At 43.8% G+C, this 288,358-nt stretch overlaps 2 protein-coding genes across 3 annotated transcripts in view; one reads left to right on the top strand and one right to left on the bottom strand.

Moving 5' to 3' along the window:
- The first annotated feature begins 3,679 nt into the window (after positions 1–3,679).
- NRF1 (nuclear respiratory factor 1) lies at positions 3,680–148,449 on the top strand. 2 transcript variants are annotated; one of them, XM_080818005.1, is made up of 11 exons: positions 3,692–3,802; positions 54,410–54,641; positions 63,387–63,501; positions 66,407–66,533; positions 85,580–85,720; positions 103,761–103,919; positions 104,743–104,940; positions 105,552–105,653; positions 112,083–112,240; positions 119,620–119,744; positions 148,191–148,449. In XM_080818005.1, exons 2-11 carry the CDS (start codon positions 54,419–54,421, stop codon positions 148,352–148,354), a joined length of 1,512 nt encoding a protein of 503 aa, XP_080674131.1. In that variant the 5' UTR covers positions 3,692–3,802; positions 54,410–54,418; the 3' UTR covers positions 148,355–148,449. The 2 variants fall into 2 exon arrangements, with proteins under 2 accessions (XP_080674132.1, XP_080674131.1); XM_080818006.1 differs by lacking the exons at positions 112,083–112,240; positions 119,620–119,744; positions 148,191–148,449 and adding an exon at positions 109,475–111,085 and having other exon boundaries at positions 3,680–3,802.
- A 64,153-nt stretch (positions 148,450–212,602) lies between these two features.
- The window catches only part of UBE2H (ubiquitin conjugating enzyme E2 H), a 103,614-nt gene continuing 27,858 nt past the window's right edge, over positions 212,603–288,358 (bottom strand). The window contains exons 2-7 of the mRNA XM_080818907.1: positions 255,113–255,189; positions 254,471–254,545; positions 237,350–237,389; positions 235,947–235,999; positions 221,535–221,663; positions 212,603–216,973 (exon numbers count right to left, since the gene is read on the bottom strand). Coding sequence (XP_080675033.1) covers positions 216,849–216,973; positions 221,535–221,663; positions 235,947–235,999; positions 237,350–237,389; positions 254,471–254,545; positions 255,113–255,189 — 499 coding nt within the window. The 3' untranslated portion in view covers positions 212,603–216,848. The remainder of the gene's footprint in view (positions 216,974–221,534; positions 221,664–235,946; positions 236,000–237,349; positions 237,390–254,470; positions 254,546–255,112; positions 255,190–288,358) is intronic.

The raw sequence follows: 288,358 nt of genomic DNA on the forward strand, positions 1-288,358 counted from the left end.
TGGAGTCTGACTCCAAAACCAATGGTACAATGAGAGCACGAGAGTGTGGTCGTGGGGGCCAGTGTTCTCTGGCAATGCAGACCCCGCCTGGGCCAGCCCTCACTGCTCCCAAAGAGGCAAAACTCCCTTGCACTGTTTACAAAGTTCCAGGTTCCCGTTAATCCTTATAGGGCTGGGGCCGCACACATTCCAAAGTAGAAATGGGGAGGCTGGTGCTTTTAACTCTCTTGGGGCTCTTACACATGGTTCCTGGAGGGCCCCTGTGAAAACTGTTGCTTCAGCCATATTTCTTCATCTCTTCCCCTGTTGTCCCCTGCACCCCACCGCAAGGGACACAGTCAACACTAGAAGACTACCTTCTATAGCTAAAAGCCTCCCCACAAGTCAGCTCCTGTCAAGTGTCCCACTAGTGAGCAAACCAGCTCGGACAGGCCTGAATGTTGGCTGCTCCAACAGAGACCTACCTCACTGCTTTACTTACTAAACACCCTTGGGAGGCCTCCCACCTCCACCTACTGCTCAGTCTCCCACAATAATCCACCCAGTTAAAGTGTCTTCTTCACCTTTCTGCTCTATGCGCATGAGAATCTTGCCCAGCCTTCAAGGCCAAATCAAGGTACATATCTCTGAAATTTCCCACATAACTTCAATTCTGATTACCTTGGAACGTTTATTATCTGTAGGACCACTCATTTGGTTCTTAGCACACACTATAACCAGCCAGTCAAATGACCAGCAGCTTCTTTTTTTTTTTTTTTTTTAAGATTTTGTTTATTTGAGAGAGCGAGAGCACAAGTCGGGGTGAAGGGCAGAGGGAGAGGGACAAGCAGACGCCCCGCTGAGTGGGGAGCCCTACGTGGGGTTTGATCCCAAGGACCTGAGATCATGACTGGAGCTGAAGGTAGATGTTTAACCAACTGAGCCATCCAGGTGCCCCCAAATGACCAGCAGCTTATTGAAGTCAAAGCCAACTTGGAAATCTCCTGCATTGCCAGGGCTGATGAACCCCCAATATATTCTCAAAGGTCTAGGCTTCTTTTCATCCTCACTCTGGTCACCAAGATTAAGTCAGTCTGCCCTTCCTTCCTTCCTTCTTTTCCTTCTCTCTCTCTCTTTCTCCCTTCCTTCCTCCCTCCCTGTTTGTTTCTTTCTTCCTTTCTTCCCTTCCCTCCCTTCTTACTCCCTTTCTTTCTCCACCCTCTTCCTTTTCTTTTTTCTTTCCTTTCCTTTCTTCTCTAGGCAGGGCTGAACCCACAATCCTGAGACCAAGAGCCACACGCTCCAATGACTAAGCCAGCCAGGCACCCCAAGTCATCCCTTCTTTCTTAATGCAACTACTACCCACACCTTACCTTATAGAATTGTCTTCTGACATTATCCAATCTGCAGTTTCTGGCTTCCTTGTGCTGAAGTTGATCACCATCACTTTGTTGGAATCCAGTTCTTTTAATCTCTTAGAGTAGATTTTTCTGCCTTTTTCCTGAGACTGATTCTAGAATCTTTGGTTATCCAGAATGAAGAGCCTTTTGGACAGAGCAACCGGGGTTCACAGGCTCATTTGTCTTAAGAAAATAACTTGCATGTCTGAGGGGAGTGGACACAGAGATCTCTCATTATATGCTTATTGAAGGTCTACTATGAACCAGGCATTGCATGAGATGCTAGCATATAATCACGAACAAGATGAAATCCCTGCCCACCTGCAGCTTCTGGATTATGGACGATTCGTGGTCTGAGAAGTGCTGTGGAGAAAGAGTAACGCAGTACTTTCAAACTTTTTGCAGCTGTAATCCAGTAAGAAACGTGTTTTATATCATGATCCAGAACAAATACGCAAACCCATGTACGTACATTTATATATCTCAAATAAAAGCTTCACAAAACAAGAGCCTTACTAAGTCTGATGCTCTCTGATATTTTCTACTTCTTTTATGAAATGTTGGTCATGACCCACTACGTTCATTTTGTGCTTCCTCAGTGGGGACCAACCTGCAATGTGAAAATGCTGGTAATGGTTAGGAGCACAACTCTGAGGTCAAGCTGATGGCTTTCAGACCTCTTACTGTCTGGGTTTGGGCTTCACCTCAACATGCCCCTGTTTTTTCTACCTGCGAAATGAGGTAATAATAACAGTATACCTGCCTCATGCACTCTTCCTTGACAACTGCATGAGAAAGGAGATGATGTGTGTAAAGGACTTAAAATAGGGCCTGAAACATTGTGAGTGCTCAGTAAGCACAGATGATAAAGACTGGGTATGAGGATTAAAGAGCGAAAGCAGTCAATCTGAGCGGATTCGAGAATGCCGCCTGGAGGAAAAGGTATTAATGTTGACACCTTAAGAAGTGGCAGGTGACGAGAAGCTGTAGAGTGGAGAAGAAAGTTCTATGCAGAGAAAGCAGCCCTTTCAAAAATTATGAGGTAGGAGAACTTCCCACCACGTATGACTTGAGAGCTTCCTGATTTGGCTGCAGCCTGAGGGAGAAGTCTGTGGCAGATGAGGTCAAAATGGCAACCGGGTGAGATCACCAAGGACCCCGAAGCCAACTCAAAGAATTTTGGGCTCTAACTTATGTGCAATGGGATCTTATTAAGCCTGTTAAGTAGGGAAGTGACATGATTTTCTTTTTTGAAAGACCACTCACGCTATAGGGCAGACAATGGATTGGAGAGGACAGTTCTGGTGGCAGGGAGACCATGAAGTCTTTTGCAGCATCTTGATTAGAGATGATTTGGTAGCCTGAACCAACCGTGCATTCTGACGCAATGGTTCTTAAATTATGGTGTTCATGAGAATTACCAGGACAAAGTGTGAGTAAGGGGGCTGTTAAAAATGCAGTTTCCTGGGCTAACAAGCCACGATTGTGGTGACAACCAATTGGGGCCCAGCATTTAAGTAATCACCCCTAGTGATTCTGATGCACGTAGTTTCCTAATCACACTTTTAAAAACCAAGAACGAAACTACCTCTTGTATGTCTCTAACATTATATTTTTTTTCCGCTACACACTCCTTTACATCTCAGGCACCTGCTGGGGGCGGGGGTCCCTTTTGCTTCAGACTCCCTGCACAGAACGTACAAACTCCTTGAGAGCAAGGACTTCGTCTAACAGGTGCTTCTCCAGCGTGCCCAGAAAAAAAGTGGCACAGAAAGGACCCTCTAGAAATGTTTGCCAAACGAATGAACGAGCGGATAAATTAATGTATTGCTTTGTGCAGAAATTTTTGCTTTTAAATACCTGGGCAGGGTTTGAAATCGGGAAACAAAGGTTGTTCCAAAGAAAGGGTGAAGATGCGACTGTCAAGGCTGAGGGAAATGCGGGGAAGCCCGTTCCCAATTGTCGAGGCTTGCTCAGGAGGTGATATAATTCTCGGGGCTGGGGGGCGAGAAATGTTACTATTTCCAGATGAGCAACCATCTTGGGCTGCCTGCGCCACTCTCCCGAGAGTCCACACTTGACTAATCCAGTTGCCTTCATGGTTTCTGCCCCAACCAACCCTTTCAAGCTAAATGTGGGCTCCAGGAGGCCGCGGGGGCCGGGAGGGATCCTCGCCCGAAGCCCCCTCCGGGCCGGCGCGCCTGAAGCAGCGCCGACCTCCCCATCATGGCGGCCGCCGGGCGGGGAAGCTGAGCCCGTGCGTCGCGTGCGTGCCTCCTCTCCCTCCCCTCCCCCTCCTCGGCGGCGGCGGCGGCGGCAGAGGCGGCAGCGCTCGCCATTGCCGCTGGTGGCAGGAGGCTGCGAGGAGCCGGCGCGGTCGCAGTCTCCACGGCGCAGGCCCACGGTAGCGCAGCCGCTCTGAGGTGAGTGCCCTACCGCGCAATCTCCAGCTATTTCAGCCCCGGCGCAGCCGCAACACGCCGCCCGCCCGCCGGCCGGCCGGCCCGCCCCGCAGCCTGCACCCTGCCGCCCCCGGCTCCGGGCCTGGGCCCCCGCCGGATTCGGCCCGCCTCGGGCGGGGGGCCCTGGCCCGGCCCAGTCAAACCGCCACCCCGAGGATGCGCAGGCCGCAGTAGGCCCCAGGCGTCCTGGCGGGCTCAGGAGGGAGGCGCTGCCCTCCCGAGAGCCCCAGGGTTCCGGCCTCCCCCGCCGCCTGAGGCTCTGGGGGCCGCGGCCTCGTCGCCACCGTAGAACCCGGGGCCCGGGCCCGGCCTTCCCGCGGGCTCGGGAGCGGGAGGTCCGGGAGAGCGCGCCGGGCCCGGGAGCGGGAGGTGGGCGGGCTGCGCGGGACCGGAGCCGCGGCTCCCCGCTCGCCCCCTCGGCCCTTCCCGGGTCTGGTCCGCGGGCGGCGCGGCGGGCAGGGCCGGGGTGCGGGAGCCGCTGTCTCCTGCAGGAGAGGAGGCTGGCTCTTCGGGCGGCCGCCGAAGCTTCCCTCCCGCCGGGGTGGCGTGGGCTTGTTACCCAGGTAGACTGGGGGACGCTGGAATATGGCGCGTTGCCCACCTTCTTGCAAGTTAGGAGGCGGCCCCGGGCGGCAGCGGCGGCAGTTCGAGGAGGAGGGCGCAAAGTCCTTTTGTACGCAGAAATAAGGAGCGACATTGTGTTTTCTTCCTCAGCTGAGATGCTGCCGGTGGAGGGGCCTCGGTTCTTCCTGTGCCTGGGGTGGTGGTCCCCTGAGTGAAGAGAAGGGGGAGTGGCGCGACCCTCGGAAGGAACCAAACTGTTGCCACTGTAAAGACAGGGGCTCTGGATGGCCTTGTGCATGGGTGTTATTTCACATCTCCAGCCTTTCGGGGAACTCAAGGGTTTGCCTCTGCATGTTGTCCACCTCACTGTGTAGTGATGTCCACCGCCTTTCTCACCTGTTATGTCGTTGCTGCTGGTGCCAAAGTTTCTATAGTGCATCTGACTGTGCCCATCAGAACTTGGAGTTGTTTAAAAATCTTAATATTTTTAGGGCTTCAAATGGTAATCTCCAGCCAGTTGGAGGAGCTGTTGCCTATCTCCAACCTTTCTTAAACATTAGAATGTATTAATTGCTTACTTAAGAGCTGGTGTCAGTTGTGCTTAATTCTTTTTGTGGTCAGAGCAAAATTCATGTTTTCTTAAGTGTGTAGAGACAGTGGATTGGGAAACTTTTAAGGTGAAGGCAGTGTGAGTGAACCTGTCAGCTTGGACAGTGCTCACAGGAGAATGGGTATGCGCCATCTCACCTTTTTTTCCCCCAGGGCATCATCTGTGCCCACTGTGATCCTTTTCCTATTTCCAGCCTTTTAAAAAAATTCCTTTTACTTTGACTTTGAAGAGTAAGTTATTGGGTTCTTCACTCAAGGAAGGATGGGAGGAGAGCCTTGGAGATGCTGGGGTTTTTTGTTTTGTTTTTAAAATTGAGTACTAGTATCCAGATTTGTGTTTAAATGTTCTTGAGGTGTTATCTCTTAAGGTAGTGAAAATATGACTAGAATCTGTCCATGAGTGTAATTTCCTTATTTTATGAGCAGAAGAGGAAACAATTATCTCATGTAATACTTACTCATGGGTGTGCAAAATTGTTTGTGTCAAGGGATTTTTTTTTTATTCTGTCAGGCATTAGATGTGACTTTCAACTGAATCCATGACAGAGAAAAAAAGCAACCAGATTAATAAGTATTGCTTACCATCTTTTGGCACATCCTTTTTTGAAATCCTTTGATTTTCTGCTATGAGCCTTTCCCCTCCTCCAATCTCAGACTCAACATATATGAGAGAAAATGACTTTTTGCTTAGTAGTCAGTGGTCATATTCTCATTTAGCTGGGGAAAAAAAAAAAGGAAAGAAAGAAAGAAAAAAGAAATCATGCTCAAGCCAGGAGTTTTCATGAAAATAGATTTCTTACCAGGTTTGAGGAGACTTAGCTCCTGGGTTTAGGAAGTAACTCTAAGAGTAGCAAATACTGAGAGCCATTGTCCACATCTAAAAGGGATTAAAGAAGAAAGGATTTCAAGTTTCCCTCCCAATTCATGTATTGATGGGACCCAAAATTGTAGGTTTCTTGTTATTATTAAATCACAAGTATACATCCATTTCTAATTTTGTTAGGGAGCGGAAGACAAACTCCCTGTGATTTAAATACCTGAATTTTGCATTGCCTGTATACTGTGAGTTCAAGAAGACCCCTGGGTTGTCTTCAAGAAGTATTTTATGTGAAGTAATCACAAATGGGTGACTGTTTTAAGGGAAATATAAACTGCTTATGGTCTGGGATTAAATTTTTTATACCTCTTATATATAGCAAGGCATTCAGTAAATTTTTGGGGAGTAATAATGATGAACAGTTAATTCTTGGAATTAAAATTTTTTTCACAAGTATTTGAAAAGACATACTTTTGGTTTTTGGAAGAGCTATGAATTGTCAGCCTTTAGAAACACACCCTCCAGTCCTCTGGAGAACAGGAAGTTATTGCATATGTTCAGCTTCTGTTAGATCTCTTTAGGCAACCCCAGTGCTTTGTGCTGCAGTGGGCTTGTTCATCCACTTAGTGCCACTGTGAAAAATTGGAGTGTAAAGCGGGAACTCTGGGTTGTTGAGTCTCAGAAGTGTCTACTCTAACCTCAAGAATTTCAGTGCACCCTCTCTCGGGTTATAATTAGTCTAGGAAATGTGATACTTGAATTTAAATGTGTGTGACTTTGTGTGATACGTATTAATTATATAGTTACGTGTGTGTATTGTATTTGGAAAATCAGTCTTAAATGCCAATCTTTTGTTAAAAAAGAAAAAGTTTTAGAAAATTTTCTCTGTTCTTTCATGTTTTCCTTAAGAGCTAAAACTAGTATTTTCAGCTTGAGCTTATCCAAATACAATTTTCCATAAAGGTTTAGTAAAACTGCAATGAAAAAGAAACCTACTTGTTAAGCTTATTTTAGAAACATTTTATTTAGACCAAGTCCAGTCATTGGTTTGGTTTTGTTTTGTTTTGTTTTGTTTTGAGACTCTGGATACATGTTAATTTTTGTGCATTGTATATCATAGTTCTTTTCTTATTAGCTAGGGGGTGGGTTATTCACTTTTTGGGCTTTTCAGTTAGAACTTTTATCCATCAATATTCTAAGGTGAATGGGCTGGAAGAGAAATAGTAAAAGGAGGTGAGACAAATCAACTTCAGGTGTTTCCAGAAGATTACAACCACATTGAGCTGTTGGAAACTTTTAATCTTGAAGCAACAAGACTGCTTTGTCTGAAGTTATTTTGATGTAATATGTACAAACTTGGAAAATGAGAAGAGTTTTTGACTGCTCAAGAAAAATAAGTGGAATATATATGCCTTGGAATATATATTTTTTCTGAAGTGCAGTTCAGAATTAGGCTAATGAGTTTATGATCCCACTCAGTGCAGTTTAGTTATTGAAGCTTCAAACACATTTCATCATATGGTCTTTTTTTTTTTTTTTTTTGCCTTTTCACCATGTCTGTGTGCCTGAAATGTGAACATTTATATGAACTGAAAAGTCAGAAATACACGTTTAAAGAGAGCTTTTAGTATATTCTTGAAAGACAAAAACAAAAAAACTAGGAGGCAAATAAGGCAATCCTACCACATTTGTGATCCCTTGAGACAAATCTGTATTCTGTCACCAAAAGTAGTCTCTTAGAAGATAATTGTACCATATGGGATCTCCTCCAGAATCCCAGACCTTGTAGCCTGCTTTATCAAACTGTTACTGAGACATCAGATAATTTCTTGAGGAAACCAGGTTTGTTAAGAGAGGGGTGTGTGGATGTGTGTGTGTGTGTGTGTGTGTGTGTGTATGTGTGTATGTTTTGGGAAAGTTGGTGGGGAGAAGAGGGGAAAAAGTAAGTGATTCTGATAAAAGATTCTAGTTTTATAGATTGGGATGATCACTGGAATTTGGGGCATGTATTTTTTTTTTAAGATTTATTTATTTGAGAGAGTGATATTGGCTGACGGTTTAAATGGACATTTTCTTAATAACTCTTAAATGGTGCCTGTTGGGTAAACTATGCCAAGCCTTTTTCAGAATTATGAAGAATGAAGTTTGTATGCATAAACGTTAAGACTATTTTTCAAAAGGAACTTGTATTACTATTGGTAATTGTAAAGTCTTGCTTTTTAGAACTTGGAGAGTCTGTTTTGTTGCTGCTCCTGAATGCTAATGTGGTTAGGCTGGCAACTAACCCTACAAAGAACAAGAGGAAGTGAGGAAATGTCCCCATGAAACATTGCTTAAAACTAAGCATTGGACTAGAAGTGGGGAATGAGGGACTAGGGGACTCAATTCTTGTTTTATGTTCAAAAGGGGATAAGGTACACCCTTCAGTGAGATATAACCTTAACTCTGTCCTTACTTTGGAGTTTTGCTATTCATTCACCAGTCACTGATCAAAGACATACTATAGTCCAGGCATGTGTTAAGTGCTACAGTAACAAGTAAACCGCAGGCCTTGTCTACTAAAGGAGAAAGATAGGGGCTGGACTAACTATGATATAGCTTGTTGAGAAGTAAAATAAAGATTGGTGTGGAATTATAGAGGCAGGGGTGAGTGATGTGGGAGAATAAGTGAGGTTAGGGAAGACTGTAGGAGATCTTTAAGTAGGACTTGGAAAAGTGATTAACTGTTTCCTCTGATGGAGAAGAGGTTAGAGGAAGGGCATTGATAGTCTGAGGAATAGCAAGTGGATTTTGCTGTGTTTGAGGAGTAGTGAAAATGAAGCTGATGTGGTTGTGACCTGAATGGGAAGAGAATGGGGGGAGTTCAGAGATTATATTTCATTAATGAGTGATGATGCCTTTAGTTAAGATAGAGGTTGTATTGGAAGAACAGAATTTGACAAAGAAGGTGATAGGGTATGATTCTAGATGTGGGAATCAAGATCTGTCAAGTAGCTCCCTATTGACAGATTTGGGCTGGAGCAGAAGGGGAAGCAGGGATCAGTTAAGAGATTTGTATTCATTAGCATAATGTCATACAGAAACTGCAAAAGACTATAATATCAGGATTGAGGAGAAGGCTAAGGGCAACCTTGTCAAGCATCTACATCTGAAGGTCAAATGGAGGAAGAGGGGCCTATGAGGGAAGTTGAAAAAGAATGGGTAAAGAGATAAGATAAATAGTATGGGTTTGAAGAAGCTAAGGATAGGGGTTAAGGGAATTTTAACAGGAAATTTAGCAACATGAAATCCTAGGGAGAGCTCATTGGGATGAAAACTGGATTTGGCAATTAAGAGATAAAAGGCATTTTCTGAGTGTGTGTGTATGTAATGTGCGTGTGTATTGTTTTGACAGGAATCATGATAGTGAACACAATAGATTTCTAGAGCATTATTGAATATGGGTAAGGTATATAAAACCCAGTTTAATAGATGATAGGTTCTGTTCTTCCCTTTCTCTTATGGGAATTATAGCATAAAAGCTTTGGGAAAAGACTTCAATTCTAACAATTAGATTTTATAGATTTGAGTATATAGTATAATATGTTTGAGTTTATCATTTTTTTTTTAAGATTTTATTTATTTGTCAGAGCATAAGCAGTGGGGAGTGTCAGGCAGAGAGAGAAGCAAGCTCCCCACTGAGCAAGGAGCTTTGCTTGGGACTCATCTGAACACCCTGGGATCATGACCTGAGCAGAAGGCAGGCACTCAACAGACTAAGCCACCCAGGCATCCCAAGTTTTTTGTCAATGCAAATTCCTCTTGAAGAGTTTTGAGGTTTTGTAATATTTAAATGTTAAGTTCAGGGGTTTTTAACTTGGGTTTTATAGTTCTGGGACTCATGGATTATATTTTGGCCACGTAACCCTGATCTCCTGCATTTGTACGAGAAGTTTTTTATGTGTGCCTGTGCAATTTTTCTGGGGAGAAGGTCCATAACTTTTCTGAAATTCTCAAAGTGTTCTTGACACACAAACATCAAGGGCCTTTTCAGTTAATTATGTCAAATACTGGTTGTGTTGGTTGGCTGAAATTAGTCAGTTTGATTGACTGGGACAGACCCAAGGGAGGAAATTTTGAGTGAGTGTCTCAGGTGAAGAACTTTGGAGAGATCTGAGGCACCTCCAGGAGATAGGACTGAGAGCACCAGAAGGAAGGTGGGAGGAATACCAAAGCAAAGCTTAACCAATTTCAGAATCTTGCGAAGTCGTCTGGGATTCCTTGTTTTTTTGTTGTTTTGTTTTAATACTTCAGAATTCACACTAGTGTAGGACTATCTATTCATGTACTATATACAGTAGGCTTTGTGGGCGATCAAATTACTATTTTTTTTTTTTTTTTAGATTTTATTTATTTATTTGACAGACAGAGATCACAAGTAGGCAGAGAGGCAGGCAGAGAGAGAAGGGGAAGCAGGCTCCCCGCCGAGCAGAGACCCAGATGCGGGGCTTGAGCCCAGGACCTTGGGATCATGACCTGAGCTGAAGACCGAAGCTTTAACCCACTGAGCCACCTAGGTGCCCCCAAATTACTATTGTTTTAAAGAGAGAATGAGTTTTAAAAGAAAGCTAAGTGGTTCATAGATAGTACTTAAAAATGTTTAAGTTGGGAGTTACATACTTTGGAAGTTTTCTAAAATATACAAATGTTTCAGTCTAGTTATTTGGCACAAGACATTCTTTCCTTGCTTGATTTTTCTGACCATGAAATGAAAATACCGTTGGCCTATTTTACAGGGTCTTTCTGAAGTATGACGGTTACTGAATGTGTTGAGATCTATGATGGTTTCATGCTAACAAATAGCTAGTGTTCAAATTTCTTAAGTTATTAATAAAATCTAAAATATCTAAAATTTATTTATTTAAAATTTTAAGCAAATTTTTGGGGCGCCTGGGTGGCTCAGAGGGTTAAGCCTCTGCCTTCAGCTCAGGTCATGATCTCAGGTTCCTGGGATCGAGCCCCGCATGGGGCTCTCTGCTCAGCAGGGAGCCTGCTCCCCCCCCACCCCCCGCCTGCCTCTCTGTCTACTTGTGATCTCTCTCTCTGTCAAATAAATAAATAAAATCTTTTTTGAAAAATTTAAGCAAGTTTTTAATGATGTTTCATATTAGAACTTATTTATTCTAAAATAATTTCATTCTGTAATTTTATTTATTTTACTTCTAAATTTTATTTATTTGAAAGAGAGCACAAGCAGGGAGTTGGGGAGAGGGAGAAGGAGACTCCACTGAGCAGGGAGCCCAATTCAAGGCTCCATCCCAGGACTGAGCCACCCAGGTTGGTGCCGCTTATTCTGAAATTTTAGATAATCAGTCATTTTTACTTCCTGTGATTTTTGCATCTTTGAAATTAGATTAGGAGACTGTTTTGTTGGCCAAGCCCTAGGTTCTGGGACAGCGATCTCCAACTTTTGATGGTCATCCATACAAGTAAAAATTTTGAGCACACATTCTGAATTACATTTATTTATAAATGATGTTCCTGTGCTATTGTACTAATACATTTGTGTGTATTATAAAGTATATAGAAGGTAGGAATTTCTTTTTAATTTATCAGAGAGTGAGAGTATGGGCGTGAGTGCACCAGTAGGTGGAATGGCAGGCAGAGGGAAAAGCAGGCTCCCCCCTGAGCGAGGAGCCCTGGTCAGGACTTGATCTCAGAACCCTGGGATCATGACCTGATTGAAGGCAGACGCTTAACTGACTGAGCCACCCAGGTGTCCCAGACGGTAGGAATTTTAAAAGGACAAGATAAAGATGAAATAGTTTTTTTAAATGTCTTGCTAATTGAGTTTATGATGGTTCAGTAACTTACGAGTTTGATTAGCTTGTTTTTATAAATATATTTGTTCATAATTTGTTTTTTCTATAATTAATGCCAGCAATGTTTTATGGAATACGCTATAAAAGTGTTGGTAAATACAAGAGAGCAATGAATGGTGTTGCCTCCGTGGCTCAGTTAAGCCTCTGACTCCAGATTTTGGCTCAGGGCATGACCTCAGGGTCCTAGAGTCTGTTGTCTGGCTCAGCAGGGAGTTTTCTTGAGACTCTCTTTCCCTAGTTGTCTGCCCGGGAGTTTTCTTGAGACTCTCTTTCCCTAGTTGTCTGCCCCTCCCTCCTGTACTCTCTCTATCAAATAAGTCTTTAAAAAAATAAATAAAAGGAAAGAAAGGAGCACCTGGGTGGGTTAGTCCTTAAGGTCTACCTTGGACTCCTGTCATGATCCTGTAGTCCCAAGATCAGGCTCTAAGTTGAGCTCCTTGCTCAGTGGGGAGTTTGCTCCTCCCTCTGCTCCCTCCCCCCCAGTGTTCTCTCTTTCTCTCTCTCAAATAAATAAAAGCAATGAATTAATATTGAGTAATCTTGAACAGAAAATTAGTGTTATGGAACTTATAATTAGCTGTGTTTGTGGATTATCTTTATATTCACTAATCTACAAAGAAGATCCCTAAATAGAACTGGAGTATTTTATCTTTTCCTTTGTTGGTGGTGGTGGTTGTGGGGTGTTTTTGTTTTGTTTTGGTTTTTTTTGGTCCTTTGTCTTTTATTAAACAATTATGAAATAAAATTCTTAGTATTGATCTTTGTAACAATATTCCCAAATTAAAGAACCAACCAAGGTTTGCTAATTAAAAACACTTGTCATGGACCTAGTCTCTTGCCCCAAAACTGGCTTCAGGTACTAAGTCTAAAGAAGAAATAATTTTGATATCACCAGTTATATGATTGAATGTTAAAATTTTGTCTTTTCCTTAATTTTTGGTTTTATATTTTAAAAGTTTTCTTGCATTGAAAATATATTATTTTTGTAGTGAGAAATTTTTTTAAAAAAGATTTTATTCATTTATTTGACAGACAGAGATCACAAGTAGGCAGAGAGGCAGGCAGGGAGAGAGGAAGAAGCAGGCTCCTTGCTGGTCAGAGAGCCCGATGCAGGACTCGATCCCAGGACCCTGAGATCATGACCTGAGCCGAAGACAGAGGCTTTAACCCACTGAGCCACCCAGGTGCCCCGAGAAATTTTAAAAACAAATGAAAAACCCTCCAAAGTCAATGGTTGTTATCTTTGGTTTATAAGCATAGAAGTGATTTTCATTTTCTTTCTTAAAACTTAAAATTATCTTTAGTGAAAATGCATTAATTTTTATAACCAACCCCTTCCCCCAACCCCAATAAGTATGGATAGTATGCTTATGGCCCTAAAGGCTCTCTCTCAGATTTTGGGCAGGCAAGTCACTTATTCTCACTGGGCCTGTTACCCCACTTGAAAAATGAAGAGGACAGAAATGGTATCTAAAGTTTCTTCTAAATAAAAATTCTAAATTTCTGATTCTCAAATTAATTCTGAGTCTTTGTTATGACATGTTAATAAATATGGTATTTTCTTAAAAAGACATGTATATGTGTTCATTGTAGAAAAGCAAAAAGAAGAAAATTTAAAATGTTCATAATTATACCATGCAAAGATAGTATTTTAGTATATATAGTTCTAGATATTTTTCTCAATCTATAGTATGTGCATGCATATACACTGTATATGATAAATGCAATAATACTGTGCATACTGTTTTGAACCAGAAATGTCTAATTGTATGTAATTCATCTATTTATTTTTGCCCTGCAGTATTCTTAAGGAGCAGTTGTAAATCCATTTGTTTAAAGAAATATAAAAGATACTTAAAAGTTTCTCTCCAAATGCATATTTGTTCAGTAAGTGCTTGCTGTCTGTTTCGTGCTCCATGTGTTTTTGCTGAGGTAAGGGTAACTTGGAGTAAGGGCGAAAGGGCTGGCTCGTGAAAGCTTATTTAGTGAAGAATGAAAGCTAAATCCTGGGTTAACCTCAATTTCATTCACATAATAACTCGTTTTTTTCTCCCACTCTGCCCTCATACTTTCTGAGCTCAGATTTTTACATGCAGGATAGTTTCTAAAATGGACAAATTTATCTCAGTATATATTGGCTCTTTTATTTTACCCTAGGACCTTTTGAGTTGTTATATTCCTATTGAGAGCAAATTAGATATTAGTAGCAGCAATAATATAATACAAAAGTGTTAAAAATACCTGGTTTTTAAAAAACATTATCTGTGGGGATTTCAAAAGAGTTTAATATATATAAAATACAAGTATATGTATAAATATAAAATGCTATATAATCTCATTCATGCTTGCCCTCAAGCATGTGGTATATATAATTTTAATTTTATGTAAAAATAACTAGATATTTCTCAAAGTTAACTTCTTAATTTATACAGTGGGTTCTTTTTAGAGTTAGTAATAAAAGCTAATTTTCCTGCCTTCTCCTTTAGTTCTGTCTTTAATACTTCTGGTAGTTGGTTTGGTTTTGTTTTTTATACAGAATGGAAAGCAAATCTAGAGTAAATAGTTCCTTAGCACAGCAACCAATATCCAAAGCAATCTAGTCATTTTCAACCAAGTGTAGTATAAAGCTTGTGGAGGTGTGTCAGAAGAAAAATGTCTGATTTGTTTATTCTCTTCCCTTTTACTCTGAAGATTGGTGTCTTTTCTAGGAGAAAAACTTTATGCTTGGCAGTTAAAATGCTTAAATCAATATCTTGTAGATAGAGCAAGAGGTAGAGAATCTGGGAATTAAAAGTACAGACTTACTTACTGCCTCTTAAACTTGTTTTCAGTTTTTGTATCTGAAACATATGAGAATAGTAGCTAATTCCAACTTGAGAATCCACCAAGATGGATTGTCTTCAGAATGATTTAGCATGATTTTGAAGTTATCTTCTTTTTTTTAAGAATAATGGTCACCTTATAACAATGACTGGTGTCCCTTAATGATAAAAAGTTTGTGCAGTTATTCCGTGTAAATATGCATACTCAGATTTAGCCTACCAACAGAGTTTCAGAACCCTATATCCAGTGGCCTAATTGGCATTTCTTGGATGTCTCAGATGCACTTACATCTGCAAATGAAATTCTCTTATCAAACTTGTTCCTGTTCAACTTTTGCTTACCTCAGTGAATAGTACCACTGTTTGATCTGGTTTATCAGAACAGAAACTTTAGTCTTCCTTTGTCATCAAGTCCTGTTTATTTAACTTTCTAAACTCAATTTGTCCTCTTCATTTCACCATTACCACTTCTGAGTTGCTATCATTTCTTTCTTGGACTGTTGGAATAACCTCTAACTGGTCCACTTGCATGCACTCTGGCTGAGTCTTAATCCATTCTCCTCAGTGGAGCTAGAATGAATTGTCTTTTCTAAGGACAGTGCTCTGGTCGTTCCCTGTCTCCCCCCCCCCCATTGAATTTAGGATGAAGACAAAGCTTTTTTTTTTTTTTAGATTTTATTTATTTATTTGACAGAGATCACAAGTAGGCAGAGAGGCAGGTGGGGGGAGGGGGAGCAGGCTTCCCGCTGAGTGGAGAGCCTGATACAGGGCTGGATCCCAGGACCCCTGAGACCGTGACCTGAGCCAAAGGCAGAGGCTTAACCTGCTGAGCCACCCAGGTGCCCCGAAGACAAACCTTTTAAATGTGGCACCTAACTTTGAACTCATTTTGTATCAGTCATGTTTCCCTAACCAATAAAGCCTTTCCTATTGGTATTCCTTCTGCCTGGAAAGCTTTTCCTTTTCTTCTCTTTCTAGTAAAATCATATATATTGTATTCAGGTCTCTGCTCAAGCATAATTTCCTCAGGAAGTTTTATCAGGCCTTCCTCATTTTTGCACTTTTCCGTTACCATATATGTCTGTACATGTCATTTTACATTTGTTTGTATATTGGTTGATATATGTCTGTCTGTCCCACCAGATTCTAAAACTTCATGATAGTAGATACAGTGTTTATTACCGACCTCTATGCTTGATGCATAACAAGCAGTCAGTACTTTTTTGAATGATTGTAAAAGCCTTGCAAAATTCATATGTTATATTTTGCCTTATTACCAGGCTTTGTGGTGCTATCTAATATTTTATGATTTTTAGGAACTCAGGGTGGGACCAGATTCTAAGTCATTTAAGCCACCTCTGCTCCCCCAAATTAGGTGACCATCAGTCTCTCGTTGAACACATCCAGTGATAGGAAATTTACTTCTTACCCGAAGTCCATTTAATCTTTATGATATTTGGAAAGCTTAGTTTCAACTGAAATTGCTCCGTGTAAGTTTTATCTACTGGTCTTCTGTTCTCTAGGATTTCTGTCTTTCTTTCTTTCTTTCTTTCTTTTTTTAAGATTTTATTTATTTATTTGTCAGAGAGAGAGAGACAGAGAGCACAAGCAGGCAGAGTGGCAGGGAGAGGCATAGAGAGAAGCAGGCTCCTCACTGAGCAAGGAGCCCAGTGCGGGACTTGATCCCAGTTCGCCGGGACCATGACCCGAGCCGAAGGCAGCAGCTTAACCGACTGAGCCACCAGGCATCCCTTCTCTAGGATTTCTAAAATCAAATGTTTTGTATTTTCTTTATAAAATCCTCTGAGTTGTCTTTTAGTGTTTTTTTTTTAAGATTTTATTTATTTATTTGACAGAGGGAGAAATCACAAGTAGGCAGAGAGGCAGGCAGAGAGAGAAGGGGAAGCAGGCTCCCCACTGAGCAGAGAGCTTGATGCGGGGCTCCACCCCAGAACCCTGAGATCATAACCTGAGCTGAAGGCAGAGGCTTAACCCACTGAGCCACCCAGGCGCCCCTGTCTTTTAGTTTAAATGTCCTGGGACCTTCAGCCTTTTTGGAAAGGTATGCTGGCAAGAGAGTTGGGGGCTATTTCCCTAGGGCAAACATAACAACTTACCATAAAGTAAGTACCTTAAAACAACAGAAATTTATTCTGCCGTAGTTCTGAAGCCCCAAAGTCAGGAGTCCGGTATTTGTAGGACCACAGTCTCTCTGGAGGCTCTAGGGAAGAATCTGTTCTTTACTACCTCCTGCTTTTGGTGGCTGCTGGTATTCTTCACTTGCGGCTATATCATTCCAGTATCTGCCTCTGTGAGCACATTGTCTCCTACTCTCTGTATAATCTCTGTTGGCCTCACTCCTATAAGGGCACTTGTCATTGGATTTTGGACCAACCTGGATAATCAAGGATGAGTTCCTCATCTCAGGATCCTTAGTTTTGTTGTATCAAAAGAAACTTTTTTCCAAATAAGGTAACATTTACAGGTTCCAGGAATTAGGATGTGAGCATATCTTTTCTTCGGGAGCCACCATTCAACACATTACAGGTGCTCTGGGTTTAAATCTTGGTAATTCGAAGTTGAATGCAAACTTGAGCATGTTACTTGCCATTTCAGAGTCTGAATCTCCTTACTTTTAAGCAAGGATAATAAATGCCTATATCATTGATATGTGAAGATGTAAGAAAAGTTCACGTGGGGGTGCCTGGGTGGCTCAGTCGGTTAAGTGTCTGCCTTTGGCTCAGGTCATGATCCCAGGGTCCTGGGATCGAGCCCCGCATTGGGCTCCCCGCTAAGCGGGGTGTCTGCTTCTCCCTCTCCCACTACCCCTGCTAGTGTTCCCTCTCCATAAAAAGAAAAGAAAAGAAAAGTTCACGTGAAGTGCTTCAGACATGATAGCTAAGTCATTAAATGTTGCCTTCCACATACCAAACTATCCTGATCCTCCTGCACTTTTTCAGGGTCTCTAGATCTTATGTACCCTCTAGATCTTTGGCCTGCTACCCAGCATGAGTTGTGGAATAGGTCAGATAAATACAAACTACAGTGGGTATTTCTGTATTCTGGACACTGTGTAGCCACTCTGACTAATACAGCCCAGATTTGAATTATGTGTATTATAGCCACATCATGAGATTGGCTTGTTGAACTTGGAATTGGTTAAAACCCCCAAGTCTTTTTCATTGGTGTAACTATTAAATCTATACTGTGCGGTTAGGTTTTAGATCCAAGTGCACATTGTCAGATGTGACATTGTGTGTTATAAGTGTTATGTTACTTAGTCATAGCGTTTAGTACATAGTAGGAGCTAAATTAATTCTGACTTTAATGTTGCTGCATGGCTTAAAGGAATTTTTAGATTAGTGCTATCCAGAGAGTATTTCTTAAAGCAAATGCTGTGGTGAATATAAAAAAGAAAAAATTTACCATTGAAATAGCAACTGTATCAATGCTGGGCACATGGATGACATTGCTAGATACTCCTTCTGTAATCAGGTACTCCAGTACTCCCTCACGTAACCAATGGCTGATCACTTCTTGGTTGATGGACAGGTTGGTTTTGATGTTTCTGTCAGGTATATGAAATGTGTGTCTACTCTTTATTTAACAGATATGCATTGAATAATCTATATATCTACTAGTATTATTTGGAATTTGCATTTGAGATAAATGGGTGATGTAGAAGTGGTGTTTTAAAATGTTTATTTTTGTATAAATATATATATGCTGGTGGTTAAAAGATCAAACAATATCAAAGGAATACAGTGAAAAGTGGGTTTCTCTCCCAGTCTCCCTCTCTAGAAATCAGATCTCTGCCAGTTTCTTGTGTATCCTTCAAGGTTAAGCAAAAAGTGTGTTAACTCCCTTTCTATTTATTTATTTTTATTATTATTTTTTAAATATTTTTTTAAATTTATTTGACAGAGAGAGAGAGATCACAAATAAGCAGAGCAGCAGGCAGAGAGGAGGAAGCAGGCTTCCCGCTGAGCAGAGAGCCCGATGCAGGGCTTGATTCCAGGACCCTGAGGTCATGACCTGAGCCAAAGGCAGAGGATTAACCCACTGAGCCACCCAGGCGCCCTTATTTTTATTATTTTTTTAAAAGATCTTTTATTTATTTGACAGCACGAGCAGGGGGAACAGCAGAGGGAGAGGGAGAAGCAGGCTCTCCACTGAGCAGGGAGCCCGATGCGGGGCTCAATCCCAGGACCCCAGGATTATGACCTGAGCTGAAGGCAGATGCACACCTGACTGAGCCACCCAGGCACCCCGTGTCTCCCTACTTAAAAACACCAGTGATTGCTTATGTGCGCATGGCCCTCCAAAAGGTGCTTCCTTCCCTCGCCCTCTTTTGGAATGACATCTTTTGTGTCCTGAGTCTGAGCACCAGTGTAGGATTTCTAGGGTTTTTGCCGTATTGAGAGGCAGGGAACCAAATTCCATGGCTTCCCATTACTAATTTGATTATATAGGATGCTTTTCCAAGGGAGTTGTATCTTAAATAGTCCTTTGTGAAAAACTTCTCTTTATAGGTTAAGTTTATATCAGGGAAATAAAACCAATTTAATTCAGACCATTTATTTAGAAAACTAGTAAAGAATAACCTATCAATTCAAATTGGTTTAATACATAATTTTGGTATTGCTCAAGCCCTTTTTATGCCTGTTTAAAGAGTCACTCATTTTGATTATATTGGCAGCAGGGCGAAATAAATTATTTCAAGAGCCTGGTAGGTAGCATAGGTCTAGTTTAAGACAAGCTGGGATGTCCAAGAATAGAAGGGCTTTGACACACGTTTTCTACCTTGGGTTATTTGTGTTTTCTTTTTTTCTCTTACTATACTATAAGCCAGTGACTCTTAATCTTTGGTTTCAGGACCCTTTTATACCTTGAAAATTACTGAGGGCTTGGGGCACCTGGGTGGCTTAGTTAAGTGGCTGCCTTCAGCTGAGGTCATGATCCCAGGGTTCTGGGATAGAGCCCCACCTCCGGTTCCCTGCACAGCCAGGAGCCATTTTCTCCCTCTCCCTCTGCCTTGCCCTCTCCCTACTTTGCTCTTTCTCTGTCTGTCAAATAAATAAATAAAATCTTTAAAAAAAAATTACTGAGGACTCAAGAGCTTTTATTTATATGGGTTATAAGTTTTGATATTTACTGATATTTAGAAATTAAAACTGAGAAATTTTTAAAATGTTTATTAATTTTTAAAAAATGTTTATTAATTTAAAAATAACAGGGGCGCCTGGATGGCTCAGTGGTTTAATAAAGCCTCTGCCTTTGGCTCAGGTCATTGTCCCAGGGTCCTGGGATGGAGCCGCGCATCCGGCTCTCTGCTCAGTGGGGAGCCTGCTTCCTCCTCTCACTCTCTGCCTGCCTCTCTGCCTACTTGTGATCTCTGTTTGTCAAATAAATAAATAAAATCTTAAATATATTATTAAAAAAAATAATAGTACCCCTACTACGTGTTAAAACAGGTGAAATATGTTTATAAAAAATAACTATATTTTCAAAAAAAAAAAACCCAAAAACCACCCCAGTATAGTGAGGGGTTTTGTTTTATAGTTTTTGCAAATTCTTCTAATGTCTGGCTTGATAGAAGACAGTTGAATTCTGTTTTTGCACTCCATCTGCTGAGTATGTTGCTTTGGTTAAAGTATGTGGAAAAGATCTGATCTTATACCAAATATGTAGGTGGGAAAGGGAAAAGCATTTTAAAGAGCCTTTTCAGATAATTGTGGATATTCTTTGATATTACACCAAAACTCAGCAGTATTAATTTCTTAAAAGCGATTTACAGTGTAGGTTCTGAAACCATAACTGTACTTTGTTTAATTGAAATCTGGCTAATCATAAACTTTGAATGACTCTTTTAACCTATCCATGATTTTGTAACATCATACATTGGTCATTTGGAAGATTATCAATTTACTGAATTATGCATCTTTTCTAAATGTTGATACAAAAATCACATTAATACTACCATTGCTCTCATCTGAAAAGGCTTAAGTAATGGAAAGTTATCCAGCTCACTGTAGAAGATACAAGTTTTCCAGAATTCTAATTATCACTTGAAATAATCAGATTTTATCTTTGGTAACAAATACAGTTACTTTCCTTGGAGTAACAGGTTCACTTTGTTGATTTTTGGAAAACTATCTGTCATATAGCCAGGTCTGAATAACCATATAGTTTATCTATTAGCCACTCTTTGAAGTAAAAATGGTGTTCTTCCCCCCCCCCTCCCGGGGGGGACAGTAGCTAATTGAGTTTGCAGCTCAAGGCATGATACATATCATTTTTGAAAGAGCATGCTTCTGAATGCAGACATGCCTTATGAATACTTTCTTTCCATTTGGTTATACAAAATAGTAAAAAGACAAGAACTCAAGTGTTTATTAAACTCAAGATTTAATAAAATATGTAACTTCTACTTTCATCAACACATTCTTCAATAAAATTGACTCTTTTACTGTGTGTATATGAAGACTGTATTGCACTAACGTGCCAGTAGTTTTACCCTACTGTTTTTTTGCATGTATGTGCAAATATAAGCACAGTGAAAAGGGCAAACGTCTTGATTACTGATTTGTTCTGAGACCAGTTTGAATGTGTGTGGTGGGGATAGGGGTGGTTTCCCACACATACAGCCAGCCAGTCCTTGGGCACTGGCAAGATAAGATGTCTGAGAACTCAATTCACTTCTGACAAGGACTCCCTCCAACTCAGAATGCTAATCACAAGTCCAGGTTATTACCTGTACTTCTGACTGTAAATCAGAGGTTCCCATGATTCCTTCTCAGGTTCAGTTAATTTGCTGGAGTGCCTTGCAACACTGAGGCAAACACTTAATTTTGCCAGTTTATTAAAGGATATAATAAAGGAAATGAACAGCCAGATGAGGAGATACGTTGGGCAAGGTATGGGGAAAGGGTGTGCGGCTTCCATGCCCTGTACAGGTGCACCACTCTTCCAGTATTTCCATACGTTCACCAACCTAGACAGTCCCTGGACCCAGACCTTTGGGTTTTTATGGAGGCTTCAACATGTAGTCATGATTGACTTAAGTCATTGGCCATTGGTTGATTCAAGCCTTCTCCCTTCCCCGGAGGTGGGGGGTGGCGGTTGGTCCTCCAGGCCACCAGACCCTGTCCTTTTGCAGAGTCCCAAAGCCACCTTTATTAACATAACAAAAGACAACTTCAGTTGACCTTATCACCAGAAATTCCAAGCGTTTTTAGGAGCTGTAAGCCAGGACCTGGATGGAGATGAAAGTACATGTGGTTCCTCAAAAAATTAAAACTAGAACTACCCTGTCATCCTGTAATCACACGGTGGGCATTTACTCAAAAAATACAGAAACACTAATTCAAGGAGATGTGTGCACACCTCTTGTTTATTGCATTATTTACAATATCCAAGATAGGGAAGCAGCCCAAGTATCCATCCTTAGATGACTGGATAAAGAAGATGTGGTATATAATACAATGGAGTATTATTCAGCCATAAAAGAATGAAATCTTGCCATTTACAACATGCATCATCTAGAGATGATCCTATGTTCATACTTCACTATGCTAAGTGAAGTAAGTCAGAGAAAGATGAATACCATATGATTTCACTCATGTAGAATTTAAGAAACAACAAATGAACAACAACAACAGAAGACAAACCAAGGAACAGACTCTTAACTATGGCGAACAAACTGATGGTTACCAGAGGGGCAGTGGGTCGGGGGATGGGTGAAGTAGGTTGGGGGATGGGTGAAGTAGGTTATGGGGATTCAAGAGTACACTTATCATGATGAGTACTGAGTAAAATCTGGGATTGTTGAATCACTATATTGTATATCTGAAACTAAAAAAACAAGTTCATCTGGATGACCAAATATGTATTTCTTATAAATCACAGTATAACACTTGCTATGAAAATAGATTTGATCTTATGGACCCCTTGAAAAAGTCTCAAGGGATCCCCAGGTTCCACTGTTCACTTTGAGATCTGCTGCTATAAGCTATGTGAGGGTTAAACTAATCATTTGGATGTCCCTCTTCAGCTTCCCTCTTCCAGGATTTCACACAGAAAAGGTGCTTAAAGAATACTTGTTTATTGAATGTGGTATGATGACATTTAAACAGGACAGAACTTGGTGAGTAAAAAAATGTAGGCAGTCCTCATTAGGCAGCTTTCCACAGACAAGTTGTTGAGGATAGATTGGTCAAATGAAGTATGGATGATAATATATTTGGTAAATGCAAGTTATGAAATAACTAAATATAAGGTGATATTAAAATGAGAATTAACTGGCTTCAGAAATGCACAGGAAAAGGGCACACATGTACAAGTATCCATGGAGCTGACAATTCCAGCCTTGTTAGACTTCTCTTAATGACTCCTGTAGTTTTGGGGTCCTTACATTTGTAGTGGTCTAAGAGAGGATCCTCAAGTTGGATGGATTTGATCTGAGAAACAAACATTTCATTTAAATTTCAATAGGTCCTTGCTTGATCTTGTAAAGTCTTTTCAAAAGGGGTTACAGGGGCAGCGGAGTGGCTCAGTCTGTTAAGCAGTGGCTCAGTCTCTTAAGTTGGCTGCCTTTGGTCAGGTCGTGATCCTCGAATTGTGGGATCGAGCCCCACATCAGACTCCCTGCTTGTCTGCTTCTGCCTGCTGTTCCTGGAGCTTGTGCGCCTTCTCTCTCTCTCACTCTTGTACCATGTCAAATAAATAGATTAAATATATTTTTTTAAAAGGGTTACAGAAGCTGAATGTTAAAACCAAATCACTTTTTATGAAGAATATGTGAATAAAAATCCTATGTGAATTCATATAAACTGCAGATCCTCATAGATAGTTTTAATGGAGTCATTCTCCCCTTTAAGAGAGCATGTCTAATCAGTACCCTAGTGGGATTATAGACTATTGTTTTCTCCTCCCCACCCTTTTTTAAGGCAAGAGATTGGGTGGTAAAATGGCATGGTTATATCCTTTTCTTTTAGTGTGGAAACCTCAGTCCCTCGAGCTACATCTTGATAATTTCAGAGTTTGCTAAATGGTACTCCTTTTTGTCTTTCTGGTGATTTGTTAGTTGCAGTCAATTTCTGGCTTAGGGCTAGGTTGTAGGAATGGGCAGTAAAATTGAAGGTGGAAATGGGGAGGAACAGTACTAGTTCTTAGTAGGTCTTTCCCTACCTCCATCCCCATCCTTACTTTTCAAAACCTTTCACTCCTATTATAAGTAGAGATTGCAAGAGATAAGCTAAGGCATTTCTAACAATCAACCATAATTTTTTTGTTTCAAGTTAAAAGTTACTGAACCTACTTTAAGGAGTATCTTCAAACATCTTATGAATTTACCTTTTGTCCTTGAAGGTCATTGCTTCAAATTACAGTGGCTACTATGGAAAGCTTGGGTTGGTTAGCCTTTACCTAAACTTTCAGTCATTATCATAGCTACATAACAATGTGAGTGGGTGTAGCTAGTTATAGGGGTTGTGTTACTATGTGAGCCACTTCTGTAATGCTCCTGTGGTAGGTGTCATGTGCTGGTTAGAATCCATTTTAAATCACCAAGATGAAAAATACCAGTCAGAAATTAATCATATTTTTACAACACCTTTAAAAGCCTAAGTATTGTTTTTATATTGACTAAAAAGTCTGCTTTCAAAAAGGGTTGTAGGTGGAAATGTAAAATGAGGTCATGTTCAAAATAATTTATGTATTACATTGAACAGATTTAATTTTGAGCTATGTGCAAGGTACAGATTAGAATGTTTGCTACAGGGGCGCCTGGGTGGCTCAGTGGGTTAAAGCCTCTGCCTTTGGCTCAGGTTATGATTCCAGGGTCCTGGGATGGAGCCCCGCAGGGGGCTCTCTGCTCAGCAGGGAGCCTGCTTCTCACTCTTGTGATCTCTGTCTGTTAAATAAATAAATAAAATCTTAGAAAAAGAAAAAGAATGCTACAGTTATTTTATGAAATGCAGATTTTAGATTGTTATTTGCTTGTAAATATACACATGAAAACCCACCTTCAGAACCCCTGCTTTAAAATTTCCAAAGAATTTTCTCACTTGTAAATGATACATTTATCTCTATTATCCTCTAGTACCATATTCCATTAAAGGAGTTTGACGGCATTGGGGTTAAGTACTACTGCTTTGGCATGACTTCTGTAGCTGCTGCTTTAACAGAATTTTGAAATACTTTAGGCATAAAGAAGGATATAGGACAATTTAATGAATTCCGTGTATCTGCTACTACCCAGCTTAATAAATAAAGTATTACAGATATTATTGAAGCCTCCTGGACACTCCTCCTCATCCTAGTCCCCTGCCTTTCCAGCTTTGACCTTTATTCTGAATTTGGTGTTTATCATTCTCCTGCATTTTAAAAAACTTTCTCTTTGTATGTTGTATCCATGGAAAAGACATAATATTTATTTTTGTTTTAAAATATTACACAAGAGATTAATCTTTATTGATCCTTGTAGTTATAGTTTACTCATTTAACATGCTGTAAATATTTGATTTAATGGAGTATGAAAGTAATATATGATCTTTATAGAGAACTATAAAAAATAAAGTATGAAAAATGAACGTATTTGTAACCCTGCCATCCAGAGATGTCACGGTTAATATTTGGGTGTGTTTTTTGCTTTCCTTTTCCCTACTTAAGTCTATGTACTTTTGGTACCTTTTAATATGTAAGGAATACAGTTTTATAGATTATACAGAATTGCAAAGTAGCCACATAAAGGTTGTAAAACCATTTTAGTTTGATTTTTTGTTAGAAAATGAGTGAGCATTACATATTGGACATATACCTGGTAAATTTACTATTTGTAACAAATATTGTGGCATATTTCTTAGTATAGAAATACTATAAATGGCATCTAGAAAGAGGTAGTATTGTTAAGCATGTTTTTAAATTTACATGAGAGATTTTTATAGTAAATCTATCAGATAAGTGATATTTAAAGTACTGTTTTGGTTTTTGCCATTTTTTATTTTAAAAAATGAAAAAGGTGAAATACGTAAGTATACATATAACAAAATATGGACAAAGTCTATATGAGGAAAATTACAAAACTCTGATGAAAGAAATCAAAGAAGAACTAAATGGAGATAGATTCCATGTTCATGGATAGGAAGACTTAATAGTGTTAAGATGTCATAGCTTGAGCCTACAGGTCCTGTCCCTGTGCTTTAATAAAAACACCTTTTTGTGGGGCGCCTGGGTGGCTCAGTGGGTTAAAGCCTCTGCCTTTGGCTCGGGTCATGATCCCAGGGTACTGGGATCGAGCTCTGCATTGGGCTCTCTGCTCAGTGGGGAGCCTGCTTCCTCCTCTCTCTCTCTGCCTGCCTCTCTGCCTACTTGTAATCTCTGTCTGTCAAATAAATAAATAAATAATCTAAAAAAATTTTCAAAAACACCTTTTTGCACACGCAAACACACACATGCATGCGCACATAAGTCATAGCTTGATCTATAGATTCAGTGCAATCCCAAAGTCCTAGCAAGTTATTTTGTGGATATGGACAAACTGATTCTAAAGTTTAGATGGAGAGGCAAAAGACCCAGAATAGGTAACACAATATTGAAGGAGAAAAACAAAGTTGGAAGACTGATACTACTTGACTTTGACTGGCTGTAAAGCTATTATAATCAAGGCAGTGTGGTATTAAAGGAATAGACAGACAAATCAGTGGAACAGAATGGAGAGCCCAGAAATAGATCCCCATAAATATAGTCAACTGATCTTTGACAGGGAAGTAAAGGCAAAACAATGTAGCAAAGAGAATCTCTTTCAACAAATGGTGCTGGAACAATGGGATATCCACTTGCCAAAAAATGAATCTAAGCAGACTTTACACCCTTCCCCAAATTAAAGTGGATCAGAGTCCTGAATGTAAAGTGTAAAACTATAAAACTCCTAGAAGGTAACATAGAAAATCTAGGTGACCTTGGGTATGGTGATGTCCTTTTAGGGACAACACCAAAGGCAAGATCTATGAAAGAAAAGAGTTGGTAACTGGTACATACAAACAATGGATATTTCAGCACTAAAAAGAAAGGAGCTATCAAAGCCATGAGAAGCTATGGAAGAACCTTAAATGTGCTTTACTAAGTGAAAGAAACCAGTCTGAAAAGACTACATGCTGTATGATTCTAACTATATGGGAAAGTGGGGTTTTTTGTTTGTTTTAACTAGGCTCCTTGCCCAACACGGGGCTTGAACTCATGATCCTGAGATTTTAAGTCACATGCTCTACTGACTGAGGGAGCCAGGTGCCCCCAGAAAAAGTCTTAAAAAAAAAAAAAGCCTACAGTGTGTGTTTCTGTACAGTTTAAACCAGAATACTATGTACTTTTTATAATTTTATCTTTTCTTGGCAACTTGATATCACTGTGGAAAGCACTGATTACTGAACTGTGTTGGAACTTCTTTCGGCCTCAGTGCCTCTGAACTCTTGTGTACTTTTTAGTTAGAACGTTATTAGCAGTGTTGGGAAAGTTCTGACAGCAATGTTATCTCTTCATTAGATGAAGCTGTCCCACCCCCCTGATTTCTTCAGTCTTTCCCATCACCATGCCTTCTCTACATTCAGATGTATTTAGCTTTATATAAGTTAACTATAAGCTATGTACATTTTACATATAAACCATATTTTAAGTAAGCTATAACAATAGATATAACTATTCGGCATTATCTAACTAAAGGCTATAGGCTATGATTTAGAGGAGCTCCTAGCTATGCCTGAAAATCCCTGTCCCCCAACTTTACCATGATTTCTAATGGGAACATTGATTTTTGACATATATTTTAAAAATTAACATACTTTATTTTTTAGAGCAGTTTAGTAGAAAAACTGAGCAGAAACTATAGTAAGTTTCCGTATACGCCCTCACCACTCCTTCCTCCTATTAACATCTTGCTTTAGTGTGGTAAATTTCTCACAGTTGATGAACCAATATTAACTAAGGCCATAGTTTATGGTAGCATCCAGTAGATTGTACAGTCTGTGGGTTTTGACAGGTGTATTTTTTTTTTAAAGATTTTGTTTATTTATTTGTCAGAGAGCACAAGCAGGGGGAGCAGCAGACAGAGGGAGAAGCGGGCTCCCTGCTGAGCAAGGTCCCTGATGTGGGACTCTACTCCAGGACCCTGGGATTATGACCTGAGCGGAAGGCAGATGCTTGACTAACTGAACCACCCAGGTGCCCCTGGGCAAGTGTATTATGACGTATCATCTGTTATGGTGTCATACAGAATGGTTCCAGTGCGCCCAAATCCTGGTGCTCCTTCCTCTCCCCTCTTCCAAATCCTGATCTTTTCACTGTTTCCATAGTTTTGCCTTTTACAGAATGTCATATAGTTGAAGTTATTACAGTATGTAGCCTTTTCAGATTGGCTTCTTTCACATAGCAATGGGCACTTAAGATTCCTCCATGTCTTTTTGTGTCTTGATAGTTTACTTCTTTTTACTGCTGAATAATGTTCCATTGTCTGGATGTGCCACAATTTGTTTATTCATTCACCTGTTGAAGGACATCTTGGTTGCTTCCCAGTTTGTCAATTATGAGTAAAGCTGCTGTAAACATTTATGTGCAGGTTTTTGCATGTACATACATTTTCAACTTATTTGGATAAATACTGAGTGTAATTGTTAGATCATATAGTAAGAGTATGCTTAGTTTTGTAATAAACCACCAAACTGTCTTCCAGAGGGACCACCATGTGTATTTTTAGATTGCTCATGCTTTGTGAAAAACATTACTCAGACATATAAAGGAATGCTTGTCCTGTGATAGGATAATGCCCTTACAAGTGGTTGAGGTCTGTAGGGCTGGCTGTCTCTCCATAATAACAGCTCATTTTCGTTTGTTCTTGGCTGCTTTTTCTTTTCTTTGATTGATTGATTGATTTCTCCCTATTGTTCTTACTCTCTTTACCCTGCTCTACCACATCTCCTGTATTAGCCTATGGAACCAGAACTACACTTGTTAGAATAGCATACACATTTAAAAGGCAAAGTAAGACAAAATTAAATCCTTTCCCAGGGTCTCTTGGCTGTATTACAAGTGAGTGAGATTGCAGCATTCAGTAAAGGTGTTGTTGCATCGTCAGTTTCACTATACATAATCTCCAGAGATGAAGCAGTGCATTAATAAAACCTGCTTTCCTTTGTAATTTGTTAATAATAAGGAAAGCGTATAAAGGTTGTTTTGTTTTGTTTTGTTTTGTTCTAAGATTTATTTGTCAGAGAGAGTGGAGAGAGAGCATGAACGGGGTGAGCGGCAGGCAGAGGGAGAAGCAGGCTGTCCACTGAGCAAGGAACAGGATGCAGGATGATCTCAGGACCCTGAGATCATGCCCTGAGCCAAAGGCAGTTGCTTGACCAACTGAGCCAACCAGGCATCCCAGGAAAGTGTATAAATTGTTTTAAGACTATGATAGCAGAAGAATTTTGTTTTTTTTCCCTTACATTTCTCTCAGAAAGCCTTTCAGCTTCTACTGTTACAGTTCTCAAAGAGACTAAACCTTTGGCTAAAGCTAGTTTTATGCCGTCTGTGTGATTCTGTGTGTACATTTTACACAACCCCAAATGTAGCAAAATTATATATCAAAAGATTATGTTCTTCCAGTAGATGAAGGGCAAGGATTGAATCAGATTTTATCTGCAGTATGTATCCATTTCACTTGAGACAGCCTCTCTGATGTACATCTGTGGAACCCTGGTGCAGAATTTGAGTTTTGTGCTCCCTTACTTCCTGTGCATGAGAGTGAGGATGTGCGCAAACCCACTTCTCCAGTGCCCCCAAGTGGTTATGTGTGCTTTGTATGGAGGTGTCTAGTGATGGGAGAACTCCTGGCTTTCTGACAACTCGCTCTGTCTTCACACCCGGTTAGAAAAAAATGATCTATTAACCAGATTCTGCCCTATTTACCCTAACTTCTTACCTATTTTTTCTTTTTCTTTCTTTTTACCTATTTTTTCGTATTGGGGCCACATACTATTTATGATTTGCCTTCCCCATGATAGCCCTTTAATATTTGAGAGATCATTTTCCTAAAGTTCTTTCTTCTCTAGGCTTAGACATCTCCATGTTTTCCAACCGTTTCTTGTAATATTGGGCCTTTGCACTTATATTATTGCTCTTATAATATTGGGCTTACGTCCCAGTGCTTAAAAAAGTGAAGTGCCCAGCACTAAATGCAGGTGTGATCGGACTGGTGCAGACATCACCTTTCTTTATCCACATTTATAGGTGTTGCATGTCATATGCTCCTTTCCATACTAAGTTTAGTGTGAAATTTGTCCTCAGAGATTTTATTATTTGGGGGCTGTTTGGAGTCCTTAGGGACTCTGATTTTACCCTCCACGGGTGTACTTCACTATCTCCAGCGTCTCTAGGTATCTTCCTACTTGACCAACAAATCTCTTTTGACTTTTCAGTCTCCAAAACTGTCCTTCTGTTGCTGCCTTTTTTCCCCACTTGTTTTTCTCAGCGGCAGATTCCAGTTTCTGTTACTTTGATGGATATGTATACCTGAACTTGACCCTCAGACAGTAGAAAAACGTACATTTCAAAGACACTAAGGAGTTTTGTGCTTGAATCATGTTGACTATCAGGAAACTTTATGTTTCTTTTCCCCTTTTGGACATTTATTCTACATTATTTTTATTATGCAGGCTTTTTTTTTGTCTTTGTTTTTGTTTGCTATTTTGGAGTCAATTCATCTGTCTTTTCTGCTTTCTGTACACTTTTCTGGATGTATTTGAAGCGACAGGCTCAAGGACTATGTCTCTCATGCCTAGCAGATAAAATGACCCTGGGGCTAGTCTGTAAGGCAGAGGCTTTAACAGGAGAATAATCCTCGGGTCTCAATTTCCCAACTGCGTGATTGAAGACTTGTATTGATCAGGGAGTTTCCACTTGTGCTCTGTGGAGTCCTCAGGAGCCTCAGAGGGCTTGAGAAGAAGAGGAGGATGAATGGGTATAGCTGTCTGTGTTTCCCAGCTCCTTCAGTAAGAGAAGTTCTACTTTTATCTTACGTTTTCAGGTTCCACATAGAATTCTGTTGAAGATGGGACTGTGGGTGGCTCAGTCGGTTAGGCGTCTGCCTTTGGCTCAGGTCATGATCCCAGGATCCTGGAATCGAGTCCCGCATCGGGTTCCTTGCTCAGCGGGGAACCTGATTCTCCCTCTGCCTGCGCTCCTCCAGCTTGTGCGTGCGCTCTCTCTCTCTCTGAGACAAATAAATTAATTATTAATTTTTTAAAAAGAAAGAATTCTGATTAAAGAAAGAATTTTCACAGAACATCATGCAGCTTTGACATGTGTTGTTTGTATATGTGTTTCTCTAATTCCATGAGCTTGGAGGACATCCTCAGATTTTTCATTTGGTAAAGGGGGAGAGAAGGGCTTATTATGGTATTTGTCTTTTCTTTCCTAGACCTGGAAATCACCACCACCACCCCCATTATAAAAGTAATTACATCCTTACTATTTTAAAGGGAGAAAAAATATATATAAAAGAAATCAAGTCCTTGTAATTCTGCACAGAAGAGTATTCTTAATAGTTTCAAGATATCTTTTTAGGATTATTTTGTTTGCTCATAACTATATCCATATTTTTTTTTCTGAATGAGACCACACTTATTCTAGCAGATTTTTTTTTTTTTTTAGATTTTTTATTTATTTGAGAGAGATCACAAGAAGGCAGAGAGGCAGGCAGAGAGAGGAGGAAGCAGGCCCCCCGCTGAGCAGAGAGCCCGATGCGGGGCTCGATCCCAGGACCCTGAGATCATGACCTGAGCTGAAGGCAGAGGCTTTAACCCACTGAGCCACCCAGGTGCCCCCATTCTAGCAGATTTTATAACTTGTTTTGTTTTGTCTTTTCCAATTTCCAACAGCATACACTGTGGACATTTTCTGTGTCAGAACACATCAGTCTACCTCATACTTTAATACTTCTGTAGCATTCTTTGGTACTAATGATTTATAATTGTTCTAAGTCAGAATGAATATTCCTTGTTGCATAACATATGGAATTTGTTTTAAAGTAGAACCCTAGTTTTATTTACATATTGCTATTGGCATAGTTATTTATTTATTTATTTTAAAAATATTTTATTTATTTATTTGATGACAGAGATCACAAGTGGGCAGACAGGCAGGCAGAGAGAGAGGGGGAAGCAGGCTCTCTGCCAAGCAGAGAGCCTGATGTGGGGCTCACCATGACCTGAGCCGAAGGCAGAGGCTTTAACCCACTGAGCCACCCAAGCGCCCCTTTTATTTTTTATTTTTATTTTTATTTTTTTAAGATTTTATTTATTTATTTGACAGACAGAGATCACAAGTAGGCAGAGAGGCAGGCAGAGAGAGAGGAAGGGAAGCAGGCTCCCTGCTGAGCGAAGAGCCAGATGCGGGGCTCATCATGACCTGAGCTGAAGGCAGAGGCTTTAGCCCACTGAGCCACCTAGGCGCCCCTATTTTTTATTTTTTAAAAAAGACTTTATGTATTTGTCAAAGCAAGAGAGCACAAGCAGGGGGAGCAGCAGGCAGAGGGAGAAGCAGACTCCTTGCAGAGCAAGGAGGCCGATGCAGGACTTCATCCCAGGACCCTGGGATCATGACCTGAGTGAAGGTAGACGCTTAACTGACTGAGCCACCCAGGCGTACCAGACATGATCATTTTTTTAAAAAATAGTTTACTCTTTATTCCCCTGCTTTAGGGTAGTGATATTTGTTGCCCCCCCCCCCAAGTTGATTCTCTTTTCTCTGGTCTGATTATAGATCAAGACCTCAGAAATATTATCCCAATTAAGCTACAGATGCAGATAGCCCTTTTCTTTTAGGCAATAGCTCTAATTTAATGTCCCCTTTAACAGTTACAAGTCTGTTCATAAGAACAAAATCTTGGCAGCCAGAATTATACTTGACACTTTTATTCTAGTGTATTACTGCTGGTGAGAAAGGCAGTTGACTTGTTTTGACCCAAGTGAGCTCAGTTCTAAGAGACGAGGAAGGTGGGTGACAAGCAGCTTTCAGTGGTTTGACAGCCAGCTGCAGGATGTCTATTGTGGCCGGGTCCAAGTGGCTGCTCATACATGTGTATGTAAAGTGCATCTGATGGTCCCTTTTCCCCTTCTGTTTTTTTAACATTTTATAAAAGATCACATGGAGAAACTGGTCGTGAAAAAAATTTTTTTTATTCTTATAGGATGATTATTCTTTGTATAGTGCTCTATAATTCTTCAAATATTGTAAATGGATGCAACATTTAATAGTCATGGAAAATTTTTGTTGGTAAACTTTTTGAACAGGAAATGTAGTAAAATTTTATTTGAGGAGCTTTTATTCCTTTTCAAAGTTAGGGTAGCATTCCCCTCCCCCATTTAGTTTAGGGATATCTTGTACAGGTTAAACAAATTTTAAAATGAAAATGTTATTCCTAGTTTTAAGAAATCATTTTAATTTTATATTCAGCCACTTTCTAAATTTTGTTTGTTTCAGTCATGAAATATATGTGCTTTTTTACTTTTCTCTAACTTCCTTTTCTAATCTAGGATTCTAAGATGATTTTTTTTCCTTCTTACTACTGTTTGTAACTTTGATTAAATGCTATCCTAAATTTAATTTTCTAAGTAATTCAAGATACAGTTTATTTTAATTGATTACAGTGAATGTGGGGATTTTTATTTCTGAAAGGGTACTATTAAAAATTTAGATATCTGATACTTTTCGAAGTATTTATGGGTAGAAACAATTACTATCTTATATCATTTAGAAAGGTTTGTTTTATTTTTTATTGTTTACATTACAAAATCTCTGGGTACTATTTATCTTTGTCTTAAAATGTATTTCATGGGGGTGCCTGGGTGCCTCAGTCGTTAAGCATCTGCCTTCGGTTGGGGTCATGATCCCAGGGTCCTGGGATGGAGCCCTGCATCGGGCTCCCCGCTCAGCGGGAAGCCTGCTTCTCCCTCTCCTACTCCCTCTGCTTGTATTCCCTCTTTTGCTCACTCTCTCTGTCAAATAAATAAATACAATCTTTCAAAAAATGCATTTCATGTATTCTTAGTTCAAGTAACTTGTAGTAAATTCTAATATCTCAATTTTTCAGCATATAAATTTGAGTGATTATTGTGAGCCTTGAATAGTTCTAGGGTAAAGTGGAGGTAAAGCACTGAATAAACAGAAAACTCTTTGCCTTTGTGAACTTACTTTCTAATGGGTTAGGAGGAAAAGAACTAATAAATATTGCATCAGATGGTGATGAGAGCCTTGGGGAAAATGATGTCAGCTTGACATTGTCTCCATACTGTTCAGAAGGTTAATCCTCAAAATACCACAGCTGCAAATAGAAACATGGGTTATATATAATGGACTTGTTATTGATTATTGATTATTGGTTGATGTGCAGTTTGAGTGGATTCCTATATATATTGTCTGGTCCCTTTCATACTACTTTCAATGTCACAGTTGTGTTAATAATTCTTAGTGTGGTTCTATTTGTTATTGCTTAAAATTATACTTCCATACTAGCTTACAGATAAAAAACTTTCTCACATTTCATTTTTTTAAGTGGCTATAGCATAATAGTTAAGGTTGAACCATAGGAAATTAACTTGACTGTTTTGGACTAGAAAAAGTGATTTCAGATTGTTCTGTTTAATACTGTACTACATTTACTTTCAAAAATAAAATGTGAACATGTTTTGTAAACTACAAAGCAGTATGTGTATTGTCAAGATTTAAATTTTGTTTCTGCCACTCCCTGTTTGCTCTAGAACACTTACTTAACCTTGTTGTGCCTCATTTCATCTTATGTCAGTGAGAATAATAATGAATAATACCTCGTAGAGTTCTGAGGATTACATGAGATTATGTATGTAAGTCTTAGAAAAGCATCAAGCACATCATTACAAGGGCTTAATAAATGTTAGCTCTTACTACCCTATGCGGCAGGCATTATTCTCAGTTTTGCAGACAATAAAACAGAAGCCCATAGAAATTTCAGGATTTTTTTCCCCCAAGGTTGTACAACTAGAAATCAAAATCAGACACTTCTGACTCCAGGTTGTGGCTTCTTTCTGCTTACACTACAGTAGCTCTTAGGAAAAAAAGAATATTTATATAGTAATTTATAGAGCACATGCTCGAATCTCTCCAGTGGCTACTTTAACTTATTTATGTAGTTGCCTGTTGTTTTTTTTTAAAGATTTTATTTATTTATTTGACAGAGAGAGCTATCACAAGTAGGCATAGACACAGGCAGAGAGAGAGAGAGAGGAGGAAGCAGGCTCCCCGCTGAGCAGAGATCCCGATGCGGGGCTTGATCCCAGGTCCCTGAGATCATGACCTGAGCCAAAGGCAGAGGCTTTAACCCACTGAGCCACCCAGGCGCCCCTAGTTGCCTGTTTTTATAGGTTTTTGACATCCATAAAGAAAATTGACAGAAATCTGTAAACTGAGATGTGATAGGTAATTGCAATTGAGGTATTGTTACCTCAGAAAAGATAATAGTGGCACTTTTTGTGGCACTGTAATTTGTGGGGAAATTAATGAACCCAGATAATAAGTGTTGTCCTCAACCTTTCTAAGAATATTAGTTCTTAATTATATTCTTCAAAAAAGGAGCAAAAATAAATGTTAAAAAGCAATTAAAATAGTTTTTAAGAAGCAGTTAAAAAGCATCTAAAAGCAGTTGAAAAAACCAACACACTTAAGTCACCAATTCACTACATCCTACCCAGCATTTTCACATGAATATCTAATATTCATTTCACATGAATATCTAATAGGCATCTCAGTTCTTCTGACATTCGTTCCCATGGCTCTTGTGTTTGAATAGTTGCTCAAACCAAAAACCTTGGAGTCAATTTTTGACTCTTCTTTTTCACGGTACGCTGCCTCTAGCTTCAGCCCACTCAAGCCATTCTTTAGCCATCCAGTGTTACTTATTTTAAATAAGTGAGACAGTGAATACACCATCTATAAATTGTGTACAATTTAAAATACAGTAGATAATGGGGTTTTGGTTATTAGATCTTGACCATTCTGCATATACTTGATTTCCAGTGATTGGTCTGGTTCCCATTTTTACATGTTTTTTATTTTCATATTTCCATAATAATCTAATATAATCTCATAAGTAATGGGGACTTTGGTACCATTTAAATAATTTTTTAAAATATTTTTTAAAAATAATTTTTAACATAATTTTTTTTAAAATAATTTTTTAAATTTTTTAAAATAATTTTTTAAATAATTTTTTAAATGGTATGATTACAAACAAAAATTGTGTGCACAGTTCTCCAGTTTCCTCAAAACCATTTTTTAAAAAGATTTTATTTATTTATTTGACAGAGAGAGAGATCACAAGTAGGCAGAGAGGCAGGCAGAGAGAGGGAGAAGCAGGCTCCCTGCTGAGCTGAAAGCCTGATGCAGGGCTCAATCCCAGACTCTGAGATCATGACCTGAGCCGAAGGCAGAGGCTTAACCCACTGAGCCACCCAGGTGCCCCAAAACAGTTGTTTTTTTAACAGTTTTGTTCTCTTTCCATCTACTGAAAGTAAGAGTGGGTAATTAGCTAAGTCATTTAATCTGGATGAAGAAGAACATGAAATCAGTTGCCCACCCTGGTGCTCACAGAAGATCGTTGCTTCAAAAGACAGGACTTTGGAAAATTCATGAATTGCATTTATTCCTGCGGCTGGGAAGCATGCTCTCAGGCCTCTCAGATTGTAGGAACCAATCCTCAAAGTAGCTACATCCTTTCAGGAAGAGATGGTGGGGGCTCCAGGAGGCATGATAGGAAGCCTGGGGTGAGTTACTGAAGGTACAGGTTTTTTTGTTTAGTTTTGTTTTTGAAGATTTTATTTATTTATTTGACAGAGATCACAAGTAGGCAGAGAGGCAGGCAGAGAGAGAGGGGGAAGCAGGCTGCCTGCTGAGCAGAGAGCCCGATTCTAGTCTCCATCCAGGACCCTGAGATCATGACCTGAGCCGAAGGTGAGGCTTAACCCACTGAGCCACCCAAGCGCCCCTGAAGGTACAGTTTTGGAAAAGTACTTCAATATGCATATTTATAGTGCAGATTTGTCATAATACAAATTCACTGCATCCTGAGTAAAACCCAAATTTTGGCTTGAAGATAAGGAATGGACATGATAGTGTGGAATAGCAGTTAAGGAGCCTAAGCCAGTAGTGGTTAGATTGTACTCCGGGACAAAGGGTAGGTCTCTGAGGGAACGAATGGGGCACTCGACTAGAAGGCAGGAGATGTGGGTTTGAATTTTGGTTTTGCTGCTAACTAGAGATGTGATTTTGGGTAACTCACTTTACCTTTCTTGGTCTCAACTAAATCTGTAAAATGAGAAAATCAAACTAGAGGGTCTCCAAGGTCTTAAGTCTTTTTTTAGTTTGCATCTGGTTGAAGGAAAGCTCTGTGGATAGTTGAGCATGACTAGTTGTCAAGATAGAAGGATATAGTTAGGGGCGCCTGGGTGGCTCGGTTGGTTAAGTGTCTGCCTTCGGCTCAGGTCATGATCCCAGGGTCTTGGGATCAAGCTCCACTTCAGGCTCCCTGCTCGTCTGGAAGCCTGCTTCTCCCTCTTCCTCTCCCTCTCCCTCTGCCAGCTGCTCCCCCTGGCTTGTGCTCTCTCTCATTCTCCATCAAATAAATAAGTAAAATCTTTAAAAAAAAAAAAAAAGGATATAGTTAATAGGAGTCAAAGTGAATAGTTAACAGATTTCTTTTTAACCAGCCTTCATCTGGGTATTATTTGCACTTCCTAAAAAATCAAATAGCAGGGGGGCGCCTGGGTGGCTCAGTGGGTTAAAGCCTCTGCCTTGGGCTCAGGTCATGATCTCAGGGTCCTGGGATCGAGTCCCACATCGGGCTCTCTGCTCAGCAGGGAGCCTGCTTCTCCGTCTCTCTCTGCCTGCCTCTCTGCCTACTTGTGATCTCTGTCTGTCAAATAAATAAATACAATCTTAAAAAAATCAAATAGCAGGAAAAAGCTTATAATGAAAAAACAACAACAACAACAACAACAACCTGGCTCCTGCCTCATCTCTTTTTCTTACATTCCCTAGCCTTACTGTCCAAAGACAATGTTTATTTTATTTTATTTTTTTTAAAGATTTTATTTATTTATTTGACAGACAGAGATCACAGAGATCACAGAGAGCCAGATGCGGGGCTCGATCCCAGGACCCTGAGATCACGACCCGAGCTGAAGGCAGAGGCCTAATGCACTGAGCCACCCAGGCGCCCCCAAAGACAATGTTTAAAAACTATTTCACTACTTTTTAAAAAGATTGTATTTATTTATTTGACAGACAGAGATCGCAAGTAGACAGAGAGGCAGGCAGAGAGAAAGGGGGAACGCAGGCTCCCTGCCGAGCAGAGAGCCCGATGCAGGGCTCGATCTCATGACCCTGAGATCATGACCTGAGCTGAAGGCAGAGGCTGAGCCTCTGAGCCACCCCAGGCGCTCCTATTTCACTATTTTCGTTTTTAGCTTCTCCCGAAGTCACTTTCATAAGACTTATTAATATGTATAAACTTCTGTTCCTTATTCATCAACTTTAGGAAATATCTTGTAGATTTTTTATATAAAAAATAAGAATCAACTCACTTTTTCTGCCTCTTCCTCTATCTCCCATTAGTTGGTATTTATATTATTTATAGACTCTTATTATCTTTATAATTTTAAGTGATAAACTTTTTTTTTGATCCATCAATTTTCGATAAAGTCTTAATCTGCCATTTTGTAAAATGGTGTTAAGTATCCCTACACTTACTTCCCTTTCCCTATATTCTACCTTTTGGGAGTTATAGTTCCCTTTTTCACTGTCAAGGTGAATATATTCTTTCTGTCCTCCATCCACTACCAAGTATTTTGTGCTTTTATGTTTGGATTGCTGTTTTTCCTGAATTACTTTTCCATGCCTGCTGTAATAGTAAGTCCAGAATCATAACTATGTTTTGACGTCCGTTGGAAATAATCAGGTATATGTGGAAGACTTTACTTTAGTAATAATTCATTTACTCATTTATTCAACAGGTATTTATTGACTATCAGAATTGTCATCACAGTGCTACTTATAATAGTGAAAATTTGCAAAACAATCTAAATGATTGACTTTAGGATGAGTAAAATAACTACTGCACATATTTACAAGGAATGCTCTGCAAACATTAGAAAATGATGTGAAAATGTTAATAACATGAACAATTTTATTCTGTACTAAATTTCAAAATATGTATAAAGTAGTATGTACACTTGGGACTCCTGACTGGTTCATTTGGTAGAGCATGTGACTCTTGATCTCAGAATTGTGACTTTGAGTCCCATTTTGGGTATAGAGATTACTTAAAAATAAAATCTTTAAAAAAAAAATACTATGTACACTATAGCCTCACTTTTGTTTTTAAAGTGAACAAAATAAACCGTATAAGAAACTTGGCAGGGATGCTAGAAACATATATGCCAAATTGTTAACTTCGTAGTGTGGCCATCTCAGGTTGTAGTGATTTCTGTTTGTTTTGTTTTGTTTGATTTGTTTGTTTTTTGTTTTCCTCACCTGTATTTTCTCAATTACCCCAAAAGAACTTGTTGTTTCTTTAATAATGCGTTTTTTAACTAAAAATAAAAAATTAAAAATTGCCTATCATAGTTTTTCTTGGAACACTAATACTAAAATAATCTGGGAGTGTCTGATAAGAACTCAGTAAATATTTATAAAATGAATCACAGAATGATTGAACTGCAGATTCCTAGATCTGTAGTATTGACACTTTTACCTTCATAATTTTATCCAGGGATAAGTGCTAGTTCAGTTATCTCAGAAGAAAAATGATGCATTGAACTGTCTGCCAGAATCTAAGAAACAGCTTTAACTAACTGAATGTTGGCTGTGTAGTGACAGATCCAGCAGGACTGAGGCCCACCACACAAGCAGCCAGGCAACAATGCTATATTTCACAGTAAGCAGGATCTGAAATAAAAGTGTCCTTTGTGCTTGTCTGAGATGGAGGGGTGGGACTTAAGTAATTTAAGTTATTTCCCCTTAATGGAAATTGAGGCAGCCGCTGATCCTGCTGTCACATGACAAGTACTTATTTGATTTTTGGTAATTTGGGGAGCAGCTCTGGACAAATGATTTTTCTGCAAAAAGAGTCAGCTGTGTTCTGACCCGTTAGCAAATGCCTGGGCATACTAACCTCCCTATCTACCATGTTCTTTTTTTTTTTTTTTTAATTATTTTTATTAACATATAATGTATTATTTGCCCCAGGGTACAGGTCTGTGAATCATCAGGCTTACACACTTCACAGCACTCACCATAGCACATACCCTCCCCAGTGTCCATAACCCAGCCACCCTCTCCACACCTGCCCCCACCCCCCAACCAGCAACTCTCAGTTTGTTTTGTGAGATTGAGTCTCTTATTCTACGATGTTCTTTTTTTTCCTATGTCTACATTTATTTATTTTTATTTTATTTTTTTTATTTTTTTATTTTTTTTTGAAGTGTGGAGCCCAGTGCAGGGCTTGAACTTGCAACCCTGAGATCAGGAGCTGAGCTGAGATCAAGAGTTGGGTGCTTAACAGACTGAGCCACCCAGGCATCCCTATATTGACTTTTTTTTTTTTTTAATTGATATTCTACCATGTTCTAATCCAACGATAGCTTCAGCAATTCACCTGCTTTTTATTCGTATTTGTGGCTATTAATAAGCATCTGAATATTTGCAAAGGCTTTTTCTAATCCTTTTTATCATTATCGTCAACCCTCCACTCAGCTGTAAGGTGTTTTAAAATGTGGATAGACTACTTTCCTCTGACAGGTGGGTCAGCATTAGCTTTATTGTTACCAGATTAAATTGCAGTATAAAGAAAGAATCTGGAGTGAAGGCAGCTGAGAGCAGGGTTCCTTTGGTCCGCAGACTTTTCGTGAGTCTGCTCTCTGGATGTTCACTGATGCCCCCTCATTACACCAAGCTATTTCACAAGCTGTTGCCTCTGCCTGCAGTGCCCTTCTTTCATTCTGGCACTTGATGAACTCGGAGCTAAACACTCATCTCCTCCATGATATCCACTTGATGTCCTTGCCACCTTGTCTTCTCTGTGCTTCCTTAGCCCATTGGTGCTTTTCACTAGAATGTGATTTTTGCTTTTTTAAATGGCATGTGGCTTCTTAATTAACTTTATTAATTTGTACTTTTATTTAAAAAAAAAAAGAATGTAGAGCTGCACCATTCAGTGTGGTAGCCACAGCCACATGTGGTTAAGTTAAAATCAATTAAAACTAAATAAAATTTAAATTTTAATGCCTTAGAACATTTCATGTGGTCAATAGCCACACATGGTTAGCAGCTCCTGTTTGGGACAGTGCAAATTTAGAACATTTCCATTGCAGAAATTTCTACTGGACAGTGTTCATCTAGAACCCATAGAAGGATTCTTGTATTTTTAAAGCATTTCGTTAAATAGATTCACCTAATTCTTCTTTTCTATGGAAGGGTGTTCCAGTTGAAGAATTTAAAGCAACCTGAAATTCCCTGAGCTTTCTTTACATTTTTCTTTGGTTGTGGCACCCTCTAGTGTTTCAGTTTTGGTCTAGCTATGTTATCATGAAATAAGGTATTTGGGATTTGAGTCCAAGAACATTGAAATATTTTGGAAAGTTTTGTGTATATGTGCATTTTTCTAGGGAGGAGGTCTGTAGTTTTCACACATGCTCAAAAGGATCCATAATCCAAAAAAGATCAATAACTACTCTTGGATAGAGGTCCTTCCTTAGATGGCCAAACTTTATTTTTGAAGATTTTCTTTTTAAGTGATCTCTATGTCCAGTGTAGGGCTCAAACCCACAAGATTCGCTGTGTTCTACCAGTTGAGCCAGCCGGGTGCTCTTGGCCAGAACCTTTTAGTTTGTGATCTGTGAGCATTTTTTCTCCCAATATAAAAATAAATCATGGGAACCACTGGTTGGCTCAGTTGGTTAAACATCTGACTCTTGATCTCTGTTCAGATCTTGATCTCAGGGTCATGAGTTGAAGACCTGCATTGGAGCCCTACCTAAAAAACACAAAGTTGAAGCACAGTGTGGAGCCCTCCATAAAAAACCAAAACAAACAAACAAACAAAACAAAAAAAACCCCAAAAAACAAAACTCAATAAAAAAAATAATAAAATAAATCCTGTAACTTTCCTTCTGACATTTCTATGCTTTGCTTGTATTTCTGTGTGGAATTAATGATAATAATAGGTAGCAGTTATATAGTACTTACTGTATTCTATGTCCCATTTTAAGCACTTGTACATATTTACTCACTGGGTCCTCAGTAATTCTATGAAGTAGGTTCTGTTATTTTCCCCATGTGAGAGATGATGAAACTAAGGCACGGAAGTCAAGGGAAACTTCTCTAAGGTGCTAGTGAATGGCAGGGCAAAGACACAAATTCAAAAATACTTCAGCTTCAGACTCTGTATTCTTAACCACCTTGCTGTAGAAGTGAGGTTAAGCCTTAAAGCAGAATGGAGAGGAGATTTTGCATACCCTTGTACACCTTGTGTCCTGTTATATAATAAAATATATATATAATAAAAATAGAGGTGGCTGGCTGGCTCAGTCAGTACAGCCTGTGACTCTCGATCTCAGTGTTGTGAGTTCAAGACCCACATTGGTTGTGGAGCCTACTTTTTTTTAAAGAAAAGATAATAACTAAATAGCTGCAAGCCACTCTGGAAATTATACTTAGTACTCACTTTTGATTTTTCGGCTATAGTCTGTCAAAAACTTAGTGGTAGATGAAGGTCAAAACTGCCCTTGCTGGGGCACCTGGGTGGGTCAGTGAGTTAAAGCCTCTGCCTTCAGGGTCCTGGGATCGAGCCCCGAGTCAGGCTCTCTGCTCTGCTGGGAGCCTGCTTCCTCCTCTCTCTCTGCCTGCCTCTCTGCATACTTGTGGTCTCTGTATGTCAAGTAAATAAATAAAATCTTTAAAAAAAACACACACTCTTATTTCTATAAAAAGACATTTATTGTATTCCTGTGATGTTGATTTTGAGATTTCTGGAATGTTAGACTTATTAAGTATCTTACTTAAAGGATAAGTAAGATAGTGGCACCTGGCTGGCTTAGTCTGTAGAGCATTTGCCCCTTGATCTCAGGGTCCTCAGTTCAAGCCCCACATTGGGCATAGAGCTTACTAAAAATAAAAAAAAAGAAAAAGAAAAAAGTAGGTAAGATACATTCAAACAGATAAGAGTTTGTATTTATATTTCCTACCTCCCTTTCTCTCTTTACCCTCTTCTTACTTGTAAGGGTCCCATTTCTCTCTTCATGGGACATATTATAATCTCTAACCTAGCCTCTTTTTTTTTTTTAAGATTTTTTTTATTTATTTGACAGAGAGAGACAATGAGAAAGAAAACACAAGCAGGGGGAGTGGGAGAGGGAGAGGCAGGCCTCAGCTGAGCAGAGAGCCTGATGTGGGGCTCAATTCCAAAACCCTGGGATCATGACCTGAGCCGAAGGTAAATGCTTAACAACTGAGCCACCCAGGTGCCCCATCCTAGCCTTTTATTAATGATTCATCAGACTCGATTTTGAATTCAACTTCTATCAGTGTATGGAAATAGAAACCCTAGTGGTGGACTTGCAAAAAAAAATGTCCTTAGAATCTACATTATCAATGGTATAAAATATCAATACATTTTATTATATTGACTTATAAAAGTCAATATAAAGTTTTGCTGCTTACCAGCACCCTATAAATTATTTCTGATAAGGGTACATGTTTTCTTCCCTTTGTATCAGTGAAGGCTTAGTAAACCATGGGAAGTATTTCAGATAATTTTGTTCTGGGAATGGGTTACACAGATGTTGGAAGGCTGTAGAGGCAAAAAGCAGACACCGAGGTAATCCGGATACTAATAATTATGAGAAGCAGCCATCACCCCTAGGCCTGAGGGAACAGAAGACTCTAGGAGCTCAGAGGGGCCCCACACAGCTGGTAACTGGCTCTCTTGGTGGGATGCCAGGCAGTCAGGGCTCAACCACCAGGGAAGAAGGGGCACAGCTGGAGTTGGGAGAAGGGGTTGTCCTCTTTGCTGGAGCAGCATTGATAGGAATGAGAACACCAAGGAAATCCCTTCTCCCTCTCTCCTCTCAATTTATGCTGTTGCCTCCCCTCAGTAAAACCTAATGCAACTGGCAGGCAAATCTGGTATAGGTTGACCCAGCTCAGAGCTGGGTGGAGAGCACTTGAGAAAAAGTGTAGAAGAGAGGGCTTGGAAGTGAGAGACAAGAGATGAGTAGCCAGGACAACCTTACAGGGAAATTACAGAAACTGATGCCTGGATTTAGCTTTAGTAATTAAAATATGCAAACCAATTACCTCCAAACATTTATTAAAGAGCAAATTATAATAGCTCATAAAGACTTGATGGAACCAAGCCCTACCTTCCGTGAGCTTACAGCATTGTTTTCACAGTACTGTGGATACTCATCCTTAAGTCATTGTGACGTTGTGTGGTTAAGCTTATTTTTCTCACATATTCTATATAAGCGCTATTATTAACTGGATTCTTGGGCTGTTATTAAAGTAATGAATATTTACAAATTTTATCAACACCTCAGAATAAAAAATACAGATACATACAAAAATACATGCAATACATAAATGTAGTCATAAAACATTTTGTTACTTTCAGATGCTCCAAATTAGGAAGTTAATCTTAAACAAGGCAAGACGATTTCTACAGTTGAACTGTTCGGTTCTCTTGTTTCTTAGCATAAGATAGAGATTTGATTTTTCTAGTGACACTTTGCTCTAGTACATCACTTAAATATATAAAAGGCTCATTTTGGAAGGGAATATTGTTGCTTATTTTTTGTCTTTTTTGAAGTCAAAGTATACGCTCATAAGATAAAAAATCAAGTAGAAGGATTTATAATAAAAATCAGTGGGCTTTTCCACACTCTTCCCTACCCCCAGTCCTACTTTTCAGAGACAGATAACTGTTTTGTTTATAGTTTGTTTTATTTATGGTATTATCAAACAATAGTTCCTCCATAATTCTGAATAATAATTTATCAAACGTGGGCCTTTTTTACTTTCTTCTGTGTAGGGATTACCTCACAGCATTTTCTCCATTCCCCTCTTTTTGGTTACATTGTCCTACTGAGTTCTTCCATCAGCCCTTGATAGTGTCTCCTGACTCCCTCACTTCGTGAAGATAGGATGTCAGTGCTCCTAGCTGGTTCTCCACTTCCCCACCCCTTCTCCTACCTCTTATTTCTCTGCTTTATCCCTGCTTTCACCTTGTCAAGATTCATAACCTTTACATTCTGTTTTATACTGTATTTAATTTTCTGTTTTATGGAAAACAATAAACTGCCTACCATGGCTTTACCCCCCCCCCCCGCCACCTTTGGAGAGCCCAGTGGTGTGGGAGGATATTTTTTTCAAGTCCAATATCACTTGTGGACTGTTTGAAAGAGAATATTCCTAGGAAGGTCAAATGGATTCTTCTTGTCTTAAGCTCCATTTATTACTCAGAATTAAGCTACATTTTACCCTTGCTTCTATTTTCACCTTGACTTTCTTGTGCAGTTTTTTTCTTCCTGCTGTGTTGACATTTTGATCTATTACTCTGCATTCCCCCAAGAATCAAATCCTGTCCTTAACTTTAGGCTTTTTTGAGAAAGGCTCTTCTGTTGAGTGAAATTTTTATCATAGTTATGAAGTTTAGATTCTGGACATGTCCGGGAGTATATTTGAGCCTCTTGGTTTTCCTGTCCCTGGTTTGGACTGTAGACACAGTCTTGCTTTGAGACTTTCCCTTAGGCAGTTCTTGCAGTTTTTCTTTTGCTATGATAATGCTATTGATTAGTCTAGTGCTTGCCTTTACATTTAGTTATACCTTGATTAGATTTCCCGGCCTGCTCTTCCTACTTTGATTTTTAAAATACTCTACACTTAATCTTGTCTATTATGTGTGGATTAGATTAAGTTGAACTCTGTTGGACATGTCATCCAAATTCCAGTAGCTTCCTAGGAATTATTGACTGGAGCTGCCAGGGTGCTGGGAGACAGGCAAATCCGCGCTTTGTGCCCTCTTCATTATTACCTTTCAGTAATAAGGTAATATTTATTACCTTTATAAAAAAGGTAATGAAGGTAATATTACCCACCAGTAAGCACAGATACTGGCCCAGAATGGCAGGAGCAGGAACTCCTCTGTACCAAATCGCCCCTCCCTGACCCACGATAGTTTATATAATAAAGACAAATCTATAGATAAAACGCATGTTGTGCCTCCTCCTGCCCCCAGCCATGATGATCCAGGCTAAGAACTTATTAAATGCTGTGCTGTTGTTTTGGGGGAATGGATTTCTTGAATGGAGTGTTGACTAATCTGCTGAACATCACCTGCTCAAGCCTTTTCATTTGGATGCGGTTTTTAGAGTGACAGGTGGCTTTCACCTTGCTTCTCACATCTGTTGGGAGGAGTCACTGTTGGGTCCACCTGCTGGCTCTCCATTTGTGCACTGTCATGAAATTATGCTAGAGTTGTGGGTGCTCTATAGTCTCCTTTTTTATGTTCAGGAGAACAGTATCTCAGTTGTCAGAGTTAATGTAGTAAAGAATGGCTTCTTAGATGCCTGGCTCAAAACCTTCCACACACAGTTAAGAAAATCATATTCTTAGAGCTGATCTGAAGTTAAAGAAATTGAGACTCAGTCCTTGCAAGATGATGAATCAAGAAGGATAGGACCATAAAGACCTAGAAATTCTGGCATCATCATCATCATCGTCATTAATATTGAGCATTTATGTGCCAGGCACTGTGTTTATTGCTTTATCTGGATGATCTCATTTAATCCTCATATCCTTTGCATACAGGTACTATCATTTTCTTTTCATTTAAAAACAAATATTGAAATTGAGACTTAGAGGTTAAGTAACTTGTCCCAGGCATCCTGGATATCTGAGAATAGTCTGTGCTATTTTAAAAAATTGTTACTGACTAATATGTTTTCAGTTAGTAGCAGTTCTATCAGTTTTGCCGTCCACAGACTGCTTGTGGATGAAAGAAAGCTAAAATGCTTTACTAGAAATGAGTGGGCGGATGCTTATGAAGATCTCTAGCAGTATGTGTATGCCAGTCACATCTGGCTTTAAACAACCTATTTTATGTATTATTTTATGAAAACATTGAAAGCATCATTTATAAGTATCCCACTCTGGTTCAAAGAAGTCTGAAATATGGGACGCCTGGGTGGCTCAGTGGGTTGGGCCTCTGCCTTCACCTCAGATCATGATCTCAGGGTCCTGGGATCGAGCCCCACATTGAGCTCTCTGCTCAGCGGGGAGCCTGCTTCCTCCTCTCTCTGCCTGCCTCTCTGTGTACTTGTGATCTCTCTCTCTGTCAAATGAATAAATAAAATCTTTAAAAAACAAAACAAAACAAAAAACAAAGAAGTCTGAAATACCTTAGCCTTTGCTTTGTACAGAGTGCAGAATAAAAGTAGTCAGAGAGGCTGAAGGGTGGGATGGGGAGAGAGGTAGGAAGAGATGAGCCTCTGGGCACAAATGACAAGGCCTGTGAAACAGACAGCCCTATTGATTTCTGCCACGAACCGCATTCTGCAGGAAAGAATGGAAACCCATTATACCAAGTGCATAGCGGACAAATCCCTTTGAAAAGCAGTTAGATGCCATCTAATCCCAAATCATTTAAAAACAATTTTGAAGTACCCAGAATTTTAAAATGCCCTAAGTAGTTTGTCTCTTACACTAGAAGAACAGTGAAATGGATGGGAAAAACAGTATTTTCATAGTGTTTTCCTCTCATATATTATGTTTAATTGTGCAACTTAAATAGTGTGTTAAAATTGCGTCTTAGATATGTACATATCTGGGGGTAGGATATAGTCCTTTGAATATTCTGAAACACACCAAACATAGGATATGGAAGAAACCTTACCAGATACCTTTCTTTAAAAAAAAAAAAAAAAAAAAAGACAAAAAGGAAAAAAATTATTTTGATATAATTTTAGTCTTTTAGAAAAGTTACAAAAATAGTGTAAAGAACTCTCATTACCCACATTTCCCAGATATTAACATTTTACCATGTTTTCCTTATTTTTTCCTCTTTTAAATAATTTTTTACCAGGTATGTCTTCCAAAGCTCCATTTGAAGAAATCATCATGAAAGTATTAGGCCACACAGAGATACAGGGCTGGGGAGATGACCTCAAGCAGAAGAGAAGGTGTGGAAGAGGGTTGGGGGGGGTCAAACGATGCTGATTCCTAATCTTTTTGGATTTGAGGCATTATGCGGTTTTTTATTTTGTAATTAAAGTGAATTTTATTTTGAAATACAAAATACTTCCTGAGGTAACTGACTAGTCCCAAAGTTAAGAACCAGAATTAGAAGGATGAGTTGTGAAATGTATAGTGGTGTGAGAATGAGTTAATTTAGAGTTAATTTAATTAAGAGTTAATTTAATTAAGTTAGAGGGGGAAAAAATTGGAAACAGCACAAGAATATAAAACAGAAATCAGGCGCCTCCAAAAGGTGAAAAATTTGTCATTTACAAAGAACCAGTTTGCCTGAAGAACAAAGACAACAGGATGGGGCTTAAATCAGTCTAACTCTGGGGTGTTTGATGGGTGGGGTAAGTATCCAGGGGGGAAAAAAGAAAGGAATCACTCAGAGAAACCAAGGATTTTAGAAGTTTTCAAAGAAGGAAAGGGAGAGTTTTACAATAGAGGAGAATAAAAATTTGAGAAGAATTTTGCATGAATAGATAATTATGTTCTTTTTACTTGTAGCCATAGGGTTATATCTAGAGGGCTGCTGCTTCTTCTTTTTTTTTTTTTTTTTAATTTGGTTAACTCCAGATATGCAAAGCTGTATTCTGTTGCATGCTGATTGAATTCCAGACTGGACATGAGGGGTGCATTATACAAGTAGAGATTGTTAGTACACAACTTAAACACTCAGCTTGTCAGTATGCGTCAAAATTTAAAATACATATAATCTTCTTTTTTTTTAAAAAATTTTTTAAAAAGATTTTATTTATTTATTTGACAAAGAGAGATCACAAGTAGGCAGAGAGGCAGGCAGAGAGAGAGAGAGGGAAGCAGGCTCCCTGCTGAGCAGAGAGCCCTATGCGGGACTCGATCCCAGGACCCTGAGATCATGACCTGAGCCGAAGGCAGTGGCTTAACCCACTGAGCCACCCAGGCGCCCCAAAATACATATAATCTTGACAGAAATTTTACCTTTAAGAATTTAGTTTTTTAAATTAAAACATTTTTAAAATTTTAATTCCAGTATAGTTAACATGCAGCGTTGTATTAGTTTGGGGCTTACAGTATAGTGATCCAGCAATTCTATTCTTACTCCATGACTCTTAATCCCTTTCCTATATTCCCCCCCAACGCCACCCCTCCCAACCATCTGTTTGTTCTCTGTAGTTAAGAGTCTGTTTCTTGGTTTGTCTTTTTTTTTTTCTCGTTTGTTCGTTTGTTTTGTTTCTTAAATTCCACATATGAGTGAAATCATATGATATGTGTCTTTCTCTGACTGACTTATTTCACAGAGTATTATATTCTATTTTTTAAAAATAAAATAATATACAAAGTATTTTTAAAAGATAATAAGGGCTAATTTTATGATTCTGCTCTATGATAGTTATTTATTCTTTTTAAAAAAATATTTTATTTATTTATTTGACAGAAATCACAAGTGGGCAGAGAGGCAGGCAGAGAGAGAGGGGAGGCAGGCTCCCTGCCGAGCAGAGAGCCCAATGCGGGACTCGATCCCATGACCCCGGGACCATGACCCGAGCCCAAGGCAGAGGCCCCAACCCACTGAGCCACCCAGGCGCCCCTAGTTATTTATTCTTTGTAAAATAGTTACCACTGGTGTCAAGGATGATTTTTTTTTTTAATTGTGGGAAAATATATATAACATAAAATTTACCATCTGAGCCATTTTTTAAAAATATTTATTTATTGGGGCGCCTGGGTGGCTCAGTGGGTTAAAGCCTCTGCCTTCGGCTCAGGTCATGATCCCAGGGTCCTGGGATCGAGCCCCGCATCGGGCTCTCTGCTTAGCAGGGAGCCTGCTTCCTCCTCTCTCTCTGCCTGCCTCTCTGCCTACTTGTGATCTCTCTCTGTCAAATAAATAAATAAAATCTTTAAAAAAAAAAAAATATTTATTTATTTACTAGACAGAGGGCTTGTGTATGTGTGAGTAGGTGAAGGGGCAAGGAGAGGGAGAGAAGCAGACTCCCTACTGAATGTGGAGCCTGACATGGGGTTCGATCCCACGGCCCTGATCATGGCATGATCCAAAATCAAAAGTTGGACACCTGGGGCACCCGGGTGGCTCAATCAGTTAAGTTTTTTACTTTGGCTCAGGTCATGATCTCAGAGTCCTGGGATTGAGCCTGGAGTGGGGCTTCATGCTCAGCAGGGAGTCGGCTTGTCTTTCTTTCCCTCTGCTCCTCACCCAACTCGTGCCCTCTCTTTCTCAAATAAATAAAATCTTTGGGGGAAAAAAAATTTCCTCTTTAAAAAAAAAAATTCTCTTTTTTTCTCTCTCTCTCTCTCTATGAAGATATTGAGAAGATAGGCCAGACTAGGAGAAAATAGTTTTAAAAGTCAGAGACACAAAGAACTCTTTAACACTAAGCAATAAGAAAATGAACAACCTGACTAAAAAATGGCAAAAGACCTGAACAGACACCTTACCAAAAGTTAAATAGGTCACATATAAGCATGTGAAAAGATGTTCAATCGTATCATTAGGGAATTGCAAACTAAAACAATGAGATAATACTACACATCTATTAGAATGGCTACAGTTCAAAACACCAACACCACCAAATGCTGATAAGGGTATGGAGCAACAGGAATCTTCATTTATTAATGGTGGGAATGCAAAATGGTATTGCCACTTTGGAAGACAGTTTGGAAATTCATTACAAAACTAAATATATTCTTACTACACAATCCAGCCATTTTGCTCCTTGGCATTTATCAAAGAAGTTAAAAACTTCTGTCCACCAAAAAACTTGCACAGATGTTTATGGCATATTCATAATTGCTAGAACTTGTAAGTAACCAAAATATCCTTCAGTAGGTGAATGGATAAATAAACTATGGGACATCAGATCATAGAGTATTATTTAGCACTACAGAGAAACGAGCTATCAGGCTATGAAAAGACATGGACAAACATCAAATGCCTAGCTAAGTGAAAGAAGTCAACCTGAAAATTCTATATAGTGTGTGATGGCAGCAATATGAAGTTCTAGAAAAGGCAGAACTATGGAGATGGTAAAAGAATCAGTGGTTGCCAGGGATCAGGGGGAAGAAGAATCGGTAAGTGGAGCACAAATTTTGTAGGGCAGTGAGACTACTGTGTGTGACACCATAATGGTGGAAAATGTCATTATATGTTTGTCTAAACCCATAGAATGTAAAACACAAAGAGTGAACCATAATGTGAACTATGGGATGATAATGATAATGGCAGTGTAAGCTCACCCATTAGAAAAAATGCACGACTCTGATATGGGGGTTGTTGATACTGGGGGAGGCCATGCCAGTGTGGGGGTGGGAGAGGTACATGGGAAAACTATACCTTCCCCTCAATTTGTCAATTATACCTCAGTAAAGCCTTAAAAAAAAATTCTGACACATGGTACAACATGGATGAACATCGAGGATACTCTGCTAAGGGGAATAAATCAGGACAAATACAATGTAATTCCACTTATGTGAGGTGTCTATGGTAGTCAGATTCATAGACACAGACAGTAGAAGGGTGGTTGCAGGGGGCTGGGAAAGGAAGGGAAACTGAGGGATTGCCTCACAGGTATAGAGCTTCAGTTTTTAAGATTTTATTTATTTGAGAGAGAGAGAGAGAGTGCAAGAGCATGAGCGGGGGAGGGGCAGAGAGAGAGGGAGTGTGTTTACTACTGTGTTTACTATTCTGGGTCTTTTGCCTCTCCATATAAGCTTTATTTATTTATTTATTTTTTTTGAGTGAGAACATAAGCAGGGGGAGTGGGAGAGGGAGAAGCAGGCTCCCTGCTGAGCACAGAGCCCAGTGTGGGACTGCTTCCCAGGACCCTGGGATGATGACCTGAGCCGACGGCAGACGCTTAGTGGACTGAGCCACCCAGGTGCCCCACCATATAAACTTTAAAATCAGTTTGTTGTCTATAAAATAACTTGCTGGGATTTCATCTGGGATTACATTGAATCTATGGATCAAATTAGGACATCTGGACAATATTGAGTCTTCCTATCCATGAACATGGAATCTGTTTCTATTATTTAGGTCTTCTTTGTTTTCTTTCATTAGAGTTTTGTAGTTTTCTTTATATAGGTCTTGTCCATATTTTGTTAGATTTATACCTAAGTATTCTGGTTTTTTGCTTGCTAATGGAAATGGCATTGTGTTTTAAATTCAGATTCTATTTACTGGTCTAAAGCAATTGACTTTTGTTTATGAACTTTGTATCCTGCAACATTGCTCTAATTCACTTACTAGTTTCAGGAGGTTTTTTGGTTCTTTTGGATTTCATATATATATATATATATATATATATATATATATTCATGTCATCTTGAACAAACACAGGGTTTTTTTTTCCTTCCCATTCAGCGTACCTTTTGTTTCCTTTTCTTGTCTTCCTGGACTAGCTAGGACTTCCAGTACAGTGTGGAAAGGAGTGGTGAAAGGGATCATCCTTGCCTTATTCCTGATTTAGCAGGAAAGCTTCTAGTTTCTTGACATTAAATATGATGCTAGATATAGATTTTTTGGTAGTTTTTTTGTTTTTGTTTTTTGTTTTTAGAGAGAAAGATGGAACATGAGCAGGGGAGGGGAAGAGGGAGAGAGTCTCAAGCAGACTCCCCGCTGAGTGTGGAGCCTGTCACAGGGCTTGATCTCATGACCCTGAGATCACACCTGAGCCAAAATGAAGAGTCAGATGCTTAACCGACTGAACCACTCAGGTGCTCCAATTTTTTATATTTAAAAATTGAGGCAAGTAAGTTATTCTCTTCTAAGTTTGTATTCCTTTTTTTTTTTTTCTTTTTAAGATTTTATTCATTTATTAGAGAGGGAGAGAGCACAAGCCAAGGCAGAGGGAGAAGCAGGCTCCCTGCTAAATGTGGTGCTTGATCCCAGGACCCTGGGATCATGACCTGGGATAGATGCTTAACTAACTGAGCCACGCAGGTACCCCTATATTCCTTCTTTTTAAAGGCGGAATACTATTTTATTGTATATATATCCACATTTTGTTTAGCCATCAGTCCATTAGTGGATAGTTGGGTTGCTTCCACCTTCTTGGCTATTGTGAATAATTCTGCTATGAACATGGGCGTACAAGTAGCCCTTTGAGACCTTTCTTTCAGTTTTTCTAGGTATAATTGCTGGATCATATGGTAATATTTGCATTTCATTGAGTTTATTGAATATGATATGCAAAATTTTATATACAAGGATATTCGTTGCACTGATATTTATAATAGTGAAAATTTGGAAGCAGCCTTGCTACTTATCAGTACGTGATTGGTTAGATAATTACAGTACATCCATACAATGAGGTATACAGCAGCTGTTTAGAAAAGTCTGTGTGAAGACTATACTTTCAGGGATCATTTCTATAGTTTGTTACTAGAAAAGTCTGTGTGTTTTGACAGGTCAGAATATCTAGATAGATTAAAATATGAAAAAAAGAAAATTATAAAATGATATATGTAATATGAACCTTTTTTATTTTATTTTTTTATTTTATTTTTTTTTTTATTTTTTAAAGATTTTATTTATTTATTTGACAGATCACAAGTAGGCAGAGAGGCAGGCAGAGAGAGGAAGGGAAGCAGGCTCCCTTTTGAGCAGAGAGCCCGACGCGGGGCTCGATCCCAGGATCCTGGGATCATGACCTGAGCCGAAGGCAGAGGTTTTAACCCACTGAGCCACCCAGGCGCCCCGAATATGAACCTTTTTTAAAAAGATTTATTTATTTATGAGAGAATGGGAAGGGTGAGGGGCAGAAGAAAAGGGAGCAGTAGATTCCCCACTGAGCTGGGAGCCTGATGTGGGGCTCAATCCCAGGACCCTGAGATTGTGACCCAAGCCAAAGGCAGTTGCTTAACCAAATGGGCCACCCAGGCGCCCTGTAAATGAACCTGTTTTTATTTAAATTCATATGTATTATATGTATGTATGTATGTATTATGTATGTATGCTTCAAAAAATTTTTTAAGGATAACACTTCTGTAGGCTGAGGGGGATGAGGGGATAGGTTATATGTGCGGTAGAAGAGCAGACCTTCATCTTACTGCATTACAAGTTACTGCATCATAGCAAGGTTTGTAAGAGGCACAGTTTTTTGTAAGGAGAAAAACCAATTTAAGTAATTGTATTTTTGGAAAAAGTAGAGCTTGACTTCTGTTTGTCTATGAATACAAAGAAAATGTTATGTGTTTCATTTACTTACCGTGTGTTTTTATGTCTACAACACACATCACTGGGATCTTTAAAGTATCTTTTTATTGTTATACATGATATGAAGGATATATGTACGGTCTTATGGCCTGACATACAAAATTAGCACAGTGACTTTCTATCAGAATGGTTTTACATAAGGAAAATGTTCTACCATTTTTGGATCATACTTGAATGGTGCTTTCCATTTCCTATGACTAGGTGTGGTGTGGTATGTGGTGAAATCGTAGGCTTCCTCTGCTCTTGAGGAAAATATTGCTTAGTTTAAGCACTGTGTTACACTGCACACTGAATTCTGTTCTTTGCCTTTTCTTCTGACAGTAGATCTTCATGGAGGAGCACGGAGTGACCCAAACCGAACACATGGCTACCATAGAAGCCCATGCAGTTGCCCAGCAGGTACAGCAGGTCCATGTGGCCACCTACACTGAGCATAGTATGCTGAGTGCTGATGAAGACTCACCTTCTTCTCCTGAGGACACCTCTTACGATGATTCAGACATACTCAACTCCACAGCGGCTGATGAGGTAACAGCCCATCTAGCTGCTGCAGGTAATGCTGTTTGGATTGGAAGCTCTTCATTTTTTTTGCTTAACCTCTGGTTTTGTGCATTTCTGCAAGGACCTCAGATGCAGGCATTCTCATATATATCTTCAAATCACATTTTCATGATTTTTTAAGCCTTGCATTTATAGCTTATGCCTATATTCTACTGAGACTTAAGATCTAGAGTGACATACTATTAATGATATGACTTTGGTTTTGTTTTTTCATCCATTCCAACATTCTTTTGACTTCTTACTAAAACATTTAGTCCATTTACATTAAATGTAACCACTGGCATATTTAGGTTTAAATTTATCATGTTTACTGTATGTTTTCTCTTCATCCCACTTACTCTGTGATTACTTTTCCTTTGTGTTTGGGAGGGACTGAAAGTTTACATTTTTTTTCTTGTTAGTTTGAAAGATACACACACTTTTCCTATTAGTTGTGTCCCTAGAAACTATAATCCATCCTTAACTTATTTCACAGTCTTCTGGAATTGGTACTTTTGTCCTTTTATGGGATAATGCAAATTTCTTAGAACACTTGAATTTTATTCTCCTCCTTCTGACCTATATGCTATCGTTATTTTATGTATTATTTCTTCATATATTCCAAGCCATACAAGACATTATTTTTGTTTTATGTTTACTTAGTGTTCATTTTTCCTTCATATCCAACTTGCCTTCTGAGAATTTTTCTTCTGTCTAAAGGTAACATTTAGTGTTTCCTTGAGCACGGATGTCTCTCAGTTTTTCATTGTCGGAGAATGTTTTTATTTAACCTTTAGTCTCAGAAGGTGTTCTCACTGGGTATAGAATTTTAGGTTGGCACTTATTTTTTCTCCCTCACATTGAAGATACTGTTGCCACTGTCCTCTGGTTTCCATCCTTGCTTTTCAGAATTCACCTGTTTCATTCTAATAGCTGTTCCTTTGAAGGTTATCTCCCACACAGGTCCCTCCTCCACCTGTTCTTAAGATTTTCTCTGTCTTCAGCTTTTTGTTTTGTCTGTGTGTGTGTGTGTGTGTGTGTGTGTGTTCTGTTTTTGTGATATAGCTGGTTTTGGGCTTCTCATTCTGTTTAGGATTCTTTAAACATCTTGAATCTGTGGATTGATGTCTTTCATCAAGTCTGGAACATCTTAGTCACTAGATTTTTTTTTTTTTTTTAAGGTTTTATTTATTTATTTGAGACAGAGACTGAACACAAGCAGGGGTGGGAGGGGTAGGGAGGGCAGAGGGAGAAGGAGAAGCAGGCTTCCCACTGCAGGGAGTCCAGTACAGGGCTTGATCCCAGGACCCTGGCATCATGACCTGAGCTGAAGGTAGACCCTTAACCCATGAGCCACGCAAGTTCCCCTTAGTTACTAGATTTTGCTTTGATTTTGCTTCTGCTCCATTCCATTTTTTTCTTCTGTGACTCCAATTAAATATGTTAGTTTTCCTCATTGAATCTTTTATGTCTCTTATCCTCTATTCTGTATTACCATCAGTTTGTCTCTTTATGCTTCACTGTATGTCGTTTCTTCAAACTGTCTTCCAGTTTACAACTGTGTCTGAGGTGATTTAAATCTGCCTACTAAGGTACTAATTTTAGTAATAGTTAATAGTTTCATATTTTTAAAAAGATTTTTATTTATTTATTTGACAGAGAGAGAGATCACAAGTAGGCAGAGAGGCAGGCAGAGAGTGAGGGGGATGCAGGCTCCCTGCTGAGCAGAGAGCCCAATACGGGGTTCAATCTGAGGACCCTGAGATCATGACCTGAGCTGAAGGCAGAGGTATAACCCACTGAGCCACCCAGGTGCCCCAATAGTTTTCTTTTTTTTTTTTTTTTTAAGAATTTCTAGTATTTTTTTCCATCCTAAATCTGTACTATTATCATTTCCAGTTGTAGTAGAAAAAAAAGTTTTTTAATCTCTGTGAGTGAAGTAAACATCATGATTTTACAATAAATTTAGTAATTCTACTTTCTGAAGTGCCATTGGGTCTTTTTCTGTTATATGTTGTTAGTGCTGTTTCTTGTTTTTGTTCGTTTTTCTCTTCGTATATTGGTTATTTTTAAATGAATCCTGGATGGTGTGTTTGGAAATTTATTTTTAGAAATAATTTGGGGTCTAGAATAGTATTATTGCCCTCTAGAGAGGATTTTTGTTTCCTTCTGCCAGATGCCTAAGGACACTAGCAATCCTGGATTATCTTAATCCAATTTAAGGTTTGAGATTTTCTGGGCCACTAAATGACTTAAAGCTGGGCTATATTTTGTACCATTCTCTTTACTATTTACATTGTGTACTTAGCACTATGTGGAAGACTACATATAAATCATTCCTGGATGGGGTTAGTATTGTATAAGGAACATTGATCTCAAAGATATTTAGGGAGAGTTGGGCAGTAAATAAATTATCAGGAATGGTCAAAATACTTCATTTTTTTTTTTAGTATGTACTGTATTTAAGGAGAAGAAGACAAATGTGATGAAAAACCACCTTATTACTCTCAGTTATTATCCACTGTGTCTTTCTGGAATTGTAAATTTAAAGATTTTATTTATTTGACAGAGAGAGACCACAAGTAGGCAGAGAGGCAGGCAGAGAGAGAGGAGGAAGCCGACTCCCCGCTGAGCAGAGAGCCCGATGCGGGGCCCGATCCCAGGACCCTGGGACCATGACCTGAGCCGAAGGCAGAGGCTTTAACCCACTGAGCCACCCAGGCGCCCCTGGAATTGTAAATTTAAAATAAGACTTAGTGGTAGAACACATATGAGATGTTTGTAAAATATATTTTTGAAACATTTATACTTCCCAGAAGAGGGCATCCTAACATAATGAATGCAGATCAACCTCTTTCCTGGGAAGGAAGATGCTTTTGAGACACAGTTTTGCTGTATTACTATACTGCATTGTCATAGTGTTAAAATTAGGAAAAGACTTCAATCTGACATTTTCAGTGGCAGATGTGGAAACTGAGGCCCAACTGGTAGAAATGATTTACACTTTAATCATTCAACAATTATTGAAGAATTACTGTATGTTCTGTATCACTGTATATAGATACTATGAACAAGACAGGCAAGAGCTTGCTCCTGATGTAGCTCACAGACCAATGGTGGGAGAAGGGTACAAATAATAAAGTAAAATAATTTCAAAAAGCACTGAATACTCTGGAGGAAATAAGGTGATTGAAGAGGGAAGGGAAGGAGATTGCTGCTTTTTTAATCCTATTCTCTTCTCTCCTTCCACTGAGGTAACCACTATTCTAAATTTGATCTTTATCATTCTCATGCACTTCTTTTATTTCTGCTATATACTTATGTATCAATAAGCAATACTTAGCATTGTTTGGCATGTTTTAAATTTTATAAAAATGATAGCACTCTAATCCTGTCTCTCTATAGCATTGTTTATCCCATTCAGTATTATTTTTTTGAGATTCATTCATGTTGATAATGTGGCAGTATGTTTTTATTTTAAGTGTTATTTGGAATTCCATTCATTATCTGAACATGACAGATATTGGTATAGCACTTAGGCTGTTTATAAGTTTTTGCTATTACAGTAACTGTAAATGAAAATTATTCTATCTTTTCCTGTGCAAATTGTGGGAGTTTCTTTTGGTTTTCAAGGTCTTGACAGTTCCCATAGTGATACATTTTACATTGTGATCTGGGATAAATGAATGTACATATACTTGGAATAACAGTTTCTCATGGAGTAATACTTACCGTCTGCCATGACACACCCACTGATATGTCCTAGTATCTTTCAGTTTATTCTGTTTTATTAAAAAAAAAAAAAAAAAAAAACTACTCATGAACCACCAAAGAACAGAAACCTGCAGTTTGAAAACACTGCTGAAGGTTATAACCAGGAGGAAAATGAGAGGGCAAAGATGGGTACATTTTCAACTTTACTAAATATTCCAAATGTCTTTCCAAGTCACTTTATTAATTTATATCCCCACAAACAGCATGCTAGAGGGCCTGGTGCTTCCAGTCCTCACCGTATTTGGAATTGTCAATTGTTTTTTGTTTTTGCTAGTCTGATGAAATAGAATCTCATTGTCCGTTTAATTTGCTCATCTCTGAGCTAGAGGTTCCAGCCAGTGCAGGAAGACAAGATAGAGTGTCGTTTCAGACTATTGCAATGACTTTTTATTTACTATTGCTTTTCTTCTTCTGTGTATTTCCTCTTTATGCCTTTGTCTAATCAGGTTGGTTGTTTTTTTCTTGTTGTATGAGTTAATGATATATATATATATTTTTTTTTATTTAAAGATTTTTATTTATTTATTTTGAGAGAGCGAGAGAGAGACAGAGTGAGAGAGAGCATGAGAGGGGAGGTCAGAGGGAGAAGCAGACTCTCCATGGAGCTGGGAGCCTGATGTGGGACTCGATTCCAGGACTCTGGGACCAGTTGCTTAACCAACTGAGCCACCCAGGCACCCAATGATATATTTTTTGATAGTGTTCTTTTCTTGATAATATGCATTGCATTTATTAGTATCTTCATCTAATTTGTTGACTACTCCTTCCCTCAATTTTTTATTATTTCTTTTTGTCCATAAAAGTTTAAATTTATATTATTGTGAAATTTATCAGTCTTTTACCTTACTGTTTATCCTTTTGGAGTCCTTTTTTTTTTTTTTTTAAGATTTTATTTATTTGACAGAGAGAGAGAGAGGTCACAAGTAGGCAGAGAGGCAGGCATAGAGAGGGGGAAGCAGACTCCCCGCTGAGCAGAGAGCCTGATGCGGGGCTTGATCCTAGGACCCTGAGATCATGACCTGAGCCAAAGGCGGAGGCTTAACCTACTGAGCCACCCAGGCGCCCCTATCCTTTTGGAGTCTTATTTAAGGAATTCTTACCCCTGAGTTCATAAGTACTCTACAACAGTTTATTGTAGAAGTTACAAAGTTCTTTGCTGTTGTTTTAATTTAGCTGTTTAATTCACCTGGAATAATATTTTTGTGTATATGATATAGGGATCTAGCTTCATTATTTTTCTATACAATCATTTGTCCCAGTACCATATTTTTAATAGTTCATCCTTTTCCTACTTCTGTCTTCTGACACAGGAAGGTGTTTGTGAACTCTTAATTCAGTTGCATTGGTTTGTTAGTCTATCCTTCAGCCGGTTCCATACTGTCTCAATGACTGTAGCTTTATAGTAACCGCTGAGCGTACCTTTTAAAATTCTTAAAATTCTTCACAATTATTCTAGTGATTCTTGACCTTTTGCACATCCGTTTAAGTTTTAGGATCAGCTTATCAAGTTCCAGAAGAACTCATCCTGGGACTTTTATTTGAATTGTATTGAGTTTATAAATTAATTAAGCATCTCTATTCATAATAGCCTAAAACTGGAAATTACCCAAACGTCTATCAGTAGGATATTGGATAAACTGTGATTTATTTATATTCTGGAATATTACTCACCAATAAAAAGGAAGAAACTTACTAACACATACAGCAGTGTGGATGAATCTCAAGAACATTATTCTAAGTGAAAGAAACTTCACAAAAAAGAATATATACGGTATGATTCCATTTATTTGAAGCTCTAGAATAGACAATGCTAAAATAGGGTGAAAAAATCAGTGTTGTAGGTCCTTTTTAGAGATTGGGCAAGAACTGACTGGGAGGAGACATGAGAGAACTTTCTGTAGTGGTCGTATTGTTATATGTCTTGATAGAGATTGGTTATCATTAGTGTCTACATTTTCAAAATGTATGGTATGCTTACACAAAATTGAGTGTACACTTAAGATTTGTACATTGCATTATATGTAAATTTTACCTCAAAAGAAAAAATTGTAAAGAAATATTGAACTCTAGCTAATGATATTCCTACTGCATATTTAGGTGAATCGTACTGCAGTTTACATGCATCAGAATAAGAAATGATATGGACTAATGAGTGGGTAGAAAGATGGATGGGGCACGTGGCTGGCTCACTAGAGCATGCGACTCTTGATCTCAGGGTGGTGAGTTCAAGCCCCATGTTAGGTGTAAAGATTATTTAAAAATTTTTTTAGAAGTCTTAAATTAAAAAAAAAAAGAAGGGGCACCTGGGTGGCCCAGTGGGTTAAAGCCTCTGCCTTCGGCTCAGGTCATGATCCCAGGGTCCTGGGATCGAGCCCCACATTGGGCTCTCGGCTAGACAGGGAGCCTGCTTCCCTTCCTCTCTCTGCCTCTCTGCCTACTTGTAATCTTTCTCTCTGTCAAATAAATAAATAAAATCTTTAAAAAAAGAAAAAGGATAGATGCATGTGGTAAAATGTTATGGTAGAGTGGTTGATACATAAATGTTCACTAAAAAATTCTTTCAACTTTGCTCTATATTTGAAAGTTTTAGATGTTGGACTCCTAAAAATCAATAGAATAAAAACAAATAAGCTAATTAAAAAGATGGACAAAGGACTTGAGTAGACATCTCCCTAAAGAAGACATACAAATGGCCAAGAACCCCATGAAAAGGATGTTCACATTACTAATCGTCGGGGAGATACAGGGAGATACAAATCAAAACCACAGTGAGATGCTGCTACCTGACACCTGTTAGAATGGCTCTTACCAAACAATGACAAAGGATAAATATTAGCAAGGATGTGGAGAAATTGGAATCCTTATATGCTGTTGGTGGGAATATAAAATGGTGCAGCCTCTATGGAAAATAGTGTAAAGGTTCCTTAAAAAATTAAAAATAGAAGTGCCCTGTGCAATTCCACCTCTGGATACTTACTGAAAAGAACTGAAATCAGGATCTCGTAGAGTATTCACATTCCCATGTTCATTATTCACAATAGCCAAGACGTGGAGCAACTCAAGTGTCCATTGACAGATGAGTGAATAAAGAAAATGTGGCGTATATAAAGAATGGAATATTATCCAGCCTTTAAAAAGAAGGAAAACCTGCCATATGCAACAACATGGATGAACCTTGAGGGTATTATGCTAAGTAAAATAAGCCAGTTACAGAGAAGGATAGATACTTCATGATTCTACTTATATGGGGTATCTAGTCAAACTCCTAGAAACAGAGGTAGAAGGGTAGTTGAGCTGGCGACTGGGGTGTGGAAATGAGAGTTGCTCTTCAACAGGTATAAAGTTTCAATATGCAAGATGAATAAGTTCTAGAGATCTTGCGTACAACATTGTGCCTATCTTTAGCTGTTTGTACACTTAAAAAATCGATATGGTAGATCTCATATTAAGTGTTCTTATCATAGTTAAAAAAATAAAATACTGGAAAAAATCTTTCAATGGGATTTTTTTTTCATCTACCAGCTATTTATGATGGAAAGGTTAAAAGCATTCATTTATTCTTTTTTTTTTTTTAAGATTTTATTTATTTATTTGACAGACAGAGATCACAAGTAGGCAGAGAGGCAGGCAGAGAGAGAGGAGGAAGCAGGCTCCCTGCGGAGCAGAGAGCCCGATGCGGGGCTTGATTCCAGGACCTTGGGACCATGACCTGAGCGGAAGGTAGAGGCCCCAGCCCACTGAGCCACCCAGGCGCCCCTCATTTATTCTTTTACTTGCTCTGGGGCTCTTTAGGGAGTTTATTTAAGTCAGACTAAATAACATGTAGAGAGATTTGTCTAGATTTTCAGGGAGACTTATTTTAATTGAGCCCCTTAGACCATATATAACATATATGCTAGGGCAAGTGTAAGTAGTTAAACTTAATTTTCATGTAAGCCTTTCATAGGGTTTACAAATAAGGATAAAAGTGGATCATCTGCTTAAAAAGGGGAAAAAAAGGAATGTCCTTGATATGTTGAGATTCCATGAGTCAGAGACTCCAATAATTCCTTAGGGTCTACCCTTTATTTTAATAATTAGTTTCAGGGCAAGCCAGACTGACTTTTTTTTTTTTTTTTATAAAGATTTTATTTATTTATTTGACAGACAGAGATCACAAGTAGGCTGAGAGGCAGGCAGAGAGAGAGGAGAAAGCAGGCTCTCCACGGAGCAGAGAGCCCGATGTGGGGCTGGATCCCAGGACCCTGGGATCATGACCTGAGCCAAAGGCAGAGGCTTTAACCCACTGAGCCACCCAGGCGCCCCCAGACTGACTTTTATTAACATTTTTTCTTTAGAGTGGGATAGTTTTCATCTCTTTCCTGCCAGCATGCTTTCAGCAGTTTAACATTGTGGTCAACAACTCCATTTTAGGCACAATTCTCAGATATATAAGAAAAAAAATTTCCAATTAAGATAATACTCCTCCAGCTCTTCCTCTTTTAGGTATGTTATTGTTACTATTTGAGTTCCAAGCATGAGTGATTATCTCTGACTTCCTTAACTTGACAGTGTTTTGGGGTAATGGAAAGAGGGGCACAGGGATGGAAATGAAATTTGAAATCTGTGATTATTTTCTTTTGGCAAGCTCTTCCTCTCAGTGTTGCAATTTCATCTAGCACCTCTGAGAATATCGGCTTTGCAGTATGGGCCTGCTGGCAAAACAAAACAAAACAAAACACAACATTATATAAAATTTAGCTAGTGTATGGTGGGGAGGTGTTTAAGTCAATCACTTTTTTAGATTCATTGCAAGTTTTATTGGTAAATGAAAATATGATTTGTTTTGAACAATAGCAAGGTATGTTGATAATATCAGGAACATTCTATATTTACTGAGAATGTATTAGGAAATAAAGGCTACCTTTTTTGTACCTTTAATTGTTTTCTGTTTCATAGAGCTGACTGGCTTTGCCTGCTCTCAGCACATGCGTTATTATTTCAGGTCCTGTGGGAATGGCTGCTGCCGCTGCTGTGGCGACAGGAAAGAAGCGGAAACGGCCTCATGTGTTTGAGTCTAATCCGTCTATCCGGAAGAGACAGCAAACACGCCTGCTTCGGTGAGGGCTCCCTTCTCCATATTGTTGCTGTTTCTCCAATGCTTCATGGTGTGGACGACAGAATTAGAACATGCGTTACTAGGTACACTGTGGAAACCAAGTTAGGGTCCTTGATGGCAGAATTAGACTTGAAAGTACTCCTATAGAATCAAATAAATGAAACTAGAAATGATGAACAGATGTAGAATATCACATTATTTCATTCTGAGAAAATTTTTATGCCTGTACTGTGCCAGACATTGTTCTAGGCCTTGGGAATACAACTGTGAACAAAACAAATTCCCTTAAGGAGCTTATATTCTAGTAGAGGAAAAAATAAAATAAATACTCTGTAATATGTCAAATGATGATAAGTACTATGGAAAAAAAGAAAATGTAAGTAAGGAAAGGAGTAAGGGAAAAACAGAAAGGTTTGGGGGGGATATATAGTAGTTTCTCTTTTTTTTGTAGGGATGATCTGGGAAATCCTTTTTGACAGGCAGCCTCTGAACAGGGAATTACTGATGTCTAAAGGAAGATCTTTTCAGGCAGGGAGAAGAGCAAGAGGAAAGTTTCTGAAGTGGGATGGAATGTGGTGGTCATGTTTGAGGAATAGCCAGGGAAAGAATGACAGGAGATAGAGTCAGAGCAGTAGTAGAGAGCCACATCATGGGGTCGTTGGTCTAGTAGAAGGGCTTTGACTGTTGTTCTGAGTGAGATGGGAAGTCAGTGAAGGCTTTTGACCAAAGCAGTGATATGGTCTGATTTATGTTTTCAGAGAAACCATCAGGCTGCTGTGTTGAGAATAGAGTTTGAGTATACCAGAATGGAAGCAGGAAGAAAATTAGGAGGTTATTGTAGTAATCCAGACCAGAAATCTTAGGGTCTTAAAACCAATATTGCAGCAGCAACGGTAGTAAGAGGTGGTCATCCTGGATGTATTTCAAAAGTCAACTCCCCCCCCGCCCCCCCGCAAAAAAAGTCAACTCCAACATGATGGATTGGCTGTGGGGTGTGAGAGCAAAAACAGGAATGAAGGGGACCTCAAGATTTTTGGTCTGATTATTGGAAGGGTTGAGATGACACTTACTGGAAGAGAGGAGCAGGTATAGGAATGAGTGAGGGTAAGGCAGATAGGTCTGTGATACCTCTTAACTATTAAGTGGAAAAACAGTAAGCAGTTGATACGTGAGTCTGAAATTCAAAGGAGAGATCTTGCTGAAAATGTCCAAATTGTAGATCTTATCTAAGACTCTGAGACCGGAAGAGGTCACCAAGAGAGTGAATGCAGACCGAGGTCTAAAGTACTCTAACTTTTAGAGATTGGAGAGATGAAAGGAATGAGCAGAAGAGTCTATGAAGCTACTAGTGAATTGGGAGGAAAATCAAGAGTGCAATATACTAGAAACTAAGTGCGAAAAGCATGTTAAGAAGGAGGGTGTGTGATCAGCTCTGTCAAATGCTGCTGGCAGGTTGAATAAGATGCAGATTGACCATTAAATTTAGCAACATGGAGGTCATGATTGAACTTGGCAAGAGCATTTCCAGTGGAGTGGTAAGGATGAAAGGATTGGGGGATCTTCAAGAGAGAATGGGAAAAGAAGAATTGGAGAGTGTGAATATAGACCATTCCTTCAAGGAATGCTGCCAAATTTCTTGTTTAGCATATGGTCCTTTGCTGAAGAGTTTTTTCTGAGGAGTTTGTAGGTTGTACAGAAAGATTATCATGCAGTGATAGTACACGGGGACTTAATATTTGATGGTTGCACAACGTGCATTCATACAGGATAAGAAATTTTGTCTATAAAATGTTCCAGAAGGTTTTTTTCTTACAGTGTTTTAAATACATCCAAAATTTCTAGGTGTTTATTGGAATATTGAATCCAGATGGAGTGCCAGCCCATGTAAATGATACGTGACGAAAGCTAGAAAATAACAGTTTATACTAAGAACAGAAGAGGAAGATTATAAGAAACTGAAGAAAAAAACCCCAAAAGTACTGATCGGAAGCTTTCAGCAAAGTGTTTATATACCAACAGATAGGCAGTTCTTCTCATTTCCTTTCATGATGGGATAGGCCAGAATGATTAGAACGTGTTATATATAGACATGTCTTTGCTGTAAGGGACGTAGGCATGACAGTACATACTTTTGGAGAAAGATGGAAAACTAGATATGTTCACTTTGTTTCATTTGAATTAATTACTCACCAGTCTCTGGAAAGAGTAGACTATGTTCCCAGAGGATTATGGAATGTAGAACTTTAAAATAATGTCCCATGATTTCAGAGGAAAAGCCCAGCGTTTCTATTTTACCCAGTGTTGATATACTTTAAAAAGCTCTTTTACTTCTTCCTCATTTGTAAAATATTACAGAACCAAGAATTATTATCTATATGCAATGAAAATCTAGAAATGACAACATTTTTGAAGTCGTATTTCTGGATAAATCTATGTCAGTGAGGCATAAACAATGGCTACATCAGTCAAAGAAATTAGAAGCAGATCATTTAGGCCCCCTTCATTAAGCATGGAGATAACATGATAATGTCTACAAGAAAATGTCTCAGCAGTAATCTTTATTGTTACTATACGTTGCAGTAAGAGAAAACCCCTTTAGTGTTGCTAGGATCAGGAAAAATTATACTCTCTCTGTTCAACATTGTGTCATGGCTGTGTCCTGAAGCAGACTTATAGTCAACCCTTTCATCAGTGAGCTAGTCATTGGTCTTTAGGACAAAGGTATGCACATATTTCTACTGAACAGGATATTCAAACTCACACTCCCGTTTTCACATTTCGGGTAAAACAACAACAACAACGCATCTGATCAGAATAAATTGTCTCAAGTCAAAGTAAATTTTCTGTGTCACTCTAATTTCTCTCTTCCTTAACCATTTTTATTCTCTTTTCATTGTCTAATTCAGGAAACTTCGAGCCACATTAGATGAATATACTACTCGAGTGGGACAGCAAGCTATTGTCCTCTGTATCTCCCCCTCTAAACCCAACCCTGTCTTTAAAGTGTTTGGTGCAGCACCTTTGGAGAATGTGGTAAGAAAACTCAGCTGTGTTCTCAGATACTCACTCTTGCTTTCTGTGGGTTGTTTGTTCTTTTGATCCTCTGTCTAGTAACATAGCTGTTACTTCTATCCTCCCCTCGTCTGGGGGTGGGAGTGGGACTGGTTTTCAAACCGCTGTGTATAGATCAAAATAAAAACGATTATTTCTGTCTGTACTTACTGTAGCAAGATAGTCTACGCTATCAGATACGCCGTCTGAGAGATGCCTTGTATCTGTCAGCCCAAGGTGGGGAAAGATGGTGTTATGTTTGTTAAGAAATGACCAGCACAGGATTTTGTGGTGTTTTTTGTTTTTCATTTTTTAATGTAAAGTTATTTATTTATTTATTTATTTAGAGAGACAGAGGGAGTGAGAGAGAGAGAACATGAGCAGGGTGAGGGGCAGACACAGAAGCAGACCCCTGCTCAGCAGGGAGCCGGATGTGGGGTTTGGTCTCGGGACTCCAGGATCATGACCTGAGCCAACGACAGACACTTCACACCCACTGAGTCACCCAGGTGCCCCAAGGATTTTATAAGAAAATTACTGATTTATGTCAGAAACAGAATGGGAGATAATTCTAAGATGTAATCTTCATGAGGTAAACCTTAGGAACCATTTTACTGATTTCTGGTATTTGAGTTGCATATTTAAAATCTCTTGCATTTCTTTGAAGAATTTATTTGACACTCTGCTTCAATTTTGAAATACAGTTGAATATTTTGATCACCTAACTATCTGTAGCTAAGTTTCTAAAGATAGTATTTTACCTTTGCATACTTAAACTAAGTGAACTACTTTTTCTCTGGCTTTGAATAACTTTGAATCGTTAGTAGAATAACGATCTGTCCAGATTTAAATTGCATTTTATTTTTTGGGGATGAAGTTTATTAGCTGAAGGGACATTTATTGGATTTCTCCCATATCGAATGTAGACATTTCAGGAGTTTAGAACTGATTAGTAAGCAATTGAAATTTTGTTGGTTTTGCTGGGTTTCTTTTTTTTTTTTCACATGCAAATGTTGTGGCTCTTTTTCAACATTTTTGAATTTCGTTTTGAGTTTTACCAAAAATTCCTGAGGCCCTAGACTTAGGGTGCGTATTAGGACCTTTCCTTAGAAGAATATGGTAGAAGATTTCTAGTTCAAAATGGTGCCTGACAAGCTGTCCTTAGTGTCATGATGTTCACAAACATGAAATCTGGGCATGTCTTCTTTTTTTTCAGTATCAAATATTTAAAATAATTTTACTACTACTAATAGTAATATGATTTGTGAAAAGGACTCATCTAGAATACTCAGGAAATATCTCTGAAAACTATTCTCTAAAAAGAGAAGTGCCTGGCTGGCTCAGCCAGTGGAACATGTGACTCTTGATCTCAGGGTTGTTAAGTTCGAGCCCCATACTGCATATAGAGATTACTTAAAACAAAATCTTTTAAAAAAAACCCAAGAAACAAAAGGAAAGTTTGAGAAACTGTTGGAGTCTTCCGTACGTTATAAAAAGATATAGATTCTATAAAACAAACAGTCATATGATAAACTAGACAGAAAAAAAAGCAGTAGATATTTTTTCATTGACTGACATTTCATACACATAGGCTAAAGAATAAATACCAGTAGAATTAGAAGCAGAATGTGTCCCCTGAAACATTAAAGAGGAAAAAAAACAAGTCTATATAAAAGATTTTAAAAAGAAAACACAAAGTATAGAACAAAGTAATATAAGTGAAACCAATTAATTCTGTTGTAGATCATAAATATAAATGGATTAACTCCTTTGAGAAAGACAAAGATTTTCTTTCAGAGTGGAACAATAATAATCCAAACCAAAACCCAATTGTATTTAAATTATGTGACATACTCACAGTGATTCACAGATATTCAAAGTAGCTGCAAATGACACCATTAAGAAAGTGAAAGGAGGGGACCTGGGTGGCTCAGTGGGTTAAAGCCTCTGCCTTTGGCTCAGGTCATGATCCCAGGACCCTGGGATCAAGCCCCACATCGGGCTTCTGCTCAGTGGGGAGCCTGCTTCCTCCTCTCTCTCTCTCTGCCTGCCTCTCAGCCTACTTGTGATCTCTGTCTGTCAAATTAATAAATAAAAAATCTTAAAAAAAGAAGAAAGTGAAAGGACAGTTCACAGAATGGGAGAAAATATTTGCAAATCATACATCTGACAAATAACTTGAATCCATGTAAAGATCTTGTAGAACTAAACAATAAAAAGACAGCCCTATTTAGTTATTTATGTACTATGCATGCACAGCAGCAGGGAGGGGCAGAGGGAAGTTAGAGAATCTCAGGCAGGCGCCACAGTTGTGTGGAGCCTGATGCAGGGCTTGATCTCACAACCCTGAGATCACAACCCAAACCGAAGTCAAGAGTTTCACTTAACCACCTGAGCCACCCAGGCACCCTAAGCCCAATTTTAAAATGGTGAAGAATCTGTCACTATTTGAAGATGACATACTACTATACTTAGAACACCCTGAAGACTCTATCATAAATCTGTTAGAACTGATAAATGAATTCAGTAAAGTTGCAGAATACAAAATTTATAGACAGAAATCTGTTGCATTTTTATACATTAATAATGAATTAATTCTACTTCCGAAACCAATATTGCACTGTATGTTAACTAAGTAGAATTTATATAAAAATAATGAAGTAGCAGAAAGAGGAATTAAGAAAATACTTCCGCTTATAACTGCACCAAAAAGAATAAAATACTTAGGAATAAACTTGACCAAGGTGGTGAAAGACCTGTATTCTGAAAAAAATACACAACAGTGGTGAAAGAAATTGATGACAACACAAATGGAAAGATATTTTATGCTCATGGATTGGAAGAATTAATACCACTAAAATGTCCGTATACCCAAAGCAATCTACAGATTCAATGCAATCCCAATCGAAATACCAGTAGCATTTTCACAGAAGTAGAACAAATAATCCCAGGATTCATAAAAGACCTCAAATATCCAAAGCAATCTTGAGAAAGAAGAAAACAGCTGGAGGTATCACAATCCCAGATTTACATAGTTTTAATAATCAAAACGGTATAGTACTGGCACAAAAATAGGCACAGAGATCAATAGAATATAATAGAAAGCCCCCAAATAAACCCACCCTTATATGGTCAGTTAATCAATGACCATGGAGGCAAGAATATACAATGGGGGAAGGCTAGTCTCTTCAAAAAATGGTGTTGGGAAAACTGGACCACTTTCTTATGCCATACACAAAAATAAGTTAAAAATGGATTAAAGACCTAAATGTGAGACCTGAAACCATAAAACTCTTAGAAGAAAATATAGGCAGTAATCTCTTAATACATTGGCCTCAGCAGGCTATTTATGGATGTGTCTCCTCAGGCAAGGGAAACAAAAGCAAAAATAAATTATTAGGACTACACAAATATAAAAAGCTTTTGGACAGCAAAGGAAGTCACCAACATAAGAAAAAAGCGATCTACTGAATGTGACAAGATATTTGCAGATGATATATCTTTTAAGGAGTTAATATCCAAAATATATAAAGAAGTTACAAGCTCAACAGCAAAAAACCCAAACAATCCAATTAAAAAATGGGCAGAGGACTTAAAACCTACAGATGGCATCTATTGATTGGAGGTTCCTCAAAAAACTGAAAATAGAGCTACCCTACGACCCAGCAATTGCACTACTGGGTATATATCCTAAAGATACAAACGTGGTGCTCCGAAGGGGCACGTGCACCGGAATGTTTATAGCAGCAATGTCCACAATAGCCAAACTGTGGAAAGAGCCTAGATGTCCATCAACAGATGAATGGATAAAGAAGATGTGGTATATATACACAATGGAATACTATGCAGCCATCAAAAGACATGAAATCTTGCCATTTGCGACGACATGGATGGAACTAGAGGGTATCATGCTTAGAGAAATAAGTCAATCGGAGAAAGACAACTATCATATGATCTCTTTGATATGAGGAAGTGGAGATGCAAGGCGGGGGGCGGGTTGGGGGGAGGTAGGAAAAGAAAAAATGAAAAGATGGGATTGGGAGGGAGACAAACCATAAAAGACTCAATCTCAAAAAACAGACTGAGGGTTGCTGGGGGGAGGGGGGACGGGAGAGGGTGGTGGGGAAATGGACATTGGGGAGGGTATGTGCTATGATGAGTGCTGTGAAATGTGTAAACCTGGCGATTCACAGACCCGTACCCCTGGGGATAAAAATACATTATAATACATTATATGTTTATTAAAATAAAAAAATTAAAAACAAAACAAGACAAAACAAAAACCTACAGATGGCCAACAGACATATGAGAAGATGCTCAGCTTCACTCATCATTAGGGAAAGCAAATCAAAACCATAATGAGATATCACCTTTCACCTGTCAAAATGCCTAGTATCAAAAAGACAAGAAGGGCACCTGGGTGGCTCAGTTTATTAACCATCCGACTCTTGGTTTCGGCTTAGGTCATGCATGATCTCAGGATCGTGAGATCAAGCCCCACTTTGGGCTCTGTGCTCAGCATGGAGTCTGCTTTCCCCCTCCCACCCTCTCCCCCTCTGTTCCTCCCCTCACTTGTGCGTGCATTCTCTCTCTCCCCAAAATAAATAAAATCTTTAAAAAAACCTAACAAGTGTTGGTGGTAATGGGGAGAAAAAGAACACCTGTGTACTGTTGGTAGACGTGTATCCACTATGGAAAACAGTATGGAGGTTGTTGCTTAAAAAGTTAAAAATAGAAATGCCATACAGTCCAGTAATTCCACTACTGGATATTTACAGAAGAACATGAAAACACTAATTCAGAAAGATACGTGTACCCCTATGTTTACTGCAGCATTATTTACAGTTGCCAAGATACGGAAGTAACACATATGCCCATCCATAGAGAGTGGATAAAGAAGAGGTAATATTACTCAGCCATAAAAAAATGAAATCTTGCCATTTGTGACAACATAGATGGACCTAGAGGGTATTGTGCTAAGTGACATAAATCAGACAGAGACAAGTATCATATGATTTCACTTATATGTTAAATCTAAAAAACAAAGCAGAAACAGGCTCTTAAAATACAGAGAAAGAATTGGCAATTCCCAGAGTGGGATGGTGGGGGATCAGCAAACAGGGGTAAAGGGGAGTGGGAGGTACAGGCTTCCAATTATGGAATGAATAAGTCGTGGAGATGAAAAGTACAGCAGAGAATATACTCAGTGGTATCACAATAGCATTGTCTCATGACAGTAGCTATACTTGTGAACGTAGCATAATGTATAGAGTTATCTATCACTATGTTGTAACACCTGAAACTAATGTAAGTTGTGTTCAACTATTCTTCCAAGTTTTTTAAAAATGACAAAGAATCTAAATAGATATTTCTCCAAAGAAGATAGAGGAATGGTCAGCAAGCACATGAGCAGTAATGATAAATAGTTGTTAGTATTAGGGAAATGAAAATCAAAACCGGAATGAGACAACCACTACATACTTACTAGGATGATTATAATAAAAAAGGTGGACGACAGTAAGTGTTGTGGAGTATATGTAGAAATTAGAACCTTCCATACATTGCTATTGGGAATGTAAAATGATGCAGTTGCTTCAGAAAACAGTTTGACAGGGCGCCTGGGTGGCTCAGTCATTAAGTGTCTGCCTTCAGCTCTGGTCATGATTGAGTCCCACATCGGGCTCCCTGCTCAGTGGGAAGACTGCTTCACCCTCTCCCACTCCCCCTGCTTGTGTTCCCTCTCTTGCTGTGTCTCTCTCTGTCAAATAAATAAATTATACCTTTAAAAAAAAAAAAAAAAGAAAGAAACAGTTTGGCAATTTCTTAAAATCTTAAAAGTAGAGTTACTACATGACCCAGCAATTCTACTCCTAGGTTTACTCGAAAGAACTGAAAACAAAGCTTTATATACACAATGTCCGTAGCAGCAAAACTTATACATAAAACTTAACACACATGTTCTTAGCAGCATTATTCGTAATAGCCACAAAGTGGAAACAGCCCAAGTGCTCATCAACTGATGTGTGGATAAATAAAATATATTATCTACAATGGAATATTATTTGTCAGTAAGAGGGAGTGAAATACTGATTAAAAACATGACAGCATGTGGGGCACCTGGTTAGCTTGGTCAGTTACATGTCTGACCTCACTCAGGTCATGATCTCCAGGTCCTGGGATCGAGTCCTGCATCCAGCTCCCTGCTCAGCAGGGAGTGTTTCTTTCTCTCTCTTCCCCTTGCCCACTCCCTCCACTGCTCATTCTCTCTCTCTCTCTCAAATAAATAAATAAAATCTTAAAAAAAAAATACAGCATGGATAAACCTTGAAAACATTTTGATAAGTGAAAGAGCCCAATCACAAAAGACCACATGTTGTATGATTGCATTTATATGCAGTGTCCAAGACAGGCAGATCTATGGAGTAGATTAGTCATTGCCAGATTGGAAAGGTGGGAGAGAGGAATGGAAAGTGACAGCCAATGAGTGCAGAGTTTATTTTAGGGGGATAAAAATGCTCTAAAATTAGATTATGATGATGCTTGCACAACCCTACATATATACTTAAGAAGGTTGAATTGTACACTTTATTTTATTTATTGTACAATTTACTTTATTTTATTTATTGTACACTTTATTTATTATTTATTTTATTAATTGTACACTTTAAATGATGAATTGTATGGTCTGATAGGCTGAATAATGACCCCAAGGATATCCAGATCTGAATCCCTGGAACCTTTGTGTGTTACCTTGTATGGCAAAAAGGACTTTGTGGTGATTAGGTTAACAATCTTGAGATGGGGTGATTACCCTGGATTATCTGGGTATAGCCTACGTCTAACTACATTGTCTTTATCAAAGGGAGACAAAGGGAGATTGATAAAGAAGTAGAAGATGCATTGGTAGGAGTAAAAGGTTGGATGCAGGGAAGGGGGGAAGGGGTCAGGAGCCAAAGAATACAGATTAGAAGCAGCTAGATGAGGCAAGGAAATGGACTCTCTCCTAAAGCCTCCAGAAGGACCAGCCTTGCCAATAACCTTGATTTTAGCCCAGTGAAACTAAGAGAATGAGTTTCTGTTGGTTTAAGCCACCAAGTTAATGATAATTGTGGCAGCCATTGGAAACTAATATGTAGGATACGTGAGTTATAATCTCAATAAAGCTGTTAAAAATGTTAAAAGTAAAATAATAGGCAAAGGTGTATCAGACAAATACCTACAAAAAATAAATCATGGATCATAGCATTAATATCAGACAAAGCCAAATCCTTAAACAAGTATTAACTGAGAACTGGAGGTAATTTGATATTAATAAACAGTATAAATTTATAATGAACCTTTTATGCTTCAAACATTAAAGCAAAGTGTATAGATCAAAAAATTACAAATATAAAAAAAAATAAAGCATGACAGTGGCAGGAGGCTTTAATATCTTTATCAGATTAAAGAAGAAAACAATAAGAATATAGGGATCTGAATAAAAGAATAAGGTTAATATAAAAGATGTATGCTAGCATTGATACTGTATAAGGAGAGAGTATGCCATATTTGAAAAATCACATGAATGAGTTATAAGACTTGACCAAATATATTATTAGGCCCCAATGAAGATCTTAATGAATTGTAAAATGCAGAAATTATACAGGCCGTGTGGTTGGGGGGGGTTTTTTGGTCCGGGGAACTACTTCAGTTTTGTTTTTTAGCTAGAACTACAAATCTCTTTTTAAAAATTGAAACATAATCGGGGCGCCTGGGTAGCTCAGTGGTTTAAGCCTCTGCCTTCAGCTCAGGTCATGATCTCAGGGTCCTGGGATCGAGCCCCGCATCGGGCTCTCTGCTCAGCAGGAGCCTGCTTCCCCCTCTCTCTGTCTGCCTCTCTGCCTAGCTCTGATTTCTCTCTGTCAAATAAATAAAATCTTAAAAAAAAATTGAAACATAATTAACATGCTGTGTTTTATTAGTTTCAGGTATGTAATTCAGTGATTTGACAATTCCGTACATTTCTCAGTGCTCATCAAGATTAAGTGTACTCTTAAACCCACTTATCTATTTCAGTCACTTCTCCCCTCCCCCCATGCTTCTGGTAGCCAACAGTTTGTTCTCTGTATTAGAGTCTAGTTTTTTTGTCTGTTTTTCCTTTGTTTATCCATCTGTTTTGTTTCTTAAATTCCACATATGAGTGAAATCATACCATATTTGTCTTTCTCTGACTGACTTATTTCACTTATCGTTTTACCCTTTACATACATCCATGTTGTTGAAAAAGGCAAGATTTCATTCTTTTTTATGGCTTAGTAATATTCCATTATATATTCCAGTATTATAATATTTTATTATGTATGTATGTGTATGTACAGATATACACACACCACCTCTTTATCCATCCATGTATGACGGACACTTGGGTTGCTTCCATATCTTAGCTGTTGTAAATAATGCTGCAACAAACTTGAAGGGTACATATATCTTTTCAAATTAGTGTTTTCGTTTTCTTTGAGTAAATACCCAGTAGTGGCCATATTTTTGACCATGATACAGAACATTTTGAGCTTAATATCAAAAGATAGACAGGAAAAATATTCAGCTGCATAGAAATTTAAAAACACTTTTTAATTTGTAGACTGTTTAGATAATATAAAAGCAAAACTTAAAGGTTTCAGTTTGAGCTGGTTCTCAAAGGAATATTCATTGCCTTAATGTTTTTTTATATACAAGAAAGATGGAAAAGAAATAAACATCTAATTCAAGAAGGTGGAAAGGGAATAAGATGAGTCTAAGAAAAAATAGAGTAAGTAAATGTGGAAAAAATTAAGGAGTTTGTGAGCAGATAAAGTAGAATTGTTACGTTCAAGAAATGATACTATGAAAAGTCCAATAAAAAAGAAAACTTCTAGCATGCTAGTTGAGGAAAAGGGAGAAGAAAGCAAATATATAGTCTTAGAAATTAGATGAGTTATAGTCACAGATAAGGAAAGATTGAAACTTGTAAGGAAATGCTGTGCATTAATTCTGTTTTTACAAATTAAGAACCTCAACTAAGTGGATAGTTCAGTAAGAAAATAAAATAACTAAAGCATATCTAAACCTCAGTAGAATAAACATGTTCAAAACTAAAAAAGTATATCCCTCAAAGGGGACACTGCTCTGATACTTTGGGTAACTCCTGTTAACCTTTAAGATACAGAATATAATCTTAAAATATACTAATATTCAGAGTGGGATTAATTAATCAGAGCCCATTCTTTATCATAATCAGTATGCAGTGTATTGCATATAATCTTGTTAATAACCGTTAAGGAGATGATTTAGATGGCTGACATTTATTGAGTGCTTACTATGTTCTCAGTATAGTTATAAGCACTTTGTATAATCTCATTTAATAATTTTAAAACTGATATTTGTATTTTGTCCTCCTGCCTATAGCTGTCATTAATCTTCCTTTTTGCTTTTATAGCTATAGTCTGCTGAGAAACTCTAGAAAAATTAAAATTCAGTAGTGCTGTTCATCTTTGAAATAATAGATTTCAGATTCAGGATTGTCTGTTATTTTAAGAGTTTGTTGAAAGAGGATTAGAAACATTACTAGTCCTTTTAATAGTTAATGCTGAATTTTTTCTTGTATTTTAGGGCTCCATTTATTTTTCCATACTGTGTTTTGCCCATATTACTTTCTTGTCCACAACTGGAGTGTATAGCAAGGCACTATAAACAAAACTAAATGACTCACAACAAATGGAAAAAATGTTTTCAAATTAGTCACAGCAATTGCAATTTATTGAGTATTTTAAATGTACTTGTTTTCTGCTAAGCAATTTATATTTATGATTTTTACTTAATCATCAAAATAACTGTATGATATGTATGTTATTATTTGTGCTTTACAGTTGTAGGAATTGAGGGTTGAGAACTTAAGTATTTTGTTCAGGATCACACAGTAAGTAGCAAACTAATGATTAATGTTCTTTATAAAGAGCTGTCAAAAATTAATAAAATTATGAACAGATGAATAACAAAGGCCCAAAGATATGTTTGAATATGGATTAGATATTAGGTGATACTAAGGAATTCTGATATTTTTGTAGGATATGATCATTGTACTGTAGTTATGTATGAGAATGCCCTTATTTTTTCCAAGATGCATGCTGAAGTATTTAGAAGTGTTGCAGTGTCTGAAATATGCTTTAAGTGGGGATGCCTGGATGGCTCAATCAGTTAAGCATCTGCCTCCCATCTCAGGATCCTGGGATGAAGCCTGGAGTCAGGCTCCCTGATCTGCAGGGAGTCTGCCTCTCCCTCTTCCTCAGCAAGCACTCCCCGCCCCCCCCCCGGCACCAGCTCGTGCTTTCTCTCTCTTTCAACTAAATAAGTAAAATCTTTTAAAAATAATAATAAAATATGGGGCGCCTGGGTGGCTCAGTGGGTTAAGCCTCTGCCTTCGGCTCAGGTCATGATCCCAGGGTCCTGGGATCGAGCCCCACATCGGGCTCTCTGCGCTGCAGGGAGCCTGCTTCCCCCTCTCTCTCCGCCTGCCTCTCTGCCTACTTGTGATCTCTCTCTGTCAAATAAATAAATAAAATCTTTAAAAAAAAAAATAATAATAATAATAAAATAAAATGTACTTTAGTGGTTAGCCAGGAAAATATCGTGTGTGTGAGTACAGATGGCAGATAAAGTAATTATGCCAAAATGTTGACAATTATTGAATCTGGGTGGTGAGGGTAGAAAGATTTATTTTACCGTTCTTGACATCTTTCTGTATATTTAAGTTTTTTCACATAAATTCATAATTTTCAAACACCCAAAGACAAAAGAGAAGACATAAATAGAAGGAGGAAGTACAGATGTCAAACAAAATTTTCAAAGAAATGGGAATTAAAACAGAAAGCCATTTTACACTGTTTGAGTTGGCAAACATGAAAAAGATGTACAACTTGGGGTGCCTGGGTGGCTCAGTGGGTTAAAGCCTCTGCCTTCAGCTCAGGTCATGATCTTAGGGTCCTGGGATCGAGCCCCGCATCGGGCTCTCTGCTCGGCAGGGAGCCTGCTTCCCTTCCTCTCTCTCTGCCTGCCTCTCTGCCTACTTGTGATCTCTGTCTGTCAAATAAATAAATAAAATTAAAAAAAAAAAAAGATGTACAACTTGCAGTGTTGGCATGTGAAACAGTCAGTTTAAATTGGTGTAATTTTCTAGAGGGCAGATTGGCAACTGGTATAAAATGTGCCCCAGATGTATACTTTTTAACTCAACTTCCTTTTGAAATTTTATCCTAAGGAAATAATTGGTCAAATGAGCAAAGATGTATGTACAAATATATCAGTCACTGTATTCTTTATAGTATTTTTTTTAAATTGAGAATAACCTAAATGTTCAAAGATAAGGGATTAGTTAGATAAATTGATGACTTGTGCAGAGATAGGCCTGCTACACTGCCTTTAAGTATGATGACATAAGTCTTTCTATTAACTTTCTCATGTGGAGATGATGATTAAATGAACAAAGCAACTTACAGAAGCATACCTAGAGTTTGGGCCTGCTTTAAAAGTAAATCTGCATTTCATACATGTTTATGGAATTGTTGAATGCATAGGATTGTTGTAACATTTGTGTAATAAAGCAGATTTATAAAACTTAAAAGTAAACATATTCTCAATAATTCTGGCAATAACCTTGAGATGTAGGCATATTACTATTATTTACATTTTGGAAGAGAATACTAGCTCAGAGAGGTTAAGTGATTGGCTCGAGATTCCCCAACTTCTTTTTTTTTTTTTTTTTAAGATTTTATTTATTTATTTGACAGAGATCACAAGTAGGCAGAGAGGCAGGCAGAGAGAGAGAGGAGGAAGCAGGCTCCCTGTGGAGCAGAGAGCCTGATGTGGAGCTCAATCCCAGGACCCTAAGATCATGACCCAAGCCGAAGGCAGAGGCTTTAACCCACTGAGCCACCCAGGTACCCCCCCCCCCCGCCCCTGCAACTTCTGAATAGTAGAGCCACTGTCAAGATTTGAGTTCAAGGTAATGGAATATTACATCTCCCATAGGTTTGTCCAAGGTATTAAATATGGGGTTTCAAATTTAATTTCATTTTCTTAGTCCTTGCCTTCTCTTCTAAAAGGGAACGAATGGAGCCACCTTCTCTTCTCCACAGTGCTGTGCGGACTTATTACTGATGTGCTTTTATTTGTATGATTATTTGATTAACTTCTATCCCCAGCTAGATTGTGAACTCTGAGATGGGAGGGACTGGATCTACTTTGTTCTCCATCATGCTCCCAGTACCACACATTGCCCCTGCCATGGGTGCTTAGTTGCTGAGTAACATTTGTTGCCTGAATAAAGCATCTTAAACGTTTGACAGCACTCAGCCATGCAGATTTGGCTTCCAAGTTCTGATCCTGCATGGGATCTCAATTGAGACCTTGAGATGTAAAGAACTGTAAAGTTAGCTTGTGTCATTCTTTATAGTGCTTGTCCCAGTTTGTAATTATACTTTCATTTTTATGATAATTTTTGTGTTTGTCTTCTGTGCTAGATTGAAATATGCACAGTAATGGGACACCGTGATGGATACATTTGCTTTCCATTTTGTCCCCAGCTCTTCTTAGCACAGTGGCTAGCATAGAGGAGGTGAATAATATTTGTTTGATGGCTGGCTGGCTGGAGGAACTACTGGGTTCAGAGATCACGTATGCCATGTATGTATTTGTAATGTGAGGTAGGGAAGTAACTTAAAACTAGCTGAACTCTCAGAAAGGGCCTTTGACTTGAATGTATGATGAAATTCCCTTTTTTAGAAACTCAAGGTTTCTTTAAGTTGCTTGGGATCTAGCCTCTCAGATCTAATATTCTCTGAAGGTTTTGTTTGTTTGCTTTTTAAAGATTTTATTTATTTGTCAGAGAGAGAGAGAGAAAGCACAAGCAGACGGAGCTGCAGGCAGAGGGAGAAGCAGACTTCTCACTGCAAGGAGCCCGATGGGGGCCTGGATCCCAGGACCCTGGGACCAAGACCTGAGGCAAAGGTAGCCACTTGACGGAAGGAGCCACCCAGGCATCTCTCTCTGCAGTTTAAAACCTTTGTTTCCTTAAGCCTCAGCTTTTTAAAACAAAACAAAATAAAATAAAAAGTTAAAGGACCTCCAGAACAACTCCGTTGGGTGTTTTGGCCCTTTTGAATATCCTTTTTAGTGAAGGTGTGGCTCCCACCTAAAAGGCAGCATTGTTAACATTTAGACAAGCAAATTCAGTTTTGCCCGTGGGTTTGTATTAACTAGAGTGGCCACACATAATTAAAACCTCCACATTTGCGAAAACTGTTTTTAAGTTTTGATTTTTTGAGTAGTTCCCCACGTTGATTTTTCCTATATGTGACTCAGTGTCCTCATGTGCAAAATAAGGATAATACCCACCTCACTGGGGAGCAGTAGAAATTAAAATTTATTATCATCCCCCTATATATGTTTCTAGAGAGCTGGCATGAAAAGCATTGGCAAATAGTAGATTTTTTTAAGTTGCTGTGCCCCGAGGGCATGTTCTTGGCTTACTGCCATAGCACTCTTCTATAGACTTGGTAGGAATAGGCCTAGAAATATTTTGTTGAGGAACAGAGAGAGAATTTCCATCCTTTTCCAGAAGAACTTCAGGAGTTTCTGGAGGTGGAGCTCTTTCCTCGGAGTCAATAATCCGTAGCACTTAGATGGGGATATGCTGGCTATGACTAACCAGTTCTGCAGGTACAGAAATTAGTCACAGGCACAGAGGCAAGATGTAGCTCTGGCATTGTCACCAGCTTCTTTGAAATCATGTTTCAGTCTTCAGTTCTACTTTCCTAGTAGATGAGTGGACTCTGGTTGGTTGTGATTTCTTGTTCTAAGTCATTCAGTTTTTTATACAGGTTTTTCAAAATGTCTTCAAGTTACAGAAAATGTGGAAGCATATTTTAAAAAATAGTAAAGTAAAAAATATAATATGATTTACTCACATATGGAACTTAAGAAAACAAATGAACAAGAAAATAAAAATGAAAAGAAAACAAACAAACAAAAAAGAGACAAACCAAAAAACAGTCTCTTAACTATAGAGAACAAACTGGTGGTCACCAGAGGGGGATGGGTGGAGAATAAGTGAAATAGGTGATGGGATTAAAGAGAATATTTATCATGATGAGCCCTGAGTAATGTAGAGAATTGCTGAATCACTATGTTGTACACCTGAAACTAATAGAACACTGTGTGTTAACTATACTGGAATTAAAATTTAAAAAAAAAATAGCAGGGGCGCCTGGGTGGCTCAGTGGGTTAAGCCTCTGCCTTTGGCTCAGGTCATGATCTCAGGGTCCTGGGATCAAGCCCCACATCAGGCGCCCTGCTCATCAAGGAGCCTGCTTCCCGCCCCCGCCCGCGCCCCCCCCCTCGCCTGCCTCTCTGCCTACTTGTGATCTCTGTCAAATAAATAAAATCTTAGATAAAGTAAAATTTTAAAAGTAGTGAAATTAAAAAATTTCACTTACTTACATACTCAGCAAATAACTAACACTATTTGATACAAAATATGAGATAAGGAATCCTTCTAAGTTCTGTGAGGTTTCAAGGTCCAAAACTAAGGATCCAAGGGGTTGAGAGGAAAATTAGACATCTGGACTGAGGCAGGGGAGAAAAGAGGCTGACACTGGGGCTGGAGAGAGAATAGGGTGAAAGCCAGCAACTTCATGGGCCATAGCCTGTGGCCTGGCTCAGCGCCAAGTGTCCTTCAGGATCGTGGGTCTGAGGGCAGCTCTGCATTTGGGGATATTTTTACATATCTGAGATGATAACATATTTTTAATCTCAGAGAAGCACATAGGTAAGAAAAAAATTTTTGATCTTTCACGAGACCTTTCTGAAGACTCATCTTTTCTCCAAAAAGGCTTCAGGCACACACAAGAATTATGGTATCTTGTCTGGGACTGGTTTTGCAGCCTAAGGGCCCATTGGTATTACAGTGGTAGCTGCCGATTCCAAAATCCTCAGCAAGCCTGTTCCGTGCCCAGAACTCTAAGGGCTCTTATAAATACCCTGAACACCCTCCACCTCCGGTAATTATGAGGATGTTTGTTACTGTACCATCTGCACGTGTCTGAGTATGTGAACTATTTCAAAACGCATGTTAAGTAATGATAGTGATGTCACACACTGGTTGTATATGGTATGTATAAGAATGTAAGTGATCATTTGATTTTGTAGAATTTTAAAGAAGTAGGGGAATTATGACAAGAAAACTTAGGAATTTTTCTTACAGGGAGTTGAAATTGGGTTGGGCCTTGAAAGATGGATAATTTTTTGATAGGAAGCAGAATTAAAGGCCCAGAGGTAGAAGAGAACTTGCAAAAGTTAGTGAGGAAACTGAGTGGCTAGGAGGGTGTCATTCGCGTCATCTCCAGGGTTGGGCAGGCACAGCTGTATCTGGTGGCCCCACTGGCGGAGTATTGGCAAAGTGGGGAATGATTAGAAAGGTGGAAATGCTGGCCTGAGAAGTTTGGACTTCATCCTATGAGAAGTGGGGACCTGATGAAGTGGTTTTGAGAAAAAAGATAAATGATAGCAAAGTGGCTGAACACACTGGCTTTGGAGCTAGATAAAAATTAGTTTGATTTGTAGCCATTACTGTGTATGAGCTATATGATTTGGGGAAGTCACTTAAGTTTATTAAGCCTTGATTTTCTTAGCTGTACAATGGGTATACTAGTATTTTCCTTATAGAATTATGTGAGGATTAATTAAGACAATGTATATGTGCTTGACACATAGTAAGTGCTCAATAAATTGTGTTTGTCATAAGCCAGTGTTTCAGAAATATATATATGTGTGTGTGTGTATATATATATATGTATATATATGTGTGTGTATATATATATACACACACACGCACATATATATATATTTATCATACAGACCTCAAAGGGGCTTGGAGTTTTTAATTACATACTTTTTTTTTTTAAGTAATCCTAGGGGCGCCTGGGTGGCTCAGTGGGTTAAGCCTCTGCCTTCGGCTCAGGTCATGATCCCAGGGTCCTGGGATCGAGCCACGCATTGGGCTCTCTGCTCAGCAGGGAGCCTGTTTCCCCCTCTCTCTCTGCTTGCTGCTCTGCCTACTTCTGATTTCTCTCTCTGGCAAATAAATAAATAAAATCTTTAAAAAAAAATAAAGTAATCTCTACACCCAGCATAGGGCTTGAACTCATGACCCCGAGATCAAGTGTCACATGCTCTACTGACTGATCCAGCCAGGCACCCCAGGGCTCAGATATTTTATAAATGGCAGTGGTATATAGGGTGAATTGGGGGAAGAGAGATTGGTAGGCAGACCAGCTGAGTTTGTTTTTGTTTTTAAGTGATTTTTAACTTTGTAAAACCAGTTAGTTGACAGTGACATTGGTATGAAGTAACAAAGGCATAAGCTGTGGTTTTGGAATAGAAGATAGAAGTTGGAAAAACAAACCTCTCTGTCATCAGGTTCATGACATTATCACTTATAAGATGCACCATTATTTGTGTACCATGAAGACTGAAAAAACATTGACAGACTCTAGCACAGCGCTGATCACTTAGAATTTTTATTTTATGCTTATTGAAAGAGCTCTTTCAAGCTTACTTAGACATAGATTTTAATTGTATTGCATTTTTAAAAAAATTTTTATTCATTTGACAGAGATCACAAGTAGGCAGAGAGGCAGGCAGAGAGAGAGGGAAGCAGGCTCCCCGCTGAGCAGAGAGCCCGATGCGGGGCTCAATCCCAGGACCCCGGGATCATGACCTGAGCCAAAGGCAGAGGCTTTAACCAGCTGACCCACCCAGGCACCCCAAGCTGCATGGCTTTAAAGAGCGCTCCGCTATTGTCTCTAGACTTTTTTCCAAGCTGCAACAAGTTTGATGCTGGTGTTTCTTGATCTTACCAGAAAGATCACTGCGGAGATTATCTAACTGCAACCAAGACTCAACATTCCTTTCTCAAATGGTTTGTTGATTGAAAAGGCAAGGGGTTGCAGTCATGCTCCTAGAGAGAACAGCGGTGTTCACAAGTGTGCAGCCTGGGACAGCTGGGCCTCAGGTTGCCTCATTCACAGCAATTTCAAGACGTATCCCAATTTCAGAGGACTGATAAATGAGAAAGAATCTGCATCTGAGAACTGCTAAGTCAGAACGAATTGAAACACTAGCTTGATCATTCTGGGGAAGTTTACTGAGCAACCTTAAAAACACTGTGGTCACAGCTAAAATTATTTTGTTGTAAATTACTCAGAGAAATGCTCTACCAGCAATTTTTTTTTTTTAAACTCAAGATATTTTTAAGGAATTAGGTAGCACTGATAAGTTCAGCAAAATGCCTGGATACAAATTCCTAGAATTTTACTGATCCATAAAAATGGCCAAAATTGTTTGAAACTGGCTAATAATGTAATAGTAATAATCTAATGCTTTCCTGTCTTTGAATGCCAGGTATTTCTAGCATGGTGAAATTTATTTTTATGCTATTATCATTCACTCTTACTACAGGCCTACATACTGATATAATGGTTTAACCTGATACATTAAAGTTCAAAGACCACATGTGGGCTGGTAGCATAAAAACTCCACATAGGATACAGAAACCTAGAAAGCAGAAAATAAAAGTCCTTAAAGCTGGCGTGGCAGCACGAGCTGCTTATGTTACAGTAAATATATTGGCAACAATTTCTGAAACTTTCTTTTGTGTTAGAAACCAGGCTAAAACTGAATCTCTAGGATGATAATGATTAAACATGTTTGTACTATTTTTCTGTCATCCCCTTCATTGTTTACCTATTTGGAAGGTTCTCTAACTGCAAAAGTTGTACTTTGTAGGCAACAGTAATTTTCACTTTTCCACACAGTTGAGATGGATTATGGGAACCGTTCCTTTTTAATCCTCATAATGAGATACTTCTAAGAAAGTTTGTCCCGATTTAGAGTCCAGTCTGGAGCAGAAAACCCAGGACTTAATATTGTTGTAATTTTTGGATACCTCATTTTCTCTTCCCTTTTTTCTAAGATAATGGCGTGAGCCCTGAAAGCAGGTTAATTTCCTATCCCATCTTGTTATATTTCCACAATTCCATGGCTGCTTTGTTATCCCCTAGGGTGTCCTTATCCCCTGTGTATTCTTATAAGTGAATGAACCCGTTATTGGTGGTTGTAGGATCCCATGTCTGCCTGCCATTTCTGCTCATCATGGAGGAGTGTGTGCATGTACAAATGTGCTGCTGTTAAGTTCTGTCTTTGGAGAGACCTTTCACTAGTAGTGGAAGGAAAGGAGTCAGAACAATGATTCCTGGTTCAGACCTGGGCATGTCAGAGCTTCAAATCATGGATTCGAAGGCTACCTCTCTCACCAGGGAGGACCAGAAAGGAGGAGGGCTTGACTCTGGGGTTCTCTCTGGCCCTGGGCCTTACTGATAGTGGTACCTTTGACTCACAGCTACAGTGTAGATGGCTTGTTTTTCCCCCCAATGCCTTTCAGCTCGGCCTCTTGAGCACTTGAATCACCTGTTGGGTAGTCTTACCCTACAGGAAAGTAGTGGCAGTTTCAGATACGCTGCTTAGAGTTTTAGAGACATAAGTCCCTGGTGATCTTGGAAGTGATTTTGGTTAGTGAACTGTCACAGCTAGGTTTTATCAAATGGCCTGGGAAATGCAGAATAAAGAACGCCATTCCTGTTAGATCTGGAACAGGTAATGGGGTTGGCGTTGAATGAGAAAATGTGATTTTAACCAAGAAGCAGTATTTCTGTAAAACTTTTCTGCCTGGCTCCTTTCTACTGTTATTACCTGCAATTTCATCATCTATTCACTTTAATTCTGTACAGTGTGATGTCTTTGGGGCCAGCGGGTATTTTTGTCTGCTAGTTGTAGAAGTGTTTGCTCTTAGGGCTCCACCGTGGCTGAGGGAGGCAGCCCCACCCCCTCTCCGGTTGCTTGGCACCAACCCTCCCTGGTTTTTGGGCATCTTGTTTACTGCTGCCCTTAATTCCCTGCAGGTGCGGAAGTACAAGAGCATGATCCTGGAAGACCTGGAGTCCGCCCTGGCAGAACACGCCCCCGCGCCACAGGAGGTTAACTCTGAGCTGCCACCTCTCACCATCGATGGAATTCCGGTCTCTGTGGACAAAATGACCCAGGTAAGGGGCGGGAAGTGAGGAGGAGACAGAAAGACAAGTGGCCCGTGTGTGGGCGGGCCTTCTCAGTTTTATGCTTAGTGATACCAGCGGAGAGAGATACAGGCTGGAGTCTGACAGCGTCTGGCAGGGTAGCAGCCTTGGGGAAGGGGAGGTAGCATCAGAAGAATGCTCTCCTCTGTGATTGGCAGTTCTTTCCTTTCACTTGGGCCCTTGGGTTTGATAAAGAAACTCGTAGCTCGGAATTGGTTTGCTTGGACAGGTGACTGTCAGGACTTTGAAGAACCACCACCAAGCAGGGCAAGTAAACTGTTAGTCTTTCGGGCTAAGTTGCTCCTCTTTCCAAATTCTGAATACCACCACGCTGTCGCCAAGGAAGGTTCCCCTCTCTGGGGAATAAAAATGGAAAACTCAGGATACCCTTCTGAGTCATTGCTTCTCTCCTCTTGCTTTGACGAGGGAAGTCAAGATGCACTTAGCCTGATAAATCAGCATTGCTCAGGAATTTTGCTGAGATTGCCCATTTTAAGTATCTCAGCTTTGAAAGTGATAGCTTAGGCAAGATCATATGTCCTTTTTATAACATATTTTCCTACCTTATTTCTTTATTAATGTATTCCTCTCTTGCTAAACCCAGTTGTGGGTTTTCTTATCTGATTCAGTCTTCCAGCAGCATTTAACACAGTTGATTATTCCCTCCTTTAAACACTTCCTGCTCTCTCTTTCTGCCCGCACACTCTCCTGAATGTCCTCCTGCCTCGAGGTGCTTGCTCTCAGCTTTTCTGCCGGCTCTTCCTCCTGTTCTCAGTGATCAGGATTGGCATGTCTGTTTCTTTAGTTTCTTCCCAAGTGATCTCATCTGTCCTGCGGGCTTTATGTCCCCTCTGCATCCTGTTTACAGCCCAGCTTGTAGCGCTCACTCTAGACATCCAGTGCCCAGCATGCCCCAGACACAGAACCTTTGATTGCCCCATTCCAGTCCCTCTACAATCCCCGTATCAGTGACCAGCACCACAGTCCATCTGGTTGCTCCGGTGTCGGCATAGGAGCAACCCTTCATTTCCCTGTTTTGTCCTCACTCCCACATGAGTCATTAGCATGTCATGTCAGTTCAGCTCTGAGATGGGCCCTGGATCTGACCATTCTTCTCAGTTCCTGTCACTGCCCTCGCCCACGCCAAGTATCTCTCACGTAGAGACTATTTCACTTGATCGTTTCTGTTGCTCTCCTTCTTGCCACTCTTGCCCTGCTGAAGTCTGTACTTCACGGAGCCACCAGAGGTTTTTCCAAAACTTAGATCAGCTCATATCACTGTCTTATTTAAGCCCTTTAATGGCTTCCCACCATTCCTAGAGTCAAATTCAGACTGCTGGGGCCTCTGAGGCCGTGTTTAACCCGAGAATCCAGCCTCTTCCAGCTCCCTTCTTCAGTCTCCCGCTCAGTCACTGTGCTCTGGCCGCCCTGGCCCTCTTTTTGTCAAACACTCCAAGCCCATTCTTTAAGATTGGCAGTTTCCTCTGCCCGAAATGTTGTTCTCCCAGATCATTACATGCTTAACCTTACCCTGTTCAAAGTCTGGCTCAGATGTCACCTCGTGAGACAAGCCTTTCTCAGTTATCCCATCTAATGGAGCTTCTCCTTGCTACTGAGTCACTGCCCAGTACATCCCCTATTTTACTGTCTCGGAAACACCGATAACTACCTGAAATCATCTTCTTCATTAACATGTATACTTATCTGCCATCTCTTCCACTAGAATTTGAGAGCAGGGCTCTAGTTTTGTTCTCGACTGCCATCCACTACAGCTCCCGGCACCTGAAGAACCTCTCAATTCTAAATAACAGTATCTGTCCAGCAGATGACCTGAGAGTCAGTGTAAAACGCATCCAGCGTGGTAGGTGCCTGGATTGGAAATCTCCCGAGTGCGTGTCCCCTGGCTGCAGACATGCATGCTGCTAATCAGGAGGTGGCACTTTTTTCCTGCGGAGTCTGAACCCGCCACTTGGCCTAAAGCAATACAGTAGTTTGTAAAGCTACATTGGGATCTTTTGCTTATTGGATTCATGGATCTTTCTGTGAACACTTGAAGAATATCTAAATAATGGTTCAGAAAGGAAAGCATTAGCTAAACTTTTTTCCTGTCATTTCATACCTATTATTCTGTCCTTAAGACGGTTCTAATTAAAGAAAACGTAAGGAGAATTTTTTTTTTTTACCTGATTGATGTAAAGAATCTACTCAGTGCCTCAGATACAAGGTATCTATAAGGTTAACTAAGCTTCTGATTAAGACTACTCTGTTAGGCATGTGAGGCGTTGTGCCCTCTCCTGTGATGGACATTTTTTTCCTTCTTTGTCACATTTGGTCACATTTGGTGTGTTAGGTTGAAATAATCTGATATAATCTAAAATAGTCTGATATTAAATCATCATGCTTCATAAGTTAAAGCAAACAGTTTAATTTTCATGTTGGAGGTAAAACATTTATAACTGTGCTATTTTCCATTCTTGTGAAATATGTACTTGGGAGAGCTTTTTGTAGTGATGGATCCAAGGGAAGCGGGTCCTCAAGTCGGGGATCAGACTCAGAGGCATTTTGTTGGGGCATCCATTTTCTTCACCGTCCTACGTTCCCACCTTTCCCTTCTCCCACAGAAAATGACTAAAAAGTAATGCATAAGAAATAAAACAGATGGTGAGGAAGAGTGAGCAGTGTGATGAAAAACTCAGCTCCTAACTGAATGGGAATTTCTGAGTATTTGGATCCCGGGTTTTTTACCCTGGACCTTTTTTTTCCCCTATTGTTTTCCTCAGATACTTATAATTAATGTGAGCCTGTTACCTTTTTTTTCTAACTGATCCCCAAACCTTTCATTATTAATGATAATAAAAGCAGGGTGTTATTTCAAACTAAACCTAGGAAGGAGAGGGAATAGGAATATAAGCATTTTTAACACCCTGTCAAGAGAAATGTGCAGTGGTGTGATCTTTCCAGAAAGCAGGGTGGCGGTGCATATCAAAATTTAACCTTGTGTATGTCACGCCCTCCAGGTAAGCAAGGATGTATGTCCATGGCCTTGTTTACAATAGGAAAATCTGAGAACAAAGTGCTTGAATAAATTATAGTGGTGATATTTAGAATTTACATGAGAAGATGAGCAGCTCCCAAAAGAGACCAGAAATTTACTATTCAGCAAAATATTGGATACCAAAAATGCTGACTTATTCTCTATTGCAGTGGGACAGAGTTCCGGTAGTTTTTAACTGCTTGTAAAAATAACATTTCTGGGACGCCTGGGTGGCTCAGTTGGTTGAGCGGCTGCCTTCGGCTCAGGTCATGATCCCAGCGTCCTGGGATCGAGTCCCACATCGGGCTCCTTGCTCAGCGGGGAGCCTGCTTCTCCCTCTGCCTCTGCCTGCCACTCTGTCTGCCTGTGCTCGCTCGCTCTCTCTCCCTCTCTCTCTCTCTGACAAATAAATAAAATATTAAAAAAAAAAAAAAAAAAAACTAAAAAAAAGACTACATTTCCCTTTTAAAAAAAAAAAATAACATTTCTTATGTACTCTAATTCAAGAGCTTTATTTAGTGCTTTGTTTAGTGCTTTGTATTGTGATTCTTTGGGAGAGGGTTAGTTTTTTTTTTTTCAGGGGATACATAATTGAGTTAATCAATTTCATTTGTTTAAAACATGCATATAAAACTTGCATGTGTGTGTGTGTGTTGCATGTGTGTAAAACTTTAGAGCAATATAAACCTATTTACTATAACACCATAATATTAACAGTGATTATCTATGCATGGTGGCATTATGGGTGATTTTTCTTTGTCTAATAAGCATGAATTTCTTTTATAACCATAGAAACACAAAAAATATTTTCTTTATTTATATTAAACTTGAATTTTTTTTTTTAAAGATTTTTATTTATTTGACAGACAGAGATCACAAGCAGGCAGAGAGGCAGGCAGAGAGAGAGGGGGAAGCAGGCTCCCCGCTGAGCAGGGATCCTGATGTGGGGCTCAGTCCCAGGACCCTGGGATCATGACCTGAGCTGAAGGCAGAGGCTTTAACCCACTGATCCACCCAGGCGTCCCTAAACTTGAATTTTTTTAAGTATAAGTGTGTTGAACTTTATGTTTGGGTAAAGATGTCAACATCTCTTTTTATTTCTCTTATTTTCCTCTTGTATAGCTACGATGTTTTGGAAGGCACACTACTAAGTTATTTACAGGGGTATCTCATTTAATCCTTGCTCTCCAGAGTGTATATATAATTCCTCTTTCATAGTCAAGGAAGCAGAACTCACATGCGGTCAGTAGCCATGAAGGACTAAGTAAATTTAATTGGACACCAATTCTAGAATTCGGACCATATGGGTGATTCATGACTTCCTTGAAGTGATAAAATTCCAGAATTGTAAAACTGCACTGTAACAGAGTTGGACTTTGTTAACCAGACAGCTCTATGGATCATCTTATCTGCACTGAATGCAGTGGAAATAACTAATGTTTATATTGATGATCTTAACTCACAAACATAATTCTGTATGCAATCCTAAGATAAGTTCTCAGTCATCCAAAGAGTAAATTGTATTCGATATACTCTTCTAATGTTATGTGTTCTGTTATTTTAATTCTTTACAAATTTTAGAATTAGTCTGGTTTTTTACAGTTGGAAGGTCTAGTCTCTAGTCCCAGTCCTACCACATACAGCCCTGGCTCCCAGTTTTATCTTCTGAAAATGAGAATGCTATATGCCCTCCTACTTTATGGAATCAGAGGAAGAAAAAATGAAGTATTGTATGGGAAAGTGCTTTGAAAATGAAGGCATCACACAAAGATAGTATTGCCAATTATTGATACTAACTGCTTATATTACCTGTATTAACTTTTGAGTAACCTGAACATATCATTTCTCACCCATTTTTCACTTACAGAAAGTTAGTGAACCTGGAATTTTTATTTGGCTCAGCAATGAAGTGGGACAATACAGGTGACAATATACCGAAAAACTGAGGCATAAAGAGAGGAAGCAATTTATAAAGCAAGTTAGTGACAAACAGAAATGGAATTGAAGGGTAGAGTCCTTACTGCCAGTGCTTTCTCTCTCTCTTTCTTTAGAACTGTATTGTGATCATTACTCAGATTGAGTATTTCAGCTAATCTATGCTAAACATTTACTGTTTTAAAGGAATTTTTTTTTTAAGATTTTATTTATTTGACAGAGAGATAGCAAGAGAGGGAACACATGCATGGGCAGTGGGAGAAGGAGAAGCAGGCTCTCTGCTGAGCAGGGAGCCCGATGTGGGGCTTGATCCCAGGACCCTGGGATCATGACCTAAGCCAAAGGCAGGCACTTAATGACTGAGCTACATGGGCGCCCCTTAAAGGAATTTCTTGACTTGCTTTAACAATTATCACAATTGTCTCTTACACAGATTGAAATTACATATGATAGAATATCTTAAGTTCTATGTGAACTAAGTGCTCTTGTTCTTTTAGGAAGCAGCTCTGTAGTTTTTGTTGTTTTTTATTAACTTTTGGTTTTGGTACACATATCATACTCTGCTAGTAATAGAATGTTTACATGAACATTTACTTAGAAATAGAAACTGTTATAAATATATCTTGATCCTGATGAAGTTTGTGTGTGTGTGTGTGTGTGTGTGTGTGTGGTAAAAAATACATATCTCTGTAGTATTTTTAATGCTAAAATGAAAACTTGCATTTCTAGGCACCTTTGAGAATAGTGGCTAGAACTTACCCATATCTGCCTGTCTCCTAGCATAAGAGTTGAAGGAGGTTAAGATAAGGCTTAGCAGAAGAAATCATTATTTTGTTGTAGATTCTGCAACCCCAGGATTCATTTGCAATGAAACAATGATGCCATCTTTTTCAGAGATTTTGAAAGCCAAGTTAGCAAAATTTTGTAAGATACTTCAGACCAGAAACCCGAAAATGGGCTAACTTGTGCTTCTCAAACTTCAGTGTTCATAAGAATTACCTGAGAGTCTTGTCATTTAAATTCAGACTGTGACTCAGTTGGTCTTGAGTGGGACCTGAGATTCTGCCTTCTAGCAAGCTCCAAGATGATGCTGGTGCTGTTGCTAATTCCCAGACTGCACTTTAGGAATTTAGGAATTACATCATTGCTTAAAGCCTTTAAGCAATGATTATGATTTTGCTAGTGAGCAGTCAGTTCTGCGCTTTACCACACTTGAGTCCAGTAGGATTCTCTTGTTCTTGGGAAGTTGTAAATCTTCTTGGAATTTGTCTTAGAAGAGATCCAGGCAAAAATTATAATTATAGAAGAAGCATCTCTGGAAAGAACAATACAGGATTCCCAGTTGAAATGCAGTCCTTTTTGAGACAAAGAAGGGCACTACATAATGATAAAGGGAAATTAACTGACACCATAGAAATATAAAGTATTATGAAAAATTATATGCCAGTAAATTGGACAACCTAGAAGAAATGGGTAAATTCGTAGAAACATACACTCTTCCAAAACTGGATCAGCAAGAAATAGAAAATCTGAACATTTCCGTTACTAGTAATGAAATTGAATTGTTTAAAAAAAAAAATCTTCCAGGGCACCTGGTTGGCTCAGTCAAAAGAGTGTGTGACTCACCCTCAGGGTCCTGAGTTTGAGCCCCATGCTGGGCGTGGAGATTACTTAAATAGATAAATACATACATACATATACATACTTTTAAAAATAATTAACAGGGGAGCCTGGGTGGCTAGGTTAGTTAAGTGTCTGCTTTCAGCTCCAGTCATGGTCCCAGGGTCCTGGGATCAAGTCCTGCATCAGGCTCCCTGCTCATCAGGGAGCCTGCTTCTCCCTCTTTCTCTGCTGCTCCCTCTGCTTGTACTCTCACTGTCAAATAAATAAAATCTTAAAAAAAATAAAAATAATTAACAAGTAAAACAAAAAACAAACAAAAAACTCCCAACAAGCAAAAATCTAGGACCGAATGGCTTCATAGGTGAATTCTACCAAACTTTTAAAGAAGAGTTCTTGAAACTTTAAAAATTTGTTCTCAGACTATTCCCCAAAAAAAAGGAGGAAGAGAAATTTTCAGATTCATTCTGTGAGGCCAGTGTTACCATGATATCAAAACCAGAAAAAGACACTACAAAAAAGAAAACTACAGGCCAATATCTCTGATGCACAAAGGTATAAAAATCCTCAACAAAATATTAGCAAACTGAATTCAACAATACATTTAAGAAAAAATTCTTTCACCATGATCAAATGAGATTTATTCCGGGAATGCAAGAGTGCTTCAATATTCACAAATAAATCAGTGTGATACAGCACATTAAAAAGAGGAAGGTTAAAAACCGTATGATTATCTCATGAAATACAGAGAAAGTATTTGACATAATACAACATCTGTTCATGATAAAAACTTCAACAGATTGCTTTTAGAGAGAACATACCTCAGCACAATAAAGGCCATATATGAAAAGTCCACAGCTAACATCATATACTCAGTGGTGAAAAAGCTTTTCCTCTAAGATCAAGAACAAGACAAGGATGTCTACTCTCACCACTTTTATTCAGCTTAGTACTGGAAGTCTTAGCCACAGTAATCAGACAAGAAAAAGAAATAAAAGGCATCCAGTTGGTAAGGAAGAAGTAAAACTGTCACTGTTTGCAGATGACATGGAAACTCTAAATACACCACCGAAAAACTATTAGAACTGATAAATAAATTCAGTAAAGTTCCAGGAAACAAAATTAATATACAGAAATTATTGTAGTATATACACTAATAACAAAGTAGAAGAAAGAGAAATGAAGAAAACAATTCCATTTACAATGCACCAAAAAGAATAAAATACTTAAGAATAAACTTAACCAAGAAGGTGAAAGACCTATATTCTGAAAACTATAAGACATTGATGAAAGAAATTGAAGACAACACAAACAAATGGAAAGACATTCTATGCTCATGGATTGGAAGAATTAATATCATTAAGGGGTGCCTGGCTGGCTCAGTTGGTAGAGCGTGCAACTCTTAATCACAGGATCGTGAGTTCAAGCCCACACTGGGTGTGGAGCCTACATAAAATTTAAAAATTAATTAAATAATTAATATCATTAAAATGTCCATACTACCCAAAGCAATCTACAGATCAGTGCAACCTCTATCAAAATTCCTATAGCATTTTTGACAGAATTAGAACAAATAATCCCAAAACTTGTATGGAATCACAAAAGACCCAAAATAGTCAAAGCAGTCTTTAGAGGGAAGAGCAAAGCTGGAAATATCACAATTCCAGATTTCAAAATATACCATAAAGCTATAGTAATGAAAACAGTATGGTAGCGACACAAAAATAGACAGAGATCAATAGAACAGAATAAAGAGCCCAGAAATAACTCCATTAATGTCAATTAATCTGTGACCATAGAAGCAAGAATATTCAATGGGGAAAAGACACTTGGTGTTGGGAAAACTGGATAGCTACATGCAAAAGAATGAAACCTGACCACTTACTTTCACCATACATAAAAGTAAAACTCAAGATGGATTAAAGACCTAAATGTGAGACCTGAAATCATAAAACTATTAGAAGAAAACATAGGCAGTGATCTCTTGGATATTGCCTTCACAACCTATTTATGGATATGTCTTTTCAGGCAAGGAAAACAAAGCAAAAATAAACTATTGGGACTGTGGCAGATTAAATATATTTTGCACAGCAAAGGAAATGGTCAACAAAACCAAAAGGCAGCCTACTGAATATGAGAAAATATTTATGGATGATATATCTATTAAAGGGTTTTAATATCCAAAATATATGAAGAAGTTATACAAATCAATACCAAAAAAACCCCAAACAATCCAATTTTTTTAAATGGGCAGAAAACCTGAATAGACATTTTTCCAAAAAAGACATACAGATGGCCAACAGACACATGAAGAGACGCTTAACACCACTCATTGTCAGGGAAGAAATCAAAACCACAATAAGATATCACCTCACACCAATCAAAATGGCTAGTATCCAAAAGACAGGAAATAAGTTTGGTGGTGATGTAGAGAAAATGGAACACTTACGTGCTGTTGGTGGAAATGTACATTGGTGCAGCCACTGTGGAAAACAATGGAGGTTTCTCTAAAAATTACAAATACTGGGACTCTGGGGCACCTGGGTGTTGCAGTTGGTTACACAACCAGCTCTTGGTTTCAGTTCAGGTCATGATCTCAGGGTCATGAGATTGGGTTCTATGCTGTGTGTGGAGTCTGCTTAAGATTCTCTCTCTCCCTCTTCCTCTGCCCCTCCCCACACCGCTTGCACTCTCTCTGTCTCTCTTTAAAAAAAAAAAAAAAAAAATTAGTTGGCACCTGGCTGGTTCAGTCAGAAGAGCATGCAACCCTTGTTCTCTGGGTCATGAGTTCAAGCCCCACATGGGGTGTAGAGATTACTTAAATAAAAAAAACTTAAAGTTTTTAAAAAATTTAAAAAAAAATAGAAATACCATGTGATCCAGTAATTCCACTATTGGGTATTTACCCAAAGAAAACAAAAATACTAATTCAGAAAGGTATATGCACCCCTGTGTTTATTGCAACATTATTTACAATAGTCAGGATATGGAAACAACCTAAGTATCCATCCACAGATGAATGGATAAGGAAGAGTTGGTATATACACAATGGAATATTACTCAGCCATGAAAAAGAGTGAGAGTTTGCCTTTTGTGACAACACGGATGCACCTAGGGTGTTATGCTAATGAAATATGTCAGCCTGAGAAAGACAAATACTATATGATTTCACTTTTATGTGGAATCTAAAAAACAAAACAGACTCTTAAATACAGAGAACAAACTGGTTGTTGCCACAGGGGAGGTGAGTGGGGGGATGGGCAAAATAGATAAAGGGGATTAAGAGGTACAAACTTCTAGTTATAAAATAAATCATGGATGTGAAACAACAGGGAATATAGGGGGACCGGGATGGCTCAATGGTTAAGCATCTGCCTTGATCCCAGGGTCCTGGGATCAAGCCCTGCATAGGGAGCCTGCTTCTCCCTCTCCCTCTGCCTGCTGCTCCCCTTACTTAATGCTTGTGCGCTCTCTCTGTCAAATAAATAAATAAAATAAAATTAAAAAAAGAATAGGGAATATAGTCAATAATGTAATAACATTGTGTGGTGACAGATGGTGACTACACTTATTTGGTGAGTACTGAGTAATATTTAGAATTGTCAAACCAGTATGTTGTACACCTAAACCTAATATAAATATTCTATAGTAATTATACTTTTAAAAAATCTGCTACTTTTCCCCTTGTCTCTTCCCTTTCCTCACCTGAACTTACTGTCCTCCTCTTACTCTCACTGGGGCAGTCTTTGTTGCTTTAATATTCCCTTGGGGTGATGATGCAATAGGATAGTAATTCCTCACCAGTTTTCAAGAAAAACCTTCAGAAACATTCAGCACAGTGATTGCTTCATTAGGAAGAAGTTATCCACACGGCTTGACATGTTTTACTTAGAAAATATTAATCAGCTGTCAATTTAGGTTTTTTGAGTATTGTTTTGAAAAAGCATAGGTCCGGCCTCTTCTACCCAAAGAGTAGAAACATTAAAAGACAAATATTGTGTGTGATTCCACTTCTGTGACATATCTAGAATGGGCAAATTCATAGAGACAGAAAGTAGAATTTACCATGGCCAGGGGAAGAGTAGAAATGGGGAGTTACTGCTTAATGCATATGGAGTTTCTGTTTGGGATGATGATGAATAAATTCTGCAAGTCAGAGTGATGGTTGTACAGCATTGTGAATGCACTTAGTGCCACTGAATTGTACATATTAAAGGGATAAATTTTATGCTATGTATATTTTATGACAAAAAAAATATTAATAGAGTGGTCTTCAAACTTGACCACATAGTAAAATCACCTGGAGAACTTAAAATTCTAGTGCCTGGGCCATACTCCAGACCAATTAAAACAGAATCTTTGGGGCCGAGATCCAGGCATGTATAGTGTTTAAACTCTCCAGGTGATTCCAGTGTGCAGCCAACTTTGAGAACCACTGTTGTAGATAACAGTTTCAAACTGCTGCTCCCTACTGTAATGGCAAAATCTATATGCAAAGTAGGCCTTTTCTACCATCTAAGTTATCAAAAAATGTTTATGTATATGATGACATTTTGTAAATACTAGGTAGGCAGGATGAGATTAAGAGACTAACAAAATTATTGGTAACAAAAGTATTGAATTCTTAAGTAGAACATAAGCATATTTTGAGTAGAGTAAAAGAATAATGTCAGAATGCTAATAGAAGGGAATAGGCATATAACTTCTATATGCAGGATACAACTAGACTAGAGGAAAATATTTGCAGATTATATGGCAAAGTGTAGTAATATCCAGAACAGATTAATACTTCCTTCAGATTAATAAGAAAGAAATAATTAGAAAAATAAGTAAAGCATTCTGAACAATTCACAAAAGAAAATCAGTAAATATATAAAAAGATTCTCAATTTCACGTAATGAAAATTAAAATAATTATCATTTCCCCCACATTCAATGAATCAAAATAAGAAAGCTGGGTAATAAAATTTGAGGGAGGGTTTGGAAACTATGGGTATTGTGCATATTGTTAATGGGAGTGGTGTTGGCACTTTTTGGAGGACAATTTGGCAGTGTCTGTTAAAATATTAAATGCAGGGGCATCTGGGTGGTTTAGTAGGTTAAGCATCCAACTCTTGATCTCAGGGTTGTGAGTTTAAGCTCTGAGCTGGTTTCCACACTAGGCATGGAGCCTACTTAAAAAAAAAAAAAAAAAAAATTAAATGCGTATGCCTCCTAACCAGCAATTTCATTTCCCTGCTAGAAACCCAGAAAATCGGAAAATCTATATCATGGATACTAGGGAACTACTTTTTAAAAATGAGATTTTTCTAGTTGCACTACCATGAGAAGATCTCTGTGACAATATTTTGAGTGGAAAAAGTGAGTTGTAGTAAAATATGTACAATATGGTACCATTTGTGTTTTCTTTCATCACATAAAACTGCTTTTCAGGGGTGCCTGGGTGGTTCAGTCAGTTAAGGGTCTGCCTTTGGCTTAGGTCATGATCCCAGAGTCCTGGGATCAGGTTCTGCATTGGGCTCCCCACCCAGCAGGGAGCCTGCTTCTCCCTCTCCTTCTACCTACTGCTCCCCCCGCTTGTGCTCTGTGTGTGTCAAATAAATAAAATCTTTTTTAAAAATTAAAAAATAAAACTGTGCTTTCCATCATATATTCATGTAAACGCATAGAATTTGGTATATAAGTAGGGAATTCTGCTGCTGACAGGTGACTGCATTGGGAAAGGTGGATGGAGAAGAGGACTTTGTTTATTTAGATTTTTGTACAGAAGAGTACAGCTGAGATGAGGTAGCAGAAACGGACCAATCTGAAACTCCTTCAAAAGGAAGATAGAATTTTAAGAGCAATTTGATGAACACGAGGGAATAGTTTGATAAGTTGATGGGGAGCGAAGACAGCAGAAGAGTTGGCTTGAGAGAAGAGTCTCGAAATGAGTGTCTTCATTGACTGTCCCTCCTATTCTCTGAACTTATCTTTCCTTCCAAACTTGTTCTTCCCATGTTTCTGTGGGAATGTGTTTTATGGGGAAATGAGATTAAAAGGAGCCAGTGTTTCTGCTGGGGCTACTAGGGAATGGAGGATATAGGATTGGGGTTTCTAATAAGGAAAGTCACTTTCATTATCTCTATGAACAGAGGTTGGTGGTAGAAACAAAAAAATCATTTTGCTTTTGCTTTCTAATACCCTTTAAATATCAATTTGAATGTAATTGAATCTGTTGACCTGCAAGGTCATGATTTTAAATTAAAATCATGAAGACACAGTCTGAAAATTCCCCAGTCTTCCTCCTCTGCCACATTCCTGTTTCCCTGTAGTCTGTAGAAAACATCACCTGCCAGCACAGTTTTATTTCAGCAGCCTTCTCATGAAATAATCTCATCTTTTAGTGGAGGGGGAGTTGGCAAACATTTTGAGAAGCCTTTTCTTGGTAACTGAATCAAAATAGACACCAGGGGCCACAAAAATCCTAGACTCTGGTATAAGCAAAGATAGAGTGAGAGAAGATGGGCATTTGGAAATATATAAGGGTAATGCATTATTGGACAGCAAAGAATTGACTGAATTTATAAGTGGAAAATTTCTAACATAATGAGAATTCTCTCATTTTGGGTGGATTAAACTTTTTAGAATTTCAGAAGATCTTTTTTTTTTTTTTTAAGATTTTATTTATTGGGCACAGAGAGATCACAAGTAGGCAGAGAGGCAGGCACAGAGAGAGGAGGAAGCAGGCTCCCCGCTGAGCAGAGAGCCTGATGTGGGGCTCGATCCCAGGACCCTGGAATCATGACCTGAGCCGAAGGCAGAGGCTTAACCCACTGAGCCACCCAGGCGCCCCTCAGAAGATCTTTTTTAAAAACATCTATGGTTTCCACATAATCTTTACTCTTGACTGACACTAGTAGGAATTTATCTTTTTTTTTTTTTTTTTTTCCTGAATGTGCCCTGGAAGGAGTGGTACTTTCTACTGTTTGCTGGTCTGGGGTGGGTTTACTGACCAAGCAGGGCACTTTAAGCCCATAGAGAACCCTAAATCAGAATGAGAGACTGGGAAAGCTTGTTGCGGCCCAATTAAAGGACAGCCTGAGAGGGTAGGCTTTACCTTTGCTGATCCTGTTGATTGTCTCCTCTGGGGATTAAAGACAAACCTTCCCTAACAAGCACATTGAGTAGCTTGGGTTTCCAAAACTCTCCAGGACCAGTAATTAATCCAACTGGTAATGAGAGCACAGTGCTAAATTCTGGAAAGAAATCATTTAACTCTTTCTATACTGAATAATTCATTTTCTCTTACTGATAGTCCCTTTTAGCCTGAGCACTGTTTATTTGGGACAGTATTAAATAATAGTCTGGTGGAAAATCATCTTTTTCAGTGAAGTCACATCATTTCCGTGCATTTAAAAGCAAAGAATGGGGGGCGCCTGGGTGGCTCAGTGGGTTAAAGCCTCTGCCTTCGGCTCGGGTCATGATCCCGGGGTCCTGGGATCGAGCCCCGCATCGGGCTCTCTGCTCCGTGGAGAGCCTGTTTCCTCTTCTCTCTCTGCCTGCCTCTCAGCCTACTTGTGATCTCTGTCTGTCAAATAAATAAAAATAAAATCTTTAAAAAAAAAAAAAAGCAAAGAATGGTCTTTATCCCGCAAATGTACAGACTTGAAAAGTGAACTTTTATAGTAGAAAGCACTTTTTACCTCTTGTTTTGATAAGGGGGCAAATTCATACAGTTGATAATTAGTAAAAAGTTAAAATGTACTTCTGAATTAGAACTTGTATACCAGCAGTTATATTTCACTCAGGTCCCATTTTTTAATTTGTGATGGAGTTTTGCCTGTGGATGCTACTTTCCCGGTCTGTTGCTTGTTTCTCCTACCCTCTCCTTCCCAAGACTTTGAGACATTTCCCATCCAGAGATTTCTAGCACATGGACCATCTCTGACAGGCTGCCTCGTTCTAGTTCTCTCTTCTAATTAATGGTTATACTTGAGTCCCATTTTCTGATGACTTCCATTCGTAATCTGCTTGTACACTTTTTTTTTTTTTAAGTGCTCCAAGATCCCACAGAGCAAATCACCTGAGCCATCTGTGCATTGTGGCTTGCTGGTAACAGCTTGCTTCCTCAGGACACGGAATTGGCCCTGATGGTCACTTTTTGATTCCAGCATTCTTTATTTCTCATCTTCAACCATGTTTACATAGATACATATAAACTCATTCTTCTGCCTCCTTCTGCCTTTTCCACCATACCCACCATACCTGACTTGAAAAATGGAGGATAAATGCCTTTCCATACATCACGGTGTATTTAGTACTAGAAAACCGTTTCAGAACATTGACTTTTTCTTTGAATTTGAGAAAAGAGCTGATGACTGAAGTAATAATAAAACTGCTGTTAAGTCAGCGCAACATGTGTATATCCCCACTATCCCTGATCCTTTGAATCGACCCTATATACTTACATTATCATTTTGCATTTGAGAAAATTAAGATTCAGAGGGAGCTGGGGTTCAGAGCCAGCTCTCTGAGTCTAGAGCTTATGTTCTTACTAATGATTGACAAGAAGTTGACTCGAGAAGTAGTCAGGAAATATTTCACAAAGAATGTGGGATTTGCTGGGCAATAAGGAATGAGTGTCGGCATTGGAGTAGTAGCTTGAGAAGGTGCTCCAGTAAGGGGAACAAATCAAAAGGCATAGAAGCAGGAATGAGGTCAGTTCTTAAGAGAGTGTAGAGACTCACCCAAATAGGACCAAGGCTGCCTGTTGGCAATTAGCAGGAACTGAGTGTGCTGGGAGGCCGGATTGTGGTGGGCTGGAAGAGCCAGACAGAGGAGTCTAGTTTGGTGCTAGTAGTGAGAGGCCATTTAAAAGTTAGCATTTAGGGAAACCTGCCTGTCAGGGATGCATGGGATGAGGAAGAAAGGGGAGAACGTGTTGTTCCTCAAAAGGTCAACTAGAAGGATGCACTAGCCTTGGGCTAGGAATGGGGATGAGGTGGGTGTGGAGAAGCAGGGATGGAGAGCACAGACATTTCAAAGAAGAGAGAATTGAACTTGCAGTGAGTAGCTAGATGGGTGTTGAAGGAAAGAGGTAAAGCTGACTGAGATTTTGAGCTTGGCTGTCGAGGGAATAAAAGTAGGGTTCTACTAGCAAAGACTAAGACAGGTGGTTGGAGAGAAGGCAGAGGAGGGTTTTAAGTGCGTAGGTCGGTGTTCTGCCCACACTTCCTATAACCTGTGAGTCCTTGCAACTCAGTGAGAGCCTGATGTGAGAGAGCCAAAAAGCAAGACAGGATGGAAGGTGTCCGTCACCAGGTGCCAGGGTGACCCAGAGCTGAGGGGTGTGGGAAACTATGATGGGAATGGGTGTGGGATCAAAAGCTGAAAGTCGTCAGAATCAGAGGATGTATGGAGTTCCAGGTGGGACTGGAGTGGTCTCTGTCCGCCAAGTGTTTCTGATGGCGAATTCTTTCTGAACACTGTAGTCTTATGTTAATTTAGAGCTGTTGAGCCTTACATCGTTATCTCCAGACTGCCCGGTCTGGATATACAGAACTCTCCTTTTGGAGAGTGCTATTGGGTTTAAAAGAAAAGAGAGACTTGTGAAAGTGTGTGGTATCAGTTTATTTTGCATCCGAGAAAGCCATTGTTGTTTTTTTCTTTTTCCACCCTTGAAGAAAAGCAAATATTGTGTGTGCAGATTAAGCTTTTCCTTCTCTTTGTATCTGAGGCAAGAAAAAGACAGACTCCCAGGAAAGCAGGATAAAGGGGAAAATGACTTTGAGATGCACTTTCTTAAAATAACTGGAGTGACCTCATGAGCCAGCTGATAGCCTGGGTTTGCAAATGGATACTTTCTATTAGCCTACTGCTTGATGCCGCAGAGCCAAATATATATGGAGTGTATTATATCATATCCTGTAGGCAGGAGACTGTCTGGGAGAGGCAGACTTGGGGAGGTGAAAGGGTTGAGGATGTAAACACAGTCAACCAGAGCTCTCCTTGTTCTGGGCAGCTTTACTGATTTGGGTTCATGATTTCCTATTATATAATAATTGGTGTCAGCTTCTGGTGAAATAATATTCAAATAAGAACACCTGATACTTCAGTAGGCTCTTGAATACAGAAGTGGTGCTGCATTCATTCTCCCATTAATACTTGACCATTCCCATTTCTGGCTTTTTTTTCTCTTTTATCGCTACAAGCTCATGTCCTTGGGTGTGACCCATTGCTAAAATTGTCTTCTCCTTTTGGTCTTGAGCTGTTGGGGCGGTGTGGATGTGTCCTTAGTTGGAGGATGCTGCTTCTCTCTGGAGTGTTGCAGAGGTTAAAAGGAAAGCAGTAGGTCTGGGGAGGAACATTATAACTTGATAAACTGCTTCTCTTGCCAAAAACCATCGTCAGCAATTACGAGTATTCACAAAGTAAGCTCCCCTTCCCCTCCAACGTACATGCTCAGTGTGGTTACTGTGCCAGGAGAATGGCAGTTGTCTCTGGTTTAACTGCCTGGTCTGGATTCGATTTGTGAAATAAATCTGGATGAAGTCCACACTGTGTTTAAGATCCCTCTGTATGTATGTCCGACTCACAGACATGGGCCTAGCATACCAGAAACTTTAGAAAAAATTTTGGAAAAGCTTTAGGGTTATTTTCCCTTTTTCTTAAGTAGAGCCTACTTCCCATTTGTAACAGCCACCTTCCTGAATGCTCTCACTGTTAATGGTAGTTTTTCATATGATTCTCTGGGGTTTCCAGATGCATGGTCGTATTATCTACAAATAGTGATGATTCTACCTGCTCCTCACCTCTTATTTCTCTGATCTGCTTGCCCTGCTCACTACCTCCAGAACAATGTTGAAAACACATCGGCTTTGTTTGACACCTTAAATGTGTGGAAGGCTGTAGAAGGGAAATGAGGGAAATCGCATCCATATAGTATCTTAGGAAGAAATCACAGTTGGTGGCTGATATTCTTGATCTTCCAGGGCCAAGTCATTGAAATACAGCTTAGGGCATGCTTCACCAACATATGCATAATTCTCAGCCCCCCATGGAGCCATGGTATCCTGTGGAAAACAATGGGTTCTCATCAGTCACATCTTGGAATTCTCTGAGACCCTCCAGGAAAGCTCTCTGTTTTATTATCTTAGAATTTGGTGGAGGGGTGCCTGGGTTTCTCAGTCATTAAGTGTCTGCCTTCAGCTCAGATCATGATCCCAGGGTTCTGGGATCGAGCCCCACATCAGGCTCCTTGCTCTGCGGGAGGCCTGCTTCTCCTTCTCTCACTCCCCCTGCTTGTGTTCCCTCTCTCACTGAGTCTCTCTGTGTCAAATAAATAAATAAAATCTTTAAAAAAAAAAAAAATTTGGTGGAAGACACAGGCACATCCCAGATGTTTTTCATGATTGCTAATGACCACACTCTTGTCTTCTAGGCCCAGCTGCGGGCATTTATTCCAGAGATGCTCAAGTACTCCACGGGTCGGGGAAAACCAGGCTGGGGCAAAGAAAGCTGCAAGCCCATATGGTGGCCTGAAGATATCCCGTGGGCAAATGTCCGGAGCGACGTCCGCACAGAAGAGCAAAAGCAGAGGGTGAGGGTTTCTCAGACCTGAGTAGCCTGTTGCTTTTCCACTCTGAATCAACTACCTCGATTTTGGGGATTCCACTTCTTATGCCAAAAAGTCTAAAAATGTATGTGTGGAAGTCGAACCTGTCTCCCAGAGAGGTTTGCTATTGTCTGATTTATAGCCTTTCCCTTTCCATCACTTCATCTCTATAAAGACTTGGGGTAGGACCATGAGTTTACTGTGCTCTCTGCCTACTTGCCTTTTGGAGCAGTTTTAATATTATGAGGTGCTTGGAAAAACTGAAGAAACGTTAAGAAAAAGTATTAAGCACTTTGAAGACTTAGAAACGTCCTTATTTCTGGTTAGCAGGAACCACTGTTGAAAAATATAAATATAGAATTAAAGAGATGACAAGTTGGTTGAGACTGCTGATAAGGACACTTCTTTTTTTAAAAAGATGGACTCCACTAGATGTCATCCCTTGCTTTTTCTACAAATTGTTTTTTAGTTATCCTGGAAGTTTATTGAGAATCTTAATATAAAATTCTTGACAAAAGAGTAACCTTCTTTTGTGAGGAGTTTAAGATTTGGCCTCAGGTTAGAAGAGTATAAAACCCAAAAGCTAAACCAGACTTTGATCGGGAAGGAATCTAGTGGGAAATTTTTGATGCTTGGTGCTGAGTTTCTTTGTGCCACAATGGGTCTAAGGGAAATAACCCTAAGGGAGCTTATTCTGTACCAGCTTGGTTTGGTTTGGTTTGATAAAGTACCTGCTTATTCCATAGTAGGGCTGAATAACCAACATTCTTTGTGACTTTAATGTGCTTGTCTGGTCTTTTGGTGACAGGTTTCATGGACCCAGGCACTACGGACCATAGTTAAAAACTGTTATAAACAGCATGGGCGGGAGGACCTTTTGTATGCTTTTGAAGATCAGCAAACACAAACACAGGCCACAACTACACACAGTATAGCCCATCTTGTACCATCACAGACCGTAGTCCAGACCTTTAGTAACCCTGATGGCACTGTCTCACTTATCCAGGTAAGTCAAACTATGTTATCAGATTGTGGTTTGTGAAGTAGATCGGTGGGCACCTCACCTCAGACTGGAGAAAGTTTTCGTCATGCAAACTCTTAATTAACTTTTTATAGCTCCCCAAAGTCTTTCTATCTGAAATTGATTTTTTAATAAGATTTTAAATTGTCTGCAATTTGTTAAATACAGAGCCATCGATAGCTTTTTCTGGACATTTTCAAAACAAAACACTGTAAAAATGGCTTCTTTTGTACTGTTTCATTCTATCAAGGGTAGGAGCTATTCCTTCTGAGTTACCTCTCCTGAGGTAAAACTCAAACTTGCTGGTAGATGGGGAACCTCTAAAATTCAAATTGGGGTGAAAGTAGAAAGTTGGTTGATTGATGCTAGTTACCAATGGTGCAATGTGATAGCTTCTAATATTGATTTATTGGCTTGAAATAGAATTCTGAAACTCATGTAAGTGTCTGAGATACGATTTTAGTAACTCATTTCACATTACAAAGCATATTAATCATTATCTGTGCTGAATTTGGGATTACATGAATCTTAACTTCTGAATAAAGGAGAGGTAGAAGGATCCGTCCGCTGACACCACTCTCCGTGTTTTTCTTTAGGTTGGTACAGGGGCAACAGTAGCCACATTGGCTGATGCTTCCGAATTGCCAACCACAGTCACTGTTGCCCAAGTGAATTATTCTGCAGTGGCTGATGGAGAGGTAAGAAAGAGGATTTGGTCTGCATTGATTTAAATACATAAATGTATAGGTGAGGGAGTAGTTGGGGTCCAGAAGATTAAAAAGATTGGGTAGCCAACACATCTGTAGCATTATTTTATTTAAGCTTTTTAAAACATCAGGCCATGACAGTTTTACAAAATATCTTATGCCATGTATATTAATTGTAATAATTGAAATTCATAGATCTTCATGATAGACCTAACTGTCAGAAACTTATAATTTTACATTTGCAATATAGCATTTTATATAATACACAATAAAAAGAGATTATCCATGTAATACTTTTATGCTGTGAATCCCAAAGATTTAATCATTGGGCTCTATTAAAAAAAATTTGATCGTTAAGACTGGAGCTACTAAAGAATTCTTTGGAGGGATAAAAATATTTGTAAATCAGTGGTCATGATTTACTACATTTTAAATATGCTTTTGAAAAGACTTTATGAGAAAATCCTTCTCTACCAAAATCAAGGTAATTATGGGATGTTAACCTAAAGGTAGTGAACCTTAATTGAGCACTTGGTAAGCGAAGTACTCAACCCTATTAAGAATAGATTCTTTACTTTATAGATGAGAAGACTGAGACATGTAGAGGTTAGGTGACTTGCCCAGAGTCACAAAGTCACAAAGGATTGAAGCTGAGTAATGCATTTGGAAAATGTTGTCCAGGCTCTGAAGCCTGAGCCATTTGTGATGTTCATTAAGGGGTTCATTAAGGCACTGTGGTTTTTTCCCCTAAGGTACCAGTGTGGTATAGTCCTGAAGCTTGAAAAATAGCTAACAAATGTCAACGAGCAGTATTAGAAATAAAGCTAAAAATAGTATCTCACCCTTGTTCACAACCATGGGGCATTTCCACTCAGAACACCACAAAGTCATTTTCATGTGTACAACTCAGGAAAGGGAGAGAACTGAGAAAGTTCTCATGGCTAGTGAGTTGAAGAGAAACACAGCCAGGCTCCCCGGTCGGCCAGCAGGAAGTGAGCCCCTGCTGTGCTGCGCTGATGTGTTAGATGTGTGGAGTGGCGTACACAGGAACCCTGCTCTCCAGATGCTCCTCCTGTCTCTCCGCTGTGTGGGGGAGAGAAGTGTCTCCATAGATGAACACTGGTCCATGCTGTAGATGCTGCAAAGTGGTCTGTGCCTTCAGGAGAGAATGTTTCCAGCTAGGGAGTCTGAGAAGGTTTGGGGGCAGGAAGAGCAGTTGGTTTCACAGTATAGAAAAGTGACAGTCAACAGGATATTTACTTTTATAAGTTTATAAGCATCATGTAAGAGTATGGATTAGCTGAAGGAAAAATCCATCAGTCCCCAGACGCTAGAACTGGAGGACACTAGACAACACTAGAACTTGATGTGTAAAAGAGATAGAAAAGACAGTGGTGGGTACATTCACAAGATTTTTTACTCTCTGACTTAATCAAAGTTATCAACCATATCTACCTACCGAGTGTTTCCTGATACTATTTAAAGAAAGCAGCTCTTTGTTTCTTAAACACTTCCCTAGAGACGAATTCTTTGAAGCCCATTTTACTAAATAACTTCACATATATAGTGGTCAGTTAATTCAGAAGTTCGCAGAAAAATATGAAGAATTTTTTAAAAAATCTCAGTGACTTATCTATGGCATTTTTTAGTACATCATTTTTAGTCATCTATTGTAGGAATGGGTGAATGACAGAAATAGCCTGCTGGTAAATACCCAAATTCATACAGATTAAAAAAAAAAAAGTAACTCTTTGCACACTTAGAATGAGACAAAAATGATATGAAGAGAAGCAGCACAGGTTATCTCAGAAAGTGACAAAATGTTTTAGATTTTGTAGTGTGATTTATTTGCCTTCTCATTCCTCCTAGATGTTGACATGGTTGTTAGCATGTCAGTTTTGAGCCCTAAGAACTGGAATTACTCAAAATATCTCACTGCTTAGGGCAGATAAGACCACATCAAGTTAATGAAACATTGTATCAGATGATTCCGTAAAAACATCCTATGGCCTTGTATTTAGCATCTTTTCTAACAAGGAAGAGAAAGTACTTTACAAAAATAAATGATACCTCTACTTTTAGAAGTTGTGAGGTCATTTTGTTATCCTAACCTTGCCAGTGAGAGCTCTTACCGTTAGACTACACTGCATTCAACATCCAATTAGTTACATTTAGTTAAATTTATTAGAAGGACCATTGGGGGCTAGTCTCTTCTGGTAATATATGGTCTCCCAAATCTGTTTGAGTACTCTCTGTCCTGAGAATACCCAGTAATCTAAGTACAGTTGACCCTTGAACAACATGAGAGTTAGGAGTGCAGACCCCCTGTTATAGTCAAATTCACATAAAACTTTTTGATTCCCCCAGAACTTAACTACTAATAGCCTAGTATTGATCAGAAGCCTTACTGATAACACAGTCAATTAACACATATTTTATATGTTATATGTATTATATACTGTATTCGTACAATAAAGCAAGCTAAAGAAAATGGTATTTAAAAAAACATAAGGAAGAGAAGACGTGTTTATAGTACTACACTGTATTTATTTTTTAAAAAATCCCCCCCAAATGGACCCCTATAGTTCAAACCTGTGTTGTTCAAGGGTTACCCATAGCTACAAAGAAACAAAAAATCTCTAACTTTAGTCACCTTAAAACTCATTAAAGACGCTATAAGTTACATAGACACTGTAAGTTACATAGACATTTAGAAACAAACAAGGAAATAGGGGTGCCTGGCTGACTCAGCAAGTTTGGGGCCCACGTTGTGAGTTCGGGCCCCATGTTGGGTGAAGAGATTTCTTAGATGAATACACAAACTTTAAAAGAAGAGAAACTTTTGGGGCACCTGACTGGCTCAGTCAGAAGAGCATGCGACTCTTGATCTCAGGGTCATGAGTTCAAGCCCCACACTGGGCGTGGAACCTACTTTAAGAAAAAAGGAACAAGGAAAGAATTTTAAAATAATATGAAATAAACTATCTTGATTTCAAAATATTTAAATAATTTCAGTTTTGATGGCGTACTTACAAAGTCAAATGAGTTTGAGAATTTATCCTGTCGTGTGATAAACCACCAATTGGTAGTGGTGATATTCATTGCACTTCAGCGTCAGAAGTCAAATTTTGAAATAGAATGGTATCTGATCATAATGGTATATATGGTTCTGTTAGAAGAAGAAGAAATAAGAATTGAACACATAAATTTTAAGCTGAACCATTCCTCATGTAATGGTAGCACGACTTATTCTAGATGGTTTTTTTAATGAATATCAGTGTACCTGAAATACAAGTAGGCTGAAGTACAAGCAGGAAAACATGAATAAAGGAATATGTTCTCCATCCTGCCATTCAGTAAACACTTTCTGAGCCCTGTGTCATTTACTGAGATTTGATAGACACAGGAAAATAAAGACTGCTCTTGCTCTTAGAGAGCACACAGGTAGGTGGTAGAGAAAAGACACATCATAGCACAAAGACAATGAGGTAAGGATCTAGAGGAAGCAAGCTCAGGGTGCTATGGACGTCCACAGGAGAGGTCCTGAGCCTCGGACCACAGGGGAGTAGAAGGAGTTGTCTAGGCTCCTTCAGGTTCCCCGAGGTCAGACTAGAAGCGAGGGTGGGAGTTGTGTTCCCATCAAAGGGAACAGCACATGCAGTGCGTGGCTCCGTGAGCGTGTGGACGGGCCTCAATGGTTCACTGTAGCTAAAGGGATAGAGTAACCACAGTTTGAAGGGCCTCATTGGAGTGGGTCTCTCAAAAAAGCATTGATGCTAACTGTACATCCTCTGAATATCTTTCCCTCCTAGGGCTTGGGGCCCTTTCTCTGGGACATGGTGACATCCGGCATAGATAACCACACAGTGGCTCCCAACAGATGGAAAGGGAGAGCAACAAGAGCTCAAGCAAATACAACTAAAGCACTGAGACTGAAGAATAGGAAATTCCAAAGAAATGTTAACACCCAAGTGATTTATTTATCACCTGCCATTATTCTGAATAGAAATTTCTTCGTCTGCTTCTTCTTCCTACTTCCTCTCTACCCTTTGCCACCATCCATTAATCTTTCATGCCATATAATTTAACTTCCTTAAAGTATACTGTATATGGCAACTTTCTAATACCATTTTTGCTACAAATACAGTTGTAACTAAATGTGTATACATTAAATTGCTGCCATCGGAGTCTGAGTATTGGGAGAGCCGCACAGGCCCAGCTCTGCAGTGGGATGGGCAAAAATACAGAGGGGCAGATCTGGAAAGAGGAAGACTGTTTAATGGCAGAAGGTGACAGGACCTGGCCAGCTCTGGCTGGTGTTTCGAGGGGAATCATAGACCATCTACAAATTGGCAGTGTAACTTGCCATTAAAAGTGGCATCATTTGCAGTGACACTCGCCAGAGTAATGAAATCAAAGAGATATTAACTCTTGGGAAGCCAGAGTTTTGTGAGTTCCTGAGTGGGCAACTTTGCAGCTCTGTGGGGAGGAAATGGGCTGTCTCCGCCTCTTAGAGATAGGCTCCAGAGGCGTGCTGGCATTGCCCGCTGCCCATGAGGACTCAGGGCAAGTACTAGGGCAGTTCAAAGGAATGTCCCATTTTCTGGGAGGCTTTTGACAAGCATTTTGAGAAGCACTGTCATTGTCTCAGTATGGTAATAGAAAAGCAGGAGGCACTTTAAATATCTGCCTCTCCTGAGCTTGGGACACTTTCTTTGGGACACAGTTGACCTGCAAGCACAAGCTCTCCAGTCTCTGGGCCCGACCCATGTGATCAGGAGCCCCAGGAGCGCCAGCGAGCACAGCTAATGTCCTGAGACCCCAGTCCATGGAGATACTGTACCTGAGCGCACTGATTTATTACCACCCAGATTTTGAATAGAAATTGCTTTCACTGCCCCTGCTGCTTTTTGTTTTTGAGGGGGAATAATTAATCAACTGTACTTACTGAGCAAAATGGACTGAAGTAGCTAGATACAGGTATCCAGGACTGAGAAATCTCAAAATGCAGAGCATTATACTAAAAGCAGTGGTTCTCAATTAGGGTACAGCCCCTGCCCCGGACATCTGATAATGTCTGGAGATGTTTTTGATTGTCATGACTAGGGAGGGTACTGTTATCATCTAGTGAGTGGGCAGAAGCCAGGGGTGCTGCTAAACATCTTAGAATGCACAGGATAAACCCCCCACACCCCCTGGCCCCCTCAGCAAGGACTCGTGTGGCCTCAAATGTTAATAATGCCAATGCCAAGATAACCCCTGTCCTTGATCTCACAGAACTAAATTCTAGTCTGTTCTCTCACCAGATAAAATTTTTTTTGTATGTTTTATTTTGTTTCTCGTAATTCCTCTCCACTAAAAGGAAAGCAGTTTTTGCTACATTAAAAAAAAAAAAAAGTTTCCTGAATTTGGCAGTTTCCATCAAAAATTAAAATATAAAATAACTTTAATATACAATCCCACCTCTAGGAATTTACTCCATAAATAGACTTCCATAAAATATACAACGTAGTATGTAAAGATACTCATCACAGTACTGTTTGTAAGAGCAAAAGACTAGAAACGTCTTAAATGCCCATTAAAAGATGGCTGGTTAAATAAATCATGGTGTGCTTATATACTACACATGCTGTGCAGCCATCATTATGCGTCATGAATGAATGAAGCAGTTTTATATGTTCCAGAATAGAATCACTTCGGAGATGTATTGTGGGTGAAACAAGCAAGGCCCAAAGAGATAATGTAGAATAAGCTGCCATTTTTATTTTTACAAGGGCATAGAAAGGGGGAAATAGGAGGGAGTGTGTATGTGTGTAAATATACCTGCATAGAAAGAGAATACCCCTGCAAAGACACATAAGAAATAGGTAATAGTGGTCACATCTGGACAAAAGGTTGAGAATACTGGCATTGCATATCCTTTGGTATCATTTGAATATTTTTAGAATTACATTTACTGTCTGTTCAGAAATTCTAAGTTTTGAATTTTATGGTCTATTCAAAGTTATTTTAATCTGAGCCATAGTAATATATTACCTAATCAAAAGAGTAGGTATTGCATTGATATGGCTCAGATAATTCAAAAATTATTTAAAAGTATGCATTGTAAAATCTGGCTTTCTGTCTCCTATCCAACCTCTTCCCACAACTCCCCTCCCACTCCCCATACATGGAGGAAAATATTTTCAGTGGTTTCTTTTGTGTCCTTTCAGAATTTCTTTGCGCATATATAAGCAAATTCAAATATATATTCTAATATCCCCTTTTTTAGACACGAAAGATAGCATACTAAAAACCCTGTCCTGTACATCGTAGGTCATGTTAATTTAAAAATGCGTGTGTGTTTGGCTGAGCACGTAGCAGTTTATTATACTCCTTTTGTGACTTTGATTCTTTACTGTCATGTCCTTTCTGCCTCAGGTGGAACAAAATTGGGCCACGTTACAGGGAGGTGAGATGACCATCCAGACGACGCAAGCATCAGAGGCCACCCAGGCGGTGGCATCATTGGCAGAGGCCGCGGTGGCAGCTTCTCAGGAGATGCAACAGGGAGCTACAGTCACCATGGCGCTCAACAGGTGGAGGCAGGGCTGGGGGAGTGAATGAGGATGGTGAATCTGTCCCTGCCTACGGGTTGTGAAGAGAGATGTTGTACCTCAGTCTGTCACAAATGGTGTTTGGAGCTTAACACTCTCGGTCCCTAGCGCATTGTCCTTTGGCTTCTCATCAGCCTCACTCACCCCGTTACTGCCCCACCCGACCCCGCAGCAACCAGTCCAGCCTTCTGACTTCCAGCTCAAGCGTGCTGCTGGAGGGCCATTGATCCATTTTGCTTTTCCCTATCTTGTACCCTTTATCAGACCAGAAACAGCAAGGTTTGAGTATTTCGGGTTTTTAAAGGGACCAAAGGATATAATAAAGCAAGAAGCTTCAGGACTGATTTTCCATTTACCCTACAGAACAGATTGCTTTTAGTCATGCTTTCATGCCTACAAAAGAAACTACTTTTTGTTAGAGGCATTAATCCATGTTTTGGCTGGTTGAGAGCTGATTTTACTGGCTTTTCAGGAAATTTGTTTCCCCTGCTTATCAATGACTGAGCTGAGTTTTAGATTTTTAGGAAAAATAATTGAAATATTTTTCTTCAATTATGTTTAGGAAAGGTGCTGCAGAATGGGACACTCCAGTGAGAGTTTCCCAAACTATATCGTTCCTTCTGTTGGTTGTTGATAGAAGAGATCATCCCTATATCATTCTTTTTCTTCTTCATTGCTAACATAATTTTATTTTCAGTGGACCCAGGCATTTTACCTAATAGTTAAGAGTGTGGGTCTTGAAGCTAGACCACCTGGGTTTACATTGCAGCTCTGTCACCTACTAGCTGTTTGACCTTGGATCGGTTACTTGAACTCAGTGCCCAGGGTTTCCTCTTCTGTAAAATGCCAGTAGTAACAATAGCTCCCTTGTAGGGGTATTATGAGAACTGAGAAAGATAGTGCACACAAGATCCTTAGATCAGTGCCTGGCATATGGTAAGGGTGTGGTCCCCATTATGTGCGGCAGCTGTTAGCCTCACATTTAGTCCCTGAATTCTTCTGACCTGTCTGCACTCCACTGGGTAAGGTCCTAAATAAGGAGGACTCTGAGATACAATGTCTGCCCTCAGAGAAGTCATATGGTTATCTTTGGGGAGATTGATTTAAGTAAAACACTATTACTCAGCATAATTCACTATTGAATTGTACAGTCCGTGAACGTTGTAGAAATTCAGAGGAAGGGGATCATCTCCTCCAAAATATAAAAAACCGCCCAAAGTTTAGATTTGTTGAGATAGATAATTAGAAAGCCTTGATAGGCTTAGGTAGGAATGATTTCCATGTGACTGTTTAGTATGGGGGCTGAGAAGGTTCTGAAGTCACATAGGTTCAGGTTTGGATTCTAAACTCTGCCACTTACTAGCCATTTGATCTTGAGAAATTTATCCATTTGATCTTGGTTTCCTCATCATAAGGGTAATTTTCATCATATAGAATTTAAAAAATTCACTGAGGTGATACATACAAAACTCTGATCAGATGTCCCGCCTGGACTGAGCACTTCAAGAATTAGAGCTATTGGGGCCCTTGGGTGGTTCAGTCGGTGTCCCACTCTCGATTTTCACTCAGGTCATGATCTCAGGGTTGTGGGATGGAGCTCCGCCCTGGGCATGGAGCCTGCTTAAGATTCTCTCTCTCTGCCCCCCTTCTAAAAAAAGAAAGGAATTAGAGCTATCATTTAAATTGCATTTTAAATTTTGTCTATTCAGAATTCCTTACAATGAGAAGAGATTAGAAATAGAAGGCCAGTTAAGAAGAGGCAGGCCAGGTGTGCCTTGTTAAAGGCTTGGAAACAAAGTAGTGAGAGTGAAGATAAAGTGACTGAGTTTGAAGGGAATGTGGCCAGAGTGTGGTTGATTAGGTATGGAACACACACACCTCCCAGGGGTCCTCACTGAGTCCTCGAGTGACTGGGATTGAAACTTTTTTCTTAGCCCATTGAACCATGTGGCTTTTCAGTAACATGAAAGTCTTATTTGACCCCTTGCACTTTGGCCCAACCCCACTCCATCCTTTGAGAGAGGACACACAGAGAAACTGCCTAAAAGTCATGGCCAAACCTCCCTCTGGTCTGGTAACCCCTCACTGTGACATGGAGCCTAACGGGCCACCATTAAAGACCAGCAAAACTTGACTTCACTGAGCCAGCACCTTGGATATCCCAATGAAGTGTGAGTGTCCTGGGAACCCTGTACATAGTGGAAAATATGAGGCACATTCTGGCTCCCTTCAGTGTAAGGACCTGGGCTTATTTCTAAAGGCAAGGAGAGTAATGGTTTCCCCTGAGGGCTTGTTAACAAACTCAGTTGCAGCTGAGGTGGCTGTAGTGTTTACTCCAAAGGAAGGAGAATGCAGTTCACTGTGGCATGGAGGAGGAGTAGAGATGTTGAAATCTGTTTGCAATCAGAGAGTTCAGTGCCCTGATGAGTGTTGGGGGATGGTGTGTTGCAGCCTCAGCTGCAGTTGGGGGATGGTGTGTTGCAGCTCAGGGTGAGGAAACCAGGCCCGGTGGCCAAGACTAGACTGTCACCTGCTACTAGGGGCTTTCTGGTTCCAGGTGAGGTCACCCACTGTCTAATGCCAGGAGGTTTGGACTTGAGACGCAGACCCCCCTGGTATTTGCTTCTTTGTGGGATGAGACAGTACTCCCAGCCTCGCTGCAGATTGTGTTGCTGGAAGTGAAAACTACACTGAGAAATCCGGTCTTTGTTCCCATGGTAACAAAGCGATTTCTTAGAGCCGCTTCCTTCTAGCCTGTTTCAGGTGCAGATGGAACAAGGAGGCTCCTTTAATAATCACCTGCCCCTGTGCTGCGCTGTAAACAGCAGATGTGGGCGCAGAGCGAGGAGGGCGAGGCAAGCCTCGTGGTACGGCAGGTGGGGAATAAGAAGGCAGAGGGGCTCCTTCATCTGCTGGAGGGGAAAAGGGGGGTCAGGACAGATGCAGGACAGACCTGTTTTTCAACAACGCTGTTAAAAGAGTTTTGTGTAGCAAGTCAGAACAAGGGCCCTGGCCTCAAACAGCCTTTGGCCCATCCTGGCGTTAGAAATGACACAAAGAGGGTAAGGAGAAATGGTCATTAAGAAAAATCCGGAAACTAGTTAATTTTAATTATTTTCAAAATACATAATAAATTAGCACTTTTAGGAAGGAGATGGGGGAGAAAATCAAAACGAACAAATGAGGTGTGAAACATTACAGCTCAAAAAACCAAAAGTATTCAGCTGAGCAACCAGAGGGAAAGGAAGTGAAATCATCATTTGGTTGTTGCGATACAAAAATTAATTTGAAGTTTCAGTTTGTTGGTTAAGCTGTCCTAGATTATATTCCCTCTTAAGTCCATTTAAATCAGTACGGCCCCGGGGTGCCTGGCTGGCTCAGTCAGAAGAGCACACAACTCTTAATTGCAGGGTCCCCACACTGGGCATGGAGCCTGCTTTTAAAAAAAAAAAAAAAAAAATTTGTTCTAAAGTCAGCACAGCCCTTGCATATACAGATGCATGGTAAGTATTTATAGACTGAGTCTACATTTGCCCTACTAGGAATTTGCACTGCATTGTCAACACCGAGACAATTATTACTTGTGTGTCTACTGTGTATTGTGCTGCAACTTGGTGCTATGGGGAAAGAAAGGCATTGAGTCCGCTTCTCAGGGAACTCAGAGTTGCTGTTCTTTTGCTGTGAAGACATTTGGCTTAAAAAAAGAAGTGAAGCATATCTTTAAAGAAAAGTTTAGTGTTTTTTTTTCTTTAAATGAAAGTACTATTGACTTAAAATTAGAGATATTAGTATGGACTGGTACTTATTTGTCTAGTACAATGGGATGGACGACCTAGATTAGAAATCCTCTCTGGAGATAGAGGACAGGGGCCCACAGCTGCCGCTTTCTCCTGGGGATGAAGGCTGGGCACTTGCAGATAAGAAGCTGATGAAAACTTTGCATTTGCAACTCTGGTTTAGAAACTTAGTTTTGTCAAAATCCTGTGAGGGAGTAGCTTAGAGACTTTTTTGTCCGTCTTCACCTTGTAAGTGAAGGACATCTTTTCCTAGCAGTCTAGTCGGCTCACTCCCATGAGGTCTAGCGTTGGTGGTTAGAGTTGATTTGGAAATGAAGGCCTGTTGGCCACGGGAGTTGCTGCTGTCTTCCTGCCCCATGGGAAGGATCCCTCCATCACTGTTTTGCCTCTGGCTTCTGCCCCAGGATGAAATAACTAATCTCACCAGCCTGCAAGTTTGTCATCCCCCTCACACCTCTGGTCCCGGATTCCACCGGCTTGGGTTGGTTCCCTTCCTTTCTTCTACCAAACATATTTTAGAAAGGTGTTAAAGAAAATGACTTCAGATATGTGGAACTTCAGACGTAGTAAAATGGGATATGACTGGGAACAGGTGCGCTTCCAGTCCACAGAGCTGTCCCCCCTCCATCACCCGTGAAACTCCACACTGCAGGCACGTGTGCAGGGGTCCAGGACTGGCAGGACACCCCCTTTGATGGCCACAGAAATGCGATTAAACGAATTGTGATAAAAACTGTGGAGAATGGCGCAGTTGCTGAGGTAACCTGTAAACAAAGCTCATATTTCCGTATAAACTATTCTTATTTACAGCTTCCTTCTCTAAAATACCGCGCTGCCCCAGCTTTTCTTAAAGAATGGACTTTTCAGCTCTCCGTGATGTCTCAGGCCAGAGTGTGAAATATTTTTGTCACGAATCAGTGACAGCTGGGTACTGTAAAATTATCTTTTTTTTTTTTGTAAAATTTTCTTAGAAACATCAGTCTTTAAAAAAAAATTTAAAGATTAAGGATCTAGACACGAAATCACTAATTTTATGATCTCTAATAAAGATTTTTTTTAAAGATTTTTATTTATTTGACGCACACACAGAGAAATCACAAGTAGGAGGAGAGGCAGACAGAGAGAGAGGAGGAAGTAGGCTCCCCGCTGAGCAGAGAGCCCGATGTGTAACTCAATCCCAGGACCCTGAGATCATGACCTGAACGGAAGGCAGAGACTTAACCCACTGAGCCACCCAGACACCCTTGTTTTGTTTTTTGAGAGAGAGAGAATGTGAGAGAGAGAGAGCACGAGACATGGGAGGGTCAGAGGGAGAAACAGACTCCCCACTGAGCAGGAAGCCCAATGTGGGACTCGATCCCGGGACACCGGGATCATGACCCGAGCCAAAGACAGTTGCCCAACCAGCTGAGCCACCCAAGCACCCTCTAATAAAGATTTTTGAAGGACTTTAAAATTAAACTCTACCATGTAAAATGTGAAGAATAACCTTAGTAGTAATTCCAGATCTAAGGTCCTTTTTAGTTCCAAATTCATGTTACAGATACCATGCAGTGACTGGTTGTAGGCCTCCAATCACCAAGAAGTGTGTCTAGGCATGGAGGGTGATCTTAGCTCGCACATGGGCTGCATGTGCACTCCAGGACTGTTGAGTTTTTTTTGCTTAGCCTGAATTATACCCCCAAATGTTTATGAAGGAAGCAAACATATTTGAAATACATAATTAAGACCTTGAACTAAGTCAGAGGAAACCTGGAACTTAAAAGTTGCCACAGATGAGTGACTAGGGGAAAAGGGGGGAGGGGTGTCAGCTATTTTGCATTTATTATTTTGAATAAATGTCAGAGAGCATTTACACGAGGAAATACAGTGTTAGGTGAAAAAAAGCAAGCAATAAAACTGCAGTATGATCCCAGTTATTAGCTGTTGTGTTTAACAGTAGAAGGAGATAACTTATCTCTATATGACATTTTTTAAGTTTCTTTTATATTTAATGAAACTAACATGTCAGCTACACATATTTTAGTATCAGAAAAAAATGTCTTGAATACAGAGACATAAAAACTAAAAAGCAAAGTAAATTAGTAAGAAAGAGAATTTCTACTTATTGGTACTTTTCTGTCCACTGGGTTTCTTTTACTGCTTCCTAGAATCCTTGCATTCCCCCCAGGGAAGTGATTATGTCCGTTGCTTTACTTGTCCGCTGATCTTAAATGAAAGTGACGCTATTGAGTGTGGTACGTGTTGCTTTGCCCACAGTCAGGACATGTCTGCCCTAACCAATCCAGGGCCCCTCATCCCCGCGGTCGCACCTACAGCTCGTGACTGTAAGGTGTGCCTGCCAAAGTTGGGGCCTGCGGCTTCAGGGCAAAGCTGGATCAATTGGCTTTTTCGGTGTCAAACCCAGGACTTTGCCCACCTCTGCAGAACTGGATGACACCACCTCCTCTACTCCATGCCCACATTTGGTACTCCTTCAGTAGCTGTGAAAAGTGGGAGCTGATATTTTCCCAGGAGAGGTGCTGAATTTCTGCTTCTTTCAAATTTTAACATCTCTGAAATGTGGATACTCCAGTCTTACAGTTATCAGGCATTTTCCTTCCTTTCTTGCTGGCACATAAAATAATGATGCATTTTCTAGTTTGTAGCATCATAGAATCAATAAAAATTTGTGCATTTCGGAAAAGCATATAGCAAGGAAAAGAAAGAAAAATAGGATACAAATTGCTAGAATAGCGCTCACTATAAACAGATGGCTAATATCTTTCTATTTTACTAAGTGTTTGCTTTGCAGTGAAGGGAGATTTTTTGTTTCATTGTGTTTCTAGAAGCTAGGAGTTTGGGCTTATGTGATCATTTAAAATTTCAAGCCTTAATAATTTAGCACTGCCCACGTGTACCCTGAGATGAAGAGAAAAGCTAGACTTTGCAGGATGTTAGTGCCTTAGTTAGCCATTACTTTGTATTTGAAGTCATGGATATGAACTACATTGTTATTATTTAATATTAATTAAATAGCGAGTTCAGGTTGTTGACTCCTCATGTTACCATCCATCCTCTGCCACCAAAGTGCAGTTGTAGATAATCTGCCTAGTGTTACCATAAGGAGAAGAGAGAACAAGAAAACCTTGTGATTGCCAACCAGAAAGGCTTTTGCGTTGTCAGTGTGGGTCAGAGATCCCGCTCTGCCTGGTGAGCACTCAACCAATGTTGATAAAGAAGAGACTGGTAAAAAAAAAAAAAAAAGAAGAAGAAGAAGAAGAAGAAGAGACTAGTAATGAGTGCCTTCTGTCCTCAAACACCCATTTCTTAGATTTGAAGAAAATCTCACGTTAGCTCTATAGATCTGTAAGATGTGGGGGTTCTCTGGCTATTTACTGTTCTCATTTAAAAATTTCCTCTGGCTCTATCCAGCCGCCCAGGACTCCTGTCTTCACTGGTAGGCTCGGACCCACTGAGTGTAGAGGAGTCCGAGGAAGGGTTGGGAAGATGGTTTCTCTTGCTGCAGTGCTGTGCCTTTATTCAACTCACACACCCCCCTCTCTGCTGTTCCTGTGCCCACAGCGAAGCCGCCGCCCATGCTGTCGCCACACTGGCCGAGGCCACCTTGCAAGGAGGGGGACAGATCGTCCTGTCTGGGGAAACCGCAGCAGCTGTCGGAGCACTTACTGGAGTCCAAGATGCTAATGGTAAGAGAGCATAAATATTTTATTGAATATCTTCCCTGTTTCCACTTAAACCTTCATGACATGACTGACAGCAGACCCTTCAGAAAGAGGTTGAGCTTTGATTTGACTTTTCTTTATTGATAAGGCAATTGAGGCCTAGTGAAATTCTAGGAGTCTCTGATTCCTTTCATGAGTAGGAGACTTGGGGTTTTCTGGGGCGGGGGGAATGCCATGATAATGGCTATCTAATTGAATTGCTTATTTGAAAAGTATTTTGCTGTGATAGGACTGAGAGGACTTTAAAATTTGCTATGGGGCGCATTTTGTCCTTTACTCTCCCATGGGGTAGATCAGTATCCTTTGCAATAGCAGAGACCCTCACATGGGCGGTACATTGTGGTAAGTTAGAATGTTCTATCTCAAGAAAGGCACCAGCATCTCACACAGGGTCAACCCTCAGGCTGTGATGAAGGTGCTTTTCTCGTTTGTGCCCTGGAGTCTGCCTCTTGTTAAATGGGACCTCGCCAGGGACCTCTCGATTTAGCCAATAACATGCCACCACACTGCCCTTCTTCCCCAGGATTTTGACTTCCTGGGTATTGGTGATTGCCTGAATAAACAAAAGGGATAAAGTTCATAGAAATATGGTAGCAAAAATTTACAGCTTCAGTCCAGCTCTTTGGATCTATTTCAGCAGGCTCTGGAAGTCAATTACCCAGACCTGGGCTGCCCGGGGAAGTGCCGCAGAAGTCTGGGTCAAAGAGAAGGACCAGTCCTGTTCTGTGACACTCTGGGACTGTTCATTAAACTTTTAAAATACACATTTTATAAATAAATAAATAAATAAATAAATAAATAAATAAAATATTAATTATATGTATCATTAGGTTAAGTAGGACAAGTTAAGTACTCCATGGTTTTTGGAGATTTCTTTTTAGTCTTGAAAAGAGGATAAATAATAACGGTCTTATTTAGACGAAGTTACTTAATTATATCAGTGGCTGAGAGAAAAGTTCCTGGCGCTTTTTAAAGGATAGATCCATTATAAGTGAACAAAGTTACTTGGAAAAGTCTTTGAAGAAAGACCCAAAGCTGTGTCCTCCTTTGGAAGTGAGAAGAGGAAAGTACTTGTGTCTCTCACCCAGAGAATAACACAGGAAATGTAAAGAGCCCCTGTGGCTCCTGAGAATCATCTTCTGAAAAACAAACACACAAATAAGCCAAGAAATCAAACACTGCAGCAAAAGCCTGCTTTTTCTGTAGGTTTGGGGTCTTCCATGAACTAACCCTGACAGACATAGACTTGATCTTAGCCAGAACACTGCAGGTTAAAGGGCATCTTACAGCCATTTGTGTTTGGGATAAAATGGACCATAGGTAGATTGAACGAAAACCTCCCTCTTTAGCTAGAATCCTACCCCTACTTCCTTACTTTATGGTGTTCCTCTTCTGAGTCCTGATCTACCTTGAACAGCTAGGGTATCTGGCTCTGTGATGCTCTTCTGAAGTGCAGATTACTGTTTTTCCCTGTGGAAAGCTACAGATACTTCTCTGTGTGGGTTTGATAGAAGACTGTTATCCCTTCTAATGGTCTTGACTTGTCAGGGTTTAGGAAAATAGACAGCTTTATAGTTCTGGCTCCTCCTCAGTCTCACCTTCTCAGACTGAATTTATAGGTAAGTATAAGGACCCTGGGGGTCTCTGGCCCAGTGGACCCATTCTGCCGTACAGTAAAGCTGAACCACACCCACTATCACTGATTCCCAGAAGGTTCCTCTTCTCCGTAGCCTTGGGGTATGTAATCAGTTGTGTTGATTTCATGTAGTTGATTGTGTTGGCAGTAAGAGAAAATTCTGGTCTGCATCCTAAAAGCCAGCGGTTCCCAAAGAAGGCCGTCCCCAGTGTGTGACTGCCAACATGTGCCTAACTAAGATGTGAGAGTTGGAGTTAGCACTTTTTTGGGGCAGCGTTTCTCTATCAGACCTGGCGGTTGAGTTGCGTCTTACCCCAGAAGTTTTAGGCCAAGGTCAGTCATTTCATCTCTCCCTTTGGGAGTCCAGAGAATGAATCTAATATTGGATGTGATCCAGATAATTCTGATGCTCCTTCTGTCTTCTGACATTTTTGCCCAGAGTGCTGTAGAGTTTACTATGGGGCTGGAACGAGAGCTCTCCCATGTAAATAGCTGCTTTGGTATCTGGGTAGACTTTTACGGAATTCTCTTTTCATCATTCTTTCAGAGTGTGTCCTATTGCCAGAGTTTGTCACTTCTGTGATGACAACCTTATGGTGTCTGCCAGTAGACCAAGTTTATTAACAGGAAGAGTATTACCAGGAAGAACCAGATGGTAGAGGAACAAGGTGCTATTTGGAAATGCCACTACTGGGGAAAAAGAAATACACCCCAGATTCCAGAGTATGATTTAAATAAAAATCCTATTAGCAGACAACTTTTCTGAGAGCAGTCTGGATATTGTTTAGGCCTGAAGGAGAGAAGTTTCTGCGTCTTCTGGGATGGAGAACCATTGTGTGTGGAGCTTGAGAGAGTATGGTAATGGGAGAGAGAGGACAGTTTTTCAAGTGGAAGATAACGACCCATGCATGCACACCAGAAGTTTGATTGTTGGGTCACCAAGGCAGAATTGACAGAGACCTTGCTCCCTGAACATGTCTCCTTTTGTCTGGACTCTGCTCCCACCAACACTCAAGCACTGGTTTTATTTTATTTCACGTATGCTCTCCCATTTTTGATAGCACTAAATGGGTCTTTGGTCTCTTAGGATGGAATTTCATGGTTTGGTTCAATTGAAAGTTTTCACAGGTGCCTTTCTTTTTATTGAAGTGCAGGTAGAATTGCCTAAGACTAGGGAAGGCCTCTCCAGGAGTGCCTTCCTTTACGTCTTTTCTTGTCTGTTCCTTTCTTTTCTTTTCTTTTCTTTTCTCACAGTCGTTCCTTGCCTCCCCATTCCCCACCCCAACACCTTAATATAAAAGGTTATGCAGTCTATAAGGTAGGCCCTGTGACCCTGAGTCACCCCTCACCTGACCTCGACACCCGTGGTTAGCAATCTTCGGGCAGCCAGATCTACATATCATTTTTCTTCCTTCTTATTACAGCAAGAATAATTAAAAATAGGAACTATAGAGCGCCTGGGTGGCTCAGTTGTTAGGCGTCTGCCTTTGGCTCAGGCCATCATCCCAAGGGCATGGGATCGAGTCCCACATCAGACTCCCCGCTCTGAAGGAAGCCCACTTCTCCTTCTCCCACTCCCACCGCTTGTGCTCCCTCTCTCTCTGTCCAATAAATAAGTAAAATCTTTAAAAAAAAAAAAATTGGAACTGTATTGACCCTTGGCCACCTCTTCGAGGTGCTGTTATGTCTGAGATCTTATTGCATATTCATGCAGCTGTCTTTTATTCCCAAAAGCTAGATGGGGCTGGGGGTGGGAGGGACTAAACAGATAGTTCATAGTTAATCAATAAAGATAATGGGAATCATCTACTTCAACTGTTGTCCCATTAAGCCTCTTACCAGAGCTGCTAAGAAAGTATCCTGTTTTAAAGCTATAACCTCCTTAATTATATATGTTGGAAATAGGGGTTTTTTTTCTTCAGTTTATTTGTATTTTACTTTTGTTACTTCATTTTTATTTCCATAATTATTGTCTTTTGCCTTTATATTTATGTAGGCCCCAAATCAGATAAATATCTATATGGCAGTTCTTCTGTGGTCTCATGTTTTATTTTAAATACTGTAAAATAGGGACGCCTGGGTGGCTCGGTCAGTTACGCTTCTGCCTTCGGCTCAGGTCATGATCTTAGGGTCCTGGGATGGAGTCGTGCATTGGGCTCCCTGCTTAGCAGGGAGCCTGCTTCTCCCTCTGCCTGCCACTCTCCCTGCTTGTGCTCGCTCGCTCTCTCTGACAAATAAATAAATCTTTAAAAAAAAGGGGGGGGTAGGGGCGCCTGGGTGGCTCAGTGGGTTGGAGCCTCTGCCTTCGGCTCGGGTCATGGTCCCAGGGTCCTGGGATCGAGCCCCGCGTTGGCCTCTCTGCTTTGCGGGGAGCCTGCTACCTCCTCTCTCTCTCTGCCTGCCTGTCTGCCTACTTGTGATCTCTGTATGTCAAATAAATAAATAAAATCTTTAAAAAAAAAGGGGGGGGGGTAAAAAAATACTGTAAAAATATCTGGAATTTGTTTTGGAATATGATATTAAGTCAGAATCTGAATGGATTCTTTCCCCCTGCATAATCTAGTCCAGTGCCATTTATTCCACAAAAAGGTTGAAATCCATCCTTTCTAAATGGATTTGAGATGTCATTTTTAACATATGTAGAATTCTTTTTCTTTTTTTCAGTTTTTTATTTTAATTCCAGTATAGTTAACATACAGTGTTCTGTTAGTCTCGGGTGTACAATACAGTGATTCAGCAATTCTGTACATTACTCAGTGCGCATCCTGATAAGTGTGCTCTTAATCCCCTTCACCTTCCTCAATCCCGCCACCCACCTCCCCTCTGGTACCCATCAGTTTGCTCTCCATAGTTAAGAGTCTTGTTTCTTGATTTGTCTCTCCTCTCCCTACCCCGCCTTTGTTTGTCTATTTGTTTGCTTTTTTAATTTATTTATTCTTTATGCTCCACACCTAACATGGGGCTCAAACTCACAACCCTGAGATCAGGAGTCACAAACTCTACCAACTGAGCCAGCCAGGCATCTTGCCTTTATTTTCCTTTATTCATTTCCTTTGTTTCTTAAATTCCACATATGAGTGAAATTATATAGTATTTGTCTTTCTGACTTATTTCACTTATTTGTCTTTCTGACTTATTACTCTCTATCTTGCAAATGGCAAGATTTCATTCTTTTTTGTGGCTGAATAATATTCCATTGTGTATTATCCATTCATCTACGGATGGATACTTGGGCTGCTTCCATAATTTGGCTGTTGTAAATAGTGCTGCTATAAACCTCAGGGTGCATGTATCCCTTTGAATTAGTATTTCTGTATTCTTTGCATAAATAACCAGTAGTTAAATTGCTGGGTTGTAGGGTAGTCCTATTTTTGACTTTTTGAGGAACCTCCATACTGTTTTCCACAGTGGCTGCACCAGTTTGCATTCCCACCAACAGGGCAAGAGAGTTCCTTTTTCTCCACATCCTCACCAATGTTTGTTGTTTCTTGTGTTTTTGATTTTAGCCATTCTAACCAGGGTGAGGTGATATCTCAGTGTGGTTTTGATTTGCATTTCCCTGGTGATGAGTGATGTTGAGCATCTTTTCATATGTCTTTTGGCCATCTGGATGTCTTTGGAGAAATGTCAGTTCATGTCTTCTCCCATTTTTAACTGGATTATTTGTTTTTAGGGTGTTCAATTTTGTAAGTTTTTTATATATTTTAGATACTAACCCTTTATCAGATACGTCATTTGCAAGTATCTTCTCCCATTCAGTAGGTTGTCTTTTAGTTTTGTTGATTGCCTCCTTCCCTGTGCAGAAGCGTTTTATTTTTATGTAGTCCCAGGAGTTTATTTTTGCTTTTGTTTCCCTTGCCTCAGGAGACATATCTAGAAAAATGTTGCTACGGCTCATGTCAGAAAAATTACTGCCTATGCCCGCTTCTAGGATTTTTATGGTTTCAGGTCTCACATGTAGGTCTTTAATTCATCTTGACTTTATTTTTGTGTATGATAAAAAAAAAAGTGGTCTGGATTCTCCTTTGGTTTTTTGTTTGTTTGTTTGTTTTTGCATGTAGCTGTATAGTTTTCCCAACACCATTTTTTGAAGAGACTATGTTTTGCCCATTGTATAGTCTCGCATCTTTTGTTGCATATTAATTGACTGTATAATCGTGGGTCTGTTTCTGGACTTTCTATCCTGTTCTGCTGATCTTTGTGTCTGTTTTTGTGCCCGTACCATATTGTTTTGATTACTGTAGCTTTGTAGTGCAACTTGAAACCTGGAATTGGGATACCTCCAGCTTTGTTTTTCTCTTTCAAGATTGTTTTGGCTGTTTGAGGTCTTTTGTGGTTCCATACACATTTTAGGATTATTTGTTCTAGTTCTGTGAAAAATGTTTTTAGTAATTTTATGTAGAATTCTTAAATAGACCATGTAGAGTCTTTTGTGTGGATCTTCTTTTTCCACTCAGCTATTTGTAATATTTTATTATTGTGGTGTTATTAGCAGTTAGTGAAAGGCCTTTCTCCATATTTGGAAAAAATTCAATAAAAATTCCAAAAAACATTTGTTTTTGGGGGGGGGGCGAGTGACCTTTACGGTAATTTTAAAGTTAATCCAGAAGAATTAAAGCCTCTTTTTATTCTTAATTTTACTTCCAGTATAATTAACATAGTGTTAAAGTCTTATTTTCATTTAACTAATTTAAGTGTTCTCCTCTCCTTCTGCCCCATCTTTCCCTAGGGCAGGGGAAGTGGGGACTATTCATTATCACAGAGATGGACCAGGAGTGGGAAGCAAGTGCTCTTAATACTGCCCCAGTGAATTGAATGAGACACTAATTGTTGCTGGAGGAGACACTGTCCCTGTAGTTAGACCAAACCAGGTGCGTCTTTCTAGATTAAGAAATCGTGCTGTCCATTCTGTTCATGCAGAATTTTGGGGAGGCTCAGTTCTTACACTTTGAAATTTTAATTTCTCCTTTTCCCCCAACTTCTTCAATTTCATTTTTTGTACTAAAATGAGGGTGGGGCACACTCCCCTTACGGAGTACTCCAGACTAGGAATCTGCTTTCTTTCCCACTATTGACCTTGCATTCTGTCTCTCAATTCCATTGTCTTATTAACTTTATTTATTTAATAAACATTTATATAATGCTTGCTATGTGCAAGCACTCTACTGAATGTTGTACATGCATGAACTTATTTAAAACTCAGAATAATCCTATGAGGTAAACATTATTTTGCTCATATAACGTATGGAGAAGATGAGACACAGAAAGTTTCAGTAACTTGGCCAGGTTCACACAGAGTGTGGCGGAAGTGGAATTTGAATTCAGCCAGTTTGCCTCCACGCCACTCAGCGATGCTGTCTCCTTTTGATGTGACTCCACAAATACAGAGTGATCACTGTTTCCCAGTGTTGAACAAATAAGTTTGGGAATGTCAGGCCTTTCTCCCCATCCCTGGTAGAAGCCACTTGCTTTTGTCTAGCTTAGCCACGGTGCCCGTCTGCCACAGTTATCCCTGATGTCTGTAGGGAGCCTGTGGTGATTTCTGATGTCAAGTCCATCAGCCTGCCCTCTGCCTGCATGAGTGCACACGCACACATCCCTTTGCTAGCCTAGGGGAGCCTATAGGTCTGTGGTTCTCCAGTGGTGGAAATTATAGAACCATTCAGTGATCAGCTATCACATTTTAGTATTTTTAGTGAGCAGATCACTTTGCAATTAATGAACATGTCTTCTTATTTTCATTTGATTGAGGGGAGGGTGTCAGTGTTTAGAACAAGGGACATTGTTTGGGGTGAGGAATAGGTGATGTTCCCAAGGAAGTAAACCCAGCTTATGAGTTGTTTCCTTACCCCCTAGAAGCTTCTGTCCATGCATTCCTGCCACCATTCAGTTTATGCCAGAGCTCTTTGAGCATTGCTACCTGTCTCTAGGAACTAGAAAACAGGGTGGTAGAAAGGGCTCTGGGGAAAATACATTTCTGCCCAGACCTAGTCCGTGGCTAATTTGTTTCCTCTGCTCCACATTGTGCCTTCCCTTTGGCTCTTCCTCCAACCCTTAATTGGGCCATGCCAGAGAGTTTGGAAAATGCATCTTTCTCCACTGTTTGACACCCAGACACCATCCACATTGCCTGTGCTGTCTTGGCTAGGACCTGGAGCCAGCTACCTTCCTCACGCCTTGAATGGAGAGACATGGGCTAGAGGGCTGGATCTGTTTGAAAATGAAAACTGATTACAAGGCATTAACATTATACCTGCAGAAAGAGCAGCCCTTCTCATTCTTTGCCATGAAATATGCCCCTCTTTGTTCTGACCTGGCACTGGCAACAGCCCTGCTACCTGAGGGTCCCCCTTAAAACCAATCAGCATTAATTTCCTACAACTGAAAGACCCTTCTCCGTCTTGCTGCACTGTAAACCCAGTGTGCATTGTACTACCCATTTCAACTGCCAAATCAAGGGAAATCAATTTTTAATTCCTTTAGAAAAAAAATTCTGTCTTCTTTTCTTCACACTGAACATGTCTTCAGCTTTCCACCTGGCTACTTTTCTTTGCCTATTAAAAACTTTTAAAGGGGGGAAAAAAAAACTTTTAAAGGGGCGCCTGGGTGGCTCAGTCAGTTCAGCATCTGCCTTCGGCTCAGGTCATGATCCCAGGGTCCTGGGATGGAGCCCCACTTCAGGCGCCCTGGTGCTCTCTCTTGCTATGCTATGTCTGTCTGTCTGTCTCTCTCTCTCTCAAAAAAATAAATAAAATCTCCAATTTAAAAAAAATTATTTTTTTAAAGATTTTATTTATTTATTTGACACAGAGAGAGAGAGATCACAAGTAGGCAGAGAGACAGGCAGAGAGAGAGAGGGGGAAGCAGGCTTCCTTCTGAGCAGAGAGCCTGATGTGGGGCTCTATCCCAGGACCCTGGAATCATGACCTGAGCTGAACGCAGAGGCTTAACCCACTGAGCCACCCAGGCGCGCCCCCCCAAAAAAAACTTTTAAAAATATGTATGTTTCTCCAGTTTAATTTAATCTCAACTATGCTCATTGGAATACCTTTTTTTAAAAAAAATTTTTGATCTTTTTAGCAAAAGGGAGGATAGATAGATGAGGACAGAAACATGAAGTTCAGATAAGAGCAGGATTCCTGGGTGGAGTTTTTGCATGAGAAATCGGAACACACATTCCTATTCTGCAAGGCCTCCCAAGTGAGACAGGATGGCAGAAAGGTCTGTTCTGTACTGATCATAAAGAGGTGAATGTAGCTGGATCCAAAGGAGGTAGCATGCGTGTGCTTTAATTCTCTGTGGAAACCTACTTTATATGCATCATAAGAACATTAGGGCATCCTTAACCTGGAGGCTTGGATCCTAAGAGATTCTGTATAAATTTTTTGTACTTGTCTGGGATCCATAGCTCTGATCAGAATGCAAATAAATTAGAGAACCCCTTCTCTTTCCCTCTTACCCCTCTCCCCTTGTGTCCCTCCCCCCACCCGCCAAAGTATTAAGAGCCTCTGCTATAGAAGTGGTGGCTGGGGTCATTTACCTTTGTGGCTATCTGGTCTAATGCTGAGAGTAAAAAGGGCGAGGGAGATGGGAGGGTCTGCTGCCTCGCTGCTTACTCTAAAAGCTTACTCTAAAAGAACATTAACAAGCTCTGTGATCTTGAGCAAGCAAATTAACCTCTCCAAGCCTGAACCCTAAAATTAGGCTAATGGTCGTTCTGTGCTCATGAGGTTGATGGGAGCGTTGAACAGAGAGAGTGATTCCTGTAGAGTGCTTAGCATAGTGCTTGGCACATAGATACGCGGTAAACATAAAACAATTTTATGAACTGCCCACATCAGTTTCAACTCCCCGAATTTCATCCTTCCCCAGAATATGCCCAGTTGTGCTTCAGAATGCAGAGTAGGGTGTGTTTCCCTGTTTCCAGGGTAAATCCATATGCTCACCTTATGCAGTTGAAGGATTTCTGTGCCAGAGGTAAAGACTGCAAAAATGTGACATCAGAAGCTCTTTCGGTATAGCCTTGAGGGAAGGAAGTTGAAGGAACTCCTGGATTTGGTCCCATCACCAGCCTGGGGCGAGGGCTGCTGCTTTCTCCCGGTGCCTAGTTTGCTGTAGTTGATACAACAGGGTCCTCCCAAGGCCGTAATCACTCTTCAGATCTCATGGCTGCATTGGCTTTCAGTCTCCATCATGAAAGGGGGACTTTTGTCACTTTTTTCCTTATTCTCACCCCCACTGTCCTCCGTTATTACTCTCTGGATGTCGTTCTGATCCAGCTCTTCTTTGATAATAAGAGAGAAAAATGCCAGTCCTCATCTTGATAAACTATAAAATACATCTCTCGTTCTCCCTTTTTCTGTGCTCCTCATTCTCTGGACACATTTAGTATATGGACTTGTTCCCAGAAGACTCAGTGGAGGGGCGCCTGGGTGGCTCAGTGGGTTAAAGCCTCTACCTTCGGCTCAGGTCATGATCCCAGGATCCTGGGATCGAGCCCCGCATCGGGCTCTCTGCTCGGTGGGGAGCCTGCTTCTTCCTCTGTCTCTGCCTGACTCTCTGCCTGCTTGTGATCTCTGTCAAATAAATAAATAAAATCTTAAAAAAAAAAAAAAGACTCAGTGGAAATGTCAGTATTAATTTAATCTAGGAAACATGTCAGTGTTGCTCCTCCAAAAAGGTGCCAGCACCTGGGTCCCGGATGTTCCAGATGTCCTCTGGACCACACGCTTTCTTTGCAGACAGCGCTTCCCTATTGAAGTCAGCTAGCTCTTTTCTTGAAATGGATAGTTTTCATTCTGGAAACATGTTGGTAGATGTCACACCAGGAAAATAACTTTCACTTTTACTCTCTTTTTGCTTTTTGACTCTACGCATTGACCATCATTTAGGACCTCCATCATTTTCTTTTCTTTCTCCTTTCTTTCCTTTTCTGTTTTTACTGCTACAACCACCACCATCACCATAACCCCCTTACCAGGGACTAAGCAAGCACCCTCTGCATTACTCTACCTGCACCCAGTAAGGTGGGTAGAACAGAGCTGGGAGCACTATTTTTGTGGAGGCAGCTGAAGCCGGGACTCGGCCAGCGCCACTCAGGAACTAATGGTGAAACTGGAAACCAAACCCAGTTCTGCAGTTCTCTCTACTGCCTGATGTGGGCCCCTTCCCTCCTCTCCACTCTTTCTTGCCAACCCACCCAACCAAGGAAGTCAAGGAGATACAAAACAAGGGGAAACCATTGTCTTTATTGTTCATCTGATTCAACTGTTCTTTGTGTGGGTCACTGTTTTGCAGGATTGTATTAAGGCATGGTTATGACCTGATTTTACTCACCTCAGTGTCATGATAAATCTTAGCAGAGGCAAATAAATAAATGGCATCAAAACCCGAGATCTAAAGGTGTGCTGTCTAATACAGTAGCTACGATTTGTGGCTGTTTGAATTTAAATGTGAGTTCACTAAAATAATAATTTAGTTCTTCGGTCACAGCCGCATTGTTCAAGCTGTCAACAGCCATGTGTGGCTTTAGATACTGATTTTTTATTCTAATTTATTCAGATTTAAATGTAAATAAGTATGGGGCACCTGGGTGGCTCAGTTGGTTAAGTGGCTGCCTTCAGCTCAAGTCATGATCCTAGGGTCCTGGGATAGAGCCCCAGTCTGGCTCCCTGCTCAGTGAGGAGTCTGCTACTCCCTGAGCCTCTCCCTCTGCCCCCCGCCCCGCACTCGTTCTCACACATGCGTGTGCTCTCTCTCAAATAAGTAAATAAGATCTTTAAAAAAAATTTTTTTAAATGTAAATAGCCACGTGTAGCTAGTAGCTACTGTAATGAACTGCACAGATACAGAACATTTCCATCATTGCAGAAAGTTATATTGGCTAGCATTGATCTAAAGGCTGTAGCAAAAATACTGTGCTCCTCCGGCAAGTAGGGCCCCCTCTGCACAGGGAAGGACAACGCCAGTACCTCACGAGCCTTGCTGTGAGAGCACTGACCTTCTCCGCTCATACACAGCCTGGCTTTGCTGAAAACAAAAACAAAACACTACCATGTGACAGCAGTAATCCACAACCAGTAAACAGCTGGGAACAGGGTTGCAAGAAGAACTGGCCTGTTTCTGTGCACCGCAGAGTCCTAAGCAGGGAGACCTGAGACGAGGGGCAGTGGAGACACGTAGATCCACTTCCTCGTCTCTTTATATGTATTACCCAGGCCGCACGTGTTTCCACCCAGATGCCTTACAAATGCACATTTCTCCTCTTGGCTCTAGGCATCTAGAGGCGAGGCACTTTAATGATTTATAGTGACCCCCAAAAGGATCAAATATCCAGAGCCCGGTGGGTCACGAGCCTGGAAGAAGCCATGACTATTGGATGAATTCCGGATTTCACAACGAAAACATGGCTGCTTCTGAAATAGGAACAGAGAGGTGTACACTGGGCTCTCAGTTCGAGAATATCCAGAGTGGTTTATAGTTACAGTTTTCTGCCCCAGATGGGTCCCTTCCCAGCCCTTTTCTAGCACTGAAGCTTGTCCTCCTTCCCGACTCCCTTCACAGTTACCGCCTAAAATCCAAAATCCCTTCTAGAATAGCTGTCAGAGGGAAATGGCAGCTTTTCTGACTCCCTGTCTGGCCCATCCAGGGAAATATGTTGATCACGGTAACTTTAGGGGCCACAGAGAGTATTTAGTGCCCCTCCCTTAGCGGCTGGAACAGTGTAAGCATGCGGTGACTTCACTACTGTTACTGCTGCAGCTGCTGTTAAACACTCAGACTGAACGGGAAAGAGACTAATCTTCAGAGGGTTGACTTTTAGCTCCTCTGGGACACAGTCTTAGGATCTGGTCCAGGAGGCCTCCATTTGGAGGGAGCAGCGTGAGACCCAGTCTCTGAAAATCCCTGCCTCGGAAGGCCTCTGTTCCTGATAAAGCACACTGTGTCCCTCAGGCGTGCTAGAGAAACAAAACTGAGGTCCAGTTCTCCGCAGTGACCAGGTCTTTCCTGTTACTCATCAGACAGAGCCCCCGCAGCCAGAGAGGCTTCTCATCGTCAGGGTTCTTGGACGCCTTTGTCTCCAGGAATAACACTGACCAGTGGATACCTCCAGAAGGACCAGGACTGTCTCTTGAAAGTGTCAGTGTGATGGTTAGATTGTTCTTTCTCCTTGCCGAGTCTGCTCATCCAGACGGGGCGTATCGTCTCCCCTAGACCATTATAAACAAGGGTGGCCTCAGGCATTCATCATCAGTACGCCAAAAATGGCTAATCTAGGCTCTGCTGCTTGAAGAATTAAGGATCACAGAAAGGAAGAGCCTGTACAGTGAAATGACAGGCCACTACACACTGGTCTCTATTCTTAGTATTCATCTGCGCCGTGGCTGTGTCCTTCCGAGGTAGCTTTTAGGTACTTTCCATATTAAAAGCTGAGTGCCTCCAGACTTGGCTCCCCAGGGCCCCAGAGGAAATTAGCACACCTTGTCAAGCCAGGCTGGCATACCTTCACAACTCCTGAGTCGGACTGTCTCCGGTACCCTCGGCTGGGGGAATTTGGGGAGCCAGGGACATTCTGGGCAAAAAACTCAGACCAGAGCTTCAGGGCAGAGATTCCCAGGAAGGTGTCTGCCACCTGGCAGACAGACAGACCAGTCTCCTCTCCGTCCCCAGTGTCTTGAGGGCCAAGTTACATGTGTCCTTATCTCATTCTCCTTCCCTTTAGGTCCCCACATCTTTCTGAGTCTTTGTATTCGAAAGACAGATTCTGGTCTTAGATGATTCCAGCAGAATCTTGGTGCCTGTCATTGCAGGTAATAATCTGTAAAGGGAATTTTTTATTTTTATTTTTTTGGGGGCAAACCAAATCCAGAGCCATAACTGGTCAGCTTTAATTGGAGTCATTTCTATTTAATATGTGGATGAAAAAGTAGGTTTTAACTGAGCATGTAAAAAGGGGATTGATCACTGTTCACACAAGAACCCAGCATATCACGACAGGAAAAGCTCTTACAGAGTGAAGTCTTTAAGGTTCTTGGGGACAGTGGACTTTCCTCTTTTTATTTATGCTTCCATTCGGATTTTGAAGGAATGTCAGCGCACTGTTATTAACTCTGATAGCTTGTACGTCGCAGCCAGTCTGGTTTGGGGCCCTCTGGCTCTCAGGTTACCTGTGTAAAGCCAGGGATTCACTTCCCAGCTCTACCATTTGCTTAATAAAGAGCAAATGTGCAGAACCCAGCAGCAGCAGCAGCAGCAGCCCGGCAGAGCCGTAATCTGAACAGGATAAACATGCTTCCTTTTTGTATGATGCTCTCTCCCCATCCTCCTGCCAAGAGCAGGATATCAAATGAAGGGGAGGTTGTGGTTGGAGTCAGCAAAGTGAATGTCTAAGTGGCACCTGCTCCATTCAACAGATCTGCTTTCCTGGGGCCTCCCACTGCACATCTGCTCCTGACAAAGCCTCTTTTCTCCTCCTGTTGGTCAGACTGAGAGCAAAGACCCAGCAAGGAGACATATTGGTTTTGCTTTGTCAGCACAATTGCCTGTGACATTATAATTACACCAAATCTTCATTATTAGAAAGGCCCCAATTTAGAGATTTTCCAAGGCTAAGTGGGGTTTTCAGAGTGAAATTGATAAACACATCTTTTCCGTTCTAAAGCTGGCAATTGGATCTGAAAATCACTGATGGGGTCTAAATCTGGAAACCGAGACACTGCTCTGAGTGAGACCAACCGTGCTATCAGATCGGCTCCCGAAGCCGGCGTCCGGCAGCTCTGCGGGTTTTGCCCGGCCCGGCCTCTCCGTCCTGCTCGCAGTCCTATACTGCAGAGGCTGCTGCATTGTTCTCCAGTGCAGTTCCTTACCTGGGGTCCTTGGGGGGGGGGGTGGTTAAAATAAGTTGATGGGGTAGAGCAGCAAAGGGGAAAAGACCCCCATGATATAAATAAGGGAAATGTGAGGAAAACATATTTTAGGTGACGGCAAAGCGTCCAGTTTCAGATTGAGTTTCCAGTTCACAAAGGCAACTCTTAACCGTGTTCTGCAGCATGTGCACGGCTGAGGCATGTTTGCCCTGTGGAGGTGGCTCATGGGAAGCTCGGGAAAGGTTTGAGAGCTGCGCTGTGTAGTTAAAGCCGAAGGAAAGATTGAGCTCCTCGGTCCGCCGGCCACATTTCATGGGCTCTGCAGCCACCATGCTGACCAGCGCACAAATAGAACATGGCCGTCTTCACAGCGAGTTCTGCTGGATAGCACGGTGTCAGAGATTAGTCTTTTGAAATGGTTCCTGGACTGCTTTAGCCAGGCTTGGAGTTTCTATTTCAGCTTTGTTGGAAGGGAGAAATGGAATTTGGAATTTGCCTGGATGTTTTTGGAACAGCTCCTTCCAGCCATGTTACTTAGATTGTGATCTTTGTCTTCCCACCTTAAAAAAATTGTTTTCCTCCAAGAATCTCATGTCCTCACTTACACCCAAAATAATAGTAATGAATTATAACCATGAGAAAGGACTTGAATTTTAGGAAGATCTGCTTTCAGCTGGTCTGCTCCCTGGTCTTCCCTCCTTAAGCTTTCACGGCCCTGCTGTTGGGAGAGGTTTCTGACTAACTAGAGGACATGTGAATGCTCAAGGGCCAAGGGTGTATACACGGATTCTTCATTCCGTGTACAACGTGGAGTGCAGACAGCACTCGGGGATGGACCCCTGAGCTGGTGGTACCTTCCATTTTGAGCAACTCTCGGGACCAAGGGCAGGATCTTGAATCTTGCTTCCTCCATTTGTCTGCGTCTGGTAGCCACTGTGTGGTAGCTTTGACTCCCGAGAGGAAACCTATGTGAAATAATAAAACTACCTCAAATTTAGACCTTGTTCTTTTTCTCCAGAACTTAAATCATGGAAATATAACACTCCTTATCCTCATAGCAGCCCCATGAGACGGAGTTGTCCGTTTTATAAATGTAAATATAGTCAACTCTCAATTGCCACGTCCAGATTATCTGTCATGCAGATTAGTCATGACACATTTTAAAGCCTTAGAGGGTTTCTCTCTACAGTCCAGTGTAAGCCTGGACCATCTCCTCCACCCTCCACCCAGCTGCTGGGGACTTAAGGAATATAAATTAGTTTGCATATTAGCTTAAGGAAGACATTATTAGGAAAGTAAGTCTGCTACAAGAAAAGCACATCATAAATTCCAGTTTAGAGGGGAGGTATCAGAGAAATGGCGGATCCTCCCTTTGGCTCAAGTGAGAGCTGACTGTACAATCTCCTTGTGTGCTGGCATGGTTACTGAAGGGTTTGTAAAACCCTCCATGGGAGGTTGTCGGGATGGCCGTGTACCCTGGGCACCAGGGTGTACAGGGAGGCAGTGTCCTGTGGCCACCCTTCCACACCACGTTCCAGGGAACCATCTGGCTCTGTGCTTCTTGAAGGTTTTGTGTTGGGGCGTCTGGGTGGCTCAGTCGGTTAGGCATCTGCCTTTGGCTCAGGTCATGATGCTGGAGTCCTGGGATGGAGTCCACATCGGGCTCCTTGCTCAGCAAAGAGCCTGGTTCTCCCTCTGCCTGCCACTCCCCTCTGCTTGTGCTCTCTGTCTCTCTCTCACAAATAAATAATATCTTTAAAAAAAAAAAAAAAAGGAAAAGAAAAAAAGAAAGTTAGTTCTCTGTTGTCAGACTCTTTGTGGCTGGCCAGACTTCACGGGGGCTCTTCTCTGGGGAAAGAAGGTAGCGGCCATAGGATAGGGTTCCAGAGGTGCGGCGTCCGACACAGATGGCAGAGCCCTCCGCTCTCTACTCCATCCTGCAGCCACCGAATGGTCTTTGCCGTTGGTTTTGTGCAGAGATAACACATGGAGATTCCTCCAGTGTTGTCATTCCTTCTGCCTTTCTGGCAGAAGCTAAAATTCTTTTGTAAAGAACTTGTCTCCAGTATCAATTTGTTTATGCTAAATATAGTCCAGATAGGAAAGGCAGGATAAACAGTTGAACAAAATGAAGTTTATTGAGATAGATTTCTTTCTGTGACTATCAGACCCCATAACTATTTATTTCTACTTTCCACTCTGCTGTCTTTAGGTGTCTCACTGCTAAAAGCCAATTAATTCTGCTCTTTATGTGCTCTTAGAGATTTTAGTGTTAGTTTGTTTTCTGAATGGTACTCTACAGTGTAGAGTAAGGGGTTGAAAATAGTAGACCATCTTTGGAAGCTTTTCTGGCTCAATCCATGCCTATTCGGTTAAAAGAAGTGAGGGTGGCAGGGGGAGGGTTTCTTGAGAGAGAGGCTAGTCTCTCTCCTTTTGTGCCTATTTGAAATTTTCCCTAATTAAAATAAAACTGAAAATAACAACAGAAAAATAAATAAATCTCCATTCCTAACTCTGGGTAACTCCTGATTGGCTCTTACATTCATTTCTACACCAGATTTCGGCAAACTCAGCATGCTGACTTTCCCCTGAGGTTTCTATCCTCTTGGCGCTGCTTTCTATTTATTTTTTTTTATTATTTTTTTAAGTTAAATTAAATTTAAATTCAGTTAACTAACATAGAGGTAGAATTCGTTGGTCTGTCCAGTTGTACAGAACACCCAGTGCTTTAAAAAAAAAAAAAAAAAAAAAGAACACCCAGTGCTCATTATATCAGGTGCCCTCCTTAATGCCCATCACCCAATTCCCCCATCTCCCCACCCTCTTCTTCTTTCTGCTTAAAATTATTAACACTTTTGGGGCACCTGGCTGGCTCAGTCAGTGGAGCATGTGACTCGATATCGGGGTTATTTCAAGCCCCATACTGGGTGTAGAGATTACTTAAAATCCTAAAAAAAAAAAATCGACACTTTACATATTGCTCATACCCTGTCCACTGGTGCACAGACTCTGGGGACCTTGAGTGTCCCCCTTCTTCCCAGGGATTTCTTCTGGATTTTACTAGGCATCTCCTGTCCTTCTCCTTATAGTCAGGTCAGATGTCCTCCTGAGCATACATATGTCCCACAAACTTTAGTTGAACACTTACATCCCCTGCCATTTTCAGGTTAAACCCCCATTGGGCAGAGCAGCACACCTTGAACGACGTCAGCTTGTTCTGCCCCACGTTGGGAGCTCAGCCTGCAGGTTGATACCCCACAGTGGTTCAAAAGTACAAAACCCTGACTTCATTAGTGTTCCTGGACACTCCAGTAGTTTCAAAAGGAAACTGTAAAATTGTACCTCCAAAGTGTTTTGACATATACTTACTAATAAAGTAAAAGTGAATTTTTTTTAACATTTCGCTTATGGGATGAGGGCAAGAGGAATTTCCTGGTGGCCTGAAAAATCAGGCAAAGGAAAGAATTTCTGCTATGAAAGTTACCACAGAAAGTGGTTTTTTCCAAGCGCGGGGTGACATTGTCTAGCCAGAAGGGAGAAAAACTTGCATGCCAAGAAGTGCCTCTTACACCAAGATACCTGTAAGGCTGCTATCAGCTTCATGAGAATACTCAGTACACCAGGTGTAATACATATTTTAATCCATAAATCCCTCAAATGCACCCAAAAGCCATGGACTTAGAAAATACGGAAAAGAAAGATTAAATGTCCCAGAAGCAGCTAAAATAACAGAAACAGAAAGACTGGGAGAGAAATACTTTTTCTCTGTTTCCTCCTTGTCTTAGTATCAGGAAGGTTCCCTGAATCACCTTTTCATTTGATATTGACATTCTTTTCATGACCTTCCCCTTTTTGCCCTGCGACCGTCCTCCTCCCATCTATCTGGTCTGCATTTGTTATTCTTGAACTCTTTATCTGCCACTCACCTACTCAAGTAGCTTCTTTCCCCGATTTCCTTTCACTTTCTCCCATCTCTCTACCAGTACATACCTAATGCCGATTTTTCTTCATATAATAGTGGCTTGCCTTAGACATCAGTCACTGGTGTAAATTCTTTCTCAAGCCTGCAAATAAGACTTCAAAGGACTTCTGTCTTTAAAGGACTCCTTCTTGTCACCCCTTGAAAACCTGAAGATAATGCTTGATGGCCCTTTAAAAACTGCAGAACTTACTTAGGTAATATAATTCATGGCTTTATTTCTTACTTATTAATTCCTATCCTTTCCAGGTACGGTCTTCTGGTTCCCCATTTAAACTAGCATTTTTGCTGATACTCGTAGCTAGCTTTCACATCCTGTAAATTTTTACTTTGGGTTTAAGAATTCTTTCTCTTCAGGCACCTGGGTGATACAGTCAGTTGGGCATCAGACTCTTGGTTGTGGTCTCAGGGTCATGGGATTGAGCCCTGTGTTGGGCTCCGAGCTCAGGTGCGGAGTCTGCTTGGGACTCCCTCTCCCTGGGCCCTCCCCACAGCACACACTGTCTCCCTCTCTAAAATAAGTCAATATATCTTTTTTAAAAATTCTTTCTCTCTCACCAAATGTTGTACTTATTTGATAAATTTCTTTGTTTAGCTCTTTTTCTCTCACAACCATCAATATTTTCCCCCCAGCTCAAGATATTTCCATGACCAACTTGGAAGGCCTTTGGGCTGAAAGATTTGGTTTCAGCAAACAACAATTCCCAAAGGTTTCCCAGACTGTGAGGGCAAATGAAAGGCCCATTCTTCCTGAGGCCGTCTTTCCTGCTCTATCTTGTCGCGGGGTGGGGTGGAGGCAGGGCAGTCTGGTTCTGGGTGACCGTGGCCAGGCCGGTAACTCTGTGCTCTGCTACGCTTGCGCCTATGTCGGTATTATCTGGAGGGGCTGAGAAATTTATCAGAGTGATGACATCATATCCTCCGGCCCTGACCGCATATGTAACATTCCGACCATTGATCAGTGGTTGTGCCTGGATTATTTATTTACCCGCACAGTGAGTTGGTGGCTAGTCCATAGATGGCCTCGTGCGGCCGCGTGCCAGTTCTGCCCGTCGCTGCATTTCAGACAGGAAGCTGCCCGCCAGTCCATCTGCCCTGATTTCAGGGCTTTTATCTCTAATCTTTACATCTTTGAAGGCCTTTGGCGAATGATGTGCTTCCTGGCAGGAACAGATCGCTGCAGAAAGAAGATCTTTGCTATCAGTGCTTTCATTTCTCTTTCCTGAGAGCTTCAGTCAGACGCCTATGACCCCACCAGACTTCATCAAACCTCTTATTCAAAGTCATCTTTGAAAAGGAGCTGACATTTATGGTACACCTACTGTGTGCCAGGCACGGTGCCAGACTTTGCCTAAGTCAGCGCATCTAGCCCCCTGCAGCCCTGTGAGATTAGCAGCCACCGCTCTACATTTGAGGAAAGCGAGGTTCGCAAGCCGTTCAGTGGCAGAGCCAAGAGTCACGTGTGGTCTCTGACCGGCAAGCCTTTCATGGAAATGAAACAGCCTATTTTACCCTCACACACGATGCACCTGAACTACCTTACAGTGTTCGGCTACACTGCCTTGAGAGTCTTGTGAAAATCCCACTGCACCAGGGAGCAGAGTGAAAAGTCCCAAGTCTGTGGAGGCCAAGGCTGATAGGAATGTGACCAAGTTTCTGAAAATGACGAGGAACACGATCTATAGTCCTATTTAATTATTAAGCATCTACTATGTTTAGGCTGCTCACTATTTAAAGACACAGTCCTTCCAGAATCTAAGCAAGTGGATTATACAGAGAACAGCACTAACTACTTAGAAACGGGTTAGCACACAGCTGGTGCCAAATGGTGGAGGGAGTAAAATCCCAGGAAGGAAAAAAACCTGGTGGGCTGTTCTATCCGGGGTGACTCCAGGAAATGACGGTTGATGTGGAAGTTGTTGGAAGAACGGGACTCACATTGAGAGGGCATGCTGCTAGGCAGAGGGGTCGTCCAGAGACCGGTATGTGGCAGTGAGGGTACACTAAGGAGACAGGCATGGTTGTAATGAAGAGAGGATAGAGAGTGTGGGAAAGGCTGCTGTAATCCTTCAGACCAGTAGCTATTTGGACTTTACTTTTCCCGTATTAGACAGCCATCAAAAGTTGGGGGTTTTTTGTTTTGTTTTGTGGGGTTTTTGGTAGGATGGGATGGCCATTGCCAAACGATATTTCAAGAAGATTTAGCTAACTCTGATATACAGATGTATTCATCAAATCACAGAGTGCTAAAAGAGTTAATCTTTTTTTTTTTAAGATTTTATTTATTTATTTGATAGTGAGAGCGGGAACACAAGCAGGGGGAGTGGGAGAGGGAGAAGCAGGCGTCCCTCCAAGCAGGGAGCTCAATATGGGGCTCAATCCCAGGACCCCAGGATCATGACCTGAGCCGAAGGCAGACACTTAACGACTGAGCCACCTAGGCGCCCCTAAAAGAGTTAGTCTTGAGGAAAGTACATGAATTCCCCTAAGTAAATAAATTGCATATATGCACATCCACACATCCACATGTATGTGTGTTCCATTATACAGTAGGTAAGCGATGAAACTCATTACCTCGGGAGAGGTCAGAAATAGAGTAGATCAGCTCATCAATGATAAATTCAGAGTGTGCAAGGCTGTGACCCTGACCTTTAGAGTTACTCTCATTGGCGCCCATGGTCTACCACAAAGCCTCCCCTGGTGCCACCATCAGAGACAGACCACTATAAACCTCATGGCCTCCTGTTCTGCAGAAGACAAGGCCAAGCCCCTTAACATGAGCACACAGTCACTTATATTAGAAGACAAGACCAGGTTTATGAGGTGATGGCCTTATCTGCCACCCATGTAATATGATTTAAGGGGCTTGAAGACAAATATCTGTCCAAAAGTATATTCCCCTGCCATGCCTTAATCTTAAATCCCACCACTAGAGGTAGATTATTTTGAATCTTGAAAGGAATTGGGCTGAGCAGACCAGTTCAGAGTCCCCCCATTACTGCACCCAGGAAATTTTAAAATTTAAGTCTCCTCTTAAGAAGTCACCTCTTTGGTATTCATCCTTGCATTTTGAGAAATGCAGCACATTTGGCACAACAGCAAAAGATTGGAAAGCCAAGGTGTGAGTCGTTCAAGTGCTGGTTAATCAAAATCAAGCACCTCTAGATCCTTCTGTAGTTCGTAAGCGTGATGGTGGGGGGCTCACGCTGTTGGGCGCTGCATGCGTCCTCAAACCTTGTTAAAACGGCAGTACATGACCCAGCTGACATGAAAAAAACCTAAAGCACCTTCATACAAGTGGAATACTTGGCAGCCACTAAAAAAAAAAAAAAATAAAGCCACTCTCTTCATACTTGTAAGTAAAGATCCTGAGAAAGCGAGGGGCAGAAGAGTATATGTGTGTCTGTGTATCAGTGAACCTGTGTATCATTTGAACAATGCATTGTTCAAATGGGGAAGATACACAGACACACATACACACGTTTCCAAATGCATAGTCTCAGCTGCACTACAGGCCAGCCAAGAAACTGGCCACAGCGGTTACATCTAGGAGGGAAACTGACTTTTTTCAACTCTCTACCCTTTTCGTACCTTTTTTACTATGCCCTCTGTGTGTTACCTATTTTTCAAAATGAAGTCTCTGTTAAAATCGAGATTCTCCTGAAAGGGGGAAATGTAAGACGCAGACGGTCACCTTGTGTGAAATGATGGCCCTGGTGAGATGAGCAGGTCCCTCGAAGAATGGACCTTGTGTGGGGGTCTCCTTGGAGCACTCTGAGTAGAAGGCTGGCTGCCTCCGAGGTCGGTCTCCCTGCCTGTCCTCCCTGAGAAGGTCATCTGACTTGAAAGGAGGCCTTTGAAGGGGGCTGGCTAGGAAGTGTGTGAGCTGTATCAGAGCCAGCCTCCTCTGAGGCTGTCCTGATACCCATCGTGTCATGTGGAGGTTTGAGAAGATCCCTCTGGCTACAGTGGAACAAGGGCTGAAGCTGGGAGATTACGAAGGAAGATAAAACATTAGTCCTGGCGGGGCACGGGGCACCTGAGTGGTTCTGTCGGTTGAGCGTCTGACTCATGATTTCACCTCAGGTCATGATCTCAGGGTTGTGGGGTCGAGCCCCATGTCAGGCTCTGTACTGGGGCTCCGTGCTGGGCATGGGGTCTGCTTAATCTTCTCCTCTCCCTCTGCCCCTCTGTCCCACGTGCCTAACATGCCTGCCTCTCTCCCTCTCTCTCTCTCACTAAAATAAAAAAATAAAATAATTTTTTAAAAAAATGTAGTCCTGACAAGAGATGATAGGATTTTGTCCAGGGAGGCAGCAAAAAGAAGTGGCTGAATTCCAGGTTTATATGTGAAGGGGAAGTTGGCAGGATTTGCTGATACTTGGCCTGTGAAGTCAGAGATGACTGCAAAGTGTTCGGCCTAAGCAACTGGAGGGATGTAATTGCTGCTTTCTGCCTTGGGGGAACACTGGGAGGAGTGTGTCTGACCATGTGTTTTGAGTATGTGATACCCAGGCGGGAGAGGAATGAGCAGGGTCGGGTCTCATCTTTTACAGGGAAATGGGGTCCCGGAGCCAGCAGTTCCTCCAGGGATTTTCGTCTGACTGCTGTCGGACAAGGAAATCCTTGTGCTGGGACCTGTGGCTCCCGAGGCACCTTTGGCCTCTTCCCAGTTTGGCCAGTTCCGTAAACCTTGCCTGGAGGCCTGAGGGGAGAGGCAGCAATGAGCCCAAAGAGGGTAGTCCTCCACTTCCCGGGTCCCCACTGGCATGTCGTTCCCTGGTCAGGGCGGTTGGGTGCGTGGAAGGACTCCCTGGTCAAGAGCCTGGATGCGTGGCTTTGCCACAATTCAGTCAACTTGGGGCAAAGACCACTCAGTCTCTCTTGCTCCATGTTCACTTTTTTAAATATATATAAACTTTGTATCTGTTTACTTTTGAGTTTAAAGAAAAAGAAAGGGATTTACTAACCTGAATGAATGCTAAGGTTTCTTAATGGCTTTGAAATTCTGGGGTCCTAGAGACTGGGGCATTTGAAATCTTCAGGACTTTGTACTGTGTGCCTTTAGGATAAGTCCATAGTTCTGCCAGAGGAACTTGCCTATTATTTGTGACAGGGAGGACCACCTGCCCTGCCTGCTCTCTGGGGTCTGAGCAAAAACCGGATGAGATGCAGTGGGTCTAAGAGGGCTTTGAAAAGTGCTGCACAAAGCCAAGAGACTTACTGCTAGGACTGTAAGGGTCTCTCGGAAAAACAAAAAAGAACGTCGAACCTTTAACATAGAATGTGAAGGGCTTCCTGTTGCTTAATCAATCGAAATGACCCAGAATACAAACCGAGATTTACATACGCCTTGTAGATTGGGGCTAATCAGGGCCGGGCTGAGCAGATGCAGGGACAATCCCAGCCTGATTACTGTACCTCAGCGTTTAATCATCTCTCCTCCAAGGGCGGCCGCGGACTTAGTGCACCGGCTTGCTGGCCTCCCGCCCCTCCTCCAGCCCCTCCGCGGAAGGGAAGGCCACTGGGTCAGAGCTGCTGAGACGAGTTAATCTAATCCCATGCCAAAATGGCTGTGTGTGAGAGAGGGAGAGAGAGAGATGCCGAAATTCTAAAATCCCCCCAGTAGGATGGTAATGTGCTGATTTAAGGTGGAAATAGACTGAAACCACGTGTAGAAAACAATGGCATTGGGATTTCGAGGCATTTGGGGTTATGAAATGACCTGATACACGGAATTTTGCCCTCCGTAAAGCTTGTCAGAGATGCAGTTGCTGTCAGCCTTCACTCTCGGGACAGCTTTGTGTAGGCAGTCACTTCATCCCCCAGTTGTAGAGGCCAGATTTATTCCATCCCTGATCCTGAGGTGAAATACGGAAGATGAAATCTTTTTTTTTTTTTTTAAGATTTTATTTATTTATTTGACAGAGAGACAGAGCACAAACAGGGGGAGCTGCAGGCAGAGGGAGAAGCAGCCCCCTGCTGAGCAGGGAGCCCATTGTGGGGCTCTATGCCAGGACCCTGGGATCATGACCTGAGCAGAGGCTTAACCGACTGAGACACCCAGGCACCCCCAGAAGATGAAATCTTTAAAAGTTGTTTTCTTTGGGGGCGCCTGGGTGGCTCAGTGGGTTAAAGCCTCTGCCTTCGGCTCAGGTCATGATCCCAGGGTCCTGGGATCTAGCCCTGCATCCAGCTCTCTGCTCAGCGGCGAGCCTGCTTCCTCCTCTCTCCCTCCCTGCCTGCCTCTCTGCCTACTTGTGATCTCTGTCCGTCAAATAAATAAATAAAATCTTAAAAAAAAAAAAGTGGTTTTCTTTGGATAAGTCCTGAGTGTAGTCCTTTTTACTCGACTGTTCTCTGGACTGGGAGTTCCTGCTCTGAAACTGTCCCGTCACCCTAAGACTGGGCCACCTCAATCACCCTAACTCTAGGAGGGACAGCTGTGCAACCTCAGAAGGCAGGTTTCATCCATGAGTGCAGAAACCATTTATCCAGCCCCCGCTGATTGCTGAGGACTCAAAAGGTGGAGACTCCATCCCTCAAGGACTTGACAGTCCTCCCAAGGATGAAACAGGCAAAACGGTGTTGGTGGCCATGACCACAGCCTCCATGGAGGCCAGTGCAGAGTGCTCGGGACCCCCAGAGAAGAGAGACTAAGGTCAAGGAAGGAGGGACTGCCACTGACTGTGACTGTGGAAGGAAGACTAGGAGCCCATTCAAGGAACGAGTCCCGGCCCATCATTCCAGGCAGAAGTCGTGGTCGTGTGCAGGTCACAGAGACTCGGCCAGGTCCTTCACCTGATTGGGGTGTAAAGCAGGTGGCGATTTGTGGTCACTAGGCTGACCTGAACGACAGGGGCTGACATAAGGGTTTAAATCCTGCAAGGAGATTTGGACCTGATGCCCCGTGGGGCACTGAAGACTTGTAAAAGAAGGCAACAGGATCAGTTTGTGTTCAGGAGATTGTTCTCGTTAGAGCAGTGGCAGCCAATAGATATTTCTGCATTTGCCCCTTTCTCCATTTTATCCTGCAGCAAATCTTCCATGGTATCAAAACTTGTAACAACAGTGTTGGACGTGACTCCGCATCATAGGAAACGAGAACATACCATTAACCAGAGATGAAACTGGACAATTCTTTAAGTCTCTACCCACACCCTCCCCCGCAGCCCCCTAGCCCAGGATGGTGGTTCACCGTGAGGAGGTCTCCTTGCTCACGGCGGTCCCTGTGTTTATCAGGGGTGCAGCTTGTTCCCCAAGTTGGGAGCTTTGCTTCTAGTTTAGTTGCCGTTTGCCAGCATGTGGCTTCTTTGCAGGAGGACACAGGTGTCCGGGCTCTGCGGGGGGCCTTCTGCGTGGCTTCATGAGTTTTGCCTCGCCTCTGGTGACCAGAAGAGAGGACGAAAGCGAAGGTGACCGTGAATACGCTGGGGCGGTAGACAGGGCCGTGTGGTCCTCACACACACTGAGGCCTTGCCTGGGGTTTATAGGCCGGGGACCAGGGCCCGGCTCACAGTGCTGAGGCCAAGAAGAGACTCCCTTGGCCTGCTGTCCTTCTGGCACATCTTGTACCTCACACTATGGGAAACAATGTGAACCAGAGCTACGCTTGGCCCTGAAGTAGCCCTCTGTCAAACAGGAAGGCCTAGCCACACGGGTTTGCCAGTGTCCCCTCTCTGCGCTCTCAGACCCGCTGCAGAATTCTGGTCTGGGGCCCCTCAGCCCGCCCCGCTGCTCTTCCCGTGGGCTCTCGGTCTCCTTGATTCCCACGCTGCCTCTTTCGTGGTTTTCCCTCTTGCTGTGGAGCTCACCCTTCAGCGCTCCCCGAGAAAGCGTGCACGGGTGGCCAGTTTCCCCCCCATCCAGGTCTGAAGATGCCTTTCTTCTGCCATCACACTCAGTTGGGAGGGGTGTCATTTCATGGGCTGGGAACAGTGCTAGCTGGAAAAGCACTTCTCAGACACTTGAAGGCATCTGCTTTGATGCCTTCTTGAAGGAAACTGCTCCCAGCTTCCAGGCTTGCTTTTGAGAAGTCCCACAATATTCCAACTCCCAGTTCTTTGTACAGGGCTTTTTTTTTTTTTTCTTTCTGGACTCATTCAGGATCTTTGCTTTATCCCCAGTGTTCTGAAATTTTGCAGAGATGTGTGTTAGTGTCTTGATCTTTTGTCATCTTGTCTCTTGGGCATCTATCTAACAATGTGTCTGATAATTCCCTACCTTCTGGGTTTGTTTTTGTTTTTGTTTTTACTGTCTCTGGAATTCTGTTTTTATCAGCGGTTGGACCCCTTCCGTCTCATACTTTCCTCTCCTTCTTTCCGTCTTTGAGTCCTACTCTCTGAGAAATTTCCATGACTTTATCTTCTGCTTTCATTGGATTGTATTTCATCATTAGCTTTTTTACTTTAAATTTTTCTCATATTCCTTTTTAAGAAAAGCGTCCCATTTTTATGATACAAATCTCTTCTCTGAGGATATCAGGGTTCTGGGGCTTTCATTTTCTTCTCCCACCCCCCACCATTGTCTGCAGCCTTGTGTCAGGGAGCGCGGGCCACAGCTGGGCCATCTGTAGGCCTCGGGGTGAGTGCTGGCACAGCAGGCTGGAGTTTTCAGTGTCTTCCCCCCCATTTTCCCACCCAACAGGTATCACTGGGGTCTTGTCCAGCCTCTCCAGGTCAGCTTCTCGGAAAAGTGGACGAACTTCAGATGTCCTGTCAACAAAGGGCAGGGTTTCTGGGTGTTGGGATTGGTGTAGTACAGTTGAATACACACGCTTAACCAATTCCTGTTTTCAGCCTCAATGTCTGCGTAGTGAGGCCTATGTCCAGCGCCCTCCTTGAGCACAGGACTTGCTACTTCCATTTCTCTGATAAGTCAGAACCACTTTACATCTTCCAAAAACCTGTTGACATCCCTCATTTATACCCTTCTTCCCACTAAATTACAATTTCAGTTTTAAGAGGAAGAGGAGCTTGATAATAGGCATTTATTCTGCCTCATTTAACGCAAATCCCATTTTCTCTTTAGTATGTCATATAGAACTATCAACTTTTCTTTCTTAGGAAGGACTGCGCTTTTCTGAGATTATGTGCTTCCTCCCATCCTTTCTATGTGAAATAATAGTGATATTAGGAAACAGTTGGGTCTTTTTAAGTTGACCCCAAAATGTTTTTTAAATTTTACTGGTCTGTGAATCTAACATCAAGAAAACAATGCCCTAAGCTTTTGCCTTTTTTTTTTTTTTTTTTTTTTTGAGAGTGGTGGGAGAGCAGAGGGAGAGGAAGAAAGAGAATCTTAAGCAGGCTCCATGTCCAGTGTGAACACTTCGCACCTGACATGGGGCTGTCTCATGACCCTGAGATCACGACCCGAGCCGAAATCAGGAGCTTAACTGACCGAGCCACCCAGGAGTCCCCGCACCCCTTTTTTTAATAAGCAAACACTGAAGGGAGAGGCAGTGGCCAAGAAAACAGGACAGGATTGAGGGAGGTATTTTTTCAAGCTGAGAGAAACTTGAGCATAGGCAGGCAGAAGACTGAAGAAGTCAGTAGCAGAACTTCAAAGAAAATTAATGGCAGCCTTTCCCAGTGGAAGGAGGCAGTCGGGAGGGCTGGGCTGGGGAGGAGGGTTCACACCTGACCAGCCTTGCTTCCTAAAATTAGAGGCAGGCAGACTCATCTCCCGGCAAGTTGGGGAGGCCCTGCTCTGGGTCCCATTTCCACAGTTTCTTCGCATTTTCTTCCTGACAGTCCGTTTTAAGAATGACAGTGGGTAAGAGGAGGGATATATTTGTGCTTGGACAGTGGTGGGCAATTACATGAGGCTGACAGCGGTACCCTGAAGGGCTAGGGCCGGTTGCCCTGTCCAGGCAGCATCTGGGAAGCTGAGCCCGATCCCCACCAACAGTCTCCCCTTTGTCTCCCCAGGACTGGTCCAGATCCCCGTGAGCATGTACCAGACTGTGGTAACCAGCCTCGCCCAGGGCAATGGGCCGGTGCAGGTGGCCATGGCCCCTGTTACCACCCGGATATCGGACAGCACAGTCACCATGGACGGCCAGGCTGTGGAGGTGGTGACGTTGGAACAGTGACATGCAGCCGTACCATGGCATCGTTTTCTAGTCTACTTCAAAATTTTTTACACGTTTGCAGAGGTGCAATCAAATGGAATTAAGTCTCTCGACTTCGGAAGAAAAGTTTTGTTAACCTTTTTTTTTAAAAAGGAAGAAAGGCAGTGGGTTTTGGAATTGCATTTTTTAAAGCACCACTCTTGATTTTCTGGGATTGGTGGAATAAGATACTGTGTTGTCAATTTCACCATCCCGAAAAAGCCAAATTGTGGCAGGACTTCTTTCTGCAGAAACATGTGTGTATACTTAAGTGTGTGTATGTGTGAGTGTGAATATATGTATATGTGTACATATGGATATACACATTTACATATATATAAAGTATATATATGTATGTATGTATGTATGTATGTATGTATATGTATATATATACATATATATATATGTATATGAAACCCGCATGGAATTATCTGTATGAAATCAAGGTGAGCTGTGGAAAAAAATAATTCACCCAGTTTAGTGGGTGTAGGGTACGTGGCCAGACACAGTCACCCGGTTTTTGTTCATACCAGGGTCATGCGTTGAGCTACTGACAAACTCAGGCGGAGGTGACCATGCCCTTCACCAAAGCTGCCTCCCAGTGGCCACCCAGAACTCTCCCTGCTGGACTCACCTGAGGAAGGAGGTTCCAGAATGGGGTGGGGTCCAGAAATTGTGTTTGCAAGGTCCAAGGGCCTCATGGCCTGGCAGCTGAGATGCTCCTTGGGCTGGCCCAGGTGCTGACCTTGCCACAGGCAGGTGAATGTCCTTAAGGCTCCAGGCAGGGACAAGAGGGATTTCTCCAGCCTCCCATCTCCTCCCCTTCCCAGGAAGCCTTCTTGATCTCATGACTATTAAAATGTTGCTTTGGTTTTAAGGTCAGTCCTGAATTGGTCATGTATATGAACTGAAGGTAACAGAAGTATTAAGGGTTTGAGGAGCACGTGCGCGTTAAGTGTGCTTGTGGGCGTGTGCTTGGAGGGGAGAGAGTGCGAGGGGGAGGGGAGGGGTTGGAAGGGGAAAGGAAGGAGGGAGAGAAAAATCTTCAAAAACCAGGGCACACCAATGGGAGCAATTTTTTTCCTTTCCAGTAACTTTCTGTAGCTTAACAGAGGAGACCGGAGGTGACGGGAGCCCCCACGTCGAGGAAGTTTGCTCTTCATTCTGCGGGGCCTTGGAAGAGAAAGGGACCTGGGTGTTTCCAGCAGCCCTGAGGCAGGCCCTGTCTCAGAAGGGACGCTGCAGTTTTCCCAGGTGCAGCCCGGTGGGCCAGGCCCCCGCCGCTGCCTCCTCGCAGGTGTTGCCCCGTCTGGGTGTTCTCAGTAACTGTTAAATTCTGTGATTTCTCAGCTGAAAGCCCTGAGTCTCCAGTGGCTAAATTCACCTGACTTCTCGACAGGCCAAATCTCTGCTCCTTGAGTACAGGGACAACTCTTCCCCTCCTCCCGGGCCCCCACGTGTGATAGTGTATTTAATGTGTTTTTTTTAATGCGACATTAAAAGATCCTTCACATCTTGCTCAGCCTTTGAGAAAAGTTTCAGATTCTTGTATTTGCTTGTTTTATATAAAACTATCTAATGTTCTTTGTATGTTTTTTTCTGTACGTAATAGGGGGAGGGAAGGGAAATTTACATATGAACAGTCCTAGTTCTACAACTTGTTATTTTTTTAATTATTATTTTTTATCGTCATTGTGAAGCTGTTCAGGGGCTTTAAAGTCCGTGTTCCTTTGTGGTGAAATAACCTCCTAATAGTTTGAGAAATTGCCAAGAAGAAGAAGAAGAAAAGCAAAACCCAAGTAGCAGAGCATGGATTCTGTGTTGTTTTCCATTCTGTCTATTACTGCCTCATTCAATAAATAGTTTAAAATGTGGCAACAGGAAGTGGAACTGTTCATCTCTGTAGGAGCACGTGGCCCCTTGGAACTCCTGTGGGGTGGCTTGTTCTGCTTTTGAAAGGTGCTCGTACTCAACCGAGGTGGTCTTTGAATGGTGCCCCGTGACGTCGTGGAGCCCTGTGGCCAGTGCCTACCTCCGGAGCAGCGCCACTGAATTCGTTTTATGAAAGGCTGTCCTGGGGGTGCAGAGCCAGGTGGGGGGCTGTGATCTAGTTTGAAAAGTTCTAACGATGGTTTGAAAACTCTGCTCTGGGGTTCTTTCTTTAAGGGTTCATTGCATTCCACACTAAAATTCAGGTTGGGCGATGGTGCCTGTCTTCGGGGCTCCCTCCACGAAAGTGGTGTTCCCTCTCACGGTGGATTATCCTTCTCGAAGCAGAAGCTTCACGTCATTAATTGTTTCCTAGCGTCCTCACTCCTTGGCTCACTTCTTTCATGGGACAAGTGCCGTCTTTCCAGTGTGTACCTCCTGCCACACCCCCTGTTGTAGGCCCCTTGTAAGCCACCCCCACCAGTGCATGTCTGTGTCTGTGCCCGCTCTGTGCCTCAGCCTGGAACGATGCCCTCCAGCCCTTTCTTTGTCACTGGAGGACTGGGTTGGTTTCCTGGTGATGGTGAGTGAGAGAGTTCAATGGAGAAGACCAAGGTGTTTTCCTTCATGACGTCAGCGGCTCCATAAAGCTAGCACTACCTCTCCCCGTTCTTGAACAAATGGCACACTGTTGCCTATCTTCACTAGAGGGTGGACAGAAAAAGAGGATCAGTCGCAGCCAAAGCAACCCACCGTCCCTGCTGTTGGCCACCCAGGGACAGCTGGAGCCAACGGACCTCCTTACGGGGCCAGCCTCTCTCCGGAGGTACCTCCCCATACAGTGTATTCTGTCAGCCTGGCAAGACCCAGCGGCGGCCTTGTCCACAGGCATGTATGGAATACTTTCTTGGTGGGGCTCACGGAGACCTTTGCTTCCTTTACTGCCTGAGTCCCCACCGGCAGCTGGTGCGGGGACCCGGGAGGTAAAATCACTAAGTGAAGGGTAAGTGGCTTGGGTGGGAGAGGAGGGGAGGCGTGGGGGCTGGTAGAATGGAGAGAATCCGTCTAAAGGGAGCAGCCTCTCCTGCCGCCCGCAGATTGCCACCAAGTGGGAGCAATGTGGCCCCTAGAGGCCCATCTTCATAATTTTCCAGAGAAGATGAGGAGTCCAGGTTTGTGGGCAGACCTCCTGATTTCAACAACAGATCACAAAATCCGTTACATACTCTGCAGGAAAACAAACACCTGTCGACCAGATCTGGCCCATGGGTCAGTTTTGTTTAACTTGGTGATAGCCTGCCCTGTGTTAGACGAATGCAGCCCGACAGGTGTCCGTGGGCAAGATGGGAGGAGACGTTTGTCTGAACAGATCTCTGCAGCCCCAGTGACGGGTGCCATCTGGACAGAGTGCGGTAGCAGAACAAGTTCTGTCATCTTTTGTCTCCTTCAGGGTCCTCTGCCTTAAGTAGTTTATCATCCAGGCTGCAGGAAAAGAGCCGGGGCTCACAGAAATCGAGACTGGGCTAGGCATTCTTGGCTCTCAGTCTACAGCTAAGAAGTTACTGGCGATGCTGGTGACCACTGGGGTTGTCTGAACTCAGATCAGTGAGGAGAAGCAGAAGGGCAGGGAAGATCAGGGGCTGCTCGCCGTCTACGCTCGGGCTGCTCATGCACCCTGGACCTCACTGGGACCCAAGCCAGGCTCATCTGCAGCCACTTGGCACATGGAAAAGGGCCTCCTCCGTAATGCGCCCGAAGCCTCCACTCCGAGTGTGGCTGGCTTGGTACCCAGCCGTGGTGGGTCCCTTTAGTGTCAGCAGCAGAACTGAAGCTTAATTAGTCAGATGGAGGCTACATGGGGTAAGGGAGAAGAGCCCACACGCCCTCTCATCCCCACCTCAGTAGGCCCTGGGTCAGGTCATGAGCCCAAGCCAGCCTGTGACGTCAGCACGGCTCACGCCCAGATGTCAGAGGCAAGGACCCCCACTGGCACACTCCCACCTCGCCTCTACTGTTTGCTCCAGGTCGGCAGCTGTCGGAGAGGATCCCCTCAGGATGGCAGAGGCAGCACAGAGGGAGAGAGATGATTTAAGGTCTCTGGAACAGCTGGACCGGGTAGGTCTTCCCCGCCGCCATTTCACTCCCAGGGCTGCTGGGCCCCTGAGTAAGTCCCCAACTCACTCTGAATTTGAGGTTCTCTTTCCTGAAAACAGCTAGGCTGTTAGCAAACATTTGTGGACTACTGGTGTCTTGGGAGTGTATTTCTACAAAGGTCTGGCAGCGAGGGGAAAAGAACAGGGGTAATATCCATCAGCAGAGGGGGAACCAGGCTCCCCTGAGAACCCGGCACTTAACCCAGGGCAACCTTGGGAGGCAAAGACAAGCCTGCGTCCCAAGACCATGTCTCCAGCCCTGTCTCGAGGCTTTCCTGGCTCTTGTTGAAAACTATGACTTGTCTGTAATTTAAGAGTGTTTGTGTGGTAGTCATCATAATAGTTAAAACTCATACAGCCCTTACAATGCGCCGTGTTCTGTTCTAGAGAATCACCTGTAGATCCACTTAATCTTTGCAAAGTACTGTTACTGTCCCCACTCCACAGATGGGCAAACAGGCACAAAGAGGTTAAGTTTAAAGTAGCTTATTTAATATTTGGGAGAAAAGGCTAGAAGTTATCCCCCCAAATCTAAGGCCCTTGTAATTAAAACTGTTGGTTTGGGGGCGCCTGGGTGGCTCAGTGGGTTAAGCCTCTGCCTTTGGTTCAGGTCATGATCTCAGGGTCCTGGGATCAAGCCCCACATTGGGCTCTCTGCTCGGCGGGGAGTCTGCTTCTCCCTCTCTCTCTCTCTCTCTGCTTACTTGTGATCTCTGTCAAATAAATAAATAAAATCTTTAAAAAAAAAAAAAACTGTTGGTTTGACAGCAATTAATTGGTCTCAACTCAGATTTCTTCTGAATGTGTCTACCTTTAAGAAACTAGCATTAGGGAGCGCCTGGGTGGCTCAGTGGGTTAAGCCTCTGCCTTCCGCTAAGGCCATGATCTCAGGAGCCTGGCATCAGGCTCTCTGCTCAGCGGGGAGCCTGCTTCCCCCTCTCTCTACCTGCCTCTCTGCCTACTTGTGATCTCTCTCTCTGGCAAATAAATAAAATCTTTTTTTTTTTTTTTAAGATTTTATTTATTTATTTGACAGACATCACAAGTAGGCAGAGAGGCAGGTAGAGAGAGAGGAGGAAGCAGGCTCCCTGCAGAGCAGAGAGGCCGATGCGGGGCTCGATCCCAGGACTCTGGGATCATGACCTGAGCCGAAGGCAGAGGCTTTAACCCACTGAGCCACCCAGGCGCCCCTGAATAAATAAAATCTTAAAAAGAAAAGAAAAGAAACTAGTGTTAGAACTAGCAGTAACTGAACAGCCGCTCGGCACAGGACATCATGCAGAATGCTGTATGCCTTGATTTCTCATCCTCTCCACAACCCTGTACAGGGGTTGGATTCCATTTCATAGGTGTGGAAACGGAAACTTGGCAACTTCACAAGGTAAATGCGGAACTAGCGAACGGGGGCCTGGGGTCAGACTCTGCTATGTCTGTCTCTAGAAGTTCTGGTCTTTGTGCCAACCATTCAGGGGGCAGGTGTCAGAAAACAAGCTGCACATCTGAATTCTCGTCTTTAAAGAAACCTCCAGGTGAGTCCCGAGCTTAGCCCACAGGCAGCCCTCCGCCATCAAGGTCTTCTCACGGTGCCGTGGTCCTCCTGCGGGGCCTGACACCCCGGAGCTTCCTCCCCGCAGCTGGCCTTTCCCTCACGCATGCGCACACAGGCGAAGGCGCCCGGATGGAACCACAGCACTCAAAGCCTCTCACCCAGTGAGTGACCTTAGTTTCCAGCAGCTCCTTAGTCAGAAAATTCAAGAAACCCAAAACATCCATTCCCACATTCTCATTACTCAAAAATTTTCTGCAAAAAGCTAGTGTTAACATTGTTAAATAATTAGATGTGAAAAAAATGTTGATATTAAGAAAAATCTGGCCCTATGAGGGCCTACCAAGGGGGAAGGGCAGTGAAGATGCTGGGCCTAACATTCTTGGGCACGAGTAGTTACATGATGTTGTTAGTAAAAACTGCAGGGCTCCAACGCTACAGAGAGATCAGTTGATGTTAAAACCCAAGAAGCTCTGGGCAGGGAGGCCAAGCCAAACCTTGGCAAAGTAGTTGGTGAAGTCATCAGTTGGGCCTAAGTCCCATACAGTCTTTGGCCTCCCCAGTGGCCTTGCATGGAAGAGAATTTTAAAGCTGGAAAGGACGTTAGCCACCACCCCTCATTTAGGCTATGAAGGTTAAAGCCTAGAGGCAGAGAGACGCAGGGCCACATGAGTGTGGCATTGCACCTAGACTTCTCTTGGCCAGGGTCATACCCCCCGCTGCACTCAGCTCCTCCTGCCTTGGCCTTAGCATCTATGTTCTTAAAGCCTTAAAATTTGGTTTTTACTGGTTCATCCAGTAGAGCATGCAACTTGTGACTTGGGGGTTGTTAGTTCAAGCACCAGGTTGGGTGCAGAGATTACTTAAAAATATTTTTTAAATGTGTTAATTTATGCCTATATATTTCCCTTACCAGAACTATTTTTATAGAGAATATTTAAGCCAAATAATCTGAGTCTGAAATTTGCCAGAATTTACCAAAATTGTTACAGAAAACAGCCATAAAGGATTTTTTTCCTTGCATATATATATATATATATATATATTTTTTTTTTTTTTTTTTTTTTTTTTTTTTTAGTTGACAAAAGAAGAGACTAATCACATAGTAGGATTCTTTACCCTGGCCCTCAGGGTTCTCATCTGTACAAAACAGCAGTTAATGAACAATTCAGGGGACCTATCACCAACACCCAGGTGATGTCCCCTTCTCCCAATGAATTAGGTGGGTCAAGTGTCGTCTCTGTTCATTCCACAGATGAGCTGCGCCAAGTTGAGTTGGTCCAGGCTGTGAGTCCTGGCCTCAGTGTCTTCCTGTCCTCACGGGTCCCAGTACCTCTGGCTGGGCCCAGCTCACCTGTCCAGACGGAATGAGGTGACGCCAGAAAGTGCCCAGCATCAAAGCCTTTCCGATGTGAACACCAGAAACCCAGAGGTGCCCGAGTAAAGATGGGCTGCAGGTGGAGCGAAGGACCTGTGTCTTGAAAGCCCAAGTCCACGCCGACCCACAGGGAGGCGCAGTCTTGGGAGAGCACAGATGATTGGCCAGGTGGTGTCACGTGTCTGCCTCCAGGCCAATCAGCAACAGCCAGTGGGATTGGGGGCGGTCTTCCTCACAAGAAGAGAAGGGGGCTGCGAGTGCCATCATCTCCACCCAAGCTGTGACAACCAGGGGACAAAGAAGCCGGGATCCTAATAGCTTCCCTGCTGCCTCACTTGGCCACTACCAAAGAACTTTCCCGAATCTGTGAAAGTCAGGAAATTAGGGGGTCACTGGGGTAACAGTGTGCCCCGTCTGCACACTCGCACCATCCCAATAACCTCAAGGTGTTTAAAAGTAGCTTTATTGAGATAATTTGCATGCCAGTCAGGTGATCCGTTTTCAAGTGAGCAGCTCGCTCCATTGCCTTTAGTGTTTTTACAAAGTCGTGTCACCACCCCGTAATTTAATTTTAGCACGTTTTCATCATCACCCCCCAAAAGGTCATAACACTTTTCCCCAAAAAGAGCTTGAAGGTTATATAAAAGATGTATGCGGCGAAGTGAGGGAATGGGAATGAGCAGTCAAGACCAAATAAAAGGAGGCCACACATTTGCTGCCGGTGGAGTCAACATTGATGATTTGATGAAAGTTCCCATTCAGCTCTGCTCTTGACAAAGAGGTCACGTTACTAGAAGAAAGGAATAAATCGTCAGTTACTCAAAAGAAACAAAGTGCTCTATACTTTCTTAAAAGTTGAAGGGAACTCCTAAATTATTTTATGTTCAGCATCTTCTACATTTTTATATCCAAAGCAGTAGCGTTGATTACTTCCTTAGGCTTCTAAAGCCTTGAGCCCTAACTTTAAAACAGCTCAATTTTGAAGGCATTCTGGGGAGAGCTAAACTGATGTGGCATTTAAGTGTTTATTCACAGATCATCCACTATCCAAGGAAAGGGTACGGGAGAGGTAAGTATGGTGAGCAGTTGTCAGTGAACCATCTGAGCTGTCCCCTTCCAGGTCCTTGTAAGACCTGCAGGGAATGGGAGAGGAGCATCAGGGTCACTGGTCTTGAGGAAAGTGCTTGGCTCTTACGATTTCTGCCTTCCCATTCCCATCTTCCCTGCCTGCCCATTACCATCCACCCTCCAATCCTAGAGGATCTGGATCAAGAGGACAAAGGGTAGGTAGCCATCTATAAGGCAAACCACACCCCATCCCAAACAGTACGGATCTTGGAGCTTGGAAGGGGGTGGAGTTGAACTTGAGTTTGAGACTGAAGCTTCAAGGTAGTCTGGACTTGCTGAACTGTATTTATAAAGGTATGGAATTCACTCAAAATGTAATTGAGGAGCTGGAAGAGAGAGTCAACAGAACCTGGTCAAGGTCATGACTGCAGAAAATAAAACCAACGGTGTTCAAACCCGCCAAGGTGAGATGCCTTTGTCTTCAGAAAGGGAGAAGACGCTTGAAACCTGTGGGTTCGTCAGGGGCAGTGAAGACATGGATCTATTTCCCCATGAGGGGCACCTCTGTCTGTGCCTCCCCTCCCCCATAACCTCCACAGGAGGTTGTCCTTGTCCTAAAGGGCTCTGGTCCCCAGCCTGTCCCCATTCCACCTTCTCAGGGGAGCTGCAGAGGCAGGAGAAGACCAGCTCCCAGAAGCTGGGGGCCTCCAGGACAGAACAGGGAGGATGCCACTGGGGGGTGGTGGAGGACACACGCAGGAGACCCTCCGGAGGTGTCTGTTGATGGAGCTCGGCAGGGGCCACGGCTGGGAAAAGGGGGCTTTCACTGCTGCCTCCTGTTCCAGCCAGCATCTTGCCCTGAGAAACCCCAGTGGAGCCAGCACAGGGGGAGACCTGGAAAGTCCAGGTCAGGCTTCAGCCAACACTGAATGGCAGAGCTTCGAGAACCCTGTATGGGACAGAGCCACCAACAAAACCCCACAGCCCACCAGCCCTACCACCATGGAGTTTGGCTTTCCAGTATCTGCTGTTTGAGAAAGACAGATCATTATGAACCCAAAGTTCTTCAATTAATTTGCCCCTTGCTCACCCCAACAGCTTGTATGTATACACTTAAAAAGCTGTGCACACGTGAGCTGAATCAGGCCTAGGTCACAGCTCAGGAGTTTAGGGACATGCAGGCGACCCCCACTTGGGCAAGGAAACAAATTCAACATCAGGTGACACTCGACACCGTGATGAGGCAACTGGTTCAGTCCCCATCTAAGGCTGCCACCCACTCCCGCACCCCAATACCTTTGCGGGAACATCCCTAGAGATGGAGAGCTTACCTGTCTTAAATCACGGCCTGACTGACCAAAAGGAAGCTCTTCTGGTAGACAAACAGTCTGCCCCTCTATAGAGCCCACGACCTCTGCCGTCACAGGGAACCGTCATGTGTCTGGTCCTCCAAGTGACTGAAAACAGCATTCGCATTCCCACCCAAACCTTTCCACAGCCAAAATCTCCTGTTCCAGCTTTTCCTGGAGATTGGTGAGCGGTCTCCGAATATAAACTGGACTAGACTTCCTGAAGAACCCTCCCAGGGAAAACCAAAAAAGTTGAATTTTAAAATACCTTTTTTTTTTTTTTTTAGTTTATTTTATTTTAGGTAATCTCTACACCCAAAGTGGGGCTTGAACTCACAATCCTGAGATCAAGAGTCACATGATCTTCTAACTAAGCCTGCCAGGCCCTCCTAAAACATTTTTTTTTCCCTAAAATATGATGACCGCGCAATTATAATCCACAGAAGGGCATACGGGCACCCCAAATGTCACTGGTCTGGCCAAGACCCTCTGAAGATAGTACCAGACCCAGACCAAGGCACAGACGCAGCCTGCTCACCTCCCGTGACCTGCTGCGGTCCCTCCTTCAGTGCCATCCCAGGTGAATGTGTGGTCTAAGTCCCCAGATCTTTCTTCTGTCTTCATTTCAGTAGTCTGGTCTCCTCCCTTCTCACCTCTGTACAATCGAGGGTTTTCCCTAAACACAGGAGGTTTTAACCTTTAACCTTCTCTTCAGATGTCAACGTGCTGCTTTAAGATGTCGCTCTATCCTGGGGCTTCTCAGCCTCAGCTCTGTTGACATCGGGACTTCTCGTTCTGCTGCGCACTGTCCTGGACGCTGCTGGCTGGGTCAGCTTCCCTGACCTCCACCCGCTGGACGCCAGGAGCAGCCCCTACCTCTAGTTAGGACAACCGAGTGTCCCTAGATATTGCCACATGTGCCCCAAAGGGACAAAGGAGACCTGTTCTGTACAGACCCGGTTGTGTCGGCCACGTGCCCTCCGTATCCTGGCGGCAGAGGGCTATGGGGAGAAGAGGCTCACCGCATACAACCCCCCGATGCCCCAGCACTGACATCCTTCTGTCTGACCACAGACTGAGGGGCACAGCCCAGGCCTCAAGTTTCCCTCTTCCTGCCATCAGGGGGCTCGGTCTTGTTCCTTCTCCAGGAGCTGCCGCCGCCTGATTTCTCCCCCAGACCTCCAAGCTCAGTTCAGGTGTTGCCTTCACTCAAAGCCCACAGGCCCCTTCCCCGGGGGGCCATTCCTTATTCAGGACCCAGCACCTTGCACCATCTGTTTGCACCTGCCTGCTGTCCACACTGCCCCGCCCGAGTCCTGTGTCTGGGACAGGCCCTGTACATGGGCTGTGCACCTCCAGCAGGCCCAGGCCTTCGCCATTAGCATCCAACAGGATTATCTGTCCATGATGCCTTCCTGCACTGGGCTGGTCTTCAAGGGGAGCCTGTCACCTGGGGTTCTGATGGCATTTTGCTTCGAAAGCCGCCAGACCTAGAAGAGGTGGGGTCCCTGCCGCCTTAGTCCTCAGGCCAGAGCCCTCTGACGGACCCTGACCCTGCGGCAGCACCACCCTTTGACCTTGGGGGGGGGGCCTCCCTGACCCATGCCAGGCCCCTACCATGTGGTCCTTGGTGCACAAAGATAATGAGACAGTCTGGGCCTCAAACAGCTTCTAGCTAGTGGAGAAACAGACCCACTCGCAGATGCTTCCAAGGGGGGGCAGCCAAGGCTGGGCCCAGGGAAGGGTGTGCCTCTGGTGCTTAGGAGAGTTTGGGCCAAAGTAAGCCAGCCAGCAGCGGACATGCACAGACCCTCCTAGGGGAGCAGGAAGAGAAGCCCGGGGCAGGCTGCCTGGCAGGCCCAGTCACACGGGCCTCGCCAACCACGTAAGGCGCTTGGCTTGATCCTGGTGGCGGTGCAGGGACAGGGCTGTCACGGTCAGATTAGTGCGGGGGACAGTCGGAAGAGCAGAACAGGGAGCCAGCAGTGGCAATGGTGTCCAGGCCCGATCCCCTCCAGCCCTGGCTCTGGCTTCACCACCCTCAACAACCATGGCCCCCAAGCTGGGTCATGCACCCCCACCGTGGTGAAAGGGGCCCCCAGGAAGGCCAGTGTCCCCAGCCAGCTCCCTGCCTCTGGTGCGGACCAGCGATTCACAGCTCTGGAGGCAGATGGCTGGGGCTCAAATTCCCTGCTCCTCACCAAGGTCAAGGTGCTTCATGTCCTAACCCCGGTTGGCCCGCCGTCGTGAGGATTAACTGAAATCAGGAAAACACTGTACACAGTAAGTGGTAAGAGATCAGTAGCTTCTACCACGACTAAATCTGTCCCAAGCTCCCCAATTTCTTCTGTTAATTCCCCTCCCCACCAAGGCAGAAGAATAATCTCCCTCCTGCCTGCTTGTCCCAGACCCAAAAGTAGCCAGGCCAAGGCAGGGGAGAGCGGAGATGGCACCAGCCTGGTCACCTCTATGGGCTTTGACTATAAATTCATTCTAATTATGTCGCTGACCTGAGTGTTTACCAGCTCGCAGGCACACAGGGCACTGCGACTGTAGATGGTTCACTGCGCATCCATCTGATCCTGCCCCTGCCGGTGTGGCTTACAAAGGCCCCCTCCTCTTCTGGTCACTTCAGAATAGAGCCCTTTCAAATATGGAGTGGATTCCCCCCTCAGCTTTCCAGGGGGTCTGCTTCCAGGTACGTTCCAGTCCCATAGCCTTGACCTGCCCCGGCCAGCCTCTCACCCTTGGATCCACACCTGGCCCCCAGGTCGCTGGTCTCATCCCTCCATCCATTTCATGGGATCACACTCCCCTCTGTCTTCCAAGACTCCCACTGTCCTCAAGGCCAAAACCAAACATGGTCTGCTTCCCCATACAAAAGCTGCTTTTCTTTCTCCTCCTCCCCAAAGTCCTGCAACTTCTCCATCTCCACCAGATCCCCCAACCCATCTCCTCTCTCCCCTCCGCAATCCCCCATGGTGTGCCTCTGGCTCTCCCTCCCACAGCCTGTTCTGCCTACAGGCCCCGGTGCTAACGCACTGCCTGGTACATAGCTTAATAAACGCTTAACAACAAGGAACAAACCCTTGTCCTCCTCATGTCTGGCACATAAATGACCCGGTTTTTAGAATCAATACACACTTAGATGCCCTCCTCGGGGGACGTACCCCTCACCTTCCTTATTCATCCCATCTCTTCCCAAACACATTGCAGGTGCATGAGTCCAGAGCCTGGAGGGAGCCGAGGGAGGTCTGCCCACCCAGCCCACCCATCCGCCCCAGTGGCTGGAACCACTCTCATCCCTCCCAAAGCAAGTGAGGGGAAAGCAGCTAGAGTTGCAGGGGCTGGGGGCCTCCCAGGAAATGCAGGGCTGGGGCACGGGGGAAAGGCCTTTGCGCTTCTATTTGTACCGTTCACTGTGGGTCAGAACCTACTCTCTTCCCCTCGCCTGCACACAAGCAGCTCTCGTCCTGGGGCTGCCCCACCCTTCTGTGGGCACAGAAAATATGTCCACCACACTGCCACCCAGCCATCGCGACCCAAGCTGGGTCCCTGACCCTCTGGCCTGTCTCGGAGTTCTCACTGCATCCCAAGCTCTGAGACCTGAGCAACCCACAGCACAGCCACGGAGGAAAGCGGAGGTCCAGCCCCCAGGCTGTCTACTCCGCAGGGAGCCAGCCCCGCATTCACAGATGTGGCTTAAACACATCCCCCCTCACATCTCGAGGCCTCTGTCCCACCCATCCCTCCACTGCTTCAGTGAGATTACAGAGATGCCCGTGGACGGACGACCTGCCCTCATCCTCCCAGCCCACAGCCCAAAAGGGAGACCCACTCTCAGTGCTGTGTGGAAGGGAGAGACACCCTCCCCTGCGGCCTCACAGCCCACCCGGAACAGAAGAGCTGGCGAAGGGTACCCAACTCCAAATGTTCCCTCCTTCCTGAGCCCAGCCACCCACCCCAACTCCCTCACTTCAGGCTGCACCTCAAGCCCTCTTGGTAGCACCCCTCAAGGCCGGAGGACAGCTTCCCAGCTGACTCGGAGACCTGTGACCTCAGGGGGATGCAGGGAAACAGTGAGTGTCACTTCCAGCTGCACCCACCCTCTGCCACTGCCCAGCACCCGGGGACCAGCGTCCCTCCCTCCTTCCCTGGGTAGCAGCAGGTCCAGAGAAGCGGCAGGTCCCTCGGTCAGCGGCTGGCTGCCAAGCTGCCCGCTGAGGCCTCACACCGTAGTTGGCAAGTCTAGAACCACCGGATCCCATGACCTCACCAGTGTGAGTTCTACCATTGCCAAAAACGGGGGAGAGGCAAGCGGCAGCGGCCGGGCCAGGGGGGCTGAGGGCGCTCAGAGGCCGGTGCCTCTGCTGAGGAAGAGACCGGGAGAGTTAGCATGGTCCGAGGCTGAGGCTGTCCAGCAGGAGGCAGTCTCCCCGCAGCCCGACAGAACAAGGTCACCTCCTTCCAGGCGGCTCCTGAGGGACGGTGATGGGAGATGGGGAAGTAGGGAGGGATGGGTGGAGGGAACACACAGGCAGCAGCTATCAGGACCCAGCTCAGCTGAGGGCCTTGTCCCCGCCCATCTGGGGGGAACCTTGAGGGCACCTCCACCCCAGGCAGAGTGGACTGCCTGGGCCCCAGGGTTAAGAGAACTAAAGGGGGCCATGCTGTGCTGTGTACCAAACACCCCATGTCACTGTCTCATCTGATGCTGGGAGACCCCCTCCCCAGGGTCCAAAGCTGCCCCACCCCTCATGGAAGAAGCAGACTTTCTGTACCTGATTCTCTTCTCTCTCAAGCCCCGAAGAGGCGAACGGCCTGCTAGGGTCTCTTCCCCGAGGATGGTGGGCCAACCCCTGGGCTGGTGCCGTTCTTCCCGGACCCGCACAGGTAGCCTCTGGGCTCACGGAACTCACTCATTTGGGCCAGTCAGTGGCAGAAATGAGCCAAGTCCAAACCCGCTGAACATACCATCCACATGGCATAAAACCCACCATTTCCCCCCATGCTGGCCGGGCCCATCCGTACATCCCTGGGGGTTGGCTTCCATTGTAATCCCCAAAATGCCTCCTTCCCGGGCCTCCAGGAAACTACCCCAAGGGCAGCACACAAACCCCAGATGCAGGCAGGCTCTTTCCTAAGAGGTGTCTGAAGCCTCCTACGGTCACCTCAAGTATTCAGACAGCATGCAGGCCCAGCCCTTGGAGTCCCCCAAGACCCCACGGGCAGTGAGATCAGATCACAAGAGGACCCCTTTCCACACCAGAAGCCCCAGCAGAGAAGCAGCTGCCAGGAAGGCCGATCCCACTGGCCAGGGCTGTGGCCCCCAGCAGGAGCAGGAGACAGCAGCCACTGCCCCTTCTGGGGTGGAGCCGGGCCACCGGGAAGATGGAGGGGAAGAGCAGAGACGCAGACCTCTGGCATCCCCAGGGTCTGGCTCCCCTGTGGGATGGGGCAGCAGGAGCCCGGGAGAGGGCTGGCACACCCGGGGGGCTTGGAGAGCAACCTGCTTGGTGCTAAAGGTTCCTAGAACTGAGCAAGGCTGAGACTGTGGGCTTGGCAGGCGGGTTTGGGGCACCTGCAGAAACTGGGCTCCTGGTCCCAGGTTTTCCTGGGGGCCAGTGACGAGGTCCGGAAGCTCCCCCTGCCCCCTGCGTGCAGCTTGTGCGGAGGGAAGGGTGGCCCCTCGTCCCCACCCTCCCCACCCGCCGGAGCACCGAGCCGGGTGGGCACCCGGGGGAGGGAGCCTTCTCCTCGCACCAGCCCGGCGTCATTGGCACAACTGCGCAGCCCCCGCCCGCGATCAATGGAGCTGGATCGCATTTCGCAGAGCCGAGGCCGGGCCAGGGATAATGGCTGGGATTGAATAAGCAAATGGAGCGGTGGGGGAGGGGTGGGGAGGCTGGAAAATCCACTTCACACAGTCCCCCCAGGGGAGCTGCCATCTCCAGAAGCTCCAAGCCCCACAGACAAACAGGGGCCCTGCATGGGGGTGGGGGGCAGATACCCTGGCCTGGCTGCTTTGAAAAACACCAAAAAATCAGAGCAAAGTGCTTCCCAGAGACCTCCCCACTTGGAGGGGAAAATGCTTTCAGCTGCAGCGGGAGGGACTTCAGTCAGACTACAGGAATCCCTGCGGGGCACAGGGCCCTGGACAGATCAAACAGCTCCATAGCCGAGCTGCCTGGGGAGTGGGGAAAACCTTTTGCTCATCCCCCCCCCCCGCCCCCTCCCTGCCACCCACCGGATGCACAGAGGAGGATTCAGGCTTTACAGGGTGGGAAGGCACAAAGGCTGGGGGAGGGGGGAGGATTAGGAAATGGACCTCTGCGGAGAAGAGCCGGCTACAGGGGTCCCGGCCTGGCATGGTCACTGCTGTGGGTGAACTCATCGTGCCCGCCCCCCACCCCTGCGTGAGAGGAGGAAGGTGAAATGAAGGGCCTGCGGCCTTTGCCAGGGAGCAGTGGGGCTGGCCCCCAGGACAGCCAGGCGGGGAGGCGGGCTAGAGGCTCAGAACAGGCTCCCCTGCACCCCAACTAGCACCTGTTACTTGGGGCTCAGCAAAGCCACCCACCTGGGCAGGTGCTGAAAAGCAGAAGCGGAGCCACAGGAGGAGTGGAGCCCAGCAGCAGACCACCCAGGGGCTGAGGGGCAGCTGCTCTAGTCTCGGGCTGGAAGGCCCACCTGCCCAGCAGGTGCGGGAATGAGGCCTGACATTTTAGGAGCCCCAGGGGTGCTCTAGAAACTGCTGCCCAGGGGCCTTCCAGCCCCCCTTGCTGGGTCCTTGTGTCCACACCCACCCCTCAGGGGTCAGTCCGAGCCAGGCCATGGACACCCTTCTTCCCTGGCCGTCAGACAGAGGCATGGAGCCCTGGAAGGAAGCTCTCCGGCAAGGCAGCCATTTTAGCGGTGGAATAGAGGGCCAGGGCAGAGACTGGCCGTCAAAGGAGAGATCCCGCTGCAGGGCCAGAAGTCTCCTTCTTGGGATAAATAAGCAAATAAGAAGTAGCCCTTCTTTCTCCACAGGGCTTAGAAGAGCTTCTGCACAGGGACGCCATCACCCCATCCAGGAGGGACCGTGAGGGAGCTCTTCCCTCTGTGGTGCACGGGGAACCAGCAGAGGGGAACACTCTGTCCCTCCAAGGCCGTCCCTAGTGCCCTGGGCAGAAGGGCTTAAGTAGCCCTGTGTTCCTGCTGAGCAACCCCTTGGATCCCACAATCCTCCAACGGACAGCCTCAAAGACACACCACCCCCTCCACCCTACCTGAGGCTCACTCCCCAGGGAGAAACAGCTCCATCCTCCATGAGGAACTGGGGCCGATGACTTCAGGCTTTGACAGACCCCAGCGGGCAGGATCCCAGGCCAGTCAGCTGGCCTCTTGCTGAGTGCGGGCCACCAGGGCCTCACACTGAGGCAGCCTGGCTGGGCCCAGGCCTCTCAGCCTCCCTCTCTGTCGTCTGGGGCATCTGAGCCCAGGCCTATAGGTTCAGAGCTGAGAGCCCTCAAGCCCTGGGAGCCAGGAGTGCCCAAAGCACCAACCAATGAGGCTGACCCCCCACAAGTCGTCGATGGTGACTGGAGAGCGTCACTGTCCTTGCCCAACTACCCATTGACTAACCTCTTCAGCCCCGCCTTCCCTCTCAGCTTCGCTGTCTGGAAGGTGACTGACCTGCCAGGGCCTGAACCATACACTCCCAACTCCAAGCCCACCGTGTACCCTGTTCTCAGGGACCACAGCCCATGCCCCCCCAACACACCTGGGCTGAACTCAGGGACACCCCCACAGCCAGGAGCTGCCTCCCTCAATTCCTGCAACAGAAGGCCAGCCAAGGTCTCACCCCAAGGGTGTGTGGGGAGCAGAGCTGGTTCTTCCTGACCTGTGGCACCCCCTGGGCTGGCCCTACAGATGGTGACCCCCCCCCCTTCCCTCCAGGGCTGCAGGCGGCCCCATCTGCTGGCCCAGCTCGGATTGCCGGGCTTCCAGCTCTGCTGTGGCCCTAGGCGGTGTAAGGCGATCTGGCTGCCCACGGGGCTGCGGCCCTCGCGGCAGCTGAGCCAGATGGAGCCGCTGGGGCCCGGACGCGAGGCGCAGGGGCGGGGGCACGCGGCTGCAGTCCCGCTTCTCCCATATTGGCACTGCACATGATTGCTCAGAGCGGAGAGACACAAGCAAAAATGTGCTAGTGCCAAAATCGGCCAAGCAGATCGCAAGTGTGGCGGGCCCGCTGGGGACGTACCAGAGGGCGTATCCCTGCGCCCCCACCCTCCCCGCACCAAAGCAAGCCCATTTCCGATGTCCAGGGCCACCACGGGGCCCCGGGGGTGAAGAGTGCTCCCGAGACACTCGCGGATCTGTCTCTGCTCTGTTTATGGCCCTTCGGTAATTCACTGACCGAGACTGTTCACAGTGAATTCTACCAGTGCCATACACAGAACAGGAGTCGCGCTCTCGGCCCGCCGACCCTGCAGAGAGACTCCCGCGCGCCCGCTCCCAGCTCTCCGCAGCCCTGCGCGGAAGGTCCCGCCTCCCACCAACCGCTCGGCAGCCCTCCTCACCCCACACCGTCACAAGCTTGACAGGCCTTGTTTCAGCCCCCAAATGACCTTCCACGAGGTGGTAACAGCCGGGGAGAAGGGCTGAACAGTCACAGTGTGGGGGAGGGCGGGGCAAGATGTCCACAGCGGGGTGTTTCCTGTCTCCACCTGAACGCCCACCCCGTCCCTCCACCCTCGCGAGCTCACCCCGACTCAAGCTGGGGAGGGAGTAAATCCAGTTCAGAGCAGCAAGCCCCTGGCCAGATTCTCCTCTCGGCCCATCACGCCAGGCCCCAAAGGGGGCAGTGACCAGTGGGACATCGGGGTGCCTCTCCTGACGTCTGAGCACAGAACCCTCCTGTTCCAAGATGTCTTGGTCTCCACCATCCTCCAGCCCCTAGACTGCCCCGTGGCAGAAACAGAGTCCTGGAGGGGGGTAACCAAACCTGCCGCTCCCTGTGCTCCCACCCCGAACCACACCTGATCCTGAACGCCCGGGCTGAGCCCCTCTGTTGCAGGCCTGTGGCCAGGACAGCAGAGCAGGCAGGCAGGAAGTTCCTTGGCCAAGCCAGCCCCGGTGGAGGGAGCTGGAGGCACGGCTGCCTTCCTGCAAGGGGAGCGGCGTCTGGCTGGCTCGGAGGGGACTGCAGAGGAAAGCAGAGGTGAGGGACGCGAGGGAGGGGCTGGCGAGGTTGCATCAGTGGTTGCCAGAGTGGCTGCCTTGAGAGAAGTCACTGGGGCAGCTCCGGCCTCTGGTGCCCCGCGCCCTGGGGAAGGAACGAGGGAAGGGGAGAGAGGGTCGGTCTCGGGGGAGCTGGGGCCCAGGCAGGAGGGCTGGGGACTCTGCAGAGTGGCAGACTCGGCCCGCTCCAGGCTTGAGTCAGGACCAGGGGGTAGGGTGGCTAGAAAAGTAGCCTGGAAGGGTCAGAGAGTGAGTCTCCTGGCCCAGAAACTATCCAAACCCCTTGGTGATGCTTCTCCCAGTGACCTCAAGGTGCAATAAGCCACTCTGTGTCCCAGTAGCTCATCACTGGTGTCCAAGGAGCCCAAATCACTGCACAAGGTTCCCCTTTCCCCATGCCCTCAGGGGACTCCTCATCCTGCTTCAACACATGCCCATTGCTAGGCTCTGGCCTTCCAGAGGCCAACCCGGATTGCGGGGTTGGAGGTCTTCTGCAGTTACTCCCCGGCACTCTGCCCTGAGACCACTGTGCACTGGGCTAGAGAAAAGAAGGGACAGGATCTCTCCCACCCCAGGCAGTGGGAATGTTAGTACAGACTCTAGGTCAAGTGTTGGTAGAGATCAAGAGCTCAGGGTGTAACCAGCAGACTCACTCAAGGGGCCCCTAAATGCAGATTAGGGGGTGCACTCAGAAATCTGCATCTTCATAGGCATCCAAGCAATGCTGCAGCCCCCGCCGTTGTGAAAGTTCTGGGGGGCTCTTTCTGGAGGCCACCACTGTCTGCTATCAGAAGCCTTAGCCCTGCGCTACTTAATCCACCTTAAGTTCCTTTTACTTTCTTTTCTTTCTTTCTTTGGCGAGCTGGGGGAAGGGAGAGGTGGATGCTGGGCAAGGGGGAACACCAGGCGCTAGCCTGGCACCAGGCGACTAAGGAGACGGCCAAGGACAGCAGTTACGGGTCCTGCTCTCTCCCGGGTCTAGAAATGGAAGGTAAAGAGCTTGCAGCAGGCCGCGGGGTTCCTGCAGGCTCCCTCTAATTGCCGAATCCGTGGAGACACTTGGTCTGTTTTCCTCATCTCTGCTGCTGACTTGGGTCTCTGTAAGCAGAGAATAGCTTGAAAAGCTGAATCCCCCTCCAGCTTCCAGATCGAGCAGCAGAGCTGAGCCAAGCTCCTCCCCTGCGTCTGCCTCGCCCCTGCGCAGCCCAGTGCGGCAGGACCCTGTGCCGCAGTGCCCGGGCGGTGCCAGACATGCCGTCCGGGCCACCCGGGTCAAGCCCCAGAGCCCCTCCCTCTCTGCTCTCCGTTGGGAGAGGCTCAGCCTGGGTCCTAGGGGAGCACGGTCTCCCAGCTCTCCTGAAATGAGGGCCAAGGGGAGCTGGGAGGGTATAAGCAGCAAAAGCCTCATTTGAAGGGTCAAAAGGGGAAACGGAGGCCTGTGGTTCAAGGGGAAACCCTCAGAACAGCCTCCTCAGGCCTGGTGGGGAGGAGAGAGGGCAACGTGACACAGCCCTGGCCTTGAGCTCCAAAGGCACAGAAATCCACTTCTGGGGAGTGGGAAGATGAAGAGGAGGGCTGGGGCCAGCTCGTCCCTGTCTCCCACCCCAGCCACAGGGCGATCCCGACAAAGAAAAGACCTTCTGAGCTGGTGTGGCCTAAAGGGGAGCCGACCTGCAGGCCAGGTGGGAAGGCCAGGCCACTGACACTGAAGCCACCAGAGCGCCCCGAGTATTTGAGGGTCACATACTGGGTGTATCCTATCCACACTCCAAGGTCTCTGCGGACACCACCCCACCCTCTTCAGCAACCCCTTCCAGAAACCCACTAGGTCCATCTGCAGACACTTCCCTGAGTCCCGCTTCCTCTAGAGGTTTCCGTCCCTCAGGGCACAGAGCTGGTCCCACCCTCCCAAGTTCTAACAGCTCACCAGAGGAAAGAGTCGCTGGGACACAATGAGCACTCTGAGATCGCCAATCTTCGGCCATAACAAAGCGTATCCGTACACACACCCCCAGCCCTGTGGCTCTCCCCTCCGCAAGCACACAACAAGGACACAACGATTCTGGAGTCCTGGGTTGCAGCTGCACCACCCACAACCCACCGGGGCCTGGTCCCTCTGGTCTCCAACGAATGCCCCCAGGCCCAAGGGGCTAGAGGCTGGGGGCGGCTGGGGCCCTCGGACACGCCTAGGGCCTGGTGCCTGTCCCCCTGTCTCCCCAGAGGCCCCAGAGGAGGAAGCCAAAGCTGCTTTCCGGGCAGCCCCTGTCACACCAGAGCTCCCACCACTAATGCCGGGGGCTGGAGCTGTGCCAGCTCAGCCAGGAGCCACCGCATCCCTAGACCCACCTGGTAGGGGGAAAGGAATAAACGAATTCTCACATTCGCTTCCCAGCAACCTTTTCTCCTTTGCATAAGGCTGATTCCAGAGGTCCCCCTAGCCCACCAGGAGCCAGCCGAGGCCTCAGGTACAAGATGAGGCAGCCACCAGCGGTAAAAAAAAAAAAAAAAATCCCCCAGCTGAGGCTGCAGCTCAGGGGCCGGGATCCGAACCCGCAGCCAGGAGGGGAATGTGCTGGCCTGTCTGTGCTGAGGGGTGGGTGTAGGGACACGTTCCTTTGGGTGCGTTCAGCCCACAGGACAGATTTCTGGGACGGCTCTGTCTCGGCTTAGAGACCCGACCACTCAGTGCCGGTCGTGCTCACTGCGGGAGGTGGTGCACACCGGGGAGAGTCCAGTGACCCCTCCAGAGGACCAGGGGCGTAGAGCAGACAACCGCCACCTGGCCCCCAGGAGGAAAATCGGGCTTTTAATCCTCTAGAGCTTTACGAAGGCGGACAGAACACAGGGAGGCTCGGTCCTCACCTAACCGATGGGGGTGGGGAGGTCGATTAGGGCACGGCCGGCTCCCGGCTCCTAATCGCCCTGAGCCTGTATTAGCGTCCCCAGCCCCCAGCGGGTACGTCTATAAACAGAGTAGGGATGCCAGGGCTGGGGGGAGGGCCAGCGAATGGTTGAGTCTAGTGGGCCCGGCGGAATCGGGCGATCCCTGACTCGGGGACGGCTCCGTCACAGCCCAGTTCCTAGGATGCGCGCACGGGTGAGGGACCCGGGGCACGCCATCCAGCCGCCGACCCCAAAGCAGAGCTCAGGGGCCCCGGGTGCTCGCTAGCGCTACAAGGATATGGGGGTAGACGCAGGGCGGCAGGGTGTCTCTGCCGCGTGCTCCAAGGCTCCTAGGATGGGTGGCCCCGAAGCAGAGGCGAGCTGGCGGTCTGAGAACTGCTTTCCCCTAGAGACTGGGCGGGGCCGTCCCGGAGCCACAGAAGTGGTAACGACGTGCCGAGAAGCCCGGAGAGGGGGGCTGGAGAAACTAGCTCTGGGAGCAGGAGCTCTCCCCCAGCCCAGGTCCGCGCCCGCCTCCCAGCCCTGCGCTTCCACCTGAGCCCACCAGGGCGGCGAAACGCCGACGCGACCCCCGATCGTTTCCCCCGGGAGGTGCTGGGCCCGCGCGGATACGCACCTGGCCAAACACAATCCGCACCCAAACCGCGCGGCCGCCCCGGGCCCGGGTCCCAGTCCTGGGCGCAGACCGACGACTCCACCGGGGGACCCAGGACCACGGGGCCGCGTGCGCAACTCCGCCGGAAGGCGCGGGAGAGCAGGGAGGCCGCACTGCCGCGTCATCCCCGAAGGCCGGCTGCCCGCCCAACCCGGGTTCTAGCGCTGCTCGCCCCGGGGCGCCCGCCTCCACCTTCCCTTCCTCGCCGGCGCTGCCTCTGCCCCGCCCCGCCCGGACACTCACCTGCGCCGACTCCGGGCTGGGCGCACCGCCGCCTCCCAGCTCTGCGCGGAGTCCACATGGGAAAAACAAGACAAAAACGGCCCTGGTTCGGAGCGGGCCAGATGGACGGAACCCGAGGCGCGTCCGGGCCGAGGGCCGCGCCCCGAACCTCCACAGCGCTACGCGGGAGGAGGCGGCGCCCCAGCGCTGAGTCCGGCGGGGGAACAAAGAGGAGAAGGGATGGGGCCGCGCTTCCTGGGTGTCGGGTGACAGGTCTGCTGGGGGAGGCCCCGGCTCTGCCACCTGAGGAGGAGCCGCCTCCGCTCGGCAGGCGGGGCAGGGCAGGAGAGGCCCGGAGGCCCCGGAGGCCAAGGAAAAGGGTGCGCAGGGTGCCCGGGACTACGCTCCCGGAGAGTGGCCCGCCGGCTCGGGCGCAGAGGTGCGGGGACTCGACGGAGTGCAGAGATAATGACTCTGGGAGGGTTTACCGCCCCCTGAGCCCCGCCCGCCCCCCGCGCCGCGCCATTGGTTCAGGTGCCGTCAGGCGGGGAGGGGCAGGGGGCGGGCCGGCGATGATTCACCTTGAATGTGGCTCGGGTTGGTGCACCGCGCAGGGCACGCCCGTCCCGGACTGCGGAGACGCCGAGAGCCCCGCCTGCTCGCCGGACCCGGTCCGGTCTGGCCTCCTGGGGTCTCGCCGCCCGCTTTCTATCCCTGCCTCCTGCCGTTAGGCTAGGGTGCCGCAGGCCGAGGTGCGCCCCGACGCCCTGCCACCCCGCCGCCCTCTGAGCCCGGAGCTAGCCGAGGTGTGTGTAGAGTAGCGTGCTTGGAAATCCGACCCTGTGCTGGGGGAAGGGAGGTGCGTTTGGAGCTGGAACGCACTGTGGGGCCAGTGGACGGATCTCCTCCGTCTTCCTCGCAGAAAAGTGCGCAAGGCTGTGTTGTGTCAGTGGGCCCACCCGGAGCAAGGGGCTCAGGGCTGGAGCGGGTACGAGAGGCTCCCCACTACGTCCTCACCACCTATGCTTTTCCAGTTCTGCGGCCTCACAGGTGTCTGGCCACTGCGCCGCCGGGAACAAAGGCTGCCTGTCCCGGAAGGGGGAGGGGGTGAGGAGCCGCCCCCAGACCCGTTTCCAGCTCTCTTCCTTCCTCCCCCCCACCCCCGCGGCAGTGGTTCCCCCGGGAGGGGGCGGGGCGGGCCTAGGTTGGGGCACCGACGCTGATAGATACTTCTCTGCGGTCCTTTGCTCGGATACCGTCCGGAGCATTCCGAGGGGCGGGGCAGGGGCTAGAAGACAACCAGGCTGTCAGCGTTGGGGTGGCCTCTTCCTCCTTCCCCAGCATCCTGAGCACCCGAGTGCCTTCCCCATCCCCTCCCCCGGCTGCTTTGGGCACCCTTCCCAGTACCAGCCCCTCCTGGCCTCCCCAGACGGCAACCAGTTCAAAACCAGATTAAAATAAAACGTTAATCCGTCCTCCTCCCTTTTAGCTCCTATTCTCCCTATCGAACCTCACAGGTCTGGCGGCTAAGAAGCCCCTAAAAAGGAGGGTGCTTAGCGGATACCCCCACCAAACCTAAAGGTCTTTTGTATTAAAATTGAAGACCATTAGCACGCTGTTCTGGGCTCCACCGAGGAAAGAGTAGGCAATGGTGATGGGGGGCCAGGGTCCATAGTCCTCAGTACTCTAGCCCCTGCCCAGCCCCGAGGGGCCGCAAGCGAAGGTGCTGATACGAACTCTTAAATAGGTCCGACTCCTGGGCGGGGCCTGCTCGGGCCCTGAATGTAGCAGCCACAGGAGGAGGCAAGACACCCAACCCAGGCGGGACCGCCCGGGCAAGTCTCGGGGGCTTCGGTGTCCCTCTTCAAGAGTACCCCGAGATGAGGCGTGTGGTGCGCGAGGACCCGGACAGGGGAGATCTCGAGCAAAGCGCAAAGCCCAAAGGGCCAAAGCAAGGGGCGGGGAGGGGGGGGTTATCGTTCCACATTAACCCCTCCAGGGCCGGCTCGCATTCCCCTGCCTCTCCTGGTCGCCCTGAATTTCCCTGGCTCTGTCCCCAACCGCGCCCTACCTGCTCCCTGAGAGCCGTGGGATGCTGGGTGGTAGGGGCGCGGTGTGCCAGGAACCGCAAAACCAAAACGCTGGCAATGCCGGCTGCGAGTGGCCCCTGCGGCCTGTCGCACCCCCTTTATAGCACGCGCCCCGCCCCCCGTGCCCGGCACGCCCCGCCCGGGCCCATTCACCTGCTGTTGAGAACCAGACACCGCTCAGCGCAAAGCGAGCCACCCGGCTGCGCGGTCCGGCCGTCGGGGCTGGCGGGGCGGGGGCGCCGCCTAGACGGATCCAGTTTCCACCTTTTCTTAAATGCACTGCTGAAAGTTGAGACGGCCACGGCCTCAGGAGCCAACGTTGCTTTCTTCCCCGGTGGCTCCCCGCGCACCCCAAGGCCCCCACCCCCACTCTGGGAGGGGGGCGCGAAACTGCACCCTCAAGGGCCTCATGCATATTTTAGGGAGCAGGACAGGCCGGTAACCGGAGCTAGACCCGGACGGTGAGGGGGCGGCCCCCGGGGACCCGATACCCTGTATCCCTTTCATCTCAGGGCGCAGGCGGGGGAGGGGGTGGCTCCGGACGACCTCAGGTCCTCACTTTGCTACCCTGCCCTGCGCACCCAGTGCCCTGCCTCAGCATGTCGGACGCCAGTCTGCCCGGCGGCGGCATCCTCCTCCCTCTACGAGATCTTTTCCGCCGCTCCACCAACATCCCACACTGCCCGCGACGCGTAGGTTTGGGTTTCGCGACCCTCGTGTCGCGATGGACCCCTAAACCTGGGCTACTCCAACCCCGAAGACGGCGTCCCTTGCTCAGTCCCTGCACACGGCCCTTCCTTCTCGCTCCCGGTGTTTCGGCTTGTCTTTCTGGCCAGTTTAGTTCTTTCCCACCCCCTGCCCATCCTGCTTCCCTAAGCTCACCCTCTCCTTGGCAGTCACGGTTGTGCTGAAGATGTTGAGCAAAGAGGTCATCAATTTCCCGTCTCCCCTTCCTTCTCCCTCCGTGGGGCGAGATGTCTGAGCTGCAGCCTCCTCCCCCACCTAGATCAGCCGGGGTGTGGGGGTGGGGGCTGCGGTTCTGCCCACGGCCTCGCTCAGATTGGTCGGGACCCCGCGCTGACCCCGGCTCTAGATCCACGACACGCGTAACTAGTCCTCCTACGCTCCAGTTAGCAGGAGTGCGATCTCCAGCGATTCAGTTAACCTATTAGAGCCTCAGTTTCCCCATTTGCAAAATGGGCATAATGACTCCCACCTCTAAGGAGGATAAAGAAAATGCACGTGTGTGCACTGGCGTACTTCGTGACCCGTAGATCTCTGGCAAACTACAGAACCCGCATCATCACCGCTGCGCGCCTTGTACCCGCAAAGCGCGATGCCTACGAGTGTTCGTCCGCCGCCGACGGATCCCAGGTTCCTAGTACTGCCCCTTGAGAGGTCGCCACTACCACTTCCCCACGTCCCGCCAGGGCCTTGTGCTGGGGGCTAAAGTCCACAGGGGAAGCCGAGGTACAGCCTTTCTATCTTGGCCCTCGAGGCTTTGTTCTAGAATCTAAATGTGCATCAGTCGACACTTGCGGGGGTGGGGCTGCTTGAAATCCAACGAATCCCCCATTTTCCGAAAAACGGTATGTTCGTGCGTCTGTGCGTTTTTGTTTTTTGTTTGTTTGTTTGTTTGTTTGTTTGTATTTTCGAGCGGCGCGTGGTCTCTATACCATTTTTCGAAGGGCCCGGAAACCCAGAGGTTCAGCTCCGGGCTGCGGGCGGGGTTGGAGGGAGCGGCGAGCGCAGGGTTTGATAGGGAAAGAAGAGAAAAACAGAGACAGCAAATGAAAGGCGATCCTGTCATAGGAATCTACTCCAGGTCTTAAAACGAGTGAGGAAAATATACATGGTCCTAATATGTCCTGGGAAATATCCTGGAGGTTAAGTGAAGAGCGGAAGGGACCCATGGGTTTCCGTTTGTGTAGAAATATAAATGGGGAGTGGGGGTGGGTGGTCTAGATGTCAGGTTTGCTCCACCCGGACCGCAAGACACAAATAGAGGAGCCTTCGTGTGGGAGAATTGGGGACCAAGGGGCAGGAGACTTTCTTTTTGCTGTATGTCTTTCTGGACTGTTTGAAGTGTGTTCGTTTACCAAATGATTGTATTAAATTTTCAGTTAAAAAAAGAAACTGTAAAAATTGCTTTTTAAGGGGCGCCTGGGTGGCTCAGTGGGTTAGAGCCTCTGCCTTCGGCTCGGGTCATGATCTCAGGGTCCTGGGATCGAGCCCTGCATCGGGCTCTCTGCTCAGCGGGGAGCCTGCTTCTCCCTCTCTCTCTGCCTGCCTCTCTGCCTACTTGTGATCTCTGTCTGTCAAATAAATAAATAAAAAAAAATCTTTAAAAAAAAAATAAAAAAAAATTGCTTTTTAAGAAAATCTGATTTGGGTTGCTGAAGCCTGAAGGAATTGAATCAGAGAGGGTGGGAGGGGGGCTAAGCGGGAGACTGTGAGCAGTGCTGGAGGGACTGGGCGGGGGTTTGGGGTAGTGGGTCCCCTGGGTTCTCGGCTCCTGGTAGATGTGGGTCCTGTACCAGGGCCACCGGGAGGGAAGCAAGCGTGCGTGGCTCCTGCGTCCTTGCAACATTCTGTCTCCTAGCTTCCCCCCACCAGATGACACTCAGGTGGAGTCTGGCAGGTGCTGAGACTTGAGCGCACCCCATAGGTGTCCTTGACCAGAGTCTTTGGAGAAGGCGGCTGCCTGCAATAGGGGACTGGGCACTGAGTGGGTGCTCAGGGCCTGGGATTTGAGACGAGCCTCTATCTTCTCCTCTGTATGAGGAAGGGAGAAGACCAGACCGCACCTCCTTCCGGAGGATAGGGGCAGAAAATGGGTGCATGGCCCCTGGAGAGAAGCCCTGTGAACCGGAGCTCAGTGGGTGCCCCTCCAGGGCTAGAAACGTAGCATTCCCACCCCAACCAAGCACCTGGCGCCGCAACACCCACCTTCCGGCATCCGTGGTGCCCAGAAGAGCCGGTCTGCGACCCACCCACAGGCGTGGAGCCCGGATCCCAGCTCCTGGGCCTGGAGATGGCTTCAGGGGTCTAGGACTCCAGAGCTCCGAAGCTCAGTGGCCCTAAAGAGCGATTGTGTCTGCAGTTGGTGGGGGAGGCATCTTGCAGCCTTCAGCAGATTATCCCGAGGTCGGTGACCAAATATGGTTTTGACCAACTCTAAAGTCCAAAGCAGACTTTAGAGTAATTCAGCCCCCAAACCAGGCAAACACTTTGTTTTGGGATGTGTCAGAGAGTTAGGATTTAGTTGTCTCAAGTTAGAATACTCTGCATTTTTAATCACCCAACACGTGTATTTGCCTCCCTGACCTGTCTGAGCCTCAGTTTCTTCATCTGAAAATTGGGAACTTACCCAAGTCAGAGGACTGTTTGCATCGAATAACGAAATGTTTTTTGCAAGTGCTTTGGAAACAACAAAGCGTTTCTCCAGGGGACAGTTCTTAGTCCTGCAGTCACCACCCATATTCGAGGGGGTCAAGTTGTCCACCTTTTGGAACAAGGCGGCGGGGCTCCTGCGCGGGCATGGAGCCGTCTTTTCCCTGCGCGCAGGCAACTCTAGAGAGGGCGATGTGTTCTGTTCAGGAGCGTTGAGTCCCTTCCTCCCTCGCTCCTGGGTGGACGTCTCCCCGAGTGCACCCCACTGAGCCCTGCCAAGGGCCCCCCCTCCATGCTGTGCACCCCGCCGGCCCAGGCTCGGGTTCCGCTCAGCCTCCACGTCTGCGCCAGCGTCTCCTCTTGCTTGTCTGCTTTGGGATCTGGTTTGCCTCCCGTCTGCCCCGACCCGCCCAGGGCTCCAGGGGTTGTCTGATCCAACCCCACGTCTTCCACAGAGGGATCAGAGGCCCAGCTAGGACCTGAATTCCAGCCGGAGCCAGGACCGGAGCCCAGGTCTCCGGAGCCCAGCCCGAGCTTTTTCCCACCCCACTGGATGGGGAGAACTGGAGCTGGAGATTAAGAAAGAAATGCTGAGGGACCCCGTGGAGGAGGGCCTTTAGGACCTCCGGTTCTCAGAATTGACCCAGCCCCCTGAGGGCCTGGCCTCTAGCGTAGTGGTGCAGGAGAGGGGCGGGGCTCCGGAACCTGGAGGTTTTCCCAGGACAAACCTGAGGAGTGGGTACCAGGCGGATGCTGGGGATGCCTAGAACGAAGGTTCCCTGGGTTCCCAGATGGCAAGCTGACAGACCCTCCTGCCAGGAGATGATGCAGGGGGAGGGCTGGAGGACTGGCAGATATGGAAGAGAGGAGGGGCCAAGGGAGGTGAAAAACAAGCATCTTGGGTGGAGGTTGAGGGGACTGGGACCATCAGGAATTCCTGAAGCTCTTTGATAGCTTCCGGAGTCTGCTCTTTGCCAAGTACAGTAACCAGTAGCACTTCCCAGAAGGTGGTGGCGTCCCTCTTAAGAAGCAGCCTTTGGCCTTTGTCAAAGAGGTTGGAGGTGCTGGGAGTACCCTGTAGAGTTGGACAGGGATGGGCTGGGTGGCAGAGGGGGGTGGGGATGGGGTCACATGCCCCGGCTTCTAGCGTTGTCCTGGTCACAGGAAATGCAGACTCTGGGACAGCAAAGGCTACGTCTGTCTCCTCTGTCTCGTTCACTGCTGGATCCCCATGCCTGACTCTCTCCAAAGATACTCTGCAAATACATGTTTGAGTGAATAAATGAGCACGGGTACAGGGTACAATCCCAATCCCACCAGGGTCCCGCAGGATCTCCCACCCCCACCCCATGGAGAGAGAGAGCCTTTTTTGTTTGTTTGTTTGTTTGTTTGTTTGCAGAGGAGCTGGGTAAGGGGCCGGAACCATCCCAGACCTTTCTCTCTTTCACAGTCGTGGCTGTCTGCTCGACTTTACTCCACCATGATGACTGACTGAGGCCATCGCTAGGGAGGCAGAGACTGCTCAGCATGACTTCTGGGGACCTTTCCTCCCCTCCTTTCCCCATCTCACAGACGTGGCTTTGGACACGAAAGTTCCACCTCTAGATTGCAGTTTCTTCATCTGTAAAGTGAGAGAACTGGCAGGAACCCTAAGAGCTGTGTCTGCTTTTCCCAAAGCTGATCTGGAAATACCTTCCCTTTCTACCTTCATCCCTTCATTTTTCTTGATCAAGACACATGGAAGAAGTGTGCTGTAGCCATTCAAATGGGGGCAGATGAGCGGGGCTGGACTTGGATGAGGAGAGCCCCACTGCGTGCTGCGTGGTGCGGGGCAGGGCAAGTCCTAGGATGCTTCTGATGTCACATGCTCCTGCTGGTCAAATTAGCACATATTCCCTCAGGAGCCCAGCCCAATCACCAAGCTTTGGAATTCTGGATCATCAAACAGATTAGCCGTTTGAGGAGCTCACGTTCTCCTTGAGACAAGAGTGTGAGATGCTGGGTCATACTCCAACTTCCACTTCCAAGAAACCAAAGCTGACCTAGAACTTCCCTTCCAGCAGACACGGGCTGGGATCACCCCTGTCCCCCGTGCTGGGAATCTGCCTTCACTTCAGACCTACCCTCAAAGGCAGGTTTGGGGCTCCCTCCTATCCTCTGTTCTGGAGTTGGGAAGCTGCCCCCCACCACGTCCCACTTCACTGGGTCCTCATCAGATGCCTAAGCCTCAGCCTGAGGCCACCTGCCTGCTGATGGGGTCTCTTTAAAGAATTGATTTCCACAGTCCCTAAAGTGAGTCCTCGGCAGTAAATCTCCCGTCATCCGGGCTCTCTGCTCCATGAATGATTTAGCGCCTCGGAGGGGTTGGAACAGTCTTCCTGTGCACTCGGAGGCCAGTAGCTGTGACATCACTATCCCTGCTGGTGATGGATGGTCTCTTCTGCCCTAATGGGAGGAGAGTGCACAGGGCTGTCTGGGAGGGGGGTCGGGCCATGGAAGTAAGTACCCATCTGGCTCCGCACACTTCTGCTTTGCGGGGGGGGGAGGTCTTCCTGAGGGACCAGCCAGTTAATTGCCCTCCAAGGTACCTAGAGAAAGGGCCTGAGTCCATCTCTCTGTCCTCAGCCCAGAGGGACCGGGCTCATTTCGGAATGGGATTTGTCTTTCCAGTTCCTAAAGTGCTCCAGAGAGAGGAACTATACATTCCACGTGGCCTCTTGCCCTGCTCTGACTTTACAACATACGCACACACACACACACACACACACGCACCTACATGGGTGTGCACACATGTCCGTTTTCTCCCGAGCACTCTCAGGAAGTTCATCATTATGTCCCACCTAAATCTTTCCTGCTCCCGGTGGAGCCTGTGTTTTTTCTGAATCCATCTGGAACGGATGGAGAACAGCTGCTTGTTATGTGCCATATGCTAATCCTCCAAGCACCCGTGGTGAATGATGACCTGGTCTTGATCCCTGCCTGCCCTCATCCCCCTCCCATCTCCTCGCCCCTCTAAGCTTCAGTGACCCCAGTCCTCCCAGTTCCACCAGCCTCCATGGAAAAAGACGTTTTTGTCAGTCAGCATCCATTGATGACCAACTTCTTCAGGTGGAGGACAGGTGGAAAAGACAGCCCCTGAATGGGAGAGAAGCTTCTCCTACTCTAGCAACCCTGACCCCAGCAGGCCCCACCTCCTTGGAAGAGGTGTAACTTGAAGTACCAGCTCCTGCTTCCAGATTGCTTCCCCATTGGCCTATTCTGCCATCAATCATTAGGTTGAAGGTTGTTGTTGTTGTTTTTTTTTTTCCCCTAAGCCTAGTACTGGGCTCTTAAGGGGCCTGTCCACAGGATCTCCTATGTATTGGCACAGACCCAAAGGAGTGCAGTGCAGAATGGGTAAGTCTTTGTTTTGTTTTGCTTGGACAATTGTGTTGAGATATAATTTACATACAATAAAATTAATAAATTTTTAGCCTACAGTTAGATGACCTTTGACAAATATAAACACCTATGTAACCATCACCACAATCAGGATATAGAACATTTCCACCACCCCTAAACTTTTCATCATGCCCCTTCCAGGTCAGTTTCTTTTCCCCACCACCCTACCCCCTCCTTTGCCTCTAGCCCCTGGAACTACTGATCTGCTTTCTGTCACTATAGTTTTGTCTCCTATAGAATTTCATATAAATGCAACTACAGGGGCGCCTGGGTGGCTCAGTGGGTTAAATCCTCTGCCTTCAGCTCAGGTCCTGATCCCAGGGTCCTGGGATCAAGCCCCGCATCGGGCTCTCTGCTCAGCGGGGAGCCTGCTTCCTCCCTTCTCTCTCTGCCTGCCTCTCTGCCTACTTGTGATCTGTCTGTCAAATAAATAAATAAAATCTTTTAAAAAAATGCAACTACATAGTATATAACCTTTTGAACCTGGGTGCTTTCACTCAGCATAATGCCTTCAAGAGTCATCCAAGTTCTTGTATTAATAGTTCACTCCTTTCTACTGCTGAGTCGTATTTTGCTGTATGGGCGTACCACAGTTTGCTCATCCATCCCTGCCCCATCCCCCAGCTGACTGACATTTGAGTTGTTTCCAGTTTCCGGCTACCGTGAATCGAGTTACTAGCAACATTCCTGTACACGTCTCTTTGTGGACGTATCTCCGTCAGAGTTCCTGCCAGTAAATGTTGAACAACCAGCTCTCTGGGGTGGGAGAAAGCCCTGATTCACAGCATTTGCTGGTTTCTGAGGTATAAATACTCCCCCCAGGGCAATTTGAAGCTTTCAATGTGCTACTACTGATTTTCATTTCCCTTGTCTAGTGAGAGAAATAAGAGATCCAGTTCTCCACATCCCTGTCCACGCTTGACATGCCAGTGTTTCTAATGTTAGCCTTCTCCACAGGGCGTGCAGCTCTATCTGCCTGTGGCCTCAGTTGGCATCGCCTTGGTGACTTACGGTACTGCTCATCTTTTCATGTGCTTGTGAACCTGGCCGGGCAAGTTTTTTGTTTTTTTTTTTTTTGTTTTTTTTTTCCTAAAGTTGACTCCACATGCAGCATGGAATTTGAACACATGCCCCTCCAATCAAGAGTCATGAGCTCCACGTGCTGATCCAGCCAGGCTCCCCTGGATGGATAAGTTTTGAGGGGGGTGGGAGTAGGGCCTGTCTCTGGAGTGTTCTGGGGAAATGTTATGGAGTGAAGGGCCACTGTAGTTTGCAAAAAGCTTTCCCATAGTTCACCTCATGGGGTTCTCAGCACAACCCCATTCCACTAGAGAGGGAAACTGAGGCTCTGGGGACTGAGTGACTTATTCAAGCCCTACTGTCCCTGAGTGGCTGAGCCCAGATTTGAACCCTGGTTTCTTGGCTCTCTGACTTCATTCTTTGTCCCTGTGAGTGTCATCTGCCCTCAGCTTGTGTTGGGATCCAAGGAGTCCCCTCTACTCTGCTTAATTCTGTGCGGGGAGTGGGGGGCACAGTAGGAGCTAACCCAAGGGAACTGTCCTTGTCCTTAGCCAGTCCCAGCTAATTGGAGCCCAGCGGCCTTCAAAGAACTGTTTTCTCAGTCTGTGGATCATGCAGTTCTTGATTTCTGGGCTGTGAGTTCAAGCCCCACATGGGGTATAGAGATGACTTTAAAAAAAAAATAACTATTTTCTTGGAGCGGTTGGTTGGGCGAGTCGATAGAGCCTGCTGCTCTTGATCTTGGGGTCATGAGCTCAAGCCCTGCATTGAGTTTAAAAGAAAAAAAAAATGTTGAAAAAGAGAACTATTTTCTTACCACGGTGGCTTCAACTTTGCCTGAGGACCCCCGGACACCTTGCTTCCGGTTGCCTTCAGTCATGAGATTAGAAAACCAGGATATTCTTTCTGAACACTCTGCTCACATTTGCCGCACCTTCTGTTTTCATCATGAAAATCCATACAGAAAGGGCTTATGTCCCTGTGGATGTTCGCCTGCAGACTCAGATCCCCACCCCTGCTTGTCCAAGAGCTCTGATGGGAACAGTACCTCTCTGCACGTAGTAGGCACTCTTGAAGTTTGTTCAATAAATGAGTGGCATTTGTTAATGAACGTGGGTTCTTTTCCTGACCTGTCATGAATTTAAAAGCCCAGGCGGAGGGAGATTACATGTATCGAGTGGGTGTTCTACGCTCCTTACCACAACTGGGTGAGACTGTGGTGATCACGCCCCCTTGTATGGAGGGAAGAAAATGAGGCCTCCTAGGTTTAATAATTTGGCTAGGATGGGGTGCGGCCAGGACTCGGACTGAGGCTCAGTGCCGTGCTGACTGACTTCTGCCTGTGGCACATGAGGAGAGTGAGTGCCGACATCCCCGGATGGGCCCTTTGGCCTCCAGTGGGCAGTGGGCAGCCTGAGAGCCTGAGCTCCAGACAGTCCCTGATCCCATCCTGCCGAATACGCCAGTGAAGGGAGCGAAGATGCCGGTCACAAAACTGAATTTCAGACTGTCCTCTAGAGCTACGTGTCTAAATCCGGCGTCCGCCACACCCTCAGAGATCATCACTCTGCTCCAGAGAATCCAGGCCCAGAGACGTTCTGTCCGTTTTGACACCAAACAGGTGAGCCCCAGACATTTCAGGCTGTGCTGGCCTCGGGCCACTCTCGGCAGCCATTTGCTGCCTGTGGCTTTGGCAGGGTGAGGCCACCAGAGGCCCGAGTGTCCGTGTCCGAGTTCCCTGCCACACCTCTTGGGAGGGGGAGATGGTGGGCGTCGTGGGGATGGTAATGTTCCCCCATTAATGTCCAACTTCATGAAAACCACTGAGACACGTTTCATGTATGGACTTGTTTATTTGAGGCCTGGCTCCGGAGGAGCGGATAATGGAAGACCAGCTACAGAAGAGCTCTTCGAAGAAAAAAACAGCAAAACTCCCACGGAGGAGGAGTCTGCCAAGCCATAGAACCACCAGCTTCTGCCACAGGAGGACTAGGCCCTTACGAGGTGCTGTCCTCGGAGGCCCAGGGAGCCCTTACTGCTTGTATCCCAAGAAACAGGCTAAGGTGGCCTTTCGGGGTGTGGTGGCTTCTCCTGTCGCGCCTCGCACCTTCCCTCCCCCTGAACGTCCAGGGGACCTGAGGGGTCCAGGTCTTGGCCAGAGGACGATCTGAGCTTGTGGCATATGGGATTCTCTTGTGAGAGAAATAGGTTCCAACAAAGGTCTCTCCCCTCTCATTGCTGGGGTGAGTCTGGTCTGGGGTGGGGTGCTGAAGCCGGATGGGTGGGCACCTGAGCAGCTCCACAGGGACCAGTTCCTGGCCTGGAAGGAATGGGGCACGAACCGGCCAGTCCCCACTGGGCCTTCCTGGGAGCCTTCAGCAAGAGTGAGCGGCAACAGCGAAACTTCAGGGCGCCCGGAGGAACCTATCATCTTTCTCTCTTGCCTCCACAGCCCATTCTGTGGGGGCTGGAGAAGAGGGCCAGGGAGACTGGCGGAAAGCCACCCGAGGCCGCTTTTCAATGAAACCATCCATGTACGGGATCGAGTTACTTGTATCAGCTACACAAGACTTTCAATCCACTTTGTAATCAAACAGGGCATCACTCTGGGCTGCTAGGAGCCTGACGTGACAGCCTATTTCCACCCACTTCACAGGTGGGGAAACTGAGGTACTGCGGAGCTGGAGAAGTCATCCACTTGAGCCAGCCCGCATCGCTGCAGAGGCCGGGGTGGGGCTAGACTCAGCCCCGGGCTGGGGTTGCTTCGGGGCCTGTGCGATCTTTCCAGCTCCCAGAGGCCCTTTTTACCTCGGTTGGGTCTACTGAGACTGGGGTAGGGGAGGGGCTGTGTGCAAATACAAATATTTCATCATCCAAGCATGCTCATGGACTTGAGTTTGTGTCTGCTGAAGCTCGGTACCTTCTCTGGATCCCAGCCCAGATCGACTGAAAAATTAGCTACGCACCACTCTCATTCTGCCTCCCGCCAAGTTGGTTTCCATTCTGGTAGGAGCCCCCCACCCCCACCGCAGGACTTTGGGCCAGTCTCCTTCCTACACAGGCCTCAGATTCTGCATCTGTGAACACTGGGGCCATGCTGGTGCCTGGAGCCGCTGTGCACTTCAGATGAGACAAAGGAAGGCAGCGAACTTTGCTAAGTAGAAAATGCTAGCTCCCCCACCCCCCTTCCCAGAGGTGGCCTGTCTTGGCCAGAGGCTAAAATGGTGAGATGGGAACTTGTTGCCTCACTGGGAGGAGCCCCTTCCTGGTGGTGTGAAGAGGCCCTAGGTGGCCCAATGAAACAAAGGACGCCACTCAGATTGGAATTTGAGGTACCAACGGATCATCTGAGGGTACAAGTGGGTCCCAAATATTGCACAGGACATCCTCATAAAAAAAGTATTTTTACAGCACCCCACCCCCAGCCCCCTGCTGCCCACAGTGTCTGACAAGCTGCTGGGCCCCGGAGCTGTCCTCCTGGGCCCTCCAGGAGGCTCTGACTCTTTCTGCCGCCAGGTCTTGCTGCCTGTGTTCGTAGCCCTCACTCTTGTCTCCATCCGCTTGACTTTGGTGCTCCCGCCCTTGGCTGTCCTGGGTGGTCCCTCCTTGGCCTCCATCCCACACACCCCACCGCCCCACAGGGTGGCACACGGCAGCAGGACTAAGAACGCCGGGTGCTGAGGACTCAGGCCCACCCCCCCCCCGACCCGCCTGCACATGAAGTCGAAACCCCTGAGGGTGAGGGGAGAGTGGGGGTTAGGCCCTCCCTGTCCCCCGTGATGTGAGGAACACAAGCCTGGGGCTCCAGGCCACAGCCCTTTCCACCCTCGCCCACCCAAAGGGCAGTTGGGACATGAATTTATTTGTGTTAAACACTGTCCCTCTGTACCAGGGAAGGGGAAGCTCCCAGGCTCCACCCACGTGTGGCCGGAGAGCGGAGGGCTTCACCAGACCCGTGTCACCCCGGGGCCCAGCTGTGCAGCAGCACAACGCGAGGGACCTCCCTCCACTGCCTTCCTGCCCCACGGAAGGAGCTGAGACCTGGCCAGTTGGGAACAAGTGTGGGGAATGAGGAGCCCGTGGCGGACGGGACAGCCATGAAGCCTCAGAGGATCCCACAGGCCCCCTCCACTCCCGGAAGCACTGAGTGTGGGAACAGAGAGGATTTTCCTCTCAGCCACAGAAAACCAAGCTTCGGGGCTTGAGCCGGGTGCCTAGGAAAGACAGCTGCCTTAGGGACCGGAGAGCAGGAGATGGAGACCCTCCTCCCTGGGGGGCGGTCACATTACCTGAGTGACAGAGAAGCCCTGGAAAGACGGGAGGGGACAGTGGCCATGGAGGTACCAGGCCTACTCACGTCTGTGCACCCCGAGGGTGCCCACCGGCAAAATTTGTTTGGGGGCTTTGGATTTTGATTTTTCCTTTCTCTCTAATTTTCTTTTCAAACTCATGTTGGTGCTTCCCTCATTACAGAAATAATCCTGAGACTGCAGAGAGCGAAGACCAAGCAGACAACACAAACCTCCCCAAAAGCCACTGACCACCAACCACTGTAGACTTTCCCAGTCTTTTTGCCCATGAGCATTTTGTTTTAACAAAATAAGCGCATTTTGTATATACTGTTTTGTATCTTTTCTCACTGAACTATCTTTTCTCATTTGGGAATGTTGTATCCTCCAATAATTAATAACTGCAGTATTTCATCCCAGGCTCATTCCTTAATTTGTCAAGCCCATCTTAAGGACGTTTGTGCAATTTCTGATTCCCGGCAATAATACAAATTTAGATTTTTTGGGGGGGGAATGTATTTTGAGAAGTGGTATCTCTAGGTCAAAGAGTATACAAATGTAAAACATTAACTTTTAAAGCATTTTGATTTATTTATTATGATTATTACTTTTTAAAAAATATTTTATTTATTTGGGAGAGACAGAGAGAGACAGAGCATGAGCAGAGAGAGGGAGATGCAAACTCCCTGCTGAGTAGGGAGCCTGACATGGGACACGACCCCAGGACCCTGAGATCACTACCTGAGCTGAAGGCAGATGCTTAACCCATTGAGCTACCCATGCGCCCTTATTGTGATTATTTGTTAAGTTAACTGCACTGCCAATGTGGGGTCATGACCCCGAGATCAGGAGTTGAGTGCTCCACCGATAGAGTCAGGCAGGTGCCCCAAATTTATTTTATTTTATGTTATTTTTAAAGATTTTATTTATTTATTTGACAGACAGAGATCAAAAGTAGGCAGAGAGGCAAGCAGAGAGAGAGGGGAAAGCAGGCTCCCGCCGAGCAGAGAGCCCGATGCGGGGCTCGATCCCAGGACCCCGGGATCATGACCTGAGCTGAAGGCAGAGGCCCCAACCCACTGAGCCACCCAGGCGCCTCAGGTGCCCCAAATTTAAAACATTATCGGTGTATATTACAGATGCTGCATGCAGGCACACATGTCCTGTCACAAATTGTAACAAGCAGGTGGTGTATGCAGTTGGCGCTGGTCCCGGGCCCTCGGTGATCTGGACAGCAATCCCTGGACCCCCCATCATCTCTCCACACCCGCAACAGCACCCCACATGCTATGACAAGGGGCAGGACTGAGGGACTTGTTCCTTTGTCCTCAGGCCCCAGGACCATCGTCCTCCTTGCTCGGGGCCCCGGGACCCTGGGAGCATAGCAATTCAGACAATTCAGTATTGATGTCTGGGGATTCAGGACTGTGTGGTCACCATCTGGGCTAAGCTCCTCCTTCTTTTCCAGGGTTGGGGCTCGGGGTATTTGCCCCCCTCCCAGGGCCAGCGACAGCCAAGGAGGGGCCAGCATGAAGGCAGGGGATGGGTGGTGAGGGTCTGGGCATTATCATGGTGTGGGGTCAGGACCTCGGAGTCACTGTCAAGACGGATTCCAAACCTTATGATTGTCAGTCTTCCTGCAGACACGAGAGGGGAGGCTGTTCGGCCTCTGGGCTCCGTCCTTCCCTCTATCTGTTTGCATGGCTCCGTTTTCATCCATAATCCTTAGGACTTCCAAGAACGATCTCCTTGAAGGAAAAGCTTCCAGGCTCTGATGCTAAGAAGAAACTTGGGAAAACTTGATTTGTACCCTCCCCTAGCCCCCATTTACAGATGAGGACATTGGGACTAGGTGTCACGAGTGACTTGGCCAAGGTAACACCAGGTTAGTGACACGCTGGGATGGAACTAGACTCCAGATGCCGTCCCTCTACAGGTGTTTCGAAACCCCCACCTGCAGGAAGGTGTTAGCTCCAGAGCCCTTCAAATGGCCCCCTACTTCCCGTCTGCCATGCCATGCCAGGCCTTCCAGGCCCCTCCCGAAGGTTTTGGGACTTGGCGGTGTCTGTTCCTGTGCTCTGAGGGGCGGCTCTGACTGACGGACTCTCCTCCCGGGCAGCAGCCCCGAGAGACCCAGCCTTCCTGCTTCAGCTTTGCCCACACTAACTCATCTGCCCCAATCCCTCCTGCCCCACCCCAGCTCCCCCATCCTTCAGGACCCACCTCAAAAAGCTGCCTCCTCCGGGAAGCCTTCCCTGACCCCCAGCTGGAAGTGCTTTCTCCCTCCTGCTGCCCCCCCGGAGGCCTGAGGCTGGAAGAGGCCCCTCCTTCCAGGGCAAGTCTGGGTCTGGGGCCTGAAGCCTGTTTGGTGGGAGCCTTACTTGTCTGGGTGGGAGGAAGAGAAAGCCATGGTGGGTCTTGGAGGTTGGGAATTTTTCATGTGATTCTGCCAGCAGCGAAGGGCCTTGGCATAAAGAGAGCAACTGCTGTGGCAGAAGGTGGGGGATGGACTGGAGCCGACAGAGCAGGAGGGGCGGAGCCAGCTAGAAATCCCTGGAAGGCCCCAGAGGATGCTGGCTGTGGGCGGGGGCGGAGGGAGCACCCAGGGCTTTGTGGAAGGAGGCCTTCCAGGACTGACCATACAGGTTCCGTGTCCACGTGTCCCAGGCTGGACACAGTGTGGCTCTTCCGTGACTGGCCGTGGGTCCGAGGGCCAGGCAGCAGGACACTACAGGACGAGGGCCAGCGGTGGCTCAGAGTACTCCAGTTCCAACCAGCCTGTGTTCCTGCCAGCTGGCCTCCGGCACGGCGCCCTATTTCCTGACCTACGCCTGGGGGAGGACATGAGTTTAAGAGGCCAGATGGAGCAAAGGGGAAGAGGTGCAGGGGACCCCTCAGTGCCTGTAAGCTCACCCCAGTTCTACGACCTTGTTTCCTTACCCGAGGTACCTGGGGACAGTAGTGCACACTTTGCCAGGCTGTGGCTAGGACAGTGACACCAGTCCCGGTATGTGGGGCATCAGCGCACACATAGTAGGGCTTCAGAAGCACAGTAACTGGCCCTCTGACTTCCAGGCACCAGTAGCGCCGGCTCTGGGACCTCTGTGTGGTCAAACCCGGGCGCTGCAGGGCACCCCAGGAAGGGCCTGCTGAGTGATGACAGTGACCTGCCCCCAGGGCCATGGGCAGGGGAGGGGGCTGGGAGAGGACTGGGGGCTGGGGGGCTGCAGGGAGAGGGTAGGGTAAGCAGCTGCAGGGGCCCGCACAAGGCCTCACACAGCCAGCATGCAGCCCCTCAGGGCCCAGCAGGAGGCAGGAGCAGCCCCTGCCCAGTGGGTGGGGGGCGGGGGGGAGCTGGAGCTGGGGTACCCAGGTGTCTCAGTCCTGGCCTAGAGGTCTCAGTGTCACGAGGAGTCCTCACAGCAACTGCAATACTACAGGACTTCCTGTGCAGGGAAGGGTGGTGAGAGCCAGGAGCAGGGGAGGGGCTGGGAGAACAGCCTGGAGGAACTCCACCCCTCAGTGGAGCCGTCCTGGGGGAGTCCTGATCGACCCCGTGGGATGCTCTGCTTCTCAGCAGAGTCATGGAAAGGCCCTGGGGTGTTTGGAAGCAGCAGGCCCCTCGGTCACCGTGTCACCTGCTGGATGAGAGGAGCTGGGGGGCCGGGACACGCGGGCAGCAGCGGGGGCTGACTGTTTAGAGTTCAGGTTATCTCTGTTTTCCACCAAGAGGACACAACGCCATCCGCTGGTATTAACTGCCCTCCTGCTTCCAACGTTAGTTTGCTCCTCCAGGGTTCCATGGCCCCTGGTGCTGGCAATAACCGAAATGGCTTTCGGTGTTGACAGAGGCTCTAAGCCAGGCCCTGTGTTCTCCAGGTGGCTGCGGGGTCCCTCCCCTGCCACCTGCCTCCCAAAATCAAGGGCTCGTGGTTGTCACCATGGAGCCAGACAGGGACTTCCAATCTCAATGTGTTTTCCCCACATAATTGTCCTCGAGGTGGGCACTCTTATCATCTCCTTTTAGTAGGGAGCTGCAATTCTGGGGGTCATTCTGGAAGGTCCTCTCTGTCCAGGTTCTCCAAATACCAGCTTTTCCCTGCCTGGAGCCTCCCGCTGAGAGAGAGCCTTGGCTCAGCTCAGTCCGGCCCTGGGCCTCTTCTCCCTCAGCACCATTTGGACCAGTTCTTTCTCTCTGTCTTCCTTTGTCTTTCTTTCTTTCTTTCTTTCTTTCTTTCTTTCTTTCTTTCTTTCTCTTCCTTCTTTGCTTCCTTCCTTCCTTCCTTTCTTTAAATTTTAAGTAGGCTCCACGCCCAACATGGGGCTTGAACTCACGACCCGGAAACTAAGAGTCACGTGCTCTACCAACTGAGCCCGCCAGGTGCCCCTGGACCCATTCTTTCCCTGCACCAGCACGCATCTGTCTGTCGCCCCATGAGCCCCCAGGGATGAGGAGGTGGGCAGAGGGGAGGACTGCTTCCAATGTTCAGGGGCTCAGGGTCTAGAAAGCAAAGGGGGCACCCAGAACTTGCAGGATCTGGACTCTATCTCTCTGCCCTGCCCATCCCACCCCAACCCTGCCCCACTGCTGTCTCCCATCTGCCTTCTCCATGTCTGCGCCAGCACCACCAGCTTCCAGAGGCAGATCAGGTTCTCCAAAGCACAACCAAGGCCGTCTAGAACTTTCAGAACAGGCTTTCGTTAAATCACAGAGGAAGAAAACCTGAGGAGTTGAAGTAGCAACCAAACAAAGTAGAAATATCTGCTCCCACCTTCTCTCCTCCCTGAGTGGGTCTGTCTGCAGTCCCTTGGCCCAGCCCCACAGGGTGCCTAACTCCTATTATCAGGGTTCTTTCTTGCTTCTTCTCCTTAAAGGCTGGGGGAGTGGTTTGGATGGTGCTCCCCCACAAAAGATATGTGCTCGTCCTGATCCCCAGAACCTGTGAATGTTACCTTATTTGGAAAAGGGGTCTTTGCAGATGCAATCAAGTTAAGGATTTTGAGACAAGAAGATCATCCTGGATTATCCGGGTGGGTCCTAAATCCAGTGACAAGTGTCCTTACAAGAGACACACAGAGGAGACAGACACAGCGGAGGATGAGGCAGTGTGACAGGGCAGGCAGGGATTGGAGCGACTTTGTACAAGCCGAGGAGCACCAAGGGTGGCCGGCAGCCACTGAGAGCCAGGAGAGAAGCATGGAAGGGTGTCTCCCCGGATCTCAGGAGCGAGCACCCAGCCCACAGCCTGATTTGGGCCTTCTTTCCCCACAGCTGACAGGATTGTTTTACATATATTTTTAAGATTTATTTATTTGAGAGAGAGCTGCACGTGAGCTGGGGGAACTGGGTAGGGACCGAGGGAGAGGGAGAGAATCAGACTCCACACTGAGTGTGGAGCCTAACATGGGGCTCAATCCCACGACCCTGAGAATCAGGACCTAAGTTGAAATCAAGAGTCAGACGCTCAACCGACTGAGCCACCCAGGGTCCTCTGAGAGAATTGTTTTAAATGGTACACTTCTGGTCATCCGTTATGGCAACCTTGGGAAACAGAGTTGGTGTTTTGAGGTGTTGCTTACAGACCTGACTTCCGCTAACATCATAAACTGTGGACAGTTAACTGTCGCTCCAGGCAGACCCCCACCTGGAGGTTCAGATCCCTGGCCCCCCATGGCCTCGTGGAGACCTTCACTTGCCTGTCCCACGGGTGCCCTAAAGCCACCATGCTAAAAAAGCCCTAAGCTGCTCCTTCTCCTATCATCCCCCTCTTCCTGAATGAAACACCTCACCCTCACCTGGGAGGCCTCCTTGCCCACCCCCCCTCCCCCCGCTCAGTCAGTCGAGACCTCCCCCAACCCCACCTGCCTGTCTGGGACTGCACCCTCATGCAGGTCGCCCTCAGTTCTCTCGGGAAAAACCACCCAGTGGCCTCTCCCTTTATACCCACCCTTTCCAGTGAGCCCAGTGATACAGAGGGTTTGTGAAAACGTCACCGCCCAGACACTTCTTTCTCACACAAGTTACTGCGTCCAGCGGGAAGATGCCAGACGGTTTCTGCTGGAGAGATAGGGCTCCTCCAGGGCCCCTCCCTGGCTCTGGGGGAACATGTTCCCGTTGGGGGCCACAGTGGTCAGCCCATCCCAAATGAGGTTCTACAGGGGATTTGTCAAGTCTCTAGTCGCCTCATGTGTCACTCCAGCATCATTATTTTATATCATTCTAAAAACGCCTCGTCACTTATCCTGAAGGTTGGGATCCTCAGCACAATTGTCAGCATGCCCCCAGAAACTCTTGCCATGCTGTCGGAAGGTTCTGTGAGAATGGCCAGGTGTCCCAAGCGACATGGGACAGTGACCCGCTGTGGACCAGACTCTCATCATCCCCTGTACAACTGGCCTTAGCGGGATGGAGCGTAGCAGGCAGGAGTCAGCAGATGAAACACCTCTATATGTAGAACTACATTAATTAATTACTTAATTAATATTATTATTATTTTAAGTTGGCTCTATCCCCAACCTGGAGCCCATCACAGGACTTGAACTCACAGCTCTGAGATCATGACCTGAGCTGAAAACAGAAATAAGGTACTTGGGTTGCCTGAGTGGCTCAATGGGTTAAGTGTTTGCTTTAGGCTCAGGTCATGAGCCCAGGGTCCTGGGATCGAGCCCTGCACGGGGACTCTTGTCTCAGTGGGGAGTCTGCTTCTTCCTCTGCCTGCTGCTCTCCCTGCTTGTGTGCACTCTCTCTCTCTCTCTCTCTCAGTCAAATAAGTAAATAAAATCTTTGGGGGAAAAAAAGAGTTAAATGCTTAACTGACTGAGCCACCCAGGTGCCCTAACCACATTTATTTCTGTATTTATGTATACATGACAGAAACCCACAAGCTTTCTGACTTCACAGAATTTGTTATAGTTCCCCCTCTTTGCATATTTGTACCTCCCTCACCAACAGTGAGAAGTCCAGCCCCTGTTAGTCTGAAAATATTGACTTACTTGGTGAATCCCTATACATTACCAATCTCACATGGCAGCCCCTCCTCCCCCAAGGGCTGCCTCAATGGCACAGAAGCTCTCTCCCCTTGCTTGGGCTCCCACATCCCATTTGAGTACACCCTCCCATGTGAGTGCCCTCCTACCGTGTCTGGCCTCTGACACGCCATAATAGGCGAGCCTCCCTTGGTGATGCCCACCTCACCCCTTTTGGGCTCTGACACCCAAGCGGGTGAAAGGACCCATTCTGTGGATGCCCTCCTTCCCCATTTCCTGCTCTGACACCCCAGGCCATGCCCCTCCTGCCCTGGTGCCCTCCTTACCTGACGCAGGCTCCCCACCTCGCCACAGCCTGCACATCTACCTTGCTCAGCCTACTTCATGGGCCGTTCTGGGAGGGGAAGGGAAAAGAAAGAGCGAGAGAGCTATACCTTACAATTCTTTGTTTTAAATTGTATTTAATGTATCTGCAAGGTCATTCCACAGAAGGAGGTAGAGAAAGTCTTCATTTCTTTTATTGTTTTTAACAGCTGCAGAGGATCGCGTGCTGTAAATATATCACAGTTTATTCAGGGGCCATCTGGTTGCTTCTAATGTTTTGCTATTTCCAATAGTTGTCAGGCATATTTCTGAAGCACTTGGAAACGACCTAGTCTGGCATTTTAGAGACTGTGTATCCACAGCCCTGTCCTATATAAGCCACCAGATGCTCCTTTCAGAACATGCCCTGGATTTCAGAAAATCCTGGCCGCCAGTCTGTCAGTGGCCAGCCGCACCAAGGACTGAAGCTTGAGCTGGACACTGCACCACAGACTAAAGCTCAGAGAAGCTCAGGGAGGCCAGTGGCGTGTGAGGAGGTTTGGCGACAAACCTCGGGCTGGGGCTCTTCATGTTGGAAGGAGACAGAGGATCCAATCGGAACCTCTGTTTTAGGAGTTATGATTTCCTTTAGCGTAAAGGGAGGCAGGTCCCCAGGGCTCTGACTGTACCCAAATGGCTCTGAGATCAGTTCCCTCAGAGGAGTCTAGGCACCTGGAGTTCCGCTGACGGGGAGGCAACTGTCCCTCGTCAGGTCTCCCTGACATAAGGTCTGAAGCAACCTTGAACATGACTTTTGTAGGATATAAATTAAGGTTTCTTTTCTCAGTCATGTATTTATTTACTTACCTCACAAATGTCAAATTATAAATTAAAGATGTTTTATCACTGGGGCTCTTCCAATGTGAATGAGTGTGTGTGTGTGTGAATGCCTCATGTTTACGTCCTGGCCAGACCCAAATGAATGACTATTTGAATGTGACTCTGAGCAGGGTGACAAGAGGCAGCGTGAGGAGGAGGAGACGCCCACCTGAGAAGAACAGGGACATTCTCTGGTTGTCTTCCTTCCAGGAGGGAGAGAACTGACCAAGGATTTTGAACACACGGGTCCTCCAGCTTGCCAGAGCGGGCGGGAGAGCTGCCTGAAGGAGAGCAGAGAAGCTGGCGTCGATGTTCCAGAAAAGTGAGAAGAGGGACGTGGTCAGGGACTGCCTTGCCAGGCCGGTGCAAATTATTCATGGAAAATAGAGGACTCCGGTGGAAAGAACCCTGGGCTGGAGATAAGGGGGTTGGCGTGTGACCGTGGATGAGTTCTGTTCAGCTTGAACTAGTGACTTAAACCCCGGGACGGTGCCGTACCCCGTCCTCTGCACCTCACAGGAGTGGGTTACAAGGGGCAAATGAAACTCTTCCTGCCCCAGGGCAGGGTACAAACAGAGAGACAGATGAACCAGTTGCACCAAAGGCCTCAGGGTCCCCGGTGAGGACACCTTCGTGTCCAGCCCAGCCCAGGAAAGGCACGTGCTCAGGATCCAGGCAGCATCCTGGCCCTGGCCCAAGAGGGACCCCTCTGGGTGAGCGAGCCGCCGGGCCAGGGTGGGGGCCCCCCGGCAGGAGCACAGGTCATTTTCCTTGCAAACACGAAATTCAAATGTGAGAAGGTATCAGTGCTCGGGCCGGGCAGCTGGGCACAGAGGCTCTGAGGGCAGGATGCGTCATGACGCCAGAGCTCTAGACCCTGGTTCCTGCGGGTCGGAGCTCTCAGGCCGGTGGGGGTTGGTGGTCCTCTCAGGCCAGTCTTGGCCTCTCCCCGGGGAGGTCGCTGAGACCAGACCGGTTGCTGGGGCCAGGGCCGGGGTGAATGCCGGCCCCAGCACCCTCCCCCCGCCCTGCCCGGCCCCACTGGGACCCAGCTGGAGAGGCTGACGTGGCCACAGCCAGCACATGCATTAGTAATGGCCACTGATCCCGCTGGCCCTGCGCCCTGTTTCCAGAGTGGGGCCGTAACCCGAGCCTGGGGGGGGGGCTGCCCTCGAGACTCCCCCATGGGGTGCGGCCGTTGGACACCTCCCCTCTTCCTGGTCCTTAGTCTCTGCCTCAAATCGAAGAGAAATGCAAACACGTTCTCTCCTGACACCCCCAGCGGTCGGTTGTTCACGCGGTCTCTTCTGTCAGAGGATTCCCCGACAGGGGAGTGTTAGGAAATGACCCGGGGAGCTTCTAAGGACCAGTTCACTCGGGGACATGGTCTTCCTGGGCTGGGCCTGTTTCCTCATCTGCAGGGAGCAGGTCTGTTCTGAGACTCCCTCTGGCCCTGGTTCTGGGGCCCCAGGGCTTGGCCTCTGCCCTGATGGGGCCTGCGGTGGGTGAGGGGGGACACGGCAGGGCCACAGTCAGAGGCTCAGGGTGTTGAAGAGCATCGGCGACCCAGCTTGTAGCCTCCTGAGTGCATGTTCTGGACCAAGCAGGTCCGGATGACTGTAATATTTGGGGGGAACAGGGCAGAGGACAGGTTGGGGAGGGAGGCAGGGGGCACTGTTCACACCCTAACTATTCTCCTCAGGCCCAGGTGGAGGGAGAGAGGCCACGGGCAGCCACCTCACCCTGGGACTCGAGGCAGCCAGAGGCTCTTCCATTTTCAAGGGCAAAGGTTCAGGCCCTGCCTCCCTCCTGGGCGGTCCGAGTCCTGTCACTCCCAAGGCAGCTCTGGGATGTCCCCGAGGAACTCAGGCTCTGTCCTGGGGCCTGTGACCTGTCTCCTGCAGCTGCCCTTGAATGGGAAGGTCCTGGCTGTCCCCAGTTGCCTCTCCTAGGAACCTTGTCATTCTCCCTGTGAAGGGGAAGGCATTGTTACCCCAACACACCTCACACGGGAGAAAAAAGCCCTCCAGCAATCAGGCGGTCAGCAGGAGGAGGGATAGGCCTTCCGTGGGCGAGCACCCCTCAGGTAGGGCACGTTGGAGTTTGAGGAGCTCGAAGACATTGAGGAAGCGTGGGACTAAAGGGAAGAGGTGTCAGGCCATGCTCTGTAGGTGACCAGCCCTGTGACCTCGAAGAAACCACGACCTTCAGGAAGGAGGATAGCTCAGCTCACTTCCTGCCCCCCCCCCACCTCCATGGTCCTGAGTGTGTCCCCAGATTGCTCTGAACAGAGCTCCTGACACCCGGGCTCACGATGGATTTAGGCCATGATGGGAGCAGAGATGGGGTCTCAGGGGCTGGATGACCAGAGCGGTCTTCCCGGGCTGAGGTTTCCACTGGGGTGGAGAGTTTCCATCAGTTGCCCAAATTCCGGGCCCCAGGGGTCTGGACCAGAGGCTCCTGCACCTGGCTGGCCTGCCCCCACTGCTCACCTTGCCCCAGGGCTGCCCAGCACCACCACCCTTGGGCTGGTGGGGGACCTGGTATCCAGGGTGACAAGCAGACGATGGTGGGACTGAGACTCTGGACTGGGGCCAGGGCACAAGCTGCCTCTGGAGCTGCGGTCTCATCAGCCCTCCCAGGGGGCCGGGCCCCCCCAGGCAGAGCCGCCGGAAGCTGGCAGGACGGGGGAAGTCAGGGAGAGCATGCCTCCACCCAGCCCAGCTTGGAGGCAAGTGTGGGAGGGCTCTCCCCCTGGAGGCTCAGGGCTCCCCGGCCCCTGGTCCCCAGGCAGCCAGGGTTTCCAGCAGCCTGGCCTTGCTAATGCAGTCGCAGCTGAGAGGCAGTGGCTGAATAATTCAGCAGAGCTGGTATCTTGACTCCTACTGGGAGGCCAACTGCTGGCCCCGGAGTCCTCCACCTGGGCAGGCAAGCTGATTCCCTAGGACCCCCAGGCTTCTTCACACCCCAGAGCTTCTCACTGTGTGCCCCCAACTCTTGCTTTCCCTCCAGCTGTGCCCCTGCCAGAGCCAGCCCCCCGACTTCCCCCATCACCAAGTCTTTCCCATTCCACCTGGTACAGAGACTCCTTGAATCCATCTGCCCCACCTCTGACCTGGTCCAAGCCAAAGCCCCCTCTCCCAGATGACGGGGCAGCCCCTGGCCAGCTCCCTGCTTGCACGGTAATCCCGTTGGCTCTGCCCAGGGCATATCGTCCCCGGCTTCAGGCCCACTCGTGGTCACCAGGTCTCAGGATCGAGTCCCTGACCCCACCCAGCCCTCACCCTGCAGGATGGGGAACGACACACTTTCTTCTTCTCCTTTTTCTTTTTTATTATGCATTTATCAGGTGTTCCGTAGACATATATAGACATAGTAGATATGAAAAAGAACCAACTGGAACTTCTAGAACTTTGATACAATAAAGAATTGGTTAAATATAGCTCAGTACTATGGAATATGATAGAGCTCTTAAAAAGAACAAAGCAGCTCTCTATATACTGATGAGAATTATTACTAGGAAAAACAAAGCAAGATGTAGAGCAGCCTGTGTAATTTGTTTCTATTTGTGTATAAAGAATATGCTACTTTATGCTTATACACACAGACCCATTTCTAGGAGGACACTCATGAGGTTATGAATAATGGCTGACCTCTGGGAAAGGAAACTGAGTAGGGAAAAGAAGGAAGGACAAAAGGATTTACCTTAAAATTTTAAATTACATTAATTTTTTTAAAATTATGACTATTTTTAAATTTTTTTTTAAGATTTTATTTATTTATTTGACAGACAGAGATCACAAGTAGGCAGAGAGGCAGGCAGAGAGAGAGAGAGAGAGAGAGAGAGGAGGAAGCAGGCTCCCTGCTGAGCAGAGAGCCCGATGTGGGGCTCGATCCCAAGACCCTGGGATCTTGACCTGAGCCGAAGGCAGAGGCTTTAACCCACTGAGCCACCCAGGTGCCCCTATGACTATTTTTTTAATTTATGAAATTTTTATTTTTATTTTATTTTTAATTTTTTTTAAATTTATTTATTTGTCAGAGAGAGAGAGAGAGCGAGCACAGGCAGACAGAGTGGTAGGCAGAGGCAGAGGGAGAAGCAGGCTCCCTGCCGAGCAAGGAGCCCGATGTGGGACTCGATCCGAGGACGCCGGGATCATGACCTGAGCCGAAGGCAGCTGCTCAACCAACTGAGCCACCCAGGCGTCCCAATATGAAATTTTTAAAAAAAAATTATTTATTTGACAGAGAGAGATCACAAGTAGGCAGAGAGGCAGGCAGAGAGAGAGAGGAAGCAGGCTCCCAGCCGAGCAGAGAGCCCGACGCGGGGCTCGATCCCAGGACCCTGAGATCATGACCTGAGCCGAAGGCAGAGGCTTAACCCACTGAGACACCCAGGTGCCCCATAATTTATGAAATTTTTTTAGAACAGTTTTAGGTTCACAGCAAAACTGAGGGGCTTGGGGGTGCCTGGGTGGCTCACTCACTAAGTGTATGCCTTCCACTCAGGTCATGATCCCGGGGTCCTGAGATTGAGCCCCGCATTGGGCTCCCTGCTCGGCAGGAAGCCTGCTTCTCCCTCTCCCACTCCCCCTACTTGTGTTGCCTCTCTAGCTGTGTCTCTCTCTGTCAAATAAAATCTTTAAATAAAACCCTAAAGCTGAGGGGTTGGTACAGAGATTTCCCATAAGGCCTCTGCCCCCACATGCACAGCCCCCCTTATTACCAACAACCCCAATGAAGAGTCAGACGCTTCACTGACTGAGCCACCCAGGCGCCACTCCTCAGAGCAATGCATTTGTTACAATGGTTGAACCTACCTTGTCTATCATTATTGCCCAAATGCATAGTTTACATTAGGGTTCACTTCTGGTGGTGTGCATCCTATGGGTCTGGGCACATATTTATTTGTCAGGGCATTCGTCATTACAGCAGCATACACAGTGTTTTCTCTGCCCTAACAATCCTGGTACCACCTATTCACCCCTCCCCTCCACCGCCCTGTTCAACCTCCGGCGAGCCCTGGTCTTTGTACTGTCTTCATAGTTTTGCCTTTTCCAGAATGTCATATAGTTGGAATCAGACACTGTAGAGACTTTCACAGTGGCTTCTTTCACTTAGCAATAATGCATTTAAGGTTCCCCCATCTTTCTACGGCTTGATAGCTCATTTCTTTTCAGGGCTGAACCATATCCCACTGCCTGGATATACCACAATGCATTTACCCATCCGCCTCCTGAAGGATCTCTTGGTGGCTTCGGAGATTTGGCAGTTACAAATAAAACTGCTATAAACATCAATGTGCAGGGTTTTTTGTGGACATAAGTTTTCAGCTCCTTTGGGTAAATAGCAAGGAGCACAACTGTTGGTAATTATATTAATTTTAGATGATCTTTAAAAAAAAAAGACTGTGTTTATTTATTTGAGACAGAGCATAAGCAGGGGGAGAGGGAGAGAAACAGACTTCCTGCTGGGAGTGGAGCCTGACACGGGCTCAATCCTAGGACCCTGGGATCATGAACTGAGCTGAAGGCAGATGCCCTTTTTTTGTTGTTAGAAACAGAGAGGGAGGGACAGAGAGAGAGAGACACAGAGCACAAGCAGGAGGAGCAGCGGGCAGAGGGAGAAGCAGGCTCCCCACTGAGCAGGGAGACCGATGCAGAACTCCATCCCAGGACCCTGAGATCATGACCTGGGCCGAAGGCAGAGGCTTAACCCACTGAGCCACCAGGCACCCCAAATAAAGGCATTTTATAAAAAATTGTGTTAATAAAATCATTAAAATGTTTTTACTTTCCCAAACCTCCTGAATATGATCAGTTAAGCATGTTTCTAAAAGTGAAAAAGTAACAGTTGTAACTGACATATTTGCTAAGTCTTTGATATATTTGATAACTTATATTCACTGAGTCTTGGGGTGCCTGGGTGGCTCAGTGGGTTAAACCTCTGCCTTTGGCTCAGGTCATGATCTCAGGGTCCTGCGATCGAGCCCCACATTGGGCTCTCTGCTCAGCGGGGAGCCTGCTTCCCCCTCTCTCTCTGCCTGCCTTTCTGCCTACTTGTGATGTCTCTATCAAATTAATAAATAAAATCTTTTTTTTAAAGATGAAAAACAGGATTAAAATTATTCCTGACTTCTGTCCTAACAGCATAGCTATAAAAAATAATTGTAAAAAACCAGCCCACTCATCTCATCATGAGAGCTATTTTTATTTACATTTTATAACAACTTTTCTTGGCGATATAATTCCCATCCTAAAAACTTCACCCTTTTAAAGCAAACAATTCAGTGGTTTTTAGTATATTCACGACGTCCTACAATTATGAACAGTATCTAGTTTTGGAACATTTTCATCACCCTCCCAAAAAAACACCTGTTACCATAGGTAGTCATTTCCCACTGCCCCCTCAACCCGGCCCCAGCAGCCACCAATCTACTAAAGTCTCTATGGATTTGCTTATTCTGAACATTCCACTCCAATATGTGGCCTTCTGTGTCTGTCTTCTCTAACACAGCACAGTGTGTGCAAGCTTCATCCACGCTATAGCATGTTAGTAGTTCATTTCTCTCAGGTCTGCATAACATGCCATTATATGAAGTTCTATATATAGATATAGATAGGTAGAGAGATATATAGATATATTACAGGTATATATCTATATATACATTATTTGTAATATACAATATTATATATTATTAAATACATGTGATAATGTATTAATATATAATATATTAATATATTTAATTATATTAATAATTTAATATATTTAATATATAACTGATTATATATAATGTATTGGTATAGGATATATAATAATATATATTTAATATAATATATAGATATATATCTATATATAATAATTATATTTAATATATAGATATCTATATATAATAGATCTATCTATATACGTTGTGATATATGTGGTATATATTTTATATATATAAATATATATCACATTCTGTTCTTCCTTTCATCAACTGATGGACATTTGAGTTATTTCTGCTTATAATGCTGCTATGAACACTGCAAGCTTTTCTTTTGAATATTTTATTTATTTATTTGACAGAAAGAGAGATCACAAATAGGCAGAGAGGCAGAGAAGCAGGCAGAGAGAGAGGGAAGCAGTCTCCCCTCGGAGCAGAGAGCCCAATGCGGGGCGAGATCCCAGGACTCCGGAATCATGACCTGAGCCGAAGGCAGAGGCTTTAACCCACTGGGCCACCCAGGCGCCCCTCCTTACAAGTTTTTATTTGAACTCATGTTTACATGCTTTCCATTTTCCTGGGTATACACCTAGGCGTGGACTTACTGAAAGGTATGGTAACTCTATGATTAACATTTTGAGGAACTGTGAGCCTGTTTTCCAAAGTGGTTTCAACATTTTTTTTTTTAAGATTTTATTTATTTATTTAACAGAAAGAGATCACAAGTAGGCAGAGAGGCAGGCAGAGAGAGAGGAAGGGAAGCAGGCTCCTCACGGCCAAGCAGAGAGCCCGATGCCGGACTCGATCCCAGGACCCCGAGACCATGACCTGAGCCGAAGGCAGAGACCCAACCCACTGAGCCACCCAGGAGCCCCTGGTTTCAACATTTTATGTTCCCACCAGCCTGAGGGTTCCTTCTTCTCCACACGCTGGACAACACTGGTCATTGCCCACCTTTTCTATTAGAGCCCCTCCTGGCGGTTCTCCTTCTAGTAACAAGAAGTGGTATCTTCTGATTTTTTTTTTGAAGATTTTATTTATTTATTTATTTATTTATTTATCAATCAGAGAGAGAGAGTAAAGGCAGGCAGAGTGGCAGTCAGAGTCAGAGAGAGAAGCAGGCTCCCCGCTGAGCAAGGAGCCCAACGAGGGGCTTGATCCCAGGACCCTGGGATCATGACCTGAGCTTAAGGTGACAGTTAATGACTGAGCTACCCAGGCACCCCATTCTTCTCACTTTTGTAAAAAAAAAGAAAAGTTTCATTGAGTTATAATTGACATGTAAAATTGTATAAGGTGTCATTTTCTTTTCTTGTGATATCTTTGTCTGGTTTTGGTATTGTGATAATATTGGCTTCATTGAATGAGTTGAGAAATATTCCCTTCTTTAGTAGTTTTTGGCAGGAGTTTTAAAAATTGGTATTAACTTCCCTTGAAATGCTTCATATAATTCACCAGTGAAGATGGTTGGACCCGAGCTTTACTTTGTGGGTGGTTTTAAAATTACCAGTTGAGGGGCACCTGGGTGGTTCAGTGGGTTGAGCCTCTGCCTTCAGCTTGGGTCCTGGTCTCAGGGTCCTGGGATCAAGCCCCACATTGGGCTCTCTGCTCAGCGGAGGGCCTGCTTCCCCCTCTCTCTCTGCCTGCTTCTCTGCCTACTTGTGATCTCTGTCAAGTAAATAAATAAGATCTTTAAAAAAAGATTTATTTATTTGACAGAGAGAGAGAGAGAGAAAGAGAGAGCACAAGCAGGGGGAGGGTCAGAGGGAGAGGGAGAAGCAGGCTCCCAGCAGAGCAAGGGAAGTCGAATATGGGACTCCATCCCAGGACTCCCGGATCATGAGCCGAAGGCAGTGGCTTAACCAACTGAGCCACCCAGGCACCCTCTAGTATTTTTCTATTCTCTATTTCATTAATTCCTGCTTGAATCTTTATGATTTCCTTCCTTCTGTTTACTTAGAGTTTACCTTGTTCTCCCCTTTTCAGTGTCTTATGGTGGAAGCTTAGATTACTGGTTTGAGATCTTTCTTCCTTTTTAATATAGATATTTACAGCTATAATTTTTCCTCTGAGTACTGCTTTACAGCGTTCCATGAGTTCTGGCATGTTCTACTTTCATGTTCATTCATCTTAAAGAATTTCTGAATTTCCTTTGTGATATACTCTTTGATCCTTGGGTTATTTAGCACAGAATTGCTTAATTTTCACGTATTTGTCAATTTCCCGTTTCTGTCATTAATTTAAAAATTTACTATATTGTGATCGGAGGGCATACTTTGTACAATCTCAATCCTTTTAAATTTATTAAGGCTGCTCTAAGGCCTCATCTGTGGGCTATCCTTAAGAATGTTCCCCGTACATTTGAGAAGAGTATGTATTCCGCCGTTGTCAGCTGAGGGCTCTGCTGATGCCTGATGGCTCTAGTTGGTTTATAGGGTTGCTCCAGACTTCTGCTTCCTTGTGGATTTTCTGCCTAGTGGTTCTATCCACTATTGAAAGTGGGGTCTTGAAGTCACCAACTGTCACTGTTGAATCATCTAATCTCCGCCTTCAATTCTGTCTTTTTTTCCCCTTCGTGCCTTCTGAGGGCTTGACCCTTTTATCATTACAAAATGTCTCTCATTATCTCTAGCAACATATTTTGTTTTAAAGTGTATTTTGTTTAAAAATAAGCAAGGCCCCTGGGTGGCTCAGATGGTTAAGAATCAGCCTTCCGCTCAGGTCATCATCCCAGGGTCCTGGGATCGAGTCCCGCATCAGGCTCCCACGCTCTTTGTGGAGCCTGCTTCTCCTTCTGCCTCTGCCTCTCTCTCTTTCATGAATAAATAATAAAATCTTTAAAAAAATAAGCAAAGGGAAAAAAATAAGAGAGAGAGAAACAAACCGAGAATCAGACTCTTAACTACAGAGAACAAACTGATGGTTGGGGGCGGGGTGAAACAGGTGCTGGGGATCAAGGAGGGCACCTGCGAGGAGCACTGGGTGACACATGGGTTGGTGAGTCACTCCATTGTACACCTGACACTCATATAACACTGTATGTTAACTGGAATTTTTAAAAAAATATTTTATTTTTATTTATTTGAGAGAGAGACAGTGAGAGAGAGCATGAGAAGGGAGAAGGTCAGAGGGAGAAGCAGACTCCCCGTGGAGCTAAGAGCCTACTGTGGGACTCGATCCCAGGACTCCAGGATCATGACCTGAGTGAAAGACAGTGGCTTAACCGACTGAGCCACCCAGGTGCCCAACTAACTGTAATTTTAAAAAGAACTTAAAAACTAAAGTCTATTTTGTTTGATGTTGATGTAGCCACTCTAGTTTTCTTATAGTTGCTGTTTGCCTGATCTATCTGTTGCCTTTATTTTCAACCTATTTGTATCTTTGAATCATAAATGTGTCTCCTGTGGCTAGCATATAGCTAGACTTTGTTTAGTTCACGTTTAAAAGAGTGACACTGAAGCTTCTCGGAAGCTCCGTGCTCCTGGGCGAGCTTGACAACCCGTGGTCTTCCCCACTTGTGATCTAACTGGGCAGTTTCACTGGGAAGTTCCCAGTGTTAGTATCTTTCTTTGGGCCCTTCTTCTTGAGCTGCTTTGAGTGCTCATGGAGGAACGCCCCCACTTCCTGCCTGTATCCAATAACCCTGGCTGCTAGATTTCTGGGAAGAGAGGAAGGAGTTGAGGTCACCACGTTCAATTAGGTCTGTTAACTTTCACTTAGGCCCTGGTTTTCCCTGAGCTGTGCTCGTGACCCCCTGGCTTGCTCTTTCCCTTCACGCACTCTTCTGATCTGTCCAGTTGAAAGGGCCAGAGCCCTGGAGGGGGCACGGGTGACAGAACTGGGGACGAGATCTCGGTGTCCAACACTTCCTAAACTTTCAACCCCTCCTCCTTTACAGCCCTCAATCACCCCCAGGATCAAAGGAACCTGGGGCCACTGGCCATGGTGGGGGTATGGTTCTGTAGTCGAAACTGGGTCGCTTTTTCATTTCCCTCCCTTCTGGCTTAGGAGTGGGTTTTTGCTGAGGAGAGCTTCGTTTTGTTGTTTTGTTTTGCGTTTAATATATCACATCGGGTACTGCACCTGTTTCCCAGTCTCCAGCAATGCTACGTGTTCTTGTTTGTTGTTGTCTACTCTTCTTTCCCTTTGTTCTGGTGGTTATGGCTCCTGTCTCTTCTGTGATGCTTTATTGTCATTTTAGGGGTTTGGGTAGGAAGTAGGGTTCACGTGTAGAGCCACTTGGTCACCTTCATCTTCTATATAAAGCTTTGGCTTAAACCTACCGTTTTTTCCTGCATTTTTGGAATTCTGTCTTCTAAGGCTCAGGGTATGGCTATTACAGATTCTAAGCAGATCTGATAACTTCAGGCTGTAACTACACCTTCTAGTTTCCTCTCCTGAATGATGGAGGTGCGTATTAGTTGGAACTCCTTATTTTAAATTTATTTTATTTTTAAAAAGACTATATTTGCTTGTTATTTGAGGAGAGAGGGAGGGGGGAGAGAGAGAGAGAGAGAGACACTGAGAGATTGAGAGAACAAGTGTGAGGAGGGGCAGAGGAAGACGCAGACTCCCTGTGCAGCAGGGAGCCCAAGGCAGGACTCGATCCCAGGACCATAGGATCCTGACCTGAGCTGAAGGCAGACGCTTGACTGACTCAGCCACCCATGTGCCCTGGGATTCTTGATTGCCAGTGACAGAAAGCCAGCATGATTTGGCTTCAGCAATAAAGGGGTTTCATGTTCTCATCTGAAGGAAAAATCCAGGGAGGAGGGTCTCAGGCAGGCTGTCCAGCCTAGCTCGGGCTCCCCTCCAGCAGCTCGGCAACCCCAGAGAGAAAAGGATCTCTTTATCAATGGTCTCAGCAGAAGCTCTGAACTCAGAGCAGGACACCCGATGGGCCGGCAGGGTCGAAAGGGCCCACATTGCCTCGAGGGGGAAGAGGGAGTTAGCTTCCAAAACCCACATGGAGGAGAGTGATCGAGGAGGGATCGGTTCCCCCAAACAGCATGGCGGGACTGATCCCAGAAGAAGAAGGAACAGATGCTGGGCAGGCACCAGGAACAGGTGAGCGCGGCAGGGAGGTCGCACCAGCCTCCCAGCCTTGCCATAAATGATGCCCGCAGCTCGAGGCCCAGAACCCTAAAACATTAGCTGTTGCTGCTGCTGTTATCATTGTCAGCATTATCAGCAGGGAAACCCTGTGGCTTGCCTTTTTATCTTGAAAAATGTATTCCTTGGCCAGGGCCAGAAACAGGAGGGGAGCTGTAGATTCACCCCGCCCCTGAGACACGCCCCTCAGTACAGCTGCCCAATCCCGCTCCCCTCGCCAGACTGGCGCCTAGTCTCCATACCAGGTCAAGTTCAGGTCCTGTTCATCTTTGCCTCCTGCATGCCGCCTTCCTGCACACCTTGCCCTCACCCTTCTTGCTGAAGGAACACACCTGAAACAATCTGCCACCCGTTTGTCTCCTCTTTTGGCATGACTGCGTGCAGGAGTGTGGGTGTCCTTGAATTCACACTGTCTGCTCAAAGAAACCATAAACTGCTTGGGACCTGGGCCTGGGTCTCAATGCCTTTATTTATACCCCCCCCCCTTTTTTTCAGGCTTACGATGCCAATCTGGACACACAGCAGGATCCAGTAAGTGTCAGGCCACTGAGAAATCTAGCTGGTACCGTGGCCAGGAGGACGGGGCCCAGGCCTGTTGGAGGACAATCTCTGGCCCTTAGGAATTGAGCTCAGCTGTTAGCGACTGGCAGAGACTGCTCTGGGCTTCCCCAAAGCCAATCGCCACTGTCCCTTAACAATAGAATTCCAGTGTTAAAAATTCTAAAATTCTAAAAAATTCTAAAGAACGCCAATTTAAAAAATACAAATATCAGTGCTTTTACTTAATAGCAGGACTTGGAAGAAAGTTTTATAACCTATTCAAAACTAGAGACAATGGCATCATGAACTCCCATGCACCCATCACTCGGCTTCAGCATGAACACATGGCTAACCTCGTTTCACCGATCACCACTCCTCCCACCCTTGGATTATTTTTTTCCCTTTGGATTATTTTGAAACAAGTACAGACTTCATGTAATTTCATCCATAAATTCAGTATGTTAAGGTAGTCTTTGAACATGTGCGCACGTACACACACACACACACACACACACACTACAAAATAAAACACAACAACCTTTATAACCCATAAAAAGCAATAACTTCATGATAATTTCTTTCTCTTTTTTTTCTTATTTATTTGACAGAGATCACAAGTAGGCAGAGAGAGGAAGGGAAGTAGGCTCCCCGCGGAGCAGAGAGCCCGATGCGGGGGCTCGATCCCAGGACCCTGGGATCATGACCAGGGCCCAAGGCAGAGGCTTTAACCCACTGAGCCACCCAGGCGCCCCAATTCATGATAATTTCTTAATATCATCATATATCCATTCATTGTTCAAATTTTTCCCATTGACCCCTAATTTCTTAAGAGCTGACTTATTCCAACACCTTCTAAAAATACAAGATTCACATATTGCATGGGTAGAACCCCAATTTTATTCAAGGGGGCAATGCCTTCAGTACATTTCATTTCCCCACTTTTTGAACCAATGTGTAGCCACGTCTCAGTTTGGCCAAGGAGCTGGAAGTGTAGAGGACTCCAAGAAGACTCCCGAAAAGGAGCTGTCACCTGGGAGACGAACACCTTTTATTTACCCCTCCTCTGTTCTTCTGGCTGCCTAGAACTTGGGATATGATTTCCAGAGCTCTAGCAGCTGTCTTGGACCATGAGGTGACCTTGCAAGGGGAAGCTCAAGCTAGGACGGCGGAGAGTAGGAACTGAATTTCCCACCCCACTGTTATTTCCAGCCTTTATTATTGAATCACTTAAGATTAGGTTCCTTGTAGTAAATAGAAGACAAAACAAAACATTTATTTATTTATTTATTTATTTAATTTTTTTGAGAGAGAAAGTGCACACACACATGTGGGGGTGGGGAGCAGAGAGAGAGCGTGAGAACCTCAAGCCGACTCCCCAGTGAGCGCAGAGTCCAAGGCGGGGCTGGATCTCATGACCCAAGATCATGACCAGCGCCAAAATTAAGAGTCAGATGCTTAAGGACTGAGCCACTCGGGCGCCCCCCAAAACAAACTTTTTAAAGCAGTGGCTTAAACATGATAGGAATTATTTTTCTCTCCTATAGAAGTGTAGTGATATGCAGTCCAGGAGTGACGTAGAAGTGCCACAAAATCACAGACTATTAGATAGTTACATCTTGTAACTAATTACTCCCCAAACTTAGAAGCTTAATACAATTGATTACCTGTTTCCGTTTCTGAGGATCAGGAATCTGGGATTCTGGAGGCCGGAGCTGCAGTCATCGCTAGCTTGACTGGGGTCTGGAGGAGACGCTGGTTTACTGGGAATCTGCAAGCTCCAAACAAACCGGCTGGCTTCCCCTAGAGAGAGGGGAAGGAGGGACCGCGGAGGGAGCAAGAAAGCGCACACGAAGCGGGAGCTACAGGCTTCCATCGGTGTCAGAACTGCACCCCTTCTCCTTACCCTTTCTGCCTCTGTGCTCCAGCACCCTCCCTCATCCCTCTTGCCCGCCAGCTCACGGGGCTGCCCCCGCAGGCTGTCCCATTGTCCCTCCTTGCCCCGCTCTCGTGCTTCTAGAGAATGTCAGGTCCCTCTCCACTTCTCTGCCTCGCTCTCCTTCTCCGAACCCGGGCTCCATGCCTCTGACGCTTGACTTGGCCCCAAGCCACCATTCAACCTCCCTTCTCATTAGGGCCTCCAGGCCAGCCTGAACTCTTCAGCTTCCCTTTGGAGTTGCTCCTCCGTCCCCTCCTCCCAGGCCCGGCGCACCCCCGCCACTTCCCTACCTGGGCTGCCCTACTCCCTTCTGCCTTGATCCAATTCCTTCCCATCCAGCCGGGCCCTGGTGAAGCCCCCTCTTGCAGGAAGTCCCTCGTTGAGGTCGTGATGCTTTCGTGACACGTAGTGCTCCTTGCCTGAAAGGTGGGTTGGGAAGCAGGAGGAGGCGGGATAAGCTGCCCTTGGGACTTTGCGGTGGGCTCGGAAGGGCGGCTGGCACCGCGGGAGTGAGCGCGTAGGCTCTGGCACCTCTGGGCTTAACTCCCTTCCCGCTCCGGGGGCTCTTCCCCTGCGTGGTCCCACGGAAGAGGTCTACCGCCCTCTTCTCCGGTTCCCCAGCCCCTGTAGGGGGGCCCTGGCTCCCGCTGGGGTAATACCGAGAGGAAGGGAGGGTGAGATGCTCGCGGGGTGACCTTGCTCCGGCCCGGTTGCTCCCGATGCCGGGTCTCCGGAGTCTCTCAGCTCCTCACGTTCCCCAAATCTTGTCTTACAGCCTCCCCGGAGTTCTGGGGCCCCGCCCTGACCTTCCAACCCGCCCCTGCTGGCTTAAGCAACCACATGTGTCGCTGGCCACCAGGAGCCCGGCCGGAGAAGCAAGTCAGGCGAGAGGCCCTGGCTCGTGGAGAGATGGGCGCGGAGGGTCAAGGCCGGGAGACTGCGGCTGGGCTCGCTTCCCCGGGCTCGGGGTTCGGTGGCCTCGCTGTTTTCTTTCCGGCAGCTGCCGGGCTCCGCGGGCGGGGCGGAGGGTCTCCGGCGGGAGGGACACCCCCAACCCAACCCGGACCCTCGGGTCCAGCCCCACGGGGCTCCAAGGGCTCAGGGGCCGAGGGGCGGGGAGGGCCGGGGCGGGAGCCCGCGGGCCGCCGCGTGAGGCGCGGGCGCCCCCTGGTGTCCGCGGCAGGACGGGACCCGGGCCGCTCCGCCGCGCAAGATGGCCGGGGTGGACCGCGCCTCTCCGCGCCCGCCTCTCCGCGCGTCCTCCGCCCAGCCCGCTCGGGGACGAGCCCCTCCGGCTCGTGGGTGGGCCACTTCCGTTTCCGCCTCCGACGGCCGGGATCCCCGGAGTGCAGGCGGCTGGGGCTGGGGGTCGGTGGCCCCCCAGTCCCGCAGCCGCGATGCACCCGACGCCCTGGGGCCGCTTCCCTCCGCTCCACGCTCGCGCGGGCCCGGAACAGCCTCTGCCGAGTGCGAGCTTCTGGGTTCTGTCCACATTCCCAGTAACTGTCGCTATGGTGGTTTCTTTGCTTCTCCAAGATTCCTGCTGTACCTGGGGGCCTCCTGCGGGTAGCCAAGAGCCACCACCCGTGGCCATCGAGCCCTTGAATGGTGGCAACCGAGGAACCGAATTTTTTTCTTATTTAATTGTAATTAAATTAAAAAACAAGCAGTGGAGCATTTTTCTGTAACACAACTTTTGTCCTGGTAGGATGGCATGCTACTTTTAACGTTGAAAATGCAGTATCCAAATTGAGATGTGTTGGATAAAATACATACTGGACTTCGGAGTTAGGACAGGAATAGAATGCTAAAGATTCATTTCTTAAATAGCAATCATACACTGAAATATTTTGGATCTGTTCAGGGAAAGAAAAACACATTTTACCTTGTTTTAAAAACATGGCTACTAGAAAGTTGTATAAATTACTTGTGTAGATGGCATTCTATTTCTGGGTTTGCTCTATGGAGTAGGGCGGGCTAAGTCGGAGTCTTATTGTTTGGCTCCACTGTAGGCCCCAGAAATTGGTGACATGGTTTTATCAGTGAACATGGGGATGTGTGTGGACAAAGACTGACCCTCAGAGACCAAGGCCATGGGAGTGACCCCTTGACAGAAGTCACAGAGTCAGGCTCACAGGTCAACCCAGAGGCATCTCTTAGGTGCCCTCAGATGTCAGGATAAGGCTCACACAAACACTGGTGCCCACACTCCCCACATGTGTTGGAGATGGGCACAAGGCTTGGCACAGCTGAACTCAAAAGAAAGAACCCTCACCCACAGCCTGAAGCCTTGGCCAGTGTTGGCTGTGCCACTTGCTACCTCTGCTCGTCTCTTGGTGCCTCACAAGGTAGTTAATGTGAAATGGGGTCAAGTCCAATTTTCCTTCCGGAGGAGCTCCCAGGGCCAGTGGGAGTGAAGGTCGTTAAGAGAAAGCCCTCTTCAGCCACTGATGATGTCACCATTGTCTGAATTCTCTCTGGAGGAAGGCTTTCTGGAAGCCTTTCACGTGTGTTTGGAATGATTTGTTACCAGTACCTATTTCTTTTGAAATATTTAGAGGTACATCTTTTAAAAGCTTCATTCCACACATTTTATTTTTTTAAAATATTTTATTTATTTATTTGACAGAGAGAGATCACAGTAGACAGAGAGGCAGAGAGAGAAGCAGGCTCTCTGCTGAGCAGAGAGCCCGATGCGGGACTCGATCCCAGGACTCTGAGATCATGACCTGAGCCGAAGGCAGCGGCTTAACCCACTGAGCCACCCAGGCGCCCCGTTCCACACATTTTAAATGCGTATTAGTGGACTGGAGCAGGCCCCTGCTTCACTGTTTATACAATGGAAGGCTGAAGCTTCTTGTTCTGCTCTTGGCAGGTAGGGGTCACAGGAAGTAAGTTGAGACCCAAAGGTCAAACCCCACCGCTCAGCACAGCCCCTCTCCTGGTTAATCATCAATGACAGGACACCCAGGAGGGCCCTTTTCTCTCTTAGGAAGCCCAAGTCTGAGGCCTAAAGAGTTCGGAAGAACCCAGGTCCACAGAAGTGTCCAGCCTTAAAAAAAAAAAAAAAAAATATATATATATATATATATATATATATATAGAGAGAGAGAGAGAGAGATAGATACACACACACAGACACACATACCAGACACACATACATACAGGCATACACACATACACTCACACCCCCCACACACAGCCAGAAGGGAAATATCCCGGTATTTTTAACCAAATATTCACTCCCTTGTCAGGGTGACTCTCCTGTTCCAAGTAGTTCTGGGTGCACAAACCCTACAGCATGAGGTGCCGGGGAGCGGGGCTGACCCAAGGTGGATTGTCTTGGGTTCATCTGGGGATCTGGGTCTCTGAGAAGCCTCTGGCTTTCTCATAAATGAGGCTGCTCGGTCTATCAGGCGGCTCCAGGGGCTCTGCAGAGCCAGGGATCATGGGGAGCCGTAAATACCCTCTTTGCCCTGGTTCCAGGTGGGGAGCAGGAAACACCAGGGTCTAGTGTCACAGGTGCTCATCCCCTGGGATAGAGAGCAGGCTTCAGAGATGGCAAGAGAATTTAAGGTGATAAAAGTTCTGGGGTCCTCAAGTCTTTTCCAGGACAATGTAGCTCAGAACCCTGGGGTCCCTTCCCAGCAAAGGGGTACCTCCTGCCTCAGGCAGGCAGTGGAAAGCCCTCTACCACCTGGGAAGCAGATGGACTGAGGCTGAGGCAAGAGCGACACTGGGTTAGATTTCGGGGGGGGGGGGCGGCGGGTGGTGGTGGGGAGGGGGAGGTCCAAGCTCCAACGTGTGCCCTGAAGCTCCTCATGGTTTTTAAAAGCAGCTGCCTCATGGGAGATCAGTAAGTTAGACTCCTAGGACCCACACATCTCTTAGTTCTTTCAGCTGGAAAACGAATGCTCTTAAGTCCCGAAGCTGTTTGGGCCCCAAAACTCTATCAACATCTGCTCTTGAAACCTCAGTTTCACAGGCTGCTGGAATAACCTCTCGGGACACTGTATCCCGTGATGCGGTTACTGTTTCAGAGACTGGAGTTCGGAGTTACAGAGCCTCGGAGTGAGAACCTACCAGCTGAGGGACCACATTTCAAAGATGAATCCAAGGCCGAGGTCTTAGACCTTGAGAGGTCCGGTCAGGGACCACCACCTACACAGAATCTGCTTCATGTTTTGCTCCTGAGCACTGGGGGCAGCCCGGGGAGCCGTGGCTTGCCTGCCCCAGGAGAGCCTAAGGTGCTCATTCCCAGCAGAGCGCCACTCCCTAGGTGGCCTTACTCTCCCTCTCCCTGGTAAATACAAAGCTGGGCCTACCAGAGAATCCATTAGGAGGCAGTGTGGAATAAAGGAAGGTTGGGAAAGTGAGTAAGGAGAAGAAAACAGTGGAAGAGAGTTTGGGGGAATGAAAGCAAGTGACCAAGTTTTCCCTTTGTCCGAAGGGCCTTCTAACAAAACCCAACACGTCCAGTAGACAGGCAACATCGCCATCTGGTGGCCACCGAGGGCACATGCTTTGGAAAGGAACGGAAGTGCTGAGCTCATCAACCCAGCGCTGGCCTTCGGATGCAAAACCCACCCTTCCCCCACCCTCCCGGGTGAGGCTGGCATTTGGCGCAGGGGGGCACCTGTTCAGGCAGACTTCCCCGGCTGCCTGTGAACTCCGGGCCAAGTGAGTATCCTTCGCTCGGCATTAGCCGACAGGGTCTAGGAGCTCTGGGCTGACCTGCAACGTGGAAGTTGAACCTGCTGCCCCCCAGGAAGGCAGGCGGGGACCTTCAGGCTACAGGACTTCCCAGGCCTTCAAGGTGTGGACAAGCCTCCCAGCCAGCCTCGTTTACAGTCCGCAGTCACCTGCCACTCCAGGTGCAGAGAGAGGACTCTGGGAGGTGGGGCTTCTTAGTTAGCACTGTCTTAGGGTGACACTCCCTTCCCACACCCACCCAGTCATCTTCCTCCGTAAAAGCTTCTCAGACACAAAAACAAGCCAGAGTCTGCTGCTGAGAGGAGTCAGATGAACAAGGAGGGCGTTTGTTGTTGCTTTTAAGAAAGGGCTGAGTAATCATTGAGGCTATCATCTTATTGATCAAGGTCCAGCCATTTGCCAAGGTATATACACATTTTATTTAAAAAAGTTTACAGTTTTCATTATACACAACTATTAAGAGGTTATAGTCAGAGGAGGCATTTGTCCTGTTGACAGAAGTGCCCGCTAGATCATCACAATGCAAGGAGAAAGGTGGGAGGGAGGAGAGGGCAAGGAAAAAATAAGCGATAAAAAGCTTAGATTTCAATTAAGGGCTGGTAAGTCCCTTTTCTCTCTTCAAGTATCACACAATATGTACCAAATACAATCAGTAAATAATGGCCATTTCTTCCCAAGCCCACAGCCAAGACGAGTATTTGCCAAAGTGAGAGTCCTGGCCCTTCCTCGGGTGGGTAGAGACCCTGCCCGCCTGACCACGGTGAGCTCCCCCTTCCCCCAGGGGCCTCCACCCCAATCCTTGATGGAACTGCCAAGGTGTTCAGTGGCCAGAGAAATTACGAACATGGATTCAGAAGTCCAAAGAAAACACAGGTCTTTGTGCCCAATCAGAAATAATTTGATTTTAGTCAAGAACCCGGTTAGAAGTTGGTAAAATAACTCTTGCTAACTCTTGTTAATGGCTTTCACTTTTTCTGATTAAGTCCCTAGAATGTAGAAGGGCCACGCGCCATTTAAAAATCAAACACCAGTTCCCAGAAACTTGGTGTCTAGAAACTTCACCCATGAAGGCTAGCAGACGATCTGTCTGTCATGATTCTCAGCCATAACAGGAGGCCTAACGAAAAGCAAGTGTCAGGCCAAGGCCAATCAGCTTCGGAGAGCATTTTGAGGAGGAAAAAATTCCTTCGAGGGGAGACACTCTCAGGAGCTTAGATCAGCCAGTTGGCAATGAGAACAGCTTCTGAAGTGGAAGAATGACGTTAAGTACTGGAGAGACATACGGCAACTTCTGAAAACTACCTTACTAGTATAAAATGCTGGTTGAAACTGCACAGTCACCTCAAGGAAGGTGACAAGATCAAAGACAAAAGAGCAAAATGCCAGCATCTAGCCTGGCTACCACGAAATGCAACCTGCCAGGCCCGGTGCCGGGGCTGCCCGAGAGCAGTGGGCTCCGGGCTGCAGCTGCAGCCACCTCACGTGTCGGTTTTGGCGAGAGCTGGAGGTCGGTATTTGAACAGGGGCAAAGGATGGCTTGCGCTGGTCAACCACAAGGTAAAACTTGGAAACTATGGGTATGCTAAGAAAGGGAGGGAAACTGCCAGAAGCAACTCTGACCTACTACCACCACCTTTAAAAGCAGTCATGTTCAGCCCCACTGAGGGGCTCTGGATGCTTTTCTGAGTGTTATGACGGGAAATCTGGAAAAGCTTCCGGAGCTGTCACACCCCCTCTTCTAGCCTTACTGTATCATCAATCACTGGGGGCTAGAGTCCTCTGATTCCCAGTCAGGCTTTCTTCCAGCTCCCTCTGTACCTAGAAGCACGGTCGTCTTCTCCTGGCTACCTCTCCCAGGTACAGGAAGGGACAAAAAGTTAGCATAAGAAGGATTCTGTTCAACTCATCAAAAGCCAGTTTCTCAGACTAGAGGGAAAGCCCCTCATGGAGCCAAAAGCATGCATGGGACCAAGGTTAGTGCCCAGAAAGGACAGATCTGCACAGAACCAGCAGGTATAGCGTCATCTGGGTAGCCATAGCCATTCCAGGAGCTTCCTGCACTAACAGGGAAGCCTCAGCACACCTTCACCAGACAGACTTGGATGGACAGACACACACGCACACATGCTGCAGCCATATACTTGGGATCTGCTTCTTAACTCCTGCGACCTCCCCCGACACGTCTTCATTCGGAAATTCTGCACCACCAGACTCCCAGTGCCAGAGCATTCAATCCGCAGCGAGCCAATGTCTTTTTTGAGAAAAAGGTATTTAGTTGGGGAGCAGAGCTGTGGCTCACATACATTCCCCCAAACTTGGCTCTACTTGTTTTGTTTTGTCTTGTTTTTGACAAGATTAAAAGCAATTATTATCTGGACATTATTTTTTTTGAAAGGTAATTAGAACACTATTGTTTATACAATATTGAAAAAATACAATTTTTTATTGTTTGAACTCAAATCACCACCCAGCACTTTTAAAGCCTACCCTAAGTCGCACCTACAATTTAAACGGTTATAGCACAAGCAAACTGCTAATTCGGCAGGTAAGCAGGTTAGACAGTGCCAGCAGAGACCCTCCCTCCCCCAAATAAGAGAAGACAACGCGCTAGAGAAGTTAAAGCACACCATTCCATGTTAAATAGTTAACACTACCCCTCCAACAAGCCACAAATGCTAGATAGATAAACTCGGTACGGTTAACTAACCACAGCCCTACGTAACTGCACTTTAAATTTTTTTTTTTTTAAAGAAAACCTTTTGCTTCATGCCCGTAATTAACATAAATTAAGTAAATTCTTTATCTTTTATTTAGGAAAATAATCATGCTAAAAGCAAGTTGTACTTTATATAGATTTTCAAAGAAAAGATTGATTGTGCTTTTTGAATAAAAAAAGATAGGGTATCTTCCAACCTCACTGACTCCAATCTTGTGGAACAGGTAACACTTCTAAACTAAAAACACACACCAGAAAGAAAAACTCAATTATCCCAGTGGGACATTAAAAAATGGTCTTTAGAAGGTTTTAGGATTGGCTAATTCTGCTACTGTCCTATTGGTTGTGGCAAAAAAGGGATACAGACTTGCTGTCTAAGGTTCTCCAAATTCAGCAGGCAACACTCAGATTCGAAAGAAACTCTGCCGGCAACCTGGACATATGGTGAGCTGAGTAAACATTTGATTAGCAGGCATTTTAAACTGTCTGATTTCCTCTTAACACATACAGGAGAGAATATGTTCTTCCTTCAAAACCTGTTCTACTGCATCGTATTTCCGAATGCTTTCCTCTTATTCAGTCACACTCTGAAAAAAAGCAGTTTGTTTTTCCCGTGTAGAGTCACTTTGGGTACAAGGACCTTTATTTGTTCCAATTATTACTCATTTTCAATTTAGAATGTGTGTTGGGTCTAAAATACCCATTTCCCACTCCCACAAGCAGATGATGACCAGGCTGCTGCCAAGAGTGGCAGCAGAAGGGAAAACAAAACCAAAAACATGAAGGGGAGGAGAGTACCCAGGAGTCACAGCCACCAGACGGGTCTTCTTGCCGAGTCTAATGGTCCACTGAGCGGCTGTCCAAGGAGGAGGCCATCTCTTGGTAGGTGAAAATTATAGGTGAAGATTAAATTTGCAACCTAAGCACAATTCACACACACACACCATTTTAAAAATAAAGGCGGAGGAGCTGGGGGGAGGAAAGGAAGGGGAAGGGAAAAAAAAAAAGCTCCAACCCAAACAAAAACACCCACAACCACCTTCAAATTTAAAGCTCTCAGTCCAGGGCAGCAGTCTCAAAGTGGCCTAGAGGACAAGGAGGCGACTCTGCAGGTGCTGGATGAGACAAAGCACCTTCCCGGTCACTCTACTCCTCCTGTCCTGTCCCCTCAGAAAGTTATGGATTACAAGTGCTACCCCAAGAAAAAGAATCCGGTTCAGAAAACACTTCCAAGAGGTTCTCCAAAGCAAAACACTTGTGGCTGCAGGGCCTGCTAGTGAGTCGGGCAGGAATCTACATATAAAAATGTACTTAAAATCCAGAGTCAGAAATTGTTTTACGTTTCAATACTCCAATTAGCTCCCTGTTTTCTACTGTTACTCCACAGAAACGGGGCCACCTGGGAGTCCCAGGAAGGAGCGGCTCTGGCTCTGATGCGGCCGGCTCCTCGTGCTCCCACAGCAGGCCTGGTCCTCCCCCAGTTCCTCCCGTCCATTTTGAAAAAGCACTATTCTATCTTCACGTCCAAGAGCTGGATGGTTTGGTTTGTTTCTTTGGAACCATCAATAAAAGAAGCAACTTTTTTCCTGTTATTCTTACTCACGTCTATCTATCGGAGCGGCTATTTCTTTTGACAGTTGAGCAGCACACAGGCTGACTTGGCCGAGTGGACTTGTGAATGCATGCATTCAGACCGCATATTGCTACCAAAATGGAATGTGGGAATATGCTATGCACCTCAGATTGAGAAATGACCAAGAAATCAAGATCTAAAGGGTGATATATAATATATATATATCAATGCTATTATTCATAAAAACCTTGTTTAGTAATAAAAAAAATTGCTTTGTTTAAATATGAATATTATAGTCTGCTTCTCATGGTTAGGAAATAATAGTCTTTCTGAAAAGCAGGTGCTTTTTCTACTACAACTCCATATCCTGGGCCTCATCTTCCGAAAAGTCAGACATAGAACTCTCCGACGAGCTGTCACCGGTGCCCTCCTCCTGCTCTTTCAGTGCCTCCTCTGTTGCGTATTTCTGGATGTACTCTGCACAGGGGGTGGGGAGGAAGAAAACATAGGGGCAGTGAGCAGGCAGGTCTGTGGTTCGGTGACCCCCAAAGCTGGCGCGGGGCCTTCCTTACCTGCCAGGCTATGGTCACTACAGCTAAGGGGAAACCCCACGGAGAATAATGTCTTTGGCGTTCGTGCATTCTGCCCCCTTCGTAAGAGAGGCGAAGCAGAGCATCTGACGTGCAGGGAAGACACACAGACTGCACCTCCAGCCCAAAACTCCCCAGCGCCATCACCTCCCAGGTGCGTGTGTCTGAGGCAGCCCACCACCCCGGGCCTTGGCTGTGAAGCAGAGGACAGCCGGCAGATGTCCAGGATGGTGTCTGGTGTGAACTGGCTTCCAGTTCGGCCACCAGGCCGCCCTCGCTCTTGCCTTGTTGGCTTATCTGTATGGCCGCGCTCCTCCAAACTTGCAAGACTGGGGACATGTGGACCCCCTATTTTCTCCTTATCTCTGTGTTAAAAAAAACTATTCACCTCCCAGGCAGAGCAGGGCTAGTTATGATTCCACAGTAATTTATAAGGAAATCCCCCATCATTTTCAGACTTGCACTTATATAATTACAGTCAGCCCAAATCCATTATTTTAGGAACAGATTTTAGTCTAAACAGATCCTGCCTGTCAGGTTTCTGAAGCAGCTGGTGAAAACGGTCTCTCCATCCGCTCAGGAACGAGCTGCTGCTATCTGGAGACACAGCGAGCCTGAGTGACTCGATCATCTACTACTACTCACCTGAAGATCTGGCTGAAACAAAGTTTTAAGAACTGCTGAACAAACAACTTGTTCCTAAAAACTCTAAGCGCACACTGATTTTCAGTAAATGGCCTACACACAGGATGAAGAGACAAGACAGGACCTACTGAGAGAGTCAGCAGGAGAGAAACACGCCCTCATGTCCTTACGCCGTGTTTCTCTCCTACGGAGTCACAGGCACTGAGCACAAGAGTAAGAGAAGGAAAATGGCCAAAGGAGCTGGCCAAGTTTGAATAATGTAACACAGGGGCCTAGCTAAGAGTATTTCTGATATATTTAAAGCCAGATGCAGGGCTCGATCCCAGAACCCTGAGATCATGACCTGAGCTGAAGGCATATGCTCAAATGACTGAGCCACCCAAGTACCCCTAAAAGGTTGTTTAAAAAAAAAAAAGGAAAATAAAAAAAGAAAGAATACGTGACAGAGACTACATGTGGTCACATCTGGCCCTTTACAGAAAAAGTTTGCAGACTTCTGACTTAAAACCCTACAAATTCATTACATGAAGTTTTAGGCAGAGATGAGACTTCAAAAGCTCCTGATTAGGTAAGAACTCACCCGAATTTACCTCTTAGAAATATTTATTATAGTCTCAGAAAGGTTTTTTTTACCCTCTATTCGGTCAGCTACTTCGCTGCATTTGTAGAAAGAAGTTGCTGCACTTTGACATTTCTCACTGACACTGTAAGGTGATATTACTAGTCTTCTTTAGTATATTTGAGGAAATAAATGTGTTTTAAGTGCTTAGCATACTAGGACATGGCCTTTCAGGAGACAGAAAAATTAAGAGCAAGGTCATTCATGAGCAGGAGGCCCAGATGCAGACGAAAGGAGTCAGCTGCCAAGTGCGATCGGAGGGAAGCGTGAAAGCAGGGCCTCTGGCCTCTTAGAGGTAGGAAGGCAGGCACATCTGCACTGACCCTTGAAGGAATTCTCAGCTGTAGCACAGGACATGCCATTCCAGGTGAAAGGCACAGCCTCACCAAAAGCAGAGGGGAGGGGGTGCCTGGGTGGCTCAGTGGGTTAAGCATCTGCCTTCAGTTCAGGTCACAATCCCAGGGTCTTGGGATGGAGCCCTGCGTCCAGCTCCTTGCTCAGAGGGGAGTCTGCTTCTCCTTCTCCCTCTGCCTGTTGCTTCCCCTGCTTGTGTGCTCTCAAAAAATCTTAAAAATAATACTAAAAAAAAAGCACAAGGGAGAAGGACATGGCCAGGATGTCAAAACACAAGGCCAAGAACTACATTTGTATCTGAAGCAAATAAGGCAAAATGTACAGTTTGTCTTACTGTAGTTGGATGGTGAGTATATGGTTAAGTTATTCTCTGGGTTTTTTTTAGCTTGACACTTTCCCTATGGAATATAGCTGAGTATCTGAAACTCATCCAATGTGATGGTCACATATTGCTACATTCAGGAATGAAGGTGAAGGTGGAGATCACACACAGTGAGAGAGAGCCGTGAATGGCAGGCTGAGATGCGGAAGTGTGTATCTTTAGACAGTTTCCTGGTGCTCCCCCTACAGGCAGCTCCTATCTACATGATAAAATGTGAATGCTGACAAAATCCATGGTAAGAAAAGTTACACACGCTGACCTGTGAGGCTAGGCAGAGAAATGTCTCCTGGCAGCAGCCTGGGAGAGAGGTCCCATCTAGACATGTTTTTGGAAATCACCTACCTGGAGGGAATCACCTAAAGCAGTGAGGGGCGAATCAGCTCCCCAAGTGGCGAGGGGGGTGAGGGAGGGCTCAATGACCTGAGGCTTAAGACAATGACCATGTCTGGGAATGGAATGAGAAAGGTTTTCAGGAAGGGAAAGGGCAGAACACAAAAGCTGCAGAGAAGTCAGGAGAACATGTCTTGAGCAGGGTGCACATGATTAGGGAGACATGGGGGTCACAGATTATCAGAAGAGGAGGGAAAACGAACCAGCAGGGGTTTAGGGCAAGGAAGTGAGAAGTTTGAAAATGACAGGAAATCAAGAGCAGGACTCCTAAAGAGGTCCACAGGAGCAGACAAAAGCTTCTGAACGGGAAATGCCTCCAACAGGCTGGGTGTAGAGGAAAACCCAGTGCTGGGAGGCAGGGGAGAACTGGGAGGACAAGCCCCCTGGCTGGGGGCTGGGAGGGCACATCTAAGCCATCAGGATAGTTCTTACAGTCCTGATTTTCATTACTCAGGAAGACAAAAATGATAGCCGACACTGACATTTCAGAAAGCAAAAATTCTCTAAGCTAGAGCTTGCCATTCTAAAATAAAAATGTAGATTGGATTCCTTCTGTAACTGGTACTATAGCAGATATGTACTAGAACAGGAATAGTGCTAAATTGTTGAGGCATAATGAATGTAAGAACTATAGAAATACCTCCATAGCGAGATGTCTGTGGGCTGCAGACACTGTTAAGGGATTCCTGTGTCCCAAGTTTAATACAGTCTCATAACAGAATTTCATCTGGTGGAAATGGACTGCTTTCTTTCCTCTTGAAATACATGTTTGGCTATGCAGATATTCTGCTACATAAATTAGATATTAATTTCCAAGAACACCTGAAACCCAAGTAAATTAACTGGAGTACATTTATTTATCTCAACAGAAGTACCAAACAGTACCCTACAGGAATCAGAGAAGAGCAAGAAAACCAAAGGGAAGCCTCAGATGCGCCTCTCTCATGCCTGCACAGTTAAGAGTGAAGACATGTATATTCCAGGCTCTTGTAAATTATTTCTACTGGCACCTCTTGCAAACGGACCTCAGAGGGGCCACACAATTGGCAGAAGCTGACAATCTTCAGGCAAGTCATGCTAACAATTAGGTAACAATGACCACCATCTGGTAAAGAGAGCAGACCTACTTTCATGGACTTGGAATTCCTTTCCTTTCTGGTGGAACTTATCTAGACTTTTCACTATGAAGGTTCTCAAGCACATGGAGAGGTAAAAAATGAACACCAGTAAACCGGTGTGAGGTTACAGATGTTCTTTCAAAACCACAAGTTCATTTTAATGAACTTCATGTCCCATCAGCAGGTAACTTTCAGAGTGAGAAAAGAGGATTCTAGATCGTAAAGGATGAGCAAATGAGCGCTCCTACCACGAGCACATTTCTACCTAGCACAGCACATTTCAAGTTTTACTAGAAAACTGGGCCCTAGGGCCAGCTATCTGCAGCAGACAAGAAATGCGCCCAGATGTAAACTTTCCAAAGTGAAAGAAAATCAGTATGGGGCTAGGAAAAGAAACCAGCTGGATATTCTTAATTCAACAGGTAAAATGATACAATATAAAAAAAGTATAAGGATAAATCTGGCATTTCCCAACTTCTAAAGTTAACAGCTTTCCTGACGGGCCAGGATGATACTGTCTGTAAACAAATGGGAGATTATGCCTTTCATTTACTACTTCATTCTTGAGTCCCAATTTTCTAATTCTACAAGACAAGAGGAAGCAAATGAAGGCCGCGGTTCTTCTGGACAGGGGTCCATGGGGATTTTCACCACACCCAACAAGTGTCCCCCACTCCCCCACTTTCTCATCTTTCCTTTTGCTCTTTCTCAATCCTTCTCGTCTTCCTTGCTGGGACCTTCAGCCTTCCCAAGGTGTGGATGACCCCTTGGAACTACAGGGGCTAGTGAGTTCTGCTCCAGCCCACAGACAGCAGTCACTTTTAAGGCCTGAGAAAAATTATTATTAGCTAAGAAAGGCATTTAATGATCTTAAAAGGCATTTAAAGCCCAATACATGTTAAGTTTTTCTGTGTCTAGGTTAAACTATTTGCTTTCTTACCTTTAATTTTCTGCTTGTATTCTTCTGGTCGGTGGAGGTACATTGCTGCAGCATCACCATTGAGAGGATCTATGGGGTTGGGATAGGCCAACAACTGGGGCAGGAAGGACTCAAATATATTGGTAAGATCTGAAAAAACAAACAGAAATATGTCATGTACGGAAAAAAACAAGTCACCTAAAACTCACGAGTTCAGTAGTCAACACTGCTCATCTTCCGAAATAATCAGCCACATGGATGTTTTCCATAATAGTGTGCTCTGTTACATGTGAGCTCTAGCACATATACTTCTCAGTATCAATTTTAAAACTTAAAATTTAATTTTGCTTTGAAGAATCAGATAAAGGTGTGCCTGATATTCACTTCCAAAGGCAACTATCCCAATTCTAATTCACTCTATGTTCTAAACCAAGAATTCAGGAATACTACAGACATTAATTAAAATGCATGCCCCAAAACTCTACAGCACTCTACAGTCTTACAAAACGAGTAGTTATCTCTTAATATTGCCTTTTTCTGCAGCTTTGAAAATTCCCACTCTGGAAAGTATTCAAGTGCCAGATCTCAAAATAAGTTTTATAGGCCTTGATGTTTAATTCAATTCTCATCACCTTTAATGGAGGTAAATAGAACCAGTTTTTTTATTCTTCTGGCTAATGAAGGTAGGAACCTACATAGGCCACTTAAAATCATAGATAATCATGAGACAGAGAAGCACCAATTTACTGAATTTATTAATAATCATTTTAATACACACATATTAGCTCCTTCTTGCCAGATGTAGCACAAGGTGCTGGGTATACAGCGATAACATTTCACACACGGCAAAGTCAGCAAGAACTTTGCAGCCACATAGTGCTTTATAAAGGAAATGGGCCTTGCAAACCTGTAAAATAAACTACACATTCCCATCACTTCAGAGATGTGGTAACGTCCGTTCCATTTGGCCCTCAGCAGTCAACTGGGGAATCTTAGTGCCTCCAGCTCTCTGCCCTCCTTCAGTTGCTCTATCATGTTTTATGGAAAAATTTCCGTTTCTGGGGGGAATGCTAAAGCACAGCAGCGTAAGAACCACTCCTAACATTTATTCTGCACTTTTACTGTATTTTTACCCCTTTACAGCGAGCACTCTGATGCAGTCTTCTAAGTGAATGTCTGCTCACGTCACATCACTGTGGTTCTCAGGGAGTCATGGTTTTGCTCCCCGGCAGACATCCTGTGATGTCTGGAGAGATTTTTGGTTGTCACACCTGGAGGGTGGAGGGGGAATGGGTGGTGCTAGCAGCCCTCCCGGAGAGAAGCAGGGACGCGGCTAAACACCCTACAATGCACAGGACAGCCCTTTACAACAAATAATTACCTGGGCCAAAATTCAACAGTACTGAGGTTAAGAAATCCTGGTCTGGGTAAAAGGGGTTGATAAACTTTTTCATAGAGGGCCAGAATAAATACTTTAGACCTTGTGGGCCAGGTTTGGACTCTCTTTTAACAACTCAACACCTAGCTTTGCCACCGTAGCACAGCAGCACTCACAGATAATGGGAAAACAAAACGGGTGTGACTGTGTTCCAATCAAACTTTATATACAAAACCAGGCAAACGTGTGCCATCCTCTGCTTTAGAAAACCCCATGAGTAACAGCTCTTCCTCGTCAGTGTAAGGCTTCCCTAACGGTCAGGGTGCGCAGCTGGAGAATAAGCTAGAGCTGCACTGTTTAATGGAACTTTCCGCATGATGAGAATGTTCTGCATCGGCACTGTCCAATATGGCAGCTGCTGGCCACATGTGCCTATGGACGCGCTATGGCTCGTGTGACTGTGTGACTAAAATTTTCATTTTATTTCATTCTAACTTACATTTAAGTAAGTACACATGGCTAGTAGATCCCATATTGGACAGCACCGGTCTAGACAGTAACGTCACCTGTTCCCACGCACCAGGTGCAGACACAGAGGTTTACCTTAAGCATCAAGTAACAGAGACTTGGTATTATAACATGGACTGGAGCTATTTCACCTTCCTAAGGCTAACTTCCCAAAGAACCATGTCTTAGTAAGATTCCCACGTGCCAGGAAATAAATGGAGAGATTCCTAATCAAAAAAACAGAACAAAAATAATCTTCCAAGATAACCCCCGTCACCTGTAGTAAGATTTTCACTGACATTATACTTAAAAATTTTTTTAAAAAAGGAAGCAACATATTCAACAAACCAGTAATTATTCATGGTACAAAACCAATGAAAATTACTCAAAACGCTAAAGAGTCGGAAAAAAACACATACTCTGATGTTGGGGGATAAAGTCCTTAAAATGGTATGTTCTCTAGAATTGTAACTATGTACAATACATGTGCATAAGGATATTTAAAAAGTTATCTCAAGGCAATATGCTTGCGACTTCTCCTTTTCACACATCAAGTGACACTTTGCTTTTTTTTACCTTTAAAAATAGCATTTTCCCATGAATATGTCCTTTCTACTTTTGCATATGTTTGAAATATTTCAGTAAAACATTAAGTCTAAAAAAAAATCAAGGTAAATACATTCAGAAGGAAAGAAACAAGGGTGTGGAAGTTTTACAAACTCAGTATGATCTGGGAGCAGGGAAGAGTTAACAAGACTGACACCAGCACTAACAACACTAACAGGAACGGGAGCAGCAGCAGCCTGCACTTACAAAGCCCTCCCTCCAAGCCAGGCCTCTTTGAGTACTTTATGTGCACACTCAGTTTCACTATAGCCAATGACCTTGGTGCCATTACTATCTCCATTTTGCATATGGTGGAAACTGAGGCACAGAGAGGTTAGGTAACTGCGTTTCAATCCTAGGCTTATCCACCATGCTGCCTCTGTCAACAGATGAAATGAGCAGTGTCGAAACTTTCATGAAGGCACAAGCTACCCACATCTTGGCATTAAAACTGCATATCCTCACAGATGGCCACCCCAACCCCACCCCGTGCACAGTCTTCCCTACTCTCAAGTTCAAGGCCCACAGAATGATCTCTAAGCAGAGAATGTTAAGGGATTTCGGTGGCTCTGGCTCTGTCTGATACTTCGCAGGGGTCATGTGCTTACTTTCAAGGAGCTAAACCACAGAAAGTAGCCCACGGCCTCACAGACACCCACACATGGTGACCTGGGCATTCTCCTGTCATATCAGGGGCTACTCAGAAACATTAGCTGATTAATATTCCTATCAAACAACAAAAACCTTTAAAATACACACACACACACACACACACACCCCCCGAAGTGTGGGTTTTATTCTCTTTAAGTAATGTTCAGAAGTGCTTGAGGACTTGAGAAATACAGCAGATGACATGCTTTATAACTAGGTGTTTTCTGTGTTCCAAGAAGGGATTTTTATACCTTTTCCCCACTACTTTTAAGTTTTTTAAGCTACCAGAAGTGACCCTGCCTAGGTATTTGTTCCCCAAAAGTAAAGAACCCTCAATTATTTGTTCTACCTTCCTATGTTTGTCTTCCTGCATTAACACACTTCTGATCCATTTTACAGATGTGCTGAGTCACGCCTGTAAAACAGTAGAGCAGAAAAAGTACACAGCCCAGGTTCTGGGTGAAGAGGACAGCATTTGAAGACCAGGGTGTTGTGGCTATGGCCGTTTTATTTTTTATTTTTATATTTTATTTATTTATTTGAAAGAGAGACAGAATGGGAGTGGGCGGCAAAGGGAGAGGCAGACTCCATGCTGAACAGGGAGCCCAACATGGGGCTCGATCCCAGGACCCTGAGGAACATGACCTGAGCCAAAGGCAGACACTTAACTAAGCCAGCCAGGCAGGTGTTCTGCCACGGCCATTTTTAAAACAGGTAACACAGCCCTGGGAGTGGCTAACAGAGTGATTACTACTGAGAGGGTCCTCTCCAAGGAAACATCTCTCCAAAGTTACAGATAAAAATCTTCTTTCAAGGTAAGTGTTGACAGAAGAAATCTAAACTGGGGTGCCTGGGTGGCTCACTCAGTTAAGCATCTGCCTTTGGCTCAGGTCATGATCTTGGGGTCCTGGGATCGAGTCCCACGTTAGGCTCCCTAACCTCAGTGGGGAGTCTGCTTCTCCCTCTCACTGTGCTCCTTCCCCTGCTTGTGCTCTCTCTAATAAATGAAATGTTTAAAAAAATGTTTAAAAATGTTAAAAAAAAAGAAGAAGAAGAAGAAACCTAAACTGTAAACTGGAAGTGAAATGAAGATACTTACCTTTGGAAAACTCCATTATAAAATTAGGGGGTTTTCCCCCTAGAATTATTAATAATGGTAATAAAATATCAAAATCTCTCACTTTAAAAGTCTTTTTAAAAAATATTAATTGTCCACTTTTTGAAAGGGAGAGAACCAGACACATAGAACACCACAATCTCAAGATTACAGTCAGCTGGTTCCATTACTGGCTACCTTAATTTTTAAAGGAAGTCCAAAGATCCCTGAGAAGTATGGTTTATGACGAGCAAACAGCTCTTACTTTTGCTTTGGACTAAATCAGCACTTATAAAAATGCAGTCCATTAAGACGCGATTCTTCAGCCTGATCTTACAGTATTAATATTAACAATATTACAACACTCATTCTTCAGTTTAGGCGCTTAAACTAATAATTTATATTCATATTTAATTTTTAAAAACACCAAATCATACTGATCTCTCATCAAAAGCAGCACGATTTACCCCCTTCAGTCCAGAGCAGTGGTTCCTAGTTAGTCTAGATCCTCGATGTTTTGTCCATCAAAATTACCTGTGGAGTTTTTCCAAACCCTGCACACTGAGGCCTCATTACCTACACCATGGCCTCTGGCTCAGGACAGACTGGCATACGTGTGTGTGCACAGCTGCACAGCCAGGAAATGCTACCTACCCTGCACACCCCTACCCGGAACAAACGGGAAGACAGCTATTGGCGTGCGGGTTCTCTGAAAAGGTTCAGGGCTCTGAACTAAGCTGCTCAGGCAGCTGTAGGGGGGCCACGCCCCGAGCCTTTCAGCTCCTTCCTGCACTCTGCTGTCACCCTCACTTCCTCCATGTGGAGGTACTCCAAATGGAAGGTAGAAGAAAGTGGATCCATTTTCAAGGAGCTTTAACGGGCTGCTCTGGAGTATAAGAGGCAGCGAGAGAGATCATCTAACACACTGCAGACATCGGGCAGAGCAAATTCCATTAGACTGAACTGTTTCCAGCGAAAGTGGTAAACAACAGATGGGAAACCTAGAAGACCGCAAGTCTAATCTCAGGCCCTCCACTGACTTGCTCTTTGACCTTGGGCAGGTCTTTTCCTCCCTGCATCTCAATTTCTTCATCTGCAAAAAAGAGAAGTATAATACTGCAGTTCCTTACACGGGAGAATTAACACATTACCAAAAAGGACTATAAAGTAGGCTTCATATGTCATCAAAGGACTAGGCTCAAATATTCAAAAAAAAAAAAAAAGTCACTTTCTTAGAGTAGAAAGTTCAGCTACCTGTATCCCTCAAAGAATACATGTTAATTAAAATGAGTCACAATGGAAAAAAAAATGCACCAATTCTTAAAGTAAAGCCACCCTACTCCAGGTGACTCACAAAAAGATGGTACATGGCTTAAAGGAAAAAAGACAGGAGGGGATGAATCACAGATCATGTTTTATTCTGGGCTGTTTATAAACCACTGACCATATTATTTCTTCTTCCTCTATTTCCTGTGAGTGTTAGAGTGGGAATTTTGGTAGAGCATGCTGCTACCTTTCAGGTTAAAGCCCTACGGATGCCCCGAGCTTGATGTAGCCCGCCCTACCAGGACCTATAATTACCATGCCAGCATTCGCCCCAGAGACTTTAACTTGCATAATATTCATCTGTTTTCCAGACTTAACACCCAAAATGCTGTAACTTAGAAACCACCATCACACAGTAGTCATGGCTAGAGGCCGAGTCATCAAAGCCACCTATCCCACTCCCCCAGATGCCCCAATGCCCTGGGTTCCTGCCTTGCACAGCGGTGTGAATTCTGTGGTGTTGGTAATGTAAGCAGGAAGTTTCATATACTCTTACTCTGGGAAGCTCATCATCTTACAATTTTAAAGAAGTCTATGCTGATAACTACCAAATCTTTCTAACTGGTCCTTTTTATTTCTGGTCTTGTTAAATTTGAAACACTTTCCTCCTGATATCTAGACAGACTCCAACACCCTTGTCGCAGGCTCCCAACCTCTGGAAGGACTTTGATTAGGCTTTCTCCTTTATTCCATTACTCAGTTGGTTTTCCAGACTCACTGCCTGTCCTAACAAAATGCCTCTAGTTCCTCTTCTGTCTTCCCTGGCATGCAACCAGGCCCAATGTACCAATCCACCTCCGATCAGGGCCCAGCCTTCCAGGCTCCACACTCTTGCCTCTGTAATCAGAGGAAGCTTCCTTAAAACAATCTCTCAGGTCACTGCCCATCAACAGCAAGTTCCTCTTGTTTTCCTTCAAAACTCTTCATATTCCAGAAGCATGCTATCCAAACAAACTTATAGTTCACTGGTCCCCTCCTGTCTGACGGAGCACCCCTGGCTTCTCAAGTCGAGATTCACTGCGCCAGCCACAACTCAAGGTATTATGTGTTCTGTAATTCAACAGGGAGCAGGGCTGAGAGGAAGGAAATGAAAGTCCTACTCAGGGGTGCCTGGGTGGCTCAGTCATTAAGCGCCTGCCTTCCGCTTGGGTCACAATCCCGGGGGTCCTGAGGTTCTTTGCTCAGCAGAAAGCCTGCTTCTCCCTTTCCCACTCCCCCTGCTTGTGTTCCCTCTCTCACTGTCTGTCAAGTAAATAAATAAAATCTTAAAACAAATTCTTTTAAAAAATTAAACAGAAGTCCTACTCGTAATTAGGGAAAATCACAAATTGTTAATTCTAGTGGTCTGGAGCTAATGATTCTCTAGGACTTACACAGATCATCTCTGTCCATGGACTTTGGGCCATTATGGTCAAAGCTACTAGCTAAATAGTTGAGATCACTTGAGAATTAACCATGTTATCCATATCCTTCATTTATTAGAGAAAAATCAGCAGCTGACCTTTCAAAACTCCACTGACTTTTGCTCACCTTATAAGCAACTTAATCCATCATGAAATGCTAAGCAAGTCATAAATTTACAATATGTATTCAAATAAAATGAACCATGAAATTCCACTTCATTCATTCAGCTTTTTTTCTTTTTTTGGGGGGGAGTTACCTATTAGATGTATAAAAAACCCATATGAATATACATGTAGTCAAATTTTTATAAGACTGAAACAGCAAATGAAATTTCCAGATTTCCTTTAGTTATTTAATATAAATTTTGGTTAACTAACAGATGTTTACTTTTCCACTCTTTTACTAGCTCCTAAGAAGCTGGAATATTAATACTGGCTTTAAAAATTTCTCCTATTTACAGTCTGTGAACACTAAAAAAGTGAAATTCTACCCTCACAAACAAGGAGTCAGAAACGTGTATTTCTTCAACCTGAAGAACGGCATTTCGTGTGACCAAGAAGGACTTGGTAAGCAGGGGCTCTAAAAGGTGACAGACATCTTGAGAAATCTGCAAAAAAGCTGGTCAGGAGGAATGCCCTCAGACAGGTAGGTGGACTTGCAAAAAGAAATGGCTTTGAAAATAAAAATCACATTCTCTAAAATAACTAACTCGAACCCACTGTTCAATGAGGAAAGCCTAATCCTATAGCTGCTTTGAGGGCACACACGTGGTGAGCAGAAGCAGACCACCACAAAGACTTCCTGTGGTCCTGTGGCACAGAACCAGCTGGCCACAAGGCTTGCCACGCCATATTTAGTTTACTGAAGGCTGACATGCTGCTAATGGAATAATGTATCAAGCCACTAATCTGCTGGGAGATAAATTCAACAATGTATCCAATTACTTATCTGAGAGGGTCTTCTGTGTTTCTGTGTGGATAAAATATATGAGGTCTGAATTCATCAGATTTGTAAGTGTTCTCAGGTTAGTCCAAGGGGATCTTTTATTTTTTATAAGGAGGCTCCATGCCCAGTGTGGAGCCCAACGTGGGGCCTGAACTCACAACCCTCAGATCAAGACCTGAGCCAAGATCAAGAGTCAAATGCTTAATTGGCTGAGACACCCAAGCACCCCCCACGAGGATCTTTTAAAGACAGAATAAGATCTTATGAAGAGGGTCATGCAAGCAAAAAAACAAAACACACCTCCCTCCTCGCACCAAAAAAAAAAAAAAAAAAAAGGAGGAGGGGGCGTGCAATTAGTAGGAATTAGTAAACAAAGAATTTTTGCAATATGATTGATAAGATTTAATCTCACTAGGGGTAGCATTACGATTTTTAAGAATTTCAAGGTAAACACAGGCATTTTTGTTGTATGTTGGAAAGGGCAAGGTCAAAGACATAGGGCACTAAAACCTGGAGGAATACCAGATCTGTTCCGCTAAGGGCCAGATCACCAGGCCACCAACCAGAGGTGTTGTCGTTACGGATCCTGGAACATTTTAAAGCACTCCACCAGACTTAAGTCGTTGCCCATCCGCTACAACTCCCTCCCCTGAAGCACATAACCTGTAGAGGTCTGCAGAGCAAAATGACTGCTGCACAGAGATGAGAATGAAGAACACAGGCTCCTGTTTCCCAAAGCCATTTCCCTTGCCGTCTTGTTGGTCTCACACACCCCCACCCCCCCTCGGATGCTCTTTAAAGGCCATTCGTCCTAATTCAGACCTGGTATGACCCTGCTCCCCTCAGAAGACTGCCAGCTGAAACACAGTAATGGGATTTGTTATTAACTTTCCAGAAATAAGGGCAGTTAATGTACAATGAGCCAGCTGGTACTCTTACAGTCATACTAAAACTCCTATTAAAGTTTTTACTTACTAGACAATAATTTAGTTTGTCTTTAACATCAAAAAAGATACTTCATGCAATTACAAGGTAAGTGGCCACACATGGCAAAGACTTCACCTGTACACAGTGATTGATCACAAGCAAACGGAAACAAAACAAATGCACACCCTCACAACTGAGCCCTCAAACTACGGCCCCCAAGAAGGTAGAACAGCGCTGTGGCTGTCTTTCAAGGTCACAGCCTGGCTCATCTACACCTCCATCACGAAGCCCGGACCGCTCCATGAGCCTCATGCTGACCACCGGTGAACGTGAATGTAGTTGTTTAACCTAGGAGGACCCTGTTTTTCTGCGTACAGCTAATTAAACTCTTAGGCCAAACACCGCATCTGAGTACCTCCAAGCAGACTGACAGAGCTGGTGGACTATGGAGCTAGCTAAGTACTGTGGAGGCCATCAAACCCCAGACTGAGCAAGTTACCTTTATTTCCTACAGCTGACATTTCCCCCATAGTGCTGAGAATCTGCTCCACCTGGCCTCTGTCTAGGAGAGCTGCAAGGACATCCAGCTGTTTTGAAGGCAGGATGATGTTCATGATTCCAACATGCACAGATCAATACTGAGTTCTCTAGCCTGTTCTCAGACGGTAGTTGTTGGCCAATCAACCACCCATGTAGACAAACCCATGTATCTCCTGTCTGTGTAACTGCACTAAAATGGCTAGGAACACAGTTAGCAATCCCTAGTGGAACGTAAAGCACTATATTAAGACACAGTTACCTTTAGCCAGAGTTTTAATTGTTCGGAAAGATTCACAGGCTACCTGACTGAAAAGAGGAATAGAGTAAATATTTCCAACATGAGAAAGCTTAAATTCACTAGCCCACAGTATAGTACAATTAAATAAATTGATGGTTTAAAATTTTCTAAATGCCTAGTAAAAGAAATTTTTATTTCTTGTCTAATTTTAATCTCAAAGTCTCTGAACCATTCCCTTTGTTGTAGTCAACTTCATTTTGTCTGTGACTGACTCCCCAGATGACTCTAGGGGAAGTAATTTCCCAAATGTTGATTTTTCTCACCAGCAAAGTAAGAGGAGTATCCAGTCCACTGGCTAGCAACCCTAAAGGTGAGAAAGAATAAAACTGTAAACTGCCCAATTTTATAAGAAAATTGTTTCTGACCTTACTTGTCCACAACTTAATCCACAAAATAAGTCATCTACCAAGTCAGTTGAAAAATGAGTAAAATTAAATAGGAGAGAAACACAATTTACAGGGGTGAAGGATGCATGGCCCAGAAGGGTGGGAGAGAAATGAAAGGTGTACTGCAGTGGAAGTATGAGAGCTTCCAGGAGTCTAAGTAGAAAAGACAACTATGGATAAAATATATTTGGAAGTAAAAAGGGAAACTGGAAAATAGTAGGGACGCTTAAAAAGCTACCTGCGGCTTAATGAACTTTCCTTCCATCAAGCTTTAAAATTAGAGTTGTTTCTGAAACTAATATCCAGATCCCCCTGGCTGCATTTTAAGTTTTGCAGAGCTTTTATCATTGCTGTCTGGAAGAGCAGGAAGGGATGCAAAAAAAAATGAAAAGAAAAGAAAAAAGAAAACAAAGAAAGAAAGAAAAAGATGCTATCATACAGGAAATGAAAATAAATCAAATTTGGGGTGGCATCTGCTACTTTCCTTTTAAGGTCACAACAGTAACAATATTAGTATTATATCATATTCAATAATTTCATATGATGATAAGCATCTTTACAAAATTAACCATATTACCCACTCTAATTAGCTCTCTTGCAAGGTTAAATAATATAAAATTGAAAATTACTGGGTGATTACACTACAATCATACCAATTCTAAGCTTCTGAATAACAAACTACATGGACACTTTCGCAAAGGAAAACAAAATGAGAATAAAAGCAATGAGTTGGGGGACTAGAGGACTAAAGCTGCCACAAACAGGGACACTGATTAATAGCAGGTTATGGTAAGTATACATCTGAAGTTTCAACTGGGAATTGCTGCTACCCAAAAACTATGTACATCCATTGCAGAGTACATGCCTTGGGGCCAAGTTAATTGCAGGAAATTTCACAAGTAATTCCCTGCTCCTTACCATATTATATAGTAGAGGTGTTGAAACAAGTTTTGGTTGCCAGGCTAAGCCTTTTGGTTTTCAGTTGAGTATTTGTGTTAACACGCCGACTTTCTCCTATTAGTTGTTTTATATTCAATTCGGTTTTTTGTCCTCAGAACTAAGATTCTCTGAAGAATCACAGCAGAAAACTGAATGACTCCAATAAATTCACCAATTATAGATTAACTTTCAATGCCAGAGGCTTTAGCAGTTCGCAGTAAAAATTCAGTTTCCATCTCAGGATCAGGGAAGTCTGAAAGAAACTTCAAGGTCATCTGTACCAACCATTTCTGTGTACTTTTATATCAATTATAATTACCTGTTCTAAAACTTTCCATGAACAAAAATGAATTTTCTTGAGTAGTAGTTTGGGTTTGAGCAAAGTGTCAGAACAATTCTCCCATGCTGAGTAATATGGGGCTTGAACTCAAGACCCTGGGGTCAAGAGTTAGCCGCTTAACTGACTGAGTCACCCAGGTGGCCCATAAGTGTATTTTTGACTACACTCTAATAATACTCCTTCTTGGGTTCCTGCACTTACCTGCATGTTAGTCTTGTCCATGTTTACATATTATGGAACACTGAATGGTTAACTCATACACATGTAATAGGGAAATAGAAGTTCACTTTGACCAATGTGATTTAATCCTTGTTACTAAGTGCTTTACAAAGGAAAGCTTTCCTAACATTCTACAGATGTGATGAAATCTTAAGTCATGTTGGGCTTCTGCTTTCAAGTTCTGTTCTGAACCTCATACAGCCAATGGAAGTAAAGTAAAATGGTACAACCACTTTGGAAAATAGTCTGTCAGTTCCTCAAATGGCTGACCAGAGAGTTACCATGTCACCCAACAATTCTGCCCCTAGGCAGACACCCAAGAGAAATGAAAACGTTATGTCCACATACAAACTATTCAGAAAAGTCAGAAGGTAGAAACGACCCAATTGTCCATCATCTGACAAATGGATAAAAATGTGATAGCTGTAAAATGCAGTATTATCTGGTCATACAAGGTATGAAGTACTGATTCACACTACAACGTGATCAATCCTGAAAACATGACGTGAACTGAAAAAAATCAGTCACAAGAGACCACGTATTATATATTCCACCATTTTAAAAATTCCAGAATAGGCAAATCTATAAGGACAAAAAGTAGATCAGTCATTGCCTAGGGTTGGGGGCTTCGGGGGTGACAGCTAAGGGATTTTTTTTTTTTTTAAGATTTTATTTATTTGAGAGAGAGAGAGCACGAGAGGGGAGAAGGTCAGAGGGAGAAGCAGACTCCCCATGGAGCTGGGAGCCCGATGCGGGACCCAATCCTGGGATTCCGGGATCATGACCTGAACCACTTAACCAACTGAGCTACCCAGGCGCCCCTAAGGGATTTTTTTTTTTTTTAAGGTGAAGAAAATCTATGATGAAAATGTGGTAATGCTTATATACAACTGAGTTTGCTTAAAAACTATCAAATTACATGCTTTAAATGGGTGAGTTTCACGTGTATGAGTTATAATTCAATAAGCTGTTATTTTAAAAAATCTGTTTCTGAGATGTGAAGTACTTGAGAATCAGCAAATCTCTTCCACAAAGCTTTTCTGGTCAACAGTAAAAGAATTAGTTGAGTCCAATTTATTTTACTGTAATTGGAACCAGCTCGCAGTATTGTTATGTACATTTCCAAAATGTGAATGCAGTTTAAGAAAATACATCATTACATCAGCTATTCCAGGCAGCCTGCCATGAGACATTTTTACCAAAAAAAAAAAAAAATCTTAAAAGGAACCCATTTAACTAACCTCAGAGTATATGTTCCTTCTTGTTGCCTCATCTCCTTATAAGCCGTCATATCCCTAAAATTCTCATGTTTAACAATATGAGGCATGATTAATTCAGTCACTAGCTCAACAAATATCTGAACCCTTATGTACACCATGCACTGTTTGGGCACTTGTATACCAGTGTGTACACACACACACACACACACACACACACACACACACACACACACACGAGTCCCTGTTCTTGTGGAGCTTACAATCTAGTAAGACAAGATAAACAATAAGTGCTGGTTTTAAAGACAGATTTTTAAAACAGAGTGCTATGCTATGGAGAAATGCTGTTTTACATGGGGTATCTAGGAAAGGAGGCTTCTCTGAGAGATGTCTGAGGGGAGAAAAGAAGGAGCCCAGCCATACAAAGACCAGGGACGGCAACTCTACGCAGAGGAAATAATTTTCGAATGGGAGAACAGGAGAAAAAAGCAAAACAAAGCAAAAAAAAAAAAAAAAAGATTAACCGTGTGCTGCCGGTGACCAGCCTTCTGCCATGAGTCTGATGCACCTAGTACAGGCATGTCTGGCAAGGTACCTTGCAGATTATGGCTGGAGTAAGATGTCTTCCCACTTTTCGGTAAGAAAGGTCACCTCTGGTTAAGCCCTGCCTACAGTGATCTCCTTGGACCTCTGGGCAGCTGTTCATTATGTGCACCTCCCATTCTTTCACCACACATGGGTACAAGGTGCTGTATAAGGAAGTGTTGGGACATACAGACCAATCACACATGTGCCCCAGTGACCCCTGTAGCAGGAAATCATCTAGTGGCACAAAAAGGCATGAACAACACACACAGGTACAAAGCAAAAGTGGGCCACAAAAAAAGGGATATAAAATGCAGGAGTGTGCAGAGACTGCCTGCAGCTGGAACATCAGGGGAAGCCTCATGGGGAGGGGCATGAGAGCAGAGAGTCCGTGACACCTGAGAACTTGGACATGCGGGGGAATACAGATCCATTTATTGTATCCCTAATTAAGTATATTTCAAAACATTCTTAACTCTCCAAGTTACAAGCTCAGGGAGAGAAGGCGTGATATTCCTTGTATCTCTCTGTGATACTTAGCATTGTATCGCGATGTATCATGATTCATCATAAGAAGAGATGTTGATTTCAGCACTGAGGCAAGGTTGAATTATTCTTTGTTTCATAATGAGATTTTGAGCTTCAAAACAGAAGACTCCCACACCTCTTAATACACCATCTCACTTCACAGGGACATTCCTAGGAGTTTTTCCAAAATTCAAAGGTATTACAAGTGAACAGGTAGACAGTGTGCTTCTGAATACACACACACACACACACACACACACACACACACACACAGTTTACATGTGTGTATTTGTAGGTTTGCATTCGTACATCACTACACCTTAAGTGCAGAATCCCACAAGATTATTTTAAACTTCCACTGCTAAATCGAAGTTCGTACTTCAGAGAAAATATTTTTTTCACTGATCAAACTTTCCCATCCAGGCCCTCATCATCCCTTCCCATTCCCAACAAAACATCTTAAACCAGAGAAGAAAAGCCAAACAACATTTTTTAGGCAGTATCTCAACATCTCTAAAAAATATTCCATGGCCAAACTCACCATAGAGAGCTGTCCAAGTTTGATTAATTACATCTAGACACACAGTTCCTGACCTGAAACAGATGGAAAGAATGGCATTTTTTAAAAATTAGAAAGCTAGTCGCATGTATCTGGCAACTAATTTTACTTATCAAGAAAAGTACCTTTAATAGATCATAAAAAAAAAAAAAAAGAAAAGAAAAAGAAAAAGAAAAAGAAAGAAAGAAAGAATCCCAATTAGGGAAAGTACGATGAGGAGCAGAATATAATCTTAAGTGTTTCCTTACAGACTGAAAGGGAAAACCCGCAACTACACAATGGAGAAACCAGACAACACCTTAAGCAGGTGCTGAGGATTCACAGGGAGGACCTGGCAGAGGGTGAGGCAGACAAACCTGTGCGCCTGCCCAGGATGTGGCACTTTAGGCCTGACGTGCATCCTCTGGCTCTAATGAGGAGGAAACCCCATACAACCCCAAACTGGGGGGTGGTCTTTAAAATAACTGATCTATATTCTTTTAAAACGTCAACTTTAAAAAAGCTGAGAACTATTCCAGATTAAAGTAGTTTAAAGAAACATGACAAGTAAATGCAATACATGGTCCTGGGCTGATGATCCTTCACTGACCGGGGGGTGGGGTGGGGGTGGGGGATAGTGCCAAAAAGGTATGTGCAGCTGAATGTGGCAGTAGATTAAGTAGTACTGGGCTGTATTCAATTCCTGCATCTAACTGTTCTGTGGTGACTAACAAAGCATCCTTGTGGATCATGCCCCGGTGACGGACACAGGGTATGTGGGGACAACAGGGCATGATGTGTGTGCATGACCCGCTCAGAGCTCAGAATACCTCCTGTGTATGTGTGTAACAGCAGAATTTAGTGCTGTGACAAGGAAAAACTGCGGAACAAAAAAATCATGTACTGCAAACAGCATCGGAAGTACACAACAGGAGGCACATTTTAAAGCATCACTAATAAAATATTAGAAGGAAAGAAAGGGTAAGTAAGATCCATTAACTGAAATGAAACTACAGCCATTCACTCTTGCTTTACTCTCAAGAACCCAGAAACACTTAGGGGCTGGAAACAGTACATTTGTATACAGAAAACTGATCTCAGAATTGTGTCCACACAAAGAGAACAGAGCCATGGAGCAGGGCAAATGCTAGCTAGGTCTCACAGGGAATGAAGGACCCACGCACGACAATGGAAAAACTAAGCATAAGCAGCCCAACAGCAGGACCTGCACTAAGTGGTTTCGAATATCAGAACCCTGGACTCCATAGTGTAAGTGGCCACCCAGTCCTCTCTGCTGATAAAATCCAAAAAGATAACTGAGGCTTTTTTTTAATATTGGAGAGAGAGATGAACGCTAAGAAGAGCAGTTGCTGCTAAGATTTAAACATTTTTAAACAGTTACTTACGCTTCATCAATGTTGGGATGGAAAATTTTATTCATGAATCCTGTAAAAAGAGATGTTAATTAGCAGCAAAAAAGTGTCCAGAGAACAATTCGTTTTTAAGTATTTCAGTACTGGAAACAATTTCAGTATTGGAAAAAGTTGATGATACCCATAACTCATTACTTTTAATCTCATATGTTTGGTTACTGACAAGACAATATATTCTCCTGGCAGTGTCAATTACTTAAAGCACATCAGAGTTCTATTAAAAAAATGAGCAATCTTTGAGAGCAATGCAGCTTCTTATATACAGAATAATCACTGAGAGACTTTTCTGAGCTATGAAGGGTACCTGCCAAGAAAATGCATAGTCCTAAATGGGTTGTAACTGGTGACGATTCCTTTTATCAGAAAGTTAAGAAAGCTACTCTGACTTCCCTCCCAAAGGTTTTATTGTTCAATCTCTAAATTTAGAGGTTCTGCATTTGAACTTCTCCTTCTGAGGCTCAGTTACTGGTATACTGCTGGGCTACACTGTGTGCGGAACATGAATGAAGCTGCTGAAACACTAAAGAAGCACCGCTTCCAAACCACGAAGGATTTCATAAGAACGGTGACCAAAATATTTCCTTTAACTTAGGCTACTCATTCCAGGAAACCCAGTTTTTTGATTAAAATTGGGGCAACCAAGAAATGAGGCAAGGAGTTAAAAAAAAAAATCTGTCAGATGGCTGTATCTGTCAGGGATTCAAGTTTTTTGATTTATTTTAGAAAAACAAGCAGAGACTTTAACAAATTATGTATCTATAAATTTTTTTAAGATTATTTATTTATTTATTTGACAGACTGAGATCACAAGTAGGCAGAGAGGCAGGAAGAGAGAGAGGGGGAAGCAGGCTCCCCGCTGAGCAGAGAGCCCAATGTGGGGCTCGATCCCAGGACGCTGGGATCATGACCTGAGCCGAAGGCAGAGGCTTTAACCCACTGAGCCACCCAGGCGCCCTGTATCTATAATTTTTTAAAAAGATTTTATTTTTAAGTAATCTCCACACCCAATGTGGTACTCAAACTCACAACCCTGAGATCAAGGGTCACATGCTCTACTATCTACTAGACTTTAACAAATATATTGACATTTAAGTTCCAAGAAGAAACTAATTTTTTTCTCTAATTAAGAATCAGTGATTTGGGGTGCCTGGGAGGGTCAGTGGGTTAAAGCCTCTGACTTCGGCTCAAGTCATGATCCCAGGGTCCTGGGATTGAGCCCCACATCGGGCTCTCTGCTCTGTGGGGAGCCCGCTTCCTTCTCTTTCTGCCTACTTGTGATCTCTAATAAATAAATAAAATCTTTAAAAAAAAAAAGAATCAGTGACTTAATCAGTTTATATATACGCAAATGACAATATGCTAAAGAAGAGGTCCACTGTCGAAGCCGTAATTTTATCATCCTCATCTCAAGACTTCTTTATGCCATTTCACACTTTCAATAAATTGAAGTTCCCTACTACAGTGACAGTCACTATGTCCCTCCCAATCCCAGCCTCTTTCACCGCCCCCCCCACCGCCCCCACCTCACATTTCTCTTTCCTTCATTCAAAATATACTTGGTTAACACCTGTTTGTCAGGCACTGTGCTGGTTCAGGGAATAAAGGTAGCCAGATAGCACACTTTCCCCAGGAGGTCACCGCAGCAGCAGGACGGGACACAAGTCAGTAAGGGCAGAGCACACAAAGAACTGACAGAGTTGAGGGCATGAGGGGCAAAAGAGGAAGATACCAGGAAAGTACTGAGAAGGGGCACTGGAGGAGGATCCTCGAGGACGAGTTTCAACAAAGGTCATCTCGGAAAAATCTAAAAAACTTCTCTAGACTCAGGAAACAGATATACAAAATCCTGGTTATGTATTTCAGTCTTTGCTTGCTCTAGTCACTCCAATACTAACTATGCTTCTAAATTTTGTTTTTTACTCTTTCATGTTGAAATAGCTTGTTTTCTCTAATTCTCTAGAGAGCCCATGCAATGTTTAGATTACTCCGATGTAAAAAGAAATGACTTGTACCCAATTACTATTTCATATTAATTTTTCATTAAGGAAATAAGTTGCTTCCAAGTCTAGATTTAAGTATGTGTTTACTGAAGAGATTAAACTAAGCCAATATAAATGTTCATGTCTTAATGTTAAGAGGATAACAATTCTATATGAGCTTGGAAAAACACTAATAAATGTATCCATGAAGAACCATAAGGGTATTTGTCCCAGCATTATTTTAAACGACAAGAACCAAATGCAATCCTATCAAAGGGACTGAAGAGACTGTAGTACATCCATATGCTGGGAGTCCTATGGTAATGAACTAGCTAAGTATCAATTTGGATAGACCCATAGCTGAGGGGAGGAAAAAAAAAAGTTGCAGAATAGTATTTGTAGCATGATACCATTCAGATAAACTAAAATAAAGCAATGCTACCTATTTCTATGATAACAAAAGTACAGAAAACTGTACTGGACCAACATAAAACGAACTTACCAAAGTAATTAACTATTTCAGTGAGGGTTCAGGGTCGAGATCATGTGGGAAGAGAATGGGAATGGTGATTAAAGATGAGTCTATCTACAACATTATTTCTTTTAAAAAGAGGTAATGGGCTTGTATATTATTTGCTCTGCTTTTTTTTTTTCCTTTTTAAGTGTGCACATAGGTAGGACACTAGAAGCAAACATATACAACTGTTAACAGTGGTTAATTCCTCATGGTGGGAATATTTTCTCCATTATAGTTTTCAAATCGCATCACCACCCTGTTCCCCAATCCCATACCCAAAGTAGGATCACAGCAATGTCAAAAAAGCTAGAAGGGAACAACAAAGTGTCAACAGTAGTCAACTTTGAGAGATTCCCCCATTAGTATTACTCTCCTGACTTTCCAAAATTTCTACATTGTGTCATGTTAATAGTTGGGGGAAAAAAAAACCCTTTCAAGTTAAAAAAAAAATTATAAACAGCAGCAAACATTCTAAAGCAGACCCAATTATACATGTTATCTAATGCTGAACCATTTTAAGGAAAATCAACTATTTTATTTTATCTCAGATCTTACACGTTCTTAAGTATTATAAATTCATTTCCCCCCCTCCCCCCAAAATCAAAAAAGATCTTCAGGTTATAAGGCATGTGATCCTCCAGATCAGTTACAAACGGAAATCTACTGCTATCACAACTGCCGAGAAACTTCCGGATGAGTGGGAAACACTGATGTTTAGCCACTAGATGGTTTAATTCAAGAGACTCATTCTATTATGTGAAAAGTACTTTGGCTTGAGGACACAATTAAAAACTTAAAAATTCGTTCTTGATGCTTAAGTCCTGGTTCTGCTAGATGGTTCATGAGTAACACCTAGGAAAGCAACATCTACGGCAGAGGTCCCCAGTGCTACAAGCCAAGAAGCCCCTGGAGAGCTCTTTATGAACAGAAGTACTCTGCTAGAAGGTGCCAAACAGAATGCTGGGGTGGGGGCTGCAGTTGTAAATGGGATGGTCAGGGAAGGCCTCAGGGAGAAGGTGTCAATTCGAAGGAGGTAAGGGAGGAATCATTCAGTATCTAGGGGAAAAGTGTCTATACAACACAAAGAGCCAAGCGCAAAATGCATCAGGACTTTGCTTGCTGTGTCTGAAGACCAGCAGAGAGACTGGTGAGGCTGAAGCAGTGAGTAAGGAGAAGCCAAGAAGCGAGGTCAGAGAGGTGATGAGCATTTGTGGGCCCTTTTAAGGGTATGGATTTTAAATCATTATGAGGTGGGAAGCCAGAGACTTAGCTGAAACAGTGATACATACAATCCCTCTTTAAAATTTTTGTTTCTAACAAAAGTCTTATCTATTAAAAAAAAAAAGAGGTGAATAAGGAAACAGCTCAATCAGGTCACAGCACCTTAGTGCTGGGGACAGAACAAAGGTCTCGAGCAAAATGGAGTGGGCAGTCTCTCCCACAGTAAAAATGAAGTTTAAACAATCTGATGGCACAGGGAACCCCAAAGGTGTTAAGAAAACAGCTAGGGTCAAAAGAGCTTTAAATGTTTACCAAAACAGTCTCTGAAAGATTAAGGTGCCTCCCTCCTGGTACAAGGTCTGGAGATTACATTTGGAATCAATAGAGTTTCCACACTGTTTTCAATTAAGTCAAGATTCTGGCTTGGTTGAATCCAAGAGTACATAATAGTGCCAAAAAGGACTTAGTAAACACACTCTTAGTAATAAATGGGTTGGAGCCTAATCCCCAGTGCCCCTGCTAAGTATAAAACATGATCTGCACTCTAAGACAGAGGGCAAATAGGAAAGGATTCACAAGAACTTGAGTTCTGGTCCCAACCCTGCTATTAACTTCAGGCCCTGGCTAGATCGCTTCACTTCTGTGGGTCTAGGTCTTCACATGAAAGAAATAGCCAGACTGTATGATCTCCAAAATCTCTGTTAATAAAGGGACAGCTCTAACAATCCAGGATTTAGTAACAATGGCCAGAGCTCTGGCAACAGAGGAGTTTAGAGGAAATGTCTAATAGTTAAGTCCATAAAGGAAATTAATTCTGCAAGGCACATTTTTAGGTACAGAAATATTCTGGAGCATGTAATACAAGGCTAACAACAGGCTAAAATACCACAAAGAGATACAAAATCCATGGACTACTCCAAAGTAGGTAGAAACAGAGTTTATAACCTTGCCTTGAAGGAACATATTCAGCCAGACCAATTCTACCCAAAAAACAATCTCCAGACTACAATGATCTCTTCCTATACCAGGCTTTTTTCAACTATTAGAAAAACACCCAAAGCAAATAAACAGAAAGGAGGGTATCTCCTTTACATTTGCTCTCAGACAAGCTGTGGAGAGCGTTTCTGGCAAAGCCACTCACATTCTAGATAACGATGGCAACAATGGCACTTCTGGACGAGGAGGGGAGGAGACAGAGAAAGAACAGGCTAGGAATTCAGAATTCAGAGAAGGAACATTCTCAGGACTGAGCGTGTTTGCCCTGGCACGTTTTCCTTCCTTTTGGCAACGCTATCGCCACACTAATGAATGCGTCTGCAGTAAGAGAATTTTCCCAACACTTGTTTCCATTCAACCAGGAACTATTTTGAAGATATTTTAAGAAAACATATTTTGAAAACTGCTTTTATGAAAACACGATAAGTGGAAGTAGCAAGTCATTTTTAATCTACATGATTTAAGATTTTATTCACCAGACATTTTCTAATCATATATATATTTCAGTGATTTGACCAGATACAATTCAGAACGCCTTCAAATCTTTTAGACAATTATTCTCTGGCATCACTTCAGGCACTTGTAAAAGGGAGGACGTCAGGAACAAAGGTTAGCGAAACAGCTCACCCCTCACCCTTAGTCTTTCAGCAGAAGGGAACCAGGTCATTTATAACTCTGGAGGAGGAATCCAAATCATGCTTAGTTGAGGTTAAAAAAAAAAAAAAAACCAACCAAAAAACTACGTATCTTAAAAAGGAGAAGAACAGACTATTAAAACAGAAAAATATGCCGTGCTTTTGCTTGTTATACTCCAATCTCAACTGTTCTGGAATAACAAATCTTTCGACCCACAGGCTAATACGCAGAGAAAGTAAATGACATCACACCGAGTCATGCTGAAAACTGGTTTTTATTTTAGCCTGTTTCTGTGTCTAATCCCAGGAGGGGATCTGTACAGAGTTGTAAACACTTTCGAGTAACTTCTGATACTGGGGTCAATATGTAAATAAAAGTGGGAAAAATTTATCACCTCTTACTTGTGAGGATATTTTTAATGATCATATTTGTGGACAGAATGAAATACCTAGGGCCAGTTATCAATAAAGAAATTTCCTTCAGAATAATCTTGTGAAATGAGAAGCCAAACAAGTGACTCAAGAAACAAGGTAAATCCACCCTAAGGTAAGTAGGCGAACCGCAGCACCAAGGGCAAAAATGGTAGCTCTATCCCAGGGGTAAAACCAGCTTGGACTGCAGATGGTTGAGGCAGTTGTGGCTGATGCAATTTAATTTTAAGTTTACGAATTCCTGTGAGAAAACAGTAAGTGAATATATTCAATTATTCTGACATTCCATCTTCATGATAGATGCCCACATAAAGTAGACAATTCAAAAGCAAACTGATTAATTCTATTTTTTAAAGTAGATATAACTGTTAAAAACATATTTAAGATTAAATCTTATCGTTCCTACAGCAGTCTCTCAGACTACACCTTTTTTAAGGGTAATAACTTGAGTCTCCGTTCCTAGCATGCGGGAGGTGACGAGGGTTGGGATGTTCCAGGGGGTGGGGATGCCGCCAGCTTCAGCAGCGACAGCCATCCTGCCAGCTTTGTGCACGAGCGCACGCTCAGAGAGAGTTTCATCTTACCTCAGACAGCCAGGCCCAGCCTGTGGCAGCCTGCACCCAGGCAGAAGTCTCTTCAGAGAGCGGAGCCTTTCCGACTCAGGAGAGATGGACCTGGGCCGGTCTCTTCTTAGGTGAGGAACCAAGCAAGGAGCTCACTGTCAATGCCCTGTGTCATGGGAACTTCTGACTGATCCTGTGTGTGTTCAGGAGATCTAAACTCAACAAGGGGTCCTCTTTTCTGTTTCTTCCTTTCTCTCTGACAATATGGAATCTGAGGAATGGGCTGGACGGATAAGAAAAGTTCATTTATAACTAAGAAAAGGTGAAGTGTTATCCTTCCACAGCCAAACCCTGCTACCAACCTAGCAGATTAAGACCTGCAGCCTTAAATCTACTCTCCCGTAGCTTCATCTTTGGAAGATTATAATGTCTTTCCTTTCTCCACAAATTATCTTTCACTCTCCTGATCATTCTTATAACCACACTGTCTGAAATCAGGCAGTATTAATTCTCATGGTCAGAGCAGTAGAGAACACACACGGCCACTCTGAGTAAACAAAGTCGTGGTTAAAAGATCAGGCTCCAGTCAGACTGCCTGGGTTCTACTCTGTGAACCTCGGCCAAGAGTTACTGAATCCCTTTGCCTTTCTTTCTTTCTTCATAAAGCTAGGTTAAATATTGGTATCTACACATCACAGGGCTGTTATGAAGAGTCAATGAATCTACGTACAGCACCTGACCAGCAACCGGCCCCCAGTAAGCACTCAAGGTTACTATCAGCTTCATGAACTTGGGCAAGTAACTTCATCTCACTTTCCTTGTCCTAAGAATGAAAATATCTGCCCCTACCTCCTCGTCTCTGAATCCTTTAGCAACTGTCCAGAGCATCAGAGGCTGTGTTGATTACTGGATTTTGGGTTTCCCATAACCCCATCGTGCAGGAAATAGCAAATATAGTTACTCTAACATTTACTACTAAAAAGACCACTCTAATTGCATTTGGGATGGGGTGAAATACTAGACTGGAAACCAGAAGTCAGATTCTGCAACTAGTTAGTAGTGATTTATCTCCACCTTCCTGAGCCTCGTTTTTACTATCCCTAAAATGAGGCAACTGGGTGATATATGTGACACTCCTTCTAGCAATAAGGTTTTTACAACACCAGAAATATGAAACAAATCTTAAATTACAGTGAACAAGTTTTTCAAAGGGAACTAAGACATTACTCTTATTTGTTTTTAGAAGAATCACAGTTTAACTAAAGATAGAGGAAGCCAAGAAGAATACATGTTTTCATTATGGTAACAATCCAAAAAAGAAGGAACGGAGTTAATGCCAAAAAGATGTCAAAATTAATAACCAGCTCAAAAACTAGAGGTCACCTACTATAATTAAGTAGGAACTAATCTAAAGAGCAAGTTAGGCAGAATTTTTATATAGCAAATGGGAAGATTATATAATAACAAATCGCCAAAGGCAGAATTAAAACTGATATAAGCCAGCTTCAAGAAGGAAATGGACAAATCTGACAGAAGCAAGCTTGTACAGAGGCAAGGCCCTCCTGGGGCGGGGCGGGGGGGGGAGGGGGAGGAAAAGCTCACTACTATTTTTATTCTGGGTAAGAGCAAGATGAAGGTGAATGAATTTAGATATTACAGAATGTTAACAGGGGTTTTTCCATTAATAGGGCCAATCTGACCACTAGGTTCTTCTATCACTTAGAACTTCAGCACCTGGTCCCCAAGTCTGTCAATCTGTCTGTCTCTATCTCTCATCATTTATAGAGACATTACCTATCACCCATACAGACCACACTCCTCACTCCCTGTCATCTCAGTCCCTGAAGCTTCCCCTCAGTGTACCCTTCCTCTATCACATCTCATTCACACTGCCAGGACATACCCGAACTTCATCATCTTACAGACAGCTTCACCTCCAAAATCACAGACTCGTCCAGCCACCACAGTCTCCTATGAATGTGAATCCACTGACCCTCCCTTTTCCTCCCACCTACCAGCCCTCCTATCTTCACCCATCCTTGCTTAGTTTAAGATTTAAGAGCCATCACCATTACTGCTTTGTAACAACCCTCTGCAAATCCTGTGCCCTCGCCCCTCCAGAACACCCATCTATAACAAGGAAACCCATCATTCACATCCGCTGTACTTGGACTTGAAGGTGCCATTAAACACTCATTCATTCACTTGTACAGGCTCTCACCTCAATACAGAGCAGGCCGTGTATCAAACCCCGAGGAGGGAAGAAAGAATGTTAGTACAACAGACCCAGGGACTGCCTTCATGGAGTTTGTATCTACTGGGCTGGCAGGCAGGAGAGACACAGCATATGCACCAACTTTTAAAAGTATGCTCAGTAACCTTCTGTGGGTTCAACATCACCAGTAATCTTCCTTTCTCCTTTCACTAATGGCCTGTTCCCCGTTCTCCAATAACTTGGGCATTTTACCATTATTTTGCAATCTCCTTTTCCCTTTGCTCCTCCACTTTCACTCTGACTTAAAAGCCCTGCCCGTTTTCTTTGAGAAATTGTGGGCCAATGGGCAGGATTCTTCATTTTTCCCATCAAAATCCTCCCAGCACACATGCTCACTTTTCCTGCCTCAATTGTTCACTCAACTGTTTAAGGTCTTCCAAAACACACGTCCTCCATTTGTGTTCTGATCTTGTCTCTTCTAACATCTCAAAGGTACTGTGCCTTCAAGCCTCCTCCTGATCCCCAGCATCACCAAGATTTCCCTCTTTTTCTGGACAACTCCCTACAGTAAGCACACAGACATCCTTCAGAATCTCCCATTTCAGTAGTAAAACACAAAATCTTCCTTTTATCACCGCCCATTTGTGTGCTTTCCTTCATACAGCCAAACTTCTTCGAGACAATGTATTATAGACATCAGAGTTTCTCAGTGTTGGCACCCTGATCCAAACCACCAGTATTTCTACTCTTCTCCCACAACAAGAGAGTGATCATTAAAACCTGCTTAGAACCTTCCAATGATTTTTCTACTGCATTAAAAATAAAACTCAAGCCTTTAACCTGGCCCACAAAGCCCTACAGGACCTCACCCTACTTGCCACTTGGACCCTCTCTTCTACTTCACTGTTCACCCATCCTTTCACCTTTCTTGTGCATGCTAAACTCCCATCTGCCTCAGGGCCTTTGCCCTCACAATTTCTTCTGCTTGGAATGCTCTCCTCCCTGATACTGGAGGATCAGGGCTGGCTTATTCTTCCCTTTTCATTTAAACCTCAAGCTTAAATTTACTTTGTCAGAGAAGCCCTTACTCAACACCTAATCTAAGGTAGCTATTATGTCAATTTCATCACATCAATTCTCTATAAAGCTATCAGACATTTTAAATTTTTGCTTTATCTTTTTTCCCCTCAAAGAATGTAAGGGTCAAGAGAACAATTTGTTCACCTCTGTATCTCCAGCACCTAGGGTAATGCCCTGTATACAGCTGGTAGCTAATAAATTTGTGGAGCTGATTAGAAGAAATAGCAAAAGTGTATCCATAATCTGGGAAAGTAGGTTCTGCTTCAGCTGCCAAATATAGTCTAAAACAAACAACTAACTGCAAAATTTCATTTTCAGAACAGCAGTAAAAAGGGAGCTTTTAACAATGGCTTACATTCTCATAGTATCATCTAAAAAAAATGAAAAAGCAAAACAAAAAAATTTTAACGAAACCTTCCCACTAGAACCTTGTTTCTCTCTACTGGAATTCCAAAGATATAGATCACTACAAAGTAGCAATTATATAACTGAGACAGAAACTAAATTCAAAACCAAGGTCATGAAAGTAGAGAAGTATAGAGGTGATCTGAATGGAATTTTGCTTCCTCAGTCTAAGAACTCATTCTACTTGTGGAAATATAATGGTCCAAACAAGCCTCTGCTAAATGACTAACCTCAAACCCTTTCAGAAATGACATACCCTACTCCAAATCCTGGTCCACCCCTGACAACACACTGTACAATGTTTCCATCTAGGAAGACACGAAGTAAAATGGTAAACATTCTAAACTTTATAGTTTGGTCATACCATAAAATTCCATTCCAAAAATATTGTGAGGTAATTTCTGGACACAGTGAAACAAAAACGTATAATGCTAGAAGTGTCTGCTATTCTGACAATGAAAAAGGCTCAATCACTTTCCTTAACTGCAGGCACAAATACAATGAATAAGGTGCACTGATTATCAGAATACCTTCTAATTAAGAACCTCTGGCAGACTGGGAGACTTAGAAGGGACGGTGACAGGTTATTCAATCTAGTTTCCTTGAAACAGGAAGATCTGAACCATTCTATTTAGAGAAGAGCTGACCTAACCATAAAGGCCACTGGGAGAGCTCAGCATCGTTTTCCAGCTATTGTCACTGCCCATGACCTTTCCATTTGGTCTCCATTTACTCATATGGTTTGGCTAGCTCTTGCTATATGCCATTGGCATCAAATTCCACTGCAGAATGAGCATGGCACATCCCCACCCCCCAGCCATTTTATCAACATTAAGCAAACCATTAAGCAGTCCCTCCAGAACCTTGTTCTCAACTAACCATTCCTCTTATTCTGCTCTGGTATCACCAAATTTCAAACCAGACACACAATGCATGCAGCCTGCTCCTGGCAGAGAGCCCTCCTCACTGCTAATGTGGAGATGTACACAGGCAGTATTTCAAAAGTTTGTTTCCAGGCTTGTTACCTGGATCTTACAACATAGTTTTCTATTTTTAGGAAGTATAAATGAGGGGCACCTGGGTGGCAGTGGGTTAAAGCCTCTGCCTTCGGCTCAGGTCATGATCCCAGGGTCCTGGGATCGAGCCCCACATTGGGCTCTCTGCTCGGCTGAGAGCCTGCTTCCCCCCTCTCTCTCTGCCTGCCTCTCTGCCTACCTGTGATCTCTGTCTGTTAAATAAATAAATAAAATCTTTAAAAAAAAAAAAAAAAAGAAAAGTATAAATGAAAAAAATAAAAATAAGTGTTAAGTGGTGACAGTTCCCACACTAAGGGAAGGTTATGGTTACTACAAAAGATTCTAAAATACTCTGTACTTCTGAGAGGACGTAAAATAACATAAAATGACAAATTCTTAATTTTCTCTTGAATGCTTGTGTTAAAGTAGCTGTGGTGTGATGGAGACCACTACAGATCCTGAAGGCAGACTTCAAGGTATTTTCAAGACCTTTAGAGGCTGAAAGCCTTAAATCTAGTACCTTATGTCTGTATTTTATTGGAAGACATAACCCCGCCCCGGGCTTAGGTTTATCAAAAATATTATTATTAGCTATGAACAAGGACCTTTTCTGGTTCATCTGAAGAGAAAAATGGAGCAAGGGGGGGAACACAAGTGGAAGAGTCAGACAGAAAAGAGGACTGCCTGCAGCAACAACCCAAGAGAAGAGACAAGAGGACAAGAAAGAAAAAAAAAAGAAGAAGTTACATGTAAAGGTGTAAAGACAGTGCCCAAGATACAATAATGAAACTGCAAGCAGAAAAACAAAGGAAAGAGAACAGTCTGTACCCTGACACATACACATCATTAAAACTAAAAGGAAAAAGGAAACTGGTGGGGAAACATGAGGGCCAGCAGGCTCTTAGCAAACTACCAGGTGAGAATTCTGGCTAAGGATAAGCTTAATGGCCTTCTAGAACAAAGGACAGGAAAAGTGTAGACCCAGACAAAGATGGAGAGGGACACTCAAAAGTTACACATCTGCCATATGTTTAAAACTATATCCTTCTATAATATAAAGGAACTTATTGTATTTAGAAATTACACAAAAAATGTTTTTAATCCCTTTAACACCCATGGATAACTGTATCAGTGTTTTGGCATTCGTACTTGGAATTCCATGGAAAAATCACGTTACACTATAGAAGATTACCATTTTTCTGAGTATTCCTTTATTTATTTATTTTTAAAAGATTTTATTTGTTTGTCAGAGAGAAAGAGAGCGAGCACAAGCAGGGGGAGCAGCAGGCAGAGGGAGAAGCAGGCTCCCCACTAAGCAAGGAGTCCAACGTGGGACTCGATCCCAGGACCCTGGGATGATGACCTGACCTGAAGGCAGAGACTTAATGGACTGAGCCACCCAAGCGTCCCTATGTGTCCCTTTAAAGATGGGGTTAAAACATTAGGAATGACTATAAGGCATTTTGCCCACTAATATATGCCATAATTTAACTACTTTATTATCTACTGGGCCACTTAGGTTGCTTCAAAGTTTTAAAAACAAGTTTTAAGAACAACACTGTAAACTGCATACTCTGATACATTAATCTTAGTGCACATCTCTGAATCATAAGATAATTTATGCAAAAATCACTAAAAGGATATAAAATCTTCGTCAATCAACATATACTGCTAAGTCAGCTACATGACACTTGCCAATCTGACAAGTTCTGTATCTCCCACTTTTTAAAATACACATTCTTTGGAATAGACATAAAATCGTTTTGTATCCTATGCTTATTGGTTACATTTCCATTTTTATTCAAAACTGCTCCATTCCCCCTCTTCGTAGATGGGATCACTCATCTTTATTTCACCCCCACAGAAACTGCGAGTCTGTGTTTTCTCTGGAAAAAGTATTCTCTTAATAGACGAGCACCTGCTGGAAGCCATCTGGGGAAGGATGGCATACGGCAGTCTCTGGAGCAGCTTCTCTGCATGAAACAAAATCTTCACTGATGGGGGATGACTGGGAGTTCTGAGAGAGTATTATTTCTGAAGTCCTTATGCGCACCTTCACAACTCTGAAGCTTTTTTCTAAAACTATATTCTCAACACACGAAACAAAATCTTTCTTGTAAAAGCCTATCTCCTGTACACTCTCTTCCCCGACTGAGGTACTAACTCACACCTCTTCTAAAAAGCAATGAAATGTTGTCCCTAAAGCCCATACAGTATTTTATTTATGTGGGTCTTCTCTCCTAACTAGTGAGAGCCTTCTGTGACCTTCCTAATTATTAGAAGACTGCCATCTATCCTGAGTGTCTAATACATTGGTCACTATCAAACATGCAGAGTTCACTTAATTCTAGCATCTCATTTTCTAGAAAAGGACACAACGGTCCAGATGAGTATCATTCTCTTGGTCAAGGAAAACCAGGGCCAGAAGCACTCTTTCCCAATCACCAGTCCACGGATCAAGCGCACTCTCCCAACTCTATGTAGCTGGGGAACACCAGCGGCATTAGCATGCTAGGACCCTTTCTGGATGAAAAAGATAAAAATCTGAACTTTTTTTTTTTTTTTTAAGATTTTATGTATTTATTTGTCAGAGAGAGAAAGAGCGCAGAAGCAGGCAGAGTGGCAGGCATAGAGAGAGGGAAGCAGGCTCCCCGCCAAACAGAGAGCCTGATGCGGGGCTCAATCCCAGGACCCTGAGATTACCACCCAAGCTGAAGGCAGAGGCTTTACCCACTGAGCCACCCAGGCGCCCCGAAAGTCTGAACTTTCGAATAAATCAGAACTTAAAGATTCAGAGATGATTTATTTCAAAGCGGTCTCTCTGGAAAGCCATGCAAATATCTCAGTGATGTTACAACTGGTCAGCGGAGCTTTGTAATTTCTCTTTTGAAAGCGCCTTTAGGGCCAGTTCACAAGAAAATCGTAATTCTTAAACTTAAGGAAATTTCAGAATCATGTATCATTTTATATTCCAACTGATGTCACTCAGTTTTTCCATTTATCTTATTCTGTGAAATTAAATGAACTTTAGCCATTTCAAAAACTTATATCCAGCTTCAAAGCATCAAGATGACTTCATAAACATTATCACTAATGATACTCCAAGAGAATATAACATTCCAGAAGATCAACTTAAGATGTCAGAAATAATGATGGCATTGAGAAACTTCATAACCTTTTTATATTCCTTCTGTAAAGTCTGTTTATATTCTTCTCTTCCCAAAGAGATAGCTTTATTGCCATTTTGAGGAAAAAAAAAAAAACCAGACTTGTATAATGATATAAATTGTTTTTAAAGGGTATTTTTATCTTTGTACCACTGAAAATTCTCTAAAACTTATGAAGAGGATACCCCAAAAGGTGAGCATGTCAAATAACATTGAATATATACTGAAAAATGCCTAGAAAATTGTTTTAAAGTAAATACATCAGAATGTAAATGATAATACCCATTGAGGGACAGAATTATGAGACATTTAAAATTTTTCTTTATTTTTGGTCACCTGGACCTGCTTACATTCCTACTAAGACTATGGGGCATTTATAAAATAAATAAGTAGCAATCAAACATATATATACACACACAGTAACATTCCAAGATATAAGCAGTAAGGAAGCTTAATCTAAATTTGCACATCTTAATATTTAAGAGCTCAAAATTTGGCTCAGGAAGAAGGGTATGCCTAGATACTACAGAGGCAGAATTTAAAAAGAATCTAAGACTGGGATTATCTAATCTCCTTGCCCTTCTATATAATTCTACAACTACCTATACAACTCAAAAAGGAAACCTTCCCTATTCTAAATGAGCCACTAGCTTTCAAAATGTTTAAAGCAAATTCAACAGTAATTATATTGTTGATGACCTGAAAATAGGTCACCCCCCCAACTGATTATAACTCTTATGCAATGTTCCTTTGAAGGAAACAAGCACAGCTTGTACAAATATTTCAACTACTTCTACTTCCCTAAGAGAAGATGGTACACATCTGTAGGTATTTCTAAGTTCTGAAAGCACATACAAAGGCAAAAGAAAAATTATGAAGAAGTTAAATCAGCCTAGTCATTTGTCCCAAGCAATTTCGTATTACATCATTAATTTAAAAGTACATGGGCATCTGCTGTGTCACTGGTGAATAAATAGACAATGCCTGAAGTTTAGGCATGTTTACTTTGAAAATTATGATGAAATAATTACATTATCTGGAAAAATACGTTAAGATAAGGTTTGAGAAATAACTACATTTCTGCAGGATATGTAACTGCTTTTCTATATAGTTCACTGTTAAACAGTTAATTGATTTCTTTCTGACTAGGAATTTAGGGCTCAAAACTATCAGCATGCCAATTTTTAGTCTTTAAGCAAATGGACATATATGAAATATATCTGAATTTATATGGTTTATACATTCCATTTGTAAAGATTTAAAGATCATACTACTCCAAGTTCAAATGCCTGTACAGAAAGAATGGATCATCAGGGAACAGGCGACCACAACGTGACAGAAAAGCACCCCCTCTCCCTCCCCAGCCCAACCCAAGCTGAGTAACACCATTCCATCACCCTAGAATGGACTGGGAATGACTGCTGTCCCACCCCTACAGGCATTAAGTCAGATGTACTTGGGGATTATCTCAAGTTCCCTTCCTATTTCATCATCTGATAACCCTTCACCTCAGAGACCCTTGCAGCAAGGGGGAAATTTCCAATTCAATCATTCATAAAGTATCTTCTCCATTCCTGAGCTTAGAAAAATCATCCAAGGGACCTTAAAAGGAAATCACCAATTTATTCTTAAAACGAACGCTAAGAGTTCCCGGCATAAGAAGGAATCACAGGTGCTCTGTATTACTTTTATGGCACAAGCTTGAAAGCAGTAGGGTAGCTGGATAGTGGAGGAGAAGCTGCTACATTTTGACTAAGAATTAGTCTACGATGATCCTACCTTTTCCACATTACTTATCTTAGACAGAAATGTGGAGGCCTAGAATCAAAACGTAAAGCTGAGGATGACTTTGGTCCACCTCCTTAAAAAACCAAACCAAAACCAAACCAACAAAACAGTCTTTTTGTTGGAAAGTGAGTGGGGTGTGTGGTGTCTAAAGTCCAAGAGGCCTGGCATGACTTCCAAAGATAAGCCCACGGCAGTAGCAAGACAGACGAACCCTGGCAATTCTGAACATGAGGTCCAGTGTGACTAAGAATGAATATATTCCAATTTTATTTTTTCTTCTTTCTTAAAACTGATCAGTATTTTATAGTATTTCAAACTCATCTTTAAGTGAAAATTTTAAAAGCTGACTTAAGTTTGCTGAGTTACTACCATTCCACAATTTCAAAACCTTTAAGGAAAAAAAAAAGGTGTTAACCTTCAATCAGCTATACCTCTATAGCATCTGAGGCTAACAGACCTACATTGTCACTAAGTGCCTTAATGGGGTGGAGGGGGGACAGGTTATAGTAACATCGCCAATTAGGGCAGAGAGAAGATGAAGGAGGAAAAAAAAGTACCTCTTTATACAATCCCACTGAGGCTCCTACTCTACTTTCTTTGGCTGTTCAGGGGGCTAAAAAGATGAGGAGCACAGAGAGCAGAAAAGGGTGATGTCATTGCTAGGTACCCACAGCTGCGGTGAACAAAAGCAGAGGCGGCTCTAGAGAGGATTCTTAAATGACAGAATTAGAATAAACACTATGTAACATTAATTCCAACAACTGAGCAATTAAAATGAGATTTAAGGTATGTTTATTATTTTACTGCTTAGCCTGAATAGACACTGGGCCTTAAAACTGTTTCATCTGACACTGACAGAAAAATTTAGTTATAATCATTACAATCAGGCAAAGGTATATTTAATCATCACACTGTGAAGTCCCACAAAAAGTCCCTGATTAACTAAATTTTTCCTTTTTAGGCTTTGGTGAAGTAACTAACCATTTCTGGAATTATCTCTCACAAAATGCCGGATTTTTTTTTTTCCTTTTCTCTGTGCTTTCAAAACTCTCTAATGAGAAAAACTGAGTATTTACATACCTATAGATGGAGATTTGAAAGGGTATTTATCAGGAAGATCCACTCTAACTTTCCATACTCCGCCTTCATATGGTGCTGAAATAAAAGTAAAAATGTTGAACATTAGAACTGTGTCTCCACATTAAAAAATAAACCCAAGTTTAAGTGAAACTTTAAATCCTAGCATCTTTTGAAAATCTTGCAGATTAATTAATTCCACATTAATTAATCAGCAGGTATTCTATGTTCAGATTAAAATAACTTTTCTTTAAAAGATGTAGAGTTAGAAAATAAGATTCGTTTCTCCCCTACATTTACCAGATTTTTAAAGTATTAAACACTTAGTTCATCAGTAACAGCTTCCTATTTCAATCTGCCCTGTTGACCCATCCCCCATCAAAACCAAAAAACAGAAAAGGGGGGGAGAAAACATTTCCCCAAAACCATCCATGAGAAAAACAAACAACAGTATTCACAATTTCTGTTTTAAACTGTCGTATAAAGTAATTATGGTAAGAGCAAAATTTCCTGACTGGTTCTAGAGTATCATTAAATTTACTGTTCAAATACTACACATACCTCCACTGATATTCTCATTACCTACTAAGGAGTAGAGAAAAAGAGAAACTGAAAAAGAACACATATGTGAACACGTGTACTTACTTCCTTGTGGTCCATAAAACTTCACTACAAATTCATTGAGTCCTCCCAGGATCGTAACCTCATGCTTACTCTCAATGCTAAGGTGAAAAGTAAAGGAAAGTACACAGGCTTTGTATTACCTGAAAGAAGTAAAGATGATATCCCCAAGATATGCTATGTAAAGGGTTACCAACATTTGATTTGAAACTGATAAAATATGAAATATACATAGTCGTTCTGGTCATTTAGAAGGCAATATATGTAGAATGTGAATAAACTTTAGATTTAGAGACTGGTGTTCAAATCCCAGGAGGGCCACGTACTGGGTCTGTGGGCCTGCACAACATAATGTAAGCTCACTCCCCAAGCCTTTGCTATCTTTGTCAATCAGGAAAAACCACTTCATAGGATTTCTGTGAGGATCAAATGGGTTAAGTATGTAAAACATGGAAACTGCATTTTGTAGTAATATAAATGAAAAACAGGCACTTAGTTTTTTAGTTTTAGTTTTTCTCCCCTCTGTAGTCTCTCCTCTCTAATCTACCCCTAGTGAACCATTATTCCCTTTAGTCAAATTCAAAAACTTAGCAAAATACCAATTCTCCTAAACTCGAAATGCTATGCTCCTAAAGTTATGGATTTACTTAAACAAAGTCCCCACCCATTTTCCCCCTGGCTTAGAGAATAATCAAATAATTGTGATGTCACCTTCCTACAGGGACTATTAAATGCAAAACAGCAGCAAAATCAATCAATAAATCTTATCTCTAGTATTTATTTCACCCACCTTTTCCCTCCCCTTCCAAACCTCTCTCCAGCTTAGGTCGGCCTCTAGCTTCTGGCATGTTCTGGGGGCTCCAATCAGAGGAGTACTTGTGTGTTCTCTTCCTCAGAAACTTATCTGCCCCTGAGACTCTTAGATGTTTAAGGTACTAAGATTCAACTGTAAAAACCAAACCAACCCGCATCAGTAGAGAAGGCGGCTACTGGTCTAATATCGACCTGTTGTTTTCTATTTCTTCTTTGTGGTCTAAACAAATAGTAACTCGGGGATTTTAGGTACTGAACTTTGGGGGGCCCCTCACAATGAAATTAAACAAGAAAACCCCAAACAACCACATATGAAAAAGGGGACCTCGAATGTCACAATGTAACTGAACAACAAGAAAACCCCAAACAACCCGATAAAGATAAACTGGTCTCACCGTTCTCCACAGCAGCACAAATCACATTTTAATTACAAGAACTATTATACCAAAGACAAAGAACCCAAAGAAATTTTAAAATGTTCTCTTACACAGAGAAAAACAGTATTTTTAAAGATATGAAATTACTATTTGGCTCTCCTATCCTCTGTCCTACAGGCCAAAGAACAGAGGGGCTGGGTGTACTTTTGGCAAAGTCCTTCCTCAAAAGCCTTGAACAATCCCCTCTGGAGATATTTAATAGGACAATTTAGTCTATACTAATTTGATCTCATTCTTTTCTAAATGAAAACTGTTTTAACAGCACGCACACTGAAAGGACTCAAATAGTATCCGCCCTGGAAAATACACTTCATTTCCCACTTGGTCAAATGACACAAACATGCATGCTTTGGTGTACAAAACTCTTCTTGACCAGTCACCCTCTGACACGGCAAAATATTCCAAAGTATTGATAGGTTAAAATTTGTTTTAAAACAAACAAAAAAGCACCTCGAGTTACAAGTTAAATCTAGTTACAATAAACAAAATTAAATATAAACAATAAAATCCTTGAAGAAAACAGACTTTTTAGAAAATCATCTTGGGGTGAAAAGGCTTCCCTAAGAGTAACACCAAAGTCAGAAACCAGAGAGGAAAAGATTAGCAGATACAAGCGCACACGATCATTTAAAACTTTTATATTATAAATGACAAGATTAAAACTAGGAAGAAAAAAATCATAGCATATGACCAAAAAATGTAGATTACAATATAAAAGGTTATTACAAAGCAGTAAGAAAAATTAAAGGGGCACCTGGGTGGTTCAGTTAGTTAAGTGTGTGACTCCTGATCTCAGCGCAGGTCATGATCTCAGGATTGTGAGATGGGGGCTCAGAGTCTGGGCATGGAGCCTGTTTAAGACACTCTCTCTATCTCTCTCTCTTCCCCTTCTCCCCGGTTCTCTTTCTCTCCCTGCTCTGCTCCTCCCCCCGCCCCCTTGGGGGAAGAAAAAGAAGGTAAAGAAAGGAAGAAAAATTAGAAACACCTTGACAGAGCAAAGACCAGGACAGCAAAGAAAACTGAATGAGCAAAATTAAGTTTTAAAAAAGTTCAACTCATTAGTTTAAAAATAAGACATTTTTCACTATGAAAATGAAAGGGCTGATGAAAACCTAGTTTTCAGTGGAGTATAAATTCACATTCCTGAGGATAAATTTAGCACTGTGTTCCAAAACTCAAAATAAATTTATTCTTTTATTCAAATTTCACTTTTATGAAGTTATTTTTAAAAAAATAACCAGACACTGCTGGTGGGAGCATGATACAGTTTCAACCACTTTGGAAAACTGTGGGCGTGGAAAGTACACATACGTGCACCCTACGCCCAAGAGCACTACTCCCACTAGACAGCCATATAGTGATGACCACCAACACACAGGTTTCAGAATGCTCACAGCACTATTTATAATATCCAAAATTTAGGTTACAACCCAAAGGCTTGTCAATAAAAAGGATAAACTATGGTTGTCACCCAGCAGAATACTGCACAGCAATAAAAAATGAATTGCAACATTTGAGTGTATGAGTCTCCCAGGTATTACAGTGAAAGAAACCAGATACCATGGGAACCTGGGTGGCTCAGTGGGTTAAGGCCTCTGCTTTCGGCTCGGGTCATGGTCCTAGGGTCCTGGGATCGAGTCCCGCGTCGGGCTCTGCTCAGCGGGGAGCCTGCTTCCTCCTCTCTCTCTGCCTGCCTCTCTGCCTACTTGTGATCTCTGTCTGTCAAATAAATAAATAAAATCTTAAAAAAAAAAAAAAAAGAAAGAAACCAGATACCAAAGAGCACATGTGATGTGATTCCTTCGCTACACATTTCGAACAGGCTAAACGAATCAATGGTGTTAGAAATTAGGACACTAGTCACCCTAGTGGGGACAGTGATCATTTCAAGTGGTTCGAGGGGGACTTTTTGGGTGCTGATTAAACATTTATTGTTCCACTTATCACTGAGCTACAAAGATTTGTGGACTTTTCATGTATATGCTACTGTTTAACAAAAAGTTCACTAAAAAGACAAAGTGTATCTGAAATATGCGAATATGTTTACTGGAATATGTAAAATTTAAAAATGGAAATTAAATATTTATCAAAAGGAACTGATTAAATGGGTCATTAGCGATTTTATATAACAGGCTGCCACTATATCCACAAGTGTTTACTGGTGCCCTCTCCACACCCAGAGCTCCTCTAATGTACGTTTCTGCTCAACTTGAGATATCCAGAAGTAGGCAACTGAATAAAGTAATACAGGTAAAGATATCCCCGTCATTAAACAAAACCAAATAAATTCACAAGGAAAATGAAAAGAACAGAGTAAGATACGAGGACTCAGCGAGTTTAACAAAAAAAGTCATAAACTAATTCTATAACCTAAAAATCTATAGAAGCAACATTCCTCATTAGTCAGAACCAATCTGCTATGAATAGCATTGGTGGACAGCAATTACTCTTAACTAATCATTTAAAGTTATGAGTTATCCACATGGATGTCTTTTCCAAAAAACTTAAGATATTTCTATCCTTGACATGGATGCAATAAATCTGGGTTTCTTCCATTTTGTGATCTGAGAGTCAGTCCATGCTTTTATCTACTTTCCAAAGAAATTCTCCTTTCCCAACAGTCATGTTAAAATGAGATTAGAAGTAATGCTCCAAACCTCCCCTTTCCCACGATCCCTGGTACAACCCTCCTGTCAGATATACTGGGTCTATCTTTAATTACACATCATACTGTAAATTGAAGAGTTCTTATAGTCCATTTCATTTGAAAAACTAAAACTAAACTGAATGAAACCTTTAAAACTCCTACCAAGTTGGTAAAATGAAGAAGCTGTGCTAAATTTATACTGCCTTAGAATGGTACAGACCACTGAATCAAATGGAAACAAAGAATTTAAGTTTAGTTGAAAGAAAACTGCATTAAAAATAAGCCATTTCATCACCACGAATGAATGACTTGCCCACAAAAAATATGGAATTACTTGACTGCTGTTACCATGTGTATTTATGGTAGAGGCCACGGGTTTCTTTCTCCTCTCTGTTGCAAAGTCAAGGGCAAGGAAGGCAAATGAGAAGGCAGGTTACAATGACAAAAATAATTATCTATTTCTGAGACGTGCTGGTCAGGCTAGTAGACTGGCGGGAATGCACTAGAAGGTTTCTTGATTACTCTCTCAGTTACAAAGCTTGAACATAGAAAATATCCCTCAGATACTGTTCTGGTAAACATATGTTAAACAAACCCATAAAGCCACGTTTTACTCACCTATGATCTAAGTTATTCACGAAATACTGCTTTTTACTTACTTAGCATTTCACTCTTCAGGACTCTCAGCATTTTCAGTATAATAATGATTAACATTCATGGGAACCCAAGCTCGTTTCACTTTTAAAATGCCAGCCACCCACCACCTTATTTTCCCTGAATGGCATTATGATTACACAATCTAATATTTAAAGGTTAATGCCAAACTGTCAAGAGATAACTGACATTCTTGGCAAAACGTGTCTATCGGGATTTTAGAAATGGCTTTTATATAGTTCTGGAATTTTCCAGAAAGAGCGCCAAGGGCTAAAAGCCTGTGCCACAGGATTGACGTTAACAGGTCAAAGACCTACGAATGAGACAGCATTGTTTCTTAAGTTGACGGATAATGAGCTTATAAAATAAATGAGGGTGGCCTCCCTGAGCTGTGTCCATGGAAGTAAGGGAATGGGGTGACGAATGTGCTTCTGTGGGGCGCCTGGGTGGCTCATTGGGTTAAAGCCTCTGCCTTCGGCTCAGGTCATGATCTCAGGGTCCTGGGATCAGGCCCTGCGTCAAGCTCTCTGCTCAGCAGGGAGCCTGCTTCCCTTCCTCTCTCTCTGCCTGCCTCTCTGCCTACTTGTGATCTCTGTCAAATAAATAAATAAATCTTAAAAAAAAAAAAAAAAAAAGAATGCGCTTCTGTGAAGAAGGTAGAAGCAATCTCTGTGGCTTTCTCTATGTTCAGACCAGTCTGTTTCCAACCCTCCTTGAGATGAATCATACTACAAACATTGAAGAAACTTGCCAACCTTTACTCACTACCTAGTATTCTTTTTTTTTTTTTTTTAAGATTTTATTTATTTATTTGACAGAGAGAGATCACAAGTAGACAGAGAGGCGGGCAGAGAGAGAGAGAGGGAAGCAAGCTCCCTGCTGAGCAGAGAGCCCGATGCAGGACTCGATCCCAGGACCCTGAGATCATGACCTGAGCGGAAGGCAGCGGCTTAACCCACTGAGCCACCCAGGTGCCCATTACCTAGTATTCTTGATAAGAACATGGCATGTCTGTAAACCCATGGATGTGCAAAATATCACAAAAATAATACTTTGGGGGTTATGTTGTTGTTTTTTTTTTTCTAAAGATTTTATCTATTTGACAGAAAGAGATGCAGCAAGAGCAGGAACACAAGCAGGGGGAGTGGGAGAGGGAGAAGCAGGCTTCCCGTCAAGCAGGGAGCCCGATGTGTGGGGTTCAATCCCAGGACTCTGGGATCATGGCCTGAGCTGAAGGTGGATGATTAATGACTGAGCCACCCAGGGGCCCCTGGGGTTATGTTTACAAGGAATACTTCTCCTTTAAAGACATACACTGAAATATTTACTAATTAAACTATATGATGTCTACAATTTGCCTCAAGAGTTAGAAGAGAGGTATTGAAGAAATGGTGTAAGCCCTGAGGTGGGAATTACTGAATGTGATTGATGGGCACCTGGGGGTTTATCACACTGTTCTTTTATGTTTGAAATTTTCCATTTAAGTTCTTAAAAAAAAAAAATTAAAAATGTAGTCAGTTATTGGAACTTTAACATTTAACAAGCCTAACAGTGTAGAACTAAGATGATGTAGCTCTTTTTTATTGATTTATTTAGAGAAAGTAGGCATACACATGGGGGGAGCAGAGGGAGAGAATCTCAGGCACGCTCCTACTGAGTGTGGAGCCCCACAAAAGGCTTGACCCACAACCCATGAGATCATGACCTGAGCCAAACCCAAGACTTGGACACCCAACCAAGCCAGCCAGGCACCCCAATAATTGTAATTTAAACAAAAGTACATCTGTTAAAAAACAACAAAAAAAAACACAAAAAAAGTCATGTATAGTAACAGAAGCTCCTGGGTGACATTAAAGTTTAAATTTTAAAAAAAGGTTTTGAAAGGTTTGTATTCTTTACATTAGTTGAAGGGAAGACTTTTATACAAAAGACAAACAATGAAAGCAGCAGAAATAAAAGCCATCGAGAAAATAATCATGGGGAAAAGTATGCAAGACAATAAGAGGGAAGGAAAAATCCTTCTACCAGTGATGAAATAAAAAAGAAAAGCATATTTTTATCATTCATCTCACTCTGGGCAGCAGTTCAGTGTCGAGAGCAATCAGCACATAAACATACAGGTGTCAGTATCTCCTAAAGTCAAGCAATTTTATTGCCTAATCCCTAACAAAATATTTTAAGCTTTCCACATGAAGTGATAGAAATCTGTTAAGCTGAGCTACAGAAAATACAGTGTTAGCCTCTCTTAAATCCACAAAGGATCACAGTCTTCATTCTATTAAAAGTTGGTTTACTAAATATTCTATAAACACCCACACAAAAGGCAAACAAAAACACTCTTTTTTAAAAGATTTTTTATTTATTTATTTGAGAGAGACAGAGCAAGAGAGCGAGCATGAGAAGGGGGAGGGTCAGAGGGAGAAGCAGACTCGCCCCCACCCCCTCACCCCTCGACCCCCGCCCCAGGACAGAGCCTGATTTGGGACTCAATCCTGGGACTCCAGGACCATGACCTGTGCCGAAGGCAGTCGCTTAACCAACTGAGCCACCCAGGCGCCCAAAGAAAAAACTACTCTTAAATGAGCCGGCCTCCAAGAAGCTTAAAGTTTAGCAAGGGAACATGAGATCTGTACATTAAAGAGTAAATGCAAAAACAGTTTGCTACTAGGGAATAGGTTTCTTTCAGTTTGTGGGTATAGAGAGAGAGGTGAATTTACACAGGCCTCGGAACAGCACAGGAGGGATGCCTGGGTGGCTTAGTGGGTTAAGTGTCTGCCTCTGGCTCAGGTCACGATCTCAGGTTCCTGAGACTGAGCCCCACATTGGCTTCCCTACTTAGCAGGGAGTCGGCTTCTCCCTCTCTCCATCCATGCTCTCCCTCTCAAATAAATAAATAAAATCTTAAAAAACAAAAAACAAACAAAAAACCAGCATGGGATATGGGGTTTGGATGCGTAAAGATGGAGAGGCATTTAAAGCAAAACCAGAAAGACACAGGGTTATGTCCACAAAATAAGGACTACATTTTTATTTTGATGAGTGGACCATGGGAATGTTAGAAAACAGGCCAAAGACCAGATTAGAATCACCCCAAAGCATGGATTTTATCTGGTGAACTAGATGGTTATTTCTAGGCACAGCACTTACAACTGTGCTTTACACAAAGGAACTGAGCCATGGTATGCAGGAACCGATGAAGGTGTGATTAGACAGTTAAAGCACAAAGAGCAGAAAAGAAACCTTCAAGGCCAGAGGTGCCTCCGTGGCTCAGTTGGTTAAGCATATGCCTTCAGCTCATGTCATGATCCCAGGGTCCTGAAATCGACTCCTGCATTGGGCTCTCAGCTCGGCAGGGAGTCTGTTTCTCCCTTTGCATGCTGCTCCCCCTGCTTGTGCTGACAAATGAATGAGTAAAATCTTAAAAAAAAAAAAAAAAAAAAAAAAGGTCAAACATTCAAGGCCTCAACTAAGGCCTTGGAATGATGGGAGAGATCAGAGACTTCAGAGGCTTACAACTAACTAGATACAGCACAGCTAGTAGAAAGCTCCAGTGTTGCTAGGGATGCCTGGGTGGCTCAGTTGGTTAAACATTTGCCTTTGGCTCAGGTCATGATCCCAAGGCCCCAGGATCAAGTCTGACATGAGGCTCCCTGCACAGCAGAAAGCCTGCTTCTCCTTCTGTTGCTTCCTCTGCTATACTCTCTTCTCTCACGCTCCCTGACAAATATAAAAAAATCTTTAAAAAAATTTTTAAAAAGGGGCGCCTGGGTGGCTCAGTGGGTTAAAGCCGCTGCCTTCGGCTCAGGTCATGATCCCAGTGTCCTGGGATCGAGCCCCGCATCGGGCTCTCTGCTCGGCAGGGAGCCTGCTTCCTCCCTTCTCTCTGCCTGCCTCTCTGCCTACTTGTGATCTGTCAAATAAATAAATAAAATCTTAAAAAAAATTTTTTTTTAAAAGACATCTCCAGTATTGCTAGATTATCTCATTTTCATGAGAAACCAAAAAACTACATTTCTAAGCCAGTATCTTAATTTCTAAATGCAAACCGCACGTGATCCAAGGTCTCTCTCTCAGCAAAGCCTTCTGGGACCATCCTACTTACAACCACATACTGCTACATTGTCACCAACTAATATACTATGTATTTTACTTTATCACTTGTCTCCTACTACAATGCAAGCTTCTAAAGGCAAGGATTGTTCATTGCTGTGTTCCTGGAGCTTAGAAGAGTACCTAGCACACAGTAGGCACTCAATTAACTACATTAAATGAATACATGAATGAAGTTGCCAGACAGGCAAAGCCTGAAACTGCCAGTCTGAGATCTAAGTATAGTTTTAGCTTTGTCAGACAGGGAAGGTGATACTATTAACAGAGAAGTGGAGCACAGGACAGAAGGAACAAGTTTTTTATGGAAGATGCTAAGTTCGGTTCTGAACACAGAAGCCATTTAAAGTATAAATGGATAAGCCAAGTGGCCATATACCATAAGCAGCTGGAAAACTGGTGATTTAAAAGGAGTCACCTCGCAGATCACTTAACTCTCAGCTTGTTTCCCAATCTCTAGGCAAGGGGAGGGGGCTGGGGAGAGATGACTACCTCATTCACAGGGATGCTGAAGCTGAAACACCTAAAAAAGGAAGGTACCTGGCCCAGCATCTGACACAAAAAAAAATTCAAAAATTTTTTAAATGTAAAAAATACACAAAACTGACTAAAATTAGTTTCCACAGGACTAAAATTTACTTAAGCAACAATTCTTTCAATATCTCAAAAACCGTTTTCTTCTACGCATTTGAGACTCCCCTCCACCCCACCCCCCACACACCACCTTTCCTGATGTTGTTGTTATGAATAATGGTTACTGTACAGCATCACAAAATACAATGATGCCACGAGGAACTAACAGGGCATATGTTTATTTTCTGAAATAGAAACTTCCTATACTGTATGCTGAAGGCATTGGCAGTTTCTTTTCCTTTTCTTTAAGTTTATTATTATTTTTTAAAATCATCTCTACACCTAACATGGGGCTCGAACTCATGATGCCAAGATTAAGAGTCCCATGCTCCATCGACTGAGCCAGCCAGGTGCCAGGTGCCCACCCCCCAACAGTTGTTGTTATTTAGCTAGATTTAAGAGCTGTCACTGGGCTGCCATCCTCTGAAATGTTATCTGTGGGGGCATCCGGGGGGCTCACCTGGTTACACATCCAACTCTTGGTTTTGGCTCAGGTCATGATCTCACAGGTTGTGAGGTCGAGTCCTACTCGGTCCATTCAGTGGGGATCTGCCTGGGGATTCTCCCCTTCTGCCCCTCCCCCTGCTTGTGTTCTGTCAAGTAAGTAAGATCTTAAAAAAAAAAATCTTAAGGAAAAAAATAAAAGCTTTTCACAATGTTATAGCTTGATTCAAAGGTAAAAAACCACTACGTTAAAAACAAGCCATCTACCCAAAGAACCCCTTATAATCTTAAGGATGATAATGATGTTATAGCTATTTACATAACCATCATTATTTTTAAGAGGGGCCAACTGATTTATGTAGTTGTTAACTGACGACATCTGGGATTTGCCCTTAAGTACTTCAGAGAAGAAAAGAGATGTGTGGCAAAGTCCTGATAACTGCAAAGTTTTAAGTGACAAAGATTCATTATACTATCTTTGCACGGGCGCCTGGGTGGCTCAGTGGGTTGAGCCTCTGCCTTCGGCTCAGGTCGTGATCCCGGGGTCCTGGGATCAAGCCCCGCATCGGGCTCTCTGCTCAGCAGGGGGCCTGTTCCTCTCTACACCCCGCCCTGCGCCTGCCTCTCTGCCTACTTGTGATCTTTGTCAAATAAATAAATAAAATCTTTAAAAAAAAAAAACTATCTTTGTGTACAGTTGAAAAATTTCATAATAAAATTCACTTTAATTTCTAATACTTATCGTGTTGTTGTCTTATTTTTTTTAATCAGAAGGCGGTATATATCCAACTACACTCTGCTTCTATGGAAGGTGATACTCACTGTCAAGGAACTAGTTTAAAACCTACAGATTTAAAATATAGCTTCGAACTGCAGAGAAAAAAATACTTAAAAGATTCCCAAGACCAAAGACACCCCAGAGACATCAAGTTCACAATGAAAACCTAAACAAATGATCTAGAAAAACTGTTTAAAAAGTTGGCTTGGGGGGGGAGGTGCACATGGGTGGCTCAGTAGGTTAAGCATCCAACTTTTTTTTTTTAAAGATTTTATTTATTTGACATAGAGAGATTGCAAGTAGGCAGAGAGGCAGGCAGAGAGAGAGAGAGAGAGAGAGAGAGAGAGAGAGAGGAGGAAGCAGGCTTCCTGCCGAGCAGAGAGCCCGATGCGGGACTTGATCCCAGGACCCTGAGATCATGACCTGAGCCAAAGACAGAGGCTTAACACACTGAGCCACCCAGGTGCCCATTAAGCGTCCAACTCTTGATTTCAACTCAGGTCATGATCTTAGTCATGAGATTGAGTCCTGCACTAGGCTCCGTGCTGGTTGTGGAGCCCACTGAAGAGTCTATCTATTCCTTTCCCTCTGCTCCTCCCCCACTCTCTAAAAAAAATTTTTTTAAGGGAAAAAATTTTTAAAGTAGTACATATTAATAGATAGTGGTACCTAATTACAACTTCCAGGTCCCCTGTTCTCATTATGGAGGCAGATGAAGCCACTGTCCACATGTCAGAGAAGTAAAGAGAAAGAACCCTGTCATTCCAGAGGCAGACTACCTAATCACAGTAGGCTGGAGAAGAAAAACAAATGAATCACAACCTTAAGAATGACAACAGCACCTGAACTTGAGAACTTTGAAGTCAAAGGCAACATATAATTTTCCCATAAATGATACAGAAACATGCAAATAGTCTGGTGGCCTTCTGCAAAATCCTAATGGAAACAAACTTAAAATACATCCTATCTCCCCTTCTGGTCTATATGCTTCGTAACTGTGCCATCCACAGTTCCAGGTCAAGGTGCATCAGGAAGCAGCCTCTCAGTAAGCTAAATTTAATACAGCTTTATGGAATATCTATGCAGTGTATCTGGTATCCACGCTTCCAGCGTTCTTCTCTAATAATCTTTGAAAACTTCACTTCCTTTGTTTTAAACATAGCAGACCAGTTTTCACCCTAACACTTGAGATGTAGACTGCAATATCACTCAATGAAAAGAGTTAAGTTGAAGTGTTTAATAATCCCTACCCACAGACATTCTAATCAAGGCATATGTGAATCATTTACAGTAAGCAGTGGATTTTTCTTTTTTTTTTTTTTAAGTAAGCTGTATGCCCAACATGGGGCTTGAACTCATCACCCTGAGATCAGGAGTCTCAAGCTTTTCTGACTGAGCCAGCCAGGCACCCCAGCAGTAACATTTTTAAAGCAAGTACTTTCTTTTGCCACTCTCCAAGTAATATATATTATATTATATTACAACTGCGAAGTGTTGTGTAAAAATTAATAAATACAAGCAGTGATACCCATTGTACAGATGAAGATTATGGTAAAGTGAAAAGCAATGGATCACAGAAAATGAGCAAGAGGAGATCTTAGATATGTGGTTATCCATTTCTTTTTATAGTCATCTCAAAAGTCATGGAGCTACTTACAGAGAGATCCAGCTTCATAACCTGGATGACTCTTTTTCCTTTCCTTGTCCATACTAATTATGAGTTTGTGTCCCTAGACACTAAGAATTCCCCACAGTAATTTTCTAACATCGATAAACTCAAGAATTTCTTAAAGCAAATTCTTTAAAATTCAAATATAAATGCCTGTTAATGCAAAGGAAAGGAGAAAGAGAACACACATGCACATGCAAACCATTAGTGTGCCCTTACAAATCACTGCTCTAAAGCTCCAGTCCTAAGTACCTCCTCATTCCCTAGTTTTTTTCCAGAACATGAAGGACCAACACCTGCTATTTCCTTTACTACTTCATGTTCATTAGGCATAGCAGATGCCAAATATTAACACCTTAACCTTGATTTCAGAAAAATTAAGCAAGGGGAAGAGAGCAGCACAGACATGGGCTTTTTAAACCAATACATGTGCAAAGGACTAAGTAACTGGTTCAAGTTCACTGTCATGATTTTATAGTGAATAAAGCAGAACTACAGACAAATACAGGGGACAGAATGCTAAGTTAAAGCACAGTCTACCAGTGCCGAAAATGCTTCATTCCAAAACAAATGGATTATGTCTGTATTCAACTGAGCCTAGTTTCTATTACCCATTTGGAAGATTCATCAGAGGTAGCAGCAATAATTATGTGTTGGAGTTTATTTTTTATTTACTGATTTATTTATATTTGTTTGTTTGTTTATTTATTTATTTGAGAGAGAGAGAGAGATGACAAGTAGGCAGAGAGGCAGGCAGAGAGAGAGGGGGAAGCAGGCTCCCCGCTGAGCAGAGACCCCCCCCCCCCGATGCGGGGCTCGATCCCAGGACCCTGAGATCATGACCTGGGCCAAAGGCAGAGGCTTAACCCACTGAGCCACCCAGGAGCCCCGATTTATTTTTTCTTTTTTAAAGATTTTTATTCGACAGAGAGAGAGAGAGAGAGAGAGCACATAAGCAGGCAAAGCAGCAGTGGGAGAGGGAGAAGCAGGCTCCCCTGCTGAGCAGGGAACCCAATGCGGCACTCGATCCCAGGACCCTGGGATCATGACCTGAGCCGAAGGCAGACACTCAAATGACTGAGCCACCCAGGTGCCCTATTTATTATTTTTATTATTTTATTATTTTTTGGAAAAGATTTTATTTACTTATTTGTCAGGGACAGAGAGAGAGCACGCACACAAGCAAGCAGAGTGGCAGGCAGAGAGAGAAGCAGGCTCCCCAATGAGCAAGGAGTCCAATGCGGGACTCGATCCCAGGACCCTGGGATCATGACCTGAGCTGAAGGCAGCAGCCTAACTGACTGAGCCACCCAGGTGTCCCTTATTTTTTTAAAGATCGTATTGATTTATTTGACGGAGAGAGAGAGAGAGGGCAGAAGCAGGCTCCGGGCGAGCAGGGAGCCCAATGAGGGACTTGATTCCAGGACCCTGGAATCATGACCTGAGCTGAAGGCAGATGCTTAACTGACTGAGCCACCCATGTGCCCCATGTTAGAAGTTTAATAAAGGCCAAAAAAATAAGGGGGGCAGATTAAAATGTAATCTAAGGTAATACGGAAAATAGCCAGTGTCGTCTTGATTGAAATTCTAACAACTTTATAAAGGGTAGTTAGTAGGCAAATATCCCTTTTGATATGTTCAAGTAGCTATTACAAGCTATATTTATCATCTTCATGAGTAATTAGTATGAAGGAACTTGGATGACAACTTTCAGAAGAAACTGGAACGTTGTGTTTTTTTTTTTTTCCCAGAAAAGTCCATAATGAAAATAAGCAAAAGAAATGTTAAAATGGAGGGGGGGGAAAAGTACTTTTTACAAGTACCTTTTAAACACTCTACCATAAGAAAATAACCCCAAAATGATTAGATAAGCAGAAAACCCTGGAAAGCCAAGAGCTGGGGGGTGAAAAGGGGACTGCACAATAGGTGTGCAGTGTGATACAGCGAGCAGGCTGGAGCTGTTCTAAGCTTCATACAGTGACAGGTGACAGCGCCGAAAGAGGACGCTTTCTCGCCACGCCAGCAAGACTGCTCGCTCAAGACCCTTAGAAAACGATTAACACGCAGTAAGAAACAGGCTGTCAGGCACAATTAGGAAGTATGCAAGTGATACACAGTGATAGGGAAGCTAGCCTAATAATTTCAACTAGAAAGTCTGAGGTTTAAATACACATAAGCTGTAAGAAATAAGGACTGTATTGTTATGAGGTACAGGAAGGAAATGAAAAATCACGTTTCTCACAAGGAGTGCTTCCTGAATAATTAAACAATGTGGAAAAGAAAAAAGGTTGTTTGTTTTTTTTTAAGCAAAACCAGAGGAAACAAACCTAGATACAAAGAACAGTGGGTGTATATATAGTAAGAAAATTTGGCACTGAAAAGGTGACAAAACTATTAGGTTTCCTTCTCTCGTGTTTGTACCACGGGGTCAAATAGGACTGACAGGTTCAGATGCCACCAAGTGAGACAAACAGTTGGCTGGTGCCACGACCACAGGGCAGAGTGCTGTTTGGAGAACTTCTTTTGATACGACTTAATAAACTCCACTGGTGAATACAGAGTTTTAGGTCTTCTTCCTCAATTGTCTTTTAAAATGTTGAGTGGGGCCTAAAGAAGCCTTCCCACCCCCTCACTCTAGAGTCTCACCACCCAGATGTCACCAGCTTACTGTGACACAAGTGCTTACACACACTCGTTCACATCACAATACACACAGACAACAAGCGTAAAGCATTCTATAAACACCTTTCTCCAAGTAACACATGGAGGACATCTTTATCAGTACATACAGACCTAAGCGCCCCCCGCCCCCACCCCTGCTCCTTAATCACAGAGTCATAACTTAAGCAGCCATCAGCGAACTGGTAGTTCACTGTCCGTTTTTTTTGTTTTATAGATTTTATCGCAAGTAGGCAGAGAGGCAGGCAGAGAGAGAGAGGAGGAAGCAGGCTCCCTGCTGAGCAGAGCGCCCAATGCAGGGCTCGAACCCAGGACCCTGAGATCAGGACCTGAGCCAAAGGCAGAGGCTTAACCCACTGAGCCACCCAGGCACCAGTTTGTTTGGTTTTTCACTATTGCAACGTCACAACGACCACCCGGGTACATGCCTACTTTTTCAAGTTTCTGTTTGCAATTTCCAGAAGTGAAACTTCTAAGTCAAAGGGATATATACCTAATTCTGGTAAATGTCCTTCAAAAAGACTGCATTCAGTTACTTTCTAATCACCATCTTAAAAGCCAACCTGTTTTCCTCACACCCTCACCAATACTGGTATTAAAGCTTTCATGCTGAAACAAAGTTCATCTTTAAACAGTACTACAACTGGCATCTATACCACCAACTGCTGTTCACCAATTCAACTGCAGCCCTGGCTGGGTGCCCCAAGGGAAAATGATCCACTCCAATGACCTTCCTCCTTGCCTCTCTAACACAGCACCTGCATGTGAAGGAGGCCCTTTAGGATTCATAAACAAAAATGCACTGAGAGATGAAGTACCTTTCATTAGCTATTTCAAAGACAAGACTAGCCAATCAAATCTCACTTAACCTGTAAGATAGGTTTACTCCAGAATCTGGGCAGAGAATGGTGAAAAACCAGGAAGAGTTTAGTCTGACATGACATCATCTGATTAGACGACAGGCACTGTATTTTACCTACCTCTCTAAATACATAAAGTATTTGCACTTTTATATCTACGCCCCAAAGAGGATATGAAGTTAATTTCTTGTTTCTTGGGTAGACCTGGTATTTTAAATAGCTCCTCATGCCAAACTACTTTTGCTATATGACAGGATACAAAATAATACTCATGAAGATTTATGCAGATTTACAGAGAACATCTCAGTAACAGATAGTTAACATTTTATGAAATAATTCTGGTCTCCAAATTTACTAAAAGCTGCAGTTTACTTGACTACTTAAAACAAGAGATCCTGTAGGAAATAATTCAGACATAAAATGGTACTTGCCTTCCATATATCTATTTATTTATATACTATTTGATTTTCTCATTACAAATGCTGTCAACTGACTTTCTCATTATGGAGTATCAGAACTTTCACCGTCCCCCACATTCCCTCTCCCTGTCCATGGAACACAGGTGCAACACCACCGCTGGTCAAACTCCTATGCAGAGATTACACTCCTAATGACCATGTAAGTATTATTCACTGCTGAGACACACACATACAGTATATGACCAAGTTTTTTCTTTTCAGTATTTTTTCCCCCAAGGAAATAATCACTGCCTTAAACCAAGCAAACAAGAAACCAATGTATCTATCATTAATCTGCCCTCAACTCAGAACTGTCTCAACATGTTTAAACACATCAAGACGAGTATTTGCATTTGAATGTTTTCCCTTACAAATTTACCTTTCTCCCTCTTTGGCTTGGGCAGGCAGCATGCACACCACTACCTAAGCACATGCTGGCTGGAAGGCAAAGGAAGGGGACTCACAAAATATGCTGAAGGAAGCCAGAAAGGGATTAATCCCTGATAGCAATGTGCTCAGGAATAATTAATCTCTCTGTTAAAAAGGAACCACTAAGAGCACTTAACAGAAAATATTCAACATCTGCGGTGTTGATGAGACGATGAAATCCGGACTGTAGAGTCCCATGTTGGAGGCTGACAGGACACCAGCGAAGTCCTAAGGCCCAGCCACCTCTCTGCCACTTGGTTTCAGGGTTTCCCTAGAAACTCGAAAGAAGAGGGCTTTTTTCCAAGAACACAGACTTTGTAAGAATACAAGTTCAGGATTCTAGTGGTTGGAGGAGTGTACTCACTAATGTGAATCTCAGCTTGATCATTTACTTGCCATGCGGTCTTGAGCAGGTCACTTAAATCTCTGTATGCCTTGTTTATCTCAATGTAAAAAAAGTACAGTAAATATAAGCTTAAGGAAAGGCTCAGTATTTGCTATTAGTAATAACCCAAAAACCGTATCTGCAGCTTTAGCAGGGGACAGCTACCATTTTAGTCTGCCTTGGTTACTAACATACGAAACAAATTACATCTCTTAAATATTAAAGAGTTATATACATGAGTGACTTTTTACTTTAATATGCTTAGTTTTGTTTTGTTTTGTTTTTAAGGGGGGTGTGCAAAGGAAGGACGGCAGAGAGAATCTCAAGCAAGCTCCACCCCCAGCATGGAGCACAATGCAGGGCTCGATCCCACAATCCTGAGATCATGACCCAAATGGAAATCGAGAGTTGGATGCTTAAATGACTGAGCTACCCAGGCACCCCTGCTTAGATCCTTATTATACTGATGTTAGCAATTACTAACGAGGGGATTATTAACCTATAACGTGTTCCCAAAATGGCATTCTTACTAACTTCTATGCTGGTGAAGTCCCTTTCCAATTTTTTAAATTGCTACTTACCCTTCTTAGTCACAAATACTAAAGCTATCCCTGTTAGCACTCAAATGGGCTGAGTACTGTTCTAAGCCTTTTGTACTAACTCTGAACCCCCACATCAGCCAGGGAGACAAGTTATTATTACAAAGACAGATTCATACCACATTCTTCCTCTCGGCCTTTCTAGTCACAATGGTCGTCTTCTTTCATTTCCTGAAACTCAACAAGCTCTCCTCCTCCTCAGGGCCTTTGCAATGGGCTGCTACTTCTGGCTAGCTGACTTTCCTGTTTCTACAGATAGCTTGCTTCCTCTTATCCTTTACGGTGTGTCTCAAATGCCACTTCCTCAGATACCTTTCTGATCACCTGAAGTACACAGCCTAACCGACCCCCACTTATTCTCGATCTGCAGCCTTTTCTGCGTAGGTCTTACGAGAAGTACTATTTTATCTAGTTATATCCTCCCTCACCTCCAACAAAATTCAAGTTCCAAGAGGGCAGGACCTCTTGGTCCTGATTTGTTCTTTGCTTGGATTACAATGGGCGCTCAGGCTCAGGTCACGATGGGGTCCTGGGATTGAGCCCTGTGTCCTGCATCCAGCAACCCGCTTAGCAGGGAGCCTGCTTCTCCTTCTCCCCACTCTCCACACTCTAATAAATGGACAGGATCTTAAAAAAAAAAAAAAAAAAAGTTACCCGGTGGAACTAAGGGGGCTTAACGAAGGTGCTCCTAACCTCAGAGAATGGGAAGGGAGAGGGTGTTTTCAGGAGGGAGTGATGCCCGCTGAACCCAAGGGGAGATTAGTCCTTTGTTCTTACATGGCAACTACAGAAGTTTGCTCCAAACACACGAAGTAAGATGACCCCCAAAGCTCAACTCAGTACCAGTGCATAATAACCGAGAAGAAAAGCGTGCAAGCCATCGTGAGCCAAACTGAATGTATTTATGTATGCAAAGAAAAAGGTATCAACAGGAAGGGTCAGCCCTGTAAGCACTAAAGGAAAATTAGAGAAAAAGGTGGTCAGGGGCCCCTGAAGAAACTGAGCAGGGGAGGAGGAGGAGCTTTTGTTCAAAGACAGTTTTCTGGTCACAAGCAATTTCTCCATTACAAGATGATGGCATCATCAGATTATGACAAGCCATTAAACATTTGATTCATCTCATTGTTTTTGTTCTGATTCCTTCTCAGATAACCTTCTAGTTATGGTATGGGCTGCTAGCAATGTCCACCTATAAGGAGACAGCACAATGCCAGCATGCTGCAAATAATGTACAGGTTTTCCAATTTTACCTTTCAGACTCATGAGCTTGGTTCATCTCAGGCCAGAGACAGGGCTCTGCCCTTATTTCAGCAATTATATACTTGGGAGGTTGGGAGTCTCTCTCCCAACAAAGGAAGAGGCTAGCCTGATTTCAAAGAAAAATGCTTAGGAATTAAGAAAAACATCTGAGGTGGGTCTGAAGGAAAAGGTGATGGAAGAGGGCCAAGCCAAGGATAATTCTAGTGTTTCAGAACTGAATTATTTGGGACTACCTGGAGGGTAGTCTTGTGAAACAAAGACAGGTATCTAGAATGATTTTACACTTGTTAGGTGGTGATTCAATGTCAGATTTCAACAACCACATCTGCAATTTTTTGACAGAGAAAGTATAAGTTTTAAAACAAAAACAATTTAAAGTTACTGAAAAAGACACGTAAGTTCTTTCAGAATACCATAATACGGCTTCCTGGGACAGGAAGGATACACCCTCCTGACTTCTTACCAGTACTTCAAGAAGTGAAATAAAGCTTGCTGAAAGGAACACAGAATGTTCTTTTGGGACCTACTTTACATGTTTAAATCTTGCCAAGAGTTCAAAGTCCATGATGCTAACTACCTACCTTTGGATGAATTTCCAAGGCAGAGATAAAAGTTCCAATGTGTGTTTTAATGACTAACACTGGTTTTGAGAGACATTAACTACACACTTACACTCTAGAACAAGCCAAACCCTCATCTTCTAAGAGGTCTAGGATACGGCACAGTATTCTCCCCAACAGTGTCACTGGGTTTGTGACTCACTGAGCTGAAAACTCTGTCATCAAGAACTATGTATTTACTGAGAGCAATGCCGAGTGCTAAAAATTGAACTGTACCACACTTCCTAACCTATCATAGTTGACAGTTTTGCTGGAGAAGACCAAAATACTCCACAAAAACACCTGGGATTTCGATACAAGTTGCAGAGTTAAGTGCAAACAGTGGGAGGATACAGAGGTGCCTGGGTGGCTTAGTTGGTTAAGCAGCTGCCTTTTGCACAGGTCATGATCTCAGGGTCCTGGAACTGAGACCAGCAAGCTCCCTGCTCAGCCGGGAGCCTGCTTCTGCCCCTTCCCCCGTTCCTGTGTGCACTCACTCTGTCTTAAATAAATACGTGAATTGGGACACCTGGGTGGCTCAGCTGGTTAAGTGGCTGCCTTTGGCTCTGGTCATGATCCCAGCGTCCTGGGATCGAGTCCCACATCGGGCTCCTTACTCGGCAGGGAGCCTGCTTCTCCCTCTGCCTGCTATTCTGTGCCTGTGCTTTCTCTGACAAATAAATAAATAAAATATTTAAAAAATAAATAAATATATGAATAAAAACAGTGGTAAGATAGGTCAAAAGAGGGAGTCATTACTAAAGACTGGATTGCGTAAGAAAATGGGGTGGGAACCAGACTTTTAAAGAACAGCAAAACAGTCAAGATAAGAAGCAAAGTGAGGGGAGAAAAAAAGCCAGCAAAGTGAGGTAACAGGAGTATTGCAAGCACGATAGAAATATGAACGAAGGCACAAATGCAGGAACCAGCTATCAGTATTTTTGGAATAAGGGATTCTTGTAGCCAGGCAATAGTAAGGACAGAGAACCAGACTGTAGAAGATGACCGCAAAGAGCCAGACACAAAGTTTTATACCTTATCCTATGGACAGTGTATAGTCAGTGATGGTTTTACACAGAGGTGGTGGTAGAAGATTCTGGAAATGCAAGATTTTGGAAAGACTAATCTGGCAACTGTGTGTAGAAGCGGTAATATCATGACTGTGGTGGGGGTATACATATGTCAAAACTCATCAAACTGCACACCTGAAACTGCTGAATTTTACTGCCCATAATTCATACATCAGTAAGTCCAGTTTGAAAAAAAACAACAAAAGGAAAAACAGGGGTAAGAGTGTATTAAAAAATACAAGCTGCCAACAAATATATAGGCTCTAAAATTCTGAACATTTGACAGCTGAGGTAAATTCAGCAGTGTGAGGCCAGCTGACTATGCATTTTTTTTTTAAAAGTTTATTTATTTGACAGATAGAGATCACAAGCAGGCAGAAAGGCAGGCAGAGAGAGGGGAAGCAGGCTCCCTGCTGAGCAGAGAGCCTGATATGGACTCCATCCCAGGACTCTTGAGATCATGACCTGAGACCAAGGAAGAGGCCAACCCACTGAGCCACCCAGGTGCCCCCACTCTGTGCATTTCTTCCCAAGTTCAGTGACATCACACCTGTCCTCTGAAACCAGCTATGGTGGAGTATTTACACTTCAGAAATCAGCAAATGCTACAAATCAGGGCTTTATTCCCCCTGGACAGTTGTGCAACATCCACCAGCACACCACTGCGCCATTTCAATACAAGGTCTAGTATGAACATGGCACTGAACGAAGAGTACCTCAACATTTTCTTCTAATTCGAAATAATGACATAGTTCTGAAGCACCGTCTCTTAATTTCATCCTAAGCAGATGCTTACCAAAAAAGTATTAGGTTTAAGAGCCTAACATTTTATTAGATTGAGGAGCTAGAGCATGCCTATGAATTAAGACCGAAACCTTTGTGTGCATCTCTCGATCAAGGTTTTCTATTATGTGGTTCCCCTGGGACTAACACCAATGGATGATGATAACGCACAAAAAATTCCAGCATTCACTCCATTATAGGAAACGCTAATTGCATGGACCTATTATTGGAATATGCTTTTCTAGTTTAAACTAGTTGCATTTTAATAGAGCAAAGAGCATTTTCTAGAGAAACCCTGCCGTGAAAAGATGAACTTTTGTCTTAACAGCTTTAGTTTCAAAAACTATTCACTTATAGATGCCTATTTCACATCTCTGAAGCAAAATGGCTCATTTGTTATGTAGATTACTAAGCAATCACTTAACAATGAAGAGGTTTCTTCTTTAGAGGCTCCAGCTAACTATCTGCACAGGCTCAATCTCAAAATCCGCCAAGTATACGTCTCAATATGACAGCAAATAACTGTTTGAACCTTTTAGATTTAACTGAAGAGAAATACAAACATGCATCTCCTTCCTATTTCCCACCCCAGCTTCCAGGAGCCAACCTAGGGTTCAAGGCTGCTTCTCAGAGCTCTTGTTAAGAAATCAGGGTATAGGAGGCCGGTACAGCCAGAGGTACAGTGTGCTGACCACCGAGGCAGGTCCGATTCTGTGATTCCTTACTTAGTTAGCAGACTTGAGTTTTGTTTCAAAACTTAAGCCCATTACTTAATTCAGAATGTAATTCCTTATGAATAAAAGCCAACTTAACTCACCTGTATCTGAAGTACACTATTTTACTTTGGAACACGAATCCCCCTCTATACCAAGTTTCTACTAGAAAATACAAATGCATTCAGGGTGGGTTCGTGTTTTTTTTCCAAAATTGTATTAATTAATTATTTGAGACAGAGCAAGATCAAACGAGAGAGCACAAGCAGGGGGAGCAGCAGGGGAAGAGGGAGGCTCCCCACTGAGCAGAGAGACTGATGTGGGGCTCGATCCCAGGACCCTAAGATCATGACCTGAGCTGAAGGGAGAGGCCCAACCGGCTGAGCCACCCAAGCGTCCCTGCAGATGCAAACATCTTCATCATGTGGAATTCCCTGCACCTAAAACCCCTATCTCAGAAGAAGGGAATTAAGACTGACGTAAGAATTAAGGAACATAAGGAGCAGGAAGAAATGTCGGGGTGTGGGGGAGCATCGACTGGAAATGTGAGAAGAAATACATAAGGATCCCCAGGGTATTAGCATCTCCTGCCCCACAGAGAACTGGGGGTGTGGGGAGGGTGGTAAGCATTCATCAGCCACACACACTCTGATGAAGCACCCCCGGAGTTTTGACCAACATTCCAAATGAAGAGCTGCAGCTTTAGGGAGGGGCTGCCAGGCCAGGAAGAGCATACAAGGATCCGTTACAAGCCCCAGGCCTGTCCACTGAGCAGTTTTTTACACCATAAACCCTGGTCCAAGGATCGTTTCCTTTCACCACTATCCTCAGGCTTTTTTAACTGCCCCAGAAGAGCAGAAATTAGAACCCCTCCAAAAGAAAGAAAGACATACCTGTGGCCCTCTTTACTAATACTTACCATTCTTCAAAATGTCCAAGCTCAGATGTATAATGTACAGTTGTAAGAGCTGGGGACAAAGGTATAAAAGACACAGGATCTACCCTCCAAGGAGCAGCTTAACAAGGGGGGTGTGAAGGAGCTGAAGCCACACACGCACTGTTGATTATGAAGTGTAACTGCTCATGGCTGAAACCAAGAATGCTACTGGAGCACACACAAAACAGGAAGAGGACCTACAGCAGATATGGAGATGGGCGTGGGAGTTCCGGGATGGCTCTGAGGACAATGCGAAGCTTGAGGTGAATACTGACGAATAAAGGCAAGTTAGCCAGAATAAGGCAACCTAGCCAGAAGAAACAGGGCCCTGCAGAAACACCAGCCACTGTCCTCTGAGAGGTTGGTCACCTGCAGAGAGGGTGCAGCTCCCCATCTTGGGCCTTCACCATAGAAAGGCACTACCTCTCCCTCTCTATGAAAAGGACCCTCTACACCCAGGTTGGGCTTTAAACCACAGGCACTGAAGAGCAACTAAGGGGCTTTAAGCAGGAAGTGGCACGATCAGATGTACTAAAAACAGGATCAGTCTAGCAGCAAAATGAAAGGTAGGCTGAAAGGAGACAGAGACTAGCCACAGGGAGCCCTGAAGCTGAGATGATCTATATATAACAGTCCAGGCAGATCACAAGGGCCTGAATAAAGCAGTGGTGCTAGGCGTGGAGAGAAGAGGGGAGAGTAAAGATCCCAAGGAGGCAGAACACACAGGATGGAGGAGGAGTTAAGGGGTCATTCAGGTTTCCCACTTGGGTAACAGATGAGTGAAAATACACACACACACACACACACACACACACACACACCCACCCCCATAGTCTGACTTTGGAGGATGTAACATAGAAACCAATATCACATATGTTAAAGCGTTCGGGACCAGTCAGGATACTTCTGGAGAGAAGTTTGAAAAACAGGAAGCTGTATCAATCTAGAGTCTGGGGAACAACTCATCTGAATCATTTTATCATAAAGCAGGTTACCTGAAAAGAAGACTAAGGATGAAGCCTCTGGGAAGACCAACCTTTAATAAATCTACATCAACATACAGATAGGACACTGCATTCAGACGTTTTGCTCACTGATTCAAGACAGTTGACAGGGATCAGAAACGCACCCTGGACTTTAGGGAAATGGGCTTCAGAGAAAAACCAAATAGTGATAGTCTATCCACAGAGGCTCTGAAAAGGAAGAATGCTCAGGAGGGATGTCAGTGTATCAGACAAGGATCCCAGAGGTCAGTCTTGGCTGATCCTCAGGAGGAACAGAGATTGAGACCAAGGCAAGACTTTCCAGCAAAACAGAATGGAATATGTTTCTTTAGGCCATGGGTCTACCAACTATGGCACTGTGGGTTTTTGTAAATTAAGCTGTTTTTTTTGTGTGTGTGTGTGTGGTTTTTTCTTTTGAATATTTTACTTATTTATTTGACAGAGAGAGACACATTGAGAGGGAACATAAGCGGGGTGAGTAGGAGACGGAGAAGCAGGCTTCCGCTGAGCAGGGAGCCTGATGCGGGGCTTGACACAGGACCCTGGGATCATGACCAGAGCCGAAGGCAGATGCTTAATGACTGAGCCACCCAGGCGCCCCTGTAAATAAAGTTTTATTGTACCATGCCAAGCCCATCCATTTATGTATTACTGAGAGCTGCTTTTGTGCTGCAACAGCTGAGTTGCAGAGTTGCAAAAAAGACCATAATGGCCCACAAAGCCTAAAATATTTACTATTTGGCCCTTTATATAGTATTTTTGGCCCACCCCTCCTTTAATCAATAACCCTTGGGCAAAGCCCATCCCTAATTCCTACCTCAGTTTCTTCATTTGAAACAAAAAGTACGCCAGCTCCCTGCTCAGCAGGGGAGCCTGCTTCTCCCTCCCTCTCTGCCTCTTCCCTCCACTCATGCACACTCTAATAAAATCTTTAATAAATAAATAAATGCAGTGTGAACTCAGAAGCCTCATGAAGACTGTTATTATCAAAGTCATTCATCTAAATTTATGTTCAACCCTTAAAAAATGTCATTCATCTAAATTTATGTTCAACCCTTAAAAAATGTTGTTTGAGTGGCTCAGTGGGTTAAAGCCTCTGCCTTTGGCTCAGGTCATGATTCCAGGGTCCTAGGATCGAGCCCAGCATTGGGCTCTCCGCTCAGCAGGGAGCCTGCTTCCTCCTCTCTCTCTGCCTGCTTCTCTGCCTACTTGTGATCTCCGTCTGTCAAATAAATAAAATCTTAAAAAAAAAAAGTTGTGTGATACAACCATGTTTCTAATTAAAGTTAAGGTTTTAAAGTATATAAAAATTCACAACATATACTTTGAGGACACTGTATTTAAATTACAACTCAATTTACTGATTCCCATGACTACAAAATAAAGGGAACCCCAATCTTAACCTTAAATCCGATTCGGAATGTTATACCACACTCTACTCCAATAAGCACGCACCTCGACAAAGACTTTGATAATAGAAGAGATGGATGGACCATAAAGTAGGTTAAGTCACTCCCATCTCTACCATGACTGCTGTCATTTCTTGAACACCTACCATATCCAGGTAACTATGCTGAGCCCTAATGCCCGTCTGTCTCATTTAAAAGCCCTACAACGAGGGCACCCACACATTTTTAAAGATGAGGAAACTGAGCCTTTGAGAAATTAAGAGCTTCATCTCCTATCACCCAGTAGAGCGAATGCGAGAACCGACAGCTGGTCCAGCCACAGTTAGAACCAAGTGTGACCTCAGAGCCTCTGTGCTCACCCTCAACGCCATACCTTATCTGTGTTACTTGCACTAAGGCAGAGAACATCCGCAGACACAACACGGACCCTGGAAACAACCAGGGACACGGTCATCTGCTTCTCTTCCTCCTCAGAACTCAGAGCAGGTCTTGAACTGGCTTTACTATCACAGGCGCCAAGAAGGGGAAGCGTATCAGCTGTCCCGGCAGGCTCTGGCCTCAGAACTACCACCAGGTACAAGCACCTGCTGCCAGCAGACGATGTATTCTGGTTTCCAAAGCACATATGAACTTTTTAAACAACCTGTCTATAAACTGAGAGCAGCCAGCACCAGAAATAAAAAGATCTTAGTAAATCAGATATTAGAGTAATGTACTCTAAGAGGTAATACAATACACTGAGTCAGTGGAAAGAATACAGGCTTTCACTTCAACCTGACCCAGGTTTGAATTCTGGTTTCCGCATCAGCCTATGGCAGTAACTTATCTTCTGGGAGCCCTCTCCCTTGGGGAAATAAGACCACCCTCCTTTCCACACGGTCCGGGGAAGTATCAGCACTGCTGTGTACTAAGTGGGTTTAGAGTCAGACGGCCCAAGTTTATCACCCAGCCCTGCAACTTAGTTGGCAATGAGACTGGGGCCTAAGCCTCAGGTTTCTCGTCTGTAAAACAGGAAGAATGACAACAGGATCTATGTCTCAGGGTTACTGAGGACTGAGAAGATGTCTGAAGTGCTGAAAGCACAGTGCCTGGCACACACAGTAAGCACCTGAAGAGGCTTATCATCAGTTTACCTTATAGACCCACTGACAATTCCACTTCCAGCCCTCCTGGAACTGACCTTCAGGGGAAGCAGTATCTTTCCCTGAGGCTATGAAAGTAACTTTTATAGCTTTAAAGGGGTGGGAGAAACACGTTTCCAAAAAAAAAAAAGATGGTTTGGTTCTATTTTGTTAAATGGTACGAAGTTTTCTTCATCTGCTGCCTCAAACTTTAAATTAAGTATTAAATAATACTACTGGGTGCTTTCAGGCAGGCAATCCCCCTAACCTCCAAACAGAACAAGACTATTCTTCCCCACATACGGTTTTCAGAGCACCAGAAACAAACACTGGAAGGGCATCTGCTGAGCAGAATTTTAACTCTTTGCAACAGCCTACCTGCACCTGTGGCCAAAGCCCAAGCCAACAGGCTAAGAGGCCCAAACCCCAATCTGCCTGTCTTTCAAAAGAACTCCCCAATCCCCAACAGAGTAACCTTTGAGCCTCACCCCCCACCTCCAAAGCCATAAATATACTGAGTTCCAGAGTTTTCTTTCAATTATGAGTTCTGGATTTAGAAACAGATCAAAGGCAATGCAAAGACAATCTATAATAAAAAAAAAAAATTCCTTGTCCTTTGCCAGCCTAAGTCCATCCAGCTAAAATGTGCCTTTTACACCAAGTTCAATTATTAACCTCATGACAGAAGAAATTCAGAGCCCTCTGACTCGCAGAAGTCTGGTGCAAGTGTTCAGTTTGTATTCCTGCACCTGTTAATTTTTCTTCAAATGACTTCATCTTTCCTTTTTTTTTTTTTCAAGTAAGAGGCAGATAATCACATTTATTTCGTCCAGGACTCTAAGACTCTAAACAAACTTTTAACGGGCACTATAACTGGCTTAACACAGAAGTTCTCTGCCATTAAACATATCCAGGTCAAGGGGGTTACAAGAAAAATAGGAAAACAGTCTTCTGACACACAGCACTGGCTTTACCTACCACAGAAATTAAGATCCTTAACAGATTTGCTTTAAATTTCCCAGTCATTTGCTACGGAATCACAAGTGATAAAGTTCTGTGCTGCTCACTTTTTAGAAACCATTTATTCTCAAGTTTTAACAGAACAGGTTTTTTTTCCCCCTAAAAAAAGAAAGCCCCACCAAAAACCAAATTCAGGACAAGAACCATCCTCTCCAGCACTGTACAACAGTCTAGGTTAAGATTTGCAAGCCTTACTTTTGTTTTGAAAGCTAAGGAGAAGGAACGTAGCTTTCATTCCTGGGGCAATGGAAATAGATGTAGGCTTCAAGGTTATACAGTGCACACAGAGAACATCCTGTCCACTTGCCTAGCACACTGCTTGCATGCTCACAGCTAATGGCCAAACCACCTGCAAAAGTCTCATTTGCTCAGTCCCACATGTTGCCCACAAATTCAAGATGATGCCGTTTCATTTTGTTTATTTTAGAACAGTCACCTTGTATCCAACTGATCCGGCCCACTTTCTGCTACCAAGATGTTAACATGTATTACATTTGCAAAAGGCAGGAAGTAAATACAGCAGAGGACAGACCCTTCATATCCCTAATTCCTTCCCCACCTGCTGAACTGTGTGTGTTGGAGGCTGGGTGGGTTACAGGAGATGACAAGGCTGAGAGAACCAAGATGGGGGGGGGGGCGGGTTGGGGGAGGTTTCTGAGAGGAAAGGGCACAGGCAGGAATGGGCAATACAAATTTGTCCAATTCTTTTAATCCCAGGCATGGTGCTCTCAGAAAGTCTTCTCCCTGGATTAAGTCCTAAACTAATAAAAAGTCTTTTAGAGATACCATGGAGGGATGTGGGTACCTTTTTTTTTTTTTTTTAAGTTTTTTCATTTATTTATTTGACACAGAGAAATAGAGTACAAGCAGGAGAAAGGGCAGGAAGAGGGAGAAGCAGGCTCCCCACTGAGCAAGGCACCTGATGCGGGGCTCGATTCCTGAGCTGAAGGCAGATGCTTAACTGACTGAGCCACCCAGCCACCCCCGGGTGTGGGTATTTTTAAAGCATCAAGGAAGTAGGAATAACAACTTCAACTCTGAAAGGTAAAGTTTAGAAGAGCTCTTTTTAAAAAATCTACCTGCATATGATTTTCCTAAATTAAAAATAACATCGGTCAACTGGGTGGCTCAGATGGTTAAACATCAGCTTAGGTCATGATCCTGGGGTCCTGGGATCAAGCCCTGCATCGGGCTCCCTGCTCATCAGGGAGTCTGCTTCTCCCTCTCCCTCTGCCCTCACCCCACTCATGCTCGCTCACGCTCTCTCTCACTCTCTAAAAAATAAAATCTTTAAATATATATATATAAATAAAAACATCTATGTAGTACTCAGTGTTGCCTCAGCATCTCGATGAACATACCATTTGAATACTCTCCTTAAAACAAACCTAAGTGTAAGATTCATTACCAAGAGCTAAAACTATTTACTGTTCTGTGCTATACATGTAACATTTATTCTCTTAAGGCACTGAGAGTTTCAAAATTCTACAACTATCTCTAACCTAGTTTCTAATGCTTCTATTTAAATTATGTGCTGCTGGCCTCAACTTTCATGCCTTAAAGACAGACAAATGCTTTTTAATAAAAAGAACTGGCAGAAGGATGCCGGGCAGGCTCAGTTGGTAGACCATGCAACTCTTGATCTAACATAAGTGAGTTCAAGACCCACAGTGTGCAAAGAGATTACTTTTAAAAAGAAAAAAAGGACTGACAGCTCAGGAATGCCAAAAGCAGCAAGGACAGTTCATATCATCAATTACACACACACAGCTGATAAACAAGAGGCACTCAAGCTTTTTAGGAGAATTTCGTACAACTATATTCACACTTCCTATGATGTATATAGCAAAGATCAAAAATACCCTCTATGAAGGATAAGGTCCAAAAGCACAAATCCTTAAAATTACCAAACCTACACACATCTATCCCAATTTGACGATAAACAGAGTATTTTCTAATACCAAGACGACCATCTGCTGTCCCACCTTAGACCAAGGAGTGTAGATGAGAGCTAATGCATCCCAGGCTACAGGCTCCAGTCATTTCTACTTTAGAAAGCAATGACCAACTCCAGTTGAAAAGAAAAATATCAATTTCTATTAGCTACTTGTTTCAAAAGGGCATATTAAGAGCCAAACTAATAAACTTAAACTGAAATGAAAACAAAAGCCTGACTGAACATAATCTTTAAAATACCAAAATCCGTACCTACACCTAAAAAAAATAATTTCCTGTTAATACCTTGCTTAAAAGCTTCACCAAGGACTCCCCGTGCCTGCAGAACAAAACTTCCTCAGCCTGCCCACACGTCTGCAGAATCTCGTCTGCTTCTCCCCTAGCCTTTCTAATCCCACGACTCTGCACATTCAGTAACACTAGTAAATTCTTTGAATGATGTGGTTTTACACTCTATGCCTTTGCCTAGTTCCTTCCTCTCCACCCGGAATGTCCCTCAACTTGTGTGCTGTCTGAAAATGCCTACTCATCTTTCAGGACCAAGGTCAACTTTCATCTCTTGCAAGAGCCACTTTTCCAAGTGGGCTGCACATTACTCCCTCCGCTGTGTCCCTCTGCCACTCACAAACAGACAGAGTTCACCTCTCTGTCCTAGAATACAAGAGCCAGGTCTGGCTTTTCTTGGTAGCATCTTTACTGCTTTGCAAGGGTCTGACAGAGAAGAGGCACTCAAAATAATCTGATTAGAAAACAGACTGAAAAAACATTGGCATACGATTTCACATCCATCAGATTAGCAAATATTAGAAAGCCAGACAATTAAGTGGGCGTGGATATGAATAAACAAACAGGTCTCAAGGAGATGTAGTTTTTTGGGTGCCTAGGTGGTTCAGTCGTTAAGCATCTGCCTTCGGCTCAGGTCATGATCCCAGGGTTCTGGGACTGAGGCCCACTTCAAGCTCCATGTTTGGCAGGAAGCCAGTTTCTCCCTCTCCCACTCCCCTTGCTTGTGTTCCCTCTCTCTCTCTCTGTCAAAAAAAAAAAAAAATCTTCTGGAAAAAAATGTATTTTTTGGTAAAACCACTTTAAAGAGTAATTTTTTTTTTTTCTTAAATCTCTAGCAAAACTGAAGCTGTGCACCATTAAGACTAGCAATTCTGCTTCAGGGTATCCACATTAGGTCACTGTTTCTCAAATGTGGGTCCCAATAAGCACTAAAATGAGAGGATATATACATACCTCAAGGATGCATCTCTCACATTTTATGGCTAATTTTTTCAGCTAAATACTTTTTAAATTATCTTTATAAACTGTAGTTTCCATTATGCAAGTATATACGTGTGTGTGTGTGTACATATATGCTGAGTCTCAACATAAAATACATTTCTTACGGTATGTAATGAACAAAAAAGCCTGTAAAACACTGCCCTACAGAAACACGTATGTGCTCAAAATGACATTCATATATGTTCTTTATAGTACTAGATATAATGGTGAAAAATTGTAAGTAACCTAAATGACATTAACAAGATGAGTAAGTAAAACATGGTACTGCATGTGACTATTATTAAATGAATATAAATAAAGGAGAGCTACTTCCGTCAGTACTGATAAATCTCAGAAGTAACAGTGACCGAGAGTGTAGGATACCATTTATTTAAATATGCAAAACAATGATACATGTTACTTATGAATATACACATATACATAAAGTTTAAAAAAAAAAAGAATTCCAGAAAGCAAAAAATGGGGAGTAGAATCAGAGAAGACTACACAGGGGGTTTCAATGTAACTACAGGTCTTCTCTCTTTCTAAAATATTTCTGAAGCAGATATGGCAAAATGTTAAGATTTGACAAAAGTGAATAATGGATTCTCTTCTATTATCCTCATCCTATTTCCTCATAGTATTTGTCGTGGTACTCAAAATATTTCACCATTTAAAAAATTTTTTAGGGATGCAGTCATTAGGTGTCTGCTTTTGGCTCAGGTCATAATCTCAGGGTCCCAAGATCAAGTCCCATGTCGGGCTCCCTGCTCAGGGTGAGCCTGCTTCTCCCTCTCCCTCTGTCTGCTGCTCCCCCTGCTGTGCTCTCTCTGTCAAATAAAGAAATAAAATCTTTTTTTTTTTTAAGATTTATTTATTTATTTATTTATTTGATAGAGATCACAAGTAGGCAGAGAGGCAGGCAGAGAGAGAGGGAGGAAGCAGGCTCCCTGCTGAGCAGAGAGCCCGATGTGGGGCTCGATCCTAGGACCCCAGGATCATGACCTGAGCCGAAGGCAGAGGCTTAACCCACTGAGCCACCCAGGCGCCCCAAATAAATAAAATCTTAAAAAAATAATAAATAAATAAAAATATTTTTAAGGGGTGCCTGGGTGGCTCAGTTGGTTAAGCAACTGCCTTCAGCTCAGGTCATGCTCCTGGAGTCCAGGATCAAGTCCTGCATTGGGCTCCCTGCTCAGTGGGGAGTCTGCTTCTCCATCCTATCCTCTCCCCTCTCATTCTCTCTCTCAAATAAATAAAATCTTTTTTAAAAAAATCTTTAAATGAGCAAGTATTAGAACACATCAAAAATAAATAAAACTGCATCTTGAAAATGTCCTGGTGTCTATCGTTCCAAATCAATATATAGTCCACGTTATTTTTTCTTGAGCTAACGTCTGAGTGCTTACATGTCAGACCTTCTGTTAAGCCCTAGGTACACGATCTCACTTCACTGGCACAATGCCCTCTGTGTACTATTACTTTTCTATGAGGCTAACTACATCACTGTCTTAGGTCTTTAATCCTGAGGGTCCAATTATGCTCACCACTCCACATTTTCTGAGGGCAGAAAAATGAATTAATCTATTTCCAAAAGATTGTAATGTGGATTCAAATCAACAGGGTTTCTTCTGTTAAACTCTGAATCCAAACCTTCACACAAATGAAATTTTACTGATGTACCCTACCCTTCACAGTTTGTGTAAAATTTATATATATATATACAACAAAGGCTAATCTAGCTTCCACTCTGCTTTAAAAAAAAGTATCAATGAATTGGGTCTACCATAAATACATTCTATATAAATTGCTAATCTTTTTTTTTTTTTTTTTCCAAGGGGGATGCTATTGGGGCACGTGGGTGGCTCAGTCAGTTAAGCATCTGACTCCATTTCAGCTCAGGTCCTAATTTCAGGGTTGAGAGCTCAAGCCCCACCCCCTCGCTCCCAGACTCACTGCTCAGCGGGGAGTCTGCTTGAGTGTCTCTCTCCCTCTGCCCCTCCCCCCCAGAATAAATCTTTAAATAAAATGGGCAGCTGTAACAGCTAATTTAAACTCTAAAAACTTATTTTATGAATCACCAGAATGTGTGGAAAAATATTTTCCCCACTAGGATAACATGAGATTTAAAGCAATCATTTTGGCATTAACTTTATCTTTCTAATACTGTTTAGAGTAAGAGTATATGCTTTACTCTGAAAATGGATAAATTAACAATTTCATCACTTGAATATTTCCGCTATGGAAAAAAAATCACATGATACCAGCAAAATAATTGTTAATATCCTCTAACGTGGTAATGGTACTATGCTTGCAGAGGGAAAGTCCTGACTCTTTGAAGGGGTGTACTAAAGTGTTTAGGCAGAAATATGGTATTTGCTACTTACTTGGAAAAGGCTGAACTAAAAATCTGTATGATAAAGCAAATGTAGTAAAATATTTATTGAGTCTACATGGTGGGAAGACAGGTAGGTATTCATTTATTTTATTATTTCCACTTTTATGTATCTGAGATTTTTCATAGTAAACTATAAAGAAAA

This window comes from Martes martes (assembly GCF_963455335.1).
Source record: "Martes martes genome assembly, chromosome: 11".
NCBI classification, from domain to species: Eukaryota; Metazoa; Chordata; class Mammalia; order Carnivora; family Mustelidae; genus Martes; species Martes martes.

What these genes read in the sequence shown, in the direction of transcription:
- NRF1 (XM_080818005.1), top strand. Translation starts at nt 54,419, where the DNA reads ATGGAGGAGCACGGAGTGACCCAAACCGAACACATGGCTACCATAGAA. An exon ending in AGCCCATCTAGCTGCTGCAG is followed by an intron (nt 54,642 to 63,386) that starts GTAATGCTGTTT and finishes TTATTATTTCAG; the next exon opens with GTCCTGTGGGAATGGCTGCT. An exon ending in CTGCAGTGGCTGATGGAGAG is followed by an intron (nt 105,654 to 112,082) that starts GTAAGAAAGAGG and finishes TTTCTGCCTCAG; the next exon opens with GTGGAACAAAATTGGGCCAC.